At 41.9% G+C, this 263,224-nt stretch overlaps 4 protein-coding genes and 1 long non-coding RNA gene across 20 annotated transcripts; 4 read left to right on the top strand and 1 right to left on the bottom strand.

The window, feature by feature from the left end:
* Nucleotides 1-6,220: 6,220 nt before the first annotated feature.
* Nucleotides 6,221-28,462, top strand: LOC100617395 (zinc finger protein 420-like). Of its 3 annotated transcripts, none has more exons than XM_056820250.1 (5): nucleotides 6,221-7,918; nucleotides 8,905-9,160; nucleotides 15,252-15,378; nucleotides 16,816-16,911; nucleotides 19,290-28,462. In XM_056820250.1, the coding sequence occupies exons 2-5, from the start codon at nucleotides 9,128-9,130 to the stop codon at nucleotides 20,900-20,902; spliced, it is 1,869 nt and encodes a 622-aa protein (XP_056676228.1). In that variant the 5' UTR covers nucleotides 6,221-7,918; nucleotides 8,905-9,127; the 3' UTR covers nucleotides 20,903-28,462. The 3 variants fall into 3 exon arrangements, with proteins under 3 accessions (XP_056676228.1, XP_056676225.1, XP_056676226.1); XM_056820247.1 differs by having other exon boundaries at nucleotides 7,021-7,918; nucleotides 9,041-9,160; XM_056820248.1 differs by lacking the exon at nucleotides 16,816-16,911 and having other exon boundaries at nucleotides 7,021-7,918; nucleotides 9,041-9,160.
* A 27,238-nt stretch (nucleotides 28,463-55,700) lies between these two features.
* LOC100617323 (zinc finger protein 420-like) lies at nucleotides 55,701-109,648 on the top strand. 9 transcript variants are annotated; one of them, XM_016432820.2, is made up of 5 exons: nucleotides 55,701-55,834; nucleotides 57,149-57,200; nucleotides 101,009-101,135; nucleotides 102,634-102,729; nucleotides 105,438-109,648. In XM_016432820.2, exons 2-5 carry the CDS (start codon nucleotides 57,168-57,170, stop codon nucleotides 107,636-107,638), a joined length of 2,457 nt encoding a protein of 818 aa, XP_016288306.2. In that variant the 5' UTR covers nucleotides 55,701-55,834; nucleotides 57,149-57,167; the 3' UTR covers nucleotides 107,639-109,648. The 9 variants fall into 9 exon arrangements, with proteins under 9 accessions (XP_016288306.2, XP_056676213.1, XP_056676216.1 ...); XM_016432824.2 differs by lacking the exon at nucleotides 57,149-57,200 and adding an exon at nucleotides 96,797-96,848 and having other exon boundaries at nucleotides 55,752-55,834; XM_016432822.2 differs by lacking the exons at nucleotides 55,701-55,834; nucleotides 57,149-57,200 and adding exons at nucleotides 95,300-95,489; nucleotides 96,727-96,848.
* LOC107652138 (zinc finger protein 420-like) lies at nucleotides 55,761-237,486 on the top strand. Of its 3 annotated transcripts, none has more exons than XM_056820256.1 (5): nucleotides 55,761-55,834; nucleotides 212,713-212,763; nucleotides 232,004-232,130; nucleotides 232,506-232,601; nucleotides 235,581-237,486. In XM_056820256.1, exons 2-5 carry the CDS (start codon nucleotides 212,731-212,733, stop codon nucleotides 237,113-237,115), a joined length of 1,791 nt encoding a protein of 596 aa, XP_056676234.1. In that variant the 5' UTR covers nucleotides 55,761-55,834; nucleotides 212,713-212,730; the 3' UTR covers nucleotides 237,116-237,486. The 3 variants fall into 3 exon arrangements, with proteins under 3 accessions (XP_056676234.1, XP_056676233.1, XP_056676235.1); XM_056820255.1 differs by lacking the exon at nucleotides 55,761-55,834 and adding an exon at nucleotides 208,998-211,387; XM_056820257.1 differs by lacking the exons at nucleotides 55,761-55,834; nucleotides 232,506-232,601 and adding an exon at nucleotides 208,998-211,387.
* Nucleotides 87,155-95,343, bottom strand: LOC130457869 (uncharacterized). Its single transcript, XR_008917116.1, has 2 exons — nucleotides 93,281-95,343; nucleotides 87,155-92,957 (listed from the first exon to the last, which is right to left on the bottom strand). It is a non-coding gene; the product is annotated as an uncharacterized LOC130457869 (long non-coding RNA).
* On the top strand, nucleotides 139,422-171,018 carry LOC100617283 (zinc finger protein OZF-like). 4 transcript variants are annotated; one of them, XM_056820260.1, is made up of 6 exons: nucleotides 139,422-139,572; nucleotides 141,122-141,175; nucleotides 147,623-147,744; nucleotides 165,935-166,061; nucleotides 167,530-167,625; nucleotides 169,399-171,018. In XM_056820260.1, the coding sequence occupies exons 3-6, from the start codon at nucleotides 147,625-147,627 to the stop codon at nucleotides 170,673-170,675; spliced, it is 1,620 nt and encodes a 539-aa protein (XP_056676238.1). In that variant the 5' UTR covers nucleotides 139,422-139,572; nucleotides 141,122-141,175; nucleotides 147,623-147,624; the 3' UTR covers nucleotides 170,676-171,018. The 4 variants fall into 4 exon arrangements, with proteins under 4 accessions (XP_056676238.1, XP_056676237.1, XP_056676239.1 ...); XM_056820259.1 differs by lacking the exon at nucleotides 141,122-141,175; XM_056820261.1 differs by lacking the exons at nucleotides 141,122-141,175; nucleotides 167,530-167,625.
* Nucleotides 237,487-263,224: the final 25,738 nt, after the last annotated feature.

Below are 263,224 nucleotides of genomic sequence, written 5' to 3'. Positions count from 1 at the left end.
TGGTCACACTTTCACCTATCAGGCAGGTCCTGGAGTCTCAGGACCATGAGCTGGAGAGTATCGACTCGGTCCTTGATGAACCGAACCGGTGACTGAGGAGAAGGATCAGGAGGGGTCCCGGCAAGGGGGAGACAAGCCGTGTGAGCCGGGGGAGGACTGGAGGATTCCCCTGTGCCGAGGCCACACACAGGCCACCACCCTTTAAGAGGAGTAGGTCAAGCCCTGACTTTGCAGGACTACCTCCGAAAGGGAGGAGGGGGGCTTTTCTAAGGCCTCCAGGAACTTCTCTAGGTGTCAGAGGTCTTCCCTGACTGCTGTCTGCAAGGCTTTAATATCTGCTTCCTGGGAAGCTAACGAGGCTGTGCCCTTCCTCTGCCTGCCAGGCCGAATAGGGTGGCCAGAGTGGGGCAGAGACCTGCCTGGCTCAGATTGGATAGAACTGGTCACCTGAGTGATAAAGAATTCTGGGTAGCAGGGGGACCAGGAGGCACGCCTCTTTGGCCTGTGCCAGAGCGGTGCTGGCTATGCATGGGGTGAGGCCAGACATTGTGCAGAGCCAAGAACTATTTTGGGGAGGGAGGTACCATTTGGCTGAGGGTGGGGGTCCCTATGGGAGACATTGAGGCAGCTGTGTGATGGGGGTCTGCTCCCCGATACAGGTGTCTTGGCTGGCAGACCGCTAGTTCTAACAATGGGGGGGGGGAGAGCTACTTCCCCGTAAGTGGTACAGGAAGTGTTGAGGGCAATAGCCTGATAGTAAGGTGGTCGGGAGTGTAAACCTTAAAATTTCTTAGACTTATAAATGTTGGAAATTTCACCATTGGGAAATTTCATACTTGGAAAATTTCCTATTGATATTGGGAACTCTATTGGAATGTGAACCCCATTGGCATGGGAGGTTCCTCCTCCTCCCTTCTTAAGATTACTTTAGGACAGAAACCTTTTGCTAAACAATGGAAAGGGCTTTGACCTATGCTTAAGCATAGAACAGGAATTTCTTTGAGTCATGATTGATTTTAGAATTTATACAATAGAGATACTTGGAATGACAGAACCAGGTCTTGGAAATTACAATCTCCACCCCACTCAGTCCTAACAGGATTTAGGAAGGGCTGCAGCATAGATCAAAATTTAATTATGCCAATCTCTACCCTACTCAGGGTAACAGGATTTAGGAAGGGCTGTAGCAAAGGATCAAGATTTAATTATTTGAGAATATGAGCTTCAACAGACATGTGCAAAGCCACAGACCTCTGGGTGGTCCTGGGTTAAGCTAGAGCCAGCATTGGCACAGGGAAGACATGGACAGTGATTGGTAGATGTGAGAACTGAGGGGAGGGAACTTGGATGGTTTCCTTAAAGAGAGAGGGGTCTGAGGACTGGGGGGGGCGGGTTCTTGGAGAGTTTTGGCTCTGAGTGGTTGGAGAGGTGCTCTGAGAAGCTTGCTCTGAAGGAAGCTGGAGGTGGAGGCCCCTGAGACTGTTTCTCCATTTTGGTCACATGAGTAATAGGGATTGATCTCCTTGCTTTGCCCCAGCTATCTAAGGGCTTGGGCCTTTTGGCCCAGCCTAAACATAAGGGGTAATTAAGCCCTATTCCCTTCTCTCCCCTTTCTCTCTCCCTCCCTCTCTCTATCTCTAATACCTTTCTTCATCCTGTTTGTAATTAAACTTTATAAAAGGTTGACTGCTGACTTGAGTTTTCATTTAGGAATTACATAGCTGAATTCCTTGGCGACCTTAAATTAATATATATCAGTCTTTTAAAGTGATTTCCTTGTCACATTGTGGCTGACCACATGGGAGTCTAAAGAATTCTCTCAATAAACTTCTGAAATTCCTTGCCTTTTTACTACACCCTCTCACCACTTAGTCCCTTTTAACAAAAAACTTGGCTTAAAGACACAGCTGCTAGAACATGTGAGTATAAAAAACTTTTTCTCTCTTCTCTTTTCTCCTTAAGTTAAATTGGAATCAGCAGTTTTTCTTTTTCTTCCCTTTAATCTTAAGGGACAGCTGGGTAGCTCAGCGGATTGAGAGCCAGCCCTAGAGACAGAAGGTCCTGGGTTAAAATCGGAACTCTGATACTTCCCAGCTGTGTGACTCTGATAGACAGAAAACAGCTGTTTTAAATCTCAGCAACAGGACCCTAAAGTCCTGGCTGGAAGAGCTGTTTCTAAATATCCTTTCCCTTAAGGAACAACTTCCTGGATTAGAAAAAAAAAAAAAAACCCCTTTGGAAAGTTTGTTGCTTTACCCTGCTCCCCACGTGTTTTGTGAAATTACAAAATATATATATATATATATATATATATATATATATATAAATGAGTACTACATTCTTTGACAATTATATGGCAGCTGAAGAATTAGGGGCATTGAGGAATGAAGGATACCTCCAAATTTTTATATTAATAGGTACTGTCATTTTTGTACTCCTCAATACTATATTTAGAGATGCTAAAATAAAAAATATTGAGGATAAAATAGAAAAAATTGAGGATAAAATGCAAGCCCAATTAGAAGATCAAAAATGTTTCTTACAGGATCAATGGGCAAACACCCACTCTACCAGAAACAGACCTGTTTCTGAACCTTTGAATGGGGAAATTTCCTTCCCTGAAATAGAGATAGAAAACACCTTCCCTATAGCCCAGTTAACAGACTGCTTCTCTCGTGTAGTGCAAATCTTGACTGAATTTAATCCCCAAAACCCTTCCCCTGCAATCCCAGTTTCTCATGTTCCCTCTCCTACAGAAAACCAAATTCCAACGCAAAGGAGATCTTGTCCTCCTAGAGAAACCTGTCCTTGTCGAACTGACCCACAGGTACAAAATTCAACTAGAGGCCTGTTTCCTCTAAGAGAAGTACCTGAATTAGGACAGAATGGGGATGTGGTGACTTTAAGACATAGGATATCGTTTACTCCCCAAGAAATAAATGAATTTACATGAAATATCCCCACATATGAACAAGATCCTTTTCTAGTAACAAAAAAGATGGGAGACATATTTTTTCAGTATAATCCGTCTTACAAGGACGTTGAGAACTTACTACAGGCTTTTTTAAGTGAACGTGAAAAAAATAAAATAATTGCTCATGTCAACAAAACCCGGGGGCGTAATGCAGCACATTGGCCATCTCAGGATCCCGAATGGGACTATAACAATCCTGAGGATTATCTACAACTATACCGTTGTAGAGAGGCCATCCTCGTGGCAATGAAGGAATGTGCAAACAGTACAGATAAGTGGATGGAACTGGAAAAAATTAAGCAAAAGGAAGAAGAAACACCTTCTAGATTTATGGATAGAATTATCGAGTTTGGGGACAGATACTTAGATTGGGACTTAACTAAAGAGAGTAGTTTAAGACAAGTTAGAAGAATCTTTGTAAATAACTCTTGCAAAGCAATTAAGAATTATTTTAGAATGCGATGCCCAAGATGGTCAGATATGGACCTTGAAGAATTGTGAAAAACAGCTATATATGTTTTAAAGGGAAACAGGGAAAAGGAGGAAGAAAATAATGATGACATGGAGGAAGTGAAGAAAAAAATAAGATATTTAATAGATAGGATGACTAAATTAGAAAGTGGGCATGATAATGAACCAACGACAATTGCCCCTCTCCAGAAATCCAATTATCAATCCATTACTTGCCACTTCTGTGAGAAGAAGGGCCACAAAATGATGGAATGTAGAACCTTTCTTAAGATGATTGGAAGGAATACACAGTTTAATAATAGCTTTAGAAATAATAACTATAGAAATGATGATAATGGTTATAGAAACCAGAATTCTAGAAATTATAATAATGACTATGGAAATAACTATAATGAATATAGAAATAAGAACTTTAGAAACCAGAATTATAGAAATAGGAATTGGGAAAATAATGACAATGCTCCAATTGAAGAAAATTATAATGATAATGAACAACAACAATATATGAGAAATGGAGCTCGTCCAAAAAATACTCAAGGTACTAATGACCCTCAGAGAGGTGCCCTTCAGGGGGGTGCCCAAGGAATATCCCAAACACAATGATGGTGTCCGGGGGTGGGGGGCTGGGGCACAGGAATCAGAGGATACAACCTTTGATTTCCCGGACCCTGATGTCCTACTACCCGTTGTCCCTATCCACTGCCCCCCCATACTAATGAACCCCATGTTACTTTAAAGGTGGGTAACACCTATTATGATTGTCTATTAGACACCGGAGCTTTCTGGTCTGTATTAAAGAGAACACCTGATTTACAATGTTATTCTATTGGCTCAGAGAATGTAATGGGAGTATCAGGAATAACCCAAAGAGTTAAAAGACTTCCTCCTAGAATGGTGTCTGTAGGACCCCTAGAGGTACAACACTCCTTCCTTTTGATGCCTGACTCCCCTTTAAATTTGCTGGGGAGGGACCTTCTGTGCAAACTCAGAGCCACAATAACCTGCTCCCCAGATGGCTCATTATCATTAGAAGTACCAGAGGAATCTTTAAATTTACTCCCTGTACTTCTCTTGGAAAACCAGGAGGCAAAAGAGCCTTCCATTTTTGAAATACCTAAAGATATACCGGAGTCTCTTTGGGCCACATTTATTGTAACTGTACACATTTATGCCAAAAGGGACTGCCCCTAATTTGGCTTTCTGTCAATGCGCCTAGCAAACATTGGTTTTGCTTTCTTTTCTTTTCTATTTCCTCTCTCACTATTCTAATTTCTCTTAGAAAATTGAATATTGTGTATATCTTTAGTTAGAAGTGAATTTAGAACTACAAAATGATTATGTTAAATGATCAATGGGGAGACTAGTCACCCAATGATCATCAGGGGGGATTGTAAACCTCAAAATTTCTTAGACTTATAAATGTTGGAAATTTCACCATTGGGAAATTTCATACTTGGAAAATTTCTTAGTGATAGTCTATTGGAATGTGAACCCAATTGACAAGGGAGGTTCTTCCTCCTCCTTTCTTAAGATTACTTTAGGACAGAAACCTTTTGCTAAACAATGGAAAGGGCTTTGACCTATGCTTAAGCATAGAACAGGAATTTCCTTGAGTCATGATTGATTTTAGAATTTATACAATAGAGATACTTGGAATGACAGAACCAGGTCTTGGAAAATACAATTTCCACCCCACTCAGTCCTAACAGGATTTAGGAAGGGCTACAGCATAGATCAAAATTTAATTATTCCAATCTCTACCCTACTCAGGGTAACAGGATTTAGGAAGGGCTGTAGCATAGATCAAGATTTAATTATTTGAGAATATGACCTTCAACAGACATGTGCAAAGCCACAGACCTCTGGGTGGTCCTGGGTTAAGTTAGAGCCACCATTGGCACAGGGAAGACATGGACAGTGATTGGTAGATGTGAGAACTGAGGGGAGGGAACTTGGATGGTTTCCTTAAAGAGAGAGGGGTCTGAGGACTGAGGGGGGGGGGTTCTTGGAGAGTTTTGGCTCTGAGTGGTTGGAGAGGTGCTCTGAGAAGCTTGCTCTGAAGGAAGCTGGAGGTGGAGGCCCCTGAGACTGTTTCTACATTTTGGTCACATGAGTAATAGGGATTGATCTCCTTGCTTTGCCCCAGCTATCTAAGGGCTTGGGCCTTTTGGCCCAGCCTAAACAGAAGGGGTAATTAAGCCCTATTCCCTTCTCTCCCCTTTCTCTCTCCCTCCCTCTCTCTATCTCTAATACCTTTCTTCATCCTGTTTGTAATTAAACTTTATAAAAGATTGACTGCTGACTTGAGTTTTCATTTAGGAATTACATAGCTGAATTCCTTGGCGACCTTAAATTAATATATATCAGTCTTTTAAAGTGATTTCCTTGTCACACTACTCAGTTTGTATTGTGGTATCTTAGGTGGTTTTCCCCTGGAACCATCCTGATCATTTCTTACAGTATTATAGTATTTCATCAATACCTTATCATTTATTGAGTCTTTCCCCAATTCAGGAGCATCAAGTCAATTTCCAATTCTTTGTCACCACACAAAAGAGTTGCTATAAATGATTGTACATACCGCTCCATTTGTTTTTCTTTGATCACTTTGGAATAGAAGGAGTACTGCTAGGTCAAAGAATATACAAAGTTTTAGTGCTTTAAACAAAGTACAAATTTGCTTTCCAGAATAGTTTGATCAGTTCACAACTCCACCAAGTGTGTCAATATCCAGATTTTCCCATATTTTCTCAGTTGTCATTTTTCTTTTCTCTAATAACGGCAAACCTGCTGTTTGAGTCTCCTTTTTCGAATTAATAGTGACTTACAGTATTGATCATGGCTATAGGAAACTTGAATTCCTTTCTGAGAACTGCTGTTTATATCCTTCGACCTTTTAGCAATTGGGAAATGACTTGCAATTTTACAAATGTGACTCAATTCACGAAATGTTTTATAGATGAGACCTTTAGGAGAAAAGTCACTGCAAGCATTTCTGGTTTTCTGCTCTTTCTAATGTTGTTTGAGTGGGTTTCCCTTGGGCAAAACTTGTCACTGGCTGTCATCAAAAGGCTTCTAGTTTATCCCCATCAGTGGAAATGTTTGATGGCCTTTAGATATTGCTACGACTTCTCAAGGAAACGCCAGTCGTTTCTGTGCTTTCCAGTGTACTAACTAGAAATGTTTTATGCCGACAAAAGATTGTTAAAGTGTCTACACAGATAACTGTTGTCTGAAGGAAACCTCCAGAGCTTACCTGTTTCCCTGCTAGCTTTATGCCACGTGACTAGACTTCCCTGGAGAGAGCTCCAAACATTGGCCCCAAAAGGATGCTGGGTAAAGGCGGGGGAGGGGGGCAGGAAGTGATCTCCCCACATTGCTTTGGATGGCTGAGAGCCAGCAGGGGGCGAGCCAGGAGGCTGGAGGAGAGTGAGACTAGAAGAGACTAGAAGAGTCTCTGCCCTCCATTTAGGAAAACTGGATGGAAACAGAACCAGCGTTTTTACACTCTTATTGCTTCGGGCCCTCAAGCTGATCGTTTCCTAACATGGACCCACCGTGCAGGCCTAGTACAGATCCCGGCCAGCCTGTAGACTCCGGGGTCAGCCGACTGTCGGAAAGGCCAAGCCCTGGAGTGGAAATTCGTGTTTGGGGCTTTTACTTCCACGACCTTCCCCGGGAGGCTCCCGAGGCTGCTGCGGGTCTTGGCTGTCCCGGCACGGAGGCCGGCTCGTCCCCAGCAACCCCCGGCCAGTGAGGAGCCTCTTTTCCGGCTCTCTAATCCTCCTCCACAGCAGCAGAAGGGGGCTTCCTAGACAGGCTACGGAGAAAGGGAGCCTGACACCGGAAACGGCCCGGATCTGGCTGGACCGGACCAGGAACCCCCTTCGGGCCTCCTCCCGGCGTCTTCCTGACTGGCTTCGGGAAGCAGCGCCAGAGAAAGTCCCCATCGGAGCACCAGAGCCCACCTGGAGATCGGTCTGCTACCCAGAATGCCCCGCGCGGTGCCCTCGGGCCCCCTTCCTGCCTGGCACAAAGCGGGAATGCCGAGACCGCGAGGAAAGCGCAGGGCCCCGAGCTGTGTTAGGAGAGAGAAGAGCTGGGAACTGGGGACGCCGGAGGCCCGGGGAAAGCCAGGAGACCCGAGCGCCCTACACTGAGCGGCCCAACACAGGCTCCAGCTGCCCAAAGCCCCACCAGAGAGGAGCGGGGGCGGGGCCGGGGCCGACCCTCAGTGGGCGCGGAGAATTGAAGGGGAGGACGGGGGGCGGGGAAGGGAGGAGGAGGGGAGAGGGGGAGCGTCCGCGCCAAGGGGCGGGGCTATCAAGCGCCGAAACAGACTGCGCAAAGGCCTCCGGGAAGCCGGAAGTGAAGCTCGCCGCCAGTTTCTCCCCTCCTCCACGTCCAAAGCTTTCTCTGACTGCTCTCAGTAGCCGATTGCGGGACTCCCTCCAGACCGCGCCTGCAGCCTCGGTAATCATGACGTGGTGGCGGGGCACCGGGGGGAAAGGGACGCCCGAGTGGAGAGCGGCCCGAGGACGAGGAGCCTGGGGGAGGGCGGGCGGCAGAGAACGTGGCTGAGTTCGAATCCTGCCTCTTAAAGAGTCCCTCTGTAGCTGGGCGGGGCTGGTTGGGCCGGAGCGGGGCGGGACCGACCGAGTTTCCTGCAGGGTTCAATGTATGCCGGGGCTGCTCTGGTGTCTGACGGGGCTTGGCTGGGGTCTTCAGATTCCTCTTCGGAATCTTCTTTGCTCCTAAAACGACCTGCGGGGAGGGACCAGGACTGGGTGCAGTTTTACTGAGCCATGCTAGGACCCAGGAGTCCTGCCTCCCAGCCTCTGGGCCCCGGACCCCCGAGCTCCTGCTCCCCCGCCCTTGGGCAGCCTCAGAGTGGTCCCAAGCAGACTCTATTCAAGCAATAAGGTGCAGAGAGAGGGCAGAGAGTGAAGAGCAGTTCAGGAGGGCTTCCTGGAGGAGGCAGATTTGTACTTTGCACAGTTGGGAAGACTGGGAGGGAGAGCCTATGAGCCGCTACGTGGGGGACAGCCAGAGAAGGTTCTCCAAGCCAGGAGCTGGAGGTGCTGTTCATGGACCCCCAGGAGGCTGGTGTGTCCCGGGGCCAAGTGGGTGGCAGGGAGGAGGGGGATGGGGCCATCAGGACTGGGACTGCCAGAGAGCATCCTGGGGGATTTGATGAGGAGGCTGGGCCAGAGGAAAGTCACCTGAGGGGCTGAATGGAGGCTGGCAGGAAGGGGAAGAGAGCCCAGGAGGCCCTGCGGTCAGGGATGGGAGCCTGAGGGAGGAGGAGGGCCTTCCCCACCGGGAGGACTTTCCTCTGGCCAAGGGAGCCCCACCTGGACTGCTGGGGAGCAGCTAGTGTAGACATGAGGACATTTTCCTGTATTTCTCTGCTTTATTCTTTTACTGTCTCTGCTTTAATGAAATTAAACCGTTCACAGGAAAAGCTGCTGGGCGGCTCCTTTCCTTGGCCTGAAGGGCTGACCTGAATTTACTCGCCTGCCGTATTCTCAGTAAACCTGAACCGATTCAAGGTTCTCCCTTATTGTGTCCAAACTCCTCATTTAACCCTGGCAGAGACGAGGCCGGGAAAGCTGGAGGAGCTTCAGGGGGGACTCACTGGGGCTGCTTTGCTGCCTCCACAGGGAGCCTGGAGTGCCCGGGATGGCCTTGGAGAGGGACAGACTCGCAGCCCAGGTAAGTGCATTCCAGCCCCAGATGGAGCCCCCTCAGCCAGGGAGGCCCTTCCCTGGCTCTGACCAAGAGGGCTGGGAAGCTGCTGCCTCCTTCCTGCTGGGCCATGTCTGTCCCCACATCCCAGGCAGGAGGAACAGCCCTTCCCGGTTCTCTCCCCAGCTTTGGGAGTGATTCCTGGGCCCTGGGGCAGCTCAGGCCCCAAGAGCTCCCCCCAGGCGCTGCCTCCCTTGTTGGATTTCTCTCTGGACACAAGTGAGCGCCCAGGACGGCCATCGACTCCTCCTTCTTCTTCCCTGTCTGGGCATCCTGTCTTTGCTCTCTGCTCTCCCAGCGACACTCACACCCTCTTCCTCTGCTTCTTTTCACCTGATCCCTCTTGAGTCACTGCTCAGCCCAAAGGCAGGGAGAAGCCATCGGCCGCCCTCCAGGCCCCCCCAGTCTGACTGAGGAGACCCCTCAGCAGCCGTGTCCAAACCAGCTCTTGTAGGTGGGATGGAGGCCGGCATTGTGGGAGGGAAGCTCTCAGGGCTCTGGGGAGATCGTTGATTCCTGAAGGGAGGATTCAGCTGGGACTGGAAGGAAGCTCCGAGGCCAGAGGCAGGAGGGAGGGAGAACCTTCCCTGCAGGGACACAGACAGCCCATGGAGAGGCCCCGATTCAGACCGTGGAAGGTCTTGGCCAAGGAACAGCCCAGTGTCCCTGGGTCAGAGGAAGAGGGAAGTGTGAGGGGAGAGGAAGGGGCTGGAAGGTCAGTTTATGCCAATGAAGCCTGTTCTAGAAATGATCGGGGTCCTTAATCTGTGACAGCCTGAATCAGGCAGCTGGGGAGGCCCCAGAGAGCTCCCCTTTGGCTTTTGTATCCACTCCAGGGTGTGACCCCCTCACTGGCCTTCTGCTGCTGAGCTCCCTGACCAGAGAGAGTCTGAGGAGTTTGGGGTGACCCCAGGAAGGACCCTCACACAGAAATGGGGACTTTTTCTCAGAAAAGGAGCTTTGAGTGTTCTTGAGCAGAGCTATTTGTACCAGAGCCAGAAGCTGGGAACATTCCTTCTCTGTTCAGTAGAAATCCTCCCTGGTCTAGTCCTTCCTTTGTTGGACAGGCTGGAGAGAAAGCGGTGAGTTTCTGGAAGGCCTGGAAGATTTCTGTGCAACTAGGCTTCTGGAGGTTCTGAGGGAGACGTCCTGGCCTTGTCTCAAAGGCATCCTGCTCAGTGGCAAAGAATGGGATACAGACAGACTGGAGTGCTTTATGATCTCCTAAAAATCAGCTTTCATCCATCTGTGCAATAATGCTCTGGGCTAAATGTTCTTATTCTCATCTCACAGAAGTTTTTCTGTTTTAAGGAATCAGAGTTTTCCATGTTTTTGGTAATTGCCTCTATCTTGAGTTTAGATAAGCATTTGTGTCATTGAATTGCAATGTAAAACACCTCTGAGGAACCCTTTCACATCTGACAATTTGGCCTTTGTGCCAGAAAAAGGAAGTGATCACGTCAAAGACCTATGACGGCAGGTAGGCTCATGCATAGTTGGTGGATTTGTCATCCATTGATTGACCATTTGGAATTTTGCCCAAAAGGCTTTCAAAGTGTGCATACCCTTTGATATAGGCATGTATCCTAGAGATCCCCAACAGAGGGAAAGAACTTATTTATACAAAGATATTTATATAGCAGGTCTTTTTGTGGTAGCAGAGAATTGGAAATGGAGGGACATTGGAGGGCAGCCTCCCCTCCTCAGGGCAAGTACACTGCAGGCACCAAGTCTCTCTGACCACAGTGTGAGTCCTCATCTCCCTTTTCCCATAAGAATATTCATCAGTGGAATTCCCTTTCATGTCAAAGTAGGGCCTCCATCCTCCCTCTATCTTCTCAGCCTTTGGCTTCTCCTCTGTACTTCCATACCTCCTCCTCTATGCTCTTCTCTTTCTGAGACAATAGAGACCACCTCCTCAGTCCTCCTTCTCTCACTCCTGTCTAAAGCCTTTGATGCTTTTGGTCCACTCTTCTCAACATTCTCTTCTCTCTAAGGTTTTAGGACACGGCTCTCTCTCCTGGTTTAGCTCCTACCTCTTTGACCTGGGATTCTCTGTCTTCTCTGCTAGCTTCTCCTCTAGATCTTGTAACAGTAGGGTTGGGGTGAGGGAGTTCCTCCAGCCCTGTCTTTGGCCCTCTGCACTTCTTTACTTGGTGATCTCATCAGCTCCCAGGGATGCAAGCACCATCTCTCTGCTGATGAGTCTCAGATCTACATTTTTTGGCCCAATCTCTCCAGTCTTACACCTCCAATTTCCTCACAGATTTCACACTAGGTGACCAGTAGACATTTTGAGCTCAGTGTGTCCTGATATGATGGATCGTTAGGGGTAATAACAAGAGGGAAAACGTGTAAATAGTTTGTTTATTAATGGGAACATTGAGAGGGAGGAGGGTAAAAGGGTACGGGTAGGTTCTGGATCTTAACCCCAAACCTAATTCCCATAAAGTTATCTTAATGGCTGTTATCTATGCCAAATAAATTAAGTTTCCCCAAACATAATCTCACAAAATAAGAGTCCAGTATATGAGCCAAGATCCCAGAAGAAATGTCCAAAGTAGGTTCAGTAGAGAAGTGGTTCTTCTGTGGTCTTCTGTCCAGCTGCCAACAACCGTCCATGCAGGTTTTCTCTCACTCAAGCTGGTATCTTCCAAAGGGCCAGAAACCTGCTAGACAGATGGAAAATCTCCAATCTCCTGCAAAAGCTTCCTCCAGCAGACTGTTTAAGTTGGAACCTTAGAATCTGCACTCAGGATCTTGACTCAGCCTCCCATGTGACTTTACATCACATGTCCCTGTCAATCAAATGGAAGTTCATATTGCAAAAGACAATCTTCCTTTTCTTATTACAGTCCCAAACACATTTTTCTCTATTACCTAGGAAAAACCCCCTCGTTATACCTGTATCGTCTTCATCCCCCAGGCTCAAAACCAAGGAGCCCCCCTTGACTCCTCACTGTCCCTTAACCACGAATCCAATATGGCGCCAGGACCTGTCAGTTTGACCTTTGCAGTATCTCTCCAACATGCCTCCTTGTGTTCTGTGTCACTGCCATCCTTCTGAAGGAGGCCCACATCACCTCCCTCCTGAACTATTAAGACAACCTGCCGCTGGGTCTGTCTCCCACAAGGCTCTTCCCACTCCAAAACCTCCTCCATTCTCCCACCAGAGTAATTTTCCTACAGCTCAGTTCTGATTGTGTCAATCTCCTACTCTGTAAACTCCAATGGCTCCCTGTTCCCTCCGGGATCAAATACAAACCATTCTGTTTGGTGTTCAAAGCCCTCTTTCCCCTCTTCTTATTCATTACTCCCCAGTCTGTATTCTAGAATCTAGGGAACCTGGCCTCCTGGATTACCTCCGCTACAGAGTTTAAAAAACCTTTTACTTCCTGTCTTAGAGTTGATGGTGAGCATCTGTTGTGAGGCAGCAGATGGCTAAGAGGTAGGCAATTGGGGGTAAGTGGCTTACCCAGGGTCACATAGGTAGGAAGTGTCAGAGGTCATATTTGAACCCAGGACCTTCTGTCTCTAGTTCTACTTCTCTATTCACAGAGTCACCCAACTGCCCCCAAATGGAAAAGTTTCGGTTTTTTTTTTGTTAACCTTTACCTTCCATCTTGGGATCAGTTCTAAGACAGAGGAGTGATGAAGTCTCAGCAGTCAGAGTTAAGTGACTTATCCAGGTTAACCCAGCTAGGAAGTGATTGAAGTCACATTTGAACCCAAGTCTTCCTGACTCCAGATCTGGCACTCTGTCCACCATGGGATCTGGCTGTGTCTCGTTCCAGACATGTTCAGTGACTTTACCTCACTTCTGGCATATTTTCCCTCCACATTTTAGATCACTGATCAATTTAAACTTCCTGTAAGTCCCAACTCAAAACTCAAAACTTTCTACAGGAAACCTTCCCTCGTCCCTCTCAGAGTACCTCCATCCTTTCCATTCTTCCCCAATTCTAGACAGAGCTTGATTTGAGTCCATGTTTCTGTGTATTGTCTCTCTCCCCCAGACTGTGAGCTCCTGGAGGAAAAGGACAGTCTTTTACCTCTTGGGGAATCCCCAGAAGGACAGAACAGGTGCTGAGTGTAGAGGGAATGGAAAGGAAAGTTTCTGGTCCTTTAGATGACCTCGTGTGTCCCATCTTCTCTGTATCTGCCTCCTCTTCTCCCCTGCAGTTCTGCAGTCCAACACAGAAAGCATCTTCCTGGAGAAGGTGGGACACCAAAGGAATCTTCCCACGATCCCCTCTGTCTTCAGTTTCACCTTTACCCTCCAGGTTTCCTCCTTCCTCCCTTTCTCCTTGTCTATAGTTTTTTGTTTTGATTTTTTTAAACGAAGTGGGATTAAGTGACTTGCCCAGAGTCACACAGCTAGGAAGTTTCTGAGGCCAGATTTGAACCTAGGACCCCCGTCTCTAGGTCTGGCTCTCAATCCATTGAGCTACCCAGCTGCCCCCTTGTCTATAGTTTTTAAAAGAAGCTTCTTTCAGCTCTCTCTGATGTTCTTCTTCTGCTACTATTAGCTTCACTTATTCACTCTTCCTGCATTTCTGCTGCTTGGGGTATTCAAGAAGCAAATGATCTCTTCCCTTTGGGGTCTTTCTAAAAACACTGCAGACTCCTCTTCACTAGTGAACATGAACTGTTCCTGCCAGCATTGTGAAGCTCATATTCTCAAATGTTGAGAGTGAAATTTAACCAAAGGGTAAACTGAGGCAGATCTCCAAGAAAGACAAGCAGAGGAATACTGCCTATCACTGAAAGGGGCCAGGGGCTTGCCTGTCTTAATGCTCCAAATCCTAAACAGAAGGTTAGATCTTGTTGATAGGTTTGAGGCAGCACAGAACAAAGACGAGACAGAGTAAGTGACATCTACCACAGGATGGAGGGTGACCAGTGGTTATAGAGCTGAGATGGTCAGAGATACTGTGATTGACTGGAATAATCAATAATAAGGGGCCAGCAGTGCCCCAGCCCTCCTTCTCTCCTCAGACTAAGAAGAGGTTTTTGTGTGAGTCCAGTGCAAGATCAGGGCCCTGACTTAGCAGCAAATCAGACATCTCTAAGATTGTTTGAGGGAGTAGAAAGACCAGACCTGATTCCCTTGTCCTCGATTGAATGTTCCAAGGCCAGTTAATGCCTTGAAATGAGGCTAGAGGTGCCCAAGAGCTGGATTCTGCACTTCCCCTGTTACAGGCTGGCTGAGTGTGGAGCTGAGGCAGGAGGCAGAGAAGCAGGACTCAGGCAGTTCCCAGACAAAAGCAGTTACTGGTAAATAGGATCAATAAGTAAATGATCTAAGATGAGCTCAGCCTTCTCTGAGGATGGGTCACCCGGGCTGCATCCCGAGTCCCCGAGCTCTGTGGAGCACCTTCTCTCCTTTCTTCTGCCTTCCACAGTGTTATCAGTAAAATATGATCTAGTGGCTCATTACCTGACTGATGAGCATTTATTAGTAGAGACAGAGAAAGAGAGGGAGGGAGAGAGGGAGGTCTCAGCCTTTCTAGATCTTCTCAATTTAGCTTGCTTGACTGGGCTTGCCAGAGATCATGACATCAGGAAAGCCCAGAGAGAAACCCCCAGCCCAGAGAGCCAGTCAGTTCAGGGGGAGGTACAAAAGCCCCCTGTCCCTCCCTCGTCTGCCTTTTATATTTCCTCCAGCTCCCCCCTCCGTGACATGGGCTGTAGAATGTTGGTGACTCTCACACTGATGCTGGCTGCCCTGGAACACAGCAACGGGGCCACAGACACATGACTGACACCTACATCCCACTGTGGGGGCCCCTGAGATCCAGGCTACTCTTGAGGTCCCCTAGAGAGTTCTCTTCACACACCAAAAACTCCTCAGCTTCCCTCCAGAGCATCCTAGAATTGCTCTTCTAAAACTTCCATTGGGCTCTTAAAGGCTCAGCTTCTATTACTGGCTCTGATACTAACAAAGGATGTTGGGCCCCTCCTCTGTGGGTCAGTTTCTTCCTGTAACTGACCAGAGGTGGGGTCTTCAATGTGATGTGACTTTCAGCCCTCTGTGCTCTGTCTTGGGCTGCTCTAGGAGGTGGTTTCGTTCAAGGATGTGGCTGTGGACTTCACAAGAGAGGAGTGGCGCCTCCTGTCCCCTTCCCAGAAGGAGCTGTACAAGGAGGTGATGCTCGAGAATGCCCGGAACCTGCTCTCTGTGGGTAAGGAGCCTCTCCCTGCTGCCCGAGTCTGCCTTCCAAGGGAATGTCCTGAGCAGCAGGCAGGGGTGGGATCAGTTTTTAGGCATGAGAGCTGGTATGCTGAGTCCCCGAGCCAGGGCCCTCCTGCTGCCTAGTTCTCCTATAAAAGGACTTTGCATTATATATTAGGATGTTGGGGGCTCCCTTAGGATGTTTGGTGCTTTTGAATTCTGATATCAAATGCATGTTGGAGAATCTCAGATTTGGAAGTAATCTTAGAGCTGATTCTGTCTCTTCTCTTTAGGCCTTGGAATTAGGTCTCCCAAACCCATCTGAGAAAACTGTTCAGGAGGCTGTTCCTCCCACCCTCTTCCCCTCTTGGGGATCTTTTTCTCTTTAATCATTATAAACTCACAGCTCCTTGGTGTCACCAGGAGAGATGGTATCTTCTTAGTCTTCCTTCTTATTGCCCTAAGCCTCCAGCAGAGACAGTAAAGAAGGGAGGGAAGGAATGAAGAGTTTATTATGACCTGCTATTGCCTGGGGCTCTCCGGCTGCTTTTCTCAGTAATATTCTGGCACTTCTTCCTCACCTTCATCTTCCTAATTAAGTGATAAAATTATCCCTATTTTACAGATGAGGAAATAGATTTGATTGAGTGGCTTATCCTCAGGCACCCATATAGGAACTGTTTGTGGTAAAATGTAAACTGAGGCCTTCCTGCCTCTAATCCCAGGCCCCTGCCCCCCTCCCCTTCTTGCTGGTTCTCATTTCCAGATAATGGAAAACTATGGACTCAGTCTAGCTTTGTCTAAAGAAAATGCCTCAGAACCAAATGTTAGGGTTCCACATTGGTTCCCTGACCTTCTTTCCCCTCCTTTCCCCACCCTAAATGCTGTGGAAACTCCTTCTAGGGCCCCCGAAAGCCGTGCTTGCACACCTCTGTGATTCTCAGAATGAATGGACTGGCTGGGAGATAGCATTGGGCCCAAGTAGGATTGTTGAATTTCACAGGAAAGGAGGCAGAGCTCCAGGAGATAAGAGTCCACCAGGCTCAAAGAGGTGTCAGAGAGGGAGGAGAATGCAGGGTGATGGGACAGAAGTCGATTCCTCAAGGTCCCTGTGTCTGGAACTTCAGACTGACCCAAAACACTGACCCTTGCATCTAGTTTGGAAGCTTAGGAGTCTCTTCCAGAATGGACCAGAACAGAATGGGGGATGGAAAGGAGGGGCTGTTGCTCATTCAAGGTCCCCCAGGAGGTTAACAAGTCCATCCTACCCTGGGCTATTGCATTTTATTCACTGAGGTGGGGGATGGGGGTGGGAGAGCAGACTCCTAGAGGAACGCCATGGACAGATTCTCTTGAGTGAAGTCACTGGACTCCCCCAACTTTCCCTCAAGAGAACTCACTGATGAACTTCTCTCAATTCTCCTCCCTGACTGTTCCCCATGCCTAGGACTTCCAGCTCCCCCAGAAGAAGTGATCTCTTATTTGGAGCAAAGGGAAACCCTGTGGATGCTGGAGCAAGAAGGCCTGAGGAGCTGCTACTCAGGTGAAGGAGGAAAAAAGAGACATGGGAGAGCCAGAATGACCGGAGGCTTCTGGGTGCTCTGGTGAAGCCAGTGCTAGATTTGGAGGCAGGAGGATCCAAAATGGAATTCTTTTTCAGAGGTTTTACTAAGGGCTCCCTGAGCAAGTCAGTGAACCCTTGAGCCTCAGTTTCCCCATCTGTGAGATTAGGCTGTTGGATTCCATTTCCTATCAGCTCGCTTCATGAGATCTGCCTTTGATCCTCTAAGAAGTCATTGTTTTAGACTGAAAGGCTTGAAAGTCTCCTCCAGGAGCCAGAAGGGTTGAGCTCATCCCCTCTGAGCTCTTTAGTATCCAGACACATGTATGAGGGCTTGCTCTATGCCGGGTCCTGGGTTAAGTGATGGGGGACATAAAGCGCTGCAGTGGACATCCCCTGCTCTCCAGGAATTCACCCTCTGTTAGAGCAGATAGCAACATGGCAACAGTTCTATAGAACCCCTCTAGATCCCAGCTCCAAGGAAGCTAGTTATGAGAGGGAAGTCTCTGCAGGGAAGGAGCACTGGAGAGGTCTAATGGGGAAGGTGTCTTGGGGCTTCAGGAGAGCCAGACTGAGGTTCTGGGGGGAAATATAATAGAGAAAACAAAGGAGAAGCACCAAGATAACCTGACCTGCAGCCCATGAGCAGGAATGAAGACTGCTGTCTTCCTTGGAAGTAAAACTAAGCTTTCCCTAAATCATCAGCCCAAGCCTTTTCCTGATCTCTTGGTTCCAGTCTTTGTGCTGCTCTTGGACAATCAGGTGACCACAGCACCTCACTTTCAGGAGATGAGAGCCTTGAGAGAAGCCTCTGAGATCTCCAGCATTGGGTCTACTCTAGTTCCAACAGAGTTACTGTTGACTGCTGAATAATTCGGGGAAGAGAGGGGCAGAAACAGCTGAGGCCAGAGGATGTATTTGCCTTCCAGGAGAGTCCAGACTAGGATCCTTGTAGAGTTTGGACCTGACATAATCCCAGGGCCCAGTCAGTAAACATGTATTAAATAAGAAATATGTTAGAGGAACCAAGGTTAGCTCTGCACATACAAAGGAAGGATACCACCAATCTGGGCTGTCCTGGAGCTCACAATCTAGAATCCAGATTTGAAGATAGTTTAGAAAGAAGTAACAGATCCTCAATCTCACTCTCAGATGATCCAGGGAGAAAGGAGTGTTGGGGAATGGAAATGCATTTCATTCAACAGGGAAATCAGAAAATAGAAGAGTGAAGAGAATGACAGTTTAAGGAGAAAAACAGTCAAAGGAGGAAGTAATCCCAGTTCTAGTGATAAAAATGAACACCATTTGCATGTGGCTCATAGTATGTGTCATATATACTTTAAAAATTTTATCTCTTTTTATCCTCGTAGGAACCCTGGCAGTTACTTCATATTATTATGTCCATGTTATAGTTAAAGAACCTGAGACCAACAGAATTTCTGTGACTTATTCATAGTTAAGAATCCTAGCGAGTTTCTCAGGTCCAATGAGAATGCACCATCACCTATATTGGAATTTTAAAAAAGAGTATCATGAATATGCCTTTACCTATATGAAGTGGGAAATACAAAGAGAATTGTAGGATTTTTCTTGCCCATTTCCTTACAGAAGGATCCAGGACTCAACATAGTATATGAGACATCTTTTTAAACATGGGCAATGCCATGTTTTTATTTACTTTGTATTTAGAAGAAGGATTTTATTAAAAAGAGGCATTGAAAGAAAAGTAATGGCTTCTCGCAAGGAGTTGGGAACTTAACAAAATCTTTTATACCTTGGATAAATGCAAAAATGATTGCTGAATTTCTTCATCTGATCTCAAATACTGGAACAAAAAATAAGGTTGAAAGCAATCATGAAGGGAATTACATAATGATGACAGAGTAGCTAGATGATGAAATAACATTTCATCATTTAGAATATTTAGTATATTTAGTTTACATGCACCCAGTGGTGTCATACCTGTGAAGACAAAATTGAATGTCTAGACAATGAAAATGAAAGCAAAAAGTTTGAAAGTAAATTGTTTAGTATTGTGGACAGAGCACGCCTAGTCACAGGATTTGGTCTCAGCTGCCAGGATTTCAGGTCATGTCACTCAGCCAGCCTTTCTAAGGTCGTGGTCTGAGTTAGGAATTTAATAAAGTTAGCTTGTTCTGAATCCCAAATTTCTTACGAAGAGCCAATGAGATCAGCGGGGTTTTCAAAGAATAGCTTGTGCCCATTTAAGTTGGAAGTCTTTTTCTTACCTTAGGTAATAAGATAGAAAGTGGTTTATTTTTTGACAGTTGAGGCTTGGAGATAGTTATATATGTGTATATGTCACTCTATATGTATTTTTTACTGATTATTTCTTTTAGAAGGAGAGATTAGACCTGAAATGAAGATAAATCCAACAGAGGTGAGTTGTCTCGTGGAAGAAATGGACTTACAAAGATTCATGCATAGGGATCCTGATGACTTTGCTTCTAGGGAATTGTCTGTTGCCCATAAAAATTCATCTTATATTGAACATCAAAGAATACAACCTGAAGAAAAATCTAGTGAAAATAATGAGTTTAGAAAGACTTTTGTACACAGATCCAGTCTTGCTGGACATGAAAAAATCCACATTAGCAAGGAACGTTATATATACAAGCAATGTGGAAATACATTCAGTGAGATCTCCAATTTTACTGGACGTCAGAAAATCCACAGTAGGGAGAAATCTTATGAATGTAATCAACGTGTAAAGGCATTCAGTATGAGTTCCCATCTTGCTATACATCAAAGAATCCATGCAGGGGAAACAGTGTATGAACGTAAGCAATGTGGAAAGGCATTCAGTCAGAAGTCCAGTTTTGCTGTACATCAGAGAATGATCACTGGGGAGAAACCTTATGAATGTAAGCAGTGTGGAAAGACATTCACTCGCACTTCTAGTCTTGCTATACATCAGAGAATCCACACTGGGGAGAAACCTTATGAATGCAAGCAGTGTGGAAAGACATTCACTCAGGGGTCTGGTCTTGCTATACATCAGAGAATGCACACTGGGGAGCAACATTATGAGTGCAAGCAGTGTGGAAAGGCATTCAAGTGGAGGTCTTATCTTGCTGTACATCACAGAATGCACACTGGGGAGAAACCTTATAAATGCAATCAGTGTGGAAACACTTTCACGTCCACCTCCAGTCTTGCTATACATCTGAGAATCCACACTGGGGAAAAACCTTATGAATGCAAGCAATGTGGAAAAAAATTCAATCAGAGGAACCATCTTGCTGTACATCAGAGAATCCACACTGGGGAGAAACCTTATGAATGCAAGCAATGTGGAAAGACATTTTCTTGCACCTCCAGTCTTGCTGTACATCTTAGAATCCACACTGGGGAGAAACCTTATGAATGCCAGCAGTGTGGAAATACATTTACTTGCACCTCCAGTCTTGTTGTACATCAGAGAATTCATACTGGGGAGAAACCTTATGAATGCAAGCAATGTGGAAAGACATTCACTCGCACCTCCAGGCTTGCTGTACATCAGAGAATCCACACTGGGGAGAAACCTTATGAATGCAAGCAATGTGGAAAGACATTCAATCAGAGTTCCCATCTTGCTGTACATCAGAGAATGCACACAGGAGAGAAACCTTATGAATGCAATCAGTGTGGAAAGACTTTCACGTGCAACTCCAGTCTTGTTGTGCATCAGAGAATCCACACTGGGGAGAAACCTTATGAATGTAAGCAATGTGGAAAGACATTTACTTGCACATCCAGTCTTGGTAAACATCAGAGAACACACACTGGAGAGAAACCTTATGAATGCACACAGTGTGGAAAGACATTCAATCAGAGGTACAAGCTTGCTGTACATCTTAGAATCCACACTGGGGAGAAACCTTATGAATGCCAGCAGTGTGGAAAGACATTCAATCAGAAGTCCAATCTTGCTTCACATCAGAGAACCCACCTGGGAGAGGTCTTGTGAATACCAGTAATGTGGAACAACATTTAGTTGTGGCTTCAATCATGCTCAATGTGAAAGCCACACTAGAGAGAAACCTGAAGAATGAAAACTGGAAAGGTGTTCATATTCAGCTCCACTTTTATGTTGTGGAGGAAAGTTTCATACTTTTTGGGGAAGCATTCTCGAATTAAAAATCTCTTACCCTAAAAACTGATTCTAAATATCCCATTTATCCTGTTCCTCCATGCTGGCACAGACAGCATATAAATTTGATGGAGCCCTGTTTCTCACACTTCTCTACCTATCAGGGTAGCTGAGAACATGGGGATTTTTGAGCAACTAGGAAAACAGTCATGTGATTCTATTTTAAACATTTAATTTTGTGTGTTAATCCAAATCTTATGTGTTTTAAAATAATAGTAGTAGTAGTAGTCTCTTGGTAACCGAGGATGACTTATGTTTTTTGTGCACAAAGACACTTGTGCATGAAGATTTAAGTGGAAAAGTCAATGCATAGAGACAGTCCCACTCTCTCGGCTTTGGAAGCCTGGGTCCAGTGGCACGAAAAGTCGTTACACCTGGAGACTTCCTCAGCTGCATTGGATGGCCGTGTTGTCTTTTGTGCTCCAACACTCCCTGAGCACTCCACAGTGCTTTGCTGCGTCGCCATCTCAGCCGTTGAACCTTCTTATTGGTTTCTTCCGCCTGTTCCACCTAAGCAGTCTTCACATGCTGGGTGAGCAAAGCCCTAATTCACCAGGGTCTACGACCTGATGGCTATCCTCACAAGGTTTAGCCAGCTTGTCGAAGCCGTTGCCCAGGGTGTGGCCGCTGCCTCATGCTAGCAGCTACTGGGAGCCACAAGTGAGAGCTGGGTGTCAGGTGAGGGTCAGAGGCTGGAGAGCTGCCCTAAGAGGGCACGACAAGCTCTCCATACCAGAGATACTACCCCTCAACAAACAACATATGTATCAGGATACAGGCACTGAGTTTAAGAGTACTTTTCCTAAATTCCTATATCTATTGTTATAGACCCTTATTTTCTCTTCATAAAGGAATGAATTCACAGAGCAATGGAGTCTGGAGAACTACAAAATCAACTCCAGACTCCAGCTTCCTTCCCCTCCCTAGTGTCACCATCCACCTATATTCCATAGGTCACATCTCTGGGATATCCCATATTGAGGTAGAGTTCTGCACTGAGCAGAGTGTGGAGGAATCTCATTTTGGCTGTGTTGTAGAGACTGGGCAGGGCAAAATCGGAAGTGGGTCTAGGGAGATGTATTTCTCCCCTAAATTTCAGGATACTCTAGGTAATTGAAAGAACCTGTGCTGCCAGGAGCAGTAGTTATTTGAGATAAGTAATTCGTTGCTCGTCCATATAGTGGGCCCTCCTTGCAGTTCTACTTCCTGTCTGTACTTTGGAGGAGTAACCTTCTTTGCCCTCCCCTCTTGGGGTAAAAAGCCAGAAGCCAAGTGTTTCCAGGGACCTGTTTTCAGGCTAAATGACTGGGTACTGAGAACCACCTGTGGCTTAGATAATGGAAAGTAGACTACAAAGCAAATTAGGGCTAAAATTTGTTAATTTTACCTTAGTAATCAACACCTGTAATAACAAAAGATTAAGATGAACTCTTCATCCAGTTTTCTGGAATTTTAATCTGGAGATAGAATCTTGTTAGTTTCTGGGTTGCTTCCCTCCCAAGTGGATGAATCGAGGAGGGTTAGAGTCTTAATTGTTGCTAAAAGACACATACATACCTGGATTAAGGGTTCACAGTGAACAATGTCTATCTAGCTACTGACAATATGAAGGAAACAGATTTGTACATGCCCAGCCAGAAGAGTCCAGCTTCAAGGACTCCCACCTTACAGAAGCAGCAACAGCAACATCAGCAGTAAGAACAGCAGCAGCAGGAGGAACATCCAAGCAGTGAGGGAGGGAGGGAGGAGAAGGCAGCAGCAGCAAGCCCAGAAAACTTGCACAAGGCCATGGCAGGAGAAACATCCTTAGTTTTCAAACTAATCTACTCCTAATTGAGGGTTCTGAACTCCACTTCTGTGGTCACAGTAAATATAAGTTTAGTTTTGTGTGGGTGAACATGTTATTTTTATTTGGTCAATTTCAAACATTATTCATTGGATACAAAAACCATTTTCTTTTCCTCCCTCCCTTCCCTCCCCCCCCCCAGCTGACGCCCAATTCCACAGGGTATTATATGTGTCCTTGATCCAAACCCATTTCCAAGTTATTGGTATTTGCACTAGGGTGTTCATTCAGAGTCCACATCCCCAATCATATCCCCTTGGCCCCTGTAATCAAGCAGTTGCCTTTCCTCTTCCTCGGTGTGTTTACTCCCACAGTTTGTCCTCTGCTTGTGGATAGTTTTTTTTTTTTCCTCATAGACTGCTGCAGATTGTTCAGGGACATTGCATTGACACTAGTGGAGAAATCCATTATGTTTGATTGTATCACAGTGTATCGGTCTCTGTGTACAATATTCTCCTGGTCCGACTCCTTTCGCTTTGCATCACTTCCTGGAGGTTGTTCCAGTCCCCATGGAATTCCTCCACTTTATTATTCCTTTGAGCACAATAGTACTCCATTTCAATGCCATTTCAAAACCCCTACCATACCACTATGAATATGGATTCACTGCTTCCTCTGATTATAGGAAGTACATAATGACAGGGAGTCAATGGGCTCCCAGGAGATGATGTTCTTTTTTAGGGTAACAGATTTTCAATTTCCCCTGATGATCATTTCGGGATGCTAGTATCCCCAATTTGATCATTTAACATAATCAACTTTTAAATTTGAGGAATTTGGTGATAGAGGGGAAAAGAAAAATCCCATTTGCTAGGTCCATTGACAAAAAGCCACTTAGGGAGCAGTCCCCTTCAGCATAAGATTATACATGCAAAGCAAATGCATTTAACCCCACATATTTCAGATCACCCCATCCCAATGTTCACTCTGGATCTTCTGGTGCAGTATATTGTCTGTGGAGTCACCTTTATGGTGCCTACTCCAAACAGTTCACTTTCTGGATTGGGAGAGGTAGCATGTTTCTTATCCTAAAATTACTCTGAAAAGAATTTAAAGTTTGCATTGTAGAATAATAATACATTCCCCCCTGAAGAGGGTGTTGAAAAATACAGAGATCATGTAGGGATGCATGGCTGAGTTATGAGGTATGTGAATCAATTGACAAGAGAAATTAAAGACATCAAAGAAATCCAAAGAAAAATAATTTCTGGATAAGATACAAACTATCGAAGTCTTGTATAAAAAAATTGGCTGACTGCCTTTGAATATAACAACAAGGCTGAGGGGAAGATTTCCATCCACTCTGGTCCACAGAGTGGAGACTTGCAGCCTCCTAGATTCCTTCTTCCTACCTGCCATGGAATCTTGTTTGTGAGATTCTGGCTTCCCTGTTGGATTTAGTTTTGTTGTGTAGTTATTTAGATAGGTTAGCTTAGGTAATTAATTATAGTGTGCAAATATTTTGAACCTATGGTCAGATATAACCTCTCCCTCATCCATTCCGCATTCTTCCTTTCATTGTTAATAAATTCTTTTATTTAAATGTGTTTCCCTTTTGTATAAAACCTCTTTCCTATAATCCCCTATAGCACAGTCACAACTATAGGAAGTTGCCATATTATAAGACATAAAAAAAGACTAGATTTTTGTGTGAGAGGGAAGTGTCATTCCCTGGTCTGATTTTACCTTCATGTTCAGGGATAGGGGGAACCAGGATGATCGCCAAACTTCAGTACTGGTCTATGAGTATTTCACGAAGAGTGTGGTAAAAGGTGTTCTACTTCTTAATTCATGTGAAGCTCCACAACCTTAAATCCCACACTAGCTTCAAGTCCTTTCCTATTGGCTTAGAAGTTCATCAGTCCTACCTGAATTCTTTTGTCCTTTTTGACCTTGTACTTTATTGGCATTATGCAAGTAGCTTTGTGCTTCTAATGCCTCTTTTTGTATTCCCTTCTCCTGGAATCAGATAGAATCATTAAGCAAAGCCCCATAATTTTTTTTAAAAAACAATGGCATCATTTTTATAGTCTAAAGGTTTCTGTGTATGCATTGACATCAGGGCAAATGTATTTTAAACTTATATTACTGCAAAATCAAAAAAGAAAGAAAATCTTAATCCTATTGGCATGTGCTTCTAACGCAAAATGAGAGAAAAAACTGAAATGGTATATTGCACATGCAAGAGAAACAACAACGTTTTAAAAATACATATATAGTTTACAATCATTGACACACTGTCAGCTAAGGAAAAGTAGAATACAAAGGTTTCTCAATAATGAGATCCACTTTTTTTAAAAAACGTGGCCATGATCCACTGTGAGTACATGCCAATGATAAAGTAACAGTTTTTTATAAAGACCAGTAATACAACAGGTAATACACATTAAAAAACTATCAAAATCCCCAAAGTTATAATAGCCCATTTAGTGAAAATAGCAAACCCATTCTCATTCAGATCAACATGAGTACTGTATGACATTTAAAGGTAATGTAAACTTGTCATAATTTTTTCAGGTGTAGCAATGTTTCAACCTTGGCTGAGATATTTTAAAAAATTTATTACTAGGTGAACACAGAATAGTATACATGTCAGACCTTTGGGAAGGGAAAGATTTTAAAACCAAGCAAGACTTAGGAAGAGTCACAAAATGCAAAATAAATAATTTTGACTACATCAAATTAAAAAGTTTCTGTACAAACAAAACCAATGTAACTAAAACCAGAAGGGAAGCAACAAACTGGGAAACAATCTTCATAAAAACCTCTGACAAAGGTATAATTACTCAAATTTACAAAGAGCTAAATCAATTGTACAAAAATCAAGCCATTCTCTAATTGATAAAATGGGCGAGGGACATGAATAGGCAATTTTCAGTTAAAGAAATCAAGACTATTAATAAGCACATGAAAAAGTGTTCTAAATCTCTTATAATCAGAGAGATGCAAATCAAAACAACTCTGATGTATCACCTCACACCTAGCAGATTGACTAACATGACAGCAAAGGCAAGTAATGAATGCTGGAGGGGATGTGGCAAAGTTGGGACATTAATGCATTGCTGGTGGAGTTGTGAATTGATCCAACCATTCTGGAGGGCAATTTCGAACTATGCCCAAAGGGCGCTAAAAGACTGTCTGCCCTTTGATCTAGACATAGCACTGCTGGGTTTGTACCCCAAAGAGATAATAAGGAAAAAGACTTGTACAAGAATATTCATAGCTGCACTCTTTGTGGTGGCCAAAAATTGGAAAATGAGGGGATGCCCTTCCATTGGGAAATGGCTGAACAAATTGTGGTATATTTTGGTAATGGAATACTATTGTGCTAAAAGGGATAATAAAGTGGAGGAATTCCATGGAGACTGGAACAACATCCAGGAAGTGATGCAGAGTGAGAGGAGCAGAACCAGGAGAACATTGTACACAGAGACGGATACACTGTGGTACAAGAGAACATAATGGACTTCTCCAGTAATGGCTTTACAATGTCCCTGAACAACCTGCAGCAATCTATGAGAAAAAAAAAAAACTATCCTCAAGCAGAGGACAAACTGAGGGAGTAAAAACACTGAGGAAAAGCAACTGCTTGACTACAGAGTTTGAGGGGACATGATCAAGGAGACATGCTAAATGAGCGTCCTAATGCAAATACCAACAACAAGGAAATGGGTTCAGAGCAAGGACACATGTGATACCCAGACGAATCGCCTGTTGGCTAGGGAAGGGGTGGCAGGGGGTTGGGGGGGGGGAAGAAAAGAAAATGATGTTTCCAATGAACAATGTATTAAAATGACCAAATAAAATGTTTTAAAAACTAAAAAAAAGAAATTAAAAAAATTTATTACTGCCATCCTTACAAAATGTGGCAGAGGAGTCTAGAAAAAACCCAAACTCTGTACTGTTGGTGTTGGGTCTAAAAATGTTACTAAGAATCTAGATCGTTCTGGTGGAAATGTATAGTAAGCTGAAGAGTTACAAATGAGAGATGCTCCCTCTGGGGCGCCATCAAGAGGTATGATACTCTGGGATCAACTTCCCAACTCCTTTGGTATGAGACTGTCAAAGCCTATCCATTCACATTTTTACAAATATGGGAGGTGGGGATTATAATTCTACTTCACTTCAGCTACTAAAATGGACCCTTTACCTCTCATTACAAATAACTCAGAGGCAGGCAAGATGTTCAGAATTGTTGAAAGAAAAAATCTAAAAATCCATGTTTGAAGAACCCTTAAAATCAATTTGAGATATTTAGGTCATTAAATTTTCCAAAGGTTGTTATAGACTTGTAACCAGTTTTGATGAAGTCTATCCATCATCTATATGACAATTAACAATAAAAAGCCATATTTGTTGCCATATAGCTGAGCACAATAGTTTTTAATGATTGGCTTAATTTCGGCTTCATTAGAGTGAGGTCTCCCTTTTCATCTATGATACTATCAATTTGGTTTTCTTCTTCCCTTTTTAAAGTTAGATTGACCAGTACTTTGTCTATTTTATTTGTTTTTTTTCAAAGTCCCAGCTTCTAGTCTTATTTATTAAATAAATAGTTCTTTGACATTCAATTTTATTAATTTCTCCTATCCTCTGAAGGCTTTGATGGGATTAAGGCTGACTGGGTTGCTGGATGTGCCCTGAGGTCAAAACCTCAGGGAGGGGGTGGAAATGTGGAGTGTCTCTGCTTTTGCAACTTTGCCTCTCACTCTGCACTCAGCGTTTCTCCTCTATCTGCTTCCCCACTGCCTGTAGGATGCTCTGAGCCTGGCACAAATTTGCCCTCAGGGTACTCCCTCCAGACCAGCACCTTTGCCCTTCCAGAGGTTCCAGCTGCCACTGGAGACTTAGTGCTGTAGGTGGGGGAAGGGGTTTCAGCACCTTCCTTCATCTTTCCCCTTCAACCCAAGTGTTCTCGAAATCTGGCTTTGGAGGGTGTACCTTTTAAGTTGAGTCCAGCAGGAGGGTTCCTTGGGTCTTTCTTGTTGTTGGATTTGATTTTCAGCCCCCTAGAAGCATTTAGTTTGTAATTGGTAAGGTAGGGTTTTCAGAGGTCAGAACTTTCGCTGCCTCTACACTGTGTGATCTTTACATTTCTTCCATCTTGCTTGTTCTAGCAACCAAAATTGTACACACCTACACTACCCGGGAATGTGCTAGTCAATGACAAATCAGAAATAACTAACTACCCACCTGGGCTGTCCTAAGCCAAACTTGAGCCACCATTGGCATGTGTGAAGTGCAGGAAGTGAGGTAGGGAACAGCCTCTGGAGTTCGCATACTTCCTGTAGACAGGGCTAGGCACCCGTTCATTCTAGGAGCTCGAGCAGGGAGGAAGCGCTCAGGCAACTTTCCTTCAGATCGGTCTTGTGAGTAAAGGACTGATTCCCTTCTCTGCCTTGATCTTTCAAGGCCTAAACTCCCTCTGGCTCTGCCAGAAGGTTGAGTTAACCTCTTTCCTTGTCCCCTTCTTTCCTTCTCTGCCTCTCTTTCTTTCTTACTCCCATCATAATTAAACTGCAATAAACCTCCATTCTGACTTGAGTGTTTTCATTTAGGAATTTTTAGGAATTTCATAAGTGAATTCCTTGGCGACCTTAAATTAATATATATCAGTCTTTTAAAGTGATTTCAATATCACAGTGTGGCTGACCATGAAAGTCTAACGAGTCCCCTCAATAAATTTCCTGAACTTTCTTGCCTTTCACTCTACTTTCTCCTCAATCAGTCAGTACTTTTTAATAGCTAACTCTGCTTAAAGACACAGCTGCTAGAACAGGTGAGTATAAAATACTTTTTCTCTCTTCTCTTTTCTCCTTAAGTCAAATTGGAATCAGCAGTTTTTTCCCTTTTAAAGGGCAGCTGGGTGTCTCAGTGGATTCAGAGTCAGGCCTAGAGACAGATGATCCTAGGTTCAAACCTGATCTCAGATACTTCCCAGCTGTGTGACTCTGATAGCTAGATAGATAGCTACATCTAATTAGCTGACTCTTGTTGATTAGCAGTGAGGAAACTCTGGAAAACAGAGCCCTTGCTTCAATCTCTTGTAACAAAAACAGCTGAGTACAGCTAGGGAGCCAACTTAAAGCCTATTTTCCAACCTCTCTAGTTTTAAAAATTAAAGTGGGCTTTGCTCAAGGAGAATAGCACATGGTCCTAGCAGTTTTAGGCTGAGGGATAAAGAAAGATCACTGGGGACCTCACCCATACACACTTTCGAAAAGAAGTCTTAGCTCTACCCTTTGTTTACAGTCTTTTCACTTGTAATCTCTCCCAAAAGAGTCCTTTTCAAAAAGCCTCTGCCTTCAGGCATAAGGCTTTGTCTCCCCTCCTCTTTTACTTGTGACCACTCCCAGACTTTTAAAAAGCCTAACCTAGGTAAAAAAAAAAAGGAGAATTTACAACAGAATAGACCCCCAGCAGTGGGCAGTAAGGAGAGCCACCTACTGACCAGAGGAAAAAGTTACCGGGGACTTCGTAATTGACTTAAAAAAATGTGGATGCAGCCCGTACCTGATTTATTTAAGAATTGACTTGGGAGCTCCATAACCAAATTTATGAATTTACTAATAGGTGTTTCTCTAGGATGGCTCGTCTCAGTGACTTTATGGCTCTATGTGATCCTTGCACTCCTCTTCCTTGGACTTGGAATTGTTGGAGCTGTAACAACATATCTAATTTACTCCAAGAGAGCCCTGGAAGATACCATACATGAGATAGAGACACAAACAGGATTATGTCGGTCTCCCCCTCAAGACCACTGTTAGGGTCCGTTTAGGGGCCAAGGAACGGAACAGACGCTGCAATCGGCACAGAGAGGTGGTTTACTGTAACCCACTTCCACACGCGCAGGGAGGAGCCCAAGGCAGGTCCTCCCCGAAGCAATTTTAAGGCAGGCTTATATACCCTTGGGGCTTACCAGGGGTCAATATGATTATGGCACAGGGTGGAGGGGTCAATGCGGTTATCACACAGGGTTCGTTGGCCTAGGAAGGGCGCTTATCTGCCCCGGGTTCGTTGGCCTAGTTCCCTTTCACCAGAGAAGGGGCTCCTAGCCAGGATGTGTTGGTGAAATTCATGGACTCCCACTGGAGGCTGGTGTGTCCTGGGGGCAGAGGATATGGCAGGGAGGAGGGGGATGGGGCCATTAGGGCTGGGACTGCCGAAGAGCATCCTGGGAGATTTGATGCGGAGGGGGTGGAGCCAGAGGAAAGTCACCTGAGGGGCTGAATGGAGGCTGCAGGGAGGGGGAAAAGAGCCCAGGAGGCCAGCAGAGTCCCACAAAGGCCCTGCAGGCAGGGATGTGGGGCTGAGGGAGGAGGAGGGCCTTCCCCACTGGCAGGACTGCCCTCTGGGAAAGGGAGCCCCAGATAAGTGCTGGGCCTGCTGTGGGGAGGTCCTGCATTCCAGTCTGGCCTTAGACCCTTCCTGTGCTCTTGGCAGCTCCCCCTTTTTTCTCTGAACCTAGAGGCTGTCTGGGACCCCCATGAACCTCCCCAGCCCAAGGGGGCCTCCAACAGGCATTTGAAGACTTCTGGGAGGGGAGAGCTCCAGGGGTCCGCCTGCAGCCCTCCCCCTCCCCTGAGAGCAGGGCTTTGACTTTGGGCCAGTTTCTTGTCAGATTGGACCCACCTTGTCCTCATGACCACATCCAGATGCTGTTCCTGGTTCTCCCCTCCCTCTTTTCCCATCCCCCTCCTCCACCCATCTGCACTGACACCCCCCCCTTCACCTGCCTGATTCTTCTGAAAGGGTTCAAATACTCCCCCCAACCTCCAGATGGCCCTTCCTTGTGGGCCTCACATTTCCTCAACCTCTCCCCTAGGAGCTCTCTGATGCCCCACCTCCCTCAGGCTGTATCTAGGCAGTCTGGGGGGGAGGGTCCCTGGGATGGTGGGGGAGGGAAGGAGAGGCTGCATGGGGAGGAGGGGGGCTCTCTCCTGCCCAGCTTGGTGGCATTGACCCAGGGAGAATCCCAACCCTGGGGAGGGGTTCAGGGGGAGAGAGGGGCCATTGCAGGGGCCCAGGGATTCCTGACCCAGGTGTCCTGACCCCCCAGCTGCTGCTTAGAGCTTCCTCTGTGCTACCCTCAGACCCAGCCCTCTGAGGATCCCTGAGCTCTACCTTCCTGCCCTGCCACCCTTTCCTGGCCCCCTGGCCCTTGGGCTGGTCCCCATCAGGGCTTGGGCTTCCTGGCTCCAGTTCCCTTGAGGGATTCCCAGCCTCAGCTGGGCCCAGGCACCCTATCTAGCTCATAGGGAAACCCCAGCACCCCTTCATCCTGTTTCAGACTCAGCCACCCCCAGGAACATGAATCTCCCCAGGGTCCTGCCCTCCTTGCCAGGAGCTCTGTTGGACTGGGTGCCTTCCCAGCCCCTCCCTTCGCTTCCCTGCTCCCCCTTCTGGCAGAGCCCTCAGGTCCCTTCCCTGCCAGGGGGGGTTTGGGCTCTGCCTGGGCCCCTCCCATGGGGATCCCAAAGCCCTGCTGCCTCTTGGGGTCCTGGGAGGAAGGGAGGGGGCAGAAGAGGAGGAACAGAGGGAGGGGCTCAGATGCCCCTTCAGACCCTCTTCTCTTCCCAAGCTGCCTCCCTCCCTCTGCTGGTAGCAGGCTCTCCCCTGAGGGCAGGCCTGGCCCTGGGTGACTCCTGTGGCCCCTCACCTTGTGTAGATCCCTGTGGGGCAGCCTCAGCCTGGGAAGAGAAGGGAAAACCTCTGCCCTCTGGGTCCCTTCTCCTTCCCAGCTCAGGGTGCAGAGGCCCAGGCCTGGCCCCAGGAGGGATGGGCTGAGCCAGATACTAAGGTGGGAGAGGGATCAGGACAGCTTTCTTCTCAGGTCCAACTAAGAGCAATCAGCCCAGAAAGTGAACTCAAAGGCAGTGAGGGAGATGAGCTTGTCTACACTGGGGGAAAGAGGGGAGGGAGTGCCTGGGAGGGGGGCTCCTGGCCAATTCCTGTTGCTCAGAAGCTCAGAAAAGTCATACATTTCCTGGACCAAGGGAGGCCTGTTGGGAAGAGCCTTTGCTGGAACTCCATTCAGGGGACCATAAAGTGGGAAGATGGGCAGGGACAGGACCCAGAGTTAGGAGATGTAAAAAGGAATTCTTTATTCCTTTTCTTAATTTAACAGAGAACTTGGAGGTCCTCTTACCATAGAGATGTGTAGGCACTAACCAGCTCACAGTGATAGGAAGTAGAAACCATAGATAGGAATCGAGGTAGAAAAAGGGTAGAAAAGGAGTCTAGCATCAATTGGATGGTCTGTCAGTTGGGGGAGAAGTTTGCTGCTTTATATTGGGTTGATGGTTGGCATATAGTTGCTGGAATATAATGGTGGGCCTCAGGTTATTCAGAGGGTTTGGGGGTTTTGTTTGGGGCTGTTAGGTTTTTTTTTCTATCTTGAATGTTTTGGAAGTTGGCTGGTCTTCATTGACAGACATAATTGGGGTTGGAGTAAACACTGGTTGAGTTTGTTTTGATTGGACTAGATTGGAACTTTGTGGGGTGGCTGTTATTAGTGGTAGTTATAGGCAGTTTTAGGTAGTAAATATATGTCATTTTAGGATAACTAATATAGACATTAGGAATTTTATTTGTCTACCTCTTGCCTGTATTTCCCTCCTTTACTATTTTCATTTACTATCTCTGTTTTAATTAAACCAAACTGTTAATTGTTAAAAGTTGTTAGAAGTTTTCTTTCCTCAGGCTTAAAGGGATAATATTAATTTACAACTCTACTATATTCTCATTAAAACTTAAATGATTTTCCCAGCTGTGTGACCCTGGGCAAGTCACTTGACCCCCATTGCCTAGCCCTTACCACTCTTCTGCCTTGGAGCCAATACACAGTATTGACTCTGAGACGGAAGGTAAGGGTTAAAAAAAAAAACCTTAAATGATTAAAAGCTGCTCCCTTGTAGTGTCAAAACTCCCAATTTAACCCGTACAGAGACAAGGCCAGGAAAAGATGAAGGAGCTTCTCCAGATAGACTCACTGGCAGTACTTTGCTGCTTCTACAGAGAGCCTGGAGTCCTAGGGGTGGCCTTGGAGAGGTACAGACTCCCAGCCCAGGTAAGTGCATTACAGTCTATAAGGATAATTTTAGGGTTGTGACTTAAAATCTAAAATAATTTGATTGCCAGAGAAATCACAAATAAAAACACCTCAGTCAGTTGGTAATTTATGGTGATTTTAATTAATATAGAGGGAAGGAATTAAGGAGAAGAGAGAGAAGGAGGATATAGGCCTGTGCCAGGGGAAGTTCAAAGACCTCTGCCACGAGGTCTTTGAAGAAGAGTAGAGGCTTTCTAAGAGGATAGTGTTTGGAAGGTAAAGGAGAAAGGAATCAGCCCAAACTCCAAGAAAGCTCAGTTAAGATGTCTCACCTGAACTAGGCTACTCAGCTTCTAGTATAATATCAAGGAAAACTCACCGCCAAACCAGACAATGGCTGCTGCCATGCCAAGATGCCAAAACACATACCACGCTGCCAGCCAGAGCCACCTCTCTGTGGAAAGAGCCTGGAGAGAGGAAGTGACGTGAAATATATAGACGGTTTTTACATCACTTTCCTGTGTCTCACATGTACCAATGGTAGCTTAAGCTTCACAGCCCAGGGGTCTGTCATTTGTTTCTGATTTGTCATTTGCTAGCACATGTCTGTCATAGGCCATCCTCCTAAATACTTAATCCTTAAGTATGGGTGTAGAAATTCCTGTTTTTATTAGACTAAGTAGGGTGGAGTAATCTAAAGTTCACAAATTCCAGATAGGAGCCCCATCAGCCAAAGAGGCCCTTCCCTGGCTCTGACATAAGATGGGCTGGGAAGTTGCTCCCTCCTTCCTGATGGGTCATTTCTGTCCCCACATTCCAGGCAGGAGGAACAGCCCTTCCTGGCTCTCTCCTCGGCTTTGGGAGTGATTCCTTGGCCCTTGGGAAGCTCAGACCCCAAGAGATCCCCCTAGGTGCTGCCTCCCTTGTTGGATTTCTCCCTAGGCACAAGTGAGCACTGAGGAAGACCATTGACTCCTTCTTCTTCCCTGTTTAGGGATCCTGGCTTTGCTCTCTGTTAAGTGTAAAATTTAGGGTTGAGACTGAATGTATTTTTTAGTTGGTTGCCAGGGATTTAAATTCTAAATTCCAATGAAATACTCAAGTCAGAATGGAATTTTATGGTGATTTATTTACAGTAGAAGGAATAAATTAAGAATGAGAGAGAAAGAGGGAAAAGGGAAGAAGATCTATTCCAGCCTGGTCTGAGCCAGGGGGACTTCAGAGGCCTCAGCCAAGGGGCCTTCCCAGAGGATGTTGCCTCCAGAAAAAGTCAATGAAAAGGGGAGTCAGCCTCTACTCACCATGTGGTCATCTAAGGGAAGCAGTTTTAGGGCTCCCACTTGAGTTCTTCTAAGTCAAGTTCCAGAGCCAAAGTCCTTCTTACAGGTAGTGACATGAAATATAAAGGCAGTTCATTACATCATTTACTGTGACTCACATGTACCAATGGTGGCTTAAACTTGGCTTTGGACAGCCCAGAGGGTCAGTCAGTTGTTTCTGATTTGTGTAATAAGGAATTATTTAAGTGAGAAATAACAACTCAAGATCAGATCTGCCAATTTCCTCCCTTCCTTCCTCCTTCCTGTTGATTCTTCTGTTGTTCTCTCTAAAATCAACACAGAGTGAGTATTATGGTGTATCAAATAAATCACTCTTTTCTCTAAGATTAAGTATGAGGTCTATTTGAGAGGAAGGGAAAGATAAGAAGATGGAGGAAAAGAGGGTTTGGGGGTTTCCCTAATACTAGAATAATTCCTAGATTGGAGGATGGTGGAATATAGTTCAGATATGGGAAAACTGGTTAACAGGTCTGGAGAATTCAGTCTCTGTAGTGCAGCAAAGAGAAATCAGAGAACAAGACTTTTGTCCTTCCTTTCTGTCTCCAGTCAACAAGACTCAGTTTTTCAGTTTGTCTCTTCCTTCTCAACAGTCTTTCCTGGTCACCATTCCAATTAGAATGTTCTCTTTGAGTGATAGCTCAGCAGTCCCAGCTTCTCCAGCTCTGCTGCAGACTTTTCCCATTTTCTCTCTTCCACAACATTACATTTGTCACTTGATAGCACATGCTGGTCATAGACCATCCTCCCCCACACTTAATCCTTAAGTGGGGGTGTATACATTTCTGGTTGCTAAAATTCTAAAGACTAAGCCGGGTGGAAGAAATCTAAAATTCACATCTCTCTGCTTGCCTGGTGACACTCACACCCTCTTCTTCTGCTTCTTTTTACCTGTTCCCTCCTGAGTCTGTCTTGGAGCAGAACCTGAGGGTATACCCTGGTCTGTGCAGTCCTCAGGGAAGACTTTGTTCCCTAGTGCTGCTCACTGGTTTCTGCCTCAAGTCCTCAGGTCTTCCTGGATCTCTTTGGTTCCTTTCTCTTTCCTACTTCTTAGCCCAAGTCAGCCAGTGTGGAGGTATACCCTGGTGTGTGCCTGGCATTGCTCAGCACAAAGGAAGGGAGAAGTCATTGGCCTCCCTCCACCTCCCCCCCCCCAGTCTGACCAAGGAGACCTCTCAGCAGCTATGTCCAAATAAGCTCTGTTTGGGAGGGAGGCATTGTGGGAGGGAAGGTTCTCAGGGTTCTGGGGAGGTCATTGGTTCCTGCGGGGAGGATTCAACCGGGATTTAAAGGAGCCTCCGAGGCCAGAGGCAGGAGGGAGAACATTCCCTGCAGGGAGACAGCCCCTGGGAAGGCCCAGAATCAGACCATGGAAGGTCTTGGCCAAGAATCAGCCAGGAGGCCAGTGTCCCTGGGTCAGAGGAGGAGGAGGGAGGTGTGAGGGGAGAGGAAGGGGCTGGAAGGTCAGTATATGTCAGTGGAGCCTGTTGTAGGAATGGTCAGGGTCCTTGCCAGGGACAGCCAGAATCAGGCAGCTGGGGAGGCCCCAGAAAGCTCCCTGTGGCTTTTTTATCCACTCTAGAATGTGACCCCCTCACTGGCCTGCTGCTCCTGAACTCTGACCAGAGTCTGAGGAGTTTGGGGTGAACCCAGAAGAGGAGCTCAGGGTGTTCTTGAGCAGAGCTGTTTATACCAGAGCCAACAGCTGGGTACATTCCTCCTCTGTTCAGTAGAATTCCTCACTGGTCTAGTCCTTCCCTTGTTGGACAGGCTGGAAAGAAAGGGGTGAGTTTCTGGAAGGCTATGTGATCTGGCTGTGTCTAGTTCCAGGCATTTTCAATAGCTTTACCGCATGTCTGGAATATTTTCCCTCCACATGTCAGTTCACTGATCCCTTGTAACTTCCTATAAGTCCCAACTAAAGACTAAACACTTTCTACAGGAAACCTTCCCTCATCCCTCTCCCTCAGGGCGCCTTCATTCTTTCCGTTCTTTCCTATTTCTCCTAGGCAGAGCTTGCTTTGTGTCAATCTGTCTATGTATTGTCTCTGTCCCCCACTGGACTGTGAGCTCCTGGAGGGCAAGGACTGTCTTTTACCTCTTGGGGAATCCCCAGAAGGGCAGAACAGGTGCTGAGTGTAGAGGGAATGGAAATGAAGGTTTCTTATCCTTTAGATGGCCTCGTGTGTCCCCATCTTTATCTACCAACTCTTCTCCCCTGTAGTTCTGCAGTCCAACACAAGAAGCATCCTCCTGGAGTGGATGGGTGGACAAGATTCTTCCCAGGATCCCCTCTGTCTTCAGCTTCACCGTTAGCTTTCCCAGGTTTCCTCCTTCCTTCCTTTCTCCTTGTCTATAGTTTTTCAAAGAAGCCTCTTTCTGCTCTCTCTGATGTGCTTCTACTGCTACTGTTGTCTTCAGTTATCCATTCCTCCTGCATTCCTGCTGCTTGGGGTGTTCAAGAAGCAAATGATCTCTTCCCTTCAGGGTCTCTTCCTAAAATACTGCAGAGTCCTCTTCACTAGGGAACATCTAAGCTCCCATTTGCAAGTGTTGGGAGTGAAATTTAATCAAAGGACAAACTGAGGCAGCTCTCCAAGGAAGACAAGCAGGGGAATACTGCCTATCACTAAAAGAGGTCAATAACTTGCCTCTGTTAATGCTCCAAACGCTAAGCAGAAGGTTAGATCTCTCTGATGGGTTTGGAGGAACATAGAAGAACGAGCAGACGGGGTAAGTGATGTCTGTCACAGGATGGAGGGTCACCAGTGGTTATAGAGCTGGGATAATCAGGGACACTGTGACTGACTGGAATAATCAATAATAAGGGGCCAGCAGTGCCCCAGCCCTCCTTCTCTGCCCAGACTAAGAGGAAGTTTTTGTGTGAGTCCAGTGCAAGGTCAGGGCCCTGACTGGGCAGCAAACCAGACATGTCTGAGATAGGTCGAGGGTGAGGAAAGACTAGAGCTGACTCCCTGGGACTCGCCTGAATCTTCCAAGGCCAGTGAATATGTTGAAATAAGGCTAGAACAGTGATAAGCATTTATAAGTAAAAAAGAGAGACACAGAGAGAGAGAGGTCTCAGCTTTCCTAAATCTCCTTCTTGATTCAGCTTGCTCAGGCTGGGCTTGCCAGAGATCAAGAGATCAGGAAAGCTGGGGGAGGTACAAAAACCTCCTCTCCTTCCATCGCCTGCCTTTTACCTTCCCCCCAGATTCCTCCCCTCTGTGGCTCCGGTTCTGCCATGTTGGTGACATGCTGGCTGCCCTAGGACTCAGCAACAGGGCCACAGACACGAGTCTGACACCACAGGGGCCCCTGGGATCCAGGCTGCACTTGAGGTCCCCTAGAAATTTCCCTTCACACACTAGAAACTCCTTGACTTCCCTCCAGAGCATCCTAGAGCTGCTCTTCTCAAGCCTCCATTGGACTCTTGAAGACTCAGCATCTAGTGCTGGCTCTGACAAAGGGTGGGACTTTGGGCCCCTCTCTTCTCTGTGGGTCAGTTTCCTCCTGTAACTGACCAGAGGTGGGCTCTTCCTTGTCATGTGACTTTCAGCTCTCTGTGCTCTCACTTGGGCTGCTCTAGGAGTTGGTGACATTCAAGGATGTGGCTGTGGACTTCACACGGGAGGAGTGGCGCCTCTTGTCCCCTCCCCAGAAGGAGCTGTACAAGGAAGTGATGCTGGAGAATGCCCGGAACCTGCTCTCTGTGGGTAAGGAGCCTCTCCCTGCTGCCTCAGTCTGCCATCCAAGGGAATGTCACCCTCAGCAGCAGGCAGGGTTGGGAGCAGTTTTCAGTCAGGAGGAAGGGATGAGGGCTGGTATGCTGAGTCCCAGAGCCAGAGCCCTCCTGCTGCCTGGTTCTCCTGTAAAAGGCCTTTGCATTGTGTAATGGGATGTTGGGGGCTCTCTTTGATGCTCCTGAAGTCTGAGATCAAATGCCTGTTGGAGAATCTCAGAGGTGGATGTAATCTCAGAACTGATTCTATCCCACCTCTTCCTGGCCCTGAATTGGGTCTCCTAAACCCATCTGGGAAAACCGTTCAGGAGGGTTTTCCTTCCACCCTCTCCCCTCTAGGGCAGATCTACTATTGGGGATCTTCTTTTCTTTAACCAGCATAAACTCATTGCTCACAGATCCTCAGTGTCCCCAGGAGAGATGGTTTGTCCTTAGTCTTCCTTCCTATTGTCCTAAACTTCCAGCAGAGCCAGTAAATAAGGGAGGGAAGGGATGGAGTGTTTATAATGATGTGCTCTTGGCCTGGGCCTCTGTGAAGGGTTTTCTCTGTAATATTCTGGCACTTCATCTTCATCTTCCTAATTCAGTGACAGTATTATCCCCATTTTACACATGAGGAAATAGATTCATTTAAGTGGTTTGTACTGAGGCACCCACTTAGGAGTGATTTGTGGCCAGATGTAAATTGAGGCCTTCCTGCCTTTAAGCTCTCACCCCTTCCATTCCCCTTCTAGCTGTCTCTCATTTGCAGATAATGGAAAACTATGGACTCAGTCCAACCTTCTCTAAAGAAAATGCCCTAGAACCAAATGTCAGGGTTCCAGATTGATTCCCTGACCTTCTTCCCTCTCCTTTCTCCACCCTAAATGCTGTGGGAACTCTCCTCCAGGCCTCCTGAAGGCCCTGCTTGCCTTCCTCTGTGATTATTAGGATGAATGGACTGACTGACAGACAGCATTGGGCCCAATGAGGATTTTTGAGTTTCCCAGGAGAAGAGGCAGAGCTCCCAGAGAGAAGAATCTACTAGGCTCAAAGAGGTGTCAGAGAGGGAGGAGAATGCAGAGTGATGGGACAGAAGAGGCTTCCTCAAGCTCCCTGTGTCTGGAGCGTCACACTTGCCCAGAATATGAAACCTCAGATCCAGTTTGGGAGTTTAGAAGTTTCTTCCAGAATGGACTAGAACAGGATGGGGGTGGGAGGTGGGGAAGTATTCATTTGAGGTCCCCCAGCAGTGTAACAGGCCCATCCTACCCTGGGCTCCAGCATTACATTCACTGAGAGGGAGGGCAGGCTCCTGGGGGAAGCCCATGGACAGAGTCTCTGAGTGGAGTCACTGGACTCCCCAACCTTTCCCTCAAGAGAACTCAGTGACAAGCCTCTCTCAATTCTCCCTGATTGTTCCCCATGCCTAGGGCTTCCAGCTCCCCCAGAATAAGTGATCTCTTATTTGGAACAGAGGGAAGCCCGATGGATGTTGGAGCAAGAAGTCCTGAGGAGCTGGTGCCCAGGTGAGGGAGGACAAAAGAGGTGTGGGAGATCCAGGGTGACCAGAGGCTTCTGGGTGCTCTGGTGAAGCCAGTGCTAGATTTGGGGGCAGGAGGACCCAGCTTGGAATTCTTTTTCAGTGGTTTTAGCAGGAGCTCCTTGGGCAAATCACTGAAACCTTGAGCCTCAGTTTCCCCATCTATAAGTTGAGACTGTTGGATTCCATTTTCTATCAGCTCCCTTCAGGAGATATGTCTGTGATCCTTTAAGAAGTCAGGGTTTTGGACTGAAGTGTAAAGATAATTTTAGTGTTTTGACTTAAAATCTTAATAATTGGTTGCCAGGGATGATTCCCAAATAATAAAATATCCCAAGCCAGCTGGGAATTATGGAGATTTTGATTAATATAGAGAGAAGGAATTAAGGAGAGAGTGAGAATGAATGAGAATGAGAGAAAGGCCTTGGCCAAAGTGGCCTCCCTGAGTCTAAAGGAAAGGGAGTCTTATCACTTACCACAAGACTGTCTCCAAGGAAGCTCCAGTCCTCCACTGAACTCAATCTCCTGAACTGAGTTCTGAAACGAATTCCCCTCCGAACTAAATTGCCTGAACCGACTTTTTTAGCCTCCTTTTAAAGAAATTTTCTCTTATGTCATCTCCCCTGAATTTTTAAGTCTACCAATCAAAGTAGACGCTTTTTTTTTAGGACCACCCATTCTTTAGTTCTCACCACTCTTTAGTTCTCACCTTCTCTGGTTAGATTATATCTTCTGAGTACTTCACACTTCTTTGTTAAACTTGCCTTTTGTGAGTTACTTGATCTTTTTGTGATTAATTTAACCTTTATAGGTACTTAACACCCTTTTGTATTAGATCTAAAAATAGACTTAGCTTAAAGTTCTAGCTTCACTATACAGTATGAGTGAAGTACCTTCATTGTTCAATCAGGAGTTTACAATTTTATCTTCCCCTAAAGTATGTCTAAGTATGGGTGGAGTAATGTAAAGTTCCCAAGACATTCCTGATTCTTGTTACACCAAGTATCTCCATTGTTACAATAAGGAAATAGATAAGTCAAATCTTCGAAAGTACAGTCTGAGTAGTTTTTAAGATTCACAGAAGGGCTTGGAAGTCTTCTGCAGGTGACAGAAGGGCTAACCTTATCCCCTCTGAGCTCTTTAGTTTCCAGAAACATGTATGAGGGCTTGCTCTGTGCCGGGACCTGGGTTAAGTAATGGGGAACATAAAGGGCTGCAGTGGACATCCCCTGCCCTCTTGGAACTCACCCGCTGCTAGAGTAGATAGCAGCATGCTGACAGTTCTATGGAAACCCTCCAGATCCCAGCTCCAGGGAAGCTCATCATAAGAGGGAAGTCTCTGAAGGGAAGAAGCACTGGAGAGGTCTAGTGGGGGAGGAGGCCTGGGGCTTCAGGAGAGCCAGACTGAGGATTCTGGGGGGGAATATAGTAGAGAAAACAAGGGAGAAGCACCAGGATAACTCACTGCAAGTGGTCATGTCTAGCAATTTAGCTATGAACCCAAGGACAGATGTTGGACAATATCTCATGCAGAGGAAGAAATCAAGTGATAGTGTTTGGAGGATTGAGGAGAAATGGTTTATTGGTTCCCAGAGGAAGAGTCATTAGCTCCTTAGTGTGGGAAAGGCTGAAGATGAAAGAACAATGGGAGTCCTGCAGGGAGGAATACATGGACTTGGATGATGGATGGGATGGGCTTTTTTGCCCATGGAAAGACATTTTCTTTAGCCAGGAGAAGAATAACCTTTTCCTCTGATCCTGATGCGCGAGAGGAAAAAGAAGCAGCTGAGTTGGGTGCAATGTGGAGGATAAGAGAGAGCTCTGCAGTGAGGTCCAGCTTTTGTTCAGTGAAATATGAGGCCAAGTTCTCACTTCAGAAGGTGAGGCAGAGGGTGGGAGGAAGCCATGAGGGAGAGCTGGAGATCAGGGACATCTCTGGAAAGCTGCTGTGGTGGGTGGAAAAGGGAATACGTAAGGGAGATGTCACAGGATTGCCTTGCTGTGTTGAGGACCCATCTGAGGTCAGGGAACCTCAATTTAGAGTGTAGCCAGGCAGCTGGTTTTCTGATTTTCCTTCTCTCCACTGACCTGCACTCTATGAGCAGGAGTGCAGACTGTTGCCTTACTTGGAAGCAATCCAAGTCTAAGTTTCCCTCAGTCATCAGCCCAAGCCTTTTCCTGGTCTCTGGGTTCCAATCTTTGTCCTGTTCTTGGACAATCAAATGACCACAGCTCCTCCCTTTAGGAGACGAGAGCCCAGAGAGAAGCCTCTGAGATCTCCAGGATTTTGTGTGCTCTAGTTGCAACAGATTTACTATTCACTGCTGAGAAATATGGGGAAGAGAGTGACAGAAACACAGTTAAAGCCAGAGCATGTATTTGCCTTCCAGGAGAGAGACCAGAATGCAAGGATCCTGGTAGAGGTTCGGCCTGACATAAGTCCTGGACCCAATAAGTAAACATGTATTAAATAATAAAATATGTTCTCGGAACCATGCTAAGCCCTGCACATACAAAGGAAGGGAAACACCAGCCTGGGCTGTCCTGGAGCTCACAATCTAGAAACCAGACATGGAGTTAGTAGCAACAGATCCTGAATCTCATTCTGAGATGATCCATGGAGAAAGGAGTGTTGGAGAATAGAAAGGGATTTACTTCAACTGGGAAATCAGGAACTAGAAGAGTGAAAAGAATGACAGTTTAAGGAGAAAAACAGTCAAAGGAGGAAGTAATCCCAGTTCTAGTGATAAAAATGAACACCATTTTCATATGGCCCCTAGTATGTGTCATATGCTTTATAAATTTTATCTCTGTTGATCCTAATAGGAACCCTGGCAGTCATTTGATATTCTGTGCATGTGATAGTTGAAGAGTTTGAGGCCAAAAGAAATACTGTGACTTGCCCATGGTTAAAAATCCTAGCAAGTTTCTGAGGTCCAATGAAAATGTACCACCACTTGTATTGGGATTTAAAAAAAATATTATGAAAATGCCAATATCTATATATGGTGGAAAATAGAAAGAGAAATTGTACGAGTTTTTTTGCCCATTTCCTAACAAAAGGATCATGGACTCTACTTACTGCATGAGATAGCTTTTTAAACATGGGAAATGCCATGTTTTTATTTAATTTTACTTAGTAGAAGGATTTTATTTTAGTGAAAAGAGGCATTAATAGAAAAGTAATGGTTACTCTTAATGAGTAGGGAACAGAACAAAATCTTTTATGCTTTGAATAAATGCAAAAAAGTGCTGAATTTCTTCATCTGATCTCAGATACTGGAACAAAAAAATAAGGTTGAAAGCAATCATGAAGGGAATTCCATTATGCTTACAGAGAAGATAGATGATTAAATAATAGGAATATTTGCTCTACATGCACCCAGTGGTGCCATACCTATGAAAAGAGATTTGAATGTATCGATAATGAAATTGAAAGCAAAAAGATTGAATGTGAATTGTGTAGTTCCTTGGACAGAGTCTGCCCAGTCACACAATTTGGTCTCAGGTGCCAGAATTTCATGTCAAGTCACTCATCCAGCCTTTCTGAGGTCATGGTATGAGTTAGGAATGTAATAAAGCTAGCCTGTCCCAAATCTCAGATTTGTTATGAAGAGCCAATGAGATCACATGGGAAGCTGTTATTCACATTGTTCTTTAGCTTTCAGGCAATGCCATTTTCAAAGAATGGATTGTGCCCATTTAATCTGGAAGACTTTTTCTTACCTGAGGAAACAGGATATGAAGAGGTTTATATTCTAACAGTTGAGGAAAGGATATAGTTATATGTGGGTATATATTGCTCTATATGTATGTTTCACTGTTTGTTTCTTTCAGAAGGAGAGATCAGACCTGAAATGAAGGTGAATCCAATCAATGTGAGCTTTCCAGTGGAAGAAATGGAACTACAAAGATTCATGTGTCATGGTCCCAATAACTTTGCTTTCAGGGAATTCTGCATTGTACCTCAAAATTCATATCATCTTGTACATCAAAGAATGCACACTGAGGAAAAATCTAGTGAAAATAATCAGTGTGGAAAGACTTTTATTCACAGGCCAGTCTTGCTAAACATCAGAGAATCCACACTGGTGAGGAAAGTAATGGTTTCAAACAATGTGGAAATACATTCAGTCGGGGGTCCCATCTTGCTGTACATCAGAAAATCCACACTGGTGAGAAGTGTAAAAAATAGACTCGAATACAGGACTACAATCCCCATGAGCCTTTGCTCCACTTCCCCAGAATGCCTTGTAATCTCACCTGGGCCGAGATCGAGAAGATATTTAAGCAAAGGCTTTTGAAGGTCTGGGGGCTTTTGGACTTCCCTTTTTGGAGCAGAGGCGTCTCTTCCATGATGTGAGGTTATTTTGTCTAGGCCTCTGGCCTAGGCACATGTTTCTTACTTGTATATTCTTAATCTTTAACCTTTAATAAACCTCTAAAAATATATATTCCTTGCAGAGAGAAACTAATTTCTACCTGCCTCAGTCTCCCCCTCTCCCCTAAATTTTAATCTTTACAGTTGGCGACCACTAGATTGGATGAGAACTTCTCAAAAAATTTTTAGCCTAGAGAATTTTTTTTTTAAAGCCAAGGTTCTCCGAGATGCTCTTTAGAAAACCATCTTGATCAGCTCCTGCCTGCGGCCCTCTCCGGCTCCTGCTTCTGCTCCTGGCCTCTCACCTGGTGCTCCAGCTCCCAGCCCGACCCACCCCGGCAGTCTGTCTCTCACCCATCTGGCCTCGGACCCAGCCGGCTCATCACCCAGATCCTTGGAGCAGATTGCTGAGGACTCCTTGCGACCAGCTGGTAACAGTATTGGCCACGTGGGCGGAGGGGAGAGACCAGAGGGAAAGGAGACCGGGTAATTTTCCCTTAGGCTAAGCCTCCAGTGGCTAGGGGTATTGGCCACAGGGGGATCAGAGAGGGGAAAGACAGAAAAGACTAAAGAGAAGAAACAGATCTTTTCAAACAGAAACCTAAAAAGCAATGGGCTGTTTAAAAGGATTTTTGACTCTTCTGGCAATTTCATTGATTTTGCCTGCCTGTCTGGGAGCAGACTCAGCCCAAAGATTCAACTTTGAATTTGCAAATGGGTGGCCCAGCGAACTGGAAGCCAGGCCCAGAGATGGGAGGTCTCTAGTTAAAATCTGGCCTCCGATGCTTCCCAGCTATGGGGCCCTGGACGGATCCCTTGAACCCCGTAGCCTAGCCTTTACTACTCTGCCTTCGGAGAATAGACATTTAAATGGATAAATAAAAACAAACAAACAAAAAAAAAAACCCCAAGGAACTTTGAAGAGACTAAAGGTTATATTCTAAGGCATTTCAGACTCCAATGATTTATAAAAATCTCTGTATTCTATTGCATTTTTTGTTATGGTTTAACGTTGTGATTTTAAGTTCATATATTACTGGATTGAATATTATTCTGTGAACTGAAGGTTGATTGAATTTATTTTGAATGTACTGAGTTTTGAAATTCTGTTGTTTTTCCCCTATAACTGTTGAACAAATATTGTTGTGAATAAGCCCATATATGAAAAAACAGCTTTTTTCTATTTTGCTGAGGATAGATGGACTTCAGAACTGGTTATAATTGTATTAACAACCTTGGAAAATTTAATGTGCTAAATACCTCAAATGATTTGATTTTAAGGGTTTTTTAAATATGATTTTGGAATTTTTTTTAACAGTCTGGTTATTTTTGCCTGCCCCTACCACGAGGTAGGGCCCATTCTAGTAGCTGAAGTGAAATGTATTTTATAACCCCAACCTTCCCACATGTGAATGGAAGTTGGGCAGTTAATTTCAGGGCATTTGTACCCTTGGGAAAAGCCTCCAAGAACAAGGAGCACCCCTTTATTTATGCTCTTCAGCTCACTATTTTACTTCTACCAGGATGATATATAGATTTCTTGATTATGTTCTAAACCCAAGATGAGTTTTACTTTGTTTTAAAATATGTTTAAATACCAAGGTTGAAGGATTGCTCTGTTTGTAAAACTTGTGACAAATGTCCATCAATTCATAGGTTTTAAAAATGTCATACAGCAACTTATGTGAAATATGAAAGTGTGTTTGTTTGCTATTGTAATTAATTGGGCTATTGAGAATTTTGGGGATTTTGATATCTACATATTTGTACTACTGTATTTTTAAAGATGAAAAAATGTTAACCTTGTTCAATTCATTTGCCTTCTACTCACAGTGGAGCATGGCCAGATATTAAGAGGAAATGGATCTCATTTTTTGGTGAGAAAGCCTTGTATTTTATATTTTCTTAACTGACACAGAGTGTCAATGATTATAAGCTATATTTTTGAATTTTTAAAAGCTCTTTTATTATTATATTTTTCTTGCATGTGCAATATACTTTTTCAGTTTTTTAATTATTTTTTCTCTCCTTTTTATATTTCAAGCACATGTCACCAGCATTAAGATTTTCTTTAACTTTTTGACTTTTCAGTGCTACAAGTTTAAGATACATTTTCTAATGCATGCCCTAGAAAGCTTGTGACTATAAAAATGATGCCACTAATTATTTAAATAAATTATGGGACTTTGCTTAATGATTCTGTCTGATTCCAGGACAAGAGATACACACAAGAGCCATTGCACAGAGCCAAAGAAAAGCCAATCCAGGACGGATTGATGCACTTCTAGGCCAATACAAAGGTCTTGAACCTAGTGTGAAGACTCGAGGTTACTATGTTTAACATGTGTTAAGACATAGGCTTTCCTTGTATCCACACTCACTCTGAAAATACTCACAAATGAGTATCCCTGAAACCTTGGCTCCTACTTGGCTTCTATAATCTGGTCCCTTTCTTTTCTGCCTCTCATACTGTGGTACCTTTCTGTAGTCCTGGCACTGACTGGGTAAATGCATCATTTCTTAGATCATTTTGATTGGGCCCTGATTGAAGGACCTGTTATAGATTTATTTTTCTTCTACTTGGAATTTTTACACATAAGACTTTGATAGTCTATATTTTCATCCAGAAATTTTTCTTTTCTTTTGGATTTTCTGGTGTCTTTTTAATATTTCTTGCCAATTGATTCATATACCTCATACCTCAGCCATGCATCCCTAACTGATTCTGAATCTTTCAATCACCCACAACACGGGGGAATGTAAAAAAAAATATCATTATTTAAATTGCAAAGTTTAAATTCCTTTTGAGAAGAAGTTTAGGTAAAGAAGATGCTCCCTCTCTGAATCCAGAACTGAACTGTTGGAGAAGCCACCATGAAGAAGCCTCCAGACCACAAGTTGCACAAAATTGAACTTTGGGTGTGGTTGATTGAACATTTATTTGTATGTATACTTACATACAAAAAAGTCCCCAAAGGGGACTGCCCCCTAACGGCTTTTTGTCAATGTGTTCAGAAATTATTGGTTTTATTCTTTTTTCTCTTATCCTCACACTATTGTAATCTTTTAAGTTTATTATGTTTTTATGATCCTTTTGGGGAAAAATTAATTTTTCCACAAATGATCACACGGGGGGATGTAAAAAATAGACTCGAATACAGGACTACAATCCCCATGAGCCTTTGCTCCACTTCCCCAGAATGCCTTGTAATCTCACCTGGGCCGAGATCGAGAAGATATTTAAGCAAAGGCTTTTGAAGGTCTGGGGGCTTTTGGACTTCCCTTTTTGGAGCAGAGGCGTCTCTTCCATGATGTGAGGTTATTTTGTCTAGGCCTCTGGCCTAGGCACATGTTTCTTACTTGTATATTCTTAATCTTTAACCTTTAATAAACCTCTAAAAAATATATATTCCTTGCAGAGAGAAACTAATTTCTACCTGCCTCAGTCTCCCCCTCTCCCCTAAATTTTAATCTTTACAGAAGCCTTATGAATGCAAGCAGTGTGGAAAGACATTCACTTGGAACTCCCATCTTGCTAGACATCAGAGTATCCACACAGGGGAGAAACTTTATGAATGTAAACAGTGTGGAAAGACTTTCAGTAGGAGCACCAGTCTTGCTCTTCATCAGAGAATCCACACTGGGGAGAAACCTCATGAATGCAAGCAGTGTGGAAAGACATTCAGTCGGAATTCCAGACTTGCTGAACATCAGAGAATCCATACTGGGGAGAAACCTTATGAATGCAAGCTGTGTGGAAAGACATTTGGTTGGACTTCCCAAGTTGCTGTACATCAGAGAATCCACACTGGGGAGAAACCTTATGAATGTAAGCAGTGTGGAAAGGCATTCATTCAGAGTTCCCATCTTGCAAAACATCAGAGAATCCACATTGGGGAGAAACATGAATGCAAGCAATGTGGAAAGACATTCAGTAGGAGCACCAGTCTTGCTACACACCAGAGAATCCACACTGGGGAGAAAACTTATGAATGCAAGCAGTGCAGAAAGATATTTAGTCGTAACTCCCATGTTGCTAGACATCAGAGAATCCACACTGTGGAGGAACCTTAAAAATAAAAGCTATATGGAACAATGTTTATATTCAGCTTCTGTCTTATTGTGTGAAGGAAAATTTCCCTCCTTTTTGGGGCAGCATTGTGGAGTTAGATCTGGTACCCTAAAAGCTGATTTTCAACATCACATTCATCCTGTTTTTACATGCTGGCACAGACAGGATATAAATTTGTCGGAGCCCTGCCTCTTATGCTTTTCTACCTGTCAGGGTAGCTGAGAACCTGGGGATTTTAGACCAGCTAGAAAAATTTAGTCATGTAGTTCTGTTTTGTTTAAAAATAAACTAAAAAACTGTAATTGAGGTGTTTTGTATTCAAACCTATGTATTTTTAAGAAATCAATGAACAACATATATATAAGGATATGGGCACTGAATTTAAGATTACTTTTCTCAAATTCCAATACCTATAGTTATATAGCCTTATTTACTATTCAGAAGGGAATTAACTGACATGAATGGAGTCTGAAGACTTCAACAAATTCAACTCCAGAATCTATGCTTCCTTCCCTTCGCTAGTGTCATCATTCGCCTACATTCCACAAGTCACATCTCGGGGATCTACCATAGTGAGGGAGAATTCTGCACTGAGTATAGTGTGAAGGAATCTCATTTTGGATGTGTTATAGACTGGGCAGGCCAAAGTGTCAAGGGGGCATAGTGAGATGAATTTCTCCCCCTGAATTTCAGGATTATTCTCGATAATTACAAGGACCAATGCACCCAGCAACAGAAGGTCTTACTCCATCCTTTAATTCTGACTTTGTGGGTGTCTACCCGCCTCATGTGTGTTTCTTGGAGACAACATATGGTAGGATTTTTTTTTTTTGGATTTTTGGATTCTAATCCATTCTTCTATTTGTCTACGTTTTCTGGGTGAGGTAATCCCATTCATGTTCAATGTTATGACTGTCACTTGTGGACTCCCTGGCATTTTGATATCCTTCCCTAATTCTAACCTCTCTTCTTCAGCTCTACCTTTTAGTCCAGTGATTTACTTTAAATCCGTCCCCCTTGTATTTCCCTTTCTACCCCCCTCCCTTCTTATTCCCTCCCTTATTTTCCCCTGTAGTCTTTTTAAAATTTCCCCCCCACCCTTTCCCTCCCTTGTACTGCTTCCCTCCCCACCAGTCTGTTTTTTACCCTTCTACTCCCCTATAGGGCACAAATCTATTCTCTTCCCCAATGGGTTGGATTGTTCTTCCCTCTTTGGGTCAGTTTCAAAGTACATAAGAGTTAAGTATTTCCTATCTCCAACCTCTTTACCCTTCCAGTGTATCGATGTTCTCCCCCTCCCGCCATGAGCTTTTGTGACATATAAATTTACCCCCATTTGTTTCTTTTCCCATTTCTTTTAGTCAGAACCTCTTTTCTTTTTTAGCTTTAGTCATGTATATATATATATATATACATACACATGTATATGTATTTATGCATGCATATATCTATATAACTATATATGTCTTGTCCTTTCATCCTATACAGTTTGTCACTGTTCCCTCTGAGTGTAGTTCTTCTAGCTGCTTAGGTGATAGCAACAGTTTTTAAGAGTTGCCAATGACCTCTTTTCTTATAGGGATACATATCATTTTAACTTATTGAGTCTCTTTAAAAAAACCTTTTAAAAAAACCTTTTTTTTTTTTGTTGTTGTTGTTTTTCCCCTCTTTTTAAATTACCTTTTGATGATTCTCTTGAGTTCTATGGTTGGACTTCAAATTTTCTGTTCAGGTCTGGTCTTTTATTTATGAATGCTTGGAACTCTTCTGTTGTGTTAAATGACCATACTTTCCCCTGTAAGAATATAGTCAGTTTTGATGGGTATTTTATTCTTGGCTGTAGGCCTAGTTCCCTTGCTTTCCGGAATATCATATTCCATGCCTTTTGGTCCTTCAGTGTGGATTGTAAACCTTAAAATTCCTTAGACTTTAAATGTTGGAAATTTCACCATTGGGAAATTTTATACTTGGAAAATTTCTTACTGATAGTCTATTGGAATGTGAACCCCATTGGCATGGGAGGTTCCTCCTCCTCCCTTCTTAAGATTACTTTAGGACAGAAACCTTTTGCTGAACAATGGAAAGGACTTTGACCTATGCTTAAGCATAGAACAGGAATTTCTTTGAGTCATGATTGATTTTAGAATTGATACAATAGAGATACTTGGAATGACAGAACCAGGTCTTGGAAAATACAATTTCCACCCCACTCAGTCCTAACAGGATTTAGGAAGGGTGGCAGCAAAGGATCAAGATTTAATTATTGAGAATATGACCTTCAACAGACATGTGCAAAGCCACAGACCTCTGGGCGGTCCTGGGTTAAGCTAGAGCCTCCATTGGCACAGGGAAATTGATGGACAGTGATTGGTAGATGTGAGAACTGAGGGGAGGGATCTTGGATGGTTTCCTTAAAGATGGAGGGGTCTGAAGACTCAGGGTGGTGGTTGAGGAGTTTGTCTGAGCGGTTGAAGTGTGTTCTGAGAAGCTTGCTCTGAAGGAAGCTGAAGGTGGGGGCCTCTGAGACTGTTTCTCCATTTTGGTCACGTGAGTAATAGGGACTGATCTCTTTTCTTTGCCCCAGCTATCTAAGGGCTTGGGCCTTTTGGCCCAGCCTAAACAGAAGGGGTATTTAAGCCCTATTCTCTTCTCTCCCCTTTCTCTCTCCCTCTCTCTCTAATTCCTTTCTTCCTCCTGTTTGAAATTAAACTCCATAAAAGGTTGACTGCTGACTTGAGTTTTCATTTAGGAATTACATAGCTGAATTCCTTGGCGACCTTAAATTAATATATATCCGTCTTTTAAAGTGATTTCCTTGTCACAGGATGCAGACAGATCCTGTGTTATCCTCAACATGTTTCCATGGTATCTGAATGGTTTCTTCTTGGCAGCTTGTAATACCTGTTCTTTCATCTGATTGTTTTTGAATTTGGCTATAACATTTCTTGGTGTTGTCAGTTGGGGATTAAATACAAGGGGTGATCTGTGGATTCTTTCAATCTCCACTTTCCCCTCTTGTTCTAGGATTTCGGGACAGTTTTCCTGGATAATTTCCTCTAGTATTATGTCCAGGCTTTTTCTTTTGTCGTGGTCTTCTGGTAGTCCAATTATTCTTAAATTGTCTCTTCTTGAACGATTTTCTAAATTGTCTGTTTTGTGAATGAGATGCTTCACATTTTCCTCAATTTTTTCATTCTTTTTGTTTTGTTTTATAGTGTCCTGCTGCCTTGTGAGGTCACTTGATTCTAATTGTTTTACTCTGGTTCTTAACGATTGGATTTCATCTTTGGCTTTTTGGTCGTCTTTTTCCTTCTGGTCTGAGTTTCTTTGAAGATCGTCTTTCATCCTCTTTATCTCGTCTTTCATCTCCTTTGCCTCATTTTCCAGCTGGATGATTTTGGCTTTCAGGACACTATTTTCTTGTTTTAGTTCAAGTGCCTCTGTTTCCAGATGGCTTATCTTAATTTTTAAGTTCTTTTCCCAATTGTCTTCAGCCTCTCTTAGTTGTGTTTTGAGTTCTTCCACAGCCTGTATCCAATTTGCTGGGATTTCTGGTTTATCGTTTGCTGATCTCTCCCCCTCTGTTCCATTTGCTGAGTAGTAGCTGTCTATTGTAGTTTCTTTCTTCTGTTTCTGTTTGTTCAAATTCACACCTTCTTTACTCCCTGTATTTGTCTGTGCTCTTGTTCCTCTCATTTTTTTGTTTTTTGGGGACTTCTATCAGTCTCCCCTCTTGGAGCTTTAACAGAGGATCTCTTGGTGTAATCTCTGAGGGAAGGTTAATGGGGGTTTGAGCTTTCCTGTCCTCTGGAGGCTTTTGATTGGCTAAAGTCCAGCAGTCAATGAGGATGGATGGGGAGCCTGGGCTTCCCTGTGTTCTGAAGACTTTTGATAAGATTGAGTTCAGCTTAGTTGGGCTGGGTTTACTCTGAGTTTTAAACTTCCTGGACAGCTGGAGCAGATATGGAGGATCTCTAAAGCTCTGGCTAGGCTGCCATCTTGACTTCGCCTCTAGGTTTCTGTTTTTTCAGAAGACCCAGCTCTCTAAGGGGGGAGGGGTTGTTGCTTGCCTGGACTCTGAGGGCTCCTGATGGGATTAGGTTCAGGTGGTGTGGGCCGAATGATCCTGTAGCCAAAAAAAGGAAGAAAAAAAAAGCAGCAACCTCCTCTTCCACAGTCTGTGTTGAGTGCCCAGAAACTGGCCCGGGTTACTTTCAAGGTAAGCTCTACGGAGCAACCCCTTTGCCAGCCCCGAGCTTTCTGTCCTTTCAGCAGCTCTGAGGGCTCCTGATGGGATTGGGTTCAGCTGGTGCCCTAAAGCTGGGACCTCCCTTGAGACTCAGATGGAAGGACCCAGCCAGGGGGCTACAGGCTTCCCCCTTCTCTCTATGTTTCCCTGCTGTCTGTGTTGGGCACCCTGGAGACTGGCTCAGGTTGCTTTCAAGGTGAGTCCTTAGGGCCATGAGGTTCCCGCTGCTGCCGTGGGCTCAGCACTCTGGGTTGGGGGGGATGGGTCCTGGGACCTTCTTTCTGTCTACCCCTTAGATCCGAGTGATCTAGGGTTCTGGCTTTTGGGGTATGGTACCTTTTGATCCAGGTCCAGGAGGAGGTTTCCCCAGGTCTATCCTGTTGTTCAGCTTGAATTTCGGTGGCCTAGGAGCACTCTGTTTGCGATCGGTAAGGAAGGGTTTCCGAGGTCTGAACTTTCGCTGCTTCTACACCGCCATCTTGACTGGAAGTCATCTTGTGTTTCTTTAAAAAAGAAACCCTTAACCTTTCATCTTAGAATCAATATTGTATTTTGGTTTCCAAGGCTGAAGAGTGGTAAGGGCAAGGTAATGGGGGCTAAATGTCTTACCCAATGTCACATGGGTAGGAAGTGTCTCAGGCTAGATTTGAATCCAGGACCTTTCATCTCTTAGCCCCGCTCTCAATCTATTGATTTCTCTTCCTGCCTCAAATAATTATTTTCAAAATATAATTTTGTTTTATTTTTTAAAAACCATTTTTCCATGGTTGCATGATTTATGTTACCCATTGTATTATTCTTATGTAAATATATAAATATATGAGTTAATTACTGTAAGGGGTAAATTTAGGGGTTTTCAACTAAAATATACTAGTGGTCACCAGGGATTTAATTCAATCCCAATAAAAATACTCATCAATTGGGGAATTTTATGGTGTTTTAATTAATGTAGAGGGAAAGAATTAAGAAGAGAGAAAGGGGTATAGGATTTCTCAGGCCTAGCCTAAGCCAAGGGGAGGTCAGAGAACTCAGCCATGAGGCCTCCTAAGAGGATAGTGTTTTGGAAGTTAAAGGACAAAGGAATCGGCCTAAACTCACTCACTAACTACGCTAACGAATGAAAGCTGCCACAAGACTCCCACACTGCCCAGAGACATCTCTGCAAGAGCCAAAGCCACCTCTCCTCCAAAGAGCCAGAGCCACGACTCCGTAAAAGAGAACTGGGAGAGGAAGTGACACAAATATATACTCTTTTTTTTTACCTGACTTCCAATGTCACACATGTACCAATGGTACCCTAAGCCTGAGTTAGGACACACCAGGGCGACTGTCAGTTGTTTTTAATCCTTACCTAGAGGTGTAGACATTTCTGGTTGCTAGGATTTTTAAAACTAATCAGGGTGTAGAAAATCTAAAATTTACATTATTGAATATTTCAATTAATTTGAGACAGGTTTAAAGTGGAGGCCAAAGTGGAATTGCTTATCAACTGTGGGAGGCAGGAAAGGAAGAGGGAAGGGAGATAATACGATTCATATACCTTTGGAAAAATTAGGTGTAAAGTTGTTTTTGGAATAAAAGAGATAAAATTAAAATAAAGTCTAGGCCTAACATAAAGTTAATGATTTAATACCAAAGTAAAAGTGAATTTCCATTAGAGAATTCAGGGCTATGTATTTTGAGTCAAGTTTTATTGTCATTTATTTTTCTTAATGAAATTTAAAAAGTTTTTAGTTTGCTCTACTTTTTCATTTTAAGTTTGAAATTTTCATCTTCTCTCTAGCCTTTCCTTTTAATGACAAACAAAGCAATTTGGATGTGTTTCAATATAAATGTGCACATATTTGCAAAATAAAGTGATATCAAGCAAAACAGTTCCACAGTTGTCAGGTTACAAAAGGAAATACACACAAAAAATTTCAAAAGATAGGAATCCATTAGTTCTCCAACCCCCCAAGGACGGAGATAGCATTTCTCACCAGCTGATCATTATAGGGCACTGCTTTTACTGTGTATAATGTTCTCCTGATTCTGCTTACTTTGCCTGGCCTCCCTTTAAATGTCTTTTATTTTTCTCTTTTTTTCCCCTGGAACCATCCTGATCATTTCTTACAGTATTATAGTACTTCATCAATACCTTATGGCTGTCATCAAAAGGCTTCTAGTTTATCCCCATCAGTGGAAATGTTTGATGGCCTTTAGATATTGCTACGACTTCTCAAGGAAACGCCAGTCGTTTCTGTGCTTTCCAGTGTACTAACTAGAAATGTTTTATGCCGACAAAAGATTGTTAAAGTGTCTACACAGATAACTGTTGTCTGAAGGAAACTTCCAGAGCTTACCTGTTTCCCAGCTAGCTTTATGCCACGTGACTAGACTTCCCTGGAGAGAGCTCCAAACATTGGCCCCAAAAGGATGCTGGGTAAAGGCGGGGGAGGGGGGCAGGAAGTGATCTTGGATGGCTGAGACCCAGCAGGGGGCTAGCCAGGAGGCAGGAGGAGAGTGAGACTAGAAGAGACTAGAAGAGTCTCTGCCCTCCATTTAGGAAAACTGGATGGAAAGAGAGAACCAGCGTTTTTACACTCTTATTGCTTCGGGCCCTCAAGCTGATCGTTTCCTAACATGGACCCACCGTGCAGGCCTAGTACAGATCCCGGCCAGCCTGTAGACTCCGGGGTCAGCCGACTGTCGGAAAGGCCAAGCCCCGGAGTGGAAGCTCGTGTTTGGGGCTTTTACTTCCACGACCTTCCCCGGGAGGCTCCCGAGGCTGCTGCGGGTCTTGGCTGTCCCGGCACGGAGGCCGGCTCGTCCCCAGCAACCCCCGGCCAGTGAGGAGCCTCTTTTCCGGCTCTCTAATCCTCCTCCACAGCAGAAGGGGGCTTCCTTGACAAGCTACGGAGAAAGGAGCCCGACACCGGAAACGGCCCGGATCTGGCTGGACCGGACCAGGAACCCCCTTCGGGCCTCCATCCGGCGTCTTCCTGACTGGCTTCGGGAAGCAGCGCCAGAGAAAATCCCCATCGGAGCACCAGAGCCCACCTGGAGATCGGTCTGCTACCCAGAATGCCCCGCGCGGTGCCCTCGGGCCCCCTTCCCGCCTCGCACAAAGCGGGAATGCCGAGACCGCGAGGAAAGCGCAGCGCCGTGAGCTGTGTTAAGAGAGAGAAGAGCTGGGAACTGGGGACGCCGGAGGCCCGGGGAAAGCCAGGAGACCGGAGCGCCCTACACTGAGCGGTCCAACACAGGCTCCAGCTGCCCAAAGCCCCACCAGAGAGGAGCGGGGGCGGGGCCGGGGCCGACCCTCAGTGGGCGCGGAGAATTGAAGGGGAGGACGGGGGGCGGGGAAGGGAGGAGGAGGGGAGAGGGGGAGCGTCAGCGCCAAGGGGCGGGGCGGGGCAATCAAGCGCCGACACAGGCTGCGCAAAGGCCTCCGGGAAGCCGGAAGTGAAGCTCGCCGCCTGTTTCTCCCCTCCTCCACGTCCAAAGCATTCTCTGACTGCTCTCAGTAGCCTATTGTGGGACTCCCTCCAGACCGCGCCTGCAGCCTCGGTAATTATGACGTGGTGGCGGGGCACCGGGGGGAAAGGGACGCCCGAGTGGAGAGCGGCCCGAGGACGAGGAGCATGGGGGAGGGCGGGCGGCAGAGAACGTGGCTGAGTTCGAATCCTGCCTCTTACGAGCCCCTCTGGGGCCGGCACCTCCGGCCTGGGCCTCCTGGAGCCCCCCAAAGCCGCGAGCCCCTCCCCTCCCCCTACGTCCTGGGACGCTGTAGCTGGGCGGAGCTGGCTGGTCCGGAGCGGGGCGGGACCGGACCGACCGAGTTTTCTGCGGGACTCAATATATCCACGGGGTTGCTCTGATGTCTGACGGGTTGGCTGGGGTCTTCGGCTTCCTCTTCGGGATCTTCTTTGCTCCTAAAACACCCTTTGGGGAGGGGCCAGGACTGGGTGCAGATTTACCGAGCTCTGTCAGGACCCAGGAGTCCTGCCTTCCAGCCTGTGGGCCCCGGACCCCCGAGCTCCTGCTCCCTCGCCCTTGGGCAGCCTCAGAGTCGTTCCAAACAGGCTCTGCTCTGGCAATAAGGAGCCAAAACAGGGCGGAGAGTGAAAAGTTCAGGAAGGCTTCCTGGAGGAGGCGGGATTGTGGTTTGCACAGTTGGGAAGACTGGGAGGGAGAGCCTGTGAGCCGCCCATGGGGGACAGCCAGAGAAGGGGCTCCAGGCCAGGAGCCGGAGGTGTTGTTCATGGACATACCCACGCGCCCCCTGACCCCCTGAAACCCCCCCCCCCCAAGCTGCTGTGTCCCGGGGCTGAGGGGGTGGCAGGGAGGAGGGGGATTGGGTCATCAGGGCTGGGAGTTTCAGAGAGCATCCTGGGGGATTTGATGAGGAGGCTGGGCCAGAGGAAAGTCACCTGAGGGGCTGAATGGAGGCTGGCAGGAAGGGGAAGAGAGCCCAGGAGGCCCTGCAGTCAGGGATGGGAGGCTGAGGGAGGAGAAGGGCCTTCCCCACCGGGAGGACTGCCCTCTGGCCAAGGGAGCCCCACCTGGGCTGCTGGGGAGCAGCTAGTGTAGACATGAGGACATTTTATTTATGTCTTGCCTATATTTCTCTGCTTTATGCTTTTATTGTCTCTGCTTTAATGAAACTAATCCGTTCACAGGAAAAGCTGCTGGGCAGCTCCTTTCCTTGGCCTGAAGGGCTGACCTGAATTTACTCATCTGCTATATTCTCGGTAAACCTGAAATGATTCAAGGTTCTCCCTTATTGTGTCCAAACTCCTCATTTAACCCTGGCAGACGAGGCTGGGAAAGCTGGAGGAGCTTCAGGGGGGACTCACTGGGGCTGCTTTGCTGCCTCCACAGGGAGCCTGGAGTGCCTGGGATGGCCTTGGAGAGGGACAGACTCGCAGCCCAGGTAAGTGCATTCCAGCCCCAGATGGAGCCCCCTCAGCCAGGGAGGCCCTTCCCTGGCTCTGACCAAGAGGGCTGGGAAGCTGCTGCCTCCTTCCTGCTGGGCCACGTCTGTCCCCACATCCCAGGCAGGAGGACCAGCCCTTCCCGGTTCTCTCCCCGGCTTTGGGAGTGATTCCTGGGCCCTGGGGCAGCTCAGACCCCACAGAGCTCCCCTGTGGCTTTTGTATGCACTCCAAGGTGTGACCCCCTCACTGGCCTCCTGCTGCTAAGCTCCCTGAGCAGAGAGTCTGAGGAGTTTGGGGTGACCTCAGGAAGGACCCTCACACAGAAATGGGGCCTTTTTCTCAGAAGAGGAGCTTTGAGTGTTCTTGAGCAGAGCTATTTGTACCAGAGCCAGCAGCTGGGAACTTTCCTTCTCTGTGCAGTAGAATTCCTCCCTGGTCTAGTCCTTCCTTTGTTGGACAGGCTGGAGAGAAAGCGGTGAGTTTCTGGAAGGCCTGGAAGATTTCTATGCAAATACGGTTCCGGAGATTCTGACAGAGACATTCTGGCCGTGTCTCAAAGGCATCCTGCTCAGTGGCAAAGCATGGGATACAGACAGACTGGAGTGCTTCATGTTCTCCTATAAATCAGCTTTCATCCATCTGTGCACTAATGCTTTGGGATAAATGTTCTTTTTTTCCTCATTTCTCAGTGAAGGAAACTGAGGCAAACAGAGGTTAAGGTTCTGTGCAGAAGTTTTTTTTGTTTCAAGGAATCAAAGTTTTCCATTTTTTTGGTAATTGCCTCTATCTTGAGTTTAGCTAAGCATTTGTGTCCTTGAACTGCAAAGTAAAACACCTCTGAGGCACCCTCTAACACCTGACAATTTGGCCATTGTGCCAGAAAAAGGAAATGATCATGTCAGAGACCTGTGAAGGCTGGTATACTCATGCATAGTTGGTGGAATTGTCATCCATTGATTGACCATTTGGAACTTTGCCCAAAAGGCTTTCAAAGTGTGCATACCCTTTGATCTAGGCATGTATCCTAGAGATCCCTAACAGGGGGAAAGAACCTATTTATACAAAGGTATTTATATAGCAGGTCTTTTTGTGGTAGCAGAGAATTGGAAATAGAGGGACATTCATTAACTGGGGAATGGCTGAACAAGTTGTGGTGTGTGATTATAGTGTAACCCTATTGGTCTATGGGGAATAATAGGCAGCACATTTCAGAGAATCCTGGGAGACTTCCATGAACTGTTGCAAAGTATGAGCAAAAGCAGGAGAACATTTTATAGGTAACAGCAACACTGTGTGGTCAGAAGCTGTGAACGCCTCGGCTGTTCTCAGCAGTTCAGGGTTGTAAGACAATCCCAAAGGACTCGTGATGAGAAAAACCATCTGCTTCCAGAGAGAACTGATGGACTCTGAATTCAGACCAAAATACATTTCCCTTTTTTCCAATTTTCTTTGGTTTGACTAAAAAAGGAAAAATATTTCACATGATTGTTCAGGTAAAATCTAGATCAGATTGCTCACTCCAGGAGACTATTTGGAACTCCAAAAAAAAAATGAATGTATGAAGCTGTTTTTATCTGTAATCTGGGAGAAAATAAGTGATTATTCTAAATACATCTCCCTGTAGCTGAGATGGGTTTGAGTTCTTTCTCTCCTGCCTTCTTATAGTGTGATCTTCAATATTTACCTCACATTTCCTTAAATCCTGTTTAATAGATGTGGTGTAGGCTTATGGTATGAGCCTTATTTCCTTCCAGGCTACATTCAAGTTTTCTTAGCAGTTTTTACCAAAGAAGGGATTTTCTCCCAAATTACTTGTTCTCCACTTGCCAGGAGGTATTTTCTTTAGCCTGTCCCATTGCTTTACCTCCTTATCTTACCAGTCCCCCAGGTTTAGGATGACAGCTGGCTTGTGATCTGGTCTGAGCTCTGGCCCTGCTGCTCCCCAGCTATCCTGGCTTTTTTTCTTCATCTTCCTTGATATGGCTGATCTTTTGTTTTTCCCCAATGAATTTTGTTATGATTTTATCCAGTCTTGTCAGATATCCTCTTCCTCATGGCATGAAGGGAGGAATTACATTTTTTCTCCTGGATTATAATTTTTGATTTGATTCTCTAAGGATTCTGTTCAATCTGAAGCAGCTTCTGTGAGGTTTTACTAGAGAAATTTATGGGGACTAAAGCGTGGAGCTTCCCCTCTCTGAGGAGAGATGCCGAAGCTAGAACAGTGATAAGGTACCCAAGAGCTGCATTCTGCTTCCCCTGTTACAGGCTGGCTGAGTGTGGAGCTAAGTTAGAAGCAGAGAAGCAGGACTCGGGCAGTTCCCAGAGAAAAGCAGTTACTGATAAATAGAATGAATAAATAAATAATCTGAGATCAGCTCACCTTCTCTGAGGAAGGGTCATCTGAGCTGCAGCCTGAGTCCCCGAACTTTCTGCAACACCTCTCCTTTCTCCTGCCTTCCACAGTGTTATGAGTAAAATATGATCTGGTGGCTCATTACCTGACTAGTGAGCATTTATTAGGGGGGGAGGGAGAAGGACGGAGAGGGAGGGAGGGAGGTCTCAGCCTTTCTAGAGCTCCTCGATTCAGCTTGCTCGGGCTGGGCTTGCCAGTGTTCAAGAGATCAGGAAATCTCAGAGAGAAACCCCCAGCCCAGAGAGCTAGTCAGTTCCGGGGGAGGTTCAAAAGCCCCCTTTCCCTCCCTCGCTGCCTTTTATATTTCTTTCAGCTCACCCCTTCCTGACTCAGGCTGTGGTACGTTGGTGCCTCTCACACTGATAGTGACTGCCCTGGGACACAGCAACGGGGCCACAGACACATGACTGATACCTACATCCCACTGTGGGGGCCCTTGGGATCCAGGCTACATTGGAGGTCCCCTAGAGATTTCCCTTCACACACCAGAAACTCCTCAGCTTCCCTCCGGAGCATCCTAGAGCTGTTCTTCTCACCCCTCCATTGGGCTCTTAAAGGCTCAGCTTCTAGTGCTGCCTCTGACACTGACAAAAGGAAGGACCTTTGGGCCCCTCCCTTCTCTGTGGGTCAGTTTCCTCCTGTAACTGACCAGAGGTGGGGTCTTCATTGTGATGTGACTTTCAGTTCTCTGCTCTCTCTTCGGCTGCTCTAGGAGGTGATGACGTTCCAGGATGTGGCTGTGGACTTCACGCGGGAGGAGTGGTGCCTCTTGTCCCCTCCCCAGAAGGAGCTGTACAGGGAGGTGATGCTGGAGAATGCCCGGAACCTGCTCTCTGTGGGTAAGGAGCCTCTCCCTGGTGCCTGAATCTGCCATCCAAGGGAATGTTGCCCTCAGCAGCAGGCAGAGGTGGGAGCAGTTTTCAGTCATGAGGAAGAGAGGAGTGCTGGTAAGGCGAGTCCCCGAGCCAGGGCCCTCCTGCTTCCTGGTTCTTCTGTAAAAGGACTTTGCATTGTGTAATGGGGGCTCCCTTTGGTGCTCCTGAATTCTGATATCAAATGCATGTTGGAGAATCTCAGACATGGAAGTAATCTCAGAGCTGCTTCTGTCTCTTGTCTTCAGGACCCGGAATTAGGTTTTCCAAACTCATCTGAGTTCAGGAGGTTGTTCCTCCCACCCTTTTCCCCTCTATTGGGGATCTTTTTCTCTTTAACCATTATAAACTCACAGCTAACTTTGGTGTCCCCAGGAGAGATGGTTTCTTCTTAGTCTTCCTTCCTATTGCCCTAAGCCTCCAGCAGAGCCAGTAAAGAAGGGAGGGAAGGAATGAAGAGTTTATTATGACCTACTCTTGCCTTTGTAGTATGTGGCACTTCTTCCTTGTCTTCATCTTCCTAATTCAGTGAAAAATTATTCCTGTTTTACAGATGAGGAAATATATTTGATTAAGTGGCTTATTCTCAGGCACCCATTGTGAATTTTAAAATCTCCATCTTGCTTGGTCTAGCACCCAAAATTGTGCACACCCACACCACACGGGCATGTGCTAGTCAGTGACAAATCAGAATTAACTAACTGCCCACCTGGGCTGTCCTAAGCCAAGCTTGAGCCACCATTGGCACTTGTGAGGCACAGGAAGTGAGGTAGGGAACAGCCTCTGGAATTCTCTCACTTCCTGTGGACAGAGCTAGACGCTAGTTCATGCTAGGCGCTTGAGGAGAGATGAGGCCTGCAGACAGCTTTCCTTCAGATCCGTCACTGTGAGTCAAGGACTGATTTTTCTTTCTACCTTGGCCTTAGGGCCTAATATCCCTCTGGCTCTGGCCAGAAGGTTGAATTAACCTTTCCCCTTTCTCCTTTCTTCTTCTCTCCCTCTCCTTTTTCTTACTCCCATTGTGATTAAACCACCATAAACTCCATTCTGACTTGAGTGTTTCATTTTAGGAATTTCAAAGTAATTTCCTTGGCGACCATAGTTTTAATATTATAACAATCTTTAAAGGTGATATTTTCACCATAACACCATATAGGAGCTATTTGTGGCAAAATGTAAACTGAGGCCTTCCTGCCTCTTATCCCAGGCTCCTGCCACCTTCCCTTCTCGCTGCTTCTCATTTCCACATAATGGAAAACTGTGGATTCAGTCTAGCTTTCTCTAAGGAAAATGCATCAGAACCAAATGTTAGGGTTCCAGATTGGTTCCCTTACCCTCTTTCCCCACCATAAATGCTATGGAAACTCCCTCTAGGGGCCCTCAAAACCCCTCCTTGTCCACCTCTATGATGATCAGAATGAATGGACTGGCTGGGAGATAGCATTGGGCCCAAGGAGGATGTTGAATTTCACAGGATAGGAGGCAGAGCTCCAGGAGAGAAGAGTCCATGAGGCTCAGAGAGGTGTCAGAGAGGGAGGAGAATGCAGGGTGATGGGACAGAAGCCGATTCCTCAAGGTCCCTGTGTCTGGAACTTTAGACTGATCCAGAACACTGACCCTTGGAACTATTTTGGAAGGTTAGGAGTTTCTTCCAGAATGGACCAGAACAGAATGGGGAATGGGGAGGGGCTGTTGCTCATTCAAGGTCCCCCAGGAGGTTAACAAGTCCATCCTACTGTGGGCTATTGCATTTTTTTTCACTGAGGTGGAGGTGGGGGTGGGAGAGCAGACTCCTGGAGGAATGCCATGGACAGATTCTCTTGAATGAAGTCACTGGACTCCCCCAACTTTCCCTCAAGAGAACTCACTGATGAACTTCTCTCGATTCTCCTCCCTGACTGTTCCCCATGCCTAGGGCTTCCAGCTCCCTCAGAAGAAGTAATCTCTTATTTGAAGCATAGGGAAGCCCAGTGGATGCTGGTGCAAGAAGGCCTGAGGAGCTGCTGCTCAGGTGAATGAGGAAAAAAGAGGCATGGGAGAGCCAGGGTGACCAGAGGCTTCTGGGTGCTCTGGTGAAGCCAGTGCTAGATTTGGAGGCAGGAGGATCTGACATGGAATTCTTTTTCAGAGGTTTTACTAAGGGCTTCCTGAGGAAGTCAGTGAACCCTTGAGCCTCAGTTTCCCCATCTGTGAGATTAGGCTGTTGGATTCCATTTCCTATCAGCTCCCTTCATGGGATCTGCCTGTGATCCTCTAAGAAATCATTGTTTTAGACTGAAAGGCTTGAAAGTCTCCTCCAGGAGCCAGAAGGGTTGAGCTCATCCCCTCTGAGCTCTTTAGTATCCAGACACATGTATGAGGGCTTGCTCTATGCCGGGTCCTGGGTTAAGTGATGGGGGACATAAAGCGCTGCAGTGAACATCCCCATCTCCAGCAACTCACCCTCTGTTAGGCAGATAGAAACATGTCGACAGTTCTATAGACCCTCTCTAGATCTCAGCTCCAAGGAAGCTAGTTATAAGAGGGAAGTCTCTGCAGGGAAGGAGCACTGGAGAGCTCTAATGGGGGAGGTGGCCTGGGGCTTCAGGAGAGCCAGACTGTAGATTCTGGAAGAAAATATAGTAGAGAAAACAATGGAGAAGCACCAGGATTGCACTGTAAATGGCCATGTCTAGTATTTTAGCCATGAACCTGAGAACAGATGTTGGACAGTATCTCATGGGGAGAAAGACAGCAACTGAGAGTGTTTGGAGCATTGGGGAGAAATGGTTTATTGCTTCCCAGAGGAAGAGTCATTAGCTCCTTAGTGTGGGAAAGGCTGAAGATGAAAGAACAATGGGAGTCCTGCAGGGAGGAATACATGGATTTGGATTATGGATGGGATGGGCTTTTTTTGCCCATGGAAAGGCATTTTCTTTAGCCAGGAGAAGAATAACCTTTTCCTCTAATCCTGAGGCCAGAGAGGAAAAAGAAGCAATTGAGTTGGGTGAAATGTGGAGAATAAGAGAGAGCTTTGCAGAGAGGTCCAGCTTATGTTCAGTGGAATATAAGGCCAAGTTATCGACTCAGAAGGTGAGACAGGGTGAGAGGATGCAATGAGGTAGAGCTGGAGGCCAGGGAAATATTTGGAAGGCTGCCTTGCTGGGTGGTAAAGGGAATCCATGAAGGAGAAGTCATAGGATTGCCTTGCCCTGTTGAGGACTCAGCTGAGGTCATAGAATCTCAATATAGAGTGCAGCCAGGCAGCTGATTTCCTGATTTTCCTTCTCTCCATTGACCTGCAGCCCATGAGCAGGAATGAGGACTGCTGTCTTCCTTGGAAGCAATCCAAGACTAAGCTTTCCCTAAATCATCAGCCCAAGACTTTTCCTGGTCTCTGGGTTCCAGTAGTTGTCCTGTTCTTGGACAATCAGGTGACTACAGCACCTCACTTTTGGGAGATGTGAGCCTTGAGAGAAGCCTCTGAGATCTCCAGGATTGGGTCTACTCTAGTTCCAACAGAGTTACTGTTGACTGCTGAATAATTCGGGGAAGAGAGGGACAGAAATACAGCTGAGGCCAGAGGATGTATTTGCCTTCCAGGAGAGAGTCCAGACAAAGATCCTGGTAGAGTTTGGGTCTGATATAATCCCAGGGCCCAGTCAGTTAACAGGTATTAAATAAGAAATGTGTTCTAGGAACCAAGGTAAAGTCTGCACATACAAAGGAAGGATAACACCAATCTGGGCTGTCTTGGAGCTCACAATCTAGAATCCAGATTTGAAGATAGTTTAGAAAGTCATGACATCCTTAATCTCACTCTGAGATGATCCTGGGAGAAAGGAGTGTTGGGGAATGGAAATGCATTTTATTCAACAACGAAATGAGAAACTAGAAGAGTGAAGAGAATGACAATTTAAGGAGAAAAACAGTCAAAGGAGGAAACAATCCCAATTCTAATGATAAAATAAGCACTATTTGCAAATGGCCCATAGTATGTGTCATATACTTTAAAAATTTTATCTTTTTTTAATCCTCATAGGAACCCTGGCATTTACTTCATATAGTTGAAGATCCTGAGACCAACAGAATTTCTGTGACTTACCCATAGTTAAGAATCCTAGCCAGTTTCTTGTGTCCAATGAGAATGCACCACCACCTATATTGGAATTTTTAAAAAGAGTATCATGAATATGCCTTTACCTATATGAGGTTTGAAATAGGAAAAGAATTGTAGGAGCTTTCTTGCCCATTTCCTTACAAAAGGATCCAAGACTCGACTTAGCATATGAGACATCTTTTTAAACATGGGCAATGCCATATTTTTATGTACTTTGTATTTAGAGGAAGGATTTTATTAAAAAGAGGCATTAAAAGAAAAGTAATGGCTTCTCTCAAGGAGTTGGGAACTCAAAATCTTTTATACCTTGGATAAATGCAAAAAAGATTGTTGAATTTCTTCATCTTATTTCAAATACTGGAACAAAAAATAAGATTGAAAACAATCATGAAGGGAATTGCATAATGATTATAATGTATCTAGATGATGAAATATTTAGTTTACATGCACCAAGTGGTGTCATACTTGTGAAGAGAAAATTGAATGTCTAGACAATGAAAATGAAAGCAAAAAGATTGAAAGTAAATTGTCTAGTATTGTGGAAGAGCAGGCCCAGTCACAGGAATTGGTCTCAGCTGCCAGGATTTCAGGTCTTGTCACTCATCCAGCCTTTCTGAGGTCATAGTCTGAGTTAGGAATGTAATAAAGTTAGCTTGTTCTGAATCCCAAATTTCTTATGAAGAGCCAATGAGATCAATCAGAGGCTCTTTGTTATTTAAATTATTCTTTAACTTTGAGGCCATAGCATTTTCAAAGGATAGATTGTGCCCATTTAAGTTGGAAGTCTTTTTCTTATCTAAGGTAATAGGATAGAAAGTTGTTTATATTTTGATAGTTGAGGCTTCCAGATAGTTACATATGTGTATATGTCACTCTATGTTTTACTGATTGTTTCTTTTAGAAGGAGAGATTAGATCTGAAATGAAGGCAAATCCAACAGAGATGAGTTGTCTCGTGGAAGAAATGAACTTACAAAGATTCATGCATGGGGGTCCTGATAACTTTGCTTCTAGGGAATTGTCTGTTGCCCATAAAAATTCATCTAATATTGAACATCAAAGAATACAACCTGAAGAAAAATCTAGTGAAAATAATCAGTTTAGAAAGACTTTTGTACACAGATCCAGTCTTCCTGGACATGAAAGGATCCACATTAGCAAGGAACGTTATGAATACAAGCCATATGGAAATACATTCAGTGAGAGCTCCAATTTTACTGGACATCAGAGAATCCACAGTGGTGAGAGACTTTATGAATGTAATCAATGTGTAAAGGTGTTCAGTATGAGTTCCCATCTTGCTATACATCAGAGAATCCACACAGGGGAGACAGTTTATGAACGTAAGCAATGTGGAAAGGCATTCAGTCAGAGGTCCAGTTTTGCTGTACGACAGAGAATGATCACTGGGGAGAAACCTTATGAATGTAAGCAATGTGGAAAGACATTCACTCGCACCTCTAGCCTTGCTATACATCAGAGAATCCACACTGGGGAGAAACCTTATGAATGCACGCAATGTGGAAAGACATTCAATCAGAGGAGCCATCTTACTGTACATCAAAGAATCCACACTGGGGAGAAACCTTATAAATGCAAGCAATGTGGAAAGACATTCACTCAGAGGTCCGGTCTTTTTGTACATCAGAGAATGTACACTGGGGAGAAACCTTATGAATGTAAGCAATGTGGAAAGACATTCACTCGCACCTCTAGTCTTGCTATACATCAGAGAATCCACACTGGGGAGAAACCTTATGAATGCAAGCAGTGTGGAAAGACATTCAATCAGAAGTTTCATCTTGCTCTGCATCAGAGATTGCACACTGGGGAGAAACCTTATGAATGCAAGCAATGTGGAAAGACATTCAACCAGAGGTCCCATCTTGCTATCCATCAGAGGATACACACTGGGGAAAAACCTTACGAATGCAAGCAATGTGGAAAGACATTCATTCAAAGGTCCAGTCTTGCTGTACATCAGAGAATGCACACTGGGGAAAAACCTTACGAATGTAAGCAGTGTGGAAAAACATTCAGAGAGACGTCCAGTCTTGCTGTACATCAGAGAATGCACACTGGGGAGAAACTTTATGAGTGCAAGCAATGTGGAAAGACATTCAAGCGGAGGTCCTATCTTGCTGTACATCAGAGAATGCACACTGGGGAGAAACCTTATGAATGCAATCAGTGTGGAAAGACTTTCACATCCACCTCAAGTCTTGCTGTACATTTGAGAATCCACACTGGGGAGAAACCTTATGAATGCACGCAATGTGGAAAGACATTCAATCAGAGGAGCCATCTTGCTGTACATCAGAGAATGCATACTGGGGAAAAACCTTATGAATGCAACCAATGTGGAAAGACATTTGCTTGCACCTCCAGTCTTGCTGTACATCTTAGAATCCACACTGGGGAGAAACCTTATGAATGTAATCAGTGTGGAAATACATTCACTTGCACTTCCAGTCTTGTTGTACATCAGAGAATGCATACTGGGGAGAAACCTTATGAATGCAAGCAATGTGGGAAAACATTCACTCGCACCTCTAGGCTTGCTGTACATCAGAGAATCCATACTGGGGAGAAACCTTATGAATGCAAGCAATGTGGAAAGACATTCAATCAGAGGTCCTATCTTGTTGTACATCAGAGAATCCACACTGGGGAGAAACCTTATGAATGCAAGCAGTGTGGAAAGACATTTACTTGCACCTCCAGTCTTGGTAAACATCAGAGAACGCATACTGGGGAGAAACCTTATGAATGCCAGCAGTGTGGCAAGACATTCAGTCAGAGGTCCAATCTTGCTTCACATCAAAGAACCCACCTGGGAGAAATCTTGTGAATGCCAGTAATGTGGAATGACACTTAGTTGTGGCTTCCATTATGCTATATGTGAAAGCCACACTAGAGAGAAACCTCAAGATTGAAAACTCTGTGGAATGCTGTTCATATTCAGCTTCAGTCTTATGTTGTGGAGGAAATTTTTGTCCTTTTTGGGGCAGCATTGTGGAATTAGAAATCTCTTACCCTAATAACTAATTCTAAATATCCTATTTATCCTGTTCTTATATACTGTTATAGACAGGATATAAATTTGCTGGAACCTCACTTCTCACACTTCTTTGCCTGTCAGGTTAGCTGAGAACGTGGAGATTTTTGACCTGCTAGGAAAACTTAGTCATGTGATTCTATCTTAAAACTAATTTAATTTTGTGTGTTAATCCTAATCTCATGTATTTTAAAATAATCATCAAACAACATATGTATCAGGATTGCGGCATTTAAAAGAGTAGGAGCCATAAACTATAAGAGTTTAAAATGGTTGAGGTTGTAAACTGTAGTGAGTAAAATAGTGGAAGATATAATTTGTGATAGATATAAGAGTGGGTGAGTAAATTGTGACCACAGGAAATATGTTTTCCCTACAGTGTCTTGTTTTAAATCAAATATAAATTGGTCGCCAGGGAAATATTCCCAACTATGAATATACCCAAGTCAACTGGGTTTTATGGAGAATTTAATTAATTCTACAATACAAAGAATGAGGACAATACAATGAGGAATCAAAGAAAGAGAGAGAGAGAGTAAGAAAGGTATAAGTATGAAGGGCCTTAAGCCAACATGGCCTAGACTCGAGTCTTAAGAGAGAGAGATCAGTCAGTCTTTTATCACTCACCACAAGATCTGTCCAAGCAAGGAATCTAGTGACACCAGGCCAGCATCATCTCAGCTGCCTTCACCAGCTTAATCCTCAATCTGAATGTTTCAGACTGTGTCTTTTGAGCTCCTATCTGAGCTCATATTTAAAGGGCAATTTCTCCTATGTCACCTCCCCTAAGTCCTTACATCTACCAGTCACAGTAGATGTTTTCCAGAGGACAGCCCATTCTGAATTCACACCTGAGTAGACTAATCCTTTTAGTAATCCACACCTGAGTAGACTAGAATCTCTGAGTAAGTTTCTCACCTCTTTGTCCCATGTAAGTTTACAAGTTGCTTGACCTTTATAGGTACTTAGCACTCCTTTGTATTCTAAAAATAGGCATGGCTTAAGTATGGGTTTAAGTATTTTTCATTGTTCAGCAAGGAGTTTTCTCCCCTAAAGCAGTCTTAAGTATGGGTGGAGTAGAGGTCTTCCCATTTCTGATCTAAGTAGCTTTCTCACATTTTAGATCTAAGTAGCTTCACTGTTTAAAATGGGGAATAGTCCCAATAGGGAATTGTCCCAATAATTCACAAGTCTGAGAAATTTCAAGATTCACAGGATACAGGCACTGAGTTTTAAGAGTTCTTTTCTTAAATTCCAATATCTATTGTTATAGACCCTTATTTACTGTTCAGAAAGGAATGAATTCACACAGCAATGTAGTCTGGAGAACTACAAATTCAACTCCACACTCCAGCTTCCTTCCCCTCCCTAGTGTGACCATCCACCTTCATTCTATAGGTCACATCTCTGGGATCTCCCATGTTGAGGTAGAGTTCTGCACTGAGCAGAGTGTGGAGGAATCTCATTTTGGCTGTGTTGTAGAGACTGGGCAGGCCAAAATGGCAAGGGAGTCTAGGGAGATGAATTTCTCCCCTGAATTTCAGGATACTCTAGGTAATTGAAAGGACCAATGTTGCGAGGAGCAGTAGTTATTTGAGATAAGTAATTCCTTACACTTTCATAGAGTGGGCCGTCCTTGCAATTCTACTTCCCAGCTGTACTTTGGAAGAGTAACCTTCCTTGCCCTCCATGCCAGAGGCCAAGTATTTCCAGGGAGCTGCTTTTAGGCCACATGGCTGGGGACAAAAAATAAGGTTTAAGTGGCTATAATGCTTGAGAACCACATGTGGCTTAGATAATGGAAAGTAGACTACAAAGCAAAATAGGGATAAAATTTGTTAATTTTAGCTTAGTAATCAACACTGTGTAATAACAAAAGATTAAGATTAACTCTTCATCCCGTTTTCTGAAATTTTAATCTGGAGATAGTATCTTGTTTATCTGGGTTGCTTCCCTCCAGGTGGATGAAGCCAGGAGGATTAGCTATAATATATCTAGATATAATTGTTGCTGAAAGACATATACACACCTGGCTTAAGGTGTAACAGTGAACAGTGGCTATCCAGCTATTGACAATGTAAAGGAAAAGGATTTGTACATTCCCAACCACAAGAGACCAGCTGCAAGGACTCCCAGCTTACAGAAGTAGCAACAGCAACATCAACAGTAAGAACAACTGCCGCAGGAGGAACAAGCAGGGAGGGAGGTAGGAGAAGGTAGCAGCAGCAAAGCCCAGAAAACTGGCACAAGGCCATGGCAGGAGAAACATCCATTCTTTTCAAACTAATCTACTCAGAATTAAGGGTTCTGAACCCCACTTCTTTAGTTACCATAAATGTAAGTTTAATTTTTTTTCTGTGTGTGAATAAATGTTATTTTCATTTGGTCAATTTCAAACATTATTCATTGGATACAAAAATCATTTTCCTTTCCCCCCTCCCCTTCTTCCCCCTCCCCCCATAGCTGACACCCAATTCTACTGGGTATTATATGTGTTCTTGATCTGAACCCATTTCCATGTTGGTATTTGCACTAGGATATTCATTCAGAGTCCACATCCCCAATCATTTCCCCTTGGCCCCTGTAATCAAGGAGTTGCCTTTCCTCGGTGTTTTTAAGTTGCAAGGCACAAGATAAAATCACATAAATCATTAATACTTCTATATATTTCCAACAAAACTCAGCAACAGGAGATAGAGAAACTCCACTTAAAATCACTCTAGATAATAGTCTTCTAATTCAGCTAGCTCCTGCTGCTAAATCCCAGTGGCTTGCTTCTACTATTACTCCTCCTCCTGCTGCCTGCTCCTGCCTCTAGCCATCCACTTCTGACCTTCTGATCCAGATTGCTCATTCAGCACCAGGCCTAGCCCCTAGATGCAGGCTGTTGGTAGCTGCCCTTGTGTCTTCAGAATCACCAACTAGTAAAAAATGGCATATTCTTTCTCTAGGCAACAATTAGCCTCCACATAAGGGGGGTCCTGGGGTAGGGGGAGGAGAAGGAAGAGACTTTTCCAAACAGGAAGTTTATTGCAAGCATGGAGTGTTCTCTGAGAGAGCAGTGCATTTATTTCAAATAACTTCCAGCTTTAGGATGTTTTTTCATGCGTGCACTGATCCTTTTACTTATCTTACTTGAGACTCAGGGGAGAAATTCATCTCCCTACAACAACCCTTTGTCATTTGGGCCTGTCCAGGTTGGGATTCCTTATACCCATGTTCTCCCTCAGTATGGGAGATTCCACAATGCTGACAAAAGGAATCTCAATGGATAAAAATGGAATTGTAGGTGAAAATTTTAAGACTTCAGACTACAATGTTTTATAAAAACCTCTGTATTTTTTTATTTTCCTGATTGTTTTGTTTAAGATTTAATATTGTGGTCTTAAATATGAAATATTAATGTATTCAATACTATTCTGTTACACTGAATCATTTTAATACACTGAGTTTTAACTATTATATTGTGTTGCTTTTCCTCTATAACCCTACTGAACCAACATTATTTAATAAGCCCATATAAAAAACCATTTGTTTTTTTTCCCATTTTGGCTTTGTAAATTGTCACATAGAGGATTGATGGACTTTGTCAAACTGGTTATAATTGTATAACAACCTTTGGGAAATTTAATGAGCTAAATATCTCAAATTGATTTTAAGGGGTCTTTAGACATGATTTTTATATTTTTTTCAACAACTCTGATCATTTTTCCGCCTGCCTTTAATAGGAGATAAGGTCCAACTTAGTAGCTGAAGTGAAATACAATTATAATTCCCACCTCCCACATTTGTCAAAATGTGAATGGATGGGACATCACAGTCTCATACCAAAGGAGCTGGAATGTTGATCCCAGGGCATGGTGTCCCTGGATGGCTCCCCAAAAGTGAGCATCTCTTATTTATAACTCTTCAGTTCACTTTAACTTTTCACAGAATGATGTCTAGATTCTTGGTGGCATTTTTAGGCCCAATATCAATAGTAAAGAGGTTTGGTTTTTTTTAGATGCCTCTGCCACATTTTTGTAATGATGGTAGTAATAGAATTTAAAAAAAATATCTCAGCCAAGGTTGAAACATTGCTACACCTAACAAACTTGTGACAAGTATCCATTTTCTTTAAATGTCATACAGCAGACTCATGTAAAATATAATAGTGGGTTCCTTTGCTATTGTAATTCACAGGGCTATTATGAATTTTGGGGACTTTGATACTTTTTGAATGTGCATTACATGCTGTGCTGTACAACTTTTCTTTATAAAAAACTGTTGCTTTGTGAAAATAATTTACTTCTACTCATAGTGGATCATGGCCAGGTTTGAAGAGGAAATCAATTTCATTTTTGGTGAGAAATTTTTATATTCTACATTTCCTTAGCTGACACAGTGTCAATGATTATAAGCCATATTTTTGATTTTTAAAACTTTTGTTATTGTTTTTCCTTGCTTGTGCAATATAGTATCTGAGTTTTATTTTTTTTTCCTTTTTGTATTTGAAGTACGTGTCAGCAGTATTGAGATTTTTCTTTATTTTTTTTTTGTTTTGCAGTAATATAAGCTTTAAACATTTGTTCTAATATTAATGCATACCCCAAAAGTTTTAGACTATAAAAATGAAGCCATTGATTGTTTAAAAAAAAAAGTATGGGACTTTGCTTAATGATTCTCTCCTATTCCAGGATAAGGGAATACAAAAAGAGTCATTTCATGGTGCCAAAGAAGCACAAAGCTAAATCACATAGTGCCAATCAAGCACGGAGTCAAAGAGACTAACCAATCCGTATGGGATTGATGAAAATTTTGAGCCAAAACAAGAGGACTTGAACTTGTTTGGGGTTCAAGGTTGAGGCTGTTTATCATGTGGTAAAGGCAGGTCTTCCTTGTCCCACCTTCTTGTAGTATCTCAAATTTAGCTCCTACCTGGCTCCTATAATCTAGTCCCGTTTCTGCCTTTCATGGTGTGGCAAACTTTCTATAGTCCCGACTACTGACTGGTAGTGCATAATTTCTTAAATCACTTTAATTGGGGCCTGATTCAAGGACCTGTCATAGGTTTTTTTCCTTTACTTAGATTTTTTTAGTCATAAAACTTTTACATTTTGTATTATATCCACTAGTTATTTTTCTCTTTTCTTTGGATTTTTTCATGTTTTTGATTTTCTTTTGGAAATTGATTCATATACCTCATGACTCATCTATTCATCCCTGAGTGATCCTTGTGTTTTTTATTAGTCACCTCAGGGGGGGTGTAAAAAGAAATAATCTGTCTGAAACTATTTCTGGTTGCTGTAACTGGGTATGCTCTGGCTTGTGACTAGAGAGCTACTACTAGGGGAACCTGAGGGTGTCTCCTTCAATGCCAGCCTTCACCTCCCAGTTTTCCACTCACACCTTCCTGCCTCTTTTCTCCTCCCCAACCCCCCCCCCCCCTGTTGGTCAGCCACCTTTCTATATAACTCAAAGGTGAACTGAGTGGTTTAGAGAAGATACTCTTGTTCTCTTTCTCAGGTAAGGAGGTTTATTGGGAAAGATAGGACAGGATGGAAATTGAGGTGAGAGGGATGAGGTTGTCCCTAATCTACAAGGAGGATTAGGAGGATTATGGAAAATGCCAGTCCTGTCACAACTGTGACACCGATAGTCAGAGAGATGGACGACAATTGTTAAGTCTTCTTTCTTCCAATTACACAAAGCCACCAAGGAAAGTAAATTTCTTCTCAGATTAATTCCAGAAGCCCCCTCCCCCCCAAAGGTCCTTCAACTCAAGCCAGATGAAGCCAGTTTCTCTTGGTCAGGAACCTCCAGAAAGAAAAAGTCTCTCCCTTGGTCTGTAACCCCCAGAGGTAAAATATCAGTTCAGCTCCTCTGGCAAGGCTCCAACTGCCTTTTCTGGGAATATTCTGTTTTGGAATCTTCATCTTGATTGACAGATCAGGTCCCCAGCTTTGTGTCTTGCATGTTTGAAATTCTTTTTCAATGCTTCTTCAATGGGGGCCAAGTTATTGTTGTGAACTTTGATTTAAATTTGAGCAATTTTAGGATAAGAAACTTGCTACCTAGCAGAATCCAGAATGCCCCATAAAGATAGATGCTTGTAGAGATCACATGCTTCACCAGAAGATCCAGAGTGAACTTTGGGATGTGGTGACTTGAACTCTTGTGGTTTGAATGCTTTTGTTTTGAATGTTTTGAACTCATGCCATAGGGGAGTGCCCCCAAATTGGCTTTTGTCAATCTAGTAATCATTAGATTTTTTCTCTTTACCTTTTATCCACAAATTATTGTGATCTTTAAGTTGATTATGTTTCCATGATCCTTTTGGGGAAACTGGTTTCCCAATAAGATCACAAGGGCTTATGTATAAATGGAGATTTTTGAGTCTTTGGACTTCATCCCCCAGAAGTCCCTTAGTATTTCCCAGAATTCCCTATAATCTCTTCTGTGTCTCCACATTGGTGAGAGCACGTTTTTGGCATTTAACTGGCAGTAAAGACTCCCACATCCTCCATTCTTGCATAATGTAGCATCAGCAATGATGGTGGTAAGGTGGGGAAACTTTGAAAATGACTAACCAGCCATGGGCACATTGTTTTTATTTTGTATCGACTTTATTCCTTGATTTTAATGATCCCTAATAAATGTCATAAATATAATATTTTTATTATTATAATATTTATAGGGAAAGAAGGGGGGATTGAAAAAATGGGATACGGAAGGTTTGTAGCATAGAATGGAGGAGTTGAAGTGAGAGAGGGAATATGGCTGCTGGTGAGGCAAAGGAGAGATGCCCCCTGCCAAGAGGCTATTTTTGAACAAAATGGGTTGTCCAAGAAATGAGCTACTTATGGTAGCCTGCGGGGATGTCTTCTCTATGGATTGATGGCAAAGATGCCCCAGAGCAGGTAAACACGGACCCTCCTGAGGGACAAGTCTTTCCCCAGACTTTGGTTACCCAGCAGGGGCCTGATAAGGACCATTTGTAGTTGAATGATTAGACTGAGGTTTAGCAACCTCTATGCCCCCTGAGAAGATAGTCCACTTATCTGACTGCGATATTCAAATAAGATAATTTTAATATCCTCTTCGGATTGGAGAGGTATCAGGGAAAACAGAAGAGGGATTTCCCTAGATAAGGTTTGAGTTTTTCTCAGCTTTGGAGCTGAGGCCAGGCCTCACAGGCTGGTGGAGGGTTTCTCTTATTCCTGTCTATGCTATATCTGTGCTAGTTTTCTTCATTTCAAAATCTTAGCAGTAGACAGCAAGCAACAAGAAAAGTTCTGATCTTCAGAGTTGGTTTCTTCAAGCTGAAGAAAATAGAGGCACTTCTATCCAGAGACCTGGAAGAAAAGCCCCTCCCACTTCCAAAGCCAGGAAGGAAGAGCTAGTCACAAGATCAACTGCCACTCCCAGTTGCCCCTTCCCCCACCAACTGTCAGTCTTGTCGATTTCTTCTCTAATATTCCCACTGTTGCTTGTTCCAACACAGTGGCAGAAAGTCCAGAACTTGTTTCAGTTTCCTTTCCACAATCGTCCCCCCCTTTTTTTGGTGTGACCTTCCCAACGCCACTTATTTTTATTATAGTTATCAATTTATTAAATCTACTCTAAGGAATGGGGTGTATGGGGTGTTCAGGGAGGGGTAGTATCTCTGGTATGGAGGGCTTGTTGTGCCCTCCTAGGTCAGCTCTCCAGCCTCTGACCCCCCACCTGACACCCAGCTCTCACTTGTGGCTCCCAGTAGCTGCTAGCATGCAGCAGTGGCCACACCCCGGACAACGGCTTCGACAGGCTGGCTAAACCTTGTGAGGGTAGCCATTGGGTTGTCAACCCCTGGTGAACCAGGGCTTTGCTCACCCAGCATGTGAAGACTGCTTTGGCTGAACAGATGGAAGAAACCAATAAGAAGGTTCAGCGGCTGAGATGGCGACGCAGCAAAGCACTGTGGAGTGCTTAGGGCGTGTTGGAGCACAAAAGACAACACGGCCATCCAATGCAGGTGAGGAAGTCTCCAGTGCCACTGGACCCAGGCTTCTAAAGCCGAGAGAGTGGGACTGTCTCTGTGCATTGACTTTTCCACTTAAATCTCCTTCATGTACAACGCTCTCTCTGGTCAATCATGAGGATCCAATGGCAGAACTGAATCACCAACCAGGAAGTCCTCGACAGAGCCAACTCCACCAGCATCGAAGTCATGGTCCTCAAAACCCAGCTACGATGGTCTGGACACGTCATCCGCATGGACCCACAGCGAATATCAAGACAGGTATTCTATGGTGAACTGTCAGCTGGACTCAGGAAATAAGGCCGACCAAAGAAAATACTCAAGGATCAGCTAAAGTCATTCTTGTAGTGGGCTGGCATTACACCAAAGCAACTAGAACTCGCTGCCTCTGTCAGAAGCAGCTGGCGAACCCACATTAACCATGCCGCCACCACCTTTGAAGATGAACGACGTCAACGTCTTGCCGCTGTGCGTGAACGCCGACACCAGGCCGCAACCACACTTCCCATAACAACTGGCGTCCCATGCCCCATGTGCCACAAACTCTGCGCCTCAGCCTTTGGACTTCAAAGCCACATGAGGGTACATCAATAGATGATAATGCACAAAGACAATTGTCATTCTCCATCACCGAGAGGCTACCACTAACTCACTCTAAGGAATTCTATGCAGGAAAGTTTGGGTAAGGATAGTTTTAGAGTTTTACAATAAATTCAGTACAAATTTAAATCTTAGTGCTAATAGTACTTACTCTTGCTGAGTTAACTAAAATAGTTTTCTTATTATATATATATATATATATATGTTATTCTTTGCAGACTATTTTATCTTTATATATTTCCATTAAACACAATTTCAGCATCAGCTTTACAATAAACAATTAAAAGTTTACTATCTGCAAATGCAGCTTTAGTCTATTCCTATGAATAATTTTCTATGCTATGTTTAATTTAACTTACTCCTAATCTACTCCCAATTTATGATAATTATTATCTAAGTCTCTAGTCTAATCTATAACCTAATCTTATGTACAACATATATACATGCTATGCTAAATATTTACAGACTCTATCACTGTTACTAACAAAATTATGGTATGTACATTATTTATAGTTATTATTTACATATAATACAATAATATACATCTATTTATCTTTCTATTTGCCTAAGACCTTATGAAACTAACTATATACATATTAACATTTTGCATAAATACAATTTCAGACACTTGTTTATTTAAACAAGATCTCCCAATATGTCAGTTTGTGATTTTGTGTTTTGTGTCTAATTGTGTTGTGTCAAATTAATACTTACCAAGTTTCTAAAGATTTCCACTTCTCATGTTGACTGATGGATCTCATCTTTCTTCCAAGTTATATAGTGTTGCATGCTATTTCCCTAATGTGTGAAATTACTTTTGTTTTATTATTTCAGTACACTCAGTCTTACATATAAGACTTGTTTTCCATTTGTCCTATGCTTATATAAACACATTTACAAAGTTCAAAGTCTTAGCTGTACATTTCAGCGTTTCCCCTTTGTTTCTTCTCTCTAGCAGCTTTTCTTGATTCTTTTCCTCTGGGATGCTTTTCCTCTGGGCTAGAAAGTTGTCTTCTCGCTGTGGCATGCTTGACTACTGGGATCTTGTTGTCTCAAACTTTATTTGTCACTATTATTTCTTTGTGGTGTACTTTTTGATGTTAATCAGTTCTTGTTTTCATTTCTCAGCCCTTTTGTCTAATTATCTTCTTTGTCTGTTACACTGATGTTGAATTTTTCTGGTTTTACATGGGAACAGTGGAACCAAGAGTCTTTTCCTGTTAATGGCTGTTGGTATAGTAAGCAATACTTCATGTGGTCCAGTTCATTTTATGTCTGGCCAATTTTCTATTGAAAAATTTTAAGTATACTATGTCTCCTGGTTTGATGTTGTGTAAATTGTAATCCAGGGGTACTGTTTGTTGTATCAAGCCCATTTCAGGCAACTCTGCTATTCTTGTTTGTAAAGCTTGTATATATTTTGTTGATAATCTCCACCTATCATTGCATTGTAATCTGGTTTACAAGTCCTTCCTTGCCAAATTGCGTGTTGATATAGCATCTCAAATGGAGAAATGTGAAAATCTCCACTGGGTCATGTTTTAAGATGGAACAGAACTAATGGCAAAATGCCTGTCCATGTTTGGTGTGTTTTTGCACAAAATTTTCCTATCAATGTTTTGATGTTTTTATTTAAACTCTCCCCTTGCCCTGAACTCTGGGGTTGGAATGGTGTGTGGTATGTTGCTTGTATTCCTAGATTTTTATAAAATTCATTTAATATTGATTACGTGACTTCCACGGTCTGAGTTCAATTTTGTTGGAATCCCAAATCTATGTATGATTTCTTTTAATAGGATTTTGACCACAAATGCTGTGTTGCTCTTTTTGGCAGGAAAAACTTCTGGCCATCTAGTCTGTCTGTGATGAGAAGGCAATACTTAAACCCTTTGCCTTTTGGCATATTGATAAAATCCATCTGTATACATTCAAATGGAGTATATGCTAAGGAACAACCTCCTAAATCTTTGGTCTTATATACTCCCTGATTCAACTGCATACAAATTTTATATTTTTGACAAACTCTTACGGCATATGAGGATATTCCTGGTGTAGTCCAAAATCTCACTGAATAGGTCATGGCTTGGGGTCCATAGTGTCCTTTTGTATGTGATAAAATACATTTTTGTCCTTTTGTACACGTGATAAAATAATGTTCTAGGTAGGATGCGCTTGCCTATTTGCGAAAACCATATACCTCTTGTTTGTTTTGCCCCTAAGTTCTTTATCCACGATTGGATTTCCTGTTTATTTTAGGCATTATATAGATTGTCCTGTTCAACTATTGAGAAATTCAATACATGTAGAGGTCCTTTTCCAACTCCACATTTTGCTGTAATGTCAGCTCTATTGTTTACTAAGAACACATCTTTAGCCCCGGTGTGTGATCTACAGTGGATTATTGCCACTTCCTTGGGCAGTTGTATGGCCTAAAGAAGTTGCATTATTGCTTTGGCATATGCAATCTCTTTGCCTGCACTTGTCAAAAATCCTCTGTTTCCAAATTTCTGCGGTGGCATGAATTACTGAGAATGCATACTGAGAATCTGTAAATATTGACCTGTTTATCTTTTCTGATTTGCAATGCATTTAATAAAGCAACTAGCTCTGCCCCTTGAGCACTCACATACTTTGGTAAGGACACATACCATAATGTCTCTGTTTGTGTTACTACTGCTGCTCCAGTGTACCTTTCTCCATTAACTATCATGCTCGAACCATCGGTATACATTTCAATGTCAGGTTGTTCTAGGGGAGAGTCTAAAATTCTTGGTTTTTCTATTAATGATATTGTTTCCTGGCAATTATGTATTGGTTCCCCTTCCAATGGCTGATCTGGAATCAAGGATGCCAGATTCAATGGTCGGCAACATTTTAAAGTGATATTTTCGTTGCTTAGTAACACAATTTCATATTGAGAAAGTCTTTGCTGTGTGCAAACTTGTAAATGTCATTTCTTCAATATGGATTCTAGTTGGTGTGAAGAGTAGACATTGAATTTTCATCCTAATACCAAGTCAGATGAGTTTTGAATCATGGCTGCTGTGGCTGCAATTGCTCTGAAACAGGGAATCATTCCTTTGTCAATTTTATCTAGCTGTATACTATATATATGCCCCTAGCCTAAATTTGGGTCCTAAAGTTTGGACTAACACTCCAGAAGCTCTGCCTCTTGCTTCATGTACAAAGAGATGGAATTCTTTGTTGTAGTTTGGATTACCTAAGGCAAGAGCTGTTATGACTGCTTCTTTGAGCTATGCCAAGGCTTGGAGATGCTCTTTTGTTAGTTTCAAAGACTCTGTGACTGTGTTTTTGGTTAAGTCCATAAGGCATTTTTTTAAATTTGGCTTTAGCCTAGGATATATTGTATACAGAAACCTGTCACTCCTTAAAAGGCTCTCAGTTTTTTCTTAGTTTTTGGCATGGTGAGCTTCTATATGTCCTATACTCTTTTCTTGGAAATCTTTCTTGTCCCCTTTTCCAAGCTCTAGGAATTTTTTACTGTTCTGGTAACAACCTTTAGCAGATGGGGATAAAAGAAGAATGTCATCCACATAGTGCACTATTTTGATTTCTTTGAATTGGATGTTCTTTAAATCTTGTTGCAAGATTTGGCAAAATGCTGTTGGGCTATCACACAATACCATTGGTAATCTTCCCCATGTCATTTGAGTCCCATTCCAAGTGAAAGCAAAGATTTTTTGGCTTTCCTTTGCAATTGGAATGCTAAAATAATCACTACACAGATAAATGACAGTATAATGTCTAGATTCACTAGGAATTTCTGAAATTATTTTAGAAGGGCTTGGAATGACTGCATGAGACCTTTTTACAAAGTTATTTACTGCTCTTAAATCTTGGAACAGTCTCCATTGAACTTTTCCTTCAGAATCACATTTCATTGTTGGTGTATTATATTCTGAAATTGTTGGGATTAAAATTTTCTGATCCAACAAGCTTTGGGTAATTGGGTTGATTCCATCTATGGCTTCTTTACTTAGTTTGTATTGTGGTATCCTTGGTGGTGTCCTTTCTTTAACTTCTACTTTTACTGGTGTTGCTGACTTTAGAATCCCTACATCCGTAGAATGTGTAGCCCCAAATCCTTCTGGTATATCACTTGGTATTTCAAATATTGCACCTTCATTCTGAACTTGTTCATCATCCACTTGCCCCATGAACAGCAATGGATAATATTTTAAAGAGTCTGTGTAGATGTAGAAAGATTTCCCCTGATTTTTCACATTGAATGGTTGCTCCTATTTTACACAAAAAAATCTCTCCCAAGAAGGTTGATTGGGCATTCTGGGATTAACAAGAATGTGTGTTCTGTTGTTAGGGGTCCTAGAGTTACCATTTTTAATTTTAGTTTTGGTATTCCCTGTTTTTTCCCTGTAGTGTAATTTATCACACTAGTGCAGAACACCAACTGAATAGGTTTGTTGAGGAGGCCAGACTCCCAATAAAGCCAGAACCTGGTCATATCAAGAACATAGCCCCTGAGCCTTAGAATATAGCCTTTTTTATGCCAAGAAACCTGATCACCCAGTGGCAAGAAATAATTTAGTAATTAAAATAGAATGGATGTAAAATCGATTATATGGGCACCTTAATTAATGACACAAGTGCTGATTAATCTGGTAAGTGTAAGAAATATCTCTATGGGTGGTAACTTTGCAGTACTTAGCAGGGCCTTAGTGTGTTTACTAATGATTATCATGGAATAATAGGAGTCAGCAGTTTTGCTTATCTGATATGTGAAAACAAGAGTGTCTCTCCACCTCCCAAGTGACTTGTCTTGCTCTGCAAACAAGACCATCCTACCTTTTTTCATCTGACCATCATATATACCCAAGAGGGCTGTGGTGGGATTTATGGAATCTCCTGAGTTTTAGTCTTAAGGACTTAAACAAGATTTGATAGCACCCCAAACTAAATTTCTCATGAAGTGTTATAATTTTTGTAAAGCATGGTATATTATTTATCTGAACTCAAAATGAATGTTTGTGTTATAAAAATCATAAAGGCTAATACTATTATAATCTCAAAAGGGGTTAGAGGGTTTCATACTCACAAATACAAGTTCAAATATAATCATCCTTATGGGAAAACAGAAATGAATTGAAATGCTACTACATCACAATTTAAGACAGTTCCATCAAATCTAGATTCATCCTTATAAGTGGTAACCTATGGAATCTTTTCTCAAGAGAAACTTGCTTTCAGCACCCTTTAGCCCTTCCCCTCCCCTTCCCTACCCCATTGAAAACCAAGCATAGAGCCTAGAGACAAGAACACAAAATGATTCAGTTAAAATCTTATTCCCATTAAAGGATGTACCCACCTTCAATAAAGGCAGAAATGGAGTGTCTTTAAGATACCACTCACCCTTTATACTCCCAAGATCAAAATAGACTCAAAGAAGACACACTTTCTTTCAAAGAAGAACCAATTATAATAATTTAAAAAATTGAAAATCATATTCAAAACATTTTACCCCAATTGGATGCGTATTAAAATTTTATTAGAAAGTTTTTGGGAGAGAGAATACAAAATCATCTCTCTTGCTTAGAAGGAATTCCTAGGTATTTTATTTTGTCTAAGGTGATTTTGAATGGGATTTCTCTTTCTAGTTCTTGCTGCTGAGCTGTGTTGGAGATATATAGAAAAGCTGGTGATTTATGTGGGTTTATTTTGTATCCTGCAACTTTGCTAAATTTGTTGATTATTTCAATTAGCTTTTTTGGTTGAATCTCTAGGATTCTTTAAGTAGACCATCATGTCATCCGCAAAGAGTGATAACTTGGTCTCCTCCTTGCCTATTTTGATGCCTTCAATTGCTTTTTCTTCTCTAATTGCTATTGCTAGTGTTTCTAGTACAATGTCAAATAGTAGAGGTGATAATGGGCATCCTTGTTTCACTCCTGATCTTATGGGGAATGCATCTAGTTTATCCCCATTGCAGATGATATTAGCTGATGGTTTTAGATATATACTGTTTATTATTTTTAGGAATGACCCTTCTATTCCTATGCTTTCTAGTGTTTTTAATAGGAATGGGTGTTGTATTTTATCAAAGGCTTTTTCTGCATCTATTGAGATAATCATGTGGTTCTTGCTAGTTTGCTTGTTGATGTGGTCAATTATGTGGATAGTTTTCCTAATATTGAACCAGCCCTGCATCCCTGGTATAAATCCTACTTGATCATGGTGAATGAGCCTTCTGATCACTTGCTGGAGTCTTTTTGCTAGTATCCTATTTAAGATTTTTGCATCTATATTCATTAGGGAGATTGGTCTATAGTTTTCTTTCTCTGTTTTTGACCTGCCTGGTTTTGGAATCAGTACCATGTTTGTGTCATAAAAGGAGTTTGGTAGAACTCCCTCTTTGCTTATTATGTCAAATAGTTTGTATAGTATTGGGATTAACTGTTCTCTGAATGTTTGATAGAATTCACTGGTGAATCCATCAGGCCCTGGGGATTTTTTCTTAGGAAGTTCTTTGATGGCTTGTTGGATTTCATTTTCTGATATGGGATTATTTAAGAATTCTATTTCCTCTTCTGTTAGTCTAGGCAGTTTGTGTTTTTGTATATATTCATCCATTTCTCCTAAATTGGTGTATTTATTGCCATATAATTGGGCAAAGTAATTTCTAATGATTGCCTTAATTTCCTCTTCATCAGAGGTTCTGTCCCCCTTTTCACCTTTAATGCTGCTAATTTGCTTTTCTTCCTTCCTTTTTTTAATTAGATTGACCAGTACTTTGTCTATTTTGTTTGTTTTTTCAAAGTACCAGCTTCTTGTCTTATTTATTAAATCAATAGTTCTATCACTTTTGATTTTATAATTTCTCCCTTAATTTTTAGGATTTCTAGTTTGGTTTTCTGCTGGGGGGTTTTAATTTGATCGCTTTCGAGTTTTTTCATTTGCATTTTCAATTGATTGATCTCTGCTCTCCCTTGTTTGTTAATATAAGCATTCAGGGATATGAATTTACCTCTGATTACTGCTTTGGCTGCATCCCAAAAGGTTTGAAAGGATGTCTCGCCATTGTCATTTTCCTCGATGAAATTATTAATTGTTTCTATGATTTCTTCTTTAACTAAACGGTTTTGGAGTATCATATTGTTTAATTTCCAATTGGTTTTAGATTTGGTTTTCCATGTACCATTACTAATCATTATTTTTATTGCCTTGTGATCTGAGAAGGCTGCATTCATTATTTCTGCTTTTCTGCATTTGTGTTCTATGTTTCTGTGACCTAATGTATGGTCAATTTTTGTGAATGTGCCATGTGGTGCTGAGAAGAAGGTGTATTCCTTTTTATCCCTATTTATTTTTCTCCATATGTCTATTAATTCTAATTTTTCTAAGATTTCATTCACTTCTTTTACCTCTTTCTTGTTTATTTTTTGATTTGATTTATCTAAATTTGATAATGGTTGATTTAAGTCTCCCACTAGTATGGTTTTATTGTCTATTTCTTCCTTCAATTCTTCTAGTTTCTCCATTAGAAATTTGGGTGCTATATTATTTGGTGCATACATGTTGATTAATGATATTTCCTCATTGTCTAGAGTCCCTTTTAACAAAATATAATTACCTTCCCTATCCCTTTTGATCAGGTCTATTTTTGCATTGGCTTTATCAGATATCATGATTACCACTCCTGCCTTCTTTCTATCAGTTGAGGCCCAGAAGGTCTTACTCCATCCTTTAATTCTGACCTTGTGGGTGTCAACCCGCCTCATGTGTGTTTCTTGAAGACAACATATGGTAGGGTTTTGGATTCTAATCCATTCTGCTATTCGTCTACGTTTTATGGGTGAGTTCATCCCATTCACGTTCAAAGTTATGATTGTCATTTGTGGACTCCCTGGCATTTTGATTGCCTTCCCTAATTCTAACCTTTTCTTCTTCAGCTCTACCTTTTAGTCCAGTGATTTACTTTGAATCAGTCCCCCTTGTCCCCTCCCTTGATGTTTCCCTTTTTAGTCCTTCCCTTTTTCTTCCCTCCCCCTCCCCCCTCTCTTTCCCTCCCTTTTTGTTCTCCCTCTCTCCCTCCCCCCCTTGGTTTTCCCTTCTCCCTACCCTTGTTGGGTAAGATAGAATTCAAGATCCCAATGGATCTGGATGTTTTTCCTTCTCAGAGTTGATTTCCCTGAGATTGAGGTTTAAGTACCCCCCCCCCTCTTCCTCTCCTTCTTATAGGAGTTTTCTTCCCCTCCCCTTCCCATGTGAATCTTTGTGTGAGAAAGCTTATTCTATTTGGTCTTTCTTTACCCCCTATTTATACATTACATTTTCCCCACATATTAGTATACATAGATTGATATAAATGTAGTCCTTATAGAAGAGAGTTTGAGTAAAAGAAGAAGATAACATTTTTCCCCTTTCCTTAATATTTACCTTTTCAGGTATTCCTTGCTCTTTGATTTTCGGTATCAAACTTTCCACAGAGCTCTGGTCTTTTCTTTGAAAAAAGTTGGAAGTCTTCTATTTTGTTGAATGCCCATACTTTCCCTTGGAAGTATATAGTCAGTTTTGCTGGGTAGCTGATTCTTGGTTGGAGACCCAGCTCTCTTGCCTTTCTGAAGATCATGTTCCATGCCTTACGATCATTCAGAGTAGAACTTGCAAGGTCTTGTGTGACCCTGATTGGCATTCCTTTATATCTAAATTGTCTTTTTCTGGCTTCCTGTAGGATTTTTTCTTTTGTTTGATAGCTTTGGAATTTGGCAATTACATTCCTGGGAGTTGTCTTTTGGGGGTTTAGTGTAGAAGGTGTTCTGTGAGCTCTGTCAGTGGCTGTATTGCCCCCTTGTTCTAGAATCTCTGGGCAATTTTCTTTGATTATATCTTTTATCACCATGTCCAGTTTGGTGTTTATTTCTGGCTTTTCTGGGAGTCCAATTATTCTTAAATTATCTCTTCTCCCTCTATTTTCCAGATCTGTCATCTTGTCGGTGAGATATTTTATGTTCTCTTCTAATTTCTTGGTATTTTGGCTTTGCTTTATTAATTCTTGCTCTTTTACACGATCGTTGTCTTCCAGCTGCCTGATTCTGGCCTTTAAAGCCTGGTTTTCCTTTTCAGTTTCATCACACCGGTTTTGTAGATGCGTGAATTTCTTTTGCATTATTTCCAACTTTTCCTCCAAGAAGGCTTCCATCTTTTTTTCTGATTCAAATTCTTCATGGGTTTGTGGAGAGTTTCCATTTCCTTTGGAAGGTTTTGGAGCATTTTCTTGTATATCATCTTCAATCTGCTCTGTATTTTGGCTCCATAGAATGTGTCCAAATTCGCCCCTTTCTTCTTATTTTTCTTGGTATTTTGGGGCTTCTGTGCTTCTGTGGAGTTTGCCATCTCTGAATGTGGAGGATTAGCTTTTCTTATCTCTGTCTGGTGTTCAGAGGCTTTAGTCTTAGGCAGATTGTCGGTTCTATGAGCTTTCCCTGGGTTAAACTGAATATGCCTCACTGGAACTGGAATGGAAGGGTCGGACCAGGAGGCCACACTCTCCGCCGGCTCTCTGGGTCGGGTTGCTTTCCGGAAGTTGCCTTCAGAATAGCTGGCCGTGAGGCTGTTTCATCTGCCTGCGGGGGGATGGGCTGTGGCTTCCTGGAGCTCTGAGGGCAGGGACTTTCACTGAGACTTGGATAGCAGGATCCAGCCCGTGAGGCTGTCTTGCCCGCCCTGAGGGTTGCTGTTGTTTCGACCTTGCTCTCTGCCAGGGGAGCTCCGAGGGCAGTGACTTTCACTGGGACTCGGATAGAAGGCCCTGAGGGTTGTTGTTCCGAGGACCCTGCTCTCTGAGCAGGGCGGGGCTGCGGCTTCCCGGAGCCTTGGACTCTGCGCTCCTACCCCTTAGGTCCGAGTGATCTCAGGTTCTGGCTTTTGAGTGGGGCTGTACCTTTTGATCCGGGTCCAGGTCCAGGAGGAGGGTTCCCAGGGTCTATGCTGTTGATCGTTTTGAATTTCGGCTCCTTAGGAGCTTATAGTTTGAGATCGGTCGGGAAGGGTTTTCCGGAGATCTGAACTTTTGCTTTCTCTAAGCCGCTGTCTTGACCGGAAGTCACCAGGAAGTACCTACTTTTAATAAAAATGGAAACTTGGTATCTGTAAGACATCATACACCTTTTACCCCTGAGGATTTAAAAAAATTGAAGGAAGATATGCCATCACTTGTGGACGAACCAATAATAATTATAAAAAAATTAGAGAACATATTCAGAACTTTTGACCCCACTTGGTTGGATGATGAGAATATATTAGATGAATTATTAACAAAGAGAGAGAGAAATAAAATCATCTCTCTGGCTAATCAAAAACGAGGTAAAAAAGGAAGTCATTGGGGAACTAGAGATCCACATTGGAACCCCAATGTTGAACTAGATTACACAAAACTAAACCAGACCAGAGAAGCATTTTTGACAGCCATGAGAGCTTGCTCTGATAGACCTGAAAAATGGTGAAAATTTGAAAAAACCCGACAACATATTGATGAAACACCCTCCCAGTTTATGGACAGACTTATTGACATAGGGAATACATATATGGAACTTGATTTATCCTGAGAAAGAGACATTAGACAACTACGTAGACAATTTGTTAAGAATTGTTGTTCAGTGGTAAAGGACTATTTTAAAACTAGCTGTCCTAATTGGGACTCTATGGACCTCAATGAACTAAGGAGAGTAGCAACCTATGTTTATAAAGGTCGTGTAAAAAGACCTGAGGAAGATGATACATCAGTGGGAGATTTAAAAAAAGAAATTGAAATGTTAAAGAGACAATTGAAAAATAAGGGAGAGACTATAGCCCCTTTGCGGGAATTCACAAATAAATCAATAACTTGCCACTTCTGTGAGAAGAAGGGCCACAAAATGATGGAATGTAGAACCTTTCTTAAGATGATTGGAAGGAATATGCAGTTTAATAATAGCTTTAGAAATAACTATAGAAATGATGATAATGGTCATAGAAACCAGAATTCTAGAAATTCTAGAAATTATAATAATGACTATGGAAATAACTATAATGAACATAGAAATAAGAACTTTAGAAACCAGAATTATAGAAATAGGAATTGGGAAAATAATGACAATTCTCCAAATGAAGAAAATTATAATACTCAACAACAATATATGAGAAATGGTGCTCGTCCAAAACATGCTCGAGGTGCTAATGAACCTCAGAGAGGTGCCCTTCAGGAGGGTGCCCAAGGAACTTCCCAATATGATGAAGATGATTCTTTTTAGATTGCATTGATTTTGTTGATATTAATTAACCTTTTTCATTTTTTTTTCTCCTCTCTGTGACATGGAAATCCCTTCGTGGTTGCCACAATGTGACATGGAAATCATTTTAAAAGACTGATATATATTAATTTAAGGTCGCTAAGGAATTCCGCTATGTAATTCCTAAATGAAAACTCAAGTCAGCAGTCAATCTTTTATGGAGTTTAATTACAATAGGAGGAAGAAAGGAATTAGAGATAGAGAGATAGAGGGAGAGAGAAAGGGGAGAGAAGGGAATAGGGCTTAAATACCCCTTCTGTTTAGGCTGGGCCAAAAGGCCCAAGCCCTTAGATAGCTGGGGCAATGAAAGGAGATCAGTCCCTATTACTCACGTGACCAAAAATGGAGAAACAGTCTCAGAGGCCCCCACCTTCAGCTTCCTTCAGAGCAAGCTTCTCAGAGCACACCGCAACCACTCCTGCCAACTCCTCAACCTCCCTCTCCTCTTCAGACCCCCCCAATCCTTCAGGAAACCATCCAAGTTGCCTCCCCTCAGTTCTCACATCTACCAATCACTGTCCATCAATTTCCCTGTGCCAATGGAGGCTCTAGCTTAACCCAGGACCGCCCAGAGGCTTTGCACATGTTTGTTGAAGGTCATATTTTCAAATAATTAAATCTTTGCTCCTTTGCTACAGGCCTTTCTAAATCCTGTTAACCTGAGTAGGGTAGAGATTGGAATAATTAAATTTTGATCTAGGCTGCAGCCCTTACTCAATCCTGTTAGGACTGAATAGGGTGGAGATTGATTCCAAGTATCTCCATTGTTTCAATTCTAAAATCAATCATGACTCAAAGAAATTCCTGTTCTATGCTTAAGCATAGGTCAAAGTCCTTTCCATTGTTCAGCAAAAGGTTTCTGTCCTAAAGTAATCTTAAAAAGGTAGGAGAAGGAACCTCCCATGCCAATGGGATTCACATTCCAATAGTCAAGACCCACTATCAATAGGAATTTTTTCAAGTATGAAATTTCCCAATGGTGAAATTTCCAACATTTATAAGTCTAAGAAATTTTGAGGTTTACATCTCCAAATAGTAGGAAAGAATGAACAAAGAACTTAAAACTATGATTGGCAAATTATGCACTGAGACACATTTAAAATGGCCTGAAATTCTCCCTCTGGCCCTATTTTATCTTAGAAGCAGACCTAGAGGAGACTTACATATTTCACCAGTTGAGATGCTTTTTGGACATCCGCCTATACAAGCTAAGCCTTTCTCCCCGGCATATACCTCACTATTAGGGGGAGATATTACTATTGCTTCCTATATACAGGAGTTACAGCACAAATTACGTGAACTTCATGAATCTGGAGCTGCAGTACAAGCTGGACCACTAGACTTTTTTCTGCATGACCTGAATCCAGGAGATAAAGTTTATATTAAGAATTTCAAGCATACTGGAGCAACTCAGCCTTCGTGGGAAAGATTATTCCAAGTATTATTAACTACTCCAACATCCATAAAGATTGGAGAAAAGGACTCTTGGATTCACTGCTCACATGTGAAGAAAGCATCTTCTGCTGAGACTGATTGACTAAAACCTATCCTATGAATTGGAGATAATAATCCATACACAAATGGATGCTGTTTTTCGAGAACACATTGAATTACTGATTTTTTCCTTATTTTTATAATTTCTTTTCTTTATTTGTGATTAGAATATTTGATTTTTTCTCATTTTTGTACTGAAGGTACACATAATTAATATTAATATTTTTTCCTGCAGTAATAGAAGTTAATATATATTCTTGCTATAATATCAATATATACCTAAAAGCTTTAAAGTACGGGAACCTGCCATTTATTGATAAAATATTATAGGACTGTGATTAATGTTTGTATCTGATTCCAGAAATAGGGATGTAAAGATTAAAATTTAGGGGAGACGGGGGAGACTGCGGCATCTGAAATTAGTTTCTCTCTGAAAGAGTATTATATTTTTTAGAGGTTTATTGAAGATTAAGGATTACAGAAAATACAGGATAAGAAACACATGTCCAAGCCATAGAGTGGCCTAGACACAACCTCACCTACATTACAAAAAAAAGCCACACCTGTCCCAAAACAGAAGTCCAAGAGTTGAGAGAGCCCCTCAAAAGCCTTTGAATCAGCTTAAATACCTTCTCGATCTCGGCCCAGGTGAGATTACAAGGCATTCTGGGGAAGTGGAGCAAAGGCTCGTGGGGATTGTAGTCCTGTATTCGAATCTATTTTTTACAGGGATAAAAAACAAGGAGCACAGACTTAACCTGAATAGTGCCAAAAAAGAGCACATATGAAATACTAATGTGAGACTCGAGGTTGCGAAGCTTGACATATGTTAAGTCGTAGGACTTCCTTGTATCTACACTCTTTACGAAGTACTCATACAAGTACAAAGTTTGACTATCATGCTGGCTCCCTATATCCCTGAGAATGACAAAAAACTTGGGCGAGGGAATGACATTTCCCTATCAAAATAGAATTCTAGTTACTTTTCTTTCTTATATTATGGCAACTTCCTGTAGTCTTGGATAAAAATGACTAAGTGAAATATTACTGCATTCTCTCCTATATACTTGTGGGATAGAAATTACTTTAAACTGGACCTATACGAGGCCTATTTTGAATTTTTCTTATGTTTTTGATTATTTTTCTATTCTTTTGATAATTGACTCGTACACCCCCATAACTGAACATTGCATTCTGAGCTAAAACTTGATGTTTTTTAACGCCTACTTCAGGGGGGATTGTATTTTAATTTAAAATCTAAGAATTTTTGAATTTTGAATTTTTTGTTTGAGATTGTATTTTTATAAAAATCCAAGAATTTTGATTTTTTGTTTAAGATTCTACTTCTATAAAAATTCAAGATTTTGATTTTGTTCGAGAAAAGATCTTCAAGAAAGAAGCTTGAAGCTTTTATATCCAGAGAATGAACTGTTGCAGAAAGATACCGGAAAACCTACACTTCATCAATAAGATCAAGAATGAACTTTGGATATGATTGATTGAACTGAACTTTAATTGAACATTTATTGTAAATGTACACATTTATGCCAAAAGGGACTGCCCCTGATTTGGCTTTCTGTCAATGCGCCCAGCAAAACATTGGTTTTGTTTTGTTTTCTTTTGTATTTCCTCTCTCACTATTCTAATTTCTCTTAGAAAATTGAATATTGTGTATATCTATAGTTAGAAGTGCATTTAGAACTACAAAATGATTATGTTAAATGATCAATGGGGAGACTAGTCTCCCCAATGATCATCAGGGGGGATTGTAAACCTTAAAATTTCCCAGACCCTACTTTATTAGATTGGATTAAGACCATTCCCCATTTGGGCAGTGAACTCTACTTAAAGCCGGAATGTGAGACTTCTACTTTACCTACTTAGGTCTGCCCTAGGGGAAAATAAAGTTGTAAACTCTTTTCTGAACAATGAAAAGTACTTAAACCCATACTTTTCTTAAGCTAAGTACCTATAAAGGTCAAGCAACTTGTGAATTTACAAGGAACAAAGAACTGGAAAACTTACTCAGAGCTTTCCTGGTGTGAATTACTCAAAAATCCACACCTTCTTAGGTGTGGACTAAAAATGGGCGGTCCTTTAGAAACATCTACAGTGATTGGTAGATGTAAGGACTTAGGGGAGGTGACAGAGGAGATTTTGCCCTTAAAAATAAGAGCTCAGGGAAGAGCTGAAAAGTCATTCTGAAACATTCAGATTGGAGAGACTCATTCTGAGGAGACTGATTCTGAAACATTCAGATGGAGGAGGGAACTGGTGAAAGCAGCTGAGATGCTGCTGGCCTGGTGTCATTTGAAATCCTTGTTTAGTCTGACCTTGTGGTGAGTGTTAAAAAAACTGATTCTTTTCTTACTCTCTGTCTTTCTTTGATTACTCATTGTATTGTTAATTAAAATTTCTATAAAACCCAATTGACTTGGGTATTTGAATAATTGGGAATATTTCCCTGGCAACCACCTTATATTTGATTTTAAAACCCAAGACACTGTAGTGAAACATATTTCTGTGGTCAAATTTACTCACCCTCTCTTATATCTATCACAATTTATATCTTCCACTATTTTAATCACTACAGTTTAAGACCTCAACCATTTTAAATCTCACAAAACAAACCCACTATCATAGTTCACATAAGTTGCTGTATGGAATTTTAAAAAGTATGAACTCCTGGATATTTGTCACAATTTTTACAGATGTAGCAAATCTTTCAACCTTGGCAAATACATTTTTAAACAAAGTAAAACTTATTTGGGTCTAGAACATCATCAAGAAATCTAGATATCATTCTGTTGGAAGTAAGTGATCTGAATAGTTATAAATGAGAGATGCTCCTCTTTGGGGAATCATCCAGGGGTAAAATGCTCTGGGATTACCTTCCCTGCTCCTTTGGCATGAGACTGTGATATCCCATCCGTTCACAGTTTTATAAATGTGGGAGGATTATAATTATATTTCACTTCAGCTACTAAAATGGACTTTACCTCCTTTTAGGGGCAGGCAAAATGATCAGAGTTGTTGAAAAAATATCTAAAAAGCATGTCTAAGGAACCCTTATAATCAATTTGAGACATTTAGCTCATTAAATTTTCCAAAGGTTATTACAGAATTGTAACCAGTTTGATGAAGTCCATCTATCCTCTATGTGACAACTTACAAAGTCAAAATAGAAAAAAGGCTATTCTTTATATGTGGCTTATTCAATAATATTTGTATAGTTATAGGGGAAAAGCACAGAATATAACAGTAGTTAAAACCCAGTACATTAAAACAATTCAGTGTAAAAAAATAGTATTGAATGCATTAATATATGAACTTACAATCAGTAAAATGCAATAAAATACAGAGATTTTTATAAAACATTGGAGTCTCAAATGCCTTAAAAATATAACCTCTAGTCTCTTTAAAGTTAATTTTTTTTAATCCATTGAGATACCTTTTGTCAGCACTGATAAATATCCCACAGCAAGTGTGAACGTGGGTTGTAGGAATTTCAATTTGGGGAGTCCCAATGGCATAGAGTTGCAGGGAGATGAAATTTTTCCTGAATCTCAGATGAGATAAATGAAAGTATCAGTGCACTCAAAAATATCCTTTGAAATACGAAAAGCACTGTTCTCTCATAGAATATGCCATACTTCCTGTTTGGAAAAAGTCTCTTTCTTCTCCTCGTTTCACCCCCCCCCCCAAAGGTCCCCTGCCATGTGGAGGCTAATTGTTGCCTAAATAAAGAACATCCCAGTTTTTACCAGTTGATTTGTGATTCCTGAAGACACAGAGCAGGTACCAGCAGCCTTGGTCTTGTGGTTGGCCTGGGGAGATATGGCTTGGAGGCTGGAGATCAGCTAGCTGGGCCGGGGAGGGGAGGGACCAGGAGAATCATCTGGGTCAAGCAGGTCTGGAGTGGATGAATAGAGGCAGGAACAGGCAGCATGATCAGAGTTGAATCAGAATCAGCTTTGCTAAATAGCCTTGGCAGGAGAAATGTGGCTTAAAAAAAAATTATCTAGGCTATCTTTAAAAAAAAAAATTGAGACGTTCCCATCTGATTAATGGTTGCCATTAACTGTAAAAATTAAATTAGTCTGTAGTAATAAAAATACTATATTTTAAAAGGTTTATTAAGGATTATTTGAAATCAAGGAATAAAAAAGATACACAATAAGAAAAGCACATGTCCATGGCTGATTAACCCATTCAAAATCCCCACGCTTGGCTTACCTTAGCACTATACTTTCTACAGAAGAGAAGAGAGTGTGGTAGGCATTACTGCCAGTTAAATAGTCATTGTGATCTTGGCCAGGTGAGATTATAGGAAATTCTGGGAAATACCAAGGACTTCTGGGGAATGAAGTATAGGGTTCAAAATCTCCATTTTTACAAGTATTTCATCAAAACCTTATAATTTATTGAGTCTTTCTCCAATTCAGGAGCATCAAGTCAATTTCCAATTCTTTGTCACCACACAAAAGAGTTGCTATAAATGATTGTACATACCGCTCCATTTGTTTTTCTTTGATCACTTTGGAATAGAAGGAGTACTGCTAGGTCAAAGAATATACAAAGTTTTAGTGCTTTAAACAAAGTACAAATTTGCTTTCCAGAATAGTTTGATCAGTTCACAACTCCACTAAGTGTGTCAATATCCAGAATTTCCCATATTTTCTCAGTTGTCATTTTTCTTTTCTCTAATAACGGCAAACCTGGTGTTTGAGTCTCTATCTCAGAGATTTTATATTGTTCCTTTTTCGAATTAATAGTGACTTACAGTATTGATCACGGCTATAGGAAGCTTGAATTCCTTTCTGAGAACTGCTGTTCATATCCTTTGACGTTTTAGCAATTGGGAAATGACTTGCAATTTTACAAATGTGACTCAATTCACGAAATGTTTTATAGATGAGACCTTTAGGAGAAAAATCGCTGCAAGCATTTCTGGTTTTCTGCTCTTTCTAATGTTGTTTGAGTGGGTTTCCTTTGGGCAAAACTTGTCACTGGCTGTCATCAAAAGGCTTCTAGTTTATCCCCATCAGTGGAAATGTTTGATGGCCTTTAGATATTGCTACGACTTCTCAAGGAAACGCCAGTCGTTTCTGTGCTTTCCAGTGTACTAACTAGAAATGTTTTATGCCGACAAAAGATTGTTAAAGTGTCTACGCAGATAACTGTTGTCTGAAGGAAACCTCCAGAGCTTACCTGTTTCCCTGCTAGCTTTATGCCACGTGACTAGACTTCCCTGGAGAGAGCTCCAAACATTGGCCCCAAAAGGATGCTGGGTAAAGGCGGGGGAGGGGGGCAGGAAGTGATCTCCCCACATTGCTTTGGATGGCTGAGAGCCAGCAGGGGGCGAGCCAGGAGGCTGGAGGAGAGTGAGACTAGAAGAGACTAGAAGAGTCTCTGCCCTCCATTTAGGAAAACTGGATGGAAACAGAACCAGCGTTTTTACACTCTTATTGCTTCGGGCCCTCAAGCTGATCGTTTCCTAACATGGACCCACCGTGCAGGCCTAGTACAGATCCCGGCCAGCCTGTAGACTCCGGGGTCAGCCGACTGTCGGAAAGGCCAAGCCCCGGAGTGGAAGCTCGTGTTTGGGGCTTTTACTTCCACGACCTTCCCCGGGAGGCTCCCGAGGCTGCTGCGGGTCTTGGCTGTCCCGGCACGGAGGCCGGCTCGTCCCCAGCAACCCCCGGCCAGTGAGGAGCCTCTTTTCCGGCTCTCTAATCCTCCTCCACAGCAGAAGGGGGCTTCCTTGACAAGCTACGGAGAAAGGAGCCCGACACCGGAAACGGCCCGGATCTGGCTGGACCGGACCAGGAACCCCCTTCGGGCCTCCATCCGGCGTCTTCCTGACTGGCTTCGGGAAGCAGCGCCAGAGAAAATCCCCATCGGAGCACCAGAGCCCACCTGGAGATCGGTCTGCTACCCAGAATGCCCCGCGCGGTGCCCTCGGGCCCCCTTCCCGCCTCGCACAAAGCGGGAATGCCGAGACCGCGAGGAAAGCGCAGCGCCGCGAGCTGTGTTAGGAGAGAGAAGAGCTGGGAACTGGGGACGCCGGAGGCCCGGGGAAAGCCAGGAGACCCGAGCGCCCTACACTGAGCGGCCCAACACAGGCTCCAGCTGCCCAAAGCCCCACCAGAGAGGAGCGGGGGCGGGGCCGGGGCCGACCCTCAGTGGGCGCGGAGAATTGTAAGGGAGGACGGGGGGGAGGGGGGGGGGTTGGGGAAGGGAGGGTTCGGAGGAGGGGAGAGGGGGAGCGTCAGCGCCAAGGGGCGGGGCGGAGCAATCAAGTGCCGACACAGGCTGCGCAAAGGCCTCCGGGAAGCCGGAAGTGAAGCTCGCCGGCAGTTTCTCTCCTTTTCTTCCAAGGATTTCTCTAAATGCTCTCAGCATCCGATTGTGGGACTTCATTCTCCGCGGGCTTCCCGCCTCGGTAATTATGACGTGTTGGTGGGGCACCGCGGGGGGGCTGGAGGGGAAAGGGAGGCCGGACTGGGGAACGGCCAGAGGACGAGGAGCCTTGGGGAGGGCGGGCGGTAGAGAACATGGCTGAGTTAGAATCCGGCCTCTTAAGAGTCCCTCTGGGGCCGACACCTCCCGCCTGGGCCTCCTGGAACCTCCCAAAGCCGAGAGCCCCTCCCCTCCCCTCGCGTCCTGGGACGCTGCAGCTGGGGGGTGGGGCTGGCTAGGCCGGGAGCGGCGCGGGACCGACAAACCAGGCTGCGAGTTTCCTGTGGGGTTGGATGTATCCCGGGGCTGCTCTGGTTTCTGACGGGGGTTGGCTGAGGTCTTCGGCTTCCTCTTCGGGACCTTCTTTGCTCCTAAAACGCCCTTTGGGAAGGGGCCAGGACTGGGTGCAGATTTACCGAGCCATGCTAGGACCCAGGAGTCCTGCCTCCCAGCCTCTGGGCCCCGGACCCCCCCCCCCCCCCCCCGAGCCCCTGCTCCCCCGCCCTTGGGGCAGCCTCAGAGTCAGCCCATGCAAGCTCTGCTCAGGCAATAAGGAGCCAAGACAGGGCGGAGAGTGAAGAGTTCAGGAGGGCTTCCTGGAGGAGGCGGGATTGTAGTTTGCACAGTTGGGAAGACTGGGAGGGAGAGCCTTTGAGCCGCTACGTGGGAGACAGCCAGAGAAGGGGCTCCTGGCCAGGAGCTGGAGGTGTTCATGGACCCCCAGGAGGCTGCTGTGTCCCGGGGCTGAGGGGGTGGCAGGGAGGAGGGGGATGGGGCCATCAGGACTGGGACTGCCAGAGAGCATCCTGGGGGATTTGATGAGGAGCCTGGGCCAGAGGAAAGTCACCTGAGGGGCTGAATGGAGGCTGGCAGGAAGGGGAAGAGAGCCCAGGAGTCCCTGCAGTCAGGGATGGGAGGCTGAGGGAGGAGGAGGGCCTTCCCCACCGGGAGGACTGCCCTCTGGCCAAGGGAGCCCCACCTGGACTGCTGGGGAGCAGCTAGTGTAGACATGAGGACATTTTCCTGTATTTCTCTGCTTTATTCTTTTACTGTCTCTGCTTTAATGACACTAAACTGCTCATAGGAAAAGCTGCTGGGCGGCTCCTTTCCTTGGCCTGAAGGGCTGACCTGAATTTACTCGTCTGCTGTATTCTCGGTAAACCTGAACCGATTCAAGGTTCTCCCTTATTGTGTCCAAACTCCTCATTTAACCCTGACAGAGACTGAAGGCTGGGAAAGCTGGAGGAGCTTCAGGGGGGACTCACTGGGGCTGCTTTGCTGCCTCCACAGGGAGCCTGGAGTGCCCGGGATGGCCTTGGAGAGGGACAGACTCGCTGACCAGGTAAGTGCATTCCAGCCCCAGATGGAGCCCCCTCAGCCAGGGAGGCCCTTCCCTGGCTCTGACCAAGAGGGCTGGGAAGCTGCTGCCTCCTTCCTGCTGGGCCACGTCTGTCCCCACATCCCAGGCAGGAGGACCAGCCCTTCCCGGCTCTCTCCCCGGCTTTGGGAGTGATTCCTGGGCCCTGGGGCAGCTCAGGCCCCAAGAGCTCCCCCCAGGCGCTGCCTCCCTTGTTGGATTTTACCTGATCCCTCTTGAGTCACTGCTCAGCACAAAGGAAGGGAGAAGCCATCGGCTGCCCTCCAGGCCCCCCCAGTCTGACCAAGGAGTCCCCTCAGCAGCCGGGTCCAAACAAGCTTTGTGCAGGTGGGATGGAGGCAGGCATTATGGGAGGGAAGCTCTCAGGGCTCTGGGGAGATAGTTGGTTCCTGAAGGGAGGATTCAGCTGGGACTGGAAGGAAGCTCCAAGGCCAGAGGCAGGAGGGAGGGAGAACCTTCTCTGCAGAATCACAGACAGCCCCTGGAGAGGCCCCGAATCCGACCAGGAAGGTCTTGGCCAAGCATCAGCCAGGAGGCCAGTATCACTTGGTCAGAGGAGGAGGACGAGGGAGGTGTGAGGGGAGAGGAAGGGGCTGGAAGGTCAGTATAAGCCAGTGAAGCCTGCTGTAGGAATGATGAGAGTCCTTGCCAGTGACAGCCTGAATCAGGCAGCTGGGGAGGCCCTAGAGAGCTCCCCTGTGGCTTTTGTATGCACTCCAAGGTGTGACCCCTTCACTGGCCTTCTGCTGCTGAGTTCCCTGACCAGAGAGAGTCCGAGGAGTTTGGGGAGACCCCAGGAAGGACCCTCACACAGAAATGGGGCCTTTTTCTCAGAAGAGGAGTTTCGAGTGTTCTTGAGCAGAGCTATTTGTACCAGAGCCAGCAGCTGGGAACCTTCCTTCTCTGTTCAGTAGAATTTCTCCCTGGTCTAGTTCTTCCTTTGTTGGACAGGCTGGAGAGAAAGGATCAAGTTTCTGGAAGGCCTGGGAGTTTTCTGTGCAACTAGGCTTAGGGAGGTCCTGAGAGTGATGTCTTCGGCTTGTCAGAAAGGCATCCGGCTCAGTTTCAAAGAATGGGATACAGACAGACTGGAGTGCATTTCATCCATCTGTGCACTAATGCTTTGGGATAAATGTTCTTTTTCTCCTCATCTCACAATGAAGGAAACTGAGGCAAACAGAGGTTAAGGTTCTGTGCAGAAGTTTTTGTTTCAAGGAATCAAAGTTTTCCATTTTTTTGGTAATTGCCTCTATCTTGAGTTTAGCTAAGCATTTGTGTCCTTGAACTGCAATGTAAAACATCTCTGAGGCACCCTCTAACACCTGACAATTTGGCCATTGTGCCAGAAAAAGGAAATGATCATGTCAGAGACCTGTGAAGGCTGGTATACTCATGCATAGTTAGTGGAATTGTCATTCATTGATTGACCATTTGGAACTTTGCCCAAAAGGCTTTCAAAGTGTGCATACCCTTTGATCTAGGCATGTATCCAAGAGATCCTAACAGAAAGAAAGAACCTATTGATACAAAGATATTTATATAGGAGGTCTTTTTGTGGTAGCAGAGAATTGGAAATAGAGGGATATTCATTACCTGGGGAATGGCTGAACAAGTTGTGGTGTGTGATTATAGTGTAACCCTATTGGTCTATGGGGAATAATAGGCAGCATCATTTCAGAGAATCCTGGGAAGACTTCCATGAACTGTTGCAAAGTATGAGCAAAAGCAGGAGAACATTTTATAGGTAACAGCAACACTGTGTGGTCAGAAGCTGTGAACGCCTCGGCTGTTCTCAGGAGTTCAGGGTTGTAAGACAATCCCAAAGGACTCGTGATGAGAAAAACCATCTGCTTCCAGAGAGAGAACTGATGGACTCTGAATTCAGACCAACATATGTTTCCCTTTTTTAAAATTTTCTTTGGTTTGAGTTTTCTTCCACAAATGACTAAAAAAGGAAAAATATTTCACATGATTGTTCAGGTAAAATCTAGATCAGATTGCTCACTCCGGGAGACTATTTGGAACTCCAAAAAAAAAAAATGAATGTATGAAGCTGTTTTTATCTGTAATCTGGGAGAAAATAAGTGATTATTCTAAATACATCTCCCTGTAGCTGAGATGGGTTTGAGCTCTTTCTCTCCTGCCTTCTTATAGTGTGATCTTCAATATTTACCTCACATTTCCTTAAATCCTGTTTAATAGATGTGGTGTAGGCTTATGGTATGAGCCTTATTTCCTTCCAGGCTACATTCAAGTTTTCTTAGCAGTTTTTACCAAAGAAGGGATTTTCTCCCAAATTACTTGTTCTCCACTTGCCAGGAGGTATTTTCTTTAGCCTGTCCCATTGCTTTACCTCCTTATCCTACCAGTCCCCCAGGTTTAGGATGACGGCTGGCTTGTGATCTGGTCTGAGCTCTGGTCCTGCTGCTCCCCAGCTATCCTGGCTTTTTTTCTTCATCTTCCTTGATATGGCTGATCTTTTGTTTTTCCCCAATGAATTTTGTTGTGATTTTATCCAGTCCTGTCAGATATCCTCTTCCTCATGGCATTAGGGGTGAAATTACATTTTTTCTCCTGGATTATATTTTTTGATTTGATACTCTAAGGATTCTGTTCAATCTGAAGCAGTTTCTGTGATGTTTCACTAGAGAAATTTATGGGGACTAAAGTATGGAGCTTCCCCTCTCTGAGGAGAGATGCTGAGGCTGACATGGCTGTTGTTTCCAGAAAATCTCTTTTCTTCAGTATTGTAACAGGTAAAAGTTATGGTTGGACCAAATATTTAATTTAATTACTAAATCCCAATGAATTACTCAAATTAGAATGGCTTTTTGGGTAGTTTATTTATAAATAGTGAGAAGAAATTAAGGAAATGAGAGAAAGAGAGAGAGAGAGAGAGATAGCTGCTCCAGCCTGGTCTGAACCAGGCAGAAATTCAGAGGCCCCAGCAAGGGGGAGCCCAGAGGGTTAAATTTAACACAGCTTCTAGCCACGGCCATTTTAGGATGAGGGGCCTCTCCAGAAAAGCCAAGGAAAGGGAGTCAGTGACAGTCCAAAGGGATGCAGTCTGAGATCTCCAGCCCGAGTTCCTGGGCAGCAAACCAGACATGTCTGAGATAGGTCGAGAGAGAAGAAAGACTAAACTGACTCCCTGGGTCTCGCCTGTATCTTCCAAGGCCAGTTAATGCCTTGAAATGAGGCTAGAACAGTGATGAGGTGCCCAAGAGCTGGATTCTGCACTTCCCCTGTTACAGGCTGGCTGAGTGTGGAGCTAAGTTAGAAGGCAGAGAAGCAGGACTCAGGCAGTTCCCAGAGAAAAGCAGTTACTGATAAATAGGATGAATAAGTAAATAATCTGAGATCAACTCAGCCTTCTCTGAGGAAGGGTCACCTGAGCTGCAGCCTGAGTCCCCAAGCTCTGTGAAGCACCTTCTCTCCTTTCTCCTGCCTTCCACAGTGTTATAAGTAAAATATGATCTGTTGACTCATTACCTGACTGGTAAGCATTTATTGGGGGGGGGGGGGCGGGAGAAGGACGGAGAGGGAGGGAGGGAGGTCTCAGCTTTTCTAGAGCTCCTCGATTCAGCTTGCTCGGGCTGGGCTTGCCAGTGTTCAAGAGATCAGGAAAGCTCAGAGAGAAACCCCCAGCCCAGAGAGCTAGTCAGTTCCGGGGGAGGTTCAAAAGCCCCCTTTCCCTCCCTCGCTGCCTTTTATATTTCCTCCAGCTCACCCCTTCCTGACTCAGGCTGTGGTACATTGGTGCCTCTCACACTGATAGTGACTGCCCTGGGACACAGCAAAGGGGCCACAGACACATGACTGATACCTACATCCCACCATGGGGACCCCTGGGATCCAGGCTACATTGGAGGTCCCCTAGAGATTTCCCTTCACACACCGAAAACTCCTCAGCTTCCCTCCGGATCATCCTAGAGTTGCTATTTTCAAGCCTCTATTGGGCTCTTAAAGGCTCAGCTTCTAGTGCTGCCTCTGACACTGACAAAAGGAGGGACCTTTGGGCCCCTCCCTTCTCTGTAGGTCAGTTTCCACCTGTAACTGACCAGAGATGGGGTCTTCATTGTGATGTGACTTTCAGCTCTCTGCTCTCTCTTGGGCTGCTCCAGGAGGTGGTTACATTCCAGGATGTGGCTATGGACTTCACTCGTGAGGAGTGGCCCCTCTTGTCCCCTCACCAGAAGGAGCTGTACAAGGAGGTGATGCTGGAGAATGCCCGGAACTTTCTCTCTGTGGGTAAGGAGCCTCTCCCTGGTGCCTGAATCTGCCATCCAAGGGAATATCGCCCTCAGCAGCAGGCAGGGTTGGGAGCAGTTTTCAGTCATGAGGAAGGGATGAGGGCTGGTATGCTGAGTCCCAGAGCCAGGACTCTCCTGCTTCCTTGTTCTTCTGTAAAAGGACTTTGCATGGTGTAATGCGATGTTGGGAGCTCCCTTTACATTGTGTAATGGGGTGTTGGGGGCTCCCTTTGGTACTCATGAAGTCAGAGATCAAATGTGTATTGTTGAATCTTAGATAGGGAAGTAATCTCAGAGCTGATTCTGTCTCTTGTCTTTAGGACCAGAAATTAGGTCTCCCAAACCCATCTGAGAAAACTGTTCTGGCAGGTTTTCCTTCCACCCTCTTCCCCTTTATTGGGGATCTTTTTCTCTTTAACCCTCATAAACTCAAAGCTCACAGCTCCTTGATGTCCCCAGGAGAGATGGTTTCTTCTTAGTCTTCTTTCCTATTGCCCTAAGCTGCCAGCTGAGCCAATAAAGAAGGGAGGGAAAGAGACAGACCCAGCAGCAGGTTGTCTTAATAGTTCAGGAGGTAGGTGATGTGGGCCGCCACCAAAAGAATGAAGAGTTTATACTGACCTGCTCTTGACTGGTCTTCTGCCGCTTTTTTTCTTTGTAATATTATGGCACTTCTTCCTCACTTTCATCTTCCTAATTAAGTGAAAAATTATTCCTGGTTGTTATAGACTTGTAAACAGTTTTGATGAAGTCCATCCATCATCTATATGACAATTAACAATAAAAAGCTATTTTTCCCATGGGCTTATTCAATAATATTTGTTCAGTATTGCTTCTCATTACTCAATAATACTATGGATTCAGTCTAGCTTTCTCTAAAAAAAAATGCTTCAGAACTAAATGTTAGGGTTCCAGATTGGTTCCGTGACTTTCCCCCTTCTATACCCACCCTAAATGCTGTGGAATCTCCCTCTAGGGCCCCCAAAGGCCCTCTTTGCCCACTTCTGTGATTATCAGAATGAATGGACTGGCTGGGAGATAGCATTCGGCCCAAGGAAGATTGGTGAATTTCATAAGAAAGGAGACAGAGCTCCTGGAAAAGTGTCCATGAAGCTCAAAGAGGTGTCAGAGAGGGAGGAGAATGCAAGGTGATGAGACAGAAGCCAATTCCTCAAGGTCCTTGTGTCTGGAACTTCAGACTGACTCAGAACACTGATGTAGTTTGGAAGTTTAGGAGTTTCTTCCAGAATGAACCAGAACAGAATGGGGGATGGGAAGGAGCTGTTGCTCATTCAAGGTCCCCCAGCAGGTCAACAAGGCCATCCTATCCTGGACTATTACATCATATTCACTGAGAGGGAGGAGGGCAAACTCCTGGAGGAACCCCATGGACTGATTCTCTTGAGTCAAGTCACTGGACTACCCCAACTTTCCCTCAAGATTACTCAGTGATGAACTTCTCTCAATTCTCCTCCCTGACTGTTCCCAATTCCTAGGGCTTCCAGCTCCCTCAGAAGAAGTGATCTCTTATTTGGAGCAGAGGGAAGTCCTGTGGATGCTGGAGCAAGAAGGCCTGAGGAACTGCTACCCAGGTGAAGGAGGACAAAAGAGGCGTGGGAGAGCCAGGGTGACCAGAGGCTTCTGGGTGCTATGGTGAAGCCATTTCTAGATTTGGGGGCAGGATGATCCGACATGGAGTTCTTTTTCAGAGGTTTTACTAAGGGCTCCCTGAGCAAGTAACTGAACCCTTGAGCCTCAGTTTCCACATCTGTGAGATTAGGCTGTTGGATTCCATTTCTTGACAGCTCCCTTGATGAGATCTGCTTGTTATCTTCTAAAAAGTTATTTTTTTAGACTGAAAATTTGAAAGTCTCCTCCAGGAGCCAGAAGGGTTGAGCTTATCCCCTCTGAACTCTTTAGTATCCAGAAACATGTATGAGGGCTTGCTCTGTGCCGGGTCCTGGGTTTAGTTATGGGGCACATAAAGTGCTGCAGTGGACATCCCCTGCGCTCCAGAAACTCACCTTCTGTTAGAGTAGATAGCAAAATGCTGAAAGTTCTATAGAAACCCTCTATATCCCAGCTCCAATGAAGCTAATCCTGAGGGAGAAGTCTCTGCAGTGAAGGAACACTGGAGAGGTCTAATGGGGGAGGTGTCCTGGGGCTTCAGGAGATCCAGACTGTGGATTCTGGGGGAAAATATAGTAGAGAAAATAATGGAGAATCACCAGGATTGCACTGCAAATGGGTATGTTTAGTATTTTAGCCATGAACCTGAGAACATATGTTGGACAGTATCTCGTGGGGAGAAAGACAACAAGTGAGAGTGTTGGATCATTGGGGAGAAATGGTTTATTGTTTCCCAGCAGAAGAGAGTCCTTATTTCCTTAGTGTATGAAAGGCTGAAGCTAAAAGCACAATGGGAGTTTGTTCTGAAGGTAAGAATGGATGCACTTAGATGAGGGATGGGATGGGCTTCATTACTATGGAAAGAGATTTTCTTTAGCTTGGAGAAGAATAACCTTTTCCTCTCACCCTGAGGCCAGAGAGGAAAAAGAGGCAACCGAGCTGGGTGAAAAGTGGAGGATAAGAGAGAGCTCTGTGGAGAGGTACAACTTTTGTTCAGTGGAATATGAGGCCAAGTTCTCAACATCAGTCCAAGCCTTTTCCTAGTCTCTCAGTTCCAGTCTTTGTCCTATTCTTGGACAATTAGGTGACCACAGCACCTCACTTTTGGGAGATGAGAGCCTTGAGAGAAGCCTCTGACATCTCCAGGACTGGGTCTACTCCAGTTCCAACAGAGTTACTTTTGACTGCTGAAAAATATAAGGAAGAGAAGGACAGAAACACAGCTGAGGCCAGAGGATGTATTTGCCTTCCAGGAGAGTCCTGACAAGGATCCTTGTAGAGTTTGGGCCTGACATAATCCCAGGGCCCAGTCAGTAAACATGTATTAAAATAAGAAATGTTCTAGGAACCTAGGTAAACTCTGCAGATACAAACAAAGGGAAACACCAGCCTGGGCTGTCCTGGAGCTCACAATCTAGAATCCAGATTTGAAGATAGTTTAGAAAGAAGTAACAGATCTTTAATCTCACTCTGAGATGGTCCAGGGAGAAAGGTGTGTTGGGGAATGGAAATGCATTTTATTCAACAGGGAAATCAGGAACTAGCAGAGTGAAAGGAATGACAATTTAAGGAGAAAAACAGTCAAAGGATGAAATAATCCCAATTCTAATGATAAAATAAATTCCATTTGCATATGGCCCCTAGTATGTGTGATATACTTTAAAAATTTCATCTCTTTTTATCCTTATAGGAACCCTGGCATTAACTTCATATTATTATGTCCATGTTATAGTTGAAGAGCCTGAGACCAACAGAATTTCTGTGACTTACCCATGGTTAAGAATCCTAGCCAGTTTCTCAGGTCCAATGAGAGTGCACCATCACCTATATTGGAATTTTTAAAAAGATTCATGAAAATGGTTTTGCCTATATGAGGTGGGAAATAGGAAGAGAATTGTAGGAACTTTCTTGCCCATTTCCTTACAGAGGGATCCAGGACTCAAATTAGTATATGAGACATGTTTTTATTTAGGATTTAGTAGAATGATTTTATTTAAAGGAGGCATTAAAAGAAAAGTAATGGCTTCTCCCAAGGAGTAGGGAACTCAACAAAATCTTTTATATCTTATATAAATGCAAAAAAGATTCCTGAATTTCTTCATCTGATCTCTAATACTAGAACAAAAAATAAGGTTGAAAGCAATCATGAAGGGAATTACATAATGATTACAGAGTAGCTAGAAGATGAAATAATAGGAATATTTAGTTTACATGCACTCAGTGGTGTCAAACCTACAAAGAGAAAATTGAATGTCAATAAAAATAAAAGCAAAAAGATTGAAAGTAAATTGCCTAGTATTTTGGACAGAGCACCCTCAGTCACAAGATTTGGGCTCAGCTGCCAGATTTTCAGGTCATGTCAGCCATCCCTCCTTTCTGAGGTCATAGTCTGAGTTAGGAATGTAATAAAGTAAGTTTATCCTGAATTCCACATTTCTTATGAAGAGCCAATGAGATCATATGGGAGGCTCTTTGTTATTTAAATTGTTCTTTAACTTTGAGGCAATGGCATTTTCAAAGGATAGATTTTGCCTGTTCATGTTGGAAGACTTTTTCTTACCTGAGATAATAGGATAGAAAGTGGTTTATTTTTTGACAGTTGAGGCTTGGTGATAGTTATATATGTGTATATGTCACTCTATATGTATGTTTTACTGATTGTTTCTTTTAGAAGGAGAGTTTAGACCTGAAATGAAGGCAAATCCAACAGAGGTGAGATATCCTGTGGAAGAAATGGACTTACAAAGATTCATGCATAGGGGTCCTAATAACTTTGCTTCTAGGGAATTCTGTGTTGCCCATAAAAATTCATCTTCTATTGAACATCAAGGAATGCAACCTGAAGAAAAATCTAGTGAAAATAATCAGTATAGAAACACTTTAATGCACAGATCCAGTCTTGTTGGACATGAAAAAATCTACATTAGCAAGGAATGTTATGAATACAAGCCATATGGAAATACATTCAATGAGATCTCCAATTTTACTGGACGACAGAGAATCCACAGTGGTGAGAAACCTTATGAATGTAATCGATGTGTAAAGGCGTTCAGTATGAGTTCCCATCTTGCTATACATCAGAGAATCCATACAGGGGAGACAGCTTATGAATGTAAGCAATGGAGAAAGGCATTCAGTCAGAAGTCCAGTTTTCCTGTACATCAGAGAATGATCACTGGGGAGAAACCTTATAAATGCAATCAATGTGGAAAGACATTCACTCGCACCTCCAGTCTTGCTATACATCAGAGGATCCACACTGGGGAGAAACCTTACGAATGCAAGCAATGTGGAAAGACATTCAATAGGAGCAGCCATCTTGCTGTACATCAGAGAACTCATACTGGAGAGAAACCTTATGAATGCAAGCAATGTGGAAAGACATTCAGTCAGAGGTCCTGTCTTGTTATACATCAGAGAATGTACACTGGAGAGAAACCTTATGAATGCAAGCAGTGTGGAAAGACATTCACTCGCACCTCCAGTCTTGCTGTACATCAGAGAATACACACTGGGGAGAAACCTTATGAATGCAAGCAATGTGGAAAGACATTCAATCAGAAGTTTCATCTTGCTCTGCATCAGAGATTGCACACTGGGGAGAAACCTTATGAATGCAAGCAGTGTGGAAAGACATTCAACCAGAGGTCCCATCTTGCTGTACATCAGAGAATGCACACAGGGGAGAAACCTTACGAATGCAAGCAATGTGGAAAGACATTCACTCAGAGATCCAGTCTTGCTGTACATCACAGAATGCACACCGGTGAGAAACCTTATGAATGCAAACAATGTGGGAAAAGATTCAGGCAGAAGTCCAGTCTTGCTGTACATCAGAGAATGCACACTGGGGAGAAATTTTATGAGTGCAAGCAATGTGGAAAGACATTCAGTCAGAGGTCCAGACTTACTGTACATCAGAGAATGCACACTGGGGAAAAACCTTACGAATGCAAGCAATGTGGAAAGACATTCAACCAGAGGTCCCATCTTGCTGTACACCAGAGAATGCACACTGGGGAGCAACCTTATGAATGCAAGCAGTGTGGAAAGAGATTCAAGAGGAGGTCCCATCTTGCTGTACATCAGAGAATGCACACTGGTGAGAAACCTTACGAATGCAAGCAATGTGGAAAGGCATTTGCTTGTGCCTCCAGTCTTGCTGTACACCTGAGAATCCACACTGGGGAGAAACCTTATGGATGCAAGAAATGTGAAAGGACTTTCACATGTACCTCCAGCCTTGCTAAACATCAGAGAATGCACAGTGGAGAGAAACCTTATGAATGTAAGCAGTGTGGAAATACATTCACTTGCAAATCCAGTCTTGTTGTCCATCAGAGAATGCATACTGGGGAGAAACCTTATGAATGTAAGCAATGTGGGAAGACATTTACTCGCACCTCCAGTCTTGCAGTACATCAGAGAATGCACACTGGGGAGAAACCTTATGAATGCAACCAATGTGGAAAGACATTCAATCAGAGGAGTCATCTTGCTGTACATCAGAGAATACACACTGGTGAGAAACCTTATAAATGTAATCAGTGTGGAAAGACTTTCACGTGCAATTCCAGTCTTGCTGTCCATCAGAGAATGCATACTGGGGAGAAACCTTATGAATGCAAGCAGTGTGGAAAGACATTTACTTGCACCTCCAGTCTTGGTAAACATCAGAGAACACACACAGGGGAGAAACCTTATGAATGCAAACAATGTGGAAAGACATTCAATCAGAGGTACCAGCTTTCTAAACATCTGAGAATCCACACTGGTGAGAAACCTTATGAATGCAAGCAGTGTAGAAAGACATTCAATCAGAGGTCCAATCTTGCTTCACATCAAAGAACCCACCTGAGAGAAGTCTTGTGAGTGTCAGTAATGTGGAAAGACATTTAATTGTGGCTTCAATTATGATATATGTGAAAGTCACACTAGGGAGAAGCCTCAAGAATGAAAACTATGGAAAGGTGTTCATATTCAGCTCTAGTCTTATGTTGTGGAGGAAATTTTCATCCTTTTTGGGGCAGCATTGTGGAGTTAGAAATTTGTTACCCTAAAAACTGATTCTTAAAATCCAATTTATCCTCTTCTTACATGCTGGCACAGACAGGATATAAATTTGTTGGACCCCTGCTTCTCACACTTCTCTATCTGTCAGGGTAGCTGAGAACATGGGGCTTTTTGAGCAACTATAAAAATTTAGTCATATGATTCTGTTTTAAAACTAATTTAATTTTGTGTGTTGATCCAAATCTTATGTATTTTAAAATAATCAACAAATAACATATGTATCAGCATTCAGGCAATGAGTTTAAGAGTACTTTTCTTTAATTCCAATATTTTTTTGTTATAGAGCCTTATTTACTATTCAGAAAGGAATGAATTCACACAGCAATGGAGTCTGGAGAACTAAAATTTCAACTCCAGGCTCCAGCTTCCTTCCCCTCCCTAGTGTCACCATCCACCTTTATGCCAAAGGTCACATCTCTGCGATCTCATGTTGAGGTAGAGTTCTGTACTGAGCATAGTGTGGAGGAATCTAATTTTGGTTTTGTTGTAGAGACTGGACCAGCCAAAATGGCAAGGGAGTCTAGGGAGATTAATTTCTCCCCTGAATTTCAGGATACTCTAGGTAATTGAAGGGACTAGTGCTGCCAGGAACAGTAGTTATTTTAGGTCAGTAATTCGTTGCCCTTCCATAGATTGGGCCATCCTTTGAATTCTACTTCCTGTCTGTACTTAGGAGGAATAACCTTCCTTACCCTCCCCCCTAGGGGTAAAATGCCAGAGGCCAAGTGTTTCCAGGGAGCTGCTTTCAGGCCACGTAGCTGGGGACAAAAAAAAAAAGTTTAAGTGGAACCACATGTGGGTTGGATAAAGGAAAGTAGACTACAGAGCAAAATAGGGCTAAAATTTGTTACTTTTACCTTAGTAATCAACACCCTATAATACCAAAAGATTAAGATTAACTCTTCATCCAGTTTTCTGCAATTTTAATCTGGAGATAGAATCTTGTTAGACTATATTGCTTTCCCCCAGGTGAAAGAAGCCAGGAGAGTTAGAGTCTAATTGTTGCTAAAAGACACATACACACCTGGCTTAATGGGTCTCAGTGAACAATGGGTATCCAGCTTGTGACAATGTAAAGGAAATGGATTTGTATATTCCCAGCCTCAAGAGTCCAGCTCCAAGGACTCCTAGCTTACAGAAGCAGGAAGAGCAGCAGCAGGAAGGCCCAAACAGTGAGGGAGGGAGGTAGTCGAAGGCAGTAGCAGCAAAGCCCAGAAGACTGGAACAGGACCAAACATGCTTTCTTTTTAAACTAATCTACTCAATATTAAGAATTCTGAACCCCACTTCTGTGTAAAGAGTAAAAATATATTTTACAGGATTTAATAGTGACTATTAGAAATCAAGGAATAAAGAGGATACACAATAAAGACCACGTGCCTATGGCTAATCAGCCATTTCAAAATCCTTGCCTTACCACTGCGACCATGTTCACTCCTTCATCTGTTTATAGGAAGTATGTAATGAGTTATGTTAGCCAATCTAGGTATGAGGTGGTACCTCAGAGTTGTTTTGATTTGCATTTGTCTGATTATAAGAGATTTAGAACACTTCTTCATGTGCTTATTAATAATTTTGTTTTCTTTAACTGAAAATTGCCTATTCCTGTCCCTTGCCCATTCATCATTTGAAGAATGGCTTGATTTTTTGTACAATTGGTTTAGTTCTTTAAAAATTTGAGTAATTAAACCTTTGTCAGAGGTTTTTGTTATGAAAATTATTTCCTAATTTGTTGGTTCCCTTCTAATATTGTATGCATTACTTTGTACAAAAACTTTTAATTTGATGTAATAAAAATTATTGATTTTATATTTTGCGACTCTTTCTAAGTCTTCCTTGGTTTTAAAATCTATCCTTTCCCAAATGTCTGAAATGTATACTCTTCTGTGTTCACCTAATTTACTTAAAATATCTTTCTTTATGTTCAAGTCATTCACCTATTTTTGGTTTATCTTGATTTAGGGTGTGAAGTGTTGATCCAAACCTAATCTCTCCCACCCTGTCTTCCAATTTTCCCAGCAGTTTTTCTCAAATAGTGGATTTTTGTTCCAAAAGATGGGATAATTTGGCTTGGCATAGACTGTCTTTCTGAGGTCATTTACCCCAAGTCTATTCCAATGATCCTCCTTTCTTTCTCTTTGCCAGTAGCATACTGTTTTCATGACCACTGCTTTATAGTATATTTTGTAATCTGGTACTACAAGGCCACCATATTTTGCATTTTTTTTTATTATTTCCCTGGATATCCTTGATCTTTTGTTCTTCCAAATGAACTTTGTTATGTTTATTTTCTAATTCAGTAAAAAAGTTTTTTGATAGATCGATGGGTATGGCATTAAATAAATTAATAAGTTTGGGTAAGATGGTAATTTTTATTATGTTATCTCATCCTACCCATGAGTGGTTAATATTTTTCCAATTGTTTAGATCTAGTTTTAATTGCATGGAAAATGTTTTGTAGTTGTGTTCATATAGTTCCTGTGTTTGTCTCAGTAGATAGATTCCTAAGTATTTTATATTGTCTAGGGTGATTTTAAATGAATTTCTCTTTCTAGTTCTTGCTGCTGAGATGTGTTGGAAATATATAGGAATGCTGATGACTTATGTGGGTTTATTTTGTATCCTGCAACTTTGCTAAAGTTGTTGATTATTTCGACTAGCTTGTTAGTTGATTCTCTAGGATTCTTCAAATAGACCATCATGTCATCTGCAAAGAGTGAATATTATTTTTAAGAAAGACCCTTCTATTCCAATACTTTCTAGTGTTTTCAATAGGAATGAGTGTTGTATTTCATCAAAGGCTTTTTCTGTGTCTATTGAAATAATCATGTGATTTTTGTTGATTTGCTTGTTGATATGGTCAATTATGCAGATGGTTTTCCTGATATTGAACCATCCTTGCATTCCTGGTATAAATTCCACCTGATCATAGTGAATACCCCTCGTGATGACTTGCTGGATTCTTTTTGCTAGTATCCTATTGTAAGGATAATTTAGGGTCGTGACCTAATCTAAATAATTTTTGGTTGCCAGGGGATATCCCAAATTAAATACCCATGTCAGTTTGGAAATATATGGTGATTCAATCAATATAAAGGGAAGAAATCAAGGAGAAGAGAGAGGAAAAGGGTATAGGATTTTTCTTGCCTGGCCTGTGCTATGGGGAGTTCAAAGTCCTCCATCACAAGGTTCCTGAAGAAGATTAGAGGCTTCTAAATGGATAGTGTGTGGAAGGTAAAAGAGAAAGCATCAGCCTAAACTGAGAGATCTCAGAGAAAACATCTCGTTGAATTAGGTTACTAGGCTTCCTTCAGTATGTTATCAAGGAACCTCGCCTCTAAACCCCAGACTATAGCAGCTACCACACCAAGATGCCAACACACTCAGCGAGCTACCTGAAATATATAGCTGGTTTTATATCACTTTCCTGCATCTCACATGTGCCAATGATATCTTAGGTTTGACTTGGATAGCCCAGGAGTCTTTGAATTGTTTCTGTTTTGTCATTTGCTAGCACATGTTTGTCAAAGGCCATCCTCCTAAATACTTATGGTTTTGTTAGACTAAGTAGGGTGGAGTAATCTAAAGTTCACACTATTTAGGATTTTTGCATCTGTATTCATTAAGGAGATTGGTCTGTAGTTTTCTTTCTCCATTTTTTACCTGCCTGGCTTTGGAATCAATACCATATTTGTGTTCTAAAAGGAATTTGATAGAACTCCCTCTTTTCTTATTTTGTCAAGTAATTTGTATAGTATTGGGATTAGCTGTTCTTTGAATGCTTGATAGAATGCACTTGTGAATCCATCAGGACCTGGGGATTTTTTCTTAGGGAGTTCTTTGATGCCTTGTTCAATTTCTTTTTCTTATATGGGATTATTTTAGAATTCTATTACTACTTCTGTTAATCTAGGCAATTTATAGTTTTGTAAACATTCATATCACCTAGATTGCCATATTTGTTGCCATATATTTGGGCAAAATAGTTTTTAACAGGGGCAGAGTCAAGATGGCAGCTTAGAAGCAGCAAAAGTTAAGACCTCCGAAAACCCTTCCTTACCGATCACAAACTGAATGCCCCTAGGAGAATGACATTCAGAATTAACAATAGGAAAGAGGAGGGGAACCCTCCTTCTGGACTCAAATCAAAAGGTACGTCCCCGAACAGCCGGAATCTGAGAACACGTGGGTCTAAGGGGAAGGCAGAGGGAAGATCCCAGGACCCCTCCACCCCAACCCAGAGGGCTGAGCCCCCAGCGACAGTGGGAACCTCTGGGTGTGCAAAGGTGCCGGTTTGGAGATTCTACCTTGTGAGCAGTGGGGTGCCGGGCTCAGAGCTTCCAGAGTGGACAGCGGGGAGGAAGCCAGGGAGAGACCAGGGCTGGTGGCTGGGTCCTTCCATCTGGCTCCAGTCTCACCAGGAGGTCTTTGCCTTGGGGCACATCCAGACCTATCCAGTTGAACCTAATCCCATCAGGACTCCTCAGAGCTCTAGGGAGGCCAGGACCCCTCCCCCCCCCCCTCAGAGTGCAGGGCCTCCATCAGGGGCAGGAACCTCAGGGCGGGCAAAGGCACTGGGGAACCTTGCGAACAGTGGAGAGGCAGCTGGAGAGAACTGGAGAGAGCCTGGGAGGCCCAGCCTTCCAAGAATCTTCAGCCTCAGAGCACATACAGCCTAACCCAGTTGAATTTAATCTGATCAAAAGCCTCCAGAGGACAGGGAAGCTAACATTCCTCCCCTAGGGTCTGTACCAAGAGATCTGACAAAGCTCCAAGAGGGGAGACTGACAGCCCCAAAACCAAAACAAAATGGGTGAAAAGAGGATGGAGTCAAATCTTTTGGGCATCAAATGATAAAAAGAAGGCAGGAGTAGCAATTATGTTATCAGACAAAACCAAAGTAAAAATAAATCTAGTTAAAAGAGATAGGGAAGGTAATTACATCCTGATAAAAGGCAGTATAGACAACGAGGAAATATCTGTACTCAACATGTATGCACCAAATGGCATAGCATCCAAATTTCTAAAGGAGAAACTAGAGGACTTCAAGGACAAAATAGATAGAAAAACTATACTAGTGGGAGACCTGAACCTTCCTCTATCCAAACTAGATAAATCAAAACAAAAAATAAATAAGAAAAAGGTAACAGAAGTGAATGAAATCTTAGAAAAATTAGAGTTAGTAGACATGTGGTGAAAAATAAATAGGGACAAAAAGGAATATACCTTCTTTTCTGCAGCACATGGTACATTCACAAAAATTGACCATGTATTAGGGCATAAAAACATTGCAAACAAGTGCAAAAGAGCAGAAATAATAAATGCAACTTTCTCAGATCACAATGCAATGAAAATAACTAGTAAGGGAACATGGAGAGGTAAATAAAAAATTAATTGGAAATTAAAACGATTCTCCAAAACCAGTTAAAGCACAAATCATAGAAACAATAATTTCATTGAAGAAAATGACAATGATGAGACATCCTTTCAAAACCTATGGGATGCAGCCAAAGCAGTACTCGGGGGGAAATTTATATCCTTATAAAAAATGATGCCACTAATTATTTTTAAAAATTATGGGACTTTGCTTAATGATTCTGTCTGATTCCAGGACAAGGTATAAACACAAGAGCCATTGCACAGAGCCAAAGAAAAAGCCAATCCAGAATGGATTGATGCACTTCTAGGCCAATACAAAGGTTTTGAACCTAGTGTGAGACTTGGAGTTGCGACACTTGACTTATGTTAAGATGTAGGCCTTCCTTGTCTCTACACTCGCTCTGAAAATACAGACGAGGATCCCTGAAACCTTGGCTCATATAATCTGGTCCCTTTCTTTTCTGTCTTTCATAGTGTGGTACCTTTCTGTAGTCCTGGCCACTGACTGGGTAAATGCATCATTGCTTAGGATCATTTTAATTGGGCCCTAATTCAAGGACCTGTTATAGATTTATTTTTCTTTTCACTTGGAATTTTTACACATAAGACTTTGATAGTCTGTATTTTCATCCAGAAAATTTTCTTTTCTTTTGGATTTTTCTGATGGTTTTGTTAATTTCTCTTAACAATTGATTCATATACCTCATACCTCAGCCATGCTTCCCAAAGTGATCATGTATTTTTCAATCACCCACAACATGGGGAAATGTAAATATATATATATTTACATATATATATTATACATATATATATATATTTTACATATATATATTTACATATATATATATATATATATATATTTATAATTTAAATTGCAAAGTTTAAATTCTTTTTGAGAAGAATTTTAGGTAAGGATGCTACACCTCTCTGAATCCAGAAATTGAACTGTTGGAGAAGATACCATGAAGAAGCCTCCCAACCACAAGTGCACAAAAATGAACTTTGGGTGTAGTTGATCGAACATTTATTTGTATGTATACTTTCATGCCAATGGGGCCTGCCCCCTAACTGGCTTTCTGTCAATGCGTCCAGCAATTATTGTTTTTTTTCTTTTTTTCTCTTATCCTCAAATTATTGTAATCTTTAAATTGATTGTGTTTTCATGATCCTTTGGGAAAAAAATTATTTTTTTTTTCGAATGATCACACGGTGAAATGTAAAAAATAGACTCGAATACAGGACTACAATCCCCACAATTCCTTTCTCGACTTCCCCAAAGTGCTTTGTAATCTTACTGAATTCTCACATGGGCTGAGATCAAGAAGGGATTTAACCTGATTGCAAAGGCTTTTGTTTCTTCTTTTTGGACTTCCGTTTTGGGATCAGACTCGTCTTTCATGATGTGAGGTTATCTTGCCTAGGCCTCTGGCCTAGGCACGTGTTTTTTTCTAATTCTGTATTTACTTTAATCCTTAACCTTTAATAAACCTCTAAAAAATATAATACTTCTTGCAGAAAAAAACTAATTTCTACCTGCCTTAGTTCCCCCTAGATTTTAATCTTTACACTATGGATAGACATGTGCTAGCAAATGACAAATCAGAAACAACTGAAAGACCCCTGGGCTGTCCTATGTCAAGCTTAAGCTACCACTGGTACATGTGAGATGTAGGAAAATGATGTAAAAACCTTCTATATATTTCACATTACTTTCTCCCTCCGGGCTCTTTGATGGCCAGAGGTCATTGGCGCCACCTAGCTGAGCATCTTGGCATCTTGGTGAGGGTTCTGCTATTGTCCCGGTTTAGGGGTGAGTTTTCCTTGATACCATACTGGAAGAAGACTAGTAACCTAGCTCAGGTGAGGTGTCTTCTCTGAGCTCTCTTGGAGATGAGGCTGATTCTTCTTCTTTTACATTCCAAACATCATCCTCTTAGACAGTGTCTAATTTTCTTCAGAGACCTCATGGAGGAGGACTTTGAACTCCCCCTGGCCCAGGCCAGGCGGGAGAAATCCTGTCCCCTTTCCCTAGCTCTTTTCCTGAATTCCTTCCCTTTATATTAATTAAGCCACCATAAATTTCCAAATTGACTTGCGTATTTTATTTGGGATATTCCCTAGTGACCAAATTAATTTAGATGAGGTCACAACCCTAAAATTATCCTTACACTCCTCTAGATCTTCTAACACTAGAGTTAGGGTGAGGGATTTCCTGCAACCCTGTCTTTGGCCCTCTACTCTTCTCCCTCTGGACTTCTTTACTAGATGATCTCATCATCTACCAGTGATATAATCAGAGTCTCAGATCTGTAGTTTCTGCCCCAATCTCTGTGCTGACCTCTAGTCTTGCATCTCAAATTTCCTTCCAGGGATTTCACACTAGGTGACCAGGAGCTATCTTGAGCAAAGTGTATCCCAAACACATTGTTTTCTCTTATCTAGACAGAACACCCACCTTTTCTATAGCTGTGTACTGTGAATTTCAAAACTATTCCACCCTAATCAGAACTTTCTTTTAAAGATCTGATTGAGCTATTTCCTGATCAATAACAATAAGAGATAGTTGGAATAACAGAATCAGGTCTTGGAAACTACATTTCTGCTCCCTTCTTAGTTTAACAAGATTAGGAAGGTCTGCATTAAACTCAAGATTTAATTATCTGAGAAAACGGCCTTCAACAGACATGTGGGAAAAAAGGACAGACCTCTGGGCTGTCCTAAGTCAAGCTTGAGCCACCCTTGACACATGTGAGATGCAGGAAGTGAGGTAGAGAACAGCCTTAACACCCGCTTTTGCTCAGCCTGAGCCAGAGTGGTTCTGAGTTAATCTCCTTTCCTTCTCTCTCGCTCTCCTCATATTTTCTTCCTCCTGTTGTAATTAAATCACCACAAAAATTTGGCAGCTGACTTGGGTGTTTTATTATTTGGGATTTCTCTTGGCGACCATTTAAATTTAGATTTTTTCAGTCTCAACCATAATATTCACCCTTTATAGTCCTCCTCGTCCCTCAGGCTCAAAACCAGGAAGCCGTTCCCCCCCCCCCCCCACACACACACACACACTCCTTACAATCCAATATGGCGCCAAGACCGGTCAGTTTCACCTTCACAGCATCCCCAATATACCACCTTCTGTCCTTTGACACTGCCATTCTTCTGGTGGAGGCCCACATCACCTCCCTCCTGGACTATTAAGACAAGCTGCTGCTAGGTCTGTCTCCCCCAAGGCTCTTCCCACTCCAAAACCTCCCACCATAGTGTTTTTCTTACAGCTCAGTTCTGATCATGTGACTCCCCTACTCAATAAACCCCAGTGGTTCCCTATTCCAGGATCAAATAGAAAACATTCTGTTTGGTGTTCAAAGCCCTCTTTCCTGTCTTCTCATTCATTACTCCCCAGTCGGTATTCTTAGATCTAGGGAACCTGGCCTCCTGGATTCCTTCAACTGCAGACTTTTAAAAATACCCTTTACTTCCTATCTTAGAGTTAATAGTAAGCATCTGTGGTAGAGGCAGAACATGGGTAAGTGCTTGGCATTTGAGGGTAAGTGGTTATCCCAGGGTTACATAGGTAGGAAGTCTCAGAGATCATATTTGAACCCAGGATCTTCTGCCTGTAGTTCTAGTTCTCCATTCCCAGAGTCAAACTAAATGCCCCAGAATGGAAATGTTTGCTTTTTTAAAAAATGCTTACCTTCCAACTCAGGATCAGTTCTAAGAAAGATGAGTGATGAGGGCTAGGCAATCAAAGTTAATTGATTTACCTAGGATCCCATGGCTAGAAAGTAAGGGAAGTCATATTTCAACCCAGGTCTTCCTGACTCCAGATCTGGCAATCTCTCCACCATTTGATCTGACTTTGTCTACTTCCAGGCATTTTCAGTTGCTTTGCCTAATGTCTAGAATAGTTTCCCTCCACATTTCATATCACTGACCTCTTTAAACTTCCTGAAAGTCCCAACTAAAGACTAAAATCTTTCTTCAAGAAAGCTTATCTCTTCCCTCTTAGAGTTTCTTCATTCATTTCGTTCTTTCCTATTTCTCTTAGAGCTTATTTCATGTCCATGTGTCTGTGTATTGTCTCCTTCCCCCACTGGACTGTGAGCTCCAGGAGGGCAAGGACTGTCTTTTCCCTCTTAGGGAATTCCCAGAAGGGGAGAACAGGTGCTGGATGTAGAGGGTATGGAAATGACAGTTTCTGGTCTTTGAGGTACCCTGTTGTGTCCCTGTCTTCTCTTTATATACCTCCTCTTCTCCCCTGGAGTGGATGGGATGACAGAAGATTCTTCCCGTGATGCCCTCTGTCTTCAGCTTCACCTTTAGACCTCCCGGGTTTCCTCCAGCCTCCCTTTATTCTTGTCTATAGTTTTTCAAAGAAGCCTCTTTCTGCTCTCTCTGATTACTGTTGTCTTCAGTTATTCACTACTCCTGTACTTCTGCTCAGGGTATTCAAGAAGGAAATGATCTCTTCTCTTCTGGGTCTCTTTCTAAAACACTGCAGACTCCTCTTCCCTAATGAACATTTACTGTTCTGTTCAGCATTGTGAAGCTCCCATTTACAGGTGTTGGGAGTGAAATTTCACCATAGGGTAAACTGAGGTTCCTCTCCAAGGAAGAGAAGTAGAGGAGCACTGCCTGTCAAAAATGGGGCTCAGGGGATTTGCCTCTGTTAATTCTCCAAATCCTTAGCAGAAAGTTAGATCTCTTTGATAGGTTTGGGGGTGTACAGAACAAAGAACAAACAGGGTAAGTGATGTGTATCATAGGATGGAGGGTCACCAGTGGTTATAAAGTGAATCTTAAAACTGCTTAGACTCTACTTCAGAAGGATTGATTAAGCTATTTCCCATTTTTAACAATGGAGGTACTTGGTCAGGAATGTATTGATAACTTTAAAATTACTCCACCCTGCTCAAATAGTGCCTTAGGGGAAGATAAAGTTACAAACTCCTGATTGATCAATGAAAAGTCCCCAACTCATACTTATAGTGATGTAGAAACATTAAGCTTGGTCTATTTTTAGATCAAATACAAAAAGGTGCTAAGTACTTATAAAGGTTAAATTAATCACTAAAAAGGTCAAGCAACTTAGAAAAGGCAACCTTAGCAAAAGAGATGTGAAATACTCAGAACATATAATATGCCCTGACAAGGTTAGAATTAAAGAGTGATGAGAACTAAGAATGGGCTGCCCTGGGAAAAAAGTGTCCACTATGATTGGTAGATGAGATAATTTACGGGAGGTGATATAAAAGGAGCACTCTGAACGGGGTTTAGGAGTTCAGAGGAGGGTCTCTGAACTCAGTTCAGGAATTGAGGATTTTAGTGAAGGACTGGAGCTTGTTTGAGATGATCTTGTTGTGAGTGATAAAGACTGACTCTCTCTCCCTTAAGGCTCTGGCCTAGGCCCTTTCTACTATTCCTCTCTCTCTCTCTTTCTCTCTCTCTCTCTCTCTCTCTCTCTCTCTCTCTCTCTCTCTCTCTCTCTCTCTCTCTCCCTCTCTCCCTTCCCTTAATTCCTTCATTTATATTAATTAAAATCTCTATAAAACTCAGCTGACTTGGGTTTTTTCATATCTGGGAATTTTCCCATGGCGACCACTTATTTTTTATTCAAATCAAGACACTAAAAATTATCTTTTCAGTTTGGCCGAAACATTTACAGTTTTGGAAATTCAGTCTTGGAAACCCACATTTTCGTGGTTACAATAATAAGGGACACTGTGACTGGAATAATCAGTAATAAGGGGCCAGCAGTGCCCCAGCCCTTCTAATCTCCCCAGACTAAGAAGAGATTTTGTGTGGCTCCACTGCCAGCTTAGGGCCCTGACCGGGCAGCAAACCAGACATGTCTGAGATAGGTCGATGTTGAAGAAAGACTACAGCTGACCCCCTGAGCCTAAAATGAATCTTCCAAAGCCAACAAATGGCTTGAAATGAGGCTAGAATGGTGATGAAGTGCCCAAGAGCTGCATTCTGCACTTCCCCTGTTATAAGCTGACTTAGTATATAACTGAGTCAGGAGGCAGAGAAGCAGGACAAAAGCAGTTACTGATGAATAGAATCCGGATCCTGGGTGCACTGGAAGACCCGGCTTTCCTCCAGGGCATCCTAGAGCTGTTCTTCTCAAGACTCCATTGGGCTCTTGAATCCTGAGCATCTAGTGCTGGCTCTAACACTGTCAAAGGGTGGGACCTTTTGGCCCCTCCCTTCTCTGTGGGTCAGTTTCCTCCTTTAACTGACCAGAGGTGGGCTCTTCATTATGATATGACTTTCTGCCCTCTGTGCTCTGCCTTGGACTGCTCTAGGAAATGGTGACATTTCATGATGTGACTGTGGACATCACGAGGAAGGAGTGGCACCTCTTGTCCCCTCCCCAGAAGGAGCTGTACAAGGAGGTGATGCTGGAGAATGCCCGGAACCTGCTCTCTGTGGGTAAGGAGACTCTCTGCTGCCTGAGTCTACCATCAAAGGGAAAATCGCCCTCAACAGCAGGCAGGGTTGGGAGTAGTTTTCAGTCATGAGGAAGGGAGGAGGGCTGGTTCTCCTATAAGGACTTTGTATTTTGTAATGGGAACTTGGGGGCTCCCTTTTTTGCTCCTGAAGTCCAAGATGAAATGCTTGCTGAAGAAACTCAGAGGTGGACATAATCTCAAAGCTGATTTTGAGCAGAGCCAGTGAGGATGGGATAAAAGAGATTAAATATTTATAATGGCCTACTGCTGTTCCAGGCCTCTGCCTGATTCTGTCTTGCCTCTCCCTTACCCGGAATTGGATCTCTGAAACCCATCTGGCAAAAGTGTTCAGGAGGGTTTTCCTTCCACCATCTTCCCCCTCTAAGGTGGATCTACTATTGGGGATCTTTTTCTCTTTAACCAGCATAAACTCATAGCTCATAGCTACTTGGTGTCCCCAGGAGAGATGGTTTTTCCTTAGTTTTCCTTCCTATTGCCCTAATCCTCCAGCAGAGCCAGTGAGGATGGGAGGGAAGGGATTAAGTGTTTATGATGACCTGCTCTAGGTCCGGGGCTCTGCCAAGAATTTTCTCTGTAATATTCTGGCACTTCTTCCTCACCTTCATCTTCCTAATTCAGTGACTGTATTATCCCAATTTTACAGATGAGAAAATAGATTGAGTTAAGTGGCTTTTTCTGAGGCACCTACTTAGGAGTGCTTTGTGGCCAGATGTAAATGGAGACCTTCCTGGCTCTGAGCTCTCGCCCCAGTCCATTCCCCTTCTAGCTGCCTCTCCTTTGCAGGTAGTGGAAACCTATGAAATCATTCCAGCCTTCTCTAAAGGAAATGCCCCAGAACCAATATTTAAAATGGGAGATTCGTTACCCAACCTTCTTTCCCCTCCCTAAATGCTGGGGAAACCCTCCTCCAAGGTTCCTGCAGGCCCTGCTTTCCCTTCTCTGTGATTAATCGGATGAATGGACTGGCTGAGAGACAGCATTGGGCCCAATGAGGATTGTTGAGTTTCCTAGAAGAGGATGCAGAAAACCAGGAGAGAAGAGTCCATGAGGCTCAGAGAGGTGTTGGAGAGGGAGGGGAATGGTGGGTAATGGAACAGAAGCCAATTCCTCAAAGTCCTCAGATCTAGTTTGGGAGTTTAGGAGATACTCCCTGAATGGACCAGAACAGAATGGGGGATAGGGAGGGGCTGCTGCTAATTCCAGGTCCCACAGCATGGTAACAGGCCCATCCTACCCTAGACACTTTAGTTACATTCACTGAGGGAGGTGGGCAGACCTGGGTCGGAACTCCATCGCCAGTCTCTGAGTGGAGTCATTGGACTCCCCAACCTTTCCCTCAAGAGAACTCAGTGACATGCTTCTCTCAGTTCTCTCTGTTCCCCATGCCCAGGGCTTTTAGGTCCCCCAGAAAAAGTGATATCTTATTTGGAGCAGAGGGATGTCCCATGGATTCTGGAGCAAGAAGGTCTGAGGATCTGGTACCCAGGTGAGAGAGGGAAAAAGAGGTGTGGGAGAACCATGGTGACCAGAGGCTTCTTCTTACTCTGGTGATGCCAGGGCTATTTTGGGGGGCAGGAGTACCCGACTTAAAATTCTTTTTCAGACCTTTTAGTGGGTACTGCCTGGACAAGTCCATGAGCCCCTGAGCCTCAGTTTTTCTATCTGTAAGATGAGGCTATTGGATTCCATTTCCTATTATCTCCCTTCAGGGGACCTGTCTGTGATCCTCTATGAGGGATTGCTCTGTGTTGGTTCCTGGGGTAAGTTGTCGGGGACATCAACGTTTTAAGCAAACATCCTCTGCATTCCTGGAACTCACCCTGTACTGGAGCAGACAGTAGTATGCCAGCAGTTTTGTAGAAACCCTCTAGAGCCCAGATCCAGGGTAGCTAATCATGAGAGGGAAGGTTCTGAAGGTAAAGAGTACTAGAGAGGTCAAATGTGGGGAGGTGGTCTAGGTTTTCAAGAGAACCAGACAGAGGATTCTGGAGGAATGTATAGTCAAGTAAACGAAGGAGAAGCACCAGCACAACTCACTGCAAATGGCCACGTCAAGCAGTTTAGCAATGAACCGGAGGACAGATGATGGACAGTACCTCATAGGGAGGAAGAGATCAAGTCAGAGTGTTTGGAGCATTTGGGTGAAATGGTTAAGCCCAGTGCCCAGTCAGTAAACATGTATTAAATAAATATGTTTAAGAACAGTGCTTAACTCTGAGCATACAAAGGAAGAGAAGCACCAGTCTGGGCTCTCCTGGAGCTCACAATCTAGAATCCAGACATGGAGGTGGTTTAGAAAGAAGCAACAGATCCTGAATCTTCCTCTGAGATGATCCAGGGGTAAAGGAGTGTTGGGGAATGGAAATGCGTTTAATTCAACAGGGAATTCAGGAACTACAGGAGTAAAGAGAATGCAAGTTTAAGGAGAAAAGCAATCAAAGGAGGAAATGATCCACATTCTAATGATAAACATAAACACCATTTGAATATGGCCCCTATTGTGTGTCATACACTTTTGAAGCTTGTGAAATGCCATGTTTTTGTTTAAATTGTATTTAGTAGAAGGATTTTATTTTAGTGGAATGAGGCATGAAAAGAAAAGTAATAAGGTTCCTCAAGGAGTAGGGAGCATAAGAAAATCTTCTGTACCTTGAATAAATGCAAAAAAGAGTACTGAATTCCAACAATTGATCTCAGATACTGGAATAAAAAAATAAGGTTGAAAGCAATCATGACGGGAATTCCATAATTCTAACAGAGAAGCTAAATGATGAAATAATAGAAATATTTAGTCTACATGCACCCAGTAGTGTCATACCTATCTTCCAAAGAGAGGATTGAATGTATAGATAATGAAAAGGAAAGGAAAAAGATTGAAAGTGAATTGTCTTGTACTGTTGATAGAGCATGCCCAGTTACAAGTCATTCATCCAGACTTTCTGATTTGATGGTCTGAGAAAGGAATTTAATACAGCTAGCCTGTTCCAAATCCCAGATTTGTTATGAAGAGTCAATGAGATCATATGGCAGATTCTTTATTATTTAAATTATTCTTTAGTTTTGAGTCAATGGCATTTTCAAATGATGGATTATGCCCTTTTTAAGTTGGAAGCCTTTTCTTCTTATCTGAGAAAATAGAATATGAAGCAGTTTATGTTCTGACCATCAAATAAAGAATATGTTATATGCGTGTATATGTCTCTCTATATGTATGTTTTACCATTTATTTCTCTTAGAAGGAGAAATCATACCTGAAATTAAGGCGAATCCAACAGAGGTGAGCTTTCCTGTGGAAGAAATGAAACTACAAAGATCCATTAGTGATGGTCTTGATAACTTTGCTTTTAGGAAATTCTGTGTTGCATCTCAAAATTCATCTCATATTGAACATCAACGAGTGGATCCTGAGGTAAAATCTAGTGAAAATAAGCAGTGTGGAAAGACTTTTATGCACAGGGCCAGTCTTTCTGGACATCAGAAAATCCACACTGGGATTTTACCTTTTGAATGCAAGCAATGTGGAAAGACATTCAGTTAGAGCTCCACTCTAGTGAAACATCAGAGAATTCACACTGGGGAGAAACCTTATAAATGCAAGCAATGCGGAAAGTAATTCAGAACAAACTCCCTTCTTGCTGTACATCAGAGAGTCCACACCAGGGAGAAACCTTACAATTGCAAGCAGTGTGGAAAGGCATTCATTAGACTCGCCAGTCTTGTTTTACATCAGAGAATTCACACTGGGGAGAAACCTTATGAATGCAAGCAATGTGGAAAGACATTCACTCAGAACTCTAATCTTGTGAGTCATCAGAGAATTCACACTGGGGAGAAACCTTATGAATGCAAACACTGTGGAAAGACATTCAGTTTCTTCTCTAGACTTGCTAAACATCAGAGAATCCACACTGGGGAGAGGCCTTATCAATTCAAGCAATGTGGAAAGTCATTCAGTCATACATCCCGACTTTCTGAACATCAGAGAATCCTCACTGTGTAGAAACCTCAGTCTGAAAAGGCTTAAAATTTTTCACTTCCAGTCTCTTTAAAGTTCCTTTATCTGTTCAGTTTCCTTTTTTTTTTTAAACCCTTACCTTCCATCTTTGAATCAATACTATGTATTGGTTCCAAGGCAGAAGAGTGGTAAAGGCTAGGCAATGGGGATTAAGTGTTTTGCCAGGGTCACACAGGGTCTGTGTCTGAGGCCAAATTTGAACCTAGGACCTACTGACTCTAGGCCTGGCTCTCAATCCACTGAGCTACTCAGTTGCCCCCTGTTCAGATTCCTTTTGTCAGAGCTCTGGGATTTCCCATAGTGAGGGAGAACATGGTTTTGAGGAATTCCAAACTGGATGAATCTTAGAGACTGGGCAGGCCCAAATGGCAATGGGTTGTAGGGAGATGAATTCCTCCCCTGAATCTCAAGGAAGATAATTGAAAGGATCAGTGATAGAACAAAAAAACATTCTAGAACTGAAAGCTGAGATTGGCAATGCACTGCTCTTTCATAGAATGAACCATGCTTGTAATTTACTTCCTGTTTGGAAGAGTAAAAATGTCTCCCTTTCCCCCTGAGATAAAGTGCTAGGGAGGAGTCTTTTCCCATCCACGTGGAGATGGAGTTTAGAGGCTTATTGTTGCCCAAGGAAAATACACCCCAGTTTTTACCAGCTGTCCACTGAGTAGCTCCAAGTTTGTGAGTTCCAAAGACAGAAGCAGCTATCAGCAGTCTGGGAGCACCAACAACAGAGGTCAGGAGGATGATGAGAGATTGTGATCAAGAATAACAAGAGCAGATGACTGTGACAACACAGGAGGATGGATCGGCAATAGAAGCAGGACACTGGGGTGTCCTGGAGTGACCGGGATCCGGAGCAGCAATGCCATGGACAGCAGCAAGGAACTGAGGAACATGGGTGAAAACAGATGGGGCCAGAATCTTCTGGCCAGAATCTTTGGCCAGAATCTTTGGCCAGAATCTTTGGCCAGAATCCCTGGCTAGGTTCCTTAAAGTAGTAGTAGCCAGTAGGTAGGGTGACCAGCCAAAAAACAACAAAAACAAAAAGAGAATTAGAGTTTGGTATTCTTGGGAGGAGGAGGGTGGCTAAAAGCTGTGGCAGGAGAAATGTCTCTTAAAAATTATCTAGGCTATCTTAAAAATTGAGTTTTTCATTTTGTTTCCTTGATTAGTATTTTTCTTGTATAAGCAGTATGTTTCTTCTTTCACAGCATCACAAACATGAAAATATGTATTATATGAGAGCACATGTGTTATGTAGGTCATATTATCTGCCATCTTTGGGAGGGAAGAAGAGAGCATGACGTGCAAAATGTCAGAAAATGATTATTAAAAATTGTATCTTCTCAAATGGAATTGACTTTGCTACTAAAAGCAATGCAATGATTCAGGGCAACTATGAGGGACTTATGAAAAAGCATGCTATGCACATCTAAAGAAAGAACTTCTGGAATGCTATCACAGTATTTGGGGCTGAATTTAAGAGCTATTGCGTTTTATAGTTCTATCCTCGATTCTGTCACACAGGGAATAGTGCATTGCCTCAGGAGCATGGTAGCCACAACTCTGGTGGTCAAGGAATTGTATGATATAGTACTGGGATATAAATTGCATGTGTTTTCTACACACCAAATAGAAAAACTAAGGTCACAGAATATGCATGCATTCACCAATGCAAGAATATCCCAGTATGAAATCATTTTGTTAGGCAATGATAACATCACTATTCATAGATGTGCACCATTGAACCCAGCAGCTCTGATTCCTGATTTGCCAATAGGCGGAGAAGAATTGCATGATTTTAATCAAGTAGTAGAAATGGTGCAGAAACCCAATGAACACCTCAAAGACACACCTCTTATCAATCCAAAAATACAGTTATACACAGAAGAGTCCTCCTATATTCACAATGGGAGGAAAGTCACAGGGGCAGCCTTAGTTGACAATGACAGAACACTTTGGCATGCATCGTTGTCAAGTCATGTTGGCATCCAAGGAACCAAGCAGAAGACTCTACTTGTGGCATTAGAGTTAGCTAAAGGAAAAAGAGTTAACATTTTTTTGGACTCGAACTATGTTTTCCCCACCATGCATTCGTCTTCCTACATATGGGAAAACAGAGAGTATAAAACTTTGGCTGGGAAACCAATTGCATATGGCAAATTAATATACCATCTAATAAATGCTGTAGACCTTCCAAAAGAGGTGGCCATAATCCATTGCAAGGCACATACTCATGGAAAGAACAGAATATTCCTAGGGAATGACAGAGCGTGAGGTTTGGACCCCATCATGTGCTGAATTTCTCTCTAATTGAAAAATACAATCTCACTGAAGTTTACAACAGAAGAAATACAGTCATGGAAGGAGCAGCTAGGCGCTAAACTAATCAAAGATGTTTGGATTGCTCAAGGGGGCAAACATTCTCCCTGAAAAACTATATCAACATCTATGCACTGTAATTCATGCAAAAGGACATTATGGAGTGCAAGGGATTCTGGATACAATACAGAGATTTTGGATGGCACCAGGAATAACAACAAAAGCCATTAGAACTTGTCAGGCATGTGAAGCTTGCAGAAAGTATAATCAAAGAAATTTTAAGAACATAGCATTGGGGGAGCAGCTGGGTGGCTCAGTGGATTGAGACCCAGGCCTAGAGATGGGAAGTCCTAGGTTCAAATCTGTCCTCAGACACTTCCCAGCTGTGTGACCCTGGGCAAGTCACTTGACCCCCATTGCCTAGCACTTACCACTCTTCTGCCTTGGAGCCAGTACATAGTATTGACTCCAAGATGGAAGGTAAGGGTTTAAAAAAAAAAAGAACATAGCATTGGGAGGCAGACCACTCAGCTACATGCCTTTCCAATGTATTCACATTGATTATATTAACATGCCTAAAGACAAAGGATACAAATATGCATTGGTAATTGTGGATAGACTGACAAGATGGGTTGAAGCATGCCCATCTAAGAAAAATGACACAGCAACATTAGTTAGATTTCTATTAAAAGAGATAATACCTAGACAGGGCATTCCCGATACCATAGACTTGGACAGGGAGTCCCATTTCACTTCCCAAGTTCTGCAAGAAATCTATAAGAAGTTGGGGATCAAATGCAATTATCACTCAGTTTATTAACCCCAAAGTTCAGGCCAGGTAGAAGGGATAAACAAAGAATTGAAGACACAGATAGATAAATGCTGTTTAGTTAAAGGTGTTTAGAAACACATTTAAAATGGACAGATGTTATGCCTCTTGCTTTGTTCAACATAAGAACTAGACCAAGAACTGACTTGCATGTATCACCATTTGAAATGTTATATGGTCAGACACTTTGGCATGGTAGGACCGTAAAGCCATCATTTCTGTCCATGTTAAAAGGGAAATGTGTACTTTGTAAATATTTAAAACAGATACAAAGTAGGTTAGACAAACTAATAAAACTGGGTTTACTTGTGCAAAGAATACCACTAGATTTTTCACTGCAGAAGATAAATCCAGGAGACAAAGTATATGTCAAAAACTTTAGTAGAGAATCTCCTACAGAACCAATATGGATTTGTCCAACAATGGTTTCAATGACAACCCTAACACATATAAAGTTTGATCAAAAAGATCCATGGTTCCATGCTTCACATGTAAAATTGCATCACAATCATAACATTAACATCAATGAAGATACCTAAATATTACATCTAAAACAAATTACCCTAGTCATAATCAACAACACAAATAGCCCTAGCAATAATCAACAACAGTCCCTATGAAACTCAAGCTAGGAATGGAAACCTAGGAATGGAAACTATGAAAGGAAAGCCATGAAGGACAAAGCAGAAAGGACAGAGAAGAGAGCATTGCACATGTTAAAATAAAGGAAAGCACATGAAAATACAAATGAAAACAAAAGCACTGCTAAAGCAAATGAAACAGTTCTGGGTAGAAAGATAGTAAAACAGACAGAAAAGAAAAACAGGCATTTTAAAAATTGACTCCAAAGAAAAGTCTCTACAAAGTCTCTGCCAACAATTGTAACAATAAATAAAGTATATAACAATGTTATTTGACTAAGAAAACATAACTCCATGACCAAACGAAATACATTATATAAAAATGCTATCTCCAAGAAAACTCAAAAAGTCAACATCTGTTAGATTTAAAATACTTTTGAGCGTTAAATAGTTGTAGATAAGAGAGTGGGAGCCATAAAATGTGATAATTAAAATGTTTGGGAGCAAGGGAAATATATAACAATTATGACCTCTGAAATATGTTTTCTACTGTGTCTTGGTTTTATATAAATATAAGATGGTCGCCAGGGAATATATTCCCAATTTATGAATATGCCCAAGCCAATTGGGTTTTATAGAGAAATTTAATTTATAATACACTGATTAATCAATAGAAAAAGAGAGAAAGTAAGAAAGGAATAAGAATGAAGGGCCTCAAGCCAATAAGGCCTTAGACCTCAGTCCTAAGAGATAAATCAGTCAGTTAGTTTTATCACTCACCCAAGATCTCTCTAGGTAAGGCTTCTCATGCCAACCTCAGGCTCCACCTTCAAGAGAGCCTCCTTTCAAGAAATGTTTCCAGAGAATCCTCCTCCTGACTCCTCCTGAGTTCTCCTTCCACAGCCTCCTTCAAGACCTCTCCAGGAGCTCTCCCTCCAGGACCTCTCTCCTCTCAGACCTCCTCCCAAGCATCAACCTCCAGCCCATCAACCTGCTTCAGTCCTCAGACCCTGCTATCTTTAAGCCAAAAATCTAAGTTCCCTCCCCTCAGTTCTCTCATCTACCAATCACTGTTAATCTCTCCCCTCTGCCAATGGTGGCTCTAGCTTAACCCAGGACCGCCCACAGGTCTTCCCCCTTTGCACATGTCTGTTGAAGGTCATATTCTCAAATAATTAAATCTTGATCTTTGCTGCAGCCCTTCCTAAATCCTGTTACTCTGAGTAGGGTGGAGATTGTAGTTTCCAAGACCTGATTCTGTCATTCCAAGTATCTCTATTGTATCAATTCTAAAATCAATCATGACTCAAAGAACTTCCTGTTCTATGCTTAAGCATAGGTCAAAGCCCTTTCCATTGTTTAGCAAAAGGTTTCTGTCCTAAAGTAGACTTAAGTAGGGAGGAGAAAGATCCTCCCATGCCAAGGAGTTTCATATTCCAATAGAGTTCTTACTATCAGTAGGAAATTTTTTCAAGTATGAAATTTCCCAATGGGGAAATTTCCAACATTCATAAGTCTAAGAAATTTTAAGGTTTACAATCCCCCCTGATGATCATGGGAGACCAGTCTCCCCATTGATCAAACAACATAATCAATTTTGTAATTCTGAATTCAATTCTAACTATAGATATACACAATATTCAATTTTTTTAAAAGAGGATTAGAATAGTGAGAGAGAAAATAGAAAAGAAAAAAAGCAAAACCAATGTTTTGCTAGGCGCATTGACAGAAAGCCAAATTAGGGGCAGTCCCTTTTGGCATAAATGTGTACAATTATAATAAATGTTCAATCAAAAGTTCAGTCCAATCAATCATATCCAAAGTTCATTCTTGATCTTCTTGATGAAGTGTAGGGTTTCGGCATCTTTCTGCAACAGTTCATTCTCTGGATATAAAAGTTTCTTTCTTGAAGATCTTTTCTCAAACAGAATCAAAATCTTTGATTTTTTATAACAGTAAAATCTTAAACAAAATTCAAAATTCTTGGATTTTTATAAAAATACAATCTCAAACAAAAAAATTCAAAAATTCTTAGATTTTAAATTAAAATACAATCACTTAGCCATTTGTAGCCAAGACTACAGGAAGTTGCCATAATATAAGAAGAAAAGAATTAGAATTCTATTTTGATGGGGAAATGTCATTCCCTCGTCTGATTTTTTAAAATCTAATTTAAGGGGGGAAAGAACCAAATTTGAAATGTACCTCTACAGCTGATCAAAATAAGCTATTAAAAGCTGACTAATGGAAGTTTAGGAAAGTTAAGAAGATTGAAGGTATTTCATCACAATCGATATGGTCAGTTAAATAAATTGTTAAATTTTTTTATAGTTTGGACTTAATATTTAATTGGTGGTTGCCAGGGATTTAATTTCTAAATCCCAAATGAATTAATAAAGTAAAATGTAATTTATGGTAGTTTCTTTACAATAGAGAGAAGATACTAAGGAAGTGAAAAAGAGAGAGAGAGAGAGAGAGAGAGAGAGAGAGAGAGAGAGAGAGAGAGAGAGAGAGAGAGAGAGAGAGAGAGAGAGAGAGAGAGAGAGAGAGAGGAAGCGCGAGAGAGCAAGCCTCTGGCTTCCTCTGACCCAGGTAGCAATTCTAATGCCCCAGCCAGGAAAGGAGTCTCAAGATGATGGGCCTTTCTTAGAGGTTCACACCCCCAGAAAAGCAGGGAAACTAGGTCAACCTTTCACTCACCACGGTAACCATCTAAAAGGAAAGCTGTCTGAGATCTGCACCAGCTCCTTCAGGGGTCCAGTTCCACAGCCAAGTCCCAGTGTTTGTCTTCCTGTCTCTCTCTTCTGAGTGACTCTTCTTCACTCCAATCTCAAGAGACTGCTCTTCCAGCCCAACTCCTGAGTCAGAGGATCTATGTCTCTCTTGTGTGCCTGTTTCCTCTATTTAAGGATCTTGTGTCACCTTCCCTAAATTTCATGTTTACTAATCACAGCAGATACCTCTCCAGGACTTCCCACTCAATGTATGAAATGGGTATTCACACCTTTTTTGGTTAGATTACACCTTTTGTAGTTAGTTGGCACCTTTTTGTAGTTAAAATGGGTAGATCTACTTTAAATATTAACACTTTTGGGGGATTAAAATCTAAATAGAGGCTGGGGATTATAATTCAATCTTCCAATAAAGGAAGAGCTAAGAACCTTCATTCGTACACTCAGGAGATGGCTAAATCCAATCTTCACAAAACATATGTAAATCTGTATAGATACAATCTATGTACATATGTAAATACTAATGTATTAACAAACTAACTATATCAGAACAATTTATTAATGTTCTAAAGATTAACAATAGGGACAGCTTATAAAGTTTGTTCAAAGTCTTAGGGAATGTAGGGGCAGACATAAAATTTAACTGTAGAAGTTAGATTACATTATAATTTTAGGTTAAATATTGTTAGTGATAGAAATTTCATTTAGTAGAATTTATAGACATTAGGAGATAAGACAGTTACATATTCAAAATACTGTTGAATTGTTTAAAATTGCTAAATGGTTTGTTATTATGTTCAAGTACTATATTCATGTAAAATCCCTATTTACCTAAGCCATTTTCCTATACCTAAACTTAGCATAGAATTAGGTAGACAGATTAGTTAAGACAGATTAGTATTTATTGTTTGGGGAGGGTAATGGAATATTTAATTTAGTACAGGGTTAAGAATTAGATAGTTAGAAATTTGACATGATATATTCAAAAGGTAAGTAACGTCAATATAGGATGCAGTATGCATCCTGTCCAAAGACAAAATGGGGGAATTATAATGTTGTGGAAGAGAGAAAATGGGAAAAATCTGCAACAGAGCTGGAGAAGCTGGGACTGCTGAGCTGTCACTCAAGGAGAACATTCTAATTGGAATGGTGACCAGGAAAGACTGTTGAGAAGGATCAGACAAACTGAAAACTGGGTCTCTTTACCGTGAGACAGAAAGGAAGAAGGACAAAAGTCCAGCTCTCTGATTTCTCTCTGCTGTATTACAGTGACTGAATTTCAAGGCCTGTTAACCAATTTTTCCAATCTGAACTATATTCTACCTTTCTCCAACCTAGGAATTATTCTAGTATTTGGGGAAACCCCAAACCCTCTTTCACCCCATCTTTTTATTTTTCCCTCTCTCCCAAATAAACCCCTTACTTAATCTTAGAGAAGAGAAAAGAGCACTTTGATACATCAAGATACATACTTTGAGCTGACCTTAGTGCTTTCAACAGAAGATTCAACTAAAGTGGGGAGGAGAACGGAGAAGGGAGGTAACCAGGGAGGGTGAAGGGAGAGAGGAAGGGAGGAGATTGGCAGATCTGATCTTGAATTATCATTTCTCATTTAATAATCCCCTATTACAAAACCCAGAAGAAAATATGTGATTGATCTCAGGTATGTGATTTGGTGTTTGAGTTTTAAAAGATTGCTCTATTACAAAAATAAGTAATATGGAAATAAGTATCAAGTAACAACATTTGTACAACCCAGTGGAATTGCTTAGGGGGGGGGGTGAAGGGAGAGAAACAACAAGAATCATGTAAGTGTGGGGAAAATTTTTTTAAATGCTTATTGAAAAAATTGTATCTTCAGGTGTCCTTGGGAGCAGGGACTTCCTCTGTATCCCCATTTTTACATACTGCCCCAGACATATTAGGTCTTTAATAAATGCTTGTTAATCTTGGACATCTCAGAGGTCTTCCTTTGGGGCAATTACTTACCTCAAGTACAGTAAATAATTGGTATTTCTCTTCTCTCCTAGCTCCACTCACTTCTAAAGAATCTCCAGTTTAACAACAGCGCTGGTGACCAGGTGTTCATGGATGAGAATAGAAGCCCTGAGGCTCAATACAACATCCTGAACTATGTGACCTTCAGTCTGGATGCTGAAGCTCTGGTCAAAGTTGGACAGTTTAGCCCCAAGGCTGAGCCTGGTCAAGATTTCACCATTGATGAGAAGGCCATCATTTGGGTCTGGTCAGATTCCAAGGTCAGAAATATGGGAACCAAATAATGGGGATTCATTTTCCTGTGTGAAGCTAACTCCATATTCTCTTTTTATGGCTATAAAACCCTCCTTAGACATTATTTTGTTTTTACTTTTACAACCTTCTGGGAGAAAAAAGGCAAGTAATTAATTAGATGGTTAGATGGTTGGATTTTTTTTTTTGCCACTATTTATTTTTATTTGGTCAGTTTTAAACATTATTCCTTGTTTACAAAACTCATTCTATTCTGCCCTCCCCTCCCCCCCCCTTCCTGTAGCTGATGCACAATTCCACTGTGTATTACATGTGTCCATAATCAGAACCTATTTCCATGCTGTTGATGTTTGCACTAGGATCTTCATTTAGGGTCTATATCCCCAGTCACATCCCCCTCGACCCATCTAATCAAGCAATTGTTTTCTTTGGTGTTTCTGCTCCCACAGCTTTTCCTCGGAATATGGATAGTGGATTTTCTCATAGATCCCTCTGGGTTGTTCATGATCATTACACAGCCACCAATAGAGAAGTCCATTACGTTCGATGATACCACAGTGTATTAGTCTCTGTGTACAATGTTCTCCTGGTTCTTCTCTTTTCACTCTGCATCACTTCCTGGAGGTTGTTCAAGTTCCCATGGAATTCCTCCACTTTATTATTCCTTTTAGCACAATAGTACTCCATCACCAACATATACCACAGTTTGCTCAGCCATTCCCCAATTGATGGGCATCCCCTCATTTTCCAATTTTTGGCCACCACAAAGAGTGCAGCTATGAATACTCTTATTCAACTCTTTTTCCTTATCATCTCATTGGGGTACAAACCCAGCAGTGCTATGGCTGGATCAAAGGGCAGACAGTCTTTTAGCACCCTTTGGGCATAATTCCAAATTGTCCTCCAGAATGGTTGGATCAATTCACAACCCCACCAGCAATTATTAATGTCCTGACTTTGCCACACCCCCTCCAGCATTCATTACTTTCTCTTGCTGTCATGTTAACCAATCTGCTAGTTATGAGGTGATACCTCAGAGTTGTTTTGATCTGCATCTCTCTGATTATAAGAGATTTAGAACACTTTTTCATGTGCTTATTAATAGTTTTGATTTCTTTATCTGAGAACTGCCTATTCATGTCTCTTGCCCATTTATCAATTGGAGAATGGCTTGATTTTTTGTACAATTGATTTAGCTCTTTATAAATTTGAGTAATTAGACCTTTGTCAGAGGTTTTTGTTATGAAGATTTTTTTCCCAATTTGTTACTTCCCTTCTAATTTTGGTTACATTGGGTTTTCTGTATAAAACCTTTTTAATTTGATGTAATCAAAAGTATTTATTTTCCATTTTGTGACTTTTTCTAAATCTTACTTGGTTTTAAAATCTTTCCTTTCCCAAATATCTGACGTATACTATTTTGTCTTCATCTAATTTACTTATAGTTTCCTTCTTTATGTTCAAGTCATTCACCCATTCTGAGTTTATCTTGGTGTAGGGTGTGAAGTATTGTTCCAAACCTAATCTCTCCCACACTGTCTTCCAATTTTCCCAGGAGTTTTTATCAAATAGTGGATTTTAGTCCCAAAAGCTCTGGGATCTTTGGGCTTGTCATAGACTGTTTTGCTGAGGTCACTAACCCCAAGTCTATTCCACTGATCCCCCTTTCTGTCTCTTAGCCAGTACCATATTGTTTTGATGACCACTGCTTTATAGTATAGTTTGAGATCTGGTACTTCAAGTCCTCCTTCCTTTGCATTTTTTTCATTATTTCCCTGGATATCCTTGATCTTTTGTTCTTCCAACTGAACTTTGTTATGTTTTTTTCTAATTCAGTAAAAAAGTTTTTCGGTAGTTCTATGGTTATGACATTAAATAAGTAAATAAGTTTGCGTAGGATGGTCATTTTTATTATGTTAGCTCATCCTACCCATGAGCAGTTAATGTTTTTCCAATTGTTTAGACCTAGTTTTAATTGCATTGAAAGTGTTTTGTATTTGTGTTCATATAGTTCCTGTGTTTGTCTTGGCAGATAGATTCCTAAGTATATTATATTGTCTAGGGTGATTTTTTTTTAAACCCTTACCTTCTGTCCTGGAGTCAATACTATGTATTGGCTCCAAGGCAGAAGAGTGGTAAGGGCTAGGCAATGGGGGTCAAGTGACTTGCCCAGGGTCACACAGCTGGGAAGTGACTGAGGCCAGATTTGAACCTAGGACCTCCCGTCTCTGGGACTGGCTCTCAATCCACTGAGCTACCCAGCTGCCCCCTAGGGTGATTTTAAAATGGAATTTCTCTATCTAATTCTTCCTTCTGAGATGTGTTGGATATATATAGAAATGCTGATGACTTATGGGGTTTATTTTGTTACTTGCAACTTTGCTAAAGTTGTTGATTATTTCCACTAGCTTTTTAGTTGATTCTCTAGGATACTTTAAGTAGGCCATCATATCATTCACAAAGAGTGATAGCTTGGTCTCCTCATTCCCAATTTTAATAACATCAATTTCTTTTTCTTCTCTAATTGCTAATGCTAGTGTTTCTAGTAGAATGTTAAATAATAGAGGTGGATAATGAGCATCCTTTTTTCACTCCTGATCTTATTGAGAATGCATCTAGTTTATCCCAATTGCAGACGATGTTGGCTGATGGTTTTAGATGAATAGTGTTTATTATTTTTAGGAAAGACCCTTCTATTCCTATACTTTCTAGTGTTTTCAATAGGAATGAGTGTTGTATTTTGTCAAAGGCTTTTTCTACATCTATTGAGATAATCATGTGATTTTTGTTGGTTTGCTTGTTTATATGATCAATTATGTGGATGGTTTTCCTAATATTGAGCCATCCTTGTATTCCTGGCATAAATTCCACTTGATCATAGTGAATAACTGTAGTTGAGGCATTGCCGTAAAGGCAGGGCCGTAAAGGCAGAGCCGTAAGGGTTAAAGCCTCCTCTTCTCCCTGCTTGGGCTGCATAGTCAAGGTCTGGGTTGAACTGTGTATGACCTGCCCAGCTGCATGCTCAAGGTTGGAATAGTCAGCAGAGGGAGGATTGATAAAGTTTGTGAGAAATTGTGATAGACTGTGGGAAACTTGCTTCTCTATCTTTGTTTGGAATCCTCTCGGTTCTTCCTGGTGCCTGGCAGGTAACGTCATGAATTCCTATGAATCTGCCCAATTATTGGTTCCTGCTGTTGCTGGGCGGTAACATCATATCTTCCTGTGTGTTAACCTATATATGCTTTGTGTGAACCCAATAAAGCTTTGTCGCTATGCATTTCATATAGCGTCCATTCATTACTCTTCATTTCGTTACCCCAAGTAAGGTCAAACAGGGCTGGCCAACACTGGCGATGAGCCTTACAAATAACTCTCATGATGACTTGCTGTAGTCTTTTTGCTAGTATACTATTTAAGATTTTTGCATCTATTTTCATTAAGGAGATTGGTCTATAGTTTTCTTTCTCTGTTTTTGACCTGCCTGGCTTTGGAATCATTACTGTATTTGTGTCATGAAAGGAATTTGGTAGAACTCATTCTTTGCTCATTCTGTCAAATATTTTATATAGTATTGGGCTTAGCTGTTCTTTGAAAGTTTGATAGAATTCACTTGTGAATCCATCATGCCCTGGGGATTTTTTCTTAGGGAGTTCTTTGATGCCTTGTTCCATTTTTTTTTCTGATATGGGGTTGTTTAGATAGTCTATTTCTTCCTCTGTTAGTCTAGGCAATTTATATTTTTGTAAATATTCATCCATATCACCTAGGTTATCATATTTATTCCCATATAATTGGGCAAAAACGTTTTTAATGATTGCCTTAATTTCCTCTTCATTGGAGGTGAGGTCTCCCTTTTCATCTATGATACTATTAATTTGGTTTCTTCTTTCCATTTTTTTTTATTAGATTGACCAGTACTTTGTCTATTTTGTTTGTTTGTTTTTTTTAAAATACTAAATACCACCTTCTAGTCTTATTTATTAGTTTAATAGTTCTTTTGTTTTCTATTTTATTAATTTCTCCCTTAATTTTTAGGATCTCTAATTTAGTTTACTTCTGGGGATGTTTAATTTGTTCTCTTTCAAGTTTTTTGATTTGCATGTCCAATTCATTGACCTCTACCCACCCTAATTTGTTAATATATGAACTTAAGGATATAAATTTTCCCCTGAGTACTGCTTTCACTGCATCCCATAGATTTTGAAAGGATGTCTCATCATTGTCATTTTCTTTAATGAAATTATTGTTTCTATGATTTGTTCTCTAACTAACTGATTTTGGAGAATCATATTATTCAATTTCTAATGAATTTTTGATTTGGCTCTCCATGTACCCTTACTGGTCATTTTTTATTTCATTATGACCTGAAAAGGTTGCATTTATTATTTCTGCTTTTCTGCATTCCTTTGCCATGTTTTTGAGCTAGTACATGGTCAAACTTTGTGAATGAACCATGTGCTGCTGAAAAGAAGGTGTATTCCTTTTTGTCCCTATTCATTTTTCTCCATATATCTATTAACTCTAATTTTTCTAAGATTTCATTCTCCTCTTTTACCTCTTTCTTGTTTATTTTTTGTAGCATACCAGGCAATGTTGGCATCTGGGAAGTATGATTGATATATTGATATTATATTACCAGACACATGGTCAGAGCTCTTGATGTTCATTGTATGGAAAGGCCTTTTTATTTGATTTATCTAAATTTGATAGTGGTAGGTTCAGGTCTCTCACTAGTATAGTTTTACGATCTATTTTCCTCCTTCAATTCCACTAGTTTCTCCTTTAGAAATTTGGATGCTATACCATTTGGTGCATATATGTTGATTACTGATATTTCCTCATTAGATATACTCCTTTTAATTAGGATATATTTACTTTCCCTATCCCTTTTAATCAGATCCATTTTTACTTTCGCTTTGTCAGATATCATGATTGCAACTCCTGCCTTCTTTCTGTCAGTTGAGGCCCAATAGGTCTTGCTTCAGCCTCTAATTTTGACCTTGTGAGTATCTACCCGCCTCAGGTGTGTTTCTTGTAGACAACATATGGTAGGATTTTGGATTCTAATCCATTCTGCTATTTGTCTACATATTATAGGTGAGTTCATCCCATTCCCGGTCAAAGTTATGATTGTCACTTGTGAATTCCCTAGCAGTTTGATATCCTCTCTTAGTTCTGTCCTTACTTCTTTTGCTATATCCTTTTAAACCAGATGTTTACTTTTGTTTTTTTCTTTCTTTTTTTTAATTTTATAATATTTTATTTGATCATTTCCAAGCATTATTCATTAAAGACACAGATCATTTTCTTTTCCTCCCTCCCACCCCCCATAGCCGACGTGTAAGTCCACTGGGCATTAGATGTTTTCTTGATTTGAACCCATTGCTTTGTTGATAGTATTTGCATTAGAGTGTTCGTTTAGAGTCTCTCCCCTGTCGTGTCCCCTCAACCTCTGTAGTCAGGCAGTTGCTTTTCCTCGGTGTTTCTACTCCCACAGTTTGTCCTCTGCTTATGGATAGTGTTTTTTCTCCTAGATCCCTGCAGATTGTTCAGGGACATTGCATTGCCACTAATGGAGAAGTCCATTACATTCGATTATACCACAGTGTATTAGTCTCTGTGTACAAATCACTCTGTGAGGGATTTGACAGGGGTGGGGGTGGGGGGGCGATAAGAGGAAGGGGAGGGAAACCGCCAAGAGGGGGAGGTGCCAAGGCAAGAGACTGAGAAGGGGAAAAAGGGCTGCCGAGAAGAGGGAGGAGATGTGGGGGAAGGTGAAGCCTGAGGAAGCTGCGGGAAAGGAGAGAAAGCAGGGAAGCCAGGAGGATGCCGGGAAGAAGGTTCAAGGTGGAATCCAGAAGTCCCCCGTTTATTTGGTTGGGAAGTAGAAACCCCAGGTTTGGACCTTGTCCAGGGGGAGTCCCCCCCCCCCAAAGGTCAGACTTCAGCAGACAATGGACATCCTGGTAGTTGGGAGGGAGGAGCTAATCCTATCCCAGGTTAAGCATTTCTCTTGTCCCAGTGGTCTCCCCCGGCTAACGTCCATGAGCAGATGGCCCAGCCCTGGGCTGAGTCTTTCCGTTTTGTGTCCGTTGTAGGGCATCAGCCCCTCCCGTTATCCCGGTCCCGAAGTCCTCCTTTCCTCTCTTACCCTGGAAAGTCCCTCCACTGCCCCTCCCACCCTAAGCCCGGGTCACCTAGAGAGCATTGAAGCTCCCACCTTGGGTGGCTCCTCCTAGTGGTCATGTTTGGCCCTCGCAGGGGTCCCTGACCAGAGCGGCCACAGGTGAGTCCTGGACTGCGCAGTCAGCTGTGGGAGCAGCTCTGGGTCGAGGCCTCCCAGCTGAACCCCTTTTGCCCTTCATTGAGGAGGGATTTCGACTATTTAATAGTTCTGGGTTTTTCCAGTTAACAAAGGAAGCCAAGTGATGGCAGGGGAGAGGCGCCAGGAAGCCTCACTTCCTGGGGCAGAAGGGGGCTTCCTAGACAGGCTATGCAGAAAGGGAGCCCGACACCGGAAAAGGCCTGGCTCTGGCTGGCCCACACCAGGAACCCCTTTTAGGCCTCCTTCCGGCGTCTTCCAGACTGGCATTGGCAAGCAGCCAGAGAAAGTCCCCATCACAGCACCAGAGCCCACCTGGAGATCAATCTGCTACCCAGAATGCCCCGCGCGGTGCCCTCGGGCCCCCTCCTGCCTCCCACAAAGCGGGAATGCAGAGACCCCGAGGAAAGCGCAGGGCCCCAAGCTGTGTTAGGAGAGAGAAGAGCTGGGAACTGGGGACACCTGAGGCCCGGGGAAAGCCAGGAGACCGGAGCGCCCTACAGTGTGCGGGCGAGCACAGGCTCCAGCACCTCAACGACCCACGGGCGAGGGGCGGGGGCGGTCCAGGCTCCTAAAGGATGGGGAGGAAGGAAGGGGAGGATCCGGGGACAGGGATGGGGTGGGCTCAGAAAGGGGGAGGAGTGCAGAGGAGAAGGGTCAACTGGGCGGGGCTATCTAGCCCTGCAACAGGCGGAGCAGAAGCCTCCCGGAACCCGGAAGTTACCAGAGTACCCAGAGCCCCGCCCTTCCCTACTTCAAACCTTTTCCCGCAGGCGCTCTGTACACCTTTGTGGAACTCCCTCAGTCCGGCGACTCCAGCCTCGGTAATTACGACGTGGTGCCGGGGGCCTGCGGGAAAGGGTGAGGCCTGGGTCGGGAGAGGTCAGAGGAGGATAGCCTGGGGTAGGGCTGGCGGCAGAGAGCAGGACTGAGTTCGAATCCTCCCTTAGACGAGTCCCTCTGGGGCAGAAAGGGCCCTCCTGGACCTCCTGGAGCCCCACCCCTCCCCCCTCGTCCTAGGACTCTGCTGCTGGCCGAGGCTGGCTGGGGCTGGAAAGGACGGGAGGCCCGCAGGTCGGCGGGCGAATTTTCTGTGGGCTACAATGTATCCCGGGGCTGCTGTGTTGTCTGACAGGGGTCGGCTGTGACCTCCGCTTCCTCTTCGGGGTCTTCTTTCCCGCTGAAATTTCCTGACTGAAGGGGGGCTGAGTGAGGAGGAGGACCCCCCCCCCAGGATTGCCGTGTGGCAAACAGAGCCCCATCTGGGCTGCTGGGGAGCGCAGGGGAGGGTGCCGGGCCAGCATGGGGAGGGCCTGGGTTCCAGTCTGACCTCAGACCCTTCCTGTGCTCTTGGCGGCTCCCCCTTTTGTCTTTGAACCCCCAGCCTGGCCTGGCCCCCCGGAAGGGCTTCCTGGCTGGAGGATCTCCTGGAGACTGGCTGGGCCCCCCCAGCACTGGGAGGGACCCCCATGACCCTCCCCCAGCTCAAGGGGCCTCCAGTAGGCACATGAGAACTTCTGGGATGGGAGAGCTTCGGGGGTCCTGCAGCCCCTCCCCCTCCCCTGAGAGCAGGGCTTTGGCTTTGGGCCAGTTTTTTTGTCAGATTCGACCCACCTTGGCCTCGTGGTCACATCCGGGCCCTGTTCCTGGTTCTTCTCCCCCTATTTGTTCTCCCCCTTCTCCAGTTTTTCCTCCTTCACCTCCCTGATTCTCCTGAGATGGTTCAAACCCCCCTCCAGAACCCCCAGAAGGCCCCTCCTTGTGGGCCTCCCATTCTCTCAGTACCCCCGATGGGGCCCTGCTCTCCCCCAGGAGCTCTCTGCTGCCCCCACCTTCCTCAGCTTGTATCTGGGCAGTCTGGGGGAAGCTTAGGGGAGGGTCCCTTGGATGGTGGGGGAGGGAAGGAGGCACTGCATGGAGGGGGACGGGGGCTCTCTGCTGCCCAGACTGGTGGCTCAGGGGGAATCCCAACCCTGGGGTGCATTCTAGAGGAAGTGAGGGGCCATTCCAGGGGCCCAGGGATCCCTGACCCAGGTGTCCTGACCCCCAGCTTAGAGCTTCCTCTGGGCTGCCCTCAGACCCAGCCCCCTGAGGATCCCTGAGCTCTGCCTTCCTGCCTGGGATCCTCCCAGGAGCCAAAGCCCTTTCCTGGCCCCTTCTTTGGCCCCCTGGCCCTTGGGCTGGTCCCGATGGGGTTCCAGGCCTTGGGCTCCCCGGCTCCAGTTCCCTTTAGGGATTCCCAGCCTCAGCTGTGCCAAAAGGCCAGGAGCCCCATCCCCCCCCCCCCCCCCCCCAGCCTTCAGGGAGACGCCAGCAAGCCTTCATCCTGCTTCCTGTAATGAGGATGCTAGAAAATAAGTTTTGTTTCATTAGTTTAGAGACAAGAAGTAAAGTGGCTGCTGGAGAAGGAGCCCGAGTTTGAAGCAGGTGGTGTTAATTTCAGCCGTGACAGTTACAAACCGGTTTTCTGTGTCAATTACTCTGTCTGGCAGTTGGCAGAGACACACCCTGAGACTCTGTCAGGGCTGGAGGAGGAACATCTTTGCTTCTCTGTCTGAGGGAAAGAGCTGAAGGAGCTCAGGGTTTTCCTTTCCCAACCTGGGACACACTATTGACTATCTATTGTGGTTTTATGAATTGTTTAACTCTGAGAAGACCAAAGAAAAACCTGGTCTTTGGTTTGGACTCTGAGCCTGTTAACAGACTCTTGATTCTTGTTGAGACTCAATAATTTGTTTTTCTTTTTTTCATTTCTTTTTTTATTTGTTCATTTTCCAACATTATTCCTTGGTTACAAAAATCATTTTCTATCCCCTCCTCCCCTCCCCCGTTCCCTCTCACACCCTTCCTGTCCTTGATCAGAATCCCTTTCCACATTGTTGATATTTGCACTAAGATGCTCATTTAAAGTCTACATCCCCAGCTATTCCGCCCCCCCCCCCCCCCCATGTAATCAAGCAGTTTTTTCCTTCAGTATTTCTACTCCCACAGTTTTTCCTCTGGATGTGGATTGTGTTCTTTCTCATAGATCCCTCTGAGTTGTTCAGGGTCACTGCATTGACACTAATGGAGAAGTCCATTACGTTCGATTGTACCACAGTGTATCAGTCTCTGTGTACAATGTTCACCTGGTTCTGCTCCTCTCACTCTGCATCACTTCCTGGAGGTTGTTCCAGTCTCCATGGAATTCCTCCACTTTATTATTCCTTTTAGCACAATAGTATTCCATCACCAACATATACCACAATTTGCTCAGCCATTCCCCAATTGATGGGCATCCCCTCGTTTTCCAATTTTTGGCCACCACAAAGTGTGCAGCTATGAATATTCTTGTACGAGTCTTTTTCCTTATTATCTCTTTGGGGTACAGACCCAGCAGTGCTATGGCTGGATCAAAGGGCAGACAGTCTTTTATCACCCTTTGGGCATAGTTCCAAATTGCCCTCCAGAATGGCTGGATCATTTCACAACTCCATCAGCAATACATTAATATCCCCACTTTGCCACATCCCCTCCAGCATTCATTACTTTCCTTTGGTGTCATGTTAGCCAATCTGCTAGGTGTGAGGTGATACCTCAGAGTTGTTTTGATTTGCATCTCTGATTATCAGAGATTTAAAACACTTTTTCATGTACTTATTAATAGTTTTGATTTCTTTGGCTTAGCACTTCTTGCTCATGCCCCTTGCCCATTTATCAATTGGAGAATGGCTTGATTTTTTGTACAATTGCTTTAGTTCTTTATAAATTTGAGTAATTAGACCTTTGTCAGAGGTTTTTGTTATGAAGATTGTTTCCCAATGTGTTACTTCCCTTCTAATTTTGGTTGCATTGGTTTTGTTCTACAAAAGCTTTTTAATTTGATGTAGTTGAAATTATTGATTTTATGTTTTGTGACTCTTTCTGAGTCTTGCTTGGTTTTAAAGTCTTTCCCTTCCCAAAGGTTCTGACATGTATACTATTCGGTGTTCACATACTTTACTTATAATTTCCTTCTTTACGTTCAAGTCATTCACCCATTCTGAGTTTATCTTGGTGTAGGGTGTGAGATGTTGATCCAAACCTAATCTCTCCCGCACTGTCTTCCAATTTTCCCAGCAGTTTTTTACAAATACTGGGTTTTTGTCCCCAAAACTGAGATCTTTGGGCTTGACATAAATTGTCTTGCTGAGGTAATTTACCCCAAGTCTATTCCACTGATCCCCCTTTCTGTCTCTTAGCCAGTATCAAATTGTTTTGATGACTGCTGCTTTATAATATGAGATCTGATACTGCAGGGCCTCCTTGGTGCACGCTGGCTCTGAGTCTGGTTCTGTAGTTGGGGTGGGGGAGGGTAGATCGACTTGAGTCTTGTTGGGAGGTTTTTCATCCACTTATAGTATGGAAATGCCCAAATCCCACATACCTTCAATTCTGCGCCCTACTGTAGGGTCCCTCTGTTTTCATGAAAATGGTTTTAATGTTCTTTTGAGGTAGTCTATGTCGTTGGGTGCTGGGGAGAGGAAGTGTCCCTTGTGTAGACTGCCGCCATGCTTACCCGGAAGTCTCTGAGACTCAACAATTTGAAGGTGAAGTTAAGATTTATGAGAGTAATAGTGGTAGTTTTTAAGTAGCTAGAATGAATTTAGATTAGAAAGATCAGGGAGGAGTAGTGTAGCCTGTGAAACACAGCAAAAGCTGTTCCTTGTGGAATCTGGGAGTTTATTTGGGTGGATTTATAATCCCGTAGAATTAGACATCCTTTATCCCTATATATTTCAATAAACATTTTATGTTTTCAGTAAGAGTCTCTTTAGCATCCTTGTACCTGGCCCTGAAGGGAAGTTCATATATGAACTTTACTTCTTCACTGAAGATACTTTTGATTACCTTTATCAAAAGTATCCAAAAGGGTCCAAAAAGTTTTGAAAAGCTTTGAACCTATGTTGGAACAGTTTTTCTATCTAAATATTTTATTTTTCTAACTTGCCAATTTATTTTTAAATTCCCCAGGCTCAGCTGCCCTGGGGAACACTTGAGTCTTTCCAGGGTCCCTGCCCTCCCTGCCAGGAGGTCTTTTGAACTGTGTGCCTTCCCAGCCCCTCCAATGGCTCCCCTTCCCCAAGCTTCCCTGCTCCCCCTTCTGGCAGAGCCCTCAGGCACCTTCCCTGCGAGGGGAGTTTGGGCTCTGCCTCTTGTCAAGGGTAAATTTAGGGTTGTTGACTGAATACAGTATACTAGTGGTCGCCAGGGATTAAAATTCAATCCCAGTAAAAGACTCAATTCAGTTTGAGATTTTTAAGATGGTTTAATTACAATAGAAGGAAGAAATTAGAAGAAGAGAGAGAGGAAAGGGAATTGGACTGCTCTGGCAAGCAAGACAGGAATTGGAGGTCAAGGAAAGGAGAAATCAGTCACCTCACCAAGATCGATCAGGGAAAACTCTTCACCTAACCCATGCTAAAGCTCTTCTCCCAGTCACCTCACCAGCAAGCCTCCCCCCCTCCCCCCCCCCCGCCCCAACAGCAGTTCCCAAACTAGAGTGAGAGCTCGGCGAGAGGAAGTGCCATAAAATATAGAGACCATTCTTTACATCACTTCCTGTGTCTCACATGTACCAAAGGTAGCTTAAGCTTGACTGAGGACATCCCAGGGGTTCTGTCATTTAATTCTTAGTTGTCACTTGCTAGCACATGTCAGTCATAGGCCATTCTCCTCAACACTTAATCCTTAAGTAGGGGTGTAGACATTCCTGGTTGCTAGAATTCTAAGACTATGCAAAATGTAGAAAATCTAAAAGTCATAATCCCTCTGAAGATGATTAGGGGGCTAGTCTCCTCAACTGATCACTAAACATAATCATTTTGCACTGTGACATGGAAATCACTTTAAAAGACTGATATATATTAATTTAAGGTCGCCAAGGAATTCAGCTATGTAATTCCTAAATGAAAACTCAAGTCAGCAGTCAACCTTTTATGGAGTTTAATTACAAACAGGAGGAAGAAAGGTATTAGAAAGAGAGAGACAGAGAGAAAGAGACAGAGAGAGAGAGACAGAGAGAGAGAGAGAGAGAGAGAGAGAGAGAGGAGAGAGAGAGAGAGAGAGAGAGAGAGAGAGAGAGAGAGAGAGAGAGAGAGAGAGAGAGAGAGAGAGAGAGAGAGAGAGAGAGAGAGAGAGAGAGAGAGAGAGAGAGAGAGAGAGAGAGAGAGAGAGAGAGAATAGGGCTTAAATACCCCCTCTGTTTAGGCTGGGCCAAAAGGCCCAAGCCCTTAGATAGCTGAGGCAAAGAAAAGAGATCAGTCCCTATCACTCACGTGACCAAAATGGAGAAACAGTCTCAGGGGCCTCCACCTCCAGCTTCCTTCAGAGCAAGCTTCTCAGAGCACAACCTCTCAGAGCAAAAACTCTCCAACCAACCCTTCAGTCCTCAGACCCCTCCATCTTTAAGGAAACCATCTCAGTTCCCTCCCCTCAGTTCTCACATCTACCAATCACTGTCCATGTCTTCCCTGTGCCAACGGTGGCTCTAGCTTAACCCAGGACCTCCCAGAGGTCTGCCCCTTTGCACATTTCTGTTGAAGGTCATATTCTCAAATAATTAAATTTTGATCTATGATGCGGCCCTTCCTAAATCCTGTTAGGACTGAGTAGGGTGGAGATTGTAAGTTCCAAGACCTGGTTCTGTCATTCCAAGTATCTCTATTGTATCAATTCTAAAATCAATCATGACTCAAAGAACTTCCTGTTCTATGCTTAAGTATAGGTCAAAACCCTTTCCATTGTTCAGCAAAAGGTTTCTGTCCTAAAGTAATCTTAAGTATGGAGGAGAAGGACCCTCCCATGCCAGAGGGGGGGTTCACATTCCAATAGACTATCAATAGGAAATTTTTTCAAGTATGAAATTTCCCAATGGTGAAATTTCCAACATTTATAAGTCTAAGAAATTTTAAGGTTTACAGCACCTTTAAATTCTTCTAACTCCAGGTGCATACACAATTTTCCCTTCCCTACAATAGTTAGAGATAAGAGGGGAATAGAAGAGAGAGACAGCACAACCAATGTTTGCTTGGTGCATTGACAAAACCAATTGGAGTTAGTCCCTTTTTGGCATAAGAGTATACATTCAAGTTAAACGTTCAACCACACCCAAAGTTCATTCAGTATCTTCTTGATGTAGTGTAGGTTTTCAGGCATCTTTCTGCAAACAGTTCATTCTCTGGATTTAGGAATCAGCAAGCTTCTTTCCTTGAAGATCTTTCTCACAGAAAAATTTTCTGATTTTTGATTTTTATTAAAATATAATCCCCCTCCCCCGAAGTGGGTGTTGAGAAACACCCAGTTCTGCTCAGGATGCAAGGTTGAGTTATGGTGGTATATGAGTCAATTATCAAAAGAAGAGGGAAATGAAACCAAAAACATGAAGAAAAATGGAAGAAAGTTAAATTTCTGGGAGAAAAGAAAAAAAATTCAAAATCAGAATCAAAATATCAAAATTTATGTATATTAAAATTTTACTTGTCTTAGTGTCCAGTAAATTTCTTACAGACCCTTGTATTAGGGTCCAATTAAAATAATGTCTATCCCACAACTGTAGGACAGAATGAAGTAATATTTAACTTACCCATTTACAGCCAAGACTACAGGAAGTTGCCATACTAAAAGAGAGAAAAAGCATTAGATTTTTTTGTGTGTGGTAGGGAAGTGTCATTCCCTAGTCTGATTTTTTTACCATCCATGGAGGATCCCAATGCCATGCTGCCTCTTGTGGGTTTGGGAGGATGGGAGAAAGAGGGGGCATAAGAGGAGGAACAGAGGGAGGGGCTCATGTGCCACTTGAGACCCTCTTCTCTTCTAGAACTGCCCCTCCTCCCTCTGCTGGTAGCAGGCTTTCCCCTGATGTCAGGCTACCTCTTTCCTGTATTTCTCTCCTATACTATATTCATTGTACTCTCATTTTTTCACTATCTGTTTTAATTAAGCTAAAATTTTCATTGTTAAAAGCTACTAGAAGTTTTCATTCCTCTGCCTCAAGGGTATAATATTAATTTACTATTCTACTATATTCTCAAAAAACTTATATGATTAAAAACTACTCTCTTATCAAAACTCCTCATTCAACTGTTTTTAAGAGTTACCAATGACCTCTTTTCTTATAGGGATTCATATCATTTTAACTTATTGGGTCTCTTAAAAAAAGTTATTCTTTTTTGTTTGTTTGTTTTTGTTTTTTTCACTCTTTTTTAATTACCTTTTGATGATTCTCTTGAGTTCTGTGTTTGGACATCAAATTTTTTGTTCAGTTCTGGCCTTTTCTTTACGAATTCTTGAAATTCTTCTATTTTGTTAAATGACCATACTTTCCCCTGTAAGGATATAGTTAGTTTTACTGAGTAGTTGATTCTTGGTTGCAGACCTAGTTCCCTTGCTTTCCGGAATATCGTATTCCGTGCCTTTCAATCCTTCAGTGTAGATGCAGGCAGATCCTGCGTTATCCTCGCTGTGGTTCCATGGATCTGAATGACTTCTTGGCAGCTTGTAATATTTTTCCCTTGTTCTGATAGTTCTTGAATTTGGCTATAACATTCCTGGGTGTTGTCAATTGGGGATTAAGTACAGGAGGTGATCTGTGAATTCTTTCAATCTCCACTTTTTCCCCTTGCAGTAGAATGTCAGGACAGAGAGGGCAAAGGTCAATGAATTGGACATGCAAATTAAAAAATTAGAAAGTGAACAAATTAAAAATCCTCAGATGAAGACTAAATTAGGTTGGAAGGGAGGGAGGGAAATAATGTGATGATTTTAAACAAGGAAAAATATTCTAAGCTAAATGAATTAATTCAAACTCAAAAAGTTCAAAAACAAAAATAAAAAATCCTCATTTAACCCTTACAGAGATGAGTCTGGAAAAGATGGAGGAACTTCACCACAGTGACTCACTGGGGCTACGTTGCTGCCTCTACAGGGGGCCTGGAGTGCCAGGGATGGCCTTGGAGAGGGACAGACACCCAGTCCAGGTGAGTGCATTCCAGCTCCAGATGGGAGTCCCCTCAGCCATGGAGGCCCTTCCCTGGCTCTTACACAAGATGGGCTGGGAAACTGCTCCTTTCTTCCTAAGCCATTTCTGTCCCCACATCCCAGGCAGGAGGAACAGCCCTTCCTGGCTCTCTTCTCGGCTTTGTGAGTGATTCCTGGGCCCTCAGGTAGCTCAGACCCCAAGAACTCCCCCCAGGTGCTGCCTCCCATGCCTGCCAGTCACCTCTCCAGTGAAAGAGGAGGAGAGAGACAGTTTTACATCACTTTCCTGCATCTCATCTTTACAAATGATGACTTAGCTTGACTAAAGACAGCCCAGGAATCTGTCCTTTTTTCTGCACATGTCTGTTGAAGGCTATTTCCTCAGATAATTAAATCTTGAGTTTCATGCAGACCTTCCTAATCTTGTTAAACTAAGAAGAATGGAGAAATGTAGAGTTTCCAAACCCGATTCTGTTATTCCAAGTATCTCCATTGTTAGTGATCAGGAAATAGCTAAATCAGATCTTCAAAAGAATGGTCTGATTAGGGTGGAATAGTTTTAGAATTCATATGAGGAGGATGTTGAAAAACACAGAAATCACTTAGCTATGCAGGGCTGAATTACGAGGTATATAAATCAACTAGCAAGTGTATTAGAAAAATAGAATCAGTGAGGAATATTTCTGGATGTGGTTAATGGATACTCTGGCTGAATATAGAGATACTAGGGGAAACAAGGGTGCCTAGTTTGTGATAATTAAAATAGTGGAAGACTTAAATTGTGGCAGATAAAAGAGTTGGAGCCTTAAATTGTGACCGCAGAAAATATGGTTTCAAGATAGTGTCTTGTTTTTAAATCAAATATAAGGTGGTCGCCAGGGAAAAATTCCCAATTATTAAATATACCGAAGTCAGCTGGGTTTTATAGAGATTTTAATTCATACAAATGAGGAATTAAAGAGAGAGAGGAAAAAAAGGAAATCATGAGAAAAGGGCTATACCAGCCTAGGCCAGCATGAGCCAGCCTAGGAAGAGAGGGATCAGTCAGTCTTTTATCAACTCACCACAAGATCTCTGAGAGGAAGCCCCGAGAGAGTCCTTCAAGGCAGCCTTTCCCAGCTGAATCCTGAATCTACATATCCCCAGCTCTATCTGAGCTCCCTTTTAAAGCGAATATTCTCCTATGTCACCTCCCCTAAGTTCTTACATCTACCAATCACAGTAGACGTTTTCCAAAGGACAGCCCATTCTGAATTCACACCTAAGAAGGCTTGAACTTTTGATTAAGTTCACACCTGAAAAAACCCCTGAGTAAGTTCTCACCTCTTTGCCACTTACAAGTACACAAGTTGCCTGACCTTTATAGGTACTTAGCACCCTTTTGTATTAGATCTAAAAATAGGCACAGCTTAAGAGCTTTTTCCTTACTATAAGTATGGGTTTAAGTACTTTTCATTGTTTAGCAAGGAGTTTACAACTTTATCTTCCCCTAGGTCATGCCCAAGTAGGGGTGGAATAGAGTTCACACATTCCTGGTCAAGTACCTTCACTGCCCAAATGGGGAATGGTCTTAACCAGACCTTCTAAAGTAGGGTCTGAGAATTTTTAACATTCACAAGTCTGAGAAATTCACAATTTGTAATGGAGATAGTGGTACTTCTGATAGATAGAGAGATACTACTAGAGGGTTACTCTGGGGTTGCCTATTGATCACTATTGATGGCTAATAGATCAAGATATTTCCTACCCTCCTCCACCCTTCCCCTCCCTTAACCACCTTCTTCTTGAAGCCTTTGGCTTTGCCCCTCCCCCCCCTGAGTGGACTGTGAGATATATGAGGAAAAACTCCTTTTCCTTTCTCAAGTAAGGGGGTTTATTGGGAACAACAGGATGGGGATTGAGGTAAAAGGGAAAGGGATGTCCCTAATCTATAAGGAGAATTAGGAGGGTTTTTGGAAATGTCAGTCCTGTCACAACTGTGACATAGGGACAATAAGAGAGTGGAGGACAAGTATTTTTCTTCTTTCCTTCTTTAAAGCAGCCAGATAATCTCTGCTGGAGTAATTCAAGTCCAGACTTGATTATCTTACCTATTCTGGCTACCTAGATGCTAAGGTAAGAATGGGTTTTAGGAAAATGGTTTAGGGAAGGGATTTACATGCACATAGTTTTACATAACAAATCTTATAATAATTTTTCAAATTATTCCAACAATTTCACTAACTTTCAAAATATGCAATTGTCCTATTTCCTAATGTCTATAACTTCACTAAGTAAAATCTTCTAATACTAACAAATGCTAACCTACAATCATAATGCAATCAAACTTCTATACTTCAGTCTCTACTTCCTTAAGCCTTGAATAAATTCACTAGGCTATCACTATTGTTAGTAGTTAGAATATTAATAACCTATTCTAATTAAATTAGTTCATTAGTAACTTAGTACTTGCATTGTAAAGATTAAAATTTAGGGGAGATGGGGAGACTGAGGCAGGTAGAAATTAGTTTCTCTCTGCAAGGAGTATTATATTTTTTAGAGGTTTATTAAAGTTAAGGATTAAAAGAAAATACAGGATAAGAAAAAACACGTGTCTAGGCCAGAGGCCTAGACCTCACCTACATTATGGAAAGAGCTGTGTCTGCTCCAAAACGGAAGTCCAAAAAACGCCAAGAGCCCCTCAAAAGCCTTTGACTCTACTTAAATACGTTCTCGATCTCGGCCCAGGCGAGATTACAAGGCATTCTGGGGAAGTGGAGCAAAGGCTCGTGGGGATTGTAGTCCTGTATTCGAGTCTATTTTTTACATACCCCCCTTTGATCATTTGCAAAAAAATTAATTTTTTTCCAAAGGATCATGAAAACATAATCAATTTAAAGATTACAATAATTGAGGATAAGAGAAAGAAAAGAATAAAATCAATAATTACTGGACGCATTGACAGAAAGCCAGTTAGGGGGTAGTCCCCTTTGGCATGAAAGTATGCATGCAAATAAATGTTCATTAACCACACCCAAAGTTCATTTTGTGCAGTTCGTGGTCTGGAGGCTTCTTCATGATGGCTTCTCCAACAGTTCAGTTTCTGAATTCAGGGAAGTAGCATCTTCTTTACCTAAAATTCTTCTCAAAAGGAATTTAAACTATGCAATTTAAATAATGATATTTTTTTTTACATTCCCCCCGTTAAGAGGGTGATTGAAAGATTCAGAATCAGTTAGGGATGCATGGCTGAGGTATGAGGTATATGAATCAATTGGCAAGAGATATTAAAAAGACATCAGAAAATCCAAAAGAAAAGAAAAATTTCTGGATGAAAATATAGACTATCAAAGTCTTATGTGTAAAAATTCCAAGTAGAAGAAAAATAAATCTATAACAGGTCCTTCAATCAGGGCCCAATCAAAATGACCTAAGAAATGATGCATTTACCCAGTCAGTGCCAGGACTACAGAAAGGTACCACACTATGAGAGGCAGAAAAGAAAGGGACCAGATTATAGAAGCCAAGGTTTTGGGGATACTCATCTGTGAGTATCTTCAGAGTGAGTGTAGATACAAGGAAAGCCTATGTCTTAACACATGTTAAACATAGTAACCTCGAGTCTTCACACTAGGTTCAAGACCTTTGTATTAGCCTAGAAGTGCATCAATCCATCCTAGATTGGCCTTTCTTTGGCTCTATGAAATGGCTCTTGTGTGTATCTCTTGTCCTGGAATCAGACAGAATCATCAAGCAAAGTCCCATAATTTATTTAAATAATTAGTGGCATCATTTTTATAGTCACAAGCTTTTTAGGGCATGTATTAGCAAATGTATCTTAAACTTGTAGCACTGAAAATCAAAAGGTTAAAGAAAATCTTAATACTGGTGACATGTGCTTCAAATATAAAAAGGAGAGAAAAAATAATAAAAAAACTGAAAAAGTATATTGCACATGCAAGAAAAATATAATAATAAAAGAGCTTTTAAAAAATTCAAAAATATAGCTTATAATCATTGACACTCTGTGTCAGTTAAGAAAAATAAAATACAAGGCTTTCTCACCAAAAAATGAGATCCGTTTCCTCTTTGTATCTGGCCATGATCACTGTGAGTAGAAGGCAAATGAATTGAACAAGGTTAACAATTTTTCATCTTTAAAAATACAGTAGTACAAATATGTAGATATCAAAAACCCCAAAATTCTCAATAGCCCAATTAATTACAATAGCAAACAAACACACTTTCATATTTCACATAAGTTGCTGTATGACATTTTTAAAACCTATGAATTGATGGACGTTTGTCACAATTTTTACAAACATAGTAATCCTTCAACCTTGGTATTTAAACATATTTTTTAAACAAAGTAAAACTCATCTAGGGTTAAGAACATAATTAAGAAATCTATATATCATTCTGGTGTAAGTAAAGTAGTGAGCTGAAGAGTATAAATAAAGGGGTGCTCCTTTTGGAGGCTTTTTAAGGGTACAAATACCCTGAAATTAACTGCCCAACTTCTATTCACATGTGGGAAGGTTGGGGTTTATAAAATACATTTCACTTCAGCTACTGTAATGGGCCTTACCTCGTGGTAGGGGCAGGCAAAAATAACCAGATTGTTAAAAAAAAATCCCAAAATCATATTTAAAAAACCCTTAAAATCAAATCATTTGAGGTATTTAGCACATTAAAATTCCAAAGGTTGTTAATACAATTATAACCAGTTCTGAAGTCCATCTATCCTCAGCAAAATAGAAAAAGGCTGTTTTTTCATATATGGGCTTATTCACAATAATATTTGTTCAACACAGTTATAGGGGAAAAACAACAGAATTTTAAAACTCAGTACATTCAAAATAAATTCAATCAACCTTCAATTCACAGAATAATATTCAATCCAGTAATATATGAACTTAAAATCACAAAGTAAAACCTTAAACAAAACAATGCAATAGAATACAGAGATTTTTTTATAAATCATTGGAGTCTGAAATGCCTTAGAATATAGCCTTTAGTCTTTAAAGTTCCTTGGGGTTTTTTTTGTTTGTTTGTTTGTTTGTTTTTAATTATCCATTTAAATGTCTATTGTCCGAAGGTAGAGTAGTAAAGGCTAGGCTATGGGGTTCAAGGGATCCGTCCAGGGCCCCATAGCTGGGAAGCATCGGAGGCCAGATTTTAACTAGAGACCTCCCGTCTCTGGGCCTGGCTTCCAGTTCGCTGGGCCACCCATTTTCCTCCCCAAAGTTAAAGTTGAATCTTTGGGCTGAGTCTGCTCCCTGACAGGCAGGCAAAATCAATGAAATTGCCAGAAGAGTCAAAAATGCTTTTAAACAGCCCATTGCTTTTTAGGTTTCTGTTTGAAAAGTCTGTTTCTTCTCTCTAGTCTTTTCTGTCTTTCCCCTCTCTGATCCCCCTGCGGCCAATACCCCCAGCCACGTGGAGGCTTAGCCCAAGGGAAAATTACCTGGTCTCCTTTCCCTCTGGTCTCTCCCCTCCGCCCACGTGGCCAATACTGTTACCAGCTGGTCGCAATGAGTCCTGAGCGATCTGCTCCAAGGATCTGGGTGATGAGCCGGCTGGGGTCCTGCTCCTGGGTCTGGGGCGCAGAAATAGGCAGGCAGCGGGCCGGTGAGAGGCCAGGAGCAGGAGCGGCTGCGGGGGTGGGCAAGGCCGGGACCAGGTACCAGGTGAGGATGATCAGGGCTGCAGGCTGCAGGCAGGAAGCGGTGGGCCGAGCCAGGTGGGGTGGGCAGCAGGTCCGGAGTCTGTAGCAGCTTTTTGAGGGTAGAAAACCTTGGCCAGAGAGATATGGCTCAAAAAAAATTTTTCTAGGTACTAGCTATTAAACGTTGAACTAAAGATCAGAAAAGAATTTAAAAGACTGAAAGTTCTTTTTTCCATTAGGTCGCCAACTGTAAAGATTAAAATTTATGGAATATGGGGAGACTGAGGCAGGTAGAAATTAGTTTCTCTCTGCAAGGAGTATTATATTTTTTAGAGGTTTATTAAAGTTAAGGATTAAAAGAAAATACAGGATAAGAAAAAACACGTGTCTAGGCCAGAGGCCTAGACCTCACCTACATTATGGAAAGAGCCGTGTCTGCTCCAAAACGGAAGTCCAAAAAACGCCAAGAGCCCCTCAAAAGACTTTGACTCTACTTAAATACGTTCTCGATCTCGGCCCAGGCGAGATTACAAGGCATTCTGGGGAAGTGGAGCAAAGGCTTGTGGGGATTGTAGTCCTGTATTCGAGTCTATTTTTTACAGCATGTGTACATAGGTTGTACTTAGTGCAGATTTACATTTGTACATCCTTCTAAATTTCTGTGCAAACTCATGCAGAAAAGAATTATCTTTGAATTTTCCACAGTTCTTATCAGTGCATCTTTTTGTCATGCAGCTATGCATATTGTATACTTACCCATTCCATGAGGTATCTTACTACAATGTAATACTATGTAGCATGTGCATGCATATATGTGATGCTAACATGTATGATGCATTCTTACATATCCTTATGTTAAAAAGTTTCTAAAATTTCAAAGTTCCAAAGTCCTTCCATATCCTTTTATTCTGCTTGTAGAACTCTGTCTTCCTCTCTGGTCAGCATGACACTCTTCATCTTCCAGTCTTGTTTGAAGACACGTTCTTCAAATGAGGATCCAGTGGAATAATCAGGAACCAGGAATATGTATGCGTGTAAGATTTTTACATGTGCAAGCATGTAAGAGTAAATTTACTTTTGCATGGAAGTAAGATGGAATCTTCATGAATGTTTATTAGAATTTCTCAATCTTTGTTTGTGAAAGTAAGGATTACATGTGTCTTCTTCATGCATGAGGGTAAGATTTGTATATGTACATCTTCGTGCCTGCAAGTAAGCTGTACATGTGTTTTTCATGGGTGGGTGTGAGCATTATGCATAAGTTCTCAAGATTGTGTTAAGAATACTGATTTGATGTTTCTATTCTTTTTGCTATGTGACTCTTTTCAAGGAGATTTATTATATGGTTACTGTAATCATTTCTTTATAGTTCCTGTACTCATTTATTGGAGACAATTTAGAAAATTATGTATTCATTTGCAATAACATTGTCTCTTTCTGTTCTGTCACTATGGTTGGCTGGCAGAGAGTGTATAAAATTATATCAAGGCTTCTATATGACTGCTAAATTTTCAAATGCACGTTTTCCTTTTATCTGCATTACTGGCTGTATTTGCTTCAGGGGTGTTATCCTTTCATCATTTCAGCATGTGCAGTGCTCCCTTGTCTATTCTGGTGGCAAGTACTCTCATGTGCTTTCCTTTGTTTTCATTAGCTTTCATTCACAAGGGCTGCTTTTGATTTCTTCTTGGGCTGTTCATGTTGCTTTTCATGAGTAGGACTTTTTTTCATATGTCAGTTTTCTGTGTCTTCACTGATGACATGTGAGGTATCTGAAATTATGAGATAATAACTTCCTGGTATACCCTCTCTCTCTTCCTTCCCCCAGTAGAGGCTGTTTAAGGATGAAGGTTGAGAGATATGGATAACCTTTTTCAGTTCTCATCTATAACTTGATGTTAAAATCTGAGATAACAAATTCAGCCAATGTGAATCCATGGTTCTCTAGCATTCTAGATGTTTGTGTCTGTCCTATTTATGTAGTTGGAATTTTTATGCTACAAGGTTAGGAGTGTTCTTGTTGTTGAATTACTTGTTCTTCTTTTGCTGAAGTAACTTATTTTCTATGCTACCTAAGACCAGTAGGAAGTCATTCTGTTAGGCAATGATAACATCACAATTCATAGATGTGCACCATTGAACCCAGCGACTGATTCCTGATTTGCCAATGGGTGGAGAAGCATTGTATGATTGTGATCAGATAGAACTCATGCATAGGGCAACTGAACACCTTAAAGACACATCTCTTATCGATCCAGAAATAGAGCTATACACAGATGGGTCCTCCTATGTTCGCAATGGGAGAAAATTCACAGGGGCCGAGGTAGTTGACAATGACAGAATGCTTTGGCATCCAAGAACTTGGGGATTAAGTGCAACTACCATTCAGTTTATCGGCCCCAAAGTTCCGGGCAAGTCAAATGTATGAACAAAGAATTGACAACACAAATAGGTAAACTCTGTTCAGAAACACACTTGAAATGGACAGATGTTTTGCCTCTTGCTTTGTTCAACATAAGAACCAGGCCTAGGACTGACTTGCATATATCACCATTTGAAATGCTCTATGGTCAGCCTCTTTGACATGGTAGGACAGTAAAGCCACCTTACTTGTCCTTGTTGAGAGGGGAATGTGTTCTTCATGAATACTTAAAACAGATACGACGTAGAATTGAAGAACTAAGGGAACTGGGTTTGATTGTGCAAAGAATACAGTTAGACTTTTTGTTGCATAAGATAAAACAAGGAGATAAGGTATATGTCAAGAACTTTAATCGAGAATCTCCTACAGAACCAAGATGGATTGGACCAACTGCAGTCGTAATGACAACCCCAAAGTCTATAAAGGTTGATCAAAGACATCCATGGTTCTATGCTTCATATGTGTTAAGATTAAAATTTTAGTTTCTAGTAATAAAAGTATTATATTTTTAGAGGCTTATGAAAGATGAAGAAATAAAGAAAATATGAATATCGAAAGCACGTGGATAGGAGGGCCGAAAGGCCCATTCAATTTCACTCACTACATCTTGGGAGATGCATGTCCCTAGAAGCAGAAACCGAGAGAGAGAGTAGAAGTTTAAAGACCCCTCTCGTCCACTTCCGGGTAATCATGGCTGCAATCTAGACGCCACACGCTTCCTCTCCCCAGCACCAAACGAAATAGACTACATCAAAGGAGCATAAAAATCACCTTTGGCGGAACAGGACTCCCCAGTACCCCACAGAGGCGAAGGTACGTGGGGTTTGAACATTTCCACACTATAATAAGAAGGAGGAAAAGCTTGCACAGAAACGTGAACTGAGCCTCCCTTCCCCACCCCCACCTCCCCCACCAAACCAGAGTGAGCTACCTGAGCACTCACTGGGACAGCGAGTGAGTGGGGAACTTCTCTGTCAAGGGGGGCACTCCAGGGTCCTTGGGATCTGGGGACTGCCAGGAAAAACGTCTCAGGGAGGTTTCACGGGAGAACCCGGCGCTGAGCACAGGGGTCCATGGAGCTGTACTTGGGGCGGTTGTGCTGAACATCTGGGCAGAGCTAAACACCAGGGGCGGACCACGCGCTGATTATCTGGGCGGAGCTGAACACCTGGGCAGTGTGGCTGTGATCAGGGGCCCAGCGCTCTAAGAAACCTTGGAGACTGGGAAGAACTAGTCTGAGGCAACCTAAATTCACAGAAAACCCATCCATACCACCCAAAGAATTAAGTCAATTGTACAAAAAATCAAGCCATTCTCCACTTGACAAATGGGCAAAGGACATGAACAGGCAGTTCTCAGCCAAAGAAATCAAAACTATTAATAAGCACATGAAAAAGTGCTCTACATCTCTTATAATGAGAGAGATGCAAATCAGAACAACTCTGAGGTATCACCTCACACCTAGCAGATTGGCTAACATAACAGCTAAGGAAAGTAATGAATGCTGGAGGGGTTGTGGCAAAGTCAGGACACTAATTCATTGCTGGTGGAGTTGTGAATTGATCCAGCCATTCTGGAGGGCAATTTGGAACTATGCCCAAAGGGTGATAAAAGACTATCTGCCCTTTGATCCAGCTATAGCACTGCTGGGTTTGTACCCCAAAGAGATAATGAGGAAAAAGACTTGTACAAGAATATTCATAGCTGCGCTCTTTGTGGTGGCCAAAAATTGGAAAATGAGAGGATGCCCTTTGGGGAATGGCTGAACACATTGTGGTATATGTTGGTGATGGAATACTATTGTGCTAAAAGGAATAATAAAGTAGAGGAATTCCATGGAGACTGGAACAACCTCCAGGAAGTAATGCAGAGCGAAAGGAGCAGAACCAGGAAAACATTGTACATAGAGACTGATACACTGTGGTACAATTGAAGGTGATGGACTTCTCCATTAGTGTCAATGCAATGTCCCTGATCAATCTGCAGGGATCTAAAAAATACTATCCACAAGCAGAGGATAAACTGTGGGAGTAAAAACACCGATGAAAAGCAACTGCTTGACTACAGGGGTTGAGGGAATATGACTGAGGAGAGACTCTAAATGAACACTCTAATGCAAATACCAACAACATGGAAATGGGTTTGAGTCAAGAACACATGTGATAACCAGTGGAATCGTGCGTCAGCTATGGGAGAGGGAAAGGTGGTGGGAGGGGGGGAGGGGAGGAAAAGAAAATGATCTTTGTTTCCAGTGAATAATGTTTGGAAATGACCAAATAAAATAATGTTTAAAACTAAAAAAAAAAAAAACCCTCTCTCCTCATGGACCAGGTGATAACCTCACCTGGGATTATGAGGAACTCTCGGAGCTACCAAGGACTCTTGGGAATTGAAGTCCGGGGTTCAAATCTCCATTTTTACATATGTAAAATAGCATCACACCCATAATATTGAGTAGCCCTAGGAAAATAATCAACAATCAATAACAGTCCCTAATGAAAACAAAGGAAAGCACATGAGAGTACTTGCCACCAGAGTACAGGCAAGAGAGCATTACCCATATTAAAGATACAACAGGAAAATACCCCTGAAGCAAATAGTAAGTTCCAGAAAGAAAAGCCAGTAAAACAAAAAGAAATATGCATTTGAAAGATTAGCAGCCATAAGAAATAAAAAGCCTATATATATATATATATATATATATATATATATGTATATATTTTTATACATAGTCTCTGCCAACCACACAATAACAGAACAGAAAGAAACAGTGTTATTTCAAATGAATACATAGTTCTCTAAATTCTGTCTCCAAGAAATTATTATAATAATTACAAAATGAACTTCTTTGAGGAAAAATTCAAACATCAAAAAGATCAGCAAACATACCTCATGCACAATGCTATTAAGAACTTTCACACACCCATGAAGATATACATATGCAATTCTTAGTCCCATGTATGAAGATAAACTCATACAAAGCTTACTTGAATGAAGAATTATTGATAAATTCTGACAAACATTCATGAAGATTTCAACTTCCATGCATGTGTAAATTTCGCTCTTACATAGAAAGATAGCTCATGGAATGGGTATGTATACAACATGCATAATTGCATAACACTGATGCACGCTGTGCATCTTAAAATTTCTCAGACTCTATCCTTAGAATATTTGGTTAAGATTATTCCAATTTAAATAATGGAGGTACTTGATCAGGAATGTATTGGGAACTTTAAAATGACTCCACCCATACTTAGGCATACCTTAGGGGAAGATAAAGTTGTAAAACTCCTTACTGAACAATGAAAAGTACTTAACCCATACTTATAGTAAGGCAAAAACCTTTAAGCTAGGTCTATTTTTAGATCTAATACAACAGGGTGCTAAGTACCTATGAAGGTCAAATTAATCACTAAATGGTCAGGCAGCTTTCAAGGGACAACCTTAGCAAAGAGGTATGAAGTACTCAGAAGTTTTAGTCTACCCAGAGAAGTTGAGAACTAAAGAAGAAGTGAATTAAGAGTGGTCAGTCCAATGAGGGGCAAAATTACATTTTTTTCTCCTGGATTTCATTTTTGGATTGGATACTCTTAAGAATTCTGTTCAATCTGAAGCTGCTTCTGTGAGACTTCAATAGAGAAATTTATGGGGACTAAAGTGGGATATCCTCCCTGAGGAGAAATGCTGAGTTTGACATGACTACTGTTTCCAGAAATCTCTGTGAGGTATGTGAAGAAGCTGGGACAAGCCACCCTTTGTACCATGTGCTGAGTTGTTTCCCTCTTGGGAAGGAAGGGAGGACTTTGGGACAGCGAGGGTAAATTGTGGAAACATTCTCCATCTTATGACTCAGAGCTGAAGCTGGCTCGGTTCCCTTCTGTTCTGTTGTGTGCCTCATCCAAATTCTGTGAGCTAAGGTCCAAGCTTAGGTTTAGCAGAAACACAGTTGGATTTCTGAGGCTGATGGAAGGAGTTTTCCTCCTTGAATGTCTCAGGTATTCAGTGGGTCTTATCTGCAAACTGGGTCCATATTTATCAATCAGTTCTTGCTTCTTTGTTCTTTTAATTGCTTACAGATATTGGGAAGTATTGGGACCGCTTTTCAGGACTTTGGAAGTCTCTAATCTTTTCCCCAATCAGAAAGCAGATGACCGAACATTGGATTGTTTCCTTTGCATTCATTGGTCTTGTTTAATTCATCTCTTTTAAGGTAGAAAAGTCTCTTTCCCCTTGATTTCTATGTCCAGCCCTAAACCCAGGAAAGTGCCTGGTCCTTATTGGTTAAGCAGTTGGCATACATTGCTTTAATAAATTGATGTTCACAGTAGAACAGAGCTTTGATTCCTCAGGCATTTCATCTTTCACTTGTCAAGTTAACCTCTTTATTTTCTTCTAAATTTACCTGGAAATCTAGTCCCTGGGGCAAAGCTATCCCAGTCTTCCCTGTGCCACCCTGGACACTTCCACCCCTACTACAAGTTGCTGCCCACCACACCCCCAGGACAAGTTGACTGTAGGCACCAAGACTCTCTGACCCCAGCATAAGCCCTCATCTCCCATTATCCATAAGAATATTCATCAGTGGAACTCCCTTCCACATCAAGGTAGGGCCTCCATCTTTTCTCCATGTTTTCAGGCTTTGCCTTCTCCTCTGTACTTCTTCCTCTGTAGGCTCTTTCTGAGATGATCAAGACCATCTTTTCGTCGTCCTTCTCCCAGCCCTATCTGCAGCATTTGATGCTTTTAGCCCACTCTCTATATTCTCCTCCCTCTAGGGTTTTAGGGCATGGCTCTCTCTGTCCTGATTTAGCTCCTACCTTTCTGACCTGTGATTGTCTTCCCTGTTGGCTCCTTCTGTGAACTTTAGATTACTCCACCCTACTTAGTCTAACAAAAACAGGAATGTCTACACCCATACTTAAGGATTAAGTATTTAGGAGGATGGCCTATGATAGACATGTGCTAGCAAATGACAAATCGGAAACAACTGAGACCCTTGTGCTGTGTAAAGATTAAAATTTAGGGGAGACAGGGAGACTGAGGCATCTGAGGCAGGTAGAAATTAGTTTCTCTCTGCAAGGAGTATTATAGGATAAGAGACATGTGTCCAGGCCATAGAGAGGCCTAGACACAACCTCACCTACATTATGAAAAAAAGCCACATCTGCCCCAAAAGGAAGTCCAAGAGAGCGAGCGCTCCTCCAAAGCCTTTGAATCAGCTTAAATACCTTCTCGATCTCGGCCCAGGTGAGATTACAAGGCATTCTGGGGAAGTGGAGCAAAGGCTCATGGGGATTTTAGTCCTGTATTCGAGTCTTATTCCCCCCCCCCCCCATTTGATCGTTTGAAAAAATTAATTTTTTTCCAAAGGATCATGAAAACATAATCAATTTAAAGATTACAATAATTTGAGGATAAGAGAAAAAAAAGAAGAAAACCAATAATTACTGGACGCATTGACCGAAAGCCAGTTAGGGGGTCAGTCCCCTTTGGCATGAAAGTATACATACAAATAAATGTTCAATCAACTACATCCAAAGTTCAATTTTGTGCAGCTGGCTGGTCTGGAGGCTTCTTCATGGTATCTTCTCCAACAGTTCAGTTCTGGATTCAGAGGGGTAGCATCTTCTTTACCTAAAATTCTTCTCAAAAGGAATTTAAACTTTGCAATTTAAATAATGATATTTTTTTACATTCCCCCCTTTAAGAGGGTGATTTAAAAAAAAAGGATCACTTAGGGATGCATGGCTGAGGTATGAGGTATATGAATCAATTGGCAAGAGATATTAAAAAGACATCAGAAAAATCAAAAAGAAAAGAAAAATTCCTGGATGAAAATATAGACTATCAAAGTCTTATGTGTAAAAATTCCAAGTAAAAGAAAAATAAATCTATAACAGGTCCTTCAATCAGGGCCCAATCAAAATTATCTAAACAATGATGCATTTACCCAATCAATAGCCAGGACTACAGAAAGGTTACCACACTATGAGAGGCAGAAAAGAAAGGGACCAGATTATAGAAGCCAAGTAGGAGCCAAGGTTTTGGGGATACTTGTCTGTGAGTATCTTCGGGGTGAGTGTGGATACAAGGAAAGCCTATGTCTTAACACATGTTAAACATAGTAACCTCGAGTCTTCACACTAGGTTCAAGACCTTTGTATTGGCCTAGAAGTGCATCAATCCATCCTGGATTGGCTTTTCTTTGGCTTTGTGCAATGGCTCTTGTGTGTATATCTTGTCCTGGAATCAGACAGAATCATTAAGCAAAGTCCCATAATTTATTTAAATAATTAGTGGCATCATTTTTATAGTCACAAGCTTTTTGGGCATGCTCTGACAAATGTATCTTATACTTGTAGTACTGAAAAATCAAAACGTTAAAGAAAATCTTAATGCTGGTGACATGTGCTTCAAATATAAAAAGGAGAGAAAAAATAATAAAAAAAACTGAAAAAGTATATTGCACATGCAAGAAAATATAATAATAAAAGAGCTTTAAAAAATTCAAAAATATAGCTTATAATCATTGACACTCTGTGTCAGCTAAGAAAATATAAAATGCAAGGCTTTCTCACCAAAAATGAGATCCATTTCCTCTTAATATCTGGCCATGATCACTGTGAGTAGAAAGCAAAAGAATTGAACAAGGTTAACAATTTTTCATTTTTAAAAATACAGTAGTACAACTATGTAGTTACCAAAATCCCCAAAATTCTCAATAGCCCAATTAATTGCAATAGCAAACACACTTTTATATTTCACATAAGTTGCTGTATGACATTTTTAAAACCTATGAATTGATGGATATTTGTCACAGTTTTTACAAACATAGCAATCTTTCAACCTTGGTATTTAAACATATTTTTTTAAACAAAGTAAAACTCATCTTGGGTTAAGAACATAATCAAGAAATCTAGATATTCTGGTAGAAGTAAAATAGTGAGCTGAAGAGTATAAATAAAGGGGTGCTCCTTTATCTTGGAGGCTTTTAGGGATACAAATGCCCTGAGATTAACTGCCCAACCTCCATTCACATGTGGGAATGTTGGGGTTTATAAAATGTATTTCACTTCAGCTACTATTGGCCTTACCTCGTGGTAGGGGAAGGCAAAAATAACCAGAGATTGTTAAGAAAAAAATTCCAAAAATCATATTTAAAAAATCCTTAAAATCAAATCATTTGAGGTATTTAGCACATTAAAATTTCCATGGTTGTTAATACAATTATAACCAGTTCTGAAGTCCATCTATCCTCAGCAAAATAGAAAAAAGCTGTTTATTCATATATGGGCTTATTCACAATAATATTTGTTCAACACAGTTATAGGGGGAAAACAACAGAATTTTAAAAACTAAGTACATTCAAAATAAATTCAATCAACCTTCAGTTCAAGCAGAATAATATTGAATCCAGTAATATATGAACTTAAAATCACAAAGTTAATCCTTAATAAAAAATGCAATAGAATACAGAGATTTTTATAAACCATTGGAGTTTGAAATGCCTTAGAATATAGCCTTTAGTCTTCAAAGTTCCTTGGGTTCTTATCCATTTAAATGTCTATTGTCAGAAGGCAGTGGTAAGGGCTAGGCTGTGGGGTTCAAAGGACCCGTCCAGGGCCCCACAGCTGGGAAGTATCTGAGGCCAGATTTTAACCCAGGACCGAATGTCTTTATGTCTGGCTATCAGGTCACTGAGCCACCCATTTGCCTCCCCAAAGTTAAAGTTGAATCTTTGGGCTGAGTCTGCTCCCTGACAGGCAGGTAAAATCAATGAAATTACCAGAACAGTCAAAAATCCTTTTAAACAGCCCATTGCTTTTTAAGTTTCTGTTTGAAAAGATCTGTTTCTTCTCTCTAGTCTCTCTTTCCCTTCTCCCCTGATATGATCCCTCCTTCTGCCCTAGTCCATGTGGAGCCAATATGCCCCGTTTGCTCAGAGGCTTAGCCTAAGGGAAAATTTCTCTCCCCTCCTCCCACATGGCCAATACTGTTACCAGCTGGTCGAAATGAGTCCTGAGCTATCTGCTCCAAGGATCTGGGTGATGAGCCGTCTGGGTTGGAGGCCAGATGGGTGAGGGACAGACCACCAGGGTGGGTCAGGCTGGGAGCCATCAGGTGAGAGGCCAGAAGCAGAAGCAGGAGCTGGAGCAGGCCATAGGCAGGTGCTGATCAAGATGGTTTTCTAAAGAGCATCTTGGAGAATCGTGACTTTAAAAAAAAATTCTCTAGGCTAAAAATTTTTGGAGAAGTTCTCATCCCTTCGTGGTCGCCATCTGTTAAGATTAAAATTTAGGGGAGAAGGGGAGACTGAGGCATCTGAGGCAGGTAGAAATTAGTTTCTCTCTGCAAGGAGTATTATATTTTTTAGAGGTTTATTGAAGATTAAGGATTAAGAAAAATACAGGATAAGAGACACATGTCCAGGCCATAGAGAGGCCTAGACACAACCTCACCTACATTATGAAAAAAAAACCACATCTGCCCAAAGAGGAAGTCCAAGCGAGCGAGAGCCCCTCCAAAGCCTTTGAATCAGCTTAAATACCTTCTCGATCTCGGCCCAGGTGAGATTACAAGGCATTCTGGGGAAGTGGAGGAAAGGCTCGTGGGGATTGTAGTCCTGTATTCGAGTCTATTTTTTACAGCTGACCTATGTCAAGCTCAAGCTACCATTGGTACATGTGAGATGCAGGAAACTGATGTAAAAACCTTCTGTATATTTCGCATCACTTCCTCCCTCCGGGCTCTTTGACGGCCTAGAGGTGGTTGGTGCCACCTTGCTGAGCATCTTGACATCTTGGCAAGGGTGCTCCTATTGTCCGGGTTTAGCGGTGAGTTTTCCTTGATACCATAGTGGAAGAAGCCTAGTAACCTAGCTCAGGTGAAGCGTCTTCTCTGAGCTCTCTTGGAGATGAGGTTGATTCTTCTTCTTTTACATTCCAAACATCATCCTCTTAGATAGTGTCTAATTTTCTTCAGAGACCTCCTGGCGGAGGACTTTGAACCCCCCCACCCCCCTGGCCCAGGCCAGTTGGAAGAAATCCTATCCCCTTTCTGTCTCTCTTTCCTTAATTCCTTACCTCTCTATTAATTAAACCACCATAAATTTCCAAACTGACTTGGGTATTTTATTTGGTAAATATTTGGGATATTCCCTGGTAACCAAATTAATTTAGATGAGGTCACAACCCTAAAATTATCCTTACACTCCTCTAGATCTTCTAACACTAGGGTTAAGGTGAGGGATTTCCTGCAACCCTGTCTTTGGCCCTCCACTCTTCTCCCTCTGGACTTCTTTACTTGGTGATCTCATCATCTACCAGTGATGTAATCAGAGTCTCAGATCTATAGTTTCTGCCCCAATCTCTGTGCTGACCTCTAGTCTTGCATCTCAAATTTCCTTCCAGGGATTTTCACACTAGGTGACCAGGAGCTATCTTGAGCAAAGTGTATCCCAAACACATTGTTTTCTCTTATCTAGACAGAACACCCACCTTTTCTATAGCTGTGTCCTATGAATTTTAAAACTATTCCACTGTAATCAGACCATTCTTTAGAAGATCTGATTGAGCTATTTCCTGATCAATAACAATAAGAGATAGTTGGAATAACAGAATCAGGAGAAACTACATTTCTCCTCCCTTCTTAGTTTAACAAGATTAGGAAGGTCTCCATTAAACTCAAGATTTAATTATCTGAGAAAATGAACTTCAACAGACATGTGGGAAAAAAAGGACAGACCTCTGGGCTGTTCTAAGTCAAGCTTGAGCCACCCTTGGCACATGTGAGAGGCAGGAAGTGAGGTAGAGAACAGCCTCTATAGTTCTTGTGATTTCCTGTGGAGAGGGCTAGAATTCAGTTCTTCCTGGAGCTTGAGCTTGGAGGAACCCCACAGACAGCTTTCCTTCAGACCGGTCAGGTGAGTGATAAGGACTGACCCATTTTCTCTGCCTTGGCTTTCGAATGCCTTAACACCCGCTATTGCTCAGACTGAGCCAGAGTGGTTCTGAGTTAAATTCCTTTCTTTATCTCCCTCTTTCCTTCCATCTCTCTCTCTCTGTCTCTCTCTCTCTGTCTCTCTATTTCTCTCTCTCTCCCTCTTCTATTTCTCTAGGAGATGGTGACATTCCAGGATGTGACTGTGGACATCACGAGGGAGGAGTGGGGTCTCTTGTCCCCTCCCCAGAAGGAGCTGTACAAGGAGGTGATGCTGGAGAATGCCCGGAACCTTCTCTTTGTGGGTAAGGAGACCCTCTCTGCTGCCTGAGTCTACCATCTAAGGGAAAATCGCCCTCAGCAGCAGGCAGGGTTGGTAGTAGTTTTCAGTCATGAGGAAGGGATGAGGGCTGGTATGCTGAGTCCCTGAGCCAGGACCCTCCTGCTGCCTGGTTCTCCTATAAAAGGACTTTGTATTGTGTAATAGGAACTTCGGGGCTCCCTTTTTTGCCCCTGATGTCCAAGATCAAATGCTTGCTGGAGAAACTCAGAGGTGGACATAATCTCAAAGCTGATTTTGAGCAGAGCCAGTGAGGAAGGGATAAAAGGGATGAAGTATTTATAATGGCCTGCTGCTTTTCCAGGGCTCTGCCTGATTCTGTCTTGACATTCCTTTACCCAGAATTGAATCTCTGAAACCCATCTGGCAAAAGTGTTCAGGAGGGTTTCCTTCCACCATCTTCCTCTCTAAGGTGGATCTTCTATTGGGCATCTTTTTCTCTTTAACCAGCATAAATTCATAGCTCACAACTACTTGGTGTCCCCAGGACAGATGGTTTGTCCTTAGTCTTCCTTCCTATTGCCCTAATCCTCCAGCAGAGCCAGTTAGGAAGGGAGGGATGGGATGAAGTGTTTATAATGACCTGCTCTAGGCCTGGGGCTCTGCCAAGAATTTTATCTGTAATATTCTGGCACTTTTTCCTCACCTGCATCTTCCTAATTCAGTGACTGTATTATCCCAATTTTACAGATGAGGAAATAGATTGATTTAAGTGGCTTTTTCTGAGGCACCTACTTAGGAGTGCTTTGTGGCCAGATGTAAATGGAGACCTTCCTGGCTCTGAGCTCTCTCCCCAGTCCATTCCCCTTCTAGCTGCCTCTACTTTGCAGGTAGTGTAAACCTATGAACTTAATCCAGCCTTCTCTAAAGGAAATGCCCCAGAACCAATATTTAAATCAACCTTCTACCCCCTTTTTTCCGCTCCCTAAATGCTGAGGAAATCCTCCTCCAGGGCTCCCGCAGGCCCTGCTTTCCCTTCTCTGTGATTAATCGGATGAATGGACTGGCTGAGAGACAGCATTGGGCCCAATAAGGATTGCTGAGTTTCCCAGCAGAGGATGCAGAAAACCAGGAGAGAAGAGTCCATGAGGCTCAGAGAGGTGTTGGAGAGGGAGGAGAATGGTGGGTAATGGAACAGAAGCCAATTCCTCAAAGTCCTCAGATCTAGTTTGGGAGTTTAGGAGATACTCCCTGAATGGACCAGAACAGAACTGGGGATAGGGAGGGGCTGCTGCTAATTCCAGGTCCCACAGCATGGTAACAGGCCCATCCTACCCTAGGCACTTTCGTTACATTCACTGAGGGAGGTGGGCAGACCTGGGTCGGAACTCCATTGCCAGTCTCTGAGTGGAGTCATTGGACTCCCCAACCTTTCCCTCAAGAGAACTCAGTGACATACTTCTCTCCGTTCTCTGACTGTTCCCCATGCCCAGGGCTTTTAGGTCCCCCAGAAAAAGTGATCTCTTATTTGGAGCAGAGGGATGTCCCATGGATTCTGGAGCAAGAAAGTCTGAGGATCTGGTACCCAGGTGAGAGAGGGAAAAAGAGGTGTGGGAGAACCATGGTGACCAGAGGCTTCCTTTTACTCTGGTGATGCCAGGGCTATTTTGGGGGGCCGGAGTACCCGACTTGGAATTCTTTTTCAGAGCTTTTAGCAGGTACTGCCTGGGCAAGTCCATGAGCCCCTGAGCCTCAGTTTTCCTATCTGTAAGATGAGGCTATTGAATTCCATTTCCTATTAGCTCCCTTCAGGGGACCTGTCTGTGATCCTCTATGAGGGCTTGCTCTGTGCTGGGTCCTGGGGTAAGTTGTGGGGGACATCAAAGGTTTCAGGGAACATCCCCTGCTCTCCTGGAAATCACCCTGTAGTAGAGCAGACAGTAGTATGCCAGCAATTCTATTGAAACCCTCAAGAGCCCAGATCCAGGGCAGCTAATCATGAGAGGGAAGGTTCTGAAGGTAAGGAGTACTGGAGAGGTCAAATGTGGGGAGGTGGCCTGGGTTTTCAAGAGAACCAGACAGAGGATTCTGGAGGAATGTATAGTCAATTAAAAAAAGGAGAAGCACCAGCACAACTCACTGCAAATGGCCATATCTAGCAGTTTAGCCATGAACCGGAGGACAGATGATGGATAGTACCTCATAGGGAGGAAGAGATCAAGTCCAAGTGTTTGGAGCATTGGGGTGAAATGGTTAAGCCCAATGTCCAGTCAGTAAACATGTATTAGATAAATATGTTTAAGAACAGTGCTTAACTCTGAGCATACAAAGGAAGGTAAGCACCAGTCTGCGCTGTCCTGGAGCTCACAATCTAGAATCCAGACATGGAGGTGGTTTAGAAAGAAGCAACAGATCCTGAATCTTCCTCTGAGATGATCCAGGGGTAAAGGAGTGTTGGGGAATGGAAATGCGTTTAATTCAACAGGGAATTCAGGAACTACAGGAGTAAAGAGAATGCAAGTTTAAGGAGAAAAGCAATCAAAGGAGGAAATGATCCACATTCTAATGATAAACATAAAGACCATTTGAATAAAGCCCCTACTGTGTGTCATACAGTTTTGAAGCTTGTGAAATGCCATGTTTTTGTTTAAATTGTATTTAGTAGAAGGATTTTATTTTAGTAAAAAGAGGCATGAAAAGTAATAACTTCCCTCAAGGAGTAGGGAACAGAAGAAAATCTTCTGTACTTTGAATAAATACAAAAAAGAGTAGTAAATTCCAACAATTGATCTCAGATACTGGAATAAAAAAATAAGGTTGAAAGCAGTCATGAAGGGAATTCCATAATTCTAACAGAGAAGCTAAATGATGAAATAATAGAAGTGTTTAGTCTACATGTACCCAGTAGTGTCATACCTATCTTCCAAAGAGAGGATTGAATGTACAGATAATGAAAAGGAAAAGGAAAAGAGTGAAAGTGAATTGTCTTGTACTGTTGACAGAACATGCCCAGTTACAAGATTTGGTCTCATTTGCCAGGATTTCAGGTCAAGTCACTCATCCAGACTTTCTGAGTTGATGGTCTGAGAAGGGAATATAATAAAGCTAGTCTGTCCCATGTCCCAGATTTGTTATGAAGAGTCAATGAGATCATATGGAAGACTCTTTATTATTTAAATTATTCTTTAATTTTGAGTCATTGGCATTCTCAAAGGATGGATTATGCCCTTTTAAGTTGGAAGCCTTTTCTTCTTATCAGAGGAAATAGGATATGAAGCAGTTTATGTTCTGACAGTCAAATAAAGTATATAAGATATAAGTGTATGTGTCTATATGTATGTTTTACCATTTGTTTCTCTTAGAAGGAGAAATCAGACCTGACATTAAGGCAAATCCAACAGAGGTGAGCTTTCCTGTGGAAGAAATGAACCTACAAAGGTCCATTAGTGATGGTCTTGATAACTTTGCTTCCAGGGAATTCTGTATTGCATCTCAAAATTCATCTCATATTGAACATCAACGAATGGATCCTGAGGGAAAATATAGCGAAAATAATCAGTGTGGAAAGAGTTTTATGCACAGGGCCAGTCTTTCTGGACATCAGAAAATCCACACTGAGATTTTACCTTTTGAATGCAAGCAATGTGGAAAGACATTCCGTTATAGCTCTGGTCTTGCTTCACATCAGAGAATTCACACTGGGGAGAAACCTTATAAATGCAAGCAATGTAGAAAAACATTCAGTCAGAGCTCCAGTCTTGTTGTACATCAGAGAATCCACACTGGTGAGAAACCTCATGAATGCAAGCAATGTGGAAAGACATTCAGTCAGAACTCCCATCTTGCTGTACATCAGAAAATTCACACTGGGGAGAAACCTCATGAATGCAAGCAATGTGGAAAGACATTCAGTACGAACTCCCATCTTGCTGTACATAACAGAATCCACACTGGGGAAAAACCTTATGAATGCAAGCAATGTGGAAAGACATTCAGTCAGAGCTCCAGTCTTGTTGTACATCAGAGAATCCACACTGGGGAAAAACCTTATGAATGCAAGCAATGCGGAAAGGCATTCAGTAGGAACTCCCATCTTGTTGTACATCAGAGAATCCACACTAGGAATAACTCTCATGAATACAAGCAAAATGGGAAGACATTCTTTCATACCTCCACTCTTTCTCGACGTCAGAGAATCCACACTGGTTTGAAACCTTATGAATGCAAGCAATGTGGAAAGACATTCAGTCAGAGCTCCAGTCTTGTTTTTCATCAGAGAATCCACACTGGTTTGAAACCTCAAAAATGCAAGCAATGTGGAAAGACATTCAGTCAGAACTCCCGTCTTGCTGTACATCAGAGAATCCACACTGGAGAGAAACCTTATGAATGCAAGCAATGTGGAAAGACATTCACTCGGAACTTTAGTCTTGTGACCCATCAGAGAATTCACACTGGGGAGAAACCTTATAAATGCAAGCAATGTGGAAAGGCATTCAATCAACGCTCCAATCTTGTAGTACATCAGAGAATCCACACTGGGGAGAAACCTTATGAGTGCAGTCAATGTGGAAAGCCATTCACTCAGAACTCTAGTCTTGTGAACCATCAGCGAATTCACTGTGGCCAAACCTCATGAATGCAAGCAATGTGGAAAGACATTCAGTCATAGCTCCCGTCTTTCTGAATATCAGAGTATGCACACAGTGTAGAAACCTCATAAATGCAAGCAGTGTAAAAAGACATTCAGTAGGAACTCGAGTCTTGTACATCAGAGAATCCACACTGGGGCGAAACCTTATGAATGTGCAATGTGGAAAGACATTCAGTATAAGTTCCCTTCTTGCTGGACATCAGAGAATCCACACTGGGGAGAGACCTTATGAATGCAAGGAATGTGGAAAGATATTCAGTTGGAACTCCCATCTTGCTGTACTTCAGAAAACCTACTCTGGATAGAACCATAAAAATAAAAGCTACGTGGAAGGATCTTCATATTCGGTGGCAGTGTTTTTTTGTATGAAGGAAATTTTCTCTCCCCACCTTTCTAGGGCAGCATTGTGTAATTAGAATTCTGTAACCCTAAAATCTGATTCATAGCACCCCACTCTCATCCTGTTTTTTCGTGCTGATATAATCACAGTATAAATTTTGTGGAACCCTGCCTCTTGCTCTCTTCTTTCCTGTGATGGCAGATGAGAACATGGGGATTTTGAGCAGCTAGGAAAACAGTCATGTGGTTATATTTTGTTAGATAGTAAATTAAAATTACAATAATTGAGGTATTAGACATTAATGATAATGTCATAAATTTTAAAATAATCTGCAAACATGTATGACAATACATGCACTGAATTATTTTCATAAAGCAAACTATATTATTTTACTATGAACTCAAAACTAATGGTTATGTTATAAAAATCATAATAAAAGCTAATGTTATTACAATCATAAAAGAGAAAATAGGGGTTTCACAGTTACACATACAATATGAAATACATTTATCCTGATAGAAGAGATGTAAATTGAAGTAGTACTACCTTATAATTTTTAGTCAGTTCTGTCAAATATATTCTTCCATATAAATTTTAACCTACAGAATGTTTTCTGAAGAGACACTTGCTGTCAGCATTTCAAATGGTAGGGACCTCTACATTCAAATTAGTCTGCTTCTCCAGGTTTATGTCTATCTACCTGATCAGTAAGAGGGTCTGAGCCCTGGGAATGGAGGAGGAAAAGAGAAAGGTGTTGAAGAGATAGGGAAGGTGTTAGTGGCCCAGGTAGAATTCAGGCTCTGAGGTAGAATTTAAAGGCCTGAGGAAGAACAGGATTTAGGACTCTCATAAGGAAAGCTCTACGAATTTTAGAGACCAAGAGAAACTTCTCAGAAAGTGAGATGCTACCTGAGAAGACTGAGTTCAAGAGGTTAAGGTGAGCATGGAGGACATATTCCAAGCAATGGAAACAACTAAGGGAAAGGCAGCATTTTAAGATGAAGGGTCCTCATCAAGAATCATTCTGGAGGCCACTATCACTGGGTCAGAGACATAATAGAGGGGAGTTCTTGTGGGGAAAACACACAACAATTTTGTAGAAGTATCTTAGGCCAAGAATGTGAGACTCAAATTCCATTCACTTTGAAATAAAATAACTTTATTTGATGAAGTAGTAGTTTATGGTTGCATAATAACTGGTGGAATACTCTCGAGATTAATCAAATAGCCACAGGGATGATGGATAAATCCAAGGGCTAAAAATGAAACCCAGAATAAAAGACTTATGTGTATATATATATATATCTTCCTCATTATTGGAATCTCTGTCCTATTCTCCCCTGCACAATTTTCTCCTCCTACTCAATGCACCCACTCTCTTGCCCAGCTTATCCCTTTCACCCCTGTCTCCTGTCCTTCCTCTTCTGTCCCAGCCCCTCCTACCCTACCCAATTCATCCCTCCTCCTGATCTTACCTTTCATTGCTCTACCACTCCCTGCCCACAGTCCCACCCCCTCAGCCACTCACCTTAACTACCCCACTAAAAACCAAGCATGGATCCTAGAGGCAGGAATACAAAATGATTCAGTTAAAAGCTTCTTACCCTTAAAGGAAGTACCCACTTTAATAAAGGCAAAAATGTGATGTCTTTAAGACCATTCACTCTTCATCCCCCTTCCCCAAGATCTAAGTAGATTCAAAGACACCCCTTTTTCCAAAGAAGAACCAATGAATTATTTAAAGAATGGAGATCATATTCAAAACATTTGACCCCAATTGAGTGGATATTGAAATTTTATTAGACGTTTTTTGACAAAGAGAAAAATAAAACATTATCTCTTGCTTAGAATAAGCAAGGTAGGAGAGCAACTCATTGACAGACTCAGGATCCAAAAAGGGGCCCCAATATTGAGGGAAATTACACAAAACTATGCCAGGCGAGAGAAACACTACTGACAGCCATGAGAGCTTGCTCTGATAGGCCATATACATAGTCAAAATTCAAAAGGACTAAACAAAAATTCAATGAAAACTACTCCCAGTTTGTGGACCGACTCATAGAGCTGGGGAATAGATATATTGACCTTGCTTTGTCCAGAGAATGGGATATTAGACAAATTCAGAGACAATTCATTGATAATTGTTGTAAAGTGGCCAAAGACTTCTTTAAGACTAGCTGCCCGAATTGAGTCTCTTGTATATCTCAAGGAATTGAGGAGGTTGGCTGTCTGTTTTTAAGGGCCATGCACAAAAACATAAGGAGAACAGTCAATCAATGGCAGCCTTAAAGAAAGAAAATAAAATTTTAAGAGAAAAACTAGAAAATCAGGGAGTAACTCTAGCCCCAATGCAGGAATTCACAAATAAACAACCAAAATATTATTATGTAGGAAAAAAGGACACTTAATGTTAAGTTGCAGAAACTGGAATCAGGTATTCTTAATAACATAAAATTTAGGAATAATGGTAATTTTACTAATAATATGTTACAATAACAAAAACATAATAAAAATATTTATGGAAACAATACTCCAAATGAGATAAATAATAACAAAAAACTCAACAAAAATATATTTAAATTTGAGCTATCCTCAGGGTGAAAATCCACCCCCATAGTGGGGTATCCCAGAAATATACACAAGCATCTTTATGATGGTGCACATGGGTAGGAAGGGCCTTGACTATCCACAAGCAGAGGACAAACTGGGAGTAAAAACACCAAGGAAAAGCAACTGCTTGACTACAGGGGTTAAGGGGACATGTCTGAGGAGAGACTCTAAATGAACACTAATGCAAATACCAACAACATGGAAATGGGTTCGAATCAAGACAGAACACATGTGAAACCCAGTGGAATCGTGCGTGGGCTATGGGGGGGGGGGAAGAAAATGATCTTTGTCGCCAATGAATAATGTTTTTAAATGACCAAATAAAATATTGTTTAAAAAAAAGTCTTTGGCTTTTGGATTTAAGTTACTACTCCCCCCATTTTCCTTTCTTTCCCCTCTTACATGTACAAATGCATCAGTTCCAAAGTTTCTTATAACAGTATTTTGTTTAGCTATCTTGTCAGAATGGTCTGGATACTTAAATTGCTGTTTGAAAGATTTGCTAACCCTGTTTGATTTTCCACTTCCTAGATCCATTCTGCAAGCTAAAAAATTTTCCAAAAAGGATTTAATCTGTGCCTTGCTTTTCTCCATGCAGTTTTGTGTGCCCATGTATTGTGAACCATAAATGTCGTGTTTCATGTCTGCTATTATCTGTGCAATTTCATTTTCCACCTCAATTATAGCTTTTTGTTTTGTACTTAAGTTGCTTCCCTTGGCATCTTCCCCAACTATCTGTTTCTCCACCACAAAAATTTAAAATTTTTCATATTCCTTTCTACCATCTCTCTTTTTTCCCTTTATGCTTATGCCCTCATTTTTCTACAGCCTGGCATCATGCAGTATAATGCTTATTTTTCACTACAACTTCTGAATAACGGGGTTTTGTTCCAGAAGCTATTGCTGCTTCCATGGATTTCAGGTCTGGGGTCTCCTATTCTTGAAGTCTGTAGTGAGAACAACATTGCTTGCTATTAGAGTCTTGTCTCCCATAGTTTTTGTTATTATATACTTTTCCCTGATAATATGCATTTTGACCTTTCCAAACTCTCTTATCTTGGCCCTCTTCATAGTGATGTTTCATCGGGCAGTTTCTTACTATGTGTCCTTGACGAGAACACAAAAAGCAAGTCCTGGTGTCTCTTTGCACCCTCTGTTGACTTTGGGGTGTCTGTCTATACTGTGTGGTTTGTCTGTTAAATGTCTTAATTCTAGCCAGGTTCTTAACCTCCTCTAATTCTTTCTGCCTTAATATTTTCAGAGGTTTCTTGAAGCTTTTATTTTTAGATCATTGTTTTCTCTTTCTTGATATACCTAGTTATCATGAATATAGGTGGCAGTATCTCTAAGTTCATTAAGTGAGATGGTGTCAAACTTAGGGCAATAGTTCCTGAAGGAATCCCTCAAGTGCTTATCACAGCCCTTGAGAAATTGTCTCCTCACATGTACTTCTGCTTCTTTTGAATCAAGGCTAAAACCTAACAGTCCCTCAGTTTTTTTCAATAAGGCGATCAATAAATGTTCTTGGGTGTTCGTTTTTTCCTTGGGATAATCTGTCAAATTTTCCACATGCATTGGGTCTTTCTGACAGTTGCTTCATTCCCTGCAATAGATCCTCACGACATTTTCTTAGATAAGCCATTGATCTTGGATTAGAAAAATCCAGATCCTTAAAAACTTCTGGCCAGCTCGTGAGTGAAGAATCTTTAGTTTGCTCAATAAAATTTTTATGTTCCTGGGGTGTAAAAAGTTCAGATAAAAGAATTTCTACATCCCCGAAATCTGGATCATAGAGGCAAAATGCTCTTTTCAGTTATTTAATCACGAGATGAGGTTCTAATAAAAATTTAGGCATACGTTTTCTTAAAGATTCTAAGTCACAGGTGGTGAATGACTTATGAACCTTCACATGTAAAATGCCAGTTATCAGTGACCTTAGCTATATCACACAAAGGCAGAATCTTTTGAGCCTTTGATACATTTGCAAGATTGTGAGGAGATGCATTCATTGGTGCCTGTATGCTATTGGCAAGGTCATTCCCCCCTACTGCACCTCATGGTGTCCAGTATTAGTATTAGTAACTACATCATCCTTATTAGTCTGTCCAGTCACGTCCCCAATCTCCTCCTCGGTTCCCTTCCCCATGCCTTGTTTTCTCTGCATGCAATCCTGGTACATCTCAGTTATAAGAGGGATCTGACCAAGCAATGCCTCTAATCTATCATCAATGACTAGAGCATGCACAGTTTTCTTTGGGAAGATCAGGGTGGCAGCAGCTTTGATACTCGTTAAGATGTTAGTCACCGCCAGCTCATTCCTCCAGCCAGGCCCTCTGCACTGAGGCTCGGGGTCTGAGGACCTTATGAATGCAAGGAAAGACATTCCATATGAGCTTCAGTCTTGCTCTACACCAGAGAATCCACACTGGGGAGAAAGTATAGTTTTTCTATCTATTTCATCCTTGAACTCCACTAGTTTCTCCTTTAGAAATGTGGATGCTCTGCCATTTGGTGCATACATGTTGAGTACTGATATTTCCTCACTGTCTATACTGCCTTTTATCAGGATGTAGTTACCTTCCCTATTTCTTTTAACTAGGTTTATTCTTACCTGAGGAAATAGGATATGAAGCAGTTTATGTTCTGACTGTCAAAGAAAGAATATGTTATATAAGTATATGTCTCTCTATATGTATGTTTTACCATATGTTTCTCTTAGAAGGAGAAATCAGACCTGACATTAAGGCAAATCCAACAGAGGTGAGCTTTCCTGTGGAAGAAATGAACCTACAAAGATCCATTAGTGATGGTCTTGTTAACTTTGCTTCCAGGGAATTCTGTGTTGCATCTCAAAATTCATCTCATATTGAACATCAACGAATGGATCCTGAGGGAAAATATAGCGAAAATAATCAGTGTGGAAAGACTTATGCACAGGGTCAATCTTTCTGGACATCAGAAAATCCAAACTGGGATATTACCTTATGAATGCAATCAATGTGGAAAGACATTCAGTTAGAGCTCCATTCTTGTTGTACATCAGAGAGTCCACACTGGGGAGAAACCTTATGAATGCAAGCAATGTGGAAAGACATTCAGTACAACCTCCCATCTTGCTGTACATCAGAGAATCCACACTGGGGAGAAACATGTGATACCCAGACAAATCACGCGTTGGCTAGGGAAGGGGTGGGGGGGATTTGAGGGGGGAGGAAAAGAAAATGATCTGTTTCCAATGAACAATATATGAAAATGACCAAATAAAATAATGTTTAAAAAAAAAGGCAAGTTCAACAAAGAGTTGTAAAGTACTCTGAAGATTTAATCTAACCAGAGAAGGTGAGAACCAAAGAAGATGACAACTAAGAAGGTCAGTCCTTTAAAAAATCGTCTACTGTGATTGGTAGACATGAAAAGTTAGGGCAGGTGACATAAGAGAAAATTTCTTTAAAAGTAAGAGGTAAAAGGACAATTGAAGTGAGTTCACAATTGAATTCAGTTTGGATTGGAAGTCAGTTCTGAATGGAGTTAGAGTCTGGAGTTTGGTTGGAAACAATCTTATTGTGAGTGATAAAGACTGACTCACTCTCCCTGTTTGGCTCAGCCTGTCTCTGTCTGTCTCTGTCTCTGATTATTGTAATTTAAAAGCTGCTTATTTATATGATCCATTGGAGAGACTAGTCTTCCAAGGATCTCAGGGGAAATGTACAACTGAAAATGTGTTACCCTAAAAGAGAACTACATTTCCCAGGAGTCCACTGACTTCCTATCATTACGTACTTCCTCTAGACAGGGGACAAATATTGAGTGGGTGGTCCTGCCCCTCTGTTTTTGCCATGATGACATCAAGTTTGGTGGCAATGGTAAACTAAGCATGGGGATTTTAAATGGGTTGATCAGCCATGGACATGTGGTCTTTATTTTGTATCTTATTTAATCCTTGATTTTTAATGATCATTATTAAATCTCTTAAAATATATATTTTTATTGAAGTTTAATTTTAATTTTTGCATTTTTTATAACTATAATATTTAAATTTTTTCACAATACATGATGTCTACAGAACCCTAAATCCTGTATAGCAAATACAATTCTTAAAACTAAAACAATTTTTAACTTGGATTCTTACCTTCTACCATGTCAGATGGCAGTATGAGAGCATTGTACTATATACTATACTGTTATACCTCTCTACCTTAGCCACTCTCTGAAAACTAAGGGAGAATTTGCTGGGACTAGTCACTGCTTTTAGAGGATTTTGAACCAGGCAAAACTGTCAAGGTCTTGCCATCACCTCCAACATTAATACCTGGTGGGTGGCACTGGAGATCATACAGGACATACCAACTTGCAATAATCTTTTAGAAAAATCTGCATCGTGTGCCATTTGAAATCCTTAAGGGTATGGAGATGTGGGAGTATAGCAGAGGTGAGTTGGCATTTAACCTTGAGTCTGCCATCAATGATGGGATCAGCAGCCTGGATATATCAGGTGGGTGGCTGTCAGCACCATCTGGTGATTGTGATATGTGCCATATGTGATAAATGAATCAGAGAAGTGCATAGTGGTTTGTAATGTCTCAGAATAATATTTGCAATCAACAGGAAATCAGTCAAGATTTCATAAAAGAGGTACCCTTTGAAGACAGGAGGACATTCTAGGATGAAGAAACAGATCAATGTCACAAAGTCAGGAAAACAAAGAATTTTCCAATTTGATTAGAATTTTGCATATCTGAGAGGAGGAGGAGGAGGAGAAGGAGGAGGAGTACGGCATTAAGCTGGAAAAGTAGGATGATGTCAGATTGTGTAGATCCTTGAATCCTAGGTAAAATAGTTTGAACTTCCCATGGTAGGAAATAGGGAACCTTTTGAGAATCCCCAAGCAGAGAAATTACACATTCAGATGCATATTTAAAAATGATTATCCTAGTAGTAGTATTCAAGATGGATTGGAAGGAGCAGAGAGGTGAAGGGTGAAGGAGGAAGAACTGTTGGAAGTTAATTGTTTTTTTAATTTAATTAATTAATTTAGAATATTTTCCCATGGTTATGTAATTCATGTTCTTTCCCTCCTCTCCTCCCTCCCACCTCCCAGAGCCAATGAGCAATTCTACTGGGTTTTACATGTATCATTGTTCAAAACCTATTTCCATCTCATCAATATTTGCAATAGTGATTGTCTAAAGTCTACATCTCTAATCATATCTCCATCAAACCATGTGATGAATCGTATGGGGTTTTCCCCCTGCATTTCTACTCCCACAGTTCTTTCTCTGGATGTGGATAATGTTCTTTCTCATAAGTTGGGAGTTTATTGTAATAATCCAAGTGAGATGTAATGAGGACCTTAACTAGAAGTCATGTTAGTGGGAAGACAGATGGGAGAGATGTCACAGAAGGGAAATCAGTAATATTTGGTAACTACTCCTGCTCTAAACAGAGCTGAAGAAAGTCATACAACCATACTAATTGAATACACCATAAATTTACATTAGCTAACCTCAACTGAGCCCTCCCTGACTCAAGACAACCCTTTTACTTCTCTCATTGATTTCTTTTCTTATTCCTTGCTTCTTGGTTCCCTATATGAGATCAGTCACAGTCTAAAACAACCTCAGCACTGTCTTGGCAGGAAGATCCTTTTTTGTTATCTGGAACTTTAATTGTAATAACCAGTGCATGGGCAAGGCAATTGATTAAGACCTTGAAGGCTTTCGCACATTTGCTTTCCATTTATCACCAAAAGAATGTGTAGATTTTAAGACAACTTTGTTTTTCTTCTCTTTTTGGTTCTGGGACTCTGCAATCATATGTTCATAAGTGAGGTTACTTAATGATTAACAATAGATCATCATTCTTTTTTTAAAAAACCTTCGATTCGGTCTAGGAATCAATAAGCATCAGTTCCAAGGCAGAAGAATGATAAGGGTGAGGCAACTGAGGTTAAGAAACTTGCCCAGGGACACCAGCTAGGACGTGTCTGAGGACATATTTGAACCCAGGACTGCCTATCTCCAGGCCTCGCTCTCTATCTACTGAACCACCTAGCTGCCTCTAATATAGCATAATTCTTTAAACCTTACCTTCCATCTTAGAATCAATACTATATTAGTTCCAAAGCATAAGAACAGTAAGGGCTGGGCAGTAGGGGTTAGGTGACTTGCCCAGGGTCACATAGCTAGGAAGTGTCTGAGGTCAGATTTGAATCTAGTACCCTTAGGCCTGGCTCTCAATCCACTGAGCCACCCAGCTGCCCCCTCTAATATAGCATGATTCTTAACAAATTTGTAAAACCATTAAGTCCCAGAAAAGTTTTCAAATCATCACGATTTTGTGGGTGTGGCCACTTGAGAAGTGCTTCCACCTTCTCTGGATTAGTGCTCACATTTTGCTGGGAAATAATGTAGCCACAGACTTAAGAGAAGCTCTTCAGAATTGGCATTTGCCACTTGACAAGTTCAGAATTGCTTCTTCCAAACAATCTAATCCTTTCATCAGCCTCTCCTCATGTTCTTCCAGTATCTTACCTCAGACAATGATGCCATAAAGGCATTCTAACATTTCCAGCTAATTCGTGCCTTCAATCATTTTCTCCATTTGCCATTGGGGCATTCATTCAACCTGGTAAAAAATCCAACTAGACAGATAAAACTAGTGTTTCATTTGTTTCCTCAGACATGGGGATCTGGTAGTATCCACTCTGCCAGTCCAAGACTGAAAAGCATTGGCTGCCTGGCAGACAATTACAGGACACCTGGCACACGCCGTATAATACTTTAGTCTTTTTGTTCAAAGTTCATTAATCAACACACATCCGTATCTTTCCTTTTTTTAAGATACCACTACTATGGGCCACTGGATTCTGTGATGATGCCATTAGCCAGCATTTCTTTGAGATGTTTTCTGAGGTCTTCCATCCTCGAAGGTGAATCCTCCTAGACCTTTCCCTGAGTGCTCAGGAATCAGTGAGCTAGATTCTTTGAGTTACGCCTCATGCACGTCCCACATGTTACATAAGACTCATTCAATGAAAACATTACTAGCTATATGTGCTTGGGCAAATTTCCCTCAATTTCCTCATCTATCAAATGAGTTGGAGAAGGAAATGGAAAACTACTCTAGTGTCTTTGCCAAGAAAAATCCAAATGGGGTATGAAGAATCAGATATGACTGAAAAATGATTGAATACCTGTCCTCTTACTGAGTTCTAGACTCAATAAATCATATTCCTGTGGTACTAGGAAGTCCCCAAAATCAAATACCTCAGGATCTAACTCATGTTGTTCACTGTTAGAGGTTATGTCTCTTCTCTTGTAAACCTCTGCATGGATGGTAAAAATTTGCAGGAATTGGGTCCCAGATTGCTACTTGCAGCATCCTGCTAGAATTTTGAAAAGATTAGAATTAGTTCCAGTCAGTGCCAACATTCCATTGAATGTTAGAAAGTCTGGACATACCGAAACCAGGGGGTCCTCTTTTCTGTGAACACCAACATATTCCTTAGGAAATTTCAAACTCTTTTATCACTCAAACTCCAAAGGTCACAGACTTTAAAAGTACGTTACCCCAAAATATATCATAAAAATGTTGGGAAAAGATGGTAACTTGAAGCTGTGCGAAAACATTCTACTTATACATATTATACCAGGGTGAAAGGGGGAGAGGCACAGATAGGTACCTCAAGATTTAGGGTACTTGAGGTTACATAGAACCTTCTCCTCTAAGAAACTCTTTCTCCTTTCAGGCCCCCCCCTCGCCCTTTCAAAGATTATCTGACTGCATTTATTTAAATAAAGATGATTTAATAACAAGTCCAAAATGGGAAGGTATCAAGGTAGAGGGAATAGGGTTTTGCCCTATACTTTAGCACAGATTGAGTTTCAAGTCTCTCAGCTTTTGAGCTGAGCCCCAGCTTCAGAGGCCTGTGGAGGATTTCTGTTATTTTATGTCTTTTCTGGCACTGCTTTTGATATTTTTCCCTCAAGTTCAGTGAAACTTTTTGCTTTTGCATCATTAGACTTCCCTACTATTTGTGATTCTACTATATTTGCTTGTTGCTTTAGTTCCCTACCTTTAGTTTGTGAACTATAGTCCTTTTCCTCTAATAATCTGTTTTTGGTTTGTGCTGAGAATGCTTTTAAGGTTTTAGAAACTGTTTCTTTTTCTTCTTGGTTTGCCAAGTCATTTTTTACTAGCAAGTTTATTGCATGTATATACCAGTTGTTATAACAATATCCCCATTCATTTCTCCTCCTGTGTCACTTTCCATTGTTCCATAAACTTTACTCCATATTTCTTCAACATCTTTCAGCAATTGCATTTCCTCATCTTTCTGTTCTTTAGTTTTATGGTTCCTTTTTGTAGCCACTCATTGTATGTCAATGCAATTTCCCCCCCCAAGTCCTTTTCCCCATTTCCTTTCCCATCTTTGCTTTTTGTTGTCATCCCTTGGATTTGGCTTCATAATTGGCATTGTTTGGCAGCACCTGAGACTACTGGTGAATAGCATGGTCTCACCCCTTGTTAGATGAATGGTTCCATGGTTTCTAAATTTGGGGCTTGCAATGAATTCTTGCAATTACAATGGCAACATTTTGTATTTCTTCGTGTATTGTTGTTGCTATACTTTATGTTGCTTTTCCAGGACCCCTTTTTGTTGTTAACTTGGACTAATTGTGCCTTGAAATAGCAGTCACAAACTATGTTTCTCAATTTCCCGCATAGGAAACATTTGAGTATATTTCTCCTTTCATTGTTTTGTGTGTAATTTCTTGTGGATTTGTATGTGAAACATACCAGGCATGTTGGCATCTGGGAAGTATGGTTGATATATTAAATACTTGATCAGATCAGTTAATGATCAATGTATAGACAGTTCTAAGGGCAGAAGAATTCCTGGGCCTAAGCCACAATGGCTTAGCCCTCACCTTGTCAAACCTCATTCCTCTGAAAAGCTCATGTCAGGCGAATCCCCACCTCCTCTGATCTTGTCATTGTCTATGCAACCAATGTTAAGAACTACGTGCTATGTCAATTATTCATTGATCACCTCTCAATCCACTGCAAACTTGGAGTTCTTCCTTCTATCTCTCTTTATCTTTCGTAGTGCCACTCTTGACCACGTGCTGTCTATCTTGAAATTCTTACTTCCACGTGTTCTCTTATTCCTCATATTTTCCTTTAATTAATTTTCTAAGGAGAATATTATCAGGAGCAAGCACCGCTCCCTATATCAATTAACTTGTCTGTGAGTCTTCATTTATCACCCATTTTCCTCAGATTCCTTTCTTCTTCTCAAGTTATAACCCACAAAGGAAAATCTTTATGTAGCAATCGCTGGTCGGATTGTTATAGTATAACTGCAGAGCAGCTAGATTTTTTGTTTCCTCAGTTTCTTTTTGTTTAATTGTGTTATTTGCCTCCTTGAGCTTGGTTTTAAGCTCTTTTATTATTTCATCCTTTTTATTTAAGATTCCTTTATGACCTGTGAATATGTAAGTTGCAGTTTTTCTTAAATCTTTCAGACTTAGCATTTCTCAGTCTGCACATTGAATTGTCTCCTTATCTGTTGGATATTTTGTTCATTTAAATTTTCAAAGCCAAGCATGTCCTCTGCTACTTTGATCACCCTATTAAGGAATTTATGGATGTTCCCCACTCTCCTGCCTCAACTTCTCAAACTGTCCCCAAGTATCTGCTCTTTTTGAAAAAATTTTCACTGCCTCTAATAGATCTTCTCTAGCCTTTCTTAGATAATGTAGATTTGCATTATTAGATAACTCTTAAGTCTGTTCCTTCCTGTGGCCATGATGTTAGATTTGGATTGTTTCTAGTTTCGTCAGTGAATTGTTGCTTTTCCGTTTTTGAAAATAATTCTGAGAGAAGAATATTAGTGTCCTGGAAATTTGGATCATAAAGCCTAATTGCTCTTTTAAATTCTTGCAAGCATTTTACCAATTCGGAAAACTATGATGGCATTCTTTTTTCAGACTTTCAAGGCCTGCTGCTATAAACTGCTTATGTGTTTTGATATGGACTATGCTGATGTCTGCTTGAAGGCTTGTTTGATCTTAGTGGCAGACTTGTGGACTGCAAAGCTGAGGGTTCCTCCTGAATGGGTATGGTGACTTGGGCGATATAAGATGAATGGGAGACAGTTTTCATATTCAACCCACAGCGCAGGGTTTCAGAGAATAAACTGCTCCGCCTTAGCTGAGGCTTGGCTTTATTTTATACTCTCATGATCACACATCTACTTGGCACACAGTTTCATTCTCAACATACATGTTTCCATAGGACCTAACAACAGACACAAAGCCTAAGGATATAGTCAACAAAAACACTGTTGGTAAGTAATATAGGTTGGGGAATTCTGAGCACAGATTTGCCAGAAGTTTTTATGTCTAAAAAAGAGGGTCCTATCTAAGTGGATATATAAGAATCCTGAGGTTTAATTTTGTAAGTGGGATTTCCTGATTATATTCTGGGGTACAGAGTGGGACATCTGTATTAACCCTGTAAGCATGTTGCTCTCATTTATTTTTCCTGAGGTTAAGTAAGAATAATAATCATAGCAATTGCAATAATAAGGGGATGTTGAAAGTCACTTAGGAGGGTTTCAGTGGGGCTGAAGTCCCCAGTTTCCATGTGTGACCTTGTCAAATAGCGTGGTTTGATGACTCCCAACAGCACTATTGGTATTCCCCCTTCAGCCCTATCTTTTCTCGCTCAGCTACATTGTCAGTTGGAGGTGTATCTTGTTGTGTGCTAATATATTTGCAATTTTGTAGCTTCTCAGTTAGTTGCTTAACCATTTGCTTTAGCTGTGTCATCTCCTCCCTCATAGCTAAAATCATCACAGCCATTTCTTTGTCTTTTGCTTTTTTCCCACAAATTAGATGCACACATTTTTTCAGAGCATAGTATAATTGGATTAAGGAGAATAATACTCCAGCATATGTGGGAACAAATGAAATCAGGCAATCTAAACTAATATTCAGCCATTGAAAGCTTTCATAGATGTTAAGCAGAAATAAATATCACCTGCAATCATGACAAAAAATAAGGTGTAAACTATATTTTAAAAGTCCCATCAGTGCTACTGCTATGTTTGTAAGGAAAAAGACATGTACAAGAATATTCATAGCTGCACTCTTTGTGGTGGCCAAAAACTGGAAAATGAGGGGATGCTCATCAATTGGGGAATGGCTGAACACATTGTGGTACATGTTGGTGATGGAATACTATTGTGCTCAAAGGAATAATAAACTGGAGGAATTCCATGGAGACTGGAACAACCTCCAGGAAGTGATGCAGAGCGAGAGGAGCAGAACCAGGAAAACATTGTACACAGAGACTGACACACTGTGGTACAATCAAAGGTAATTGACTCCTCCACTGGTGGTAATGCAGTGATTCTGAACAACCCAGAGGGGTACAGGAGAAAAAACACTATCCACATCCAAAGGAAAAATTGTGGGAGTAAAAACACTAAAGAAAAACTACAGCTTAATGACATGGATCGAAGGAGATATGAATGGGGAAATAGACTCCAAATGAACACCCTATTGCAAATACCAACAACATGGAAAGAGGTTCTGATCAAGAACACAGGTGATAACCAGTCAAACTGCACATCGGATATGGGAGGGGTGGGGGAGGGAAATAAAATGATTTTTCTAACCAAGGAACAATGTATGAAATTAAAAATTTAAATTAAAAAAAAGTCCCATCAGTGTTAAATAACTCATGGCAAGTAATAATTTCTTTGTTGTCTTGTATCTTGAAAAGCCTTTTGCAAAGGAAAAAAAATTTTTTTTTTTAGTCTAGCCCTTTAAGGATTGCCTCCTCCCCTCAGAATGAGTGATTTCTTATTGACTGCGGTGTTACTAGGCAGATTAGCTTTACTGACTGGAACACTGTTCTCAAAATGGCTACTTTCCACAGTCACACAGGCTTTTGAAATGTATGTAGGCCCAATCTCTCTGAAACTTCCCTGACATCTCCCACTGCCTTCTTCTTTCCAAATTTTTTGTAAAATAGGCTGGAAAACCTAGCTGGCTTCCCCAAAACTGTAAGAAAAACTCTACTTACAGATATTATATCAGGGTGAAAAGGGGAAGAGGCACAGATGGGCGCCTCAAGATTTAGCGCACTTGAGGTTACAAAGAACCTTCTCCTCTAAGAAATTCTTCTTCTTTCAGGCTCCCCCTCCCCCTTTCCAAGATTATCTGACTGTGTTTATTTAACTAATGATTTAATAACAAGTCTAAAACGGGAAGGTATCAGGGTAGAGAGAATAAGGATTTGCCTCTGAGCTACACAGTTTTAGAAACAATATTAGCTCAGGATAGTCTGATCCATCCCCCTCAAATATCTCAGCTAAAATTCTATTGAAAGTTATGTTGACTCCATGACCCACTTTTCCTAACTATGCTGAGCAATCAGTGTTGGGAGAAGGTGACACCAACTCTGCAGCCTTTAAGATTACATACTTATTGTCACTACCCTACTTGTACAGTGTCGTGTTCTGGGGAAGTAACTGACTATTAGAATTGTCTTTATCTCATTATAAAAGCTATATTCAAACTTGAGATCTTGTTGTTCCTCAGTGATCAGCCCATCTACATGTGTCTGCCTTGACATATTTTTAATGAATTTTCTTTATTCTGAGTTATGTCTCATTAATCAAGGTAAAAGCCCCAAATAAAGAATTTTTTTTTCTCAGCAATTGGTGAGCCAGTCAGGATGATTTAAGGGGGAAAAATGTAATCTCTACCTTCTGTCTTAGGCAGAAAAGCAGTAAGAGCTAGGCAATGGGGGTCAAATGACTTGCCCACAGTCACACTACCAGTAAGCATCGGGGGCCAAATTTGAATCTCTAGGCCTGGCTCTCTATCCACTGAGCCACCTACCTGCCCCTTAGCCAGGATGATTTTTGAGGGCTTTTTTATCTGGTAATTCACTTTGAATGGCTTTAGCTCTACTCTGGCAAGCTGGCTAGTTCTGGCCTGAAAGTGGGTTGAAATAGATGCCCCATAGTGGTTATAGGAGCAGTACAGTGATAGAGAATTTAGATCCCCAGAACTTAGGATGAGTGAAGGGGGAAAAGATCCCAATATTCACATTTTTATTTTTTTCACTTGTGCACAGAGAAGAAAAGACAGAAAAAAGACACATGGAAGAGACAAGTGAGTTCATGGGAAAACCGGTATTCATAGAGGGAGCAGGACTCCTGGGTAATCAAATTATAGTAGTAGGACTGAGAGATGAAGCATAGTAGGGCCTGGGGAAATGATGGTTTTACATATAAATACATATGTATATGTACAACTGTGTGTGTGTGTGTATGTCTGCCAGATACAAGACTGGACCTTTGTACTTAGATGAGCATTTTAAATGTATTTTAAAAATCTATACCTTAGTCAAGCTTGGGATTTTCCATGCTGTAGAGAAAATTTTTAATAGACTTTGCCCCTCTTGTCCTAAAGGAAAGATCTGAGGAATGAAAAGAGAGTTTTTGAAAAACCCTTGGGAAGAGGGGAGGAAAGGAAACAATCTACCCACTCCCCCAGCTATATGGGACACTCTACCCCAACCCAACTACCATTGAGTTTAGGCTGGTTGTGGATAATGTGAAGATTAAATTTAACTCTCCCCTGATTGTGAAGATTAGATTTTAACCCCACCCATTTTTAGGTTTAATCACCAAAAGTGTAAACACCCCATTCACACTTGAGTGGGGGAGGTCTGTGACTCATGTGTGCAATAGTGGATGATGAATCAGAATTAAACTGACTGCCCCTGGGCAGTCCTAATGCAAAGCTTCAACTGTGATTGGTAGACATAAAATTAGGGGAAGGTATAGGAAGTGATGCAAAAGAAAGTGTCTTTAAAAGGGAGTTACAACTTCCTGAGAGTAGTTCTACTTGGAATTTTTTACTTGGAGTTGAACTTCCTGTTGAGACTCAGTTCTTCATTTTTTGGAGTCGAGACTGGAGAAGAATCTGCTGACTGGACCTGAGACCCTGGTCCTGGTGAGGTTGTTCTTAAATCTCTTCCTTTGGACTTAATTGTGGTGAGCGAAAAAGCTGACTCCTCTCCTGGATTTTCTGAAAAAATTAGCCTCTTCTGAGGTGCTTAGGCTAGATATCTTACCCTATCCTCTCTCTGATTTTCTTACTTCACGATTTCTACATTTTGTAAATAATGTAAAAAATTGTAAAGAAATCTCTTTGGAATTAATTAAATTTCTGGCAACCCTATTCTTAAATAATCCAATTCAATCTTTTTATATAATTAACCCTTTCCCCCCTTACAATAATGAGGATAGATATTCACTATGAGAGGGCAGAGATGGTGATTAGGAAAATTAGGGGAAGCTTGGCATAAAACATTAAATGCTTTTTAATAATATTTAATAATTTAATAAATAAAAGAGAGTCTCCTATTCCCTTTCAATTGAGGCTAAAGGTGGAAAGACAGATGAAAGAGAGACAGATAAGAGAAATATTATAAATCAGTGAAGTAACAATTATTTCTATAGACAATCTGAGATGTGATTGGTAAGGGACAGGCCCAATAAGAATATGAAAGAAACAAGACAGGTATAGTTTGGGTTGCTGCATTTTTTTAGCCAAGTTTAAGTAAAAGGTTTTGAACATTCAGAAAGATAATTAAGGAAAGGTTTTGATCTCGTTCAGATAAGGCTGTGGGGAGCTTTATGTAGTTCTTCTTTGTGATAATGCAGCATAGAATTCCCAGTTCCCAAAGTTGAGGAGATGGGAATGGGAAGCTGCTTCTTATAACCACTTATCTGAAAACCCTCAGGGACAGGAAAGAAAGGCTGAGGCCATTTCATATATACCAAAAAAAAAATGTATTAGGTTCTGTGAAGATTAAATTGTAACAATTCTTTAGGTGGCAACTAAAAACTGATATAGCTTTCTGGACCAAATAGCCACAAACTTCTAGGAAGCTGGGAATGCCTTATATATATATATATATATATATATATATATATATATATATATATATATATATTAGAGTGAAGTAATAATTAAAAAGACTATTTTGTTTTTTTCAAGTGCTAACAGTAAATGATCCCTGGATAAATTGAGATTTAAATGTTCATTAATGATTATATATTCAGATTTGACTTGGTACTGAAACTAAATCATACTGTGGCCTCATTTGGAATGAAATGTGTTCCCCTGTTAGAATAATTGTGGTAAATCAGATCTCAATGTAAAAATATATTTGTAATTTGGCAGCAAGAAAACAAATAATGATGCTGGGAAATGTATGGATTCAGAAAATCCTGAATTAAAATCCAAACTAAGAAATGTATTAGCTGTGTGACTTCACCTTTGTTTAAAGAAGAAAGTTACATATGTGTTAACTATTGTTATTATGATTTCTTTAATGGAATACAATTATTTCATCCTGGATAACTTTGTACAGAGTTTTAGATATGATTAATAAATAGTTTTGAAATGGAAAAAGTGATAAGATAAAGTGATTCTGCATTAAGCTAATTTGAAAATGTATTCAGTTGACTTGAGGCTCTCTGATTCAGAGAATCTTGTAATTTGTTTCACCATTATGATTAATTTGTATTACCCTCCATCCTATTTCCCTCCTGTTTATTCTACTGTCTCACCTTTTACTCTGCTCAGCCTCAAGAGTTTTGCTTCTGTCTACTTCCTCCCCCAATTTCCCCTACCTTTTATTGCCACTACTCCTTATTCCCTTCCCCTCCTACTTTCCCATAGGGTAAGGTAAGATAGATTTCTGTATCCACCCGAGTGTGTGTTCTTCCCTTTTTCAGCCAATTCCAATGAGAATAAGTTTCAAATAACACTCTCCCCACTTCCCTGTCTCCTCTATTATAAAAGCTCTTTTGTACCTCTTTTTTTTTGTGAGCGAATTTACCCAATTCATACATTCCTCTTTCTCCCTCCCCCCTTAATTTTATTTTTTTAGATAAAATTATATCATGTTCAACTCACACTCTTGCTCTCTGCTGTGGGTTCAGGGCCAGCCCTTGACTGGGTATGTCAGCGTTGGCGGATAATGAATGACAGGAAGACAGTAAAGAGTGTCAGCTTGCAGCCAGGCACCAACAGAACTGCTCTGCTTGGCCCAAGGTTGTCTTTATTTTTATATACTTCGAAGGTTGGAAAACAGCTTCATTATTCAATATAGATGTTCCTTACAGATAATTGGATAAGTCATACATTAACTTTTAACAAATCATTTAACTAACATTCTGTGATTATTCTACATACAGGTTCATACAGCTAGGAAGTGTCTGAGGTCAAATTTGAACCCAGGTCTCTAGAACTGGTTCTCTACCCACTAATCCATTTCACGGCTCCTCTGTTTAGCTTTTAAAGCCCCTCATGCCCTGGACCTTCTCACCTTTCCAGCTCCATGGGATGTCATATTCTCTACTGTGCTCTGCAATTGCAGCCAACCTTGCCCATTTCTCCATTCTTCACACAGACAAAACTTGTGTTCCATCTTCCCTCTATGGGCCATTCCCTTGGATCTCCCTTATATCTGTGGATCATTTCTTCCTCACCTTCCCTTCCCAGAATTCCTCTCTTCCTTCAAACTATAACTCAAGCGCCATCTTTCTCATGAAGGCTTTTCTGGTCCAGTCCCCCAGGTGCTAGTGTCCTCCCTCCCAATGCTGCTATCACATTCTCCCTAAGTCTCCAAGCTAAATATCTATCCTCAGTTCCTTCAACTCATCCTTCCTGAGATAAAAGCCCACTAAAACTCCCAGGAGCCTTTTTATATAGGCTGTTATCTAGATCGAAGTTAGGTGTTTCAGTGGATAAAATGCCAGTCTTGCAGTTAGGAAGCCTTAAGGTCCAATTTGACCAAAGATAATGTATAAGTTCAGTGATCCTGAGCCTTGAGATTCATTTTCCTCATCTGTAAAATGGGAACTATAATAGCATCACTGCCAAAGTTGGTGGGAGTAACAAATAATATCTGTAAAGTGCTTTGTAAATCCTAAAGCTATATCAACAGTCACTATTATTTTAGCACTATCTAATCATGTCCCAAGCATGTGAAGACTGCTTTTGCCGAAAAGATGGAAGAAACCAATAAGAAGGTTCAAAGGCTGAGAGGGTGACTCAGCAAAGCACTGTGGAGTGCTTAGGGCGTGTTGGAGCACAAAAGAGAACACGGCCATTCAATGTAGCTGAGGAAGTCTCCAGGTGTAACAATTTTTCATGCCACTAGACCCAGGCTTCCAACGCCGAGAGAGTGGGACTGTCTCTGTGCATTGACTCTTCCACTTAAATCTCCTTCACGCACAAGTGTTTTTGTGCACACTCATCTACATCACCGATGAAAGCACACAAAGGCAATTGTCATCCTTGGTTACTGAGAGACTACTACTATGTTGCTACAGATTCTGACAACAAACACAAAGCTTTTGCAAAAAATAAATGTTTTCTTATCACGGGTAGCGTAACTAGAGGTCAGTTCTTAATTAAGCTGTGAGGTGCTTGGACTTGAGGATAAGCTAAGAAAAATCATTTGTTACTTTTAACCAAATAGAAAATCAATCAGGATTTCCTTTTTTAGTTTTTTAATTAAAAAAAATTTTTTTACATTTTTTTAATATCAGGCTAATCATTCTAATGTTTCACTGGGGTTTCTAAGACAGATTACCTAGGCTTAGTTAGTAAAACAAGTCAGTGAGGTGTAACGTACCAGCCTGTGCCTGGAGGGTAATTAATCTACCTGGCTTGTAGTCAGGGTGGAGAATTTAACTGCAGCTTTGTTAGCAGTTTAACCTGGGAAAAAGGGGGGGGGGGCACACGGTGTTTCCACCTAAGTGGGTACATAGGAATCTTTGGGTTTAATTCTGTAAGTATGACCTTTTGGTGATATTCTGGGGGAATAACGTGGAACATCTGTTTTAATCCTGTAGGTATTTTGCTCTTATCTATTTTCTCTTGGGGAAACAATATCAATAATAAGGGATATTAGTGAAAGAAGTCACACAGAGTGGATCTGAGTGGGTGTTTCCATCCTTCCTGGGGCCGCTTTGCAACCCTTGGTTTCCACATGCGACCATATCAAAGAGCATGGCTTTGATGGCCCCCAACAGCCCTCTGTCTATGTATACTCTTTTTAACTGCCCCAATAATGATCAAAGTTCTTAGGAGTAACAAGTATCATTTTCCCTCATAGGGCTATCAACAGTTTGACCTTATTGAATCTCTTATGAGTTCTCTTTCCTGTTTATCTTTTTATGATTCTCTTGAGTCTTGTATTTGAGAGTAAAGTTTTATATTTAGTTCATTTTTCCCTCCCCAGAGGATTATATTTAATTTTGCTGGATAGGTGATTCCTAGAAATTGTAACTATATAAGACAAAACATGCCAAAATTTCTTAGATGCAGCTAAAGCAGTCCTCAGAGGGAAAATCAAAACTTTACAGTTATACATTAATAAAATAAAGAGGATTAATGAACTGAATGTGCATTTTGAAAATTGAAAAATCAAAAAACATTTAAAATAAGTACAAATGAGGAGATTAAAAATTAGAAGGAAAATGGATAAATTGAAAGCAAAATAACATAGAAATGATAAATAAAACTAAAAGTTGATTATTTTAAAAGACTAATAAAATTGATAAACCTTTAGCTAATCTGATTAATGAGAGCAGAGAATCATCAGCATAAAGATGATCAATCAATCAATGAGAGCTGATGAAATATTAGGGAGGGAAAAGAAAGGAAGGCCCAAGATGAAAGCTCATGGTTATTAGGTATGATCTGTATTAAGATCCTTCAAATAATTGTACCACTCTACAGGAATTTTAAGGATTCCTTAAAAAATTCTTCCTGAATAAAAAAAAGGAATAAATTTCTGGACAGTGCCAGATTCAATACTTACCATACTTACTTCCATAGAAATCCCAAGTTCAAGAGCCCCAGACTTCTGTCAAGGGGACTTCCTGAATCCCAGCCTTCTGGATAGAAGAGGGGGGATTTCCTGGACAGCAGAATCCCAGAACCTAGCCTTCTAGCAAGAGAAGGGGGATTTCCTGGTCAGCACCAACCTCAAGGTTGGAAACCCCAAGTTCAAGAATACAGAGCTCAACCTTCTAATGAGAGAAAAGTTTCCAAATTGCCTAAACTCTTTTTTTTAGTTTTATCTTTATTTTATTTTAATAACAAATTTACATGTTTTCCAAGTTATAGGATTCATGTGTCTCCCTCCCTTCTTCCCTCCCCCCTCCCAGAGTTGACAAGGATTTCAATCCGAGTTGTACATGTATTATCATGCAAAACATTTCCATATTATTCATTTTTATAAGTGAATAATCATAAAATCAAACCCCAAATCATACACCCAAATAAACAAGTGATAAATCATATGTTTACATCTGCATTTCTACTACAACAGAGGTAGATAGCATTCTTTTTTCAAAAGTCCCTCCAAGTAGCAAAGTCTGGCACATTTGAACATCTGACAATATTTCAATTATCATCTACAATGTTCTTCTAGTTCTACTTATTTCACTCTGCATCAATTCATGTAGGTCTTTTCAGTTCTTTCTGACAGTATCCTGTTCATCATTTCTTATAGCACAATAGGTATTCCATCATCATCATCATCATATACCTCAGTTGGTTCAGTCATTCCCCAGTTGAGGGACATCCCTTTAGTTTCCAATTCTTTGCCACAAAAAAAGAGCAGCTATAAATATTTTTTGTACAAATAGATCCTTTCCCCATTTTAAAAAAAATTCTTTGGGATAAAGACCTAGTAATGTTATTGCTGGATCAAAAGTATGCATTCTAGGGGCAGCTAGGTGGATTGAGAGTCAGGCCTAGAGATGGAAGTCCTAGGTTCAAATTTGACCTCATATACTTCCTAGCTATGTGAGCCTAGACAAGTATTTAACCCCCCTAGGCCTTACTTTAAGGGTTTAAAAAAAGAGGTGCATTTTTATAACCCTCTGAACATACATAATTCCAAATTGCCCTTCAGAATTTTCAAATCATTCTACAACTCCATCAGTGTTTCAATTTTGCCACATTCTCTCCAACACTTATTATTTTCTTTTACTATCATATTGGCCAATTTGATAGGTATGAGGTGGTACCTCAGAATTTTTTTAGTTTGCATTTCTCTAATCAGGAGGGATTTAGAACATTTTTTCATATGATGGCTTTGATTTCTTCTTCTGAAACTGCCTATTCATATCCTTTGACTATTTATCAATTGGAGAATGTCTTGGATTCTTATAAATTTGACATTTCTTTATATATTTGAGAAATGAAACCTTTACCAGAGAAATTTGTTATAAAATTTTTCCCTGTTTGTTGCTTCCCTTCTAACCTCGATTGCATTGGTTTTGTTTATACAAACCTTTTTAATTTGATATAATCAAAATTATTTATTTTATATCTTGTAAATGTCCTCTTATCTCTTGTTTGGTCACAAATTTTTCTCTCCATAGATCTGACAGGTAAACTATTCTACATTCCCATAATTTAATTATAATATAACTCTTTATGTTTAAATCATATACCCATTTTGACTTTATCTTGGAATAGGCTTGGAATATTGATCTAAACCAAATTTTTGCCATACTGTTTTCTAATTTTCCCAGCAGTTTTTGTCAGATAGTGAGTTCTTCTCCCCAAAGCTGGGATCTTTGCATTTATCAAACACTCGACTGTTGAGGTCATTTACCCCTAATCTATTCCATTGTTCCACCCTTCTATTTCTTATCCAGTACCAGATTGTTTTGATGATTACTGTTTTATAGTACAATTTAAGATCTGGTACTATTAGGCCACCATCTTTTCACATTTTTTTTTTCATTAGTTCCCCTTGGTATTCTTGACCTTTTGTTCTTCCAGATGAACTTTGTTATAATTTTTTAAAGTTTTATAAAATAGTTTTTGGTAGTTTGATAGATATGGCACTGAATAAGTAAATTAATTGTCATTTTTATTTTATTAGCTCTTCCTACCCATAAGCAATTAATGTTTTTCCAATTGTTTAGATCTAGTTTTATTTGTGTGAAAAGTGTTTTATAGGTGTGTTCATATAATTCCTGTATTTGTCTTGGTAGATAGATTCCCAATATTTTATATTGTTTAGAGTGATTTTAAATGGAGTTTCTCTTTCTAACTCATGCTACTAAATTTTGTTGGAAATATATACATATGCTGATGATTTATGTGGATTTATTTTATATCCTACAATTTTGTTAAAATTATTTTCGACTAGTTTTTTAGTTGATTTTCTAGGATTCCCCAAGTATACCATACTATCATCTGCAAAGAGTGATAGTTTTATGTTAATTCCTTCAATTTCTTTTTCTTCTTTAATTGATAAAGCTAGCATTTTTAGTACAATTAATTAATAGTGGTGATAATGGGCATCCTTACTTCAGTCCTGATTTTACTGGAAATGCTTTTTAACTTATCCCCATTGCAGATGATACTTGCTGATGGTTTCAAATAAATACTGTTTATTATTTTGAGGAAAGCCTCTTTTATTCCTATTTTTCTAGTGTTTTCAATAGGAATGGATGTTGTATTTTATTAAAGGCTTTTTCTGCCTTTTGAGACTTTTTTCTGCATCTTTTGAGATAATCATGTGATTTCTGTTAGTTTGACTATTGATGTGGTCAATTATGTATATGGTTTTCCTAATATTAAACCAGCCTTGCATTCCTGGTATGAATCCCACCTGGTCATAATGAATGATCCCTGTGATAATTTGTTGTAGCCTTTTAGCTAGTTTTCTATTTAATATTTTTGCATGTATGTTCATGCATCAAATCCTAGAGGTCTTTCCAGTTTGTGGAAATCCTCCAGTATATCATTCCTTATAGCACAATAGTATTCCATCACCACCAGGGTATATTCCTTTTTATCCCTATTCAACTTTCTCCAGATATCTATTAAATCTAACTTTTCTAAATTTTCATTCACTTCCCTTATTTATTTATTTTTTGGTTAGATTTTATCTAGTTCTGATAGGGGAAGGTTGAGGTCCTCCCCCTCCAGTTTAGTTTTACTATTTCCTCCTTAAACTCCTTTAGTTTTTCCTTTAAAAATCTCGATGGTATACCATTTGGTGCATATATGTTAAGTACTGATATTTCTTGTCTATTCTACCTTTAATCAAGATGTAATTGCCTTTCTTATCTCTTTTAATCAGATCTACTTTTACCTTAGCTTTGTCTAAGATCATGATTGCTACTCCTGTTTTTTTGTCTCAGTTACAGCCCAATAGATTCTGCTCTGGCCTCTTACCTTTACTCTGTGTGTGTCTACTTGCCTCAAACGTATTTCTTGTAAACAACATATGGTAGGATTCTGGTTTTTAATCCATTCTGCTATCTGCTTCTATTTTATGGGTGAGTTCATCCCATTTGCAATCACAGTAATGATTACCATCTATGTATTCTGTAACAAGGGAATCACTTTAAAAGACTGATATATATTAATTTAAGGTCGCCAAGGAATCAGCTATGTAATTCCTAAATGAAAAACTCAAGTCAGCCGTCAGCCTTTTTTGGAGTTTAATTACAATAGGAGTAAGAAAGGAATTAGAGATAGAGAGAGAGAAAAAGGGAGAGAAGGGAATAGGGCTTAAATACCCCTTCTGTTTAGGCTGGGCCAAAAGGCCCAAGCCCTTAGATAGCTGGGGCAAAGAACAGAGATCAGTCCCTATTACTCACGTGTCCAAAATGGAGAAACAGTCTCAGAGGCCCCCACCTTCAGCTTCCTTCAGAGCAAACCTTCTCAGAGCCACAGGAACCACACCGACCAACTCTCCCCCTTCTTTGGAGTCTTCAGACCCCCTATCTTTAAGGAAACCCTCCAAGTTGCCTCCCCTCAGTCCTCACATCTACCAATCACTGTTCATCAATTTCCCTGTCAATGGAGGCTCTAGCTTAACCCAGGACCGCCCAGAGGTTTCTGGCTTTTGCACATGTCTGTTGAAGGTCATATTTTCAAATGATTAAATCTTTACTCCTTTGCTACAGCCCTTTCTAAATCCTGTTAACTTGAGTAGGGTAGAGATTGGAATAATTAAATTTTGATCTAGGCTGCAGCCCTTACTCAATCCTATTAGGACTGAATAGGGTGGAGATTTATTCCAAGTATCTCCATTGTATCAATTCTAAAATCAATCAAGACTCAAAGAAATTCCTGTTCTATGCTTAAGCATAGGTCAAAGTCCTTTCCATTGTTCAGCAAAGGGTTTCTGTCCTAAAGTAATCTTAAGAAGGGAAGAGAAAGAACCTCCCATGCCAATGGGGTTCCCATTCCAATAGACTATCAGTAAGAAATTTTCCAAGTATGAAATATCCCAATGGTGAAATTTCCAACATTTATAAGTCTAAGGAAATTTGAGGTTTACAATTCCCCTCCATCTTGATTTCTTCTTTTAATCCTGCCCTTTCTCCTTTTATTCTTTCCCTCTGCATCAGTGTTTTGCTACCCCTATTATTCCCCTCCGAATTCTCTATGGGGTCTTTTAGTCACACACTCCCTCTACTGTAATAGTTTTACACTCTCTCTCTCTCTCTCTCTCTCTCTCTCTCTCTCTCTCTCTCTCTCTCTCTCTCTCTCTCTCTCTCTCTCTCTTTCTCTCCCTCTCCTTTATGTAATATAATTTACCCCATTTTACTTCTCTCTTCCCATTTCTCTTAGTACCATCCTCTTTTTCAGCTCTAGTGTTTTTTTTTAACATATCTTCCTAAACAGCTTACTACCACACTCTCTATGTATACTTCTCCTAACTACTATGATCATGAAAATAATTTTTTAAGAGTTACAGATATCATCTTTCCATATATTAATATAAATAATCTGACCCTTAATTTTTTTTTCTTTCTTCTTTACCATTTTCTGCTTCACTTGTATTTGGTATTTGGGCATCAAATTTTCTGTTTAAGTCTGGTCTTTTCTTCAGGAATGCCTGAAAATGTTCTCTTTTATTAAGTGACCATACTTTCTCCTAAAAAAAATATAGTCAGTTTTGATAGGTAGGTGATTGTTGATTATAAACCCAGTTCCCTTGCCTTCCAGAACATCATATTCCACAGCTTCCATCCCTTCAATGTAGAAGCTTCCAAATCCTATGTAATCCTGACTGGGGCTCAATGATACCTGAATTGTGTATAATTTTCATAAAATCCAAAATTCAAAAATTTTTATAGAAATTTCAGGAAAAGAAGCTCACTAGCTCCTCAAATCAAAATTAACTGTTTGGAGAAAGTGCCATAAATAAACCTACACTGCATCAGAAGATCCAGAATGAATTTGGGGATGTAATTGATTGAACTGAAGGGGGTTGAACACATTTATTCTGAATGTAAACTCTTATGCCAAAGGGGATTGCCACCAATTGTTTTTTTGTCAATAAGCCTAGCAAACATTGGTTTTGGTGTCTGTCTGTCTGTCTGTCTGTCTGTCTGTCTGTCTCTCTCTCTCTCCTGTTTCCCTCTAATATCCAACTATTGTAGTTTCCTATTAGAAAGTGCAATATTGTATGCACCGTTAGCTAGAAGACCTTTAGAGGTATAAACTAATTATGTTAAATGATTCATTGGGAGTCTAGTCTCCCAAAGAATCACAGGGGGGTGTGGTGAAGATAGGATTAACTCTCCCCTTGTCTATTTTTAGCTAATCAAATCAAGAACTTAAAGTACCCCTACTTACCATTAAGTATGAGAGTTCACAAGTCACTTACTGGAGTAAGCTCACACCTCCAAAGGCCACTGCCGCCCCCCCCCCCATGTTGGCCAGTGCTAGACAAATTGAAAGGCTGCAAGTGTCTTCTGTGAAGAGGAGGAGAGACAGGAAGTGATGTGGGAAAAGGGTTATAAAAAGAGAACTACATGGTCTGGGAGAGCATTACTTTCCTGGTGTTTGGAGTGAGTGGCTGGGGTTCCTTTCCTGTTGTTTAGAGGAGACTTTTCCCCCTGGATCTTGCTTTGGCTTGCTGGGTGAGTGACTGAGATTCCTGCCTTTGCTTTGGAGGAGGCTGAGCTGGTGGACTTCTGGCTGAAGACTCTATGTGGAGATCAGGCTTGGGAAAGCCACTGATGGGAGCTGAGCTAGACCTCACCAGAGAAGGGCTGGTAGGCTTGTTAAGGCTATGTCTCTTTTCTACATTTCCACTTTCATTTTTTCCACCTCTTTGTAAATAAAAGTTGCTAAAAGTCATTTTAACTTAAGCTAAAATATTTTAAAACTTGCAACCAAAATATTACTTTATAACTCGCTTATTTAGTATAAAACCTAAATTTAAACCTTACAATTTGTTTCTTTCTGGCTGTTTGCAGTATTTTCTCCTTGACCTGGAAGCTCTTGACCTTGGCTATAACATGGGAGTTGTCATTTGGGGACTTATTACAGGAAGTAATTTGTGGATTCTTTCAATTTCTATTTTACCCTCTTGTTCAAGAATATCAGGGCAATTGTCTTGGATGATATTCTGTAATATGATGTCTGGGCTGTTTTGTTTTTTTTTTTTGTCATGGTTTTCAGATAGTCCAATAATTCTTAAATTGTCTCTCCTTATTTTCCAGGTCAGTTGTTTTTTCAATGAAATATTTCATATTTTCTTCTATTTTTTTCATTCTTTTGATTTTGCTTTATTGTTTATTGATGTCTCATGAAATAATTATCTTCTATTTGTCCAATTCTAATTTTTAAAGATTGGATTTCTTCTCTGACCTTTTGATCATCCTTTTCCATTTGATCCATTCTAATTTTCATAGCACTCTTTTCTTCATTGAATTTTTTTGCCTCTTTTTTCAGTAAGTCAATTTTATTTATTAAAAAATATTTTTCTTTATTGGATTTTTTTGCCTCTTTTTCCAGTTGACTAATTTGGTTTTTAAGCTGTTAGTTTCTTTTTGCATTCCTTTCATTTCTTTTTCCCATTTTTCTTCAACCTGCTTTATCTGATTTTTGAATTCTTTTTCTTTTAAGCTCTTCCAGAGCTTGAGACCAATTCCTGTTTGGTTTGGGGATTTTTTATGTAGTTTTGCATGTGGTTACTTGGATCTCACCATCTCCTGTTGGTTCTGTGCTTTGCTCTTTGTCCCCATAGAAATTTTCAAGCATAAAATGTTTTATTTTTATTTTTGTTATTTGCTCATTTTCCTAGCCTTTTTTTTTTGCCCGTGGACTAGGAATTCTGAAAGCTGCTTACTGAATATGTCCCCTCTGCTGCTGGTTTGATGGGTTTGGCCATGTGAGCTATTATGGCCTGGGGCTAAGTCTGTACTATATAGTAGGGCAGGCTTGAAAGGGCCCAGTGCCTTGGACTTCTGAGCCTCACTTTGAGCTGATGCCAGGGCCTGGGACTTCTTTTGCTGGTAGAGCCCCTGTCCCAGCTGTAATATTTATTGGGCAAGGAAGTGCTAGTCACAAGACCCCACTGCCACTCCCAGTTGGGCCCTTCCCCCACAAACTGTCAGTCTTGTTTCCTTTCCACACAGCCCAGGATCCCAAAGTTAGCCTACATTCAACTGTGAAACCTAGCATAGTAGGTGGGGAAAAGGGATGGGGGTTGGACAGCACTCCTCTGTGTGCAGTTTTACTTCTGGTTCTCCCTTATCCTGTGAAAGTCAACTCTCTCTGCCTACCTTTCAAGTTGTGTTCAATGGGAGAGCCCCTTCACACCTTGCTTTTCTTTTTTTCTTTTTTCCTTTATTTATTTTTAAAACATTTTCCCATGTTTACATATTTCATTTTCTTTTCCTTCCCTCTTCCCTTCCCCCTACCAGATCCAATAAGCATTTCCACTGGATTATACAAATATTATCACTTATACCTATTTCCATATTATTCATTTTTGCAATAGAGAAATCTTTTAAAACCAAAACCCCCAATCATATACCCACATAAACAAATAATAAGTCATTTGGGTGTTTGTGTGTGTGTGTGTTTCTACTACCACAGTTCTTTCTCTCTATGTGGATAGAATTCTTTCTCATAAGTCCCTTGGGAATGTCTTGTAGCAGCAGAGTCCATTGCATTGTATTGTTCCATAATGTTTCACTTTCTGTGTAAAATGTTCTCTTGGTTCTGCTCATTTCACTCTGCATCAGTTCCTGGAGATTCTTCCAGTTCATATAGAAATCGTCCAGTTCATCATTCCTTATAGCAGAGTAATATTCCATCACCATCATATCTTGCTATTCATTTTTGAGTCTTATTGTTATGAGGCAGTTTCTAAAGTTTGGTTTGAAAGGATTATCAGAGTGGTTTAGGCTTTCATTGCTACTAAGCCACCATCTTGACTCTGTCCCTCCCTATTCAGCCCTAAACTCTTCTAGAGAATAAACCAGATTAAACTAGAGAACTAGGAGGTCATGTCATGAAGGGTGGGGAGTACAAAAGACCTATACTTTTTATGGTGAGTTATTTGGACAGTTCAGTACCAATAGAAGACAGTTGCCAGTTTAGCACCCACAAATACATTTCTTCTCCTGGAGGAGCTGATTTTCCTCATTTTCTCATGGTAGTAACATAAAGCTTAACGTTTACATGGATTTCTGAGAAGACAGTGACACTGAATAGAATGTCAGGAGGTTACCTATCTAGCAACTCCAGGTTTTTTCCCTTCCAATTTGAAAGAAGGGAGCAGAGTCAAGATGGCGTCAAAGCAGGACAAGCAAAGGGACACTTCCACTGGACACAGCATGAAAGATAGGCAGTGAGAGAGGGTTTCCAATTATAAGGGGGCAAAACTGCACAAGGAAAAGCACAGGCTGACCACCCATCTACCACACCAAGGACCAAGGCAATCTCCAAATTCTAAGGGGCTAGCTATACTGAAGAAAAAGTACCACAGACCAACCCCTGAAGGCTCCAGGCTCTGGCAGTGAGATTCAAAGCTTAATAGCATCAGACTGACTTGGCCAGCAGTGCAGCAGCAGTGGTAGCAGCAGAGGCAGGGAAGATATAGTCTCAGATAAAATACTGCACAGCAGCATGCCACCCCTAGAAATCACAGAGCTCCAGAACACTAGCCTCATGCTTCAATAAGCTGCAGCTTCAGCAGCAGTAGCAGCAGAGGAAGATAGCGTCAGGGCAAAACACTTTAAAGCCTGCTACATCTACCAAAAAAACCACCACAGACCTACCCTGCTTTCACTCAGGCCTCTGACAGGAAAAGGAAGATAGCCTCAAGGCAAAGTTCTGCACTACAGAAGCTAAGATAGAAATGACCAGCAACATGCAGGACCCCCAGTCCTACAGTGGGAAAAGGAGTAAACAGGAAAAAAAAAAGTCTTGACCCTGGAAAATTCTACAGAGAAAAAAAAGCAAAAAACAGAAGCAAAGGGAGAAAGTGAGAAACAAGGAAACACATGCAAACTCTCAAAAAAAAATGGAAACTGGTCACAAGCTCTGGAGGAATCCGTAAAGGAGATCACTAACCAGGAAGACAGATAGAAGAACAATGGGAAGCAACATGGGGAAAAGAAATGGAAGTAATACAAAAAGAAAATAATAGCTTAAAAGGCAAAATTGCCCAAATAGAGAGACACAGAAATCAAATGAAGTAAAAAGAAAATTGCAAACCAGAACTGATCTGCTAGAAAGTCAGGCAAAGAACTCAATGATGAAAAGAATGCCATGAAAAGCAGCATAGATCAAATTAAAAATGAAAATCAAAAGATCATGGATGAAAATCGGTCTTTTGAGGACTAGAATTGGGCAAGTAGAATTAATGATTTTATGAGACATCAAGAAATAACAAAACAAAATCAAAAGAATGAAAGAATAGAAGGAAACATGAAATTTCTTATTTAAAAAAAAGTGACCTGGGAAATAGATTCAGGAGAGATAATTTGAGAATTATTTGGACTACCTGAAAGCCCCCGAAAATAAAAAGTCCTGAACATCATATTACAAGAAATTATCCAAGAAAACTGCCCTGATATTCTTGAATAAGAGGGCAAAATAGACATTGAAAGAATCCACAGATCACCCCCTATATTAAATCCCCAAATGACAACTCCCAGGAATGTTATAGCCAAGGTCAAGAGTTTCCAGGCCAAGAAGAAAATACTGCAAGTGGAAACAATTCAGATGTTATGGAGCCCCAGTCAGGATTACACAGGATCTGGAAGCTTCCACATTAAAGGACCAAAAGGCTTAGAATATGATATTCCAGATGGCAAGAGAACTGTGTCTACAACCAGGCTGAAAGAAGAGAAACATCCAAGCCATGGAATGAGTACCATAGGGAAGAAGTTAATTTAAGTTTTTGGAGATTAAAGTGAGACTAATTGGAATGTAGAGCAACCCCAAACGTGTTTCACTTCTGAGGAGAGTAAAAGCCTTCAGGATAGGAGCTGCTAGGTGGCTCAGTGGATAGAGAGTCAGGTCTGGATTTGGGAGGTGCTGGATTCAAATCTGGCCCCAGACACTTCCTAGCTGTGTGATTCTGGGCAAGTCATTCAACCTTAGTTGCCTAGCCTTTCTTAGCTGATGCTTCATATTGATTCTAAAACAGAAGGTAAGGTTTTTTGGTTGTTGTTTTTTAAACCTGCAGAGTACTGCTTTGAGTCTGAGGGCCTGTAGCAGTCCTAGCGAAAGATGGTACTTACTGAAGAAGAATTACAAAGTACCTTGGCTCTGAAGTCTGAGAGAAGTGGGATTTTCTGGACAGCATCAAAGTCAAGGTCACGTCTCTACAATCCCAAGTTTCAGGGCTCAACCTTCTTCAAATCCCACTTCTCGTTTTTTGTTATTTATTCTTGGGCAAGTCTCCTAATTGAGCCTCAGTTTTCTCGTTGGTAACTGAGGGGTTTGGACTAAATTACTTTTAAGGTCTATTGCTGCTCAATAGTTATTATTTATATCATCCCATTACTGTGTGCAAGCTATTTTGAGTCTGTGTTGTGATTTCTTCATTTGTTGCAGTGATGCAGAAAAGACTAGCGTGTAATACTGAATCTTTCATTTCCTTTCTACAAGGAGTCCAAGTTCCCTCTTGAGTGTTTATACAAGCTCTATGACCTCCTCTACTCCTATGAGTGGAAATCTACACGTAAACTTTATTCAAGCTATATTTTGAGATTTCCCAGAAGAATCACATGGGCTGTGAGCACATGAAGCTCCCAATGTGCTTCTGCTTCTTCCCTAGACAGCTGTTAATGACTCAGCTCCCTATAACCTCCTCAAGTTGATCAAGGAACTCTGGGTAGGAACAACAAAAGGCAAAAAGAGCCATCATTTGACCCTCCCAAGATTGATCCTGGTTCAAAAACTTGACCTTCAGTGCCATATTGGGGGCTTATCTAACAAACCAGGTGGATTGGGTGAAAAGGGGATGACTGCAGCCGATCCCCTTTTATATGCCAGTATAAAAGGATAGCTCTGACCTATACACTCTGAGCCAAGGAAATCATCGCCATTCAAATGAAATAAATGCGTCAAATGTCAAGTCTACTTTCTTTTCTAACATAAAGAAACTGCTGAACTAAATCCAACACAGGACCATGTCCTGGGTCAGTGCGTGATCTGGTTTGAGTGAATTCCTGAGAAAAGCCTGATGTGCTGAGTGAGCTTGATTTAGGATATTTCCTGTTCGTTTAGGTTCAGCGTTGGAATGAAATAAGACACTTGTACGTCGTACAGTGGTTATTCAGCCCAAGCATTGACCATGTTCCAAAAAGTATGTCTCAATCTGCACTTCGAGACCACCATCTCTCTGTCAAGAGATGGACAGCATTCTTTAGCACCGGTCCTCGGGAATCATGATCGGGTCACTGCAGTCATCAGAGTTCTGAAGTCTTTCTAAGAAGTTCAATTGTACAAGGCTATGATTATAGAATAAATTATTCTCCTGGTTCCTCTTCTGCCACTCTGAATCAATTCATTCAAGACTATCTTAGCACTTAGCTTGGGTAAATGCTCCTTCCCGAGCCTCCATATGGAGCAGTCTTGGGGCTCTGCCAACTTGAAAGGGCCTGTTTCACTGTTCATGGGCCTTTTATAGTCTTGAATGAACAGAAAGCCAGTTCAATACAGTCAAAGGCCTCCAGGAAGCTGAACAAAGCTAGGCCATTGATTCCTGGGGACAGCTTTGTTATCTTGAAGAGGGAAAAAACCTAGTCTAATCCATGAGGCAGAAGGAGAGGGAGCCCTCGTAGAAAGTGGCCCTATCAAACCTGACCTCTCATAAGAGGGAGGTTAGGCTCCAATTTATTACACTGTTTGGTGAATTAAGTCTCGTGCCTGTTCCTGGAACAGATTATTTAAATCTTGAACTTAGGCTCCAAACTACGGTTTCCCCAAAAGAGTACTCACTATAGGATAGGTATTTCCCATACCCCAAAGAAGTGCTAAAACACATGAGCACTAGGTCGAATGATTGCTCTACCTGGCTGGTAGGCTGATACTTAAATCATCTAAGCATGAAGCAAATGACAAGATCAAAAATTAAAAGCATATTATATTTGATCGTAGCCCTTCACTGTCTTCTTAAAGATTATGTCTTCCAGCCAAGGACCTGGCTTCCTCTTCTTGGTGGTGGCTGACCTTAATTATGCAGAAGCCTTCCTTGCCACCAATTCTACTTATTGGACCCAGGACTTCCAGAACTTGTGAACTCATGTAGTCTCAGCCTGGATATGTTCACCTCAAAAACAATAATTCAGTCCTCTACTCAGGAAACACAAAATGGGAAAGACAACCAGGGACTCGGGTTTGAGCTCACCTAGTTAAATCCATATACCACATGGGAGTAACAGCAGGGGTAGGGAAAGAGCACAGCCCATCAGACAGAGAATACTACTTGCCACATAGGAGAGTCAAAGCAAAAGACCAAGAAGGAAGTTGTTTTGGTTTTGTTTTTAGTTCAGTTTTAAAATTTAATAGTCTGAATAAGCAAATAAGGGCAAAGCAAAAAAAAGTCAAATGCAGGGAGAATGAAAATATGAATGTTGGGAAGAGGAGGTCGTGATGGGGGATGACATTGCAAAAATTAAATTCTACATGAAGATCTATGTTCTCAGGAACATAGCATTGCAAGGGATTGCTAACGGCATAATCGACAAAGAAAGCTGATTAAAGGCAAGAAACCAGCAGTGAGACGATTGAACTGAAATAGTTAGATGCTGGCACCATCTGCTGCTGACTTGGGACTGAGCGACTACTCAGAGTTCGCCAAATCGGGGCAGATTCTTTCATCAAGTGTCACCACGTGGCCAGAAGCAGGCAGGAGATCTGTCATCTCCAATACCCAACTGGTGAGTCACACATGTGGTTGGCCAGAAGCAGGGAACACCTGTATGTTCTCTGTACACTCCACATTACATTTTACAGGGGACACAAGCAAAGTGGTCTTCTCGCTGCTCATCAACCCTGCAGTGGTAGGTCAAGGAAAGGCCCTCGTATCCCTGTACTTTCTAGGGTTTTCAATAGGAATGAGTGTTGTATTTTGTCACAGGCTTTTTCTGCATCTCTAGAGATAATCAGGTGACTTCTGTTGGTTTGGTTATTAATATGGTCGATTATGTGGATGATTTTCCTAATATTGAACCAGCCTTACATTCCTGGTATAAAGAAGGAACATCATTGGGAAAAAACGATTTGACATGCTTTGTTTGATCCCTTAGAAGAATTAGGCCACTAGTGAAGACTATGCAAAGAGGAAATTGGGAATTTAAATAAGTAAAACTTCTATAGAATCTGGGAATATTCATCATATATGACTCTTCCTAAAAGCCACACAAGATCCAAGGCACTTTATGGGTCACCAATCATCCCAAACCGTAGCTAACAAGCACATATTAATGTGTTTGTTTTACAAGTAAACCAGAGGAGAGCCAGATCTAGATACGGGAAGTCCTGGGTTCCAATCTGACCTCAGATACTTCCTAGCTGTGTGACCCTGGACAAGTCACCTTACCCCCATTGTCTACTCCTTACCACTCTTCTGCCTTAGAAATAAGTATCAATGAGGTTTAAAAAAAAAACCCAACATGCAAACCAATGGATTACATTAGTTCAAAGCAACAAAAAAAAATTTTACTAATATTTATGTGGGATATCAAACAACATTGCAACATAAGTAACAAGAAAGATCCACACATGCACCCAGAAATACACTCTCCTATATGTGGACACAACACTAGTGGGAGAAGGGACACATGCGAGGAACATGCTTGCTCAGTGTAACTTGTGTTCCTAGGAAAGGATTCCAGCCAGAATCTCTCTGCCCGCCTCCACCCCAGCCCTGCTTCATTGCCTCCAGTGGCTCCCAATATTCTGAGTTTTGATCTAAAGCTCTGGTGAGTTAACTCTTTTTACCATTCTCTGCTGACTTCTCCACAATTCAGTTCTGTTGATGCCCTTTTTCTGTTCTTATACAATAGGGTTATTCAATTCTTTTAATATACAACCTCACAGACTACATGGCCCTTTTGCCATTTAAACTAGTGGTGTATAACTCTAAATGGAGCCTTCCTTGCTCTAATATTGACTTAGAAAACCATAAACTATCATTATCTAAACTGTGTTATATTTTTATTTGTTTTCTTAAGCATCTCCCAATTACATTTTAATCTGGTTCTGCCATACTGGTTTTACTGGTCATGGCAGAGTTTGACACCTCTGATTTAAACTCAAAGTGAGGTTAAATCTGCCTTTTAAACCAAACCTCTCCTAGCCCTGAGACCCCAGCAGACTAAATTCTTACTTCAACTACTAGGCTACTCTGATTACCAACCTGGATCCTCACAAATCAGCCTAGGAATTTCACTTAACAAAAATGGGAAGGAACTGGTTAAAACTGTGAGGAGGAAATTCCTTTCATCTCCTATAATGTTCCTCTGTGGAATACAGAACTTTTTGTCCAACATCTCAGCAAACAAGTCACCCACCATACACCATACATTTTCTAATAATTAAGCCCATCACTGGTAGGGAAATAGCACTACGCAATGGAAAAAATATTGAATTTGAAGTCAAAAGACCTAGGTTCAGACTTTGACACTTAATTCCTGAGTGACTCTGAATTACAAAAACAAAAAAAAATTAATAAGCATTTATTAAGTACCTACTGTGTTCTAAACCCTGTGCAAATATTATCTCATTTGATCCTCACAACAACCCTGGAGGGTGAGTATTATTATTCTCCCCCATTTTACAGTTGAGGAAACTGAGACAGGCAGACAAGTTACTTAATCTTTCTAAGTCTTGGTTTCCTCATTTGTAATTTTAAGTGGTTAGACTCAATGACCTCCAATGTATTTTTTAGCTCTAAGTCTACGATTTGGAGTGAAAGAACTTAAATCCAAATCCCAGCTCTGCCACTATTTGTATGACCTGGTACCTGAGCTAGGAAGAGGCAGTCACTTTGTCATTTTAAGAGGCCAAAGTGCCCCCATCACTTCTCTACTAGCAGCAATGGCAATGATCCAGGACAATTCTGAGGGACTTATGAGAAAGAACACTATCCACATCCAGAGGAAGAACTGTGGGAGCAGAAACACAGAGGAAAAAAACAACTGCATGATCACATAGATCGATGGGGATATAATTGGGGATGTAGACTCCAAACAATCACCCTGATGCAAATATCAATACTATGGAAATACTGATCAATGACACATGTAAAACCCAGTGGAATTGTGTGTCAGCTATGGGAGGGGGGGTGGGAAAACATGAATCTTGTAACCATGGAAAAATATTCTTAATTAATTAAATGGAATTTTCCAAGGAAAAAAGTGTCCCCATCCCTCTCTCTTCTCCTCTTTGAAATATATGTCTTGGGACACCACAGCTCTCTCTTGGACTTTACAAAGAAGAAGCATCCCTTTCCCCTCCCCATAAGCAGCTATAGGAATGACATGTCAACAGTTCTGAGATAGATAATTCCAGTAACCTGGATGGCAACCTCATGAGTTTGAGGTTCTGAAACTCTGGATTCTGGGTACTAACTGGCATCTACTGAGGCTTTCTTTCACTTAATTGCTTCTTGGAGGAGGCGATGACCAACAACAGGATTATTCTAGAACCTGGACAGCCTGAGCTATGGCTTAGGCAGGTCAGAAAACCTGGACCTATAATTGCTGCTCAGACAGCATTGTTCGTTTTGTTGCAGTCCGATCCAGTTCTTCATGACCCCATTAAGGATTCTCTTGGCTAAGATACTGGACTGGTTTGCCATTTCCTTTTCCAGCTCATTTTATAGATAAGGAAACTGAAATAAATAGGAGTATGTGACTTGCCCAGTATCAGACAGTCTATGTGGAAAGGAAACAAGACTGACAGTTTGTGGGGGAAGGGCCCAACTGGGAGTGGCAATTGGGTCTGGTGACGAGCACTTCCTGCCTGCCGGGTGGGTCTTGCTTCCTGGTGTTGGAGGAGAGAGGAGCTTGTTCAGCCCAGTCTGGAGTGGCATGCTCTTCTTGGTTCAGCCCGAAAACACAGGCTTCTGAAGGTTAGAATTGTTCTTGTTTGCTTTCTGTGTACTGCTAAGATTCTGAATTAGAACAACGAGAGTAGACGGGAGTGGGACAAACTCTCCGCCAGCCTCTAGGGCCGGCCCTATACTCTGAAACTAGGAAAAACTCCAATTCCAACTGGATTATTAAACTTTATATTATTTGAATTCGCAGTCAGATACGCGGACTATCTTTTCTGGTCATAGAGGGAGCTGAACTTCAGTTTCAGTCATTCAAAGACAAACGGTCCTTATTGGACCCCTGCTGTTTCCTCGCAGCTGGGGGCATCTCCCTCCCTTGCCTCACCAAGCAGTGTCACCGAGGATGACAATCGTCTCTGTGCGTTTTCATCTAAGATAGATGAGTGTGCACAAAGATACTTGTGCGTGAAGGAGATTTAAGTGGAAAAGTCGATGCACAGAGACAGTCTCACTCTCTCGGCGTTGGAAGCCTGGGTCCAGTGGCATGAAAAGTCGTTACAGCTGGAGACTTCCTCAGCTGCATTGGATGGCCGTGTTGTCCTTTGTGCTCCAACACGCCCTGAGCACTCCACAGTGCTTTTCTGCGTCGCCATCTCAGCCGTTGAACCTTCTTGTTGGTTTCTTCCACCTGCTCCGCTGAAGCAGTCTTCACATGCTGGGTGAGCAAAGCCCTGGTTCACCAGGGGTCGACGACCCGATGGCTACCCTCGCAAGGTTTAGCCGGCCTGTCGAAGCCATTGCCCGGGGTGTGGCCGCTGCCGCATGCTAGCAGCTCCTGGGAGCCACAAGTGAGAGCTGGGTGTCAGGTGGGGGTCAGAGGCTGGAGAGCTGCCCTAGGAGGGCACGACAAGCCCTCCATACCAGAGATATTACCCCTCCCTGAGCACCCCATACACCCCACATTAGCCACATTAGACAAGAGCATATTAAAGGCCTAGATTTATGCATGAATAATTCAGGAAGCTGCTTTCTCTACAACTCAGGAGGAGAGACTGCTCTTTCCTGAGGGTCTCTATAATCTTCTCTAGGCAGCTGCTAATCTACAATTACTATTACTAGTCACTACTTGCCAACATTGCACAATTCCATGCCATCCAGGACCAACAGAGCACTGTCTACGCTACAGAAACCGGAAGTAGAAAAAGCAGCGGCAGACCTACGAATTCAACAGGAGGAAGGAGACTTCCGCGTTCCACTAGGATGATCCCAGACTACGGAGTAGTACAATAGCATGGCAGGGGTTTAGGGAAGGAGCACAGAACTCTCGCTCTTGGATTACACAAGGAAGGCGAGAGAGAGCTCGATTCTTTTCCCTTAAAGACACACCACCTGACTTACCGTCTAGCTAGAGGCAACTTCAGGGGAAGCAGCATGTCCTAAGAGTCTCGGGGAGCCCAAACAGCAATCACGGGCGGAATGTCCGCAGGGCGAAAGGACGAAAAGCTTTGCAAAGTGCAAACACGGTGGCTGGAATGTCCAAAGAACCTCCTCGGGAGGGGCGTGCCTGGTAAATTACGCGTAACGCTTCAATGCACTGCCACTGGCCACGTCTACACCTCCCATTAGACTGAGAGCCTTCCCATGGCTGTTCTTGGATTCAGTCCGGGCAGAGAATGACTTGGACTCCATCTATCGCATTCCTGAGGCAGGCAATATATACTCCCCCCGACACCGGAAAAGGCCCGGCTCTGGCCGGACCGGACCAGGAACCCCATTCGGACCTCCTTCCGGCGTCCTCCTGACTGGCTTTGGGAAGCAGCGCCAGAGAAAGTCCCCTTCGGAGCGCGAGAGCCCCCCTGGAGATCGATCTGCTACCCAGAATCCCCCGCGCGGTGCCCTCGGCCCCCCTCCTGCCCCGCATAAGCCCCGAGCTGTTTTAGGCCCGAGAAGAGCTGGGAACTGGGGACGCCGGAGGCCGCGGGAAAGCCAGGAGACCGGAGCGCCCTACAGAGAGCGGGGAGGACAGAGGGAGGGCAGGGCCTCGTACCCACTGGGGAGGGGGGGGGGCGGAACCGGGACCAACTGACTGCGAGTGCGGAGAATTAAAGGGGAGGAACGGGAGGCGGGGAAGGGAGGTTCAGGAGGAGGGGAGAGGGGGAGGGCCAGGCACAAGGGGCGGGGCCGAGTAATCTGGCCCGGAAGACGCGGCGCAGAGGCCTTCGGGAACCCGGAAGTGAAGATCTCCGCCAGTCCCACCTCCTCCTCTTACAAAGATTTTCCTGCTGTGGCTCGATAACCGGCTGTCAACTCCCTCCGACGCGCGCTTCCAGCCTCGGTAATAATGACGTGATGCCGGGGGACAGCGGGAAAGGGGCGTCCGAGTGGAGAAGTGCCGGAGGGAGAGGAGCCTGGGGGAGGGCGGGCAGCAGAGAGCATGGCTGAGTTCGAATCCTCCCTTTTACGACTCCCTCTGGGGCCGACGCGTCCCGTCTGGGCCTCCTGGAGCCCCCCAAAGCCGCGAGCCCCTCCCCTCCCCCATATTCTGGGAGTCTGCAGTTGGGCGGGGCTGGCTGGGCGGGTACGGAGCGGGACGGGCAGCACCCGGGTGTGAATTTCCTGCGGGGTACGAGGTACCCAGGGGGCTGCTCTGGTGTCTGACAGGGGTCGGCTATGACCTTCGGCTTCCTCTTCGGGATCCTCTTTCCTGCTCAAACCTCCGGCCTGGAGGCTGTGTGTGCGGGTGGTCAGTCCCAGATGTAGTTTTACCACGCCCTGTCAGGACCCAGGAGTACCACCTCCCAGCCTCTGGACCCCGGACCCCCGAGCTCCTCCTGCTCCCTCGCCTTTTGGGCAGCCTCAGCTTCAGTCACCCCAAGCACACTCTATTCAGCCTGAACCAGCAATAAGGAGAGGAGAGTGAAGAGGAGTTCAGGAGGGCTTCCTGGAGGAGGAGAGATTGTAGTTTGGACTGTAGGGAAGCCGGGGAGGGCAGTGGTCGGAGCTAGGGAGGGAGGGCCTGTGAGCTGCCCGTGGGGGACAGCCAGAGAAGGTTCTCCAGGCCGGGAGCTGGAGGTGCTGTTCATGGACCCCCAGAAGGCTGTTGTGTCCCGGGGCCTAAGGGGATGTCAGGGAGGAGGGGGATGGGGCCATCAGGACTGGGACTGCCAGAGAGCATCCTGGGGGATTTGATGAGGAGGCTGGGCCAGAGGAAAGTCAGGTGAGGGGCTGAATGGAGGCTGGCAGGAAGGGGAAGAGAGCCCAGGAGGCCCTGCAGTCAGGGATGGGAGGCTGAGGGAGGAGGAGGGCCTTCCCCACCGGGAGGACTGTCCTCTGGCCAAGGGAGCCCCACCTGGACTGCTGGGGAGCAGCTAGTGTAGACATGAGGACATTTTCCTGTATTTCTCTGCTTTATTCTTTTACTGTCTCTGCTTTAATGAACCTAAACCGTTCACAGGAAAAGCTGCTGGGCGGCTCCTTTCCTTGGCCTGAAGGGCTGACCTGAATTTACTCGCCTGCTGTATTCTCAGTAAACCTGAACCGATTCAAGGTTCTCCCTTATTGTGTCCAAACTCCTCATTTAACCCTGACAGAGACTGAAGGCTGGGAAAGCTGGAGGAGCTTCAGGGGGGACTCACTGGGGCTGCTTTGCTGCCTCCACAGGGAGCCTGGAGTGCCCGGATGGCCTTGGAGAGGGACAGACTCCCAGCCCAGGTAAGTGCATTCCAGCCCCAGATGGAGCCCCCTCAGCCAGGGAGGCCCTTCCCTGGCTCTGACCAAGAGGGCTGGGAAGCTGCTGCCTCCTTCCTGCTGGGCCACGTCTGTCCCCACATCCCAGGCAGGAGGACCAGCCCTTCCCGGCTTTGGGAGTGATTCCTGGGCCCTCGGGCAGCTCAGACCCCAAGAGCTCCCCCCAGGCGCTGCCTCCCTTGTTGGATTTCTCTCTGGACACAAGTGAGCGCCCAGGACGGCCATCGACTCCTCCTTCTTCTTCCCTGTCTGGGGATCCTGTCTTTGCTCTCTGCTCTCCTGGCGACACTCACACCCTCTTCCTCTGCTTCCTTTCACCTGTTCCCTCTTCAGTCTTCCCAGGTCTCTCTGGCTACTTCCTCTCTCCCACTTCTGATCCCAAATCAGCCAGCCTAGAGGGAGACCCTGCTGTAAACTTAGAACTGCTCAGCCCAAAGGAAGGGAGAAGCCATCAGCTGCCCTCCAGGCCCCCCCAGTCTGACCCATGAGACCCCTCAGCAACTGTATCAAACAACCTCTCTTGGAGCAGGATGGAGGGAGGCATTGTGGGAGGGAAGCTCTCAGGTTCTGGGGAGATCTTTGGTTCTGGAGGGGAGGATTCACAGCTGGGACTGGAAGGAAGCTCCCATGCCAGAGGCAGGAGGGAGAACCTTCCCTGCAGGGAGACAGACAGCCCCTGGAAAGGCCCCAAATCAGACCATGGAAGGTCTTGGCCAAGGATCAGCCAGGAGGCCAGTGTCCCTGGGTCAGAGGAGGGGGAGGGAGGTGTGAGGGGAGAGGAAGGGGCTGGAAGGTCATTATATGCCAGTGGAGCCTGTTGTAGGAATGGTCAGGGACCTTGCCAGGGACGGTCAGAATCAGGCAGCTGGGGAGGCCCCAGAGAGCTCCCCTGTGGCTTTTGTATCCACTCCAGGATGTGACCCCCCTCTCTGGCCTTCTGCTGAGCTCCCTGACCCAGAGAGAGTCTGAGGAGTTTGGGGTGATCCCAGGAAGGGCCCTCACACAGAAATGGGGCCTTTTTCTCAGACTATGAGCTCTGAGTGTTCTTGAGAAGAGCTTTTTGTACCAGAGCCAGCAGCTGGGTACATTTTTCTTCCATTCAGTAGAAATCCTCCCTGGTCTAGTCCTTCCCTTGTTGGACAATCTGCAGAGAAAGAGGTAAGTTTCTGGAAGGCCTGGGAATTTTTTGTGCCAATAGGGTTAGGAAGGTCCTGAGGGATACATCCTGGGCTTGTCTCAAAGTCTTCCTGCTGAGTGGGAAAGAATGGAATGGAGACTCACTGGAGTGCTTTATGTCCCCTTAAAAATCTGCTTTCAGCCATCTGTGCAATAACACTCTGTGATAAATGTTCTTTTTCTCCTCATCTCTCAGTTGAGGAAACTGAGGCAAACAGAGGTTAAGGTTCTGTGCAGAAGTTGTTCTGTTTTAAGGAATCCAACTTTTCCATGTTTTTGGTAATTGCCTCTATGTCAAGTCTGGCTAAGCATTTGTGACCTTGAACTGCAAAGTAAAACTTAACCTTTGAGGCACCCTCTCACGGCAGTCAATTTTGCCATTGTGCTAGAAAAAGGAAAGGATCACTTCAGACATGTGTGAAAGCTGGGTACACTCATGCATAGTTGGTGGAGTTATCATCCACTGATTGACCATTTGGGGGACCATTTGGAACTTTGTTCAAAAGGCTTTCAAACTGTGCGTACTCTTTCATCTAGGCTTGTATCCTAGAGATTGTTATGGTGAAAATCACCTTTAAAGATTGTTAAAATATTAATTTATGGTCGCCAGGGAATTCAGCTATATAATTTCCTAAATGAAACACTCAAGTCAGAATGGAGTTTATGGTGGTTTAATCGCAATGAGAGTAAGAAAAGGATGAGGGAGAGAAGGAGAGAAGAGGAAAGGGAAAGAGGTTAACTCAACCTTCTGGCTGAGCCAGAGGGAGCTTAGGCCTGGACAGGGCTGGGAGCCAGTTCCTGCGAGCTTGAGCAGGGAGGAGGCCCGCAGACAGCTTCTTTCATATCGGTTACGTGAGTCAAGGACTGATTCCTTCTCTACCTTGGCCTTCTAGGCCTAAGCTCCCTGGGTATGGGTATGGTTACAGAGACTTCTTCATTCTGGGGAGAGTAACAAACTAAAACAGTTAATATCAATAAGGTAATGAGGTCTGAAAAGGTTTAAAATTCACCTCCAGACTCCTTGAGGTTCCTTCCCCTTCTAAGTACCATCAGTCATCACAATTCCTTTGTCCACACCTCTGGGGTCCCCCTTACTTAGGGGAGTTCCCACACTGAGTACAGGTATTTGGGTGTGAGTTTTGATTAGCCTCATTTGAATAACTATTCCTCCTATCAATATTATTCCTGAAACTTCTATTCCTATTTGCCTGATTCCTCTTCTTACATTTCATAATTATATGACCAACTTTTCCACAGAAATAACATGTTAGTGATTGTTTTGTGGATTCTTGTAAGGGAGCTATGATCGCTCCTTGCTTTACCTTTCCAACTGTTTCAGTTAATTCTTTTATTTTCTTGCTCAATGTCTCTACTGAAATAGCATTCTCTTTATCCTTCTCACCTTGTGTAGCAGTCAATTCCTTTATTTCCTTCCTTAATCCTTCCACTAAATCAGTGTTCTCTTTCTCCTTTTCCTTATGTCCCTCAAAGGCTTAAACTGCCACTCTTTAATTCTTCAAGGTCCAGGGTAGGCCAATTAAGACTGCAAATCATAACATAGTTCCTAACTACCTTATAACTGTTTTTGACAAATTGTATTCTGATTTATCTAAGGTCCCTTTCTCTCAATATGTATATTGATATATATATATCAAGCTCAATATATATTCCTCCCAGCTCAGTAAGTCTATCCATAAATTGGGATGGGATTTCACTGTCTTCTTGCTAAAGATCTTCAAATTTAGACCATGTACCAAGTCTATCAGAATAGGCTCTCATAGCTTTTACCAATGCATTTCTAGCCTGGCATGGTTGTAAGTAATCTTGCTCTGAATTAGGGATCTTCAGTTGGCCAATGAGCTGTTCCCTCTCCTTGAGCCTGATTAACAAGAGAAAGAATCTTATTCCTTTCCTTTTCTGTTAGCAAGACCTGGAGCAAATCTTCTACATCAAGCCATGTGGAATTATATGTGTGAACAATGCTTTCAGACTTACTTATTACCACCACAGCTTCGGCTTCATAAGAAGGTGATTTGTCTTTGAATCTCTCAATCTCTTGTGGAGAAAAGGGTTTATAATGTCTAATGTTTACCAAATCTCCATGTCTGTTATATGTAGGGACAACTCTCAGAGGAAATTCAATATTATTAATATTTTCTAATAATAACCCTTTTATTTAAATGTATACCATTTAATAGCATTATTTTAGATCACTAGAAGCAGTAGCAAAGGAATTCTTTGTATTTTCCTGCAGTTTTAATTCTGGAAAGTAGGTGGTGCTATAAATGGGTGTAGAGTGCATGGCACCTGTGGGTAGGTCTATCTAAGCAAGCAGTCAGATAAAGGAAAGAAAGAAATTTTGGCTTTTAATATGTTAAAGAAGGCAGTTATTCAACAAGGCAGTTTTGAGACAGAAAATGTGGCTTTAGATATGCTAAAGAAAGCAGGCAGTCTGCCAGGAAAGTGCAGAAGGTGGGGGAGGGAGAGAAAATAATCCCACAAAGCACTTCCTTTTAGCCCAGGTCAAAGGACTGTTTTGGGGGGAAGGGAGAAGGGAAAGAAAATTGGAGTTAAATCCCTTCCCCTCGAACCAGCATGTGTTTTCAAAGTTGGGGGGGGGGCAGGGAGTCCCTAACCCTACTCCACAGCCTGGAAGGACCCCCAGGGTTAATTTAAAATGTGTCTCTGAGCAGGTCCCTGTTGCAGCAGTCCATCAGGTATGGAGCTTGGGAAAAGATTTGTTTGGTCCTAGTGCCCCTTGGTTTAAAAAAAACCAAACTCAGTCCCATTTGTAATTTTGGGGTGGTGATTGCACCAATTCCTAGGGAGCCACCCCTGTCCACTGTTCCCCCAGGCCATAAGGGCTATGCTGTGCCAAGTGCAGTGTGAGGGCTTTGCATCAGAGTCCCAGCAGCCAGCTACACAGTGGCTAAAAGCCTGTGTTTTCAAAAGCCTTGGAAAACCAGACTGTCCTTTACCTCACCATTCTCATCCAAAATAAGTTGGATCTGGTGGGGGAGGTTGGGGAGGTGATCATGTGGGGAGTCCTTAACGATCTGGGGGGAAAAAACAGCCCCTCTCCTGCCTGAGTCTCTGGTCCTGTTTTGGGCAAAAAGTGTCCTTTCCCTACTCTACTGCCCCAGGGAGCCCCTAACTCTAACTTAGAAGAACACCCATGATTTGTTCAAGGTGTTTCCCCCCCATCCTGCATTGCGCTAGGCTAAAAGAAGGAACACTAGGACCTTGCATGCTGTGGAAAGGAAAAGAGCAGGAGTTCCTGTTGGGTTCTAAAACCCACTGGATTCAGTAAGGGCAGAAAGGCCCCTTCACCCCTATTCAAGCTGAAAGAAAAAAAGGGTAGGGTGCTGTTGGGGTGCCACCATGGAAGGAGTATTTCCAATCCAATGTGATAGGATCTAGGCAAAAACAGCAGCCTGTTCCCTCTCTCCTCCACAGTTCCTTTCGCATATGAAGGCAGGCCAGCAAACTGAAGCCATTTTTTTTCTTACCTAAGCTATACCTACTCAAAACTTCTCTCAGAAGAAAATTTGGGTCCTAAAAAAACTCCCTGACTATGGTTGCCATCTGTAAAAATTGGAATAATATTTCTACCCAGGTATATATTTTATAAAGTTTATTGGAACGGTAGGTAAACGTTCCTAAAAGTAACCTGACCTCGTGGTGCCTAGCCTGCCAGTCTCTTTCCTCATCCCCCCCTCCTGACTGTTCCCCCCCCCCACTGTTCTCCCGCCCCCCCCCCCCCCCCCCCCGTTCTTTCTCAATTCTCCCAAAGCCTTGACCTTTATTGACTCACCACACATGGACTGATGCAAAACCTAGCACAACTGTGGTATGTCAGAAATGTTTGATGGACAGGTAAAGCTCCCGAGGAGGGAGAGGGGATTAAACTTCCTTGACATAGAATTTTGAGAGGAAGGAGGGTAAAAGGGTACGGGTAGGTTCTGGATCTTAACCCCAAACCTAATTCCCATAAAATTATCTTAATGGCTGTTATCTATGCCAAATAAATTAAGTTTCCCCAAACATGATCTCACAAAATAGAGTCCAGTATATGAGCCAAGATCCCAGAAGAAATGTCCAAAGTAGGTTCAGTAGAGAAGTGGTTCTTCTGTGGTCTTCTGTCCAGCTGCCAACAACCGTCCATGCAGGTTTTCTCTCACTCAAGCTGGTATCTTCCAAAGGGCCAGAAACCTGCTAGACAGATGGAAAATCTCCAATCTCCTGCAAAAGCTTCCTCCAGCAGACTGTTTAAGTTGGAACCTTAGAATCTGCACTCAGGATCTTGACTCAGCCTCCCATGTGACTTTCCATCACATGTCCCTGTTAATCAAATGGAAGTTCATATTGCAAAAATCCTTTTGCAGTCTTCCTTTTCTTATTACATTCCCCCCTTTGCACAAAGCATAAATCGTGTTGAAAACATTATTTTTGCATTTGTGCACAGTCTAAAATACTTACCAATTACCTAAACTAAGATATCTACACCAAATAACAAACAACCTACACTCAACTCTCTTACTCTAACTAATACTAACCTACTCTAGGGAATTTAACAAGGAAAAAGGAAACGGAATTCAATAACGAACAAGTTTGTTTCCCAAACACAATCTCACAAAATAGAGTCAAAACAGAAGCAAAAGCAAAACAAATGTCATCAAACAAAAGACGAACATAACTGCCATGCAAAATCTTTTGAAAATTACAATAAACAACATTGCTTAAGTTTTACACTGAAAATCAAACTAAACATTAAAGTCACTTATGCACATACATGTAACAATAAATATAATTGAGCTACGTACATAATTTATATACATATAGTACACACATAAAATACATACATGTGTGCTACACACATATGCACTTATGTACACTTCATAGTTACATATGCACATGCACTATAATACAATTAATTTGTAATCCTATTATACACCCTATTTACATATTTGTTTACATTTTTTTATATGTGATATATGTTTGTGTAATGTGTGTAGTAGTCAGAATCTAGTTTTCTTTTTTTGAACCTCATGTTACAAGGGAATCACTTTAAAAGACTGATATATATTAATTTAAGGTCGCCAAGGAATCAGCTATGTAATTCCTAAATGAAAACTCAAGTCAGCCGTCAGCCTTTTTGGAGTTTAATTACAATAGGAGCAAGAAAGGAATTAGAGATATATATAGAGAGAGAGAAAGGGGAGAGAAGGGAATAGGGCTTAAATACCCCCTCTGTTTAGGCTGGGCCAAAAGGCCCAAGCCCTTAGATAGCTGGGGCAAAGAAAAGAGATCAGTCCCTTTCACTCACGTGTCCAAAATGGAGAAACAGTCTCAGAGGCCCCCACCTTCAGCTTCCTTCAGAGCAAGCTTCCTCAGAGCCCAGGAACCACCGACCAAAAAACTCCATCCCTTCTTCAGTCTCCAGACCCTCCTATCTTTAAGGACACCATCCAAGTTGCCTCCCCTCAGTCCTCACATCTACCAATCACTCTTCATCAATTTCCCTGTCAATGGAGGCTCTCGCTTAACCCAGGACCGCCCAGAGGTTTCTGGCTTTTGCACATGTCTGTTGAAGGTCATATTTTCAAATGATTAAATCTATACTCCTTTGCTACAGCCCTTTCTAAATCCTGTTAACTTGAGTATGGTAGAGATTGGAATAATTAAATTTTGATCTAGGCTGCAGCCCTTACTCAATCCTATTAGGACTGAATAGGGTGGAGATTTATTCCAAGTATCTCCATTGTATCAATTCTAAAATCAATCAAGACTCAAAGAAATTCCTGTTCTATGCTTAAGCATAGGTCAAAGTCCTTTCCATTGTTCAGCAAAGGGTTTCTGTCCTAAAGTAATCTTAAGAAGGGAAGAGAAGGAACCTCCCATGCCAATGGAGTTCCCATTCCAATAGACTATCAGTAAGAAATTTTCCAAGTATGAAATATCCCAATGGTGAAATTTCCAACATTTATAAGTCTAAGGAATTTTGAGGTTTACAATCCCCCCTGATGATCATTGGGAGACTAGTCTCCCCATTGATCATTTAACATAATCATTTTGTAGTTCTAAATTCACTTCTAACTAAAGATATACACAATATTCAATTTTCTAGGAGAAATTAGAATAGTGAGAGAGGAAATAGAAAAGAAAAGAAAGCAAAACCAATGTTTGCTAGGCGCATTGACAGAAAGCCAAATTAGGGGCAGTCCCTTTTGGCATAAATGTTACAATAAATGTTCAATCAAAAGTTCAGTCCAATCAATCACATCCAAAGTTCATTCTTGATCTTCTTGATGAAGTGTAGGTTTTTGGCATCTTTCTGCAACAGTTCATTCTCTGGATATAAAAGTTTCAAGCTTCTTTCTTGAAGATCTTTTCTTGAACAAAATCAAAATCTTTGAATTTTTTATAAAAGTAAAATCTTAAACAAAAGTCTTGGATTTTTATAAAAATATAATCTCAAACAAAAAAAATTCAAAAAATTCTTAGATTTTAAATTAAAATACAATCCCCCCTGAAGTAAGTATTAAAAAAAAATTATCAAGTTTAGCTCAGAATGCAATGTTCAGTTATGGGGGTGTATGTGTCAATTATCAAAAGAATAGAAAAATAATCAAAAACATAAGAAAAATTCAAAATAGGCCTTGTATAGGTCCAGTTTAAAGTAATTTCTATCCCACAAGTATGTAGGACAGAATGCAGTAATATTTCACTTAGCCATTTGTAGCCAAGACTACAGGAAGTTGCCATAATATAAGAAGAAAAGAATTAGAATTCTATTTTGATGGGGAAATGTCATTCCCTTGTCTGATTTTTTTCCTTCAGAGATATAGGGAGCCAGCATGATAGTCAAGCTTTGTACTTGTTTGAGTACTTCAAAAGGAGTGTAGATACAAGGAAGTCCTACGACTTAAACATAAGTTAAGCGTCGCAACCTTGAGTCTCACTTTAATATTTCATGTGTGCTCTATTGGCACTATTCAGGTTTAGTCTGTGCTCCTTGTTTTTATCCCTTTTCCTGGAATCAGACACAAACATTAATCTCAGTCCTATAATATTTTATCAATAAATGGCAGGTTCCCATAGTTTAAAGCTTTTAGGCATATATTGATATTATAGCAAGAGTATATATATTAACTTGTATTACTGCAGGGAAAAAAATAATATTAATATTAATTATGTGTACCTTCAGTACAAAAAATGAGAAAAAAATCAAATTCTGATAAAAAATAAAAGAAAAGAAATAAGAAAAAATAAGAAAAAAAATCAGTAATTCAATATATTCTTGAAAGAAAAAAAAACCAGCATCCATTTGTCTATGGATTATTATCTCCAATTCTTATGATAAGATAGAGTCACAATTCATATGATAGGATAGAGTCAATCAGTCTCAGCAGAAGATGCTTTCTTCACATGTGAGCAGTGAATCCAAGAGTCTCTTTCTCCAATCTTTATAGATGTTGGAGTAGTTAATAATATTTGGAATGGTCCTTCCCATGAAGGTTCAGTTGCTCCAGTTCGCTTGAAATTCTTGATATAAACTTTATCTCCTGGGTTCAGGTCATGCAGAGAAAAGTCTAATGGTCCAGCTTGTACTGCAGCTCCAGATTCATGAAGTTCACGTAGTTTGTGCTGTAACTCCTGTATATAGGAAGCAATAGTAATATCTCCCCCTAATAGCGATGTATAAGCCGGGGAGAAAGGCTTAGCCTGTATAGGCGGATGTCCAAAAAGCATCTCAAATGGTGAAATATGTAAGTCTCCTCTAGGCCTGCTTCTAAGATAAAATAGGGCCAGAGGGAGAATTTCAGGCCATTTTAAATGGGTCTCAGTGCATAATTTGCCAATCATAGTCTTAAGTTCTTTATTCATCCTCTCCACTTGGCCTGAGCTCTGGGGGTGATATGGAACATGGAATTTTGGAGTTATCCCCAAGCAAGAATATATTTGATTTAAGACAGAATCGGTAAAATGACTCCCTCTATCGGAGTCAATACGTGCTGGTAGGCCAAAACGAGGGATAATTTCTTTTAAAAGTATCTTTGCAACAAAATCTGCTGTGGCTCGGGTTGTAGGAAATGCTTCCGGCCATCTGGTTAGTTGATCTACAATTACTAGACAAAATTTATAACGTCCAGCTTTTGGCATTGTAATGAAATCTATCTGTAGATGTTCAAAAGGTGTGTAAGCCAGAGGACGTCCCCCAAAGGCTTTTCCACGATATGCATGTTGGTTATATGCCTGGCAAATAGGGCAGGATGAACACACTTTAGAGGCTATGGTAGTTATACCAGGGGCTATCCATACTCTCTTAACAGAGTCCACGATGCCCTGGGTACCAAAATGACCATTTTTATGAATAGATTGGCAAATTTGGTTATAGAAACTTCTAGGGAGCAGGGGTTTTCCTTCAGGTGACACCCATACTCCATTAATTTGTTTTGCTTTAAATTTTTGTTTCCATTTTTCCACTTCCTTTTCATTATAGGAAAGTGATAAATTTAAATTATCAGTGGTTGTTAATGTTAAAATTAATCCAGGTCCTTCTATGGCTGCTAGTTTTGCAGCGGCATCTGCTCGGTCATTTCCTCTAGAGACAGGGTCAGAGCCACCTGTATGGGCAGAGCAATGAACCACAGCTAGGGCTTTAGGCAGTTTGAGAGCAGAAAGAACTTCATTAATAATTTCTGCATTAGCTATGGATTTTCCAGCTGAGGTTAAAAATCCTCTTTGGAGCCATAGCATCCCGACTGAGTGACAAATGCCGAAAGCATATCTAGAATCTGTATAAATTGTTGCCTTTTTATCCTTGGCAATTATACAAGCTTGTTTTAGAGCTATGAGTTCTGCTCCTTGAGCGCTAATGTTAGAAGGTAGTGAAGCTGACCATTCAGTGGCAAATTCTGAGACTACGGCAGCTCCAGTGTAACGTATGCCATCCCTCATAAAAGAGGAACCATCGGTAAATAAAATCAGATCTGCATTGTCTAAGGGAGTGTCCAAGAGATTATCTCGAGGCTTTTCTGCCATGGACACTAATGTTTCGCAGTTATGTAGTGGTTCTCCTGAAGTAGGTAAATCTGGAAGCAAGGTGGCAGGGTTAAGAGTTGAACAGCGTTTCAAGGTAATATTTTCACTATTTAATAAGGTTATTTCATACCTTGTAATTCTCTGATCCGAGAATGCCTGTGTTCTATGTTTTACCAATAATGCTTCAATCTCATGTGGGCACATTATTGTTAATGGACATCCCAATACTAAATCAACGGTTTTTGTTACTAGTAAGGCTGTAGCAGCTACTCCTCTAAGGCATGGTGGTGCTCCTGCTGCTACTGGGTCTAGTTGGGCAGAATAATAAGCAATTGGGCGCTGAGAAGGTCCCAAAGTCTGAGTTAACACACCAGAGGCTACTCCTCTTCGCTCATGCACATATAAAGTAAATGGCTTGTTGTAATCTGGGATGCCTAGAGCAGGGGCAGACATGATAGCCTTTTTCAGATCTGTTAGAGCTGACAAGTGTTCAGGCTCTAATTTGAGGGGTTCAGGAACTGAATCCTTTGTTAATGCTATAAGGGGTTTAGTGATTTCCCCATAGCAAGGAATCCATTGTCTACAAAACCCTGTTGCTCCTAAAATTGCTCTCAGCTGTTTCTTAGTGGTAGGAGCACTCAATTTTTGAATGTTCTCAATTCGTTTTGGAGAAATATAACGAGCACCCGCAGTCAAGATGAATCCCAAATATTCTACTTTTTGGAGACACCATTGAACTTTATCCTTAGAGATTTTATGTCCTCTTTTGTGCAATTCCAAAAGAAGGTGTTTGCTATCTTCTTGACATGTTTCTGCATCTGTTGAAGCCAAGAGTAGATCATCTACATATTTGATTAATTTGCTATTTTTAAATGTTATATTGTCTGTGTCTTGGCTCAAAATTTGCTCAAATAAGCTCGGACTTTCGACATAACCCTGTGGCAGCCGACACCAGGTATATTGTGAGCCCTTCCAGGTGAAAGCAAAAATATGCCTGGAGTTTTCATGTATTGGTATGGAAAAGAAAGCTGAACACAAGTCTACTACTGTAAAGTATGTAGCTGTGCTAGGAATAGATGAAATAATAGTATGTATGTTAGAAACTACGGAGTGTCTCTTTATAACATGATTATTCACTGCCCTTAGATCCTGTACGAATCTATAGATGTGCTTGCCATCGGGTCCTTTTTTTGGTTTTTTAATTGGCAGGATGGGCGTGTTGTATTCAGATTTGCAAGGGATTATTATTCCCTGTTCTATTAATGAGTTAATAACTGGTGTAATACCCTCAATTTCCTCCTTTGAGAGGGGATACTGAGGGATAGAAGGAGGTGGGCTAGATTTAGTTTTTATCTGCACAGGAACAGCAGATTTAAGTAAGCCTACATCAGAAGAAGATGTGGCCCAAAGAGACTCCGGTATATCTTTAGGTATTTCAAAAATGGAAGGTTCTTTTGCCTCCTGGTTTTCAGAGAGAAGTACAGGGAGTAAATTTAAAGATTCCTCTGGTACTTCTAATGATAATGAGCCATCTGGGGAGCAGGTTATTGTGGCTCTGAGTTTGCATAGAAGGTCCCTCCCCAGCAAATTTAAAGGGGAGTCAGGCATCAAAAGGAAGGAGTGTTGTACCTCCAGGGGTCCTACAGACACCATTCTAGGAGGAAGTCTTTTAACTCTTTGGGTTATTCCTGATACTCCCATTACATTCTCTGAGCCAATAGAATAACATTGTAAATCAGGTGTTCTCTTTAATACAGACCAGGAAGCTCCGGTGTCTAATAGACAATCATAATAGGTGTTACCCACTTTTAAGGTAACATGGGGTTCATTAGTATGGGGAGGGCAGTGGATAGGGACAACGGGTAGTAGGACATCAGGGTCTGGGAAATCAAAGGTTGTATCCTCTGATTCCTGTGCCCCAGCCCCCCCCGGGCACCATCATTGTGTTTGGGATATTCCTTGGGCACCCCCCTGAAGGGCACCTCTCTGAGGGTCATTAGTACCTCTAGTAATTTTTGGACGAGCGCCATTTCTCATATATTGTTGAGTATAATCATTAAAATTTTCTTCAATTTGAGCATTGTCATTAAATTCCCAATTCCTATTTCTATAATTCTGGTTTCTAAAGCTCTTATTTCTATATTCATTATAGTTATTTCCATAGTCATTATTATAATTTCTAGAATTTTGGTTTCTATAACCATTATCATAATTTCTATAGTTATTATTTCTAAAACCATTATTAAACTGTGTATTCCTTCCAAACATCTTAAGAAAGGTTCTACATTCCATCATTTTGTGGCCCTTCTTCTCACAGAAGTGGCAAGTAATGGATTGGTAATTGGATTTCTGGAGAGGGGCAATTGTCGTTGGTTCATTATCATGCCCACTTTCTAATTTAGTTATCCTATCTATTACACATCTCATTTTTTTCTTCATTTCCTCCATGTCATCATTATTCTCTTTCTCCTTTTCTTCGTTTCCCTTAAAAACATATATAGCTGTTTTTCGCAATTCTTCAAGGTCCATATCTGACCATCTTGGGCATTGTGTTTTAAAATAATTTTTAATTACTTTGCATGAATTATTTACAAAGATTCTTCTAACTTGTCTTAAACTATTCTCTTTATTTAAGTCCCAATCTAAGTATCTGTCCCCAAACTCGATAATTCTGTCCATAAATCTGGAGGGTGTTTCGTTTTCCTTTTGCTTAATTTTTTCCAGTTCCATCCACTTATCTGTACTGTCCGCACATTCCTTCATGGCTGTGAGGATGGCCTCTCTACAACGGTATAGTTGTAGATAGTCCTCAGGATTATTATAGTCCCATTCGGGATCCTGAGATGGCCAATGTGCTGCATTACGCCCCCGGGTTTTGACATGAGCAATTATTTTATTTTTTTCACGTTCACTTAAAAAAGCCTGTAGTAAGCTCTCAACGTCCTTGTAAGACGGATTATATTGAAAAAATATGTCTCCCATCTTTTTTGTTACTAGAAAAGGATCTTGTTCATATGTGGGGATATTTCGTGTAAATTCATTTATTTCTTGGGGAGTAAACGGTATCCTATGTCTTAAAGTCACCACATCCCCATTTCGTCCTATTTCAGGTACTTCTCTTAGAGGAAACAGGCCTCTAGTTGAATTTTGCACCTGTGGGTCAGTTTGACAAGGACAGGTTTCTCTAGGAGGACAAGATCTCCCTTGCATTGGAATTTGGTTTTCTGTAGGAGAAGGAACATGAGAAGCTGGGATTGCAGGGGAAGGGTTTTGGGGATTAAATTCAGACAAGATTTGCACTGCACGAGAGAAGCAGTCTGTTAACTGGGCTATAGGGAAGGTGTTTTCCATCTCTATTTCAGGGAAGGAAATTTCCTCATTCAAAGGTTCAGAAACAGGTCTGTTTCTGGTAGAGTGGGTGTTTGCCCATTGATCCTGTAAGAAACATTTTAGATCTTCTAATTGGGCTTGCATTTTATCCTCAATTTTTCCTATTTTATCTTCCATATCTCCCATTTTATCCTCAATATTTCCTATTTTATTCTCAATATTTCCTATTTTATCCTCAAGTTTTTCTATTTTATTCTCAATATTTCCTATTTTATCCTCAATTTTTTCTATTGTATCCTCAATTTTTTCTATTGTATCCTCAATTTTTTCTATTTTATCCTCAATATTTTCTATTTTATCCTCAATATTTTCTATTTTATCCTCATTTTTTTCTATTTTATCCTCAACATTTTCTATTTTATCCTCAATATTTTCTATTTTATCCTCATTTTGTTTTATTTTATCCTCATTTTGTTTTATTTTATCCTCATTTTGTTTTATTTTATCCTCATTTTGTTTTATTTTATCCTCAATATTTTTTATTTTTTCATCTCTAAATATAGTATTGAGGAGTACAAAAATGACAGTACCTATTAATATAAAAATTTGGAGGTATCCTTCATTCCTCAATGCCCCTACTTCTTCAGCTGCCATATAATTGTCAAAGAATGTAGTACTCATTTTTATATGTATATTTTGTAATTTCACAAAACACGTGGGGAGCAGGGCAAAGCAACAAACTTTCCACAGGGTTTTTTTTTTTTTTAATCCAGGAAGTTGTTCCTTAAGGGAAAGGATATTTAGAAACAGTTCTTCCAGCCAGGACTTTAGAGTCCTGTTGCTGAGATTTAAAAACAGCTGTTTTCTGTCTATCAGAGTCACACAGCTGGGAAGTATCTGAGGTCCGATTTGAACCCAGGACCTTCTGCCTCTAGGGCTGGCTCTCAATCCGCTGAGCTACCCAGCTGTCCCTTAAGATTAAAGGGAAGAAAAAGAAAAAACTGCTGATTCCAATTTAACTTAAGGAGAAAAGAGAAAAAGTTTTTTATACTCACGTGTTCTAGCAGCTGTGTCTTTAAGCCAAGTTTTTTTTTTTTTAAAAAAAGGACTAAGTGGTGAAACAGTATAGTAAAAAGGCAAGGAAAAAGTTTTATTGAGAGGATTCTTTAGAGTCCCTTCGTGGTCGCCACAATGTTACAAGGGAATCACTTTAAAAGACTGATATATATTAATTTAAGGTCGCCAAGGAATCAGCTATGTAATTCCTAAATGAAAACTCAAGTCAGCCGTCAGCCTTTTTGGAGTTTAATTACAATAGGAGCAAGAAAGGAATTAGAGATATATATAGAGAGAGAGAAAGGGGAGAGAAGGGAATAGGGCTTAAATACCCCCTCTGTTTAGGCTGGGCCAAAAGGCCCAAGCCCTTAGATAGCTGGGGCAAAGAAAAGAGATCAGTCCCTTTCACTCACGTGTCCAAAATGGAGAAACAGTCTCAGAGGCCCCCACCTTCAGCTTCCTTCAGAGCAAGCTTCCTCAGAGCCCAGGAACCACCGACCAAAAAACTCCATCCCTTCTTCAGTCTCCAGACCCTCCTATCTTTAAGGACACCATCCAAGTTGCCTCCCCTCAGTCCTCACATCTACCAATCACTCTTCATCAATTTCCCTGTCAATGGAGGCTCTCGCTTAACCCAGGACCGCCCAGAGGTTTCTGGCTTTTGCACATGTCTGTTGAAGGTCATATTTTCAAATGATTAAATCTATACTCCTTTGCTACAGCCCTTTCTAAATCCTGTTAACTTGAGTATGGTAGAGATTGGAATAATTAAATTTTGATCTAGGCTGCAGCCCTTACTCAATCCTATTAGGACTGAATAGGGTGGAGATTTATTCCAAGTATCTCCATTGTATCAATTCTAAAATCAATCAAGACTCAAAGAAATTCCTGTTCTATGCTTAAGCATAGGTCAAAGTCCTTTCCATTGTTCAGCAAAGGGTTTCTGTCCTAAAGTAATCTTAAGAAGGGAAGAGAAGGAACCTCCCATGCCAATGGAGTTCCCATTCCAATAGACTATCAGTAAGAAATTTTCCAAGTATGAAATATCCCAATGGTGAAATTTCCAACATTTATAAGTCTAAGGAATTTTGAGGTTTACACTCACCTTCTGTCTTGGAATCAATACCTTGTATTGGTTCTGAGGTAGAAGAGCAGTAAGAGCTAGGCAATGGGGGTTATGCCACTTGCCCAGGGTCACATAGCTGGGAAGTGTCTGAGGCCAGATTAGAACCCAGGACCCCCTGTCTCTGAATCCACTGAGCTACCCAGCTGCCCCCAGAATCCGGTTTTCTTATCTACTTAATCCTACCTAACTAATCCCTATCTTTAAAATTCTTCTAACTAGGTTTCTATACTTGAACTAAATCTAAGTATCTACCTTTTATTAGTAATTAACTTAGCTATAGCTAATTATAACACCGTTAGTGCCCTAACTATACATTGTTTCACTCATTTAAGTAGTGATTCAATGTAGCCTAACCATGTTTATGTTTTAAGTTGTTCCTTTTGCTGTTGTGTTGTTTCGCTAGTGTAAGGTCAGTATTGCTGTTTTGTTACTGTTGTATGCCATATACTTACCACTACTTCAGATATTCCTTCTCTACTCTCCTCCTGCTTGAAATGTTCTTCTTCTGCAATTCCATAGTAGTAAATATATTTGTTTGTATGTGAATAAATGCTGTTATTTTGTGCTATAATACATTACCCCAAAGTATAATTCATTAATCCGGTAATCTTCTTCTCTGCAAATTTTCCAAAGTCTTTAAATTTAAAAATTTCAGTCTTTTATCAATGTCCACTAATTCCTGAATTCTCCTCTTCATCCGCACTGTCCCGAGTGCTTTTTGGACGAGCACCACTTAAGTTATATTGTTGTGGAGTCACTTAGTTTGAGTTAGCATTCTCCCAATATCTATTCCTATAGTTATCTTTCCTAATGTTGTGGTTTCCATTATCATTATTAGAGTTATTTCTATAATTATCACTTCTGTAGTTATTACTAAACTGCATATTCCTTCTGATTGCCTTGAATAAAGTCCTACACTCTATCATTCTGTGCCCCTTCTTCTTGCAGAATTAGCAGGTAATGGATCAAGAATTAGATTCCTGGAGAGGGGCAAGTGCCATTGGTCGATTATTATGCCCTCTTTCCAGTTTAGCAATCTTATCTAAGATAGAGGAGTGATGAAGTCTCGGCAGTCAGAGTTAAGTGACTTATCCAGGATCACACAGCTAGGAAATGACTGAGGTCACATTTGAATCCAAGTCTTCCTGACTCCAGATCTGGCACTCTATCCACCATGGGATCTGGCTGTGTCTCGTTCCAGACATGTTCAATGGCTTTACCTCATGTCTGGAATATTTTCCCTCCACATTTTAAATCACTGATCAATTTAAACTTACTGTAAGTCCCAACCAAAGACTAAAAACTTTCTACAGGAAACCTTCCCTCGTCCCTCTCAGAGTACCTCCATCCTTTCCATTCTTCCCCATTTCTCCTAGGCAGAGCTTGTTTTGTGTCCATGTTTCTGTGTATTGTCTCCTTCCCCCGGACTGTGAGCTCCTGGAGGGCAAGGACTGTCTTTTACCTCTTGGGGAATCCCCAGAAGGGCAGAACAGCTGCTGAATATAGAGGGGATGGAAATGAAAGTTTCTGATCCTTGAGATGCCCTCGTGTGTCCCTGTTTTCTCTGTATCTACCTCCTCTTCTCCCCTGTAGTTCTGCAGTCCAACACAGGAAACATCCTTCTGGAGTAGATGGGACACCACAGGGATCTTCCCATGACCCCCTCTGTCTTCAGCTTCACCTTTAGTTCTCCCAGGTTTCCTCCTTCCTCCCTTTCTCCTTGTCTATAGTTTTTTTTTTTAAAGGCAATGGGGGTTAAGTGACTTGCCCAGGGTCGCACAGCTGGGAAGTGTCTAAGGCCAGATTTGAGCCTAGGACCTCCCGTCTCTAGGTCTGGCTCTCAATCCACTGAGCTACCCAGCTGCCCCCTTGTCTATAGTTTTTTAAAGAAGCTTCTTTCAGCTTTCTCTGATGTTCTGCTGTTACTTTTGTCTTCAGTTATTCACTCCTCCTGCATTTCTGCTGCTTGGGATATTCAAGAAGCAAATGATCTCTTCCCTTTGGGGACTCTTTCTAAAAATACGGCAGACTCCTCTTCACTAGTGAACATCAGCTGTTCTGTCTAGCATTGCGAAGCTCACATTTGCAGATGTTGGGAGTGAAATTTAACCAGAGGGTAAACTGAGGCACCTCTCCCAAGGAAGACAAGCAAGGGAATGCTGCATATCACAGAAAGGGGTCAGGGGCTTGCCTCTGTTAATGATCCAAATCCTAAACAGAAGGTTAGATCTCATTGATAGGTTTGAGGGAATGCAGAACAAAGACGAGACAGAGTATGTGATGGCTATCACAGGATGGAGGGTCACCAGTGGTTATAGAGCTGGGATAATTAAGAGACACTATGATTGATTGGAATTATCAATAATAAGGGCCAGCAGTGCCCCAGCCCTCCTCTCCCCAGACTAAGAAGAGATTTTTGTGTGAGTCCAATGCAAGGTCAGGGCCTCGACTGAGCAGCAAACCAGAGATGGTTCAAGGGAGTAGAAAGACCAGAGCTGATTCCCTGGGGCTCGCCTGAATCTTCGAGGGTCAGTTAATGCCTTGAAATGAGGTTAGAACAGTGATGAGGTGCCCAAGAGCTGGATTCTGCACTTTTACAGGCTGTCTGAGTGTGGAGCTGAGTCAGGAGGCAGAGAAGCAGGACTCGGGCAGTTACCAAACAAAAGCAGTTACTGGTCAATATGAACAATAAGTAAATGGTGCAAGATCAGCTCAGCCTTCTCTGAGGATGGGTCACCCGGGCTGCAGCCTGAGTCCCCGAGCTCTGTGGAGCACCTTCTCTCCTTTCTCGTGCCTTCCACAGTATTATAAGTAAAATCTGATCTGGTGGCTTATTACTTGATTAATGAGCATTTATTAGTAAAGAGAGAGAGGGAGAGGGAAGGAAGGAGGGAGGGAGGTCTCAGCCTTTCTAGATCTCCTCGATTCAGCTTGCTCAGGCTGGACTTACCAGAGATCAAGAGATCAGGAAAGCTCAGAGAGTAACCCCCAGCCCAGAGAGCCAGTGACTTCCGAGGGAGGTACAAAAGGCCCCTCTCGTTCCCTCACCTACCTTTTACCTCCTTCCCAGCTCCCCCACCCATGACTCAGCCTGGGGGATGTTGGTGACTCTCACAGTGATACTGGCTGCCCTGGGACACAGCAACAGGGCCACAGACATGTGACTGGCATCTACATCCCACCGTGGGGGCCCTTGGGATCCAGGCTGCAGTGGAAGTCCCCTAGAGATTTCCCTTTACATACTAGAATCTCCTCAGCTTCCCTCCAGAGCATCCTAGAGCTGCTCTTCTCACCCTTCCATTGGGCTCTTAAAGGCTCAGCTTCTAGTGCTGCCTCTGACACTGAAAAGGGGCGGGACCTTTGGGCCCCTCCCTTCTCTGTGGGTCAGTTTCCTCCTGTAACTGACCAGAGGTGGGCTCCTCATTGTGATGTGGCTTTCAGCTCTCTGTCCTATGCCCTGGGCTACTCTAGGAGGTGGTTTCGTTCAAGGATGTGGCTGTGGACTTCACGCGTGAGGAGTGGCGCCTCTTGTCCCCTCCCCAGAAGGAGCTGTACAAGGAGGTGATGCTGGAGAATGCCCGGAACCTGCTCTCTGTGGGTAAGGAGAATGCAAGGTGATGCGACAGAAGCCGATTCCTCAAGGTCCCTGTGTCTGGAGCTTCAAAAGGACCCAGAACACTGACCCTTATATCTACTTTGGAAGTTTAGGAGTTTCTTCCAGAATGGACCAGAGCAGGATGGGGGATGGGGAGGTGATGTTGCTCATTCAGGGTCCTCCAGCAGGGTAACAGGCACATCCTACCCTGGGCTATTGCATTGCATTACATTCACTGAGGGGGGAGGGCAGACACCTGGGGGAACCGCATGGACAGACTCTCAGAGTGAAGTCACTGGAATTTCCCCACCTTTCCCTCAAGAGAACTCAGTGGTGAGCTTCTCTCAATTCTCCTTCCTGATTGTTCCTCATGCCCAGGGCTTCCAGCTCCCTCAGAAGAAGTGATCTCTTATTTGGAACAGAGGGAAGCCCCGTGGATACTGGAGCAAGAAGGCCTGAGGAACTGCTGCTCAGGTGAAGGAGGACAAAAGAGACATAGGAGAGCCAGGGTGACCAGAGATTTCTGGGTACTCTGGTGAAGGCAGTGCTAGATTTGGGGGCAGGAGGATCTGACATGGAATGCTTTTTCAGAGGTTTTAACAAGGGCTCCCTGGGCAAGTCATTGAACCCTTGAGCCCGAGTTTCCCCATCTGTAAGATGCTGTTGGATTCCATTTCCTATCAGCTCCCTTCATGAGATCTGTCTATGATCCTCTAAGAAGTCAGTGTTTCAGACTGAAAGGCTTAGAAGTCTCCTTCACGAGCCAGAAGGGCTAAGCTTATCCCTTCTGAGCTCTTTAGTATCTAAAAACATGTATGAGGGCTTGCTCTATGCTGGGTCCTGAGTTAAGTTATGGAGGACATAAAGTGCTTCAGTGGAAATCCCCTGCCCTCCAGGAACTCACCCTCTGTTAGAGCCAATAACATGCCAACACAGTTCTATAGAAACCCTCTAGATCCCAGCTCTGGGGTAGCTAATCCTGAGAGGGAAGTCTCTGAAGGGAAGGAGCACTGGAGAGGTCTAATGGGGGAGGTGGCCTGGGGTTTCAGAAGAGCCAGACTGACAATTTTGGGGAAAAGTACAGTAGAGAAAACAAGGTAAAGGCATCAGGATAACTCACTGCAAATGGCCATATCTAGCATTTTAGTCATGAACCCGAGGATAGATTTTGGACAGTATCTCCTGGGGAGGAAGACACCGAGTGAGTGTTTGGAGCATTGGGGGGAAATGATTTGTTGTTTCCCAGAGGAAGAGAATCCTTATCTCATTAGTGTGTGAAAGGCTGAAGCTGAAAACAATGAGAGTCCTGAGGGGAAGAATAGATGGGCTTAGATGAGGGACTGGGATGGACTTCTTTGCCATAGAAAGAGATATTTAGCTAGAAGAATGACGTTTTCCTCTGATCCTGAGGCCAGAGAGGAAAAAGAGGAAAATGAGCTGGGTGAAATGTGAAGGATAAGAGAGAGGTCCAGGTTTTGTTCAGTGGAATATGAGGCCAACTTCTCAACTCAGAAGTTAAGGCAGGGGGTAGGAGGAAACCATGAGGTAGAGCTGATGCCCAGGGAAATATTTGGAAGGCTGCCTTGGTGGGTGACAAAGGGAATTGATGAAGGAGAAGTCATAGGATTGCCTTGCCCTGTTGAGTACCCAGCTGAGGTCAGGGAACCTCAATGTAGAGTACAACCAGGCAGCTGGTTTCCTGATTTTCCTTTTCTCCTGCTGCCTTATTTGAAAGAAATCCAAGACTAAGCTTTCCCTAAATCATCATCCCAAGCCTTTTCCTAGTCTCTGGGACCTAGTCTTTATCCTATTCTTGGACAATCAGTTGACCACAGCACCTCACTTTAGGGAGATGAGAGCTTACAGAGAAGCCTCTGGGATCTCCAGGACTGGATCTACTCTAGTTCCAACAGTCACTGTCGACTGCTGAGAAATACGGGGAAGAAAGGGGCAGAAACATAACTGAGGCCTGAGCATATATTTGCCTTCCAGGAGAAAGAGCAGAATGCAAGGATCCTGGTAGAGTTTGGGCCTGACAGAATCCCAGGGCCCAGGCAGTAAACATGTATTAAATAAGAAATATGTTCTAGGAACCAAGCTAATCTCTGCACATACAAAGGAAAGATAACGCCAATTTGGGCTGTCCTGGAGCTCACAGTCTAGAATCCAGATATGAAGGTAGTTTAGAAAGAAGTAACATATCCTTAATCTCACTCTCTCATGATCCAGGGAGAAAGGATGTGTGGGAAATGGAAATGCATTTAATTCAACAGGGAAATCAGGAACTAGAGGAGTGAAGAGAATGACAGTTTAAGGAGAAAAACAATCAAAGGAGGAAATAATGGAAATTCTACTGATAAAATAAACACCATTTGCATATGGCCTCTAGTATGTGTCATACACTTTATAAATTTTATCACTTGATCCTTATAGGAACCTTGGCAGTCATTTGATATGATTATGTCCATGTATAGTTGAAGAGCCTGAGTCCAACAGAATTATTGTGACTTGCCCATGGTTAAAAATCCTAGACAGTTTCTCAGGTCCAGTGAGAATGCACCACTACCTATATTGGGATTTTTAAAAAGAGTATCATGAAAATGTCAGTATCTATATGTGGTGGGAAATGGGAAGAGAATTGTATGAGCTTTCTTGCCCATTTCCTTACAAAAGGATCATGGATTCAAGTTGGTATATGAGATATCGTTTTAATCATGGGAAAAGCCATGTTTTTATTTCATTTGTATTTAGTAGAAGGTTTGTATTTTAGTGAAAAGAGCCATTAAAAGAAAAGTAATGGCTTCTCTCAAGGAGTAGGGAACTCAACACAATCTTTTATGCCTTGCATAAATGGAAAAAAGAGTGCTGAATTTCTTCATCTAACCTCACATACTGGAACCAAAAATAAAGTTGAAAGCAATCATGAAGGAAATTACATAGTGATTACAGAGACACTAGATGATGAAATAATAGGAACATTTAGTCTACATGCACCCAGTGGTGTCATACCTGTGAAGAGAAAATTGAATATCTATACAATGCAAATGAAAGCAAAAAGATTGAAAGTGATTTGTTTTGTATTGTCAACAGAGGACACCCAGTCACAAGATTTGGTCTCAGCCACCAGGATTTCAGGTTAAGTCAGTCATCCAGCCTTTCTGAGGTCATGTTCTGAGTTAGGAATGTAATAAAGCTAGTCTCTCAAGTCCCAAATTTCTTATGAAGAGACAATGAGATCATATGGGAGGCTCTTTGTCATTTAAATTGTTCTTTAACTTTGAGGCAATGGCATTTTCAAAGGATAGATTGTGCCCATTCAAGTTGGAAGACTTTTTTTTTACCTGAGGTAATAGGATAGAAAGTGGTTTATTTTCTGACAGTTGAGGCTTGGAAATAGTTATATATGTGTTATATATGTCACTATGTGTATGTTTTATTGATTGTTTCTTTTAGAAGGAGAGATTAGACCTGAAATGAAGGCAAATCCAACAGAGGTGAGCTATCCTGTGGAAGAAATGGTCCTACAAAGATTTATGGATGGCAGTCCTGATGACTTTGCCTCTACGGAATTCTGTGTTGCACCTCAAATGTCATCTCATATTGAACATCAAAAAATGCACACTGAGGAAAAATCTGGTGAAAATAATCAGTGTAGAAAGACTTTTATACACAGGTCCAGTCTTGCTGGACATGAAAGAATCCACACTGGGCAGAAACCTTATGAATGCAAGCAGTGTGGAAAGACATTCAATCAGAGGTACCATCTTGATGTACATCAGAGAATCCACACTGGGGAGAGACCTTATCAATGCAAGCAATGTGGAAAGACATTCACTTGTACCTCCAGTCTTGTTGTACATCAGAGAATCCACACTGGGGAGAAACCTTATGAATGCAAACACTGTGGAAAGGCATTCACTTGCTCCTCTGGTCTTGCTAAACATCAGAGAATCCACACTGGGGAGAGACCTTATCAATGCAAGCAATGTGGAAAGACATTCACTTGTACCTCCAGTCTTGCTGAACATCAGAGAATCCACACTGGGGAAAAGCCTTATGAATGCAAGCAGTGTGGAAAGGCATTCATTCGCAGGTACCGTCTTTCTGTACATCAGAGAATCCACACTGGGGAGAAACCTTATGAATGTAAGCACTGTGGAAAGACATTCACTTGCACCTACGGTCTTTCTGTACACCTGAGTATCCACACTGGGGAGAGACCACATGAATGCAAGCAGTGTGGAAAAACATTTAATCACAGGTACCATCTAGAAGTACATCAGAGAATCCACACTGGGGAGAGACCTTATGAATGCAAGCAGTGTGGAAAGACATTCACTTGCACCTACAGTCTTTCTGTACACCTGAGAATCCACACTGGGGAGAAACCTCATGAATGCAAGCAGTGTGGAAAGACATTCAATCAGAGGTACCATCTTGATGTGCATCAGAGAATCCACACTGGGGAGAAACCTTATGAATGCAAGCAGTGTGGAAAGACATTTGCTTCCACCTCCAGTCTTTCTAAACATCAGAGAGTCCATACTGGGGAGAAGCCTTATGAATGTAAGCAGTGTGGAAAGACATTCACTTGTACCTCCAGTCTTGCTAAACATCAGAGAATCCACACTGGGGAGAAACCTTATGAATGTACGCAATGTGGAAAGACATTCACTCAGAGGTCCAGTCTTGCTGTACATCAGAGAATCCACACTGGGGAGAGACCTTATGAATGCAAGCAGTGTGGAAAGACATTCACTTGCACCTCCAGTATTTCTGTACATCAGAGAATCCACACTGGGGAGAAACCTTATGAATGTAAGCAGTGTGGAAAGACATTCATTCAGAGTTACTGTCTTGCTGTACATCAGAGAATCCACACTGGGGACAAACCCTATGCATGCAAACAATGTGGAAAGGCATTCAGTCAGCGCTCCCATCTTGCTGTACATCAGAGAATCCACACTGGGGAGAAACCTTATGAATGAAGTAATATGGAAAAACATTCAGTTGGGGCTCCAATCCTGCCATCTATCAAAGCCACACTGGGAAGAAACCTCAAGAATAAAAGCTATGTGGAAAGGTTTATATTCAGGTCCAATCTTACTATGTGTTGGAGTAAAATTTCCCTCCTTTTGGGGGCAGCATTGTCGAATTAGAAATCTGTTGCCCTACAAACTGCTTGTCAACATCCCACGCATCCTGTTTTTCTGTGCTGGCAGACAGGATATAAATTTGTTGGAACTTTGCCTCTCATGCTTCTCTACCTGTCAGGGTAGCTGAGAACAGGGGATTTTTCAGCAGCTAGAAAAACTTAGTCTTGTTCTATTTTGTTAGAATATAAACTATAAAACTATAATTGAAGTATTGTGTGTTATTTCAAATCTTATCTAGTTCTTAAAAATCAACAAACAACATACATATCAGGATATGGGCACTGAATTTAAGAATACTTTTCTCAAATTCCAATACTTGTAGTTATATAGCCTAATTTACTATTCAGAAGGGAATGAACTGACACAGCAATGGAGTCTGAAGAATTACAAATTCAATTTCAGACTAAGCTTCCTTCCACTTTGTATTGTCATCATCCACCTGCATTGCATAGGTCACAACTCTGGCATTTCCCATGGTGAGGTAGAGTTCTGCACTGAATATAGTGTGAAGGAATCACATTTGGGATGTGTTGTAGAGACAGGGCTGGCCAAAATGGCAAGGGGGTCTAGGGAGATGAATTTTCCCCCTGAATTTCAGGATTCTCTAGCTAATTTAAAGGGCCACTGCACTCAGGAATAGTAGCTATTTGAGATAATAGAGTGGGCCCTCCTTGCAATTCTACTTCCTGTCTCTAGTTTGGAGAAGTAACCTTCCTTGCCCTCCCCTCTGGGGGTAAAATGCCAGAGGTCAAGTGTTTCCAGGGAACTGCTTCCAGGCCATGTGGCTGGGGGCAAAAATAAAGCTTAAGTGGCTACCAAACTTTAGAACCAAATGGGGGCTTGGAAAAAGAAAAGTAGACTACAGAGTGCAAAATAGGTCTAAAATTTGTTAATTTTAATTCAGTAATAAATATCCTCTAATAACAAAAGATTAAGATTAACTCTTCCTCCAGTTTTCTGGAATGTTAAACTGGAGATAGAATCTTCTTGGAGTATCTGGGTTGCTTCCCTCCCAAGGAAAAGGGTTAAAGTCTAATGGTTTTCAGAACACACACACACATCTTTCTTAAGAGGTCAGAGTGAACAATGGCTATAAAGCTACTGGCAATGGAAAGGAAAGGGATTTGTACTTTCCCAACCTCAAGAGACCAGCTCCAAGGACTCCCAGCTTACACAGGAAGCAACAGCAACATTAGCAGTAAGAATAGCAGCAATAGGAGCATCCAAGCAGTGAGGGAGGGAGGAGAAGGCAGCTGCAGCAAAGCCCAGAAAACTGGCACACGGTCATGGCAGGAGAAACATGCTTTCTTTTCAAACTAATCTGCTCAGAATTAAGAATTTTTTTTTTTTTTGGAATTTATTTAGTCACTTTAGAACATTATTCCTTGGTTACAAGAATCATGTTATTTCCCTCCCTCCCCTCCCCCCTTACCGCTGCCAACGTGCAATTTCATTGGGTATTACATGTGTCCTTGATCAGAACCTATTTCCATGTTGTTGGTGTTTGCACTAGGATGATCATTTCGATAGACCAGGTGTTCTTTTTTTGTTTTGTTTTTTAATTTTATAATATTTTATTTGATCATTTCCATGCATTATTCATTAAAGACAAAGATCATATTCTTTTCCTCCCCCCCCAACCCCCCGTAGCCGACGTGTGATTCCACTGGGTATCACAGGTGTTCTTGATTCGAACCCATTGCCATGTTGTTAATATTTGTATTAGAGTGTTCGTTTAGAGTCTCTCCTCTGTCATGTCCCCTCAACCACTGTAGTCAGGCAGTTGCTTTTCCTCGGTGTTTCTACTCCCACAGTTTGTCCTCTGCTTATGAATAGTGTTTTTTCTCCTAGATCCCTGCAGATTCTTCAAAGACATTACACCACCATTAATGGAGAAGCCCATTACGTTGGATTATACCACAGTGTATTAGTCTCTGTGTACAATGTTCTCCTGGTTCTGCTCCTCTTGCTCTGCATCACTTCCTGGAGGTCATTCCAGTCTCCATGGAATTCCTCCACTTTATTATTCCTTTTTGCACAATAATATTGCATCACCAACATATACCACAATTTTTTCAGCCATTCCCCAATTGATGGGCATCCCCTCATTTTCCAATTTTTGGCCACCACAAAGAGCGCAGCTATATTTTTGTACAAGTCTTTTTCTCCATAATCTCTTTGGGGTACAGACCCAGCAGTGCTATGGCTGGATCAAAGAGTAGACATTCTTTTATCGCCCTTTGGGCATAATTCCAAATTGCCCTCCAGAATGGTTGGAACAGTTCACAACTCCACCAGCAATGAATGAATGTCCCTACTTTGCCACATCCCCTCCAGCATTCATTACTTTCCTTTGCTATCATGTTAGCCAATCAGCTAGGTGTGAGGTGATACCTCAGAGTTTTGATTTGCATCTCTCTGATTATAAGAGATTTAGAACACTTCTTCATGTGCTTATTAATAGTTTTGATTTCTTTATCTGAAAACTGCCTATCCATGTCCCTTGCCCATTTATCAATTGGAGAATGGCTTGGTTTTTTGTACAATTGATTTAGCTCTTTATAAATATGAGTAATTAAACCTTTGTTAGAGGTTTTTATGAAGATTTTTTCCCAATTTGTTGTTTTCCTTCTGATTTTAGTTACATTGGTTTTGTTTGTACAAAAGCTTTTTAATTTGATGTAGTCAAAATTATACATTTTGTGATTCTATGTATTGCTTGGTTTTAAAGTCTTTCCCCTCCCAAAGGTCTGACATGTATACTATTCTGTGTTTACCCAATTTACTTATGGTTTCCTTCTTTATGTTTAATTCACCCATTTTGAATTTATTTTGGTGTAAGGTGTGAGGTGTTGATCAATTCCTAATCTCTTCCACACTGTCTTCCAATTTTCCCAGCAGTTTTTATCGAATAGTGGATTTTTGTCCCAAAAGCTGGGATCTTTGGGTTTATCGTATACTATCTTGCTGAGGTCGCTTGCCCCCAGTCAATTCCACTGATCTTCCTTTCTGTCTCTTAGCAAGTACCAAATTGTTTTGATGACTGCTGTTTTGTAATATAGTTTGAGGTCTGGGACTGCAAGGCCCCCCTCATTTGTGTTTTTTCATTATTTCCCTGGATATCCTTGATCTTTTGTTATTCCAAATGAACTTTGTTATGTTTTTTTCTAAATCAGTAAAGAAACTTTTTGGGAGTTCCATGGGTATGGCACTAAATAGATAAATAAGTTTGGGTAGGATGGTCATTTTTATGATATTGGCTTGTCCTATCCATGAGCAGTTAATGTTTTTCCAATTGCTCAAGTCTAGTTTTAGTTGTGTGGCGGGTGTTTTGTAGTTGTGTTCATATAGTTCCTGTGTTTGTCTTAGGAGGTAGATTCCTAGGTAGTTTATTTTGTCTAAGGTGATTTTGAATGGGATTTCTCTTTCTAGTTTTTGCTTCTGAGCTGTGTTGGAGATATATAGAAAAGCTGATGACTTATGTGGGTTTATTTTGTATCCTGCAACTTTGCTAAAGTTGTTGATTATTTCAATTAGCTTTTTGGTTGAATCTCTAGGATTCTTTAAGTAGATCATCATGTCATCTGCAAAGAGTGATAACTTGGTCTCCTCCTTGCCTATTTTGATGCCTTCAATTTCTTTTTCTTCTCTAATTGCTACTGCTAGTGTTTCTAGTACAATGTCAAATAGTAGAGGTGATAATGGGCATCCTTGTTTCACTCCTGATCTTATTGGGAATGCATCTAGTTTATCCCCATTGCAGATGATATTAGCTGATGGTTTTAGATATATACTGTTTTATTATTTTTAGGAACGACCCTTCTATTCCTATGGTTTCTAGTGTTTTTAATAGGAATGGGTGTTGTATTTTATCAAAGGCTTATTTCTGTGTCTATTGAGATAATCATGTGATTCTTGTTGGTTTGTTTGTTGATGTGGTCAATTATGTGGATGGTTTTCCTAATATTGAACCAGCCCTGAATCCCTGGTATAAATCCTACTTGATCATAGTGGATGACCCTTCTGATCACTTGCTGGAGTCTTTTTGCTAGTATCCTATTTAAGATTTTTGCATCTATATTCATTAGGGAGATTGGTCTATAGTTTTCTTTCTCTGTTTTTGACCTGCCTGGTTTTGGAATCAGTACCATGTTTGTGTCATAAAAGGAGTTTGGTAGAACTCCCTCTTTGCTTATTATGTCAAATAGTTTGTATAGTATTGGGATTAACTGTTCTCTGAATGTTTGATAGAATTCACTGGTGAATCCATCAGGCCCTGGGGATTTTTTCTTAGGAAGTTCTTTGATGGCTTGTTGGATTTCATTTTCTGATATGGGATTATTTAAGAATTCTATTTCTTCTTCTGTTAGTTTAGGGAGTTTGTATTTTTGTATATATTCTTCCATACCACTTAAATTGGTGTATTTGTTGCCATATAATTGGGCAAAGTAATTTTTAATGATTGCCTTAATTTCCTCTTCATCAGAGGTGATGTCCCCCTTTTCATCTTTGATACTGTTAATTTGCTTTTCTTCCTTCCTTTTTTAAATTAGATTGACCAGTACTATGTCTATTTTGTTTGTTTTTTCAAAGTACCAGCTTCTTGTCTTATTTATTAAATCAATAGTTCTATCACTTTCGATTTTATTAATTTCTCCCTTAATTTTTAGGATTTCTAATTTGGTTTTCTGCTGGGGGTTTTTAATTTGATCGCTTTCGAGTTTTTTCAATTGCATTTCCAATTGATTGATCTCTGCTCTCCCTTGTTTGTTAATATAAGCTTTCAGGGATATGAATTTGCCTCTGATTACCGCTTTGGCTGCATCCCAAAAGGTTTGAAAGGATGTTTCACCATTGTCATTTTCCTCGATGAAATTATTAATTGTTTCTATGATTTCTTCTCTAAACGATTTTGGAGTATCATATTGTTTAATTTCCAATTAGTTTTTGATTTGGTTTTCCATGTACCATTACTGATCATTATTTTTATTACCTTGTGGTCTGAAAAGGCTGCATTTATTATTTCTGCTTTTCTGCATTTGTGTGCCATGTTTCTGTAACCTAATGTATGGTCAATCTTTGTGAATGTGCCATGTGGTGCTGAGAAGAAGGTGTATTCCTTTTTATCCCTATTTATTTTTCTCCATATGTCTATTAATTCTAATTTTTCTAAGATTTCATTCACTTCTTTTACCTCTTTCTTATTTATTTTTGTATTTGATTTATCTAAATTTGATAATGGTTGGTTCAAGTCTCCAACTAATATGGTTTTACTGTCTATTTCTTCCTTCAATTCTCCTAGTTTCTCCATTAGAAATTTGCGTGCTATATTATTTGGGGCATACATGTTGATTAGTGATATTTCCTCATTATCTAAAGGCCCTTTTAACAAAATATAATTACCTTCCCTATCCCTTTTGATCAGGTCTATTTTTGCTTTGGCTTTATCAGATATCATGATTGTCACTCCTGCCTTCTTTCTGTCAGTGGAGACCCAGAAGGTCTTACTCCATCCTTTAATTCTGACCTTGTGGGTGTCTACCCACCTCATGTGTGTTTCTTGAAGACAACATATGGTAGGGTTTTGGATTCTAATCCATTCTGCTATTCGTCTACGTTTTATGGGTGAGGTAATCCCATTCATGTTCAAAGTTATGACTGTCACTTGTGGACTCCCTGGCATTTTGATATTCTTCCCTAATTCTAACCTTTCTTCTTCAGCTCTACCTTTTAGTCCAGTGATTTACTTTAAATCAGTCCCCCTTGTACTTCCCTTTCTACCCCCTCCCTTCTTATTCCCTCCCTTATTTTCCCCTGTAGTCTTTTTAAAATTTCACCCCCACCCTTTCCCTCCCTTGTACTGCTTCCCTCCCCACCAGTCTGTTTTTTACCCTTCTACTCCCCTATAGGGCACAAATCTATTCTCTTCCCCAATGGGTTGGATTGTTCTTCCCTCTTTGGGTCAGTTTCAAAGTACATAAGAGTTAAGTATTTCCTATCTCCAACCTCTTTACCCTTCCAGTGTATCGATGTTCTCCCCCTCCCGCCATGAGCTTTTGTGACATATAAATTTACCCCCATTTGTTTCTTTTCCCATTTCTTTTAGTCATAACCTCTTTTCTTTTTTAGCTTTAGTCATGTATATATATATACATACACATGTATATGTATTTATGCATGCATATATCTATATACTTATTTATGTCTTGTCCTTTCATCCTATACAGTTTGTCACTGTTCCCTCTGAGTGTAGTTCTTCTAGCTGCTCTGGTGATAGCAACAGTTTTTAAGAGTTGCCAATGACCCCTTTTCTTATAGGGATACATATCATTTTAACTTATTGAGTCTCTTTAAAAAAAACTTTTTTGTTGTTGTTGTTGTTTTTCCCCTCTTTTTTAATTACCTTTTGATGATTCTCTTGAGTTCTGTAGTTGGACTTCAAATTTTCTGTTCAGGTCTGGTCTTTTATTTATGAATGCTTGGAACTCTTCTGTTGTGTTAAATGACCATACTTTTCCCCTGTAAGAATATAGTCAGTTTTGATGGGTATTTTATTCTTGGCTGTAGACCTAGTTCCCTTGCTTTCCGGAATATCGTATTTCATGCCTTTTGGTCCTTTAGTGTGGATGCAGACAGATCCTGTGTTATCCTCACCGTGTTTCCATGGTGTCTGAATGGCTTTTTCTTGGCAGTTTGTAATATCTGTTCTTTCATCTGATTGTTTTTGAATTTGGCTATAACATTTCTTGGTGTTGTCAGTTGGGGATTAAATACAGGGGGTGATCTGTGGATTCTTTCAATCTCCACTTTCCCCTCTTGTTCTAGGATCTCAGGACAGTTTTCCTGGATAATTTCCTCTAGTATTATATCCAGGCTTTTTCTTTTTTCGTGGTCTTCGGGTAGTCCAATTATTCTTAAATTGTCTCTTCTTGAACGATTTTCTAAATCGTCTGTTTTGTGAATGAGATGCTTCACATTTTCCTCAATTTTTTCATTCTTTTTGTTTTGTTTTATAATGTCCTGCTGCCTTGTGAGGTCACTTGATTCTAGTTGTTTTACTCTGGTTCTTAAAGATTGGATTTCATCTCTGGATTTTTGGTCGTCTTTTTCCTTCTGGTCTGATTTTCTTTGAAGATCATCTTTCATCCTCTTTACATCGTCTTTCATCTCCTTTGCCTCATCTTTCATCTCCTTTGCTTCATTTTCCAGCTGGATGATTTTGGCTTTCAGGACACTATTTTCTTGTTTTAGTTCAAGTGCTTCTGTTTCCAGATGACTTATCTTAATTTTTAAGTTCTTTTCCCAATTGTCTTCAGCCTCTCTTAGTTGTGTTTTGAGTTCTTCCACAGCCTGTATCCAATTCACTGGGATTTCTGGTTTATCGTTTGCTGATCTCTCCCTCTCTTTTCCATTTGCTGAGTAGTAGCTGTCTATTGTAGTTTCTTTCTTCTGTTTCTGTTGTTTGTTCAAATTCACCCCTTCTTTACTCCCTGTATTTGTCTGTGCTCTTGTTCCTCTCATTTTTTTTGTTTTTTTGGGACTTCTATCAGTCTCCCCTCTTGGAGCTTTAACAGAAGATCTCTTGGTGTAATCTCTGGGGGAGGGTTGTTGGGGGTTTGAGCTTTCCTGTCCTCTGAAGGCTTTTGATTGGTTTAACGTCCAGCAGTCAATGAGGATGGATGGGGAGCCTGGGCTTCCCTTCATTCTGGAGACTTTTGATGGTATTGAGTTCAGCTTAGTTGGCCTGGGTTTACTCGTGAGTTTTAAACTTCCTGGACGGCTGGAGCAAATATGGAGGATCTCCAAAGCTCTGGCCAGGCTGCCAGGTCTATGCTCCTTCTAGGCTGCCATCTTGACTTCGCCTCTAGGTTTCTGTTTTTTTTTTTTCAGAAGACCCTGCTCTCTAAGGGGGGAAGGATCATGGCTTGCCTGGGCTCTGAGGGCTCCTGATGGGATTAGGTTCACTTGGTTTGGGCCAAATGAGCCCTGAAACAAAAAAAAAAAAAAACCTCCTCCTCCACAATTTGTGTTGAATGCCTGGAGACTGGCCTGGGTTGTTTTCAAGGTAAGCCCTTCACCTGCACTGAGGTTTTTGTTCTTTCAGAAACTCTGAGGGCTCCTGATGGGATTAGGTTCAGGTGGTGTGGGCCAAATGATCCCCGAGCCAAAAAAAGGAAGGAAAAAAAAAACAACCTCCTCCTCCACAGTCTGTGTTGAATGCCCAGAGACTGGCCCGGGTTACTTTCAAGGTAAGCTCTTCGGAGCAACCCCTTTGCCAGCCCTGAGTTTTCTGTCCTTTCAGTAGCTCTGAGGGCTCCTGATGGGATTGGGTTCAGCTGGTACCCTAAAGCTGGGACCTCCCTTGAGACTCAGATGGAAGGACCCAGCCAGGGGGCTACAGGCTTCCCTCTTCTCTCTATTTTTCCCTGCCGTCTGTGTTGGGCTCCCCGGAGACTGGCTCAGGTTGCTTTCAAGGTGAGTCCTCAGAGCCCTGAAGTTCCCACTGCTGCTGTGGGCTCAGCACTCTGGGTTGGGGGGGATGGGTCCTGGGACCTTCCTTCTGCCTACCCCTTAGATCCGATTGATCTAGGGTTCTGGCTTTTGGAGTGCAGTACCTTTTGATCCAGGTGCAGGAGGAGGGTTCCCCAGGTCTATCCTGTTGTTCAGCTTAAATTTCGGTGTCCTAGAAGCACTCTGTTTGCGATCAGTAAGGAAGGGTTTCTGGGGTCTGAACTTTCGCTACTTCTACGCCACCATCTTGACCAGAAGTCAACAGAATTAAGAATTCTGAACCCCACTTCTGTGATCACCATAAATGTAATATCTAGATTAACATATAGTGCCTGAATTACATTTTTATAGCTTATTATCTAACCAAATAGAACTATGTGCCTAAGTTGTGTAAAAATTAAAATTAAATCTTAATAGTAAAAATATACTTTAAAGGATTTATTAATGATCATTAGAAATCAATAAATAAAGAGGATACAAAATAAAGACCACATGCCCATGACTGATCAGCCTTTTCAAAACTCCCGCTTTACTGCTGCCACCATGTTTGTGGCATCATGCCAAAGAGAGATACGGGACTCTTTCCCATCCTCACCCAATATCCTCTATTTACAGGAATTATGTAATGATACGAAGTCAACGGGACTCCCAGGAAATGTTCTTTTTTAGGGTAATAGATTTTCAATTATTCATTCACTCTGAAACCCATGGAAGACTAATCTCTCTAATGGGTCTTGTACACATAAGCAACTTTGAAATCACAATAATTTGAGGATAACGGGAAAAGAGAACAAAACCAATGATTGCTATGTGCATTAAGAAAAAGCCAGTTAGAGCCAGTCCCCTTCGGCATAAGAGTATACTTGCAAAACAAATGCATTCAACCCCACACAGTTCAAATCACCACATCCCAAAGTTCACTCTGGATCTTCAGGTGCAATGTGTGGTCTGTGGAGCTATCTTTATGGTGCCTTCTCCAAACAGTTTACTTTCTGGATACAGAGAGGGAGCATGTTTCTTATCCTAAAATTACTCTCAAAAGAATTTAAACTTCGCATTTTAGAATAATAATACATTCCCTACCTGAAAAGTGTGTTGAAAAACACAGGGATCACTCAGGATCTGAGAAGTGAAAGGAGACCCCTGGTCCAAGTCTATAACATCAGGAAAGCCATACTTTGGAATTATTTCCTTCAATAATGATTTTACTACTGTGGCTGTGTTGTTGCTCCTAGTCAGATATGCCTCAACCCGTCTAGTCAAATGATCCACTATAATCAATGCCTATTTAAATCCCTTGTCATTTGGCATGTTTGTAGTCAGTTTGCAGACATTGGAATAGCATGTACCTTAAAGGTCTGCCTCCCAATGCCATGTTCTTAAAATGGCCTTGATTAAATTTCCTACATATGTCATATGCCTGACAAACTAATAGCATTTGTAGATATTCCCGGGGCAGTCCAAAATCTCTGTACCACATCGAAAATGGATTATACTCCATAGTGACCTGTGGAGTGAATCACATTACACAGATGTTGGTACAGCTTCCTGGGAAGAATTGGCTTCCCACCTTCAGCCAGCCAGATGCCTTTCACTAATTTGGCTCTTAGGTGTTTTTTCCATGACTGAAACGTATCCCTATGGTAAGCTTTGGTAAGATCATGCTTTTCCACCAGGGAAAGATTCAGAACACAGTAGGGACCAACTCTTGCTGCATATTTCGCTGTTTCAACTGCCCTTTGGTTTTCCTGAGATATTTTATCCTTGCCATTGGTGTGTGCTTTGCAATGAATAACTGCAGTTTCTCTTGGAAAGTTGACCGCTGCTATCAGATGGGATATCAGGTCTTTATATGCAATTGGTTTTCCAGCTGTTGTAATAAAACCTCTGTTTTCCCAAAATGCTTTTTTCCAAAAGCATTAGAGTGAACTATTGCAAAAATGTAAGCAGAGTTTGTGTAAATATTAACTTGCCTTTTGCCAACTCAAGAGCTTGGAGCAAGGCCTTTAACTCCATGCCATGGGCGCTGACATGATCAAGTAGTGATGCATACCATAACATCCTATCATTATTCACCACTGCTGCACCTGTGACCTGTGTCCTTGTGGGGTTTTCCTTAATGGACTTCCCTGACCAGCAGGGTCCCACAAGGGAAGGGGCTCACCTTTGTGATGGGACTTGAGGAGAGGTAGGAACCGAGAACCAGGGTGGAGAATGAAAGACAGGGACAAGTCAGTGTTTGAATAGGGCAGGCAACCCCTATGATACTCCCTTAGATAGGGGAGTATGAGTACAAAGGAACACGAGGTGGAGGAGGAGATTAAGGTAGGAAATGCAGGCCGAGATGGTTACAGCCTTAGGGAAGGAGAAGGTCAAGAGGAGAGAGACATAGTCATTGAGGAGCCCAGTGGAGCTCCATGAAAGGGAGAAAGGCCAAGAGGAAGTTCATGGGATTGCCTCTGAATTTATTCCTGTCCTGCTTGGGCGGTACTCCCAAGCATGTAGTATCCACATCACAAAGTATAGACAATTAAGATTGGGCGGCAAGGTAGAGGGAACCTTTGGGCGTGTAGATTGCAAACCGTGGTGCCTTCCTGGGGAATTGAGTCTGAGCATGTTAATGAGTTTGTCTTAGCCAAGGGCCGCATGGCCAGTTCAAGGTTACATTCACAAGCCTCATTGGTATAACCTTATGCTTGGAGACACAGTAGCCATACAGTCATTTATATTTCATAGATGTGAATATGCTTGGGATGCTACAGTCCTCTATAAATATATGCAGATCAATTGGTGTATAACTCCAAATCTGGGTCACTAAGGGGCGTATCTTTAAAATCTTCCCTAGGCTTATACATCATTCCTACAACTTGGTTGCAGTAATGCAGTAATGCCTAAAGGCAAATCTGGAATCAGTAACTGGATTTAAAGGTGCACACCTATGAATGGTTATGTTGTCATTCCCAAGCAAAAGATCTCATACTGAGACAGCCTGGCAGATGTGAATGCATGCATATTCTGTGACCGTAAGAGTTTTTCAATTTGGTGTGCAGAATATACATTCAACTTGCATCCCAGTACAATGTCATTTGCTTTCTTTACCATGAGAGCAGTTGCAGCAATGCTCCTCAGGCAATGTAGCATTTCCTGTGCTACTGTTTCGAGGATCATACTGTAGAATGCTACAGGTCTTAAATTTAACCCAAAATATTGTGCCAATACCCCAGAAGTTATGCCATGAGCTTTATGAACATGCAAGTGGAACTCCTCATAGTCTGGTATCCCTAAAGCTGGAGCCATGAGAATTGCTTGTTTTGACTTTGAAAAAGCCTGGAGATGTTCTTTAGTTAATTGAAATGGTTCTTTTATCTCATTCTTTGTCAAATCTGTCAAGCATTTTGAAATATGGGAATACCCTATGATATGCTGTTGTGAGAAACCAGAAACCCCTAGGAATGCTGTGAGTTGTTTCTTAGTCTTAGAGATTCCTAGCTTCTGTACATCTGCTATTCTTTTGCTTGAGATTTTCCTGGTGCCCTGTTCCAGGATAAACCCCAAGTACTCCACTTTTGGGACTACTCACTGAATCTTCTTCTTAGAGACATTGTGTCCTCTCTTATAAAGATCCATCAGTAGGTTTTTTTTTTGTTTTTGTTTTTTTGAGTCTTCTGAGCACATCTTTGGATCTGGTGATGCTAGAAGTAAATCGTCAATATAGTGCACCAATTTGCATACTTGAACCTGATAGTTGCTAGGTCTCTCTGAAGCAATTGACAGAAGATAGAGGCTGATTCACAACAGCTCTGGACAAGCCTCATCCAGCAGAGCTGATTTTGTATTTTGGGAGTCAGGGTGCAATGGTATTGTGAAGTATATCTTCAGGAATTTCATACATTGATGTTAATGCATGTAGTTCAGGTTTTTCCTTTAATTGCTTCAGATATAACAATGGATAATGCTTTAGTGAATGTTTGGGTAGATGGAAACATATATTTCCAGATTGTTCACATTGCAGGGTTGCCCTGATTTTACATTAAAAAATTGCATCATAAATGGTTATCCGGATATCCAGGATTAGAAGGAAAGTATAGTCAATGGTGAGAGGGCCTAGTTTAACCTTTTGAGCTCTGGGACCTGCTATATTTCCCCAGTAGATCCTGCCACTGAAACCATACTCCCTATAGTGGTATCTCCTGGAAATGTCTTTAGGACAGACTTTGAAGCATGTATCAATGAAAGCCTTGTATTGCTTTTTCCCTGCCTTAATCCATGTTCAGGTCTTTCAGATGTCAATGAACCAGTTGTCATGTTGTTAATTTACACTGCCTGTTCATCATCTGTATGTTTGGAGTAATTAAAATTTCTTGGTTTAATTCATTTCCTGATTGATCTTCAATAACATTCAGGTCTGCAATGTATTTTACTGTCTTAGAACATGAATCTAAACCATAGCTAGCTGCCCGCTCTTTTTCTCTGAGATGGTCAGACCTCCCCCTGCATTCAAAACCTTGGCTTCATGGAAGCTTTTTGAACCCTGAGCCACCATGGCAGTTGATATGCCCTGCATTCCCTTGTTAAATTTAATTGTGTTTGTACTCTGAATATTTAATTTGGTGATTGCCAGGGATTTAATTTCTAAATCCCAAAATGCATTACTAAAGTAAGTGGAATTTATGGTAGCTTATTTATAATAGAGGGAAGATATTAAGGAAGAGAGAAAAGGGGGGGGGAGGAGAGAGAGACAGAGAGAAAGAGAGAGAGAAAGAGAGAGAGAGAGCTCTGGCTTCCACTGATACCAGTTAGAAATTCTAAGCCCCAGCCAGGGGAAGAGTTTTAAGACAATGGGCCTTTCCTGGAGGCTTCATGCCTCCAGAAAGGTGGGGTCACTAAGTCAGCCTTTCACTCACCAATCCTGACTGTCTAAAAGGAAAATAGTCAGGTCTCCTGCACGAGTTCCTCCAGGGTCCAGTTCCTCTTCCAGTCTCTCCTCAAGTGTCTGTCCTTCAGTCTTTGCTCCAAGTCAGAGTTCTTCCATCTCACTTGAATAAAATCAAATTGAATCTATCCTGTTCTGTCTCTGGTCCGCTTTTTAAGATCTTTTTCTCTTGTGTCACCTCCCCTAAATTTCACATCTACCAATCACAGCAGACATTCTGCTCTAGGACTGCCCAGAAGGCAATTAGTCGATTCTAATTTGTTGCCTACTGTTGTACACGTGGGTCACAGACCTCCAACCTCATGATTAAGTGGGAGATTTACACCTTTGGTGATCAGATCTAATATGGGCAGGTCTTTCCACTCAACTTCAATTTCTCTGCTTATATTTCTGGGGATTAAATCAACAAATAGACAGGGGATTACAATTTAATCTTTACTATCAAGGAAGCGCTAAGCACCTTCATTGTTACAATCAGGGGAGAGCTAAATTCAATCTTCACACCATCTATATTTTCAAATCTAACCATTGTCATATTTCTTATGTCTTTAATTTTCAATATCAAGCCCATTACTAGATGTATAATCATTTAGATTTGACTTTTCATTGTTATACTGTACAGGGTGAAAAATCTTAGCTTCAGGATTCAAACTAGTTTTCTTTTCTACTTGAGTATACATGAAGCAGCTGTTTATCTTTTTCTTTTTTTTACCCTTACCTTCCATCTTGGAATCAATAGACCAGATTTGAACTTAGGACCTCCCATCTCTAGGCCTGGCTCTTTAAACCTTAAAATTTCTTAGACTTATAAATGTTGGAAATTTCATCATTGGGAAATTTCATAGTTGAAAAATTTCCTACTGATAGTCTATTGGAATGTGAACCCACTTGACATGGGAGGGTCCTCCTCCTCCCTTCTTAAGATTACTTTAGGACAGAAACCTTTTGCTGAACAATGGAAAGGGCTTTGACTTATGCTTAAGCATAGAACAGGAAGTTCTTTGAGTCATGATTGATTTTAGAATTGATACAATAGAGATACTTGGAATGACAGAACCAGGTCTTGGAACTTCCAATCTCCACCCTACTCAGGGTAACAGGATTTAGGAAGGGCTGCAGCAAAGGATCAAGATTTAATTATTTGAGAATATGACCTTCAACAGACATGTGCAAAGGGGCAGACCTCTGGGCGGTCCTGGGTTAAGCTAGAGCCACCATTGGCACAGGGAAGACATGGACAGTGATTGGTAGATGTGAGAACTGAGGGGAGGGAACTTGGATGGTTTCCTTAAAGATAGCGGGGTCTGAGGACGAGGGAGGTGGGAGAGGTTTTGCTCTGAGAGGTTGTGCTCTGAGAAGCTTGCTCTGAAGGAATAAAAGGTTTCTGTCCTAAAGTAATCTTAAGAAGGGAGGAGGAGGACCCTCCCATGCCAAGGGGGTTCACATTCCAATAGACTATCAGTAGGAAATTTTTCAAGTATGAAATTTCCCAATGGGGAAATTTCCAACATTCATAAGTCTAAGAAATTTTAAGGTTTACAATCCCCCCTGATGATCATTGGGAGACTAATCTCCCCATTGATCATTTAACATAATCATCTTGTAGTTCTAAATGCACTTCTAACTATAGATATACACAATATTCAATTTTCTAAGAGAAACCAGAATAGTGAGAGAGGAAATAGAAGAGAAAAGAAAGCAAGCAAAGCTAGGCGCATTGACAGAAAGCCAAATTAGGGGCAGTCCCTTTTGGCATAAATGTGTACAATTACAATAAATGTTCAATCAAAAGTTCAGTCCAATCAATCATATCCAAAGTACATTCTTGATCTTCTTGATGAAGTGTAGGTTTTCGGCATCTTTCTGCAACAGCTCTCAATTCACTGAGCCTCTCAGCTGCCCCCTTTTAATGCTTTTTAATTAGTCTAAGTGGAGATTTGTCCATGTCTGCGAGAGGATGTACATTGTATTTAGGTTTTACAGATACATTTGCATTAGTAACCTTTATCTCAACATTTACATAACTGTCTTGGTTTAGGGAATTGAAATTTTGTTTCTTTGTTGTTGCTATCAACTTGTGTTCTTGATGCAATTTTTTATCTTATCAATCCCTAAACCAAATCTGCACATAAAGAAATTTTCCAGATATGTTTTGATTTGTTCTTTGGTTTTCTCTTGTCCAGTTACTATGCTCTCTGTGTATGAACTTTCTACATCTTGTCTTATCTCTGCTATTATGTGTCTGATCTCTATTTCTACCTCTATAACTTGCCTCTGCTTTTTACTCATGTTCATTTTTGATCCTTTGTGACACTCTCACAGAACCTATAAATTCATTTTCAGGTACCACCCATGTAATCTTTTCTCTCTTTTTGTAGTTTGATTTCAATCCTGTTAGTTTATTATTATCTTTGACACTATTCTGATCCTTTCTCCCATGCCCACTCTTTTGCTCTAATAATTTAGGGTCCTAGCTTCATGCTGTATATTTTCCATTTGCTACCACATCAGAGTACTGTGGCTTTGCTCCAAATTGTATAGCTGCCTGCATAGATTTAAGATCTGGTGTTTCTGAATTTTTTGAGAAGTATGTGCAGCAATTGTTGTTGGACCTGTATTAAGTTTTTCCCTGATTCCTAGTGTTTTCGTTTTTGTCCTGTTCATATTTTTTCTTAAGATAACAGTCTTTCATAATGTGGCCAACCTGGTTACATAAAAAACACTTCTTTGTTTCTCTCTGACACCTTTTGTTATAAGAAGGTCTAGAGTATGTTTTGATTGTATTCAAAATCTTAATCTCTTCAATTTCTTTCTGCTTCAAAGATTTTTCCATATGATGTAAATTTTCTCTCTCTTGTTCTCTTTGATTGTCAAACAAATATGTTGCCATGTCCCTTAGTTCTGCAATGGAGCTTGAATCATACTTGGGGAAGAAGTTTCTAAAAAAAATTCTCAACTGCATGTTACATCCTCTTAAGAAATCTCCTTATATGGGTCACTGATTTCTGGGAGTCCTGATTTATCCCCATGATGGACTCAATACTTTCAGATAGTCTGTCAATATATGTTGCAGGGTGTTCATTTTTCTCCTGAATCATTTTGTCAAATTTGCTCCATGCATTGGATTTTGAACAGAAAGATTTAATTGCTTACAGAAAGTCTTCTCTGCATTTGCTCAAATAAGCAAAGCTTGATGTGCTGGCAAAGTCAAAGTCCTCTCTTTCATCATATTGTCTCTCATTTTCTTTCATAACATACCTTTATATTATCTTTTCAATAACCTGGGGTGGATTTAGGCTTTTCTTAGGGTGCCAAATTGTAATAGTGAGAGAGACGGAAGGGGTTTGGAAAATGCTAGGACCAGGAAATCAGTTGCTGTTGGGGACTGGTTTCTGAGTAGCACCTTCCCTTTTCCTTAATGTAGTCTTGACCTGTCCAGAAGGTGAGTCAACCCCTCCCAACTTACTTCTTTGATTTTGAAATCCTCCCTCCTATTACAAAATTTAGAGACAGTATTCTGTAAACTATAATGGCTAATTTATTTCTTGGGAAAGAAAGACAGGGAAAGGGAGGAATAGAGGGAAGAGATGGGAGGTCCCTAATGTCTTTTCCCTATCAACTGTTGAAGGCTTTGGTCACAAAGTCTCTTCAGAGAAATGGTTTGACTTTCCCATTTTAAATCAGCAGGTGTCTTCAGTGGGCAAGAACTTTCTTCAGCTCAGCTAGGTAGAAAGGGTATTAGAAAAGCAACTCTCCTTAGCTCTTGTCAGTCTCTGGTAAGAGAGAATGTGACCAGAATCAGCTCTGGCCAACAGTTTTCTGCTTTTGAATCTTCCACAGAATTCTCAATTCTCCCTTCCCCTACTGGCTGCATGTTCCATATGCTTCTCCTGGGTCCATCTTCTTTAAATGTCAGGTTTTACTCTGCTTTTGGCCATTTCTCTTTATTACACTAGGTGCATGGACAATAAGCCAATTAGGGGGCAGTCCCCTTTGGCATAAGAATTTACATTCGGAATGTGTTAATCCCCCTCTCCCCCATAGTTCAATCAATTATATTCCAAAATTCATTCTGGGTCTTCTGATGCTGTAAAAGTTTCTTCAGGTATCTTTATGGCATCTTCTTCAAACAGTTCATTAAGTTTTGGATTTTTTTACAATAGTGCAATCCCCCCTGAAATCTCCCTGAGGAAGGTTTTGACCAATATTCGGAACAATTTGGGATACATGGTTGAGTTATGGGGTATAGTCAATCAGTTTCAATAGAAGGTGCTCTCTTTACATGTGAGCAATAAATCCAAGAGTCATTTTCTTCAATTTTTATAGATGTTGGAGTGGTGAACAGTACTTGAATTGGGCCTTCCCAGGGAGGCTGAGCTGATCCAGTATGCTGTAAGCTCTTTATGTATACCTTGTGTCCTGGGTTTAGGTCATGAAGAGAAAAGGCTTGTAAATTTTATAGAGATTGTGGGGATATTGAAGAGGTATCAGGGATAAGGAAAGTTTTATGACAGGGAATGGAGGAGTTGAAGGGATAGAGGGAATGTGGATGCTGGTGAGGTAAAAAGAGAGATATGCCCCCTGCTGAGAAGCTATCTTTGAAATTTGGGGTTCTCCAGAAATGAGCCACCTATGATAGCCTGAGGGATGTCTTCTCTATTGATTGATGTTGAAGATACCCCAGAGCAGGTAAGGATGAACCCTCCTGAGGGAAAAGCCTCCCCCCAGACCAAGGTTTCCCAGCAATGGTCTGACAAGGACTGTTTATGGTTGAATGCCTGTCCTTGCGTTCAGCTCCCTCTATGTCTCTCTGAAAAGATAGTCCTCTTATCTGACTGAGGGTTATTTAACTCAAGATGAATTTAATAACAAGTTTGGATTGGGATGTATCAGGGAAGAGGGAATCAGGATTTCCCTAGATTGGGTTTGAGTCTCTCTCAGCTTTTGAGCTGAGGCCAGGCCTCACAGGCTGGTGGAGGGTTTCTTTTATTCCTGTCTGTGCTATTCTGTGCTAGTTGTCTTAAGTTCAATTTTGGTGACATGTAATCTGTAACACATATTCTCATGGGGAATAACAGACAGACTCATTGGGGTATAGAGTCTTATCTTACTCTATAGAGCTATAGAAGGAGAATAAGATGGGCAATGGAGGGAGGGGCATAATATAAGGGAGGTGGAATAAGGGGAGTGATTAAATGACCCTATAGAGAAATAGGAGAAGAATAAGAAGGGTGGTTGTAGGGAGGGGAATAATATAAGTGAGGGGAAATGTGGGGGGTGATTAAAGGGGAACTGTGAGGACAGACCATGAAAGGAGAAAGTGTAGGATTAAAAGAGGAAAACAAGATGAAGGGGAATGCAGAGATGGTCATCATAACTGCAACTGTAAATGAGATGAACTCCCCCATAAAATGGAAGTAGATAGAAGAGTGCATTAAAAATATGAATGTGATGAGATGTTTTTTACAAGAAACATATTGGACATACACAAGCAGACAGATAGAGAGTAAGGTAAGGGGATTCTTATTTCCATAACAATGTGGGAATAAAATTTAAAAAGAAATATAAAACTATAGTTCACAGATGATTCGAGTTATTTCTAGTAAGATGTACAATCTGGTATCAAACCATTTGGGCTTCTTAATAGCTCTTAATATTGCTGAAGCTTAACTGTTGACAACAAGTGTGAATTAAAATTGTGGAAAATTAAAAAAAAAAACTATAGTTCACAGCCCCTCATTCTGCCTAGTCTCTCAAGTTTATCCTTATTCCTCCTTCATTCTTTCCTCAAATCCCAGGCCAGATGATAGGAATGGAAAGGAAGGGAATAAGCATTTCAAAATACTTGCTCTTTGTCCTCTACTGGGTAAATGAGTTCATTATGATTATTAATTTCACAACATTCCTGTGAGTTTGATAGTCTTATTGTCTTCAATTCATAGTTGAGACAAACTGAGGTGAAATGATTTGTCCAGGGCACCCACTTACCATCTCTTTGAGGCTGGATTAAATTTGTTTTTCTGACTCCAAGTTCAGATCTCTTACCCCCTCACTACCAGCTGCCTTTAACTTCTACATAATGGAGGTTGTGGGTTGTGCCTCTCCTATTACAAGAGTAAAACAAGGATGCTTAATATTATCAACATTTCTGTACTACACATGCTATCAATAGTAATCAGAGAAGAAAAAGAAATTAAAGTCCATAAGACGAGTATTTAGGACAACTCAAAGGAACTCATGACCAAAAATAGTCTATCCATTGCCCTAGAAGGAACAGACAAGGTCCAAATGCAGATTGAAACATCCCATTCTAGCGTACGCAATATTTGCCTTGTTTTACCCCATGACACATAGGGAAACAGGTATGATAATATATGTACAACCAATATCCTATTATATGCCTTCTTTGGGGAGAAGGAAGCAGTGGGGGGAGGAGAAAAAGGAACAAGAGATAGATTTTTGGACATAACTGATGTGAGAATTTGTCTCGTTTGGATAAGCATATTTATTATATATAAATATTTTTAACAAATCATATGTATTAAAAACACTAGTCATTGAAAAATTCTATTGTGATCCTTCAAACTTGTTTTTTTCTGGACAATTTTAAGTGATGGCTTCTGTCCACCTCTTCCCTATGGGTTTTTTTTCTTTGTATCCTGTCTATATGTCTGTCTTACCCTTTTATATGTGTTTTTTTAAAATGGTAGGACTAACTCCCACTCTCAATTTTCATTGTGAGAAATGAATGAAAAGGTGATGGAGCACTCTCCACCCCTAAGCTGAAGCTTAGCATCCCATCCTTTCATCTCTCCAGAAGGGAGGAATCTTAAAAGGGCCACTTGTGTAAGTGTTTGCTTTCTCTGTGCTTTGTACCAATCAGTGGTGGCAGGGGAGTCCAAGCATTGTTTGGCTTTATGCTTTTTCCTGTGGTCTGATCAACCAAAGGGCAATATTGTAAAGAGAAAACTTTCAAACAGACTGTAAAAGACAAGATTTTTTGTTCTTTCTTCCCTTACAATTCCATATTGGCCATATTTGGGAGTTATAGAGATGAAACAAGGATAAGAAAATAGATACTAAAATTCCTCTTGGAAAATTTTCTAAATTATGATATGAGAATTTTTATGAGGTTTTCTTTGGAGAAGATATCAATCTTTTGTGACTGTTTAGATAGAAATATAACTTTGTGAAGTCTTATGAAAACAAAAATTCTATTAGGTTGGACTCAGGGCTAATTTTAAAATTGCATTCTAAAGCTCAAAAATTATTTATTAATCATGGAATTTGTCAGGAGAGAGTGAATGAAACTGAGATTCGGTGAAGATGAGAGGTGTTGGGCTAAGAATCTTAGGGAAATAGTATAGGAAACTTTTAGACCATCTTCAGTCCTGAAAGAATAAAAATAGATAAAATTGGAAATCATTTCAAACTATAGACCAAACAACTTTTGTTATTTGACCAATATTGGGATTCCTAGATTGAAGGTGAATTCAGAGATAGACAAGTTTGTTTTTGAACTATGGAAGCAACTAAAGTAATGTTTAATATTCTTCTGTGAAGAGTATGTTATGTTTGGGCAAGAAAAGAGAAAAAAATGAACTTATGCTACAAAAAATTTGACTGGAAATAATAAAAAGTTTTCCTTTGAGCCTTTCAAAAATTTAATTTTTATTGGACATTAACTTCAATTAATATATGTATTTCTTATAAAAACATAATTTAAATCAAGAAATTATGTGAAATATCAAAGAATACTTCTAAAATAAATCTTTGCTGACCAAATGATAATGAGGCAAATTTTATTACAGATCATAAAGGATAACAATCTGGTTTTTTATTGAAAATAGTGAAACCGATGTAAAGGTTTTTTCAAAAACAAGCATGACACTCTGTAGACCTCTACTTTTGCTTGCATTGTAGTATTTGAGAGAATATGATTAGAGGTCTGACCCAGATGTCCAGGTTAGTTGTCCTAACTCTTCCAACAGTCCAGAAAAATATGTCTATAGATTCCTTATAAAAAGGAATTTATGCAATTGGACCTAGAACCAGACTACAATGCTCCTTTAGCAGGGTTTCTCCCTTATTACTCATTTTCCCACTATGCCCAATCTTAAATGAACTCAAATTGCTATGATATTCCAGCCAATTCACATGGCCCAACCCCAGCTGCAGCTTCTTGGTTGAGGCTCTGTGCACAGTCCCACACCCTGTGCTCCTGGTTGCTGCTACATCCAACCCCCCCCCCCCCCAGATAGTGGCTCCTGCACACAGTATCTGTTTAAACCTCCAGTTTCCTCCTTAAGAACAGCAGCAGCAGGAGCACCCAAGAAATGAGGGAGGGAGGTAGGAGCAGGCAGCAGCAGCAGCAAAGCTCAGAAAGCTGGCACAAGGCCATGACAGGAGAAACATGGTTTCTTTTCAAACTAATCTACTCTGAATTAAGAATTCCGATCCCCACTTCTGTGGTAACCATAAATGTAATATTTAGATTAATATCCAATGCCTGAATTATATTTTACAAAGTTTATTATTTAGCAAAATAGCACTGTGTGACTAAATTGTGTAAAAGTTAAAATTAAATCTTAATAGTAAAAACCTATTGTAAGGAATTTATTAATGATCATTAGAAATCAAGGAATAAAGAGAATACAATATAAAGACCTCGTGCCTATGCTATTTCAAAACCCCTACCTTGCTACTGCTTCCTCTATTTACAGGAAGTTTATAACAACAGGAAGTCAGTGGGCTCCTGGGAAATGTGGTTCTATTTTAGTGTAATAGATTTTCAATTATACATTCCCCCCCTTATGATCACTGGAGAGGGGGCACTAGTCTCCCCCAATTTGATAATTTAAAATAATCAGCTTTTAAATTGCAGAAATCTGGAAATAGAGGGGAAAAGACCATCCCATGATTGCTAGGTCCATTGACAAAAAGCTTCTTAGGGAGTAGTCCCCTTTAGCATAAGAGTATACATACAAAACAAATTCATTCAACCCCACACAGTTCAGATCACCACATCCCAAAATTCACTCTGGATCTTCTGTTGCATTGCATGGTCTGTGGAGGTATCTTTATGGTGCCTTCTCCAAACAGTTCACTTTTTGGATTCAGAGAGGTGGAATGTTTCTTATCGTAAAATTACTCTCAAAAGAATTTAAGGTTTGCATTTTAGAATGATAATACATTTCCCCCTGAAGAGGATGTTGAATAACGGATCACTTAGAGATGTATAGCTGAGTTAGGAGGCATATGAATTAATTGGCAAGAGTATTAAAAAACATCAGAAAATGCAAAGAGAAAAGAAAAAAATAATTTCTGTACAAAATATAGACTATCAAATTCTTAGGTGTAAAATATTTAAAGGAAAACAACCCTGTAACAAGTATTTGTATCAGGGCCCAATTAAAGTCATTTCTATCCCACAAGTCTGTAGGACAAAATGCAGTAATGTTTCACTTACCCATTTGCAGCTGTAGTGTGGGAAATTGCAGGGTGCAAAGAAGTGATTGAGAAGCCCTTAAGACTCAGAATTCCAGAGCTGGCAGGGCAAAGTTCCAAACTGTTGAAGGCACAGTCCCCTAATGGCCTGTCTATAGCTGATGATGAAGGCTGAAGGTTGTATATACCTGGACTCTATCTAGATAAGATCATCTTGGAAACTGACTGGCTTTGAATATAACAAGGCTGAGAGGAAGATTTCCATCCACTCTGGTGGACAGAGTGGAGACTTGAAGATAGCCTCCTGGATTCCTTCTACCTACCTGCCAAGGACTCTGTGAGATTCTGGGTTCCCTGATGGATTTAGTTTTGTAGTGTAGTTATTTAGACAGGTTAGTATAGGTAATTATAGTGGGTAAATATTTTGAACCTATAGTCAGATACAACATCTCCCTCATCCGTTCCCCATCCTTCCTTTCATTGTGTAAACTATTATTAAAATGTTTCCCTTTTGTATGTGTTTGTGAGATTTAAAATAGTGAAGCCCATAAATTGTAGTGAGTTAAAATGGTGGAAGATATAAATTGTGATAGATATAAGAGAGGGTGAGTAAATTTGACTGCAGAAAATATGTTTCACTACAGTGTCTTGGTTTTAAATCAAATATAAGGTGGGCGCCAGGGAAATATTCCCAGTTATTCAAATACACAAGTCAACTGGGTTTTATAGAGATTTTAATTAATACAAATGTGGAATTAAAGAAAAGAGAGAAAAAGGAAATAAGTATGAAGGGCCTTAAGCCAACATGGACTAGACGTGAGTCTTAAGAGAGAGAGATCAGTCAGTCAGTCTTTTAACACTCACCACAAGGTCTGCCTAAGCAAGGATTCTAGTGACACCAGGCCAGCATCATCTCAGCTGCTTTCACCAGCTCCCTCCTCCATCTGAATGTTTCAGAATCAGTCCTTCCTCAATCTGAATGTTTCAGAATGACCTCCAGCTCTTCTCTGAGCTCTTATTTTCAAGGGCAAAATCTCCTATGTCACCTCCCCTAAGTTCTTCCATCTACCAATCACTGTAGATGTTTTCCAAAAGACAGCCCATTTTGAATTCACAGCTGAGTAGATTAATCTCTTTAGTAAGTCAGAAAAAAATGCTGCTGTGTCAACTAATTTCATTAAGAGAAAACACCTCTGAGTAAGTTTTCACCTTTTAGGTCTAAGTAGTTTACAAGTTGCCCCACCTTTATAGGCACCTAGCATCCCATTGTATCAATTCCAAAAATAGGCATAGCTCAAAGAACTCCTTTCCTTTATAAGTATGGTTTTCAAGTACTTTAATTGTTTAGCAAGGAGTTTTCTGCCCTAAAGCAGTCTTAAGTAGGGGTGGAATAGGGATACTCCCATAGCAAGGAGTTTTCACATTCAAGTAGAGTTCTCACTATCTGTTAGGGAATTATTTCAAGTAGGGAATTGGAGGATTCCTCAATGTGGAGTAAAATTTTTAACATTCATAAGTCTGTGAAATTTTAAGGTTTACAGTATAAAACCGTTCCCTTTCCTATAATCCTCTATAACAGCCAAGACTACAGGAAGTTGCCATTTTATAAGAGAGAAAAGAACTATATTTTTGTGTGATAGGGAAGTATCATTCCCTGGTCTGATTTTAGCTTCACTCTGAGGGATAGGGGAAGCCAGGATCACAGCCAAACTTTAGTACTTGTCTGTATTTCACAAAAAGTGTGCATACAAGGAGTCCTACATCTTAACGTATGTCAAGAGCTGCAACCTCCAGTCTCACACTAGGTTCAAGTCCTTTTGTAATGGCTTAGAAATGCATCAATCCTACCTGGATTGGTTTGGTCCTTTTTGGCTTGTGTGCTCTTTTTGACACTATTCAGGTTAAGTCTGTGTTTCTATGGCATCACACTCTCTACCTATGGGATCAGGCTGAGCAGTTCCTTTTTCTCCTTCTACTATATCTCCCTCCCCAACCCCACATCAGTTTGCCTGGCTTGGCTCTTACGGAGCGCAGGAAGGCACACGGTCTCTGGGGGAGGGGCCCAGACCCCAGGACAGCTCTTTTCTCCCAGTAAATCCCCCTCACGTGATGCGGACAGCCCCAGGGGGAGAGATGTTCAGCAGGGCCTGAAGAGACCCCTAAGGGGGGGTGACTGTGCTTTTCTGGGAGCCCCGTGCTGGGGACGGGGCTAACTCTTCCTTCTAATTTCCTGCGTGCTTGCCACACTTACCCTTTGTTGCTAGGGCTCCCTAGCCCTGAAGGCCGCGAAAAAGACGCTTGGGGATCCCTGTCTGAAAGTGTCTGCTGAGGCCCCTCGAAGGAGTCCGATGCCCGATGTCATGGGGCTCAGAGCAACTGGGGCCGAGGCTGTGGCCAGCTCACGTGACTGGCAAACTCCTGTGCTCCTTGCTTTCGCTTCAGCTCAAGCTTTGAGAAGTTCTCTCTCACCGCCTCCTAAACTGAGGCAGCCTCCGCCTCCCTCCCCTCCCCTCCTCTCCTCTGGTCCTGGACTCCCATTGCTGGGTCTCAGAAGGGAGGCGGAGTTAGAGGAAGGAGCAGGGGGGCGGAGGGAGATGGAGAGGGAGGGGAATACGAGGGAGGGAAAACACCCAAAGGGGGCGGGACCAAGGCGGGAGCCTGAGAAAAGGGAAAAAGGGCTGCTTAGAAGAGGGAGGAGATGCGGGGGAAGGTGAAGGAGCAGGCTGCGGGAAAGGAGAGAAAGCAGGGAAACGAGGAGGATGCCGGGAAGAAGGAAACCGGTGATGGTCGGGGAGAGGCTCCAGGAAGCCTCACAGGGCTAGACAGGCTACGGAGAAAGGGAGCCCGACACCGGAAAAGGCCCGGATCTGGCTGCACCGAACCAGGAACCCCCTTCGGGTCTCCTCCCGGCGTCCTCCTGACTGGCTTCGGGAAGCAGCGCCAGAGCAAGTCCCCATCGGAGCACGAGTGCCCACCTGGAGATCGGTCTACTACCCAGAATGCCCCGCGCGGTGCCCGCGGGCCCCCCTCCAGCCTCGCACTAGGCGGGA

The sequence above is a fragment of the Monodelphis domestica genome, chromosome 3 (assembly GCF_027887165.1).
Source record: "Monodelphis domestica isolate mMonDom1 chromosome 3, mMonDom1.pri, whole genome shotgun sequence".
Taxonomy (NCBI): domain Eukaryota; kingdom Metazoa; phylum Chordata; class Mammalia; order Didelphimorphia; family Didelphidae; genus Monodelphis; species Monodelphis domestica.
This window is presented reverse-complemented; position numbering and strand designations above follow the sequence as displayed.

Bases quoted from the DNA above. Each gene is read 5' to 3' on its own strand.
- LOC107652138 (XM_056820256.1), top strand. From the start codon at position 212,731: ATGGCCTTGGAGAGGGACAGACTCCCAGCCCAG. The intron at 212,764-232,003 runs GTAAGTGCATTC...GGGCTACTCTAG, and splicing joins GGGACAGACTCCCAGCCCAG to GAGGTGGTTTCGTTCAAGGA. The intron at 232,602-235,580 runs GTGAAGGAGGAC...TGTTTCTTTTAG, and splicing joins CCTGAGGAACTGCTGCTCAG to AAGGAGAGATTAGACCTGAA.
- LOC100617395 (XM_056820250.1), top strand. From the start codon at position 9,128: ATGGCCTTGGAGAGGGACAGACTCGCAGCCCAG. The intron at 9,161-15,251 runs GTAAGTGCATTC...GGGCTGCTCTAG, and splicing joins GGGACAGACTCGCAGCCCAG to GAGGTGGTTTCGTTCAAGGA. The intron at 16,912-19,289 runs GTGAAGGAGGAA...TATTTCTTTTAG, and splicing joins CCTGAGGAGCTGCTACTCAG to AAGGAGAGATTAGACCTGAA.
- LOC100617323 (XM_016432819.2), top strand. From the start codon at position 100,700: ATGACTGATACCTACATCCCACCATGGGGACCCCTGGGATCCAGGCTA. The intron at 101,136-102,633 runs GTAAGGAGCCTC...CCCAATTCCTAG, and splicing joins CCGGAACTTTCTCTCTGTGG to GGCTTCCAGCTCCCTCAGAA. The intron at 102,730-105,437 runs GTGAAGGAGGAC...TGTTTCTTTTAG, and splicing joins CCTGAGGAACTGCTACCCAG to AAGGAGAGTTTAGACCTGAA.
- LOC100617283 (XM_056820259.1), top strand. From the start codon at position 147,625: ATGAGTCTGGAAAAGATGGAGGAACTTCACCACAGTGACTCACTGGGG. The intron at 147,745-165,934 runs GTGAGTGCATTC...CTATTTCTCTAG, and splicing joins GGGACAGACACCCAGTCCAG to GAGATGGTGACATTCCAGGA. The intron at 167,626-169,398 runs GTGAGAGAGGGA...TGTTTCTCTTAG, and splicing joins TCTGAGGATCTGGTACCCAG to AAGGAGAAATCAGACCTGAC.